Source organism: Eleutherodactylus coqui, chromosome 6 (genome assembly GCF_035609145.1).
Source record: "Eleutherodactylus coqui strain aEleCoq1 chromosome 6, aEleCoq1.hap1, whole genome shotgun sequence".
NCBI classification, from domain to species: Eukaryota; Metazoa; Chordata; class Amphibia; order Anura; family Eleutherodactylidae; genus Eleutherodactylus; species Eleutherodactylus coqui.
This window is the reverse complement of record NC_089842.1, coordinates 145885364-146123783: the sequence shown is the minus strand read 5'-3', so window position 1 is coordinate 146123783 and position 238420 is coordinate 145885364. Positions and strand designations below refer to the sequence as shown.

At 45.2% G+C, this 238420-nt stretch overlaps 5 protein-coding genes across 6 annotated transcripts; 3 read left to right on the top strand and 2 right to left on the bottom strand.

Moving 5' to 3' along the window:
- The first annotated feature begins 53099 nt into the window (after positions 1-53099).
- SAXO3 (stabilizer of axonemal microtubules 3) lies at positions 53100-61194 on the top strand. Its single transcript, XM_066605796.1, has 5 exons — positions 53100-53298; positions 54487-54687; positions 57833-57994; positions 60405-60532; positions 60668-61194. Exons 1-5 carry the CDS (start codon positions 53203-53205, stop codon positions 61074-61076), a joined length of 996 nt encoding a protein of 331 aa, XP_066461893.1. The 5' UTR covers positions 53100-53202; the 3' UTR covers positions 61077-61194.
- A 28991-nt stretch (positions 61195-90185) lies between these two features.
- RUVBL2 (RuvB like AAA ATPase 2) lies at positions 90186-109045 on the bottom strand. The gene is made up of 15 exons (XM_066607887.1): positions 108953-109045; positions 107331-107382; positions 104229-104284; positions 102905-103046; positions 98550-98679; positions 98186-98252; positions 97810-97916; positions 96907-97000; positions 96391-96514; positions 95256-95350; positions 95009-95127; positions 93269-93388; positions 92676-92805; positions 91966-92080; positions 90186-90337 (listed from the first exon to the last, which is right to left on the bottom strand). Exons 1-15 carry the CDS (start codon positions 108965-108967, stop codon positions 90312-90314), a joined length of 1392 nt encoding a protein of 463 aa, XP_066463984.1. The 5' UTR covers positions 108968-109045; the 3' UTR covers positions 90186-90311.
- A 9222-nt stretch (positions 109046-118267) lies between these two features.
- Positions 118268-154829, top strand: GYS1 (glycogen synthase 1). The gene is made up of 16 exons (XM_066607886.1): positions 118268-118528; positions 128455-128636; positions 137570-137761; positions 137847-138035; positions 140737-140881; positions 141545-141662; positions 142970-143090; positions 143173-143279; positions 146368-146427; positions 146556-146634; positions 148079-148192; positions 148523-148649; positions 149830-149925; positions 150012-150175; positions 151687-151767; positions 153300-154829. The coding sequence occupies exons 1-16, from the start codon at positions 118408-118410 to the stop codon at positions 153606-153608; spliced, it is 2205 nt and encodes a 734-aa protein (XP_066463983.1). The 5' UTR covers positions 118268-118407; the 3' UTR covers positions 153609-154829.
- A 4500-nt stretch (positions 154830-159329) lies between these two features.
- On the top strand, positions 159330-224471 carry LOC136632750 (circularly permutated Ras protein 1-like). 2 transcript variants are annotated; one of them, XM_066607885.1, is made up of 24 exons: positions 159330-159407; positions 178466-178580; positions 180682-180753; positions 181524-181661; positions 182768-182905; positions 184360-184491; positions 187802-187912; positions 190207-190338; positions 190905-190979; positions 191437-191519; positions 193513-193698; positions 202123-202176; positions 203496-203585; positions 206422-206573; positions 207299-207380; positions 208227-208354; positions 210390-210474; positions 211892-211998; positions 212909-213021; positions 215899-216010; positions 216917-217057; positions 218456-218546; positions 222872-222919; positions 223835-224471. In XM_066607885.1, exons 2-24 carry the CDS (start codon positions 178475-178477, stop codon positions 223922-223924), a joined length of 2466 nt encoding a protein of 821 aa, XP_066463982.1. In that variant the 5' UTR covers positions 159330-159407; positions 178466-178474; the 3' UTR covers positions 223925-224471. The 2 variants fall into 2 exon arrangements, with proteins under 2 accessions (XP_066463982.1, XP_066463981.1); XM_066607884.1 differs by having other exon boundaries at positions 222869-222919.
- A 3840-nt stretch (positions 224472-228311) lies between these two features.
- LOC136631494 (ferritin light chain, oocyte isoform-like) lies at positions 228312-235704 on the bottom strand. The gene is made up of 4 exons (XM_066605795.1): positions 235483-235704; positions 230901-231047; positions 230478-230600; positions 228312-228524 (listed from the first exon to the last, which is right to left on the bottom strand). Exons 1-4 carry the CDS (start codon positions 235582-235584, stop codon positions 228366-228368), a joined length of 531 nt encoding a protein of 176 aa, XP_066461892.1. The 5' UTR covers positions 235585-235704; the 3' UTR covers positions 228312-228365.
- Between the last annotated feature and the right edge of the window lie 2716 nt (positions 235705-238420).

Below are 238420 nucleotides of genomic sequence, written 5' to 3'. Positions count from 1 at the left end.
TGATTTCTGGAGGAAGCAGATCGCTCCATTCTCACTATAGTGGCCAGGCTAGGTATTACAGGCAAAGTTCTCATTCACATCATTGGGAACTTTGTGTGTAAGTGATTGTTCTCACTGCCATTAGCTTTAGTTAACTATTTCCGTTTCTCGGTTACATTCGAGGTGCAAAGAAACAAAAAAAAAAGGGAATTAAACGTTTTGTTCTTCTCCCTATTGATTTGAATGTGTTAAAAAACGAAAATATTTCAGTTCATTTTTATTTAATTCCTTTCGGTTTTATTTACGATTTTCAAACGGAACAAATAGCGCAGTCAGCCGCAGAATAAGGGCACAAGCCACATTGGAAAAGAACGCATAATATTAGTGATGATTATGTAGATCTGTATTTTTGAGTACAGATGTCAACTTGGAAAAGTCATTATCAATCATCTAATACTGTACTCTTCACATCGCTGCAGCCATGATGGAAATGATCAACACAGACATTACATACAGAATGCTTGGAGCTGCCACTGTAATATAATATATATCATCCATTCTGTTGTAGAAATCAATGGGCAACCACTTAGCTACACGCACAAACACTAGTGCTGCTTATGTAATGTCTGCGCAGATATTCTCAGAGGTCCAAGTATTAACTCGATTCTGCTTATATGCAATTTTTCAAAGTCACTCTCCTATAGTATAAAAGCAGAGAGTCAGACTATTGTGGACGTGCAGCCGCTGCAGTCATATTACAAGGCCCAGGGCACATTTATAAATGTAGCATTACTTACTGATGATAAAGTTCATCCTGATCCTCCTGATTCATGAATAGAAAGACAAAATTACCACAATGACTAATTTTTCTGTATACAGACTAATTAGTGGGATAGAGGGCTATGAGAGCCATTCAGGGTGTCTGGGAAAATGAGTAACAATGCCTACATAGCTATGGCTGCCATAAGTTTACCCACGTAGGAGGGCAACGCTGAATAAATTAATAGAAAAGCCTCAAGAGGAGAACTCAAGGATTTGTATTCACTGGCATTTTTTAAGACTAGAGGTATACCTTTTAAAGAGGACCAGCCAGTTTTTCTAATAAGTCTGTTTTAGGGCTCCTTCACACTGGTGAGGGCGATATCGGGCTGTGATTCACTGCCCGATATCGCCCTCACAATCCAAGTGAAACCCCTAGATTTTTATGTGAAAACAGACTTCCATCACTGCGGAGAATCCCTTCACCCCTGCCGTGTCTAAAGGGATTCCCCGCGGGGATGAAGGAATCCCCTGGCGCGGCTGTCACAGCCATGGCAGATGATCGCGGAGTTCTCCCATTGCTTTCAATTGGGCCGGAGCTGCTGCCGCCAGCCCCATTGCAAACAATGGGCGATATTGCAAGAAGATAGAACATACAGCGATTTTCTCTCTTTTCATGCAACATTGCGTGAGTAAAAACATTGCAGATGAGAATGAAACCATTGAAAATCATTGGTTTTATAATTCTGCATTTTCACTCACTTTTCTCACCAGTGTGAAGCACAATTAGTAAATGCTTTAATTCCTTATGAGATAACAGTTCTGTAGGAAAATTTTCTTTTAGCTCTGCAATGTGCTGCTCCTCTCCGATTCCTCCTGGAAAAACTGGATGTTACCATTCCACCTTATCAAAAAGGTTGTCCCTACGCATCATGAAACTGTCCAATCACACCTCTTAGACAAGGAAAATGGTAACAGTTGCTAGAGGGGTATTACAACCTTTTTTCAAGTGATGACCTATCCCCTGATTAGGTCATCAGCAGTAAATAGACAGGGATCCACCACTCACGATCCCCATCCATCAACTGATTGTCCGACCTGCTGTCATTGCATTTCCTGCTTCTCATTAGTATAGGACTGTTGTTACAGTTGCAGGAAGTGCAATAGAAGCACAGCACTGCCATTGATTTTAATAGGAGTGAAGTCGTCGCTCTCACTTCCTCCGCTGTCCACTGATGACGTCATCCAGCCTGCTTACTGACAGCAGGCCAGATGATTGGTTAATAGACTGGGATCTCGAGTGGCAGATGCCCATCCATCAACTACTGATGACCTATCCAGAGGTTATGTCATCACTTTAAAAAAATTTCAGAATACCCCTTCAATTTATCTATACATTTCCAAGAGGAATAGCTGAGGAACAGTGCAATGTACAGTAGCAGGAAAGTAAGCTCCAGAATTGTTATTAAATGGGGAATACTAGTATGTACTAAAACAGACATATCAGGAAAGGCAACAGATCCTCTTCAACCCTAGAGCTATAACTATCTGTTCAGAATACATGCACTGCCAGTCTTGCTGGAACTTGTGGTGGCTCAAGCTTATAAACTTCTCTTCTAGAGCAAGCTTTGGCATCTGTGCCCTCTTGTGTGTTTATCGTTCACTGATGAATGCTGGGAGTTGTATCTAGCCAACAGTAGGCTGCATGCCCCCTTTACTGAGGAAAATGACATTAATAAGTGTGTAGGTGGCGTAATCTTTTGTTACGAATAGTTGGCACAGAGCGGATCATTCCATGGGCCATTTGTTGCTGAGAAGGGTGTGAACAGGGAGCTCAGCATCACTCCATTCCTCGGTCTATAAACTATTCACAGCAGATACTGGCACACCAAGACTTTGCTGCTGTGGCATGAACATGAACACGTGGAGCCGCATTAGTAACAGACTATTCTCCAAGAAGGAACAGCAGAGAACTGTACTAGGATCTTCTGACTTTATCACTGATTGCCAAAGTGGTTTCTGCAGCTGTTGTGGTGATGAGTGTAACACAGCTGGATCATCTGTACAATGCCAATATCTGCTGCCACCTTATGTGGCATTAAAGGCGCTATCTGGTTTAGAATGCATATTTTCAAATACCTTCTTAATGAATTATGAGTTAGGGTTCTTTTACATGGGACAATTGTTGGGCGCTTAAGTGCCTGACAGTCATCCCAGCGATGATCACTCTTCTGCTTTCACAACACTGCAAGATGAATACAACACTCAAGCAAGGACCTGCTCCAAGGAACAGCTGTAGAGCTACCAAAAATTTTGCTACAGAAGACAGCAGGTGTGCTGCTTGTTTTAAAGGGGTTGTCCCGCGATAGCAAGTGGGGTTAAGCACTTCTGTATGGCCCTATTAATGCACTTTGTAATATACATCGTGCATTAAATATTGGCCATACAGAAGTTATACACTTACCCCCTCCGGTGCTGGCATCCCCGTCTCCATGGCGCCGACCAAAGCTGCCTTCTCCCTGGATTAGACGCGCTTGTGCTGAAGGGGCCGCTCCGGCGTGCTCGCGCCGCACAGGTCTTCTGCGCATGCCGGAGCCGGACAGAAGAGGGCAGACTGCGCAAGCGCGTCTAATCCAGGGAGAAGGCAGCTTTGGTCGGCGCCATGGAGACGGGGACGCCAGCACCGGTGGGGGTAAGTGTATAACTTCTGTATGGCCAATATTTAATGCACGATGTATATTACAAAGTGCATTTATATGGCCATACAGAAGTGCTTAACCCTACTTGCTATCGCGGGACAACCCCTTTAAGAACAATGTCATAAATTTTACAAGGAAAGATTCTGCCAGATGCTAATGACATACACCATCGGGTACTCCATGATCACTCTCTACTGCTGGCTTAGCCTCTGCAACATATGCAACAAGAAATTTCATGTTAGCATGTCACAAGTAAACCGGTTGGGTGGTAGCCCGAATTATCACTGCACCTCCATCAGAGGAAATGCTGCTAGGTGTGAATGCTGCAAATGTGAGCACAGTTTTTGGCCTTTTTCAGCACTGGAGGTAAGCCTGGGCCGTTGTTTAGGAATGCTGAACTACCAGATTCATCGTATGGGTCAGGCAAGATATGTATGTGAGATTGCTGAGGCGAAGGACTGCCAGCAGCTTGGCCCTATTGCCACTTGTGACCTTGCCTGGCTACAGATTGCGCAGAGTCAGCCACGTGTCCACCTAGGCCTGTAGAGCCGTCAGCTCTGTGATTGGCTGAGGGCTTCAGCTCAGCCAGTTAGAGCTAGTGCTCGTTGAACCAATCACAGCCATTCAATTAATACAATGAATGGCTGTGATTGATTCAACGAGCAATATCTCCGATTGGCTGAGCTAAGGCCCACAGCCAATCACAGGCAGTGCTTCCTGGAGGTGGGGATTTTCAAATTCCCATCCAGAAGAGATGCTTAAGACCATTGGCGGGGACCAGGGAGAAGATGCAGTGGAGCCCCGGACAGCGCTTCTAAGTGATGTATGTGTATTTTTTCTTCTTTCTGTAGCTAGGGCTTAGTTTAAGGCTTTGATAGTAGGATTTCCTACTGTCAAAGTTGCATCGCACGAAAACCGTGTTTTTGTGCGGTGCGATGCAACAGAGAGGAAGGCTCCATAGGGAAACATGGGCTACATAACGTCGCAGGTCGCATGCATATCATAAAACCTGCGAGGTTTTTGTCTCGCAATGTTGCATGCTACAAAACATCGCTAATGTGAAGGGACCCATGGGCAAGCATGGGCTTCACATACACGCGATTTGTAGCCTACACGCGATTTGTGAGAAAATCGCACAGCCTTGTTGCCCGTGTGAAGGAGGCCTTAGGACAGCATTTTGGCATTTACCATGCGCACCACTGTATGGAGGTTGGGTTTTCTCATACAGATATCTGTGCAAATCTAGAGGATGTTGAAAGGTGGTATAAGGTTGACTACCCTCTACAGTTTTTTTTTCACTGCGAAATTCGCAGTGTTTTTCTCTCTGCAGGGGTCTATGGGACTTGCAATGTTAAAATCGCGCAAAATCGCGATTTCGCAGTAAATTCAATACCAATAAGGCCAAATTCAGATGACTTGTGCCTGAGAATCTCGGTGCACCTTGCATCAGAGAGTACTTGGACAGCCATCCGTTTGCTATCCGGTCTGCTGGGACAGTGGACATCACTTGTCCTATTCTCCTACGTGATATGGACAAGAATAGGACTTGCAGTGTTTTTTTTCTGAGAACCCTAAGGAAAAGGCAGGAGTGGTTTTAACCCCTTCTGCCTTCTCCTTTCCTGAGTACACAGCGCTCAATGAGCTCAATGTATTAAGAAGAGAAAGTGGAAGTGTTTCTTCCACTACGCAAGCCGGCGGTCATGTGACCCCCGGGATTCCCTGGAACAGCAGAGCCACAGGGTCCCATCAGACCCTGATCAGCTCTGCCAGTGACTATTGTCACTACAGGGGATGTTTTCCCTGTAAGTGGGGCTCCTATGGATGCTCCAGCTACAGTGGGAAAGTGTCAAATGAAAATAAAAACATGTGAATGTCCCGCAGAAGTCGTATATGACGACATTGGGGACATAGATAGTAAAAGAAAAATAATTACATAAATAAGTAAAACAAAATTACAGAATAAAATAAAAAATATATACATAAAAAAGAAACTAACGCAAAGCCGACGCCAACCAAAAGAGTCACCGTATGCGCTCTGTAACTCAAAACCATACATATTATATACCAAAACGTCTGAAACAAAATGAGGAACCCATTCCCATAGTTAATTTTAGCATAAATATACTAATTAAAAAAAAATAACTAAATGTAAAAAAAAAGATCATTTTTTTAGCTTTTTACCCCAATAAAACTAAAAAACGGAAAAAAGAAAAAATTTTGTAGCTGAAGGGAAAAAAAAGAGGGCAGTTAAACTACCACATGGGTAAAATCCCTAAAAAGTGTCTGGAACTTAAGGTACAAAACAGCCTGTTCCTTAAGGGGTTAAACAGAGCCTTAAAAAGAGATATTCTCATCTTGGGAATCCTATTTTAATGTGTTCGAAATCCAAAACAATGCATTCACCCATAAAATGTTTATTTCCCAAATGCTCCGTTCTCCAAATATTGCAGCTATTGCTTCCTTTGTCTTCCAGTTGTTTACTGCTCGCTGCTAGGGAAACCTCTTCTATGGAAAGTAAATGGCAGAGCAAACCAGTAGCTGGTGGCCATGCCAAAAGCTAGTGTGCATGCACTTCTGAGATCCTGGCCATCAGATTTAGATGAAAGAAGTGTGCAAGCACCGGCCTCCTCTCCTCTTCTGTTATTCCTTTCCATTGAAGAAGTGGCCGTGACAACAAGCAGTAAACAGCGGAATAAATATCTGCAAAGTCTTGAGAACAGAGCATTTTGGAAATAAACATCCAATGGGTGAATGCATTGTTTTGCAATTTCAAACCCATTAAAACAGGATTAACAGGATGTGAATATCCCTTTAAATTCAGATTCCAGGGTCATTAGTTGGGTTGCCAGTGTTTTACTGCACAGTTTTTTGCGTTTTCCCAAAATAAGTAACCCAGACGGCATCTAACGCCTGCTCAGCATTACACTCTCATATGTTTCAGGGCACAAATACACTTTGACAAAAAAAAATAAAAAATCCAGCCCCTAGAAGGAGTTGTCATTTTGCTGCAAAACTCAGCATGCGGTTACATCTCAGGGCTCCTTCACACTGGGGCGAGGGCGATATCAGGCTGTGACTCAGGGCCCGATATCACCCTCGCAATTTTTTCTGGAAACCCCTGAATGTGAGGTATTTTCACATGGAAACAGCCTCGTATCCCTGTGGGGGTTCCCTTCATCCTCGTTGCGATGTAGATCGAAATATTCGCTGCTGGCCCCATTGCAGACATGTGGAAACCCTTGGATGTGACAGCCTTGCATCCCTGTGGAACTGAAGGAATCCCCTGCTGCAACTATCACAGCCACAACAAGGGATCACGATCTTCTCCCATTGCTTTCAATAGGGCCGGTGCTGCTGCCGACGACCCCTTTGGAAACAATGGGCGATATCGCAAAAAGAATGGATATGCCGTGATTTTTTTTATTCCACGCAGCATCGTGGGAGTGAAAACATCACAAATGAGTATGAAACCATTGAAATACATTAGTTTCATAAGCATGCGTTTTCACTCACTCTCACATCTCGAGAAAATCACCTGATTTGAAGGTGCCCTCAGGCAGATATGCAAATGCTTACAGTTGTGAGATAATTAGGGGAATGGTCTTGTCACCTGATAAAAGTGGTTCCATCCTTGGCCTAAAAGTCTCTCAGAGGCTCCTTGTGCGTAGTGGACCTCTTTTTTCACTTGTGTAGAGCTTGTTGACCACAAGATGCCTCTACGAGGCAATCGAAAAGATTTTGTACAGTTAACAGAATTTGAGAGGGGGTGCATTATTGGAATGTAAGAAGCTGGATGGTCATATCGACGAATTGCCCGCCAACTGAACCATTCTGACCAGACTGATAGGAGGTGTTGGAACCAGTGGATGCTTGAGGGCACACAAGATGACCGGGCTCAGGTTGCTCTCGAAAGACTATCAGTAAAGATAGGAGGATCGTCTGACTGTCTGACAAGCATGAGCAGCACCAACGGTTTCATTGTCCACCATCCAGAGACAGGTGACACCATTATTACAGGCCCCTGTCTTTTGGAACAATTTCCAGATGCTTGGCTGAACGACATTTGGTCCTACCATTGCCGCCGTTTGTAGTGGGATCGTGAACAATGAAACTGGACAGCTACAGAGTGGAACTGGGTTGTCTGCAGTGATGAATCCAGGTTTAGTTTAGGTACTGATGATAGCTGTGCTCGTCTATGGAGACCCAGGGGTAAGTGCCTCAAGCTTGCTTTTGCTGTCAATTTGCACACTGCTCCCAATTCTGGTGTGATGATCCAGGCAGCCATCACATACAACAGTCGGTCACCCCTAGTAGTGGTACAAGGGACAATGACAGATCATTAATATGTTGAGGACATCCTGCAGCCACATGTGTTCCTCTCATGGCGGCTTCCAAGAGGCATTTTCTAGCAGAATAATGCTAAGCCGCACACAGCAAGGGTGTTACAGGAATGCCCTCACAATATTGCCACACTTCCATGGGCTGCCCGGTTGGTAGTTTTAGCACCAATAGAACATAGATAGGACCATCTCAGATGCCAACTTCAACAACCTACGAGTTTGCACAACCTAAATGCTCAGTTACTGCACATGTGGGCCGATATGCTGCAGAATACCATATGGAACCTGTATGCCTCCATGCCCACCTGCATCACATCTTGTAACCAAGCTAGAGATAGCCCAACAGGATACTATAGCCTCCATGCCCACCTACATCACATCTTGTATCCAAGCTAGAGACGGTACAACAGGGTACTAGAGCCTCCATGCCTGCCTGTATCACATCTTGTATCCAAGCTAAGACGGTACAACAGAATACTAGAGCCTCTATGCCCACCTGTATCACATCTTGTATCCAAGCTAGAGGCAGTCAAACAGGATACTAGAGCCTCTATGCCCACCTGTATCATATCTTGTATCCAAGTTAGACATGGTACAATAGGGTACTAGAGCCTCCATACCTGCCTGTATCATATCTTGTATCCAAGCTAGAGGTAGTACAACAAAATAATAGAGCCTCCATGCCTGCCTGTATCACATCTTGTATCCGAGCTAGAGATGGTACAACAGGGTACTAGAGCCTCCCTTCATGTGTTTAGTTTTACACAGTAAATAATCATTTTGCTCTTTTAGTGTAATCACTTACTTATATCAATGTTACACAGAGAAAGTTACATTCAATTCCGAGAACTCCTTCTAGGGGATGGATTTTTTTTTACAACATAGCCATAAATTCTATGGTTGCTCTCCACATACTCTGAGAAGGCTTCTAGGGAAGGGAAATATTTCCCTTCAATGTATTTTTACGTAAACCTATGTCCCATTCCATGTCACACTGAAGATTGTCCTACTTCTGCCTCAAATCTTCAAATCTCAGTCTTTCTTCACGTGCGTTGGAGGTTCAGTTCAGAGATTCTGGTGCAGATCCGTCCCAAAATCCTGGATGAAGTAGCAGTTTCATCCAGGAAAATGCTGGAGGGCAGGATGGAAGCAGAATAGACATGATTATGGTAAATGGGATCCATCAGCGCCATTCAGTTCTGTTATAGAATGGATATGTTTCCTGCAGGGATTCTGTTTTCCTGCTCCCATGATGGTATAGGAAATAGAAACTTAAATGCAGATGTAAATAGAGCCCAAGTTCTGCAGCGGTCATCCTAGTAGCTCAGCTTGCATTACCAATCTATGGTAGGTGCATGTAAGGTCTCGGTTTAGTGAGCAACCTGCAGGCAGAACCAGCAGTGGACACCACCGCATAAAGAGCAGTAGCACCGCCTCGGAATGAAGATCTCATATCATAATGACCCTATTTACACTCGAGCTCTGTGTATCTCAGAAAGCACAGAACTCATGTGAAAATTGCCAGTGCAAATACAGCCAAGTACACTCAGCTGCCAGTGGCTACAATTAAAGTAGCTGGAGACAGAAAAAAACTATTAATTCTGCAAAGATCATTAAAAGTTTTAGCCACAATCCAACCCGATTCCAATAACTCATCATCATATTTTCCATCATTACAGTAAAAGCCGCTCACGTTATTGTACAAGAAAATCCTGCTGCTTCCCAAGCAGAGAATGTTCTAGCCTGATTACTGGTGTACAGTAGGAGATGACTTGGTGTACAGTACAGTATGACTGCTGGGATCCGAACTGTATGACTTGGTGTACCGTAGGGTATGATTGCTGGGATCACGTCTGTATTATTCTTGAGTATCATGATTATTAATAACACGCTCCATATTGGAATCCTTAGAAGTGTGACTTTCTCACAATAGTTAAAAATAAAATATGAAAAGTCTAAAAGTGGAAAAACTCCATGGATGGGATGAAGTATATGATGCACACCGTAAGAGGATGGATACAGCACATAGCTGCCGGCCGGGTCCGCTCCATAGCAGGAGAAGAGAGACCCCCGTACGTAAAACTGCTGCTGTTCCCCTCCTCCATCAATCAGCTGTACATATGGACGGCCCTCCTCCCCTGCTATGGAGCAGAGCGAGATGGTAGCTGTGTGATAAGGACGTGCGATCCGAGTTTCGGCACATTCACTTCATAAGACACAATTACTTTTTCCCTTCACTTTGGGTGAAAAAAAGTGTGTCTTAGGCCTCATGTCCACGGGGAAAATCAGATCCGCTACGGATTCTACATGTAGAATCCGTAGCGGGTCCCTCCTGCCCCGCGGACATGAGCGCTGAAAATAAGAATAAATGAGGATAAACTCACCTCCCATCCGCTCCGTTTCTTCTCTGCGTCGCGGCCGGATCTTCTTTCTTCGGCCGGCGGATGAATTCGTCACGCCGGCGGCACGTCGCCGACGTGCCGCGCGCATGCGCCGGGCACATCCGCCGAGCCGAAGCAAGGGAGATGCGGCCGTGAGGAAGAGAAGACCTTCCCGGCCCGCTGCGGGTGAGTAAATGCTTTTAAATTCCTATTTTAGGTCTCCCGCGGATCCGGACGGCTTCCATAGGCTTCAATAGAAGTCCGCGGGAGCCGTCCCCGCGGGAGACCCGCATGAAAATGGAGCATGGTCCAGATTTTTTCATGCTCCATTTTTTTTTAAATCACTTTTATTGACGATCCGCGGGTATTTATCTACCCGCGGGTGGTCAATGCATCCCTATGGGGTGCGGATCCGCACGCGGGAGAAGAGTTAAAATCCGCTGCGGATTTTAATTCTTATTTTCCCCGTGGACATGAGGCCTTTTATAGAGTGAAAAATATTGTAGATATAAAGCATTCTAGAACTTGGTGGTTGTGACTGAGGGAACATTCCTCCCTCTCTAGAATTTTTTTAGCTGATTAGTGACATGTTATTTGTGAAGTAGATAGCTCTGCAACACAACCCAAGTCCACATGTTGTATTAGACTATATGGACTTCATAGAGGGTAGTGCCCCATTTGGGATTCCCTTCTATTGGCCAGAGTGAAAAGATGCAAAATAAGTTTGTCTCCTGCTTTGGCAGACTGGGTTGGCTATGGATTGAGTCAGCATTCATTCATCTGAACAGCCAATATGTAATACTACATGTCCAAATGAATGGCCACCAAAATGCATGTCCTGGTGAAACTTCCCAAAGCAATATCAGTTCATCACTGGATCATTAAATAAGGGGTTATCCTTGTGTGACAATCCCATGGGTATAGCTACTAGTTGTTGAAGAGGTAGCATTTGTATCTTGGTTCCTGAGAAACCCAAATGCCCCACTGCCATACAAAAAGGTACCACCATTATAAATGGTACATGGTGGATGTGGGCTCCCTCTTACAGAATTTGCTGTGGTTTTCAGGAGCTTTAAGTTATGCCTCTGGGTAACCTCTTCAATATAGCCTATACCCCCAGTACATGCTGAACAAAACCTATCGGTAAGGCTGGATTCATATGGCCATATTGAAAGTTGAGTCCAAGAAGCTCTGGTGCAACTTGCATTGGATAGCACATGGACACATCTATGTGCTGTTCGATCTACATGGATATTGCACAGTGTACGTCCTGTTCTTGTCTGTGAAAACAGCCTAGAATTGGACATGCAGTGATTAACCAACAGAGTACATGCTGGACGTGCCTCTCGGATCTATTCAGATTTTGTATTTCATTCCTACAATAATTTGATATCAATTCTTTTAGACAGCAAGCTATTTATTTGTTGTAATTTCTTTGCTCATAGCGGATCAAGTCTTGCATCTCATTGGCTAGTCGAGATGTTGGGAATATACATCAGAAAGACAGAAGCAAAGGGTCTTATCAAGGCAAAAGGCCCAGGCTGACACTGAGTGACTCTGAATCTATTGGCATGGTCCTAGCTTTACGAAGCCTTGTTCCTACACTAACTGCATTCCAGACGACAGCTGGTTGAGCTAAGAATAAATTGTGCCCCACCCGGCACAAGGCTCGGCTGCTTCATAGACCCTCTTTGATGGGACTTTTAAATCTCCACTGCAGTTTATTTATGTACGAAGTTGGTGAGGGTCTGATTTCTTAAAGGGGTTTTCAGACTAAGCATGGTTGGTGCAGCCAAACTCTGCAGATAAACTACCTGGTTTACATTAAGCTTATTGTGGGCAATGCTGATGGCCAAAGTTTGAGACTTTTTTTTTTTAAAGAAATTAAGTAACTCATAAAAGAATATTATTTGCACATTTATAGGACTTTTTTTTTAAAGTTGCTGGTTGAACACAGATCCAGTAGCAGTTTGGCAAGAGTCCATAACAGAAATAGACTAAACATTTAAGCATTAGGCAATGCCCAAATACCCATGGCTCCTTGAGGTGGCATTAAAGCCCTTTTTTACATGGGTCGATTGTCTGCCTGTTTAACAAGTATGAACAATTAAGACTTGATTATCGATGGAGAATTAGTCCCCATACAGTTTGCATTTGTCGGCAGCACATCTCCCTGTGTACACAAGGTGGTTCTGACAAGCAGGATCTAAACAGCAGACAAAAAGAGCATTTGTTTGTCAGCTGGTTGCTGGCATAGTTAGACAAACCAATGATCGGGCAAACACACATTCTTATGAATGTTGATTCCTGATCATCCGCCTGTGTAAAAGGGCCTTACACATTAGCAAAACGCTGGCAGAACCCACCCCATTGGCCAGGATCAGCTAATTATTTCATGTTTTGACTCGCCACCAACCATTGGTGAGGATTTTGCAACAGGATTTGCTACGGAAGAATTAAAATCTGCTGCTGATGGCACCAAAATCTGCAACGGCACAGGAGTGAGCATCACTGGGACGAGCTGTCGGGCATCGATTGCCCAACAGCTCGTCCCGTGTAATAGGACCGTTAGCCAGTTATAACACAAATATCAAAACTGGTAAGTGCTTCTCAAATGCAACTTATTAATCCAAACCGAATGTGTATCCTGGCTGTATTGGTTGGTAAGGGTCCCACAACAATAATCCCTTCCCAACACTTGCAAACATGTATGTTGGATTTCAGGTATCAGTGTATAGAGCGGGCTCAGAAGCTGAGTTGGCCATCTTTGATAGATGACACCTTGCTGCAGCGGCAGGGATTCAGAGATAACTCCAATTCTAGCAGTTTAATCATCTAGATACCACTATCAGTACTGACAGTGACATGTCAATGGACAGACAAAGGGAGGGAGTTTAAGAGTTCTTTTAGACGATCCGATTCTCGTTGACTGAGTGAGTGACGTCACCGCTAGCCCGTTCGTTCGCAATTAGCCTGTTTAGACAGGCAGATGCATCTTTGACTTGATCAAAAGAGCATCGTTTAGCATCATTCAGTCTTTCACATTCGCTGTATTAGCGAATGTGAAGGAATGAACGAGCTTTGTTTCAACTGAATGATAAGGGAAAAAGCCAACAATAATTTTTATGCCTGCATAAAACGAACGATGAGCAAAAAGTGAATGATCATCATTCGTCGTTCAGTCATTGGCTCGTGTTTAGACAGCACGATTATTGTTCACATTCACTCATTTGAACAATTTTTTGAATGTCATAGTTCAGTCTAAAAGCACCCTAAGGTGGTCTTCAGGCCTGTCAGGGAATAACGTGCATCAAAAATTGCATGTTATGTGATGCGATATGATGTGATTTTCTTGCGAAGAAAATTGTGATATTTCAAGCATTAAATGCAGCCTAAGGGTGCATTCAGACGACCGTATGTTGGCTGGGTTTTCACGCCCAGCCGATATATGGCATTTCTCTCTGCAGAGGGAGGAGGCTGGAAGAGTCGGGAGCAGTGCTCTGAGCTCCCGCCCCCTCTCTGCCTCCTCTCCGCCCCTCTGCAATATTTTCAATGAGAGGAGGCGGGACGGGGCGGAGCTAATTCCCAGAACTTAGACCCGCCTCTATTCCGCCTCCTCTCATTGCAAATAGTGCAGTGGGGCGGGGAGGAGGCAGAGAGGGGGCGAGAGCTCAGAGCACTGCTCCCGACTCTTCTAGCCATCCCCCCCCTGCAGAGAAAGAAGCTGTATATCGGCTGGGCGTGAAAACCCAGCCGATATACGGTCGTCTGAATGCACCCTAAGGGCTTATTCTGCCGTCTGTATATAGTAGCCGGGTTTTCACCCGGCTGATATACGCTGCCTCTCTCTGCAGGAGGAGGAGGTGGGCTGGGCCGGGAGCAGTGCACTGAGCTCCTGCCCCCTCTCCGCCCCTCGCCACTACTTGCAATGGGAGGGGACGGGACAGAACGTAGCTCTGCCACCACCCTACCCCTCATTTGATCAGCAGCTGTCCGCCACTTGGAATGCGTGCAGATCAGCTGATTGAAATGAGAGCAGCACTCAGGTGAGCGCTGTGGTCTTGTAGCCACCAGAACTACAAACTATGTGGGAAATTTAACAATTTCTATACACCATGATTCTGGTGCAAAAAAAGTTCCAAATGTTTGCACAAGTCCCAGTTATGCAAAAAATTGCAACCTTCAGGCCTTTTTGCACCTAACTTGCCCTTTTTCAAAAAAAATGGATGAGGCTTAGGAAAAAGAGCGTGACCTCAGAGGCCAGTCAGATTTACTATAATTTATGGAAGAAATCTAAGACAGCTAATAGCTGATGTAGATTTTAGTCTGGCACATGGAGTGGCCAGACATGCACTGAATGTATTAAGAGCCTCGTAGTACATTTGGTTCACATCATTCCCAACTACATGGGATATGCAAAGGCCTATTATAGAGAACTTGCATTACATGTACACAATGTGCACCACTGCAAACAATAATGAGGTTTCATGTTGACAATTGTGTTCAATGAGAAAAGAAAAATCACTAAAAATCCTTTTCATTAGAGAAATTAGACATGAGTAAACCAACAGGCTGGTTGTATGATGTGATCAGCTGATAATTGGCAAGCTCTTTAGGGTTTGTTACAAACACAAATGATGCATTTAGGTTATATGAAGACATATAAGTTACCTGTCTTAGAGTATGTTTGTTGTTGTTGTTGCTAGGTAGGCTTTTAATCGTTCGAAGGTGAGCTTCCTCCATGTTTTTCGGTTTTGCACTGCTTCTTTCAGTTGTGTGATATCCATGCCAGTATCAGCTCTGACAGTATCAGGCCATCGTGTCCTTTAGCAGCCAAGTCTTCTTTTGCCGCTGATCTGTCCATGCATTTTGGGTTTTTCCAGTGACTCTGCTTGCATTACATGGCCAAAATCTGTGAGCCCGAGTCTACCCATCTTGTCCTCCAGTGATATATCGGGTCTGATATGATTCAGGACTGGTCTGTGTCAGGACCGGCGATTCTCTGGGTATCTGTGGCCGCACTGCTCAAACGCAATCCTCCTATCAGCTTTTTTTCGCAGTCCTGCTTTCACATTCATACACGGCTGTGGGGAAAACGGTGGTTTTCACTATCCTGCGTTTAGTTGCTATACCAATATCCCTACTTTTCCCCAATGCTATGCTGCGTTTTATCTCTGGCGTAGATTCTCCAGCCTGGCTAATTTTTGAGCCAAGAAAGATGAAGTCTCTCACGCATTCTATGGCGATTTGAATTTGGCCATTTTTTTGCATAATTTTAGTCTTCTTTATATTCATGTAGAGGCCCATTTTTTCACTCTCAGTTTTAATCTTTCATATCAGCTGCTTCAGACCTGCTTCTGTTTCTGCAAGCAGAGTTGTGTCATCTGCATGAGGGTTCCTACCTACTAGTGTTTTTTTAATGCTGTGTTAACGCTGCGTCTTTTTAACATGAATATCAATGTGCCTTTCTAATGTTAAAAACGCATCGCACAAAACTTGTGATGCATTTTTACATTAGAAAGTCCCATTGACATCCGTGTTAAAAAACGCAGCGTTAATGCAGTGTTAAAATAACGCAAGTGGGTAGGAGCCCTAACAGAGATTGTTGATGTTTCTGCCACCTATTTTCACCCTGATTTCCAATTTGTCTAGGTCCATTTTCCTCATGATCACTTCCACATATAGGTTAAACAAGAAGGGTAAGAGGATGCAGCTCTGTCAGATGCCTTTCTCAAACCAACCTGTGTCCCCATACTGTGTTCTCACAGTGGCTGTTTGTTTGGTATACAGTGATTTTATTATCTTGACTAAATGCGGCGATACGCCCAGCTCTTGTAGGGGGCGCCATAGCTGGTCATGGTCAATGCAGTCAAAGGCCTTGATGTAGTTGATGAAGCACATGTGATATTCTTTTGGTATTCTCAAGCTTTTTCCATGGTCAACGCAGGTTTGCAATATGGTCGCAGGTGCAACATCCTCACCGGAATACTGCCTGCGCATCAGGGAGCGCCGCTTCAACTACTGATCTCAGTCTTTCCTGTATAATTTGGAGAAGGATCTTGCTTGCATGCAGAATGAAGGCTATTGTTCAGAAGTTAGAGTCGCTTTTCTTTGGTAGAGGGATGAAGACAGATCTTTTCCAGTCCTGTGGCTAGTGTGTGGATGCCCATACTGCCTGGCACAGTGCTGTGATGGTTTTCACTGGTCCTGGCAGCAATAGCTCTGCGGGATGTTATCTATGCCTGGTGCTTTATTTGTGACTAGTTGTTTCATTGCCATCACCGCTTCCGATCCATAATGGAGGGCTCCAAGTCCGCAGGCTCCACCTCACACAATGGTCTAGGCATGTGGTTGCAGGCATACAGTTCCTCTGAGTATTCCCTCCATCTATCCTTGATTCTCTGTTGGTCATTCAGTTCCTTTCTATTTTTGCCTTTGATTGTGCTGTTGCGTGGCAAGAAGGGTTTTCAGGCATCTTGGCCTGTGAGAACAGGCCTCGTATATGTCCCTTCAGGCTTCTGCTTCCAGTTGTTTGCAACGCTGATTCCCGTCCATTTCTGTATCTTTCCTTGCCGCTTGCTGAAAATCGGGATTTAGTTGCCGCACTTCGTCTTTGTTGCCGGCCGCCTCTGCTGCTCTTCTTCTATCAGCTATTCTGAGGTTTTGCTCCACATGCTGTAATTTGCAGTTTTTAGTGGTAAATTCTGCCTTAACAATAGCATCACGTACCGCAGGCTTTTGCCGCAGTTTTTGGCGTACTTCCGCATGTGGAATTTGCCCTGTAAAACACGATTTTCCACAATATAATTCCACATGTGGATTTTTCACTGACCGAGTAAATTCCATATGAAGATCTGCGTAAAAAAATGCGGCAAAAAGCAGTAGATTTTGACACCATTTTTGAGGTGGTGAATTCCACGGCCAATTCTGCCATGTGAACATACCCTTAGTTTTAGCACATTGATAATTCACATGACAGCAGGAAGCTCCCCATTACCTTTCATAAATGTAATGAATGCCTATGATCTGCGCTCATGGACATCCAATAAATGTTCCTATCCGTTAGGCAGGCGGCCAGAGACCCCGATAATAGTGGAAGTTGTTTATTAGAGATGAGCGAGCACCAAAATGCTCGGGTGCTCGTTACTCGAGACAAACTTTTCGCGATGCTCGAGGGTTCGTTTCGAATAACGAACCCCATTGAAGTCAATGGGCAACCCGAGCATTTTTGTATATCGCCGATGCTCGCTAAGGTTTTCGTTTGTGAAAATCTGGGCAATTCAAGAAAGTGATGGGAACGACACAGCAACGGATAGGGCAGGCGAGGGGCTACATGTTGGGCTGCATCTCAAGTTCCCAGGTCCCACTATTAAGCCACAATAGCGGCAAGAGTGCCCCCCCCTCCCAACAACTTTTACTTCTGAAAAGCCCTCATTAGCAATGCATAACTTTGCTAAGCACCACACTACCTCCAACAAAGCACAATCACTGCCTGCATGACACTCCGCTGCCACTTCTCCTGGGTAACATGCTGACCACCCCCCCCACGACCCAGTGTCCACAGCGCACACCAAACTGTTCCTGCCCAGCCTTCAGCTGCCCTCATGCCACGCCACCCTCATATCTATTTATAAGTGCGTCTGCCAGAGGAACCGCAGGCACACACTGCAGAGGGTTGGCACGGCTAGGCAGCGACCCTCTTTAAAAGGGGCGGGGCGATAGCCCACAATGCTGTACAGAAGCAATGAGAAATATAATCCTGTGCCACCGCCATCAGGAGCTGCACACGTGGGCATAGCAATGGGGAACCTATGTGCCACACACTATTCATTCTGTCAAGGTGTCTGCATGCCCCAGTCAGACCGCGTTTTTTTATAAATAGTCACAGGCAGGTACAACTCCGCAATGGGAATTCCGTGTGCACCCACAGCATGGGTGGCTCCCTGGAACCCACCGGCGGTACATAAATGTATCCCATTGCATTGCCCATCACAGCTGAGGTAATGTCATGTTTAATGCAGGTGGGCTTCGGCCCACACTGCATGCCCCAGTCAGACCGGGGTTCTTTAGAAGTGGACAGATGCATTTACAACTCCCTGTGGACCCACAGCACGGGTGGCTCCCTGGAACCCACCGGCGGTACATAAATATATCCCATTGCAGTGCCCAACACAGCTGATGTTACGTCAGCTGTAATGCAGGTGGGCAAAAAATTAATTGGATTACACTGTAGGCGAGGGCCCAAAAAATTGGTGTACCAACAGTACTAATGTACCTGAGAAAAATTGCCCATGGCCAACCAAGAGGGCAGGTGAAACCCATTAAACGCTTTGGTTAATGTGGCTTAATTGGTAACTAGGCCTGGAGGCAGCCCAGTAAAAATAAAAATTAGTTGAGGTGAAAGTTTCAACGCTTTAATGAGCATTGAAACGTATAAAAATTGTTTAGAAAAATTATTTGACTGAGCCTTCTGGGCCTAAGAAAAATTGCCCGTTCGGCGTGATTATGTGAGGTTTCAGGAGGAGGAGCAGGCGGAGGAGGAGGAATATTATACACAGATAGATGAAGCAAAAAGGTCCCCGTTTTGGATGGTGATAGAGAGCGATGCTTCCATCCGCGGGTGCAGCCTACGTATTATTTAGGTATCGCTGCTGTCCGCTGGTGGAGAAGAGAAGTCTGGGGAAATCCAGGCTTTGTTCATCTTGATGAGTGTAAGCCTGTCGGCACTGTTGGTTGACAGGCGGGTACGCTTATCTGTGATGATTCCCCCAGCCGCACTAAACACACTCTCTGACAAGACGCTAGCCGCAGGACAAGCAAGCACCTCCAGGGCATACAGCGCGAGTTCAGGCCACGTGTCCAGCTTCGACACCCAGTAGTTGTAGGGGACAGAGGCGTCACCGAGGACGGTCATGCGATCGGCTACGTACTCCCTCACCATCCTTTTACAGTGCTCCTGCCGACTCAGCCTTGACTGGGGAGCGGTGACACAGTCTTGCTGGGGAGCCATAAAGCTGGCAAAGGCCTTGGATAATGTTCTCCTGCCTGCGCTGTACATGCTGCCTGATCTCTGCGCCTCCCCTGCTAACCGGGCCGCGGAAATGCGCCTTCGGCCACTAGCGCTGTCAGATGGGAAGTTTACCATCAGTTTGTCCACCAGCACCCTGTGGTATAGCATCATTCTCGAACCCCTTTCCTCTTCGGGAATGAGAGTGGAAAGGCTCCCCTTATACCGTGTGTCGCACAGTGTGTACACTCAGTAATCCGTAGTGGCCAGAATGCGTGTAACGCGAGGGTCACGAGAAAGGCATCCTAACATGAAGTCAGCCATGTGTGCCAGGGTACCTGTACGCAACACATGGCTGTCCTCACTCGGAAGATCACTTTCAGGATCCTCCTCCTCCTCCTCCTCTGGCCATACACGCTGAAAGGATGACAGGCAAGCTGCATCTGTACCCTCAGCAGTGGGCCAAGCTGTCTCTTCCCCCTCCTCCTCATGCTCCTCCCCCTCCTCCTCAACGCGCTGAGATATAGACATGAGGTTGCTCTGACTATCCAGGGACATACTGTCTTCCCCCGCCTCCGTTTCCGATTCCAAAGCGTCTGCCTTTATGCTTTGCAGGGAACTTCTCAAAAGGCATAGCAGAGGAATGGTGACGCTAATGATTGCAGCATCCCCGCTCAGCATCTGGGTAGACTCCTCAAAGTTTCCAAGGACCTGGCAGATGGCTGCCAACCAGGCCCACTCTTCAGTAAATAATTGAGGAGGCTGACTCCCACTACGCCGCCCATGTTGGAGTTGGTATTCCGCAATAGCTCTACGCTGCTCATAGAGCCTGGCCAACATGTGGAGCGTAGAGTTCCACTGTGTGGGCACGTCGCACAGCAGTCGGTGCACTGGCAGATTAAACCGATGTTGCAGTGTCCGCAGGGTGGCAGCGTGCGTGTGGGACTTGCGGAAATGTGCGCAGAGCTGGCGCACCTTTCCGAGCAGGTATGACAAGTGTGGGTAGCTTTTCAGAAAGCGCTGAACCACCAAATTAAACACATGGGCCAGGCATGGCACGTGCGTGAGGCTGCCGAGCTGCAGAGCCGCCACCAGGTTACGGCCGTTGTCACACACGACCATGCCCGGTTGGACGCTCAGCGGCGAAAGCCAGCAGTCGGTCTGCTCTGTCAGACCCTGCAGCAGTTCGTGGGCCTCTTATCTCCTAAGCTGAGTAGCTTCAGCACGGCCTGCTGACGCTTGCCCACCGCTGAGCTGCCATGCCGCGCGACACCGACTGCTGGCGACGTGCTGCTGCTGACACATCTTGATTGCGAGACAGAGGTTGCGTAGGAGGAGGAGGGTGGTTTAGTGGAGGAAGCATACACCCCCGCAGATACCACCACCGAGCTGGAGCACGCAATTCGGGGGGTGGGTAGGACGTGAGCGGTCCCAGGCTCTGACTCTGTCCCAGCCTCCACTAAATTCACCCAATGTTCCGTCAGGGAGATATAGTGGCCCTGCCCGCCTGTGCGTGTCCACGTATCCGTTGCTAAGTGGACCTTGGCAGTAACCGCGTTGGTGAGGGCGCGTACAATGTTGCGGGAGACGTGGTCGTGCAGGGCTGGGACGGCACATCGGTTAAAGTAGTGGCAACTGGGAACCGAGTAGCGCGGGGCCGCCGCCGCCATCATGCTTTTGAAAGCCTCCGTTTCCACAAGCCTATACGGCAGCATCTCCAGGCTGATCAATTTGGCAATGTGCACGTTTAACACTTGAGCGTGCGGGTGCGTGGCGGCGTACTTGCGCTCAAACAGTGGCGCTAGCGACGTCTGGACGCTGCGCTGAGAGACATTGCTGGATGGGGCTGAGGACAGCGGAGGTGAGGGTGTGGGTGCAGGCCAGGAGACGGTAGTGCCTGTGTCCTGAGAGGGGTGTTGGATCTCAGTGGCAGGTTGGGGCACAGGGGGGAGAGGCAGTGGTGCAAACCGGAGGCGGTGAACGGCCTTCGTCCCACCTTGTGGGGTGCTTGGCCATCATATGCCTGCGCATGCTGGTGGTGGTGGCTCCCCAGCTGTAACACTTAGCTGGCTGCGTATGAATTAGGAGGACAACTACACCCAGCACAGACCCAGTACACTGAGGACAGTCACAGGCAGCCCAAATAGATTTTTTTTCCCAAAATATTTTTGCTAAGGCCCACTGCCTATATCAATAAATATATGTCTTCTGTCCCTGCCTCACCACCACTACTGGCCCTGGACTATGTATCATTACTGCAGGGCGCAATGCTCTGCACGGCCGATATACAAAAGAAGAAAAAAAAATTGCAACACTGCAAAAAGCAGCCTCCACACTACTGCACACGGTTAGATGTGGCCCTAAGAAGGACCGTTGGGGTTCTTGAAGCCTAAAATACTCCTAACGCTCTCCCTATAGCAGCTCCGGCACCAGCAGCACTTTCCCTGAACTATGTCAGAATGCATCTGTGGCGAGCCGCAGGAGGGGCCGATTTATATACTCGGGTGACACCTGATCTCGCCAGCCACTCACTGCAGGGGGGTGGTATAGGGCTTGAACGTCGCAGGGGGAAGTTGTAATGCCTTCCCTGTCTTTCTATTGGCCAGAAAAGCGCGCTAACGTCTCAGAGATGAAAATGAAAGTGACTCGAACATCGCGTGGTGCTCGTCACGAGTAACGAGCATCTCGAACACGCTAATACTCGAACGAGTATCAAGCTCGGACGAGTACGTTCGCTCATCTCTACTTCTAGTGCTTTTCTTTAGTTTAGTGATATATTATTTACTATCCTGTTGCATCTGGAATATAAGTTGGTAATTTGTTTTTCCCCTTGAATTTGAAAAGAGTCCATGACTGAAGTTCTTGTTCGGAGGGGATAAAAATCCGGATTGGATATTTTTGATTTGTTAATGTTCCTAAAAAGCATGCACAGGAGACATGGGCTCGTCTTGTAAGGGGATGAAAGCTAGAGTGCTTAGTTGTTCAGCACACAGTAAAGGAATCGCTTGTTGTCCAGTGCTTTTTAAAAAATTAACTTGATCCGAAATACTAGGAATAACTGGAAAAGTATTTTCTATAGAATACGTATCAGAAAAAAATTCCAGCAAAATAGCGCTCCTTCCCTTCTAAGCCGGCCATGTGCCTAAACAGCGATTTATGTCCACAAAAGGGACATTTCTAAAAGCTGCCTGCAATTGCCATATGATGTACTTTAAGGTCCCATTGCATTGAATACAATGAGGGAGGCGTTCTGAACGCCTAGAGATAAAACGGGCTCTGAAGAAAAAAAATACAAAAACGCAAATCACTTGTGTAAATGAACCCATTCAAAAGAGTAGATGACACAAAACTTACATCATAATATCGTTCATGTGAATAAACCCTTACAAAGGAAAAAAAAATGTGAAAATTGCAAATTTTTCTAAATTTTCAGTAAATATAGATTTTTATTAATAAAAGGCAAAATTTATTGTTGAACATTTACCAGTAACAAGTAAAAGCATTCAAAAGTTATCAGCGTATTAAGTGACAGATGTCAGATTTGAAAAATAAGTCTTAATTATTTTTTTAACCCCTTAAGGACTAAGACTTAGACCACATGTTCGATATCACTGCATGCGTAACCACCAGTATAATACATTGAGCAATGTTTAACCTGCAGGGAGAAAAAAAATAAGAGCCAAAATGCTTATTTTATTAATTTTGACTCAAAAACAATAAAAAAAAGTGATCAAAAGAGCCGTATTCGCCCCAAAATAGTACCAATAAAAAAACTACAGCTTGGATATAGAAGGAACAATAGGCTCTCCAACTCGCAGTTTTGCACAGATAACTGCAGCTACATATTGATCATCGCATCTCAGTTACATTATTCACACTGGATAATTGCAGCTAAAATCCGCATGCCGCGCTGTTCAGTGTGGGGTGCAAATAATTACCGGGTAGTTTTGTGGATAAACTGACATTTACCTGAAAAACAGCCTTTGAAGATGAACAATATAGCAGTTTACCTGGAAAATCGTGCAGCCATTAACTACAACTGAAAATCACGCAGGAGTGCAGGTCAGCAAGTTTAGGCGACAAGTGTGAACGCAGCCAGAGGTGGAGAACAAACTGGGTGGAAAAGCAAAGAAAACATCTAAAATAAAATTAAAGTCACATGTAAAACATCTGTTTTTTTAAAAACTAACATGCGTTGTACGATTTCAGTCAATGATGATTATTACTGATCCTATTAAAAAATGATTAAAACACTGTGAGGGGCCGGACTATCGAGAGCCTTTGGATATCAACAGAATGCAGGTTTTTATTCTTTATCACTATTGTAAGGGGGTGATATGGGCCCTATTATTCAGTGCTTCTGGGACAAGACATAATAAAGATAGGCCTCTGAACAGCGCAGGGCTGAAGTGGGCGGAGCCTAGAGTGGGCGGGGCTTAGAGTGGGCAGAGCCTGACATCATAATGCTTGAAGGTCACAAGTGACAGTTGGTGAGTCAGGCGCCATCTTGAAGCTACATGAGAACTGCTGCTGACATTGACAAGAAGTGAACCTGACTGGGTTGGATTTTGGCAGTAGCAGCCAGAAAAGCTAGAAGAGGAGCAATAGTGCCAGAGAGATGAAGAAAGAAAAGGCAACAGCAAGACCTTCAGAGGATACAAGGAAATATATCCAGCAGTCAGAAGAGCCACAACGCAGACATATCCAAGGGCCAAGTGTGCTGTGATTGGGGGACTGAAGGAGCAGCACCATTATGGATATTACCACCAGCGGAAGGGACCACCGTGAAGCGTAAGTGATCAATTCATGGAAAATGTTTACGCAATCAGTCATTTTAATCAGAGTTTGAGGTTGTGGATTTTGTCTTGAAGTTTGGTATTTGTCGCAAATTTCACTCTTTTGGTTGTAAAGAGTGAAATCTGCAGCAAAGAGTCATCATGCTACGATTTTAAATATCCTGCACGCAATTTTTTCCCATACTATGTGGCAGATTTAAGAAACTGCCTACAAGATAAAGTCTTAGTTGCCCCTAGCAACCAATCACAGCGCAGCTTTCATTTTACCAGGACAGAATACAAAACAAAAGCTGCACTGTGATTGGTTGCCAGGGGCAACTAAGACAGCTTTTCTTTTAGTCATACTCATAGATGTAGTTGGGATTTATTAAATCTCATCCATATGGCTTATATTGTAAATGCTGCGAATTCTCCATGTGGAAAGTCTGCACGAAATATCTGTAGCATTTTTGCCCCATGTGAAATGTACCCTAATCAGGAGCGGACTGGGATTAAAAAACGACAGTCCTGGTGCACAACAATCAACACCCCAAATACAATATGGACCCCCTCGCTCCAAGCCACATTGCAGATATATAATATAATAGATCCTGTGCCGCTGAAATAAAGATTTTTGCTACATGAACGCGCAATAAAAGCAAAACAAGTTTTACTATTTTCACAGAAAACTGTATTTATATCGATACATCTGTAATAGAGATGAGCGAGCACCAAACTGCTCGAGTGCTCGTTACTCGAGTCGAACTTTCAGTGATGCTCGAGAGTTCGTTTCGAGTAACGAACCCCATTGAAGTCAATGGGCGACGCAAGCATTTTTGTACATGACTGGTGCGCCGCTAAGGTTTTCATTTGTGAATCTTAGCAAATCACCAAAGTCATGTAAAAAAACACAGAAATGGATAGGGCAGGCGAGGAGCAACATGCAGGGCTGCATTTCGGGCTCCGAGGTCTCACTATTAAGCCACAATAGTAGCAAGAGTGAGACACCCCCCCCTCCCGCACTGTCAGCATAACGATCGTTCTCCTCTGCCACAGCTGTAACAGCTGTGGCAGAGAAGAACGATGTTAGCCCATTGAATTCAAGGGAGCCGGCAATATAGCCGGCTCCATTGAAAGCAATGGGCTGCCGGCGAGCGCGGGATGAATTTTCGGGAAGGGCTTAAAAATATAATCCCTTCCCTGAAAAAGAAACATTTTAGTGCAAAACAAGAACACAATTAAAAAAAAAACGTACCTTTCTGCCTCTGCTGTGACCCCCGCGGGCATGAAGAACACATCTGCCGCATGCGGCAGATGTATCCTTCACCCCCGCTAGTTAAAAATTCCTTGCGGCTGCATCTGCCACATCTGTGGCAGATGCAGCAAAAGGAATTCTGCAGTTCTCAACCGCAGCGGTCACACATGACCGCTGCGGTAGAGAATCCTGCTGCCGGCATCCTGTCAATGGCTTTTCAGGGAAGAGCTTCATAAGCCCTTCCCTGAAAAGCCATTTAAATTAGTGCAAAAAAATTTTAAAAAAACAATTCTCACCTCCCTTCAGTTGCCGGGGCTCAGCCGCGACTTCTAGCGCTGTCCCAGGCTCTGTAGTTCTGAGCTATCAGCAGCCGGGGATTTAAAATCCCCAGCTGCTGATAGCTCAGCAGCGCTACAGAGCCTGGGACAGCGGCAGAAATCCCCGCTGAGCCCCGGCAGCTGTTAGTGGCTTTGCAGGAAAGAGCTTTATAAGCCCTTCCCTGAAAAGCCTTTTAAAATAGTAAAAAAAAAATTTTAAAAAATTGGTTCTCACCTCCCTTTAGCTGCCGGGGCACAGCCGTGTCTTCTCCTGCTGTCCCCTGCACTGTGTTGCTGAACTGCTGATCTATCACCAGCCGGGGATTTAAAATGCCCGCCTGCTGAAAGAGCTGAATGTAACAGGCAGCTCTCACCTGTCATTCATTCGGGGAGAGCTGCCTGTGATTGGCAGAGCTCCTCAGCCAATCACATTCAGCTCTTTCAGCAGGCGGGGATTTTAAATCCCCGGCTGGTGATAGATCAGCAGTTCAGCACCACAGTGCAAGGGACAGCAGGAGAAGACGCTGCTGTGCCCCAGCAGCTGAAGGGAGGTGAGTATCTATATTTTTGGTTTTTAAATCACTTTTAATTCATTTCCAGGGAATGGCTTATATGTAAAGCCCTTCCCTGAAAAACAATTCAGGTGTGCCAGCAGACCATTGTCTTCAATGGAGTCGCCGGCAGCAGAGAATGCCTCCATTGAAGAGAATGCCTGCATTTTTATTTTTTTTTACACTAAAATCTTTCTTTTTCAGGGAAGGGCTTATATGTAAAGTCCTTCCCTGAAAAGAAATGCAGGGAGCCAGCAGGCCATTGTTTTCAATGGAGCCGCCGGCAGCAGCCGCGGCTCCATTGAAAACAATGCGTGCATGCACCATAGGGAATGCAGTGTTGTACATACAAGCGTGTTTTCATGCGTGCGTATGCACGCACCAAAACACGCTCATCTGAACGCACCCTTAAGGATGATTTTCAGGTAAGGGCTTATATTTTTAACCCCTTCCCGAAAATTCATCCCGCGCTCGCCGGCAGCCCATTGCTTTCAATGGAGCTGGCTGTATTGCCGGCTCCATTGAATTCAATGGTCAGTGCTCGTTTAATCGAGACAAGTACCGCGTGGTGCTCGTCTCGAGTAACGAGCATCTCGAGCACCCTAATACTCGAACGAGCATCAAGCACGGACGAGTATGCTCGCTCATCTCTAATCTGTAACACCACAAATTCAAGCACCACCAAAGCTGCAGCCGTGTAAAGGAGCTAACACTAGCTATACAAAACAAATCACAATGTTAATTATCATCAATGTACTGGCGCACCACGTAGTGCTTATTTAGAGCACAAAATCAGAGCAGCGCCTGGACCGGATGGATGGCCCCCGCCAGCCGGCCCGCCCGAGCCGCGCCTGGACCGGATGGACGGCCCCCGCCAGCGGACCCGCACGAGCCGCGTCTGGACGGGATGGACGGCCCCCGCCAGCGGGCCCGCCCGAGCCGCGCCTGGACCGGATGGACGGCCCCCGCCAGCGGGCCCGCCCGAGCCGCGCCTGGACCGGATGGACGGCCCCCGCCAGCGGGCCCGCCCGAGCCGCGCCTGGACCGGATGGACGGCCCCCGCCAGCGGGCCCGCCCGAGCCTAGACCGGATGGATGGCCCCCGCCAGAGGGCCCGCCTGAGCCGCGCCTGGACCGGATGGATGGCCCCCGCCAGAGGGCCCGCCCGAGCCGCGCCTGGACCGGATGGATGGCCCCCGCCAGAGGGCCCGCCCGAGCCGCGCCTGGACCGGATGGATGGCCCCCGCCAGAGGGCCCGCCCGAGCCGCGCCTGGACCGGATGGATGGCCCCCGCCAGAGGGCCCGCCCGAGCCGCGCCTGGACCGGATGGATGGCCCCCGCCAGCGGGCCCGCCCGAGCCGCGCCTGGACCGGATGGATGGCCCCCGCCAGCGGGCCCGCCCGAGCCGCGCCTGGACCGGATGGATGGCCCCCGCCAGCGGGCCCGCCCGAGCCGCGCCTGGACCGGATGGATGGCCCCCGCCAGAGGGCCCGCCCGAGCCGCGCCTGGACCGGATGGATGGCCCCCGCCAGAGGGCCCGCCCGAGCCGCGCCTGGACCGGATGGATGGCCCCCGCCAGAGGGCCCGCCCGAGCCGCGCCTGGACCGGATGGATGGCCCCCGCCAGAGGGCCCGCCCGAGCCGCGCCTGGACCGGAAGGATGGCCCCCGCCAGAGGGCCCGCCCGAGCCGCGCCTGGACCGGAAGGATGGCCCCCGCCAGCGGGCCCGCCCGAGCCGCGCCTGGACCGGAAGGATGGCCCCCGCCAGCGGGCCCGCCCGAGCCGCGCCTGGACCGGATGGATGGCCCCCGCCAGCGGGCCCGCCCGAGCCGCGCCTGGACCGGATGGATGGCCCCCGCCAGCGGGCCCGTCCCGAGCCGCGCCTGGACCGGATGGATGGCCCCCGCCAGCGGGTCCGTCCCGAGCCGCGCCTGGACCGGATGGATGGCCCCCGCCAGAATGCCCGCCCGAGCCTGGACCGGATGGATGGCCCCCGCCAGCGGGCCCGCCAGAGCCGCGCCTGGATCGGATGGATGGCCCCCGCCAGAATGCCCGCCCGAGCCTGGACCGGATGGATGGCCCCCGCCAGCGGGCCCGCCAGAGCCGCGCCTGGACCGGATGGATGGCTCCCGCCAGCGGGCCCGCCCGAGCCGCGCCTGGACCGGATGGATGGCCCCCGCCAGCGGGCCCGCCCGAGCAGCGCCTGGACCGGATGGATGGCCCCCGCCAGCGGGCCCGCCCGAGCAGCGCCTGGACCGGATGGATGGCCCCCGCCAGCGGGCCCGCCCGAGCAGCGCCTGGACCGGATGGATGGCCCCCGCCAGCGGGCCCGCCCGAGCAGCGCCTGGACCGGATGGATGGCCCCCGCCAGCGGGCCCGCCCGAGCAGCGCCTGGACCGGATGGATGGCCCCCGCCAGCGGGCCCGCCCGAGCAGCGCCTGGACCGGATGGATGGCCCCCGCCAGCGGGCCCGCCCGAGCAGCGCCTGGACCGGATGGATGGCCCCCGCCAGCGGGCCCGGCCGAGCAGCGCCTGGACCGGATGGATGGCCCCCGCCAGCGGGCCCGGCCGAGCAGCGCCTGGACCGGATGGATGGCCCCCGCCAGCGGGCCCGCCCGAGCAGCGCCTGGACCGGATGGATGGCCCCCGCCAGCGGGCCCGCCCGAGCAGCGCCTGGACCGGATGGATGGCCCCCGCCAGCGGGCCCGCCCGAGCAGCGCCTGGACCGGATGGATGGCCCCCGCCAGCGAGCCCACCCGTGCAGCGCCTGGACCGGATGGATGGCCCCCGCCAGCGAGCCCGCCCGTGCAGCGCCTGAACCGGATGGATGGCCCCCGCCAGCGGGCCCACCCGTGCAGCGCCTGGACCGGATGGATGGCCCCCGCCAGCGGGCCCACCCGAGCAGCGCCTGGACCGGATGGATGGCCCCCGCCAGCGGGCCCACCCGAGCAGCGCCTGGACCGGATGGATGGCCCCCGCCAGCGGGCCCGCCCGAGCAGCGCCTGGACCGGATGGATGGCCCCCGCCAGCAGGCCCGCCCGAGCAGCGCCTGGACCGGATGGATGGCCCCCGCCAGCAGGCCCGCCCGAGCAGCGCCTGGACCGGATGGATGGCCCCCGCCAGCGGGCCCGCCCGAGCAGCGCCTGGACCGGATGGATGGCCCCCGCCAGCGGGCTCGCCCGAGCAGCGCCTGGACCGGATGGATGGCCCCCGCCAGCGGGCCCGCCCGAGCAGCGCCTGGACCGGATGGGTGGCCCCCGCCAGCGGGCCCGCCCGAGCAGCGCCTGGACCGGATGGATGGCCCCCGCCAGCGGGCTCGCCCGAGCAGCGCCTGGACCGGATGGATGGCCCCCGCCAGCGGGCCCGCCCGAGCAGCGCCTGGACCGGATGGATGGCCCCCGCCAGCGAGCCCGCCCGTGCAGCGCCTGGACCGGATGGATGGCCCCCGCCAGCGAGCCCGCCCGTGCAGCGCCTGGACCGGATGGATGGCCCCCGCCAGCGGGCCCACCCGTGCAGCGCCTGGACCGGATGGATGGCCCCCGCCAGCGGGCCCACCCGAGCAGCGCCTGGACCGGATGGATGGCCCCCGCCAGCGGGCCCGCCCGAGCAGCGCCTGGACCGGATGGATGGCCCCCGCCAGCAGGCCCGCCCGAGCAGCGCCTGGACCGGATGGATGGCCCCCGCCAGCGGGCTCGCCCGAGCAGCGCCTGGACCGGATGGATGGCCCCCGCCAGCGGGCCCGCCCGAGCAGCGCCTGGACCCGATGGATGGCCCCCGCCAGGATAGGACTTGCCAAAGAGCGGAAAAATATATAAATATGTATATTTAAATAAATATTTTAAAAAAAATAAAAATAAAAAAAATTGCTCATGTTTATGACCCTAATATAAAAAAATAAAGGGGTTTATTTTCATGTGAGATTTGTGCACCTTCAGCACACAAATCTTGCACAATTTTCCCAGCCGTTTTAAAAAGGCTTTACATGGAGTGCAATTTTTCCACAACAAATCTACAGCATTTTTTTTTTAAACCCTGAAAATTATAAATTATGTCTCTTTAGGATGTGAATTTCTGCAGCGGAATTTAACCCCCCAAATAACAAGGTTTAATTCCGCAGCAGATCGGTAAGCAAACGTACAGCCAAATGCATACCATTAGGCTAATTTCACACGGCGAGTGTAATATCTGACCGTAAAATTTGGCCTGATATTGCGCTCTCCAACATGCTATGTCCCTGCAGTCACCAGGTTATTTTGTATTAAAACCGTTTCACTTTGGGGAAGTAGCGATCCCTCCCCCGTGGCTAAAAGTATCGTGAAGGGTTTCCTATTGGTTTCAATGGGAAAACATTGCATCACACTTGTGTGCAGCTCGCACACCCTGCAATGCTGTGTGGGCCCCCTTTGAAAACAATGGGTGATGCCATGCAGCGCATTCCAAGGGAATGCCCAAAGATAGGACATGCTGCGATTATTTCTGCGCCAAAAAAACATTAATAAGTTATGTATATGACACCATTCAAAAGAACGGGGTTCATAATCGAACATCATTTGTTTGCCTTAAGGTGCAGATTTAATGCTTATTTTCTGCAGAAAGCCTGTAGCGGATACACTTTGCGTGAAGATAGCCTTCGGGTACGTTTACACGTAGCAGCAATGCTGCATCACCTCGCATGTTACTTGTGCGGAACAAAATTGCAGCAAGCTCTATCTTGATCTGTACTACGTGCACATACACGCCAAGGTAGTACATAGGGATTGGCAGCATGCAGATAGTACGCATGTCATCTCGTACTTGCTGCATGCCCCCATGCCAGTACACACGGTCGCGTGAGCCCAGCCTAAGTCACGGTCAAATCTCACATTTAGGTGTGATTGTTATAGAATTATAGTATAACCAATAACCGTTTAAACAGAATGTGTGAACATAACCTCATGTACCTTATACTAAGGCCCCCTGTCCACGGACGTGATTTCGCCGGTGGCAAATCGCTGGCGAATCACGCCGCGTGAACCTTTCTATAGCGTTGCTATGGAAAGAGCTGGCCCCGTGTTAATGAGCAGAGAATCATTGCGATTCTCTGCTCGCGGTCGGCAATTCACAGCATGCTCACATGCGGCGACTCCTGTGGCGGAGATCCGCCACGGGATACCGCTACGCTCGTGGACAGGAGACTTAAGGCTTTGTTCAGGCAATGCAGAAAAACAACAAATGCAGTGAAAGAAAGCAAACTAATTTTACAGCAATTGTATATTTTTTTTAAAAAAGCTCCCATATTTTTGCTGACTGACTATTCACATAGGCGAGCGCGATACGTGTCCGAGAAACTTAGACCAATATTGTGCTTTTAACCCTTTCCAATCCAATTTGTATCCTAGTCGGCTTACTCTTTTTCTGCTATTATACAACGGCGCTAGATACTGGTTAGAGCCAGTACTGCATGAGGTGTCACGTTGGATAGGCTCCGACAGCAGAGAGGCCGGCAATATACAGTAAGAAAACCCCGACAGAGGTTTTCCAACATTGGAGCTGTACAGCCATAAATCATAATGTCTTCAGAGGTCAGACAGTGGATTGGAAAGGGTTAAAGTCGGATCGCATTTGTCTGCCATGCAAGTGTGATTCTCTTTATTGTTATAGATCCCATAGGAAATAATGAGTGATTCCTTGAAAGAAATGAGCCGAAAACAGGATATGCAGCGATTTTTTAAAATCTTGCAGCTTCACTGCGGTTTTTTTTTCTTGCAACAGCGCATCAGTTAAAACATCACAAATGTGAAGGAAACCATTGAAAATCATTGGCTTTATAATTCTGCACTTCTCACAAAAAAATTTTTTAAAAAAAGAAATCGCACGATTTTATCACCCGTGTGAAACCAGCCAACAAGTGATCGAAAAAGCCATGTGTGGCCCAAAATGGTACCAACAAAAACGGCAGCTTGACGCACAAACGCAAAGTAAAAAGATCATTTTTGTACCGTTGTAAATGCAAGATTAGGGCTTATTTACACAAGCGTATATCGGTCGGGTTTTTATGCCCAGCTGATATACGCTTCCATCTACGCAGTTCTCCTCCCCCCCCCCCCCCCCCCCCCCTTAGCTCTCTGCCTCTCTCCTCTCATCCAGCATTTGCAATGGGAGGGGGCGCAACAGGGACAAAGCAAAGCTCCGCTCTGTCCCACCCACTCCCATTGCTGGCTATGAACAAGGGGCGGGGACCACCCCCCCATTGCTGGCTATGAACAAGGGGCGGGGACCACCCCCCCATTGCTGGCTATGGACAAGGGGCGGGGACCACCCCCCATTGCTGGCTATGGACAAGGGGCGGGGACCACCCCCCCATTGCTGGCTATGGACAAGGGGCGGGGACCACCCCCCCACTGCTGGCTATGGACAAGGGGCGGGGACCACCCCCCCACTGCTGGCTATGGACAAGGGGCGGGGACCACCCCCCGGGGCGGGGACCACCCCCCCATTGCTGGCTATGGACAAGGGGCGGGGACCACCCCCCCATTGCTGGCTATGAACAAGGGGCGGGGACCACCCCCCCATTGCTGGCTAGGAACAAGGGGCGGGGACCACCCCCCCATTGCTGGCTAGGAACAAGGGGCGGGGACCACCCCCCCATTGCTGGCTATGAACAAGGGGCGGGACCACCCCCATTGCTGGCTATGAACAAGGGGTGGGGACCACCCCCATTGCTGGCTATGAACAAGGGGCGGGGACCACCCCCATTGCTGGCTATGAACAAGGGGCGGGGACCACTCCCATTGCTGGCTAAGAGCAAGGGGCGGGGACCACTCCCATTGCTGGCTAAGAGCAAGGGGCGGGGACCACTCCCATTGCTGGCTAAGAGCAAGGGGCGGGGACCACTCCCATTGCTGGCTATGAGCAAGGGGCGGGGACCACTCCCCCACTGCCATTGCAGACTACTTGGAGGGGAGGCGAGAGACGGAGAGGATGCTCAGATGGAAGCATATATATCGGCCAGCCATGAAAACGCCAGCCGATATACGCTCTTGTAAATAAGCCCTTAAGGCTATAAAAAAAATCTTTTAAAAAGCCAACATTGCTCGAGAGAGCATTGCCCTTAGCGAGTACCTGCCCGCTCGAGAGGAAAGGTTTGGGTGCTGGCGCGGGGGAGCGGTGAGTAGCGGCAGTCAGCAGGGTGGAGCTGGGGGGGGGGGGGGGAGGGAGAGAGAGAGATCTCCCCTCCGTTCCTCCCCGCTCTCCCCCGCAGCTCCCTGCCCGCCGCCGGCACCCGAACCTTTCCTCTCGAGCGGGCAGGTACTCGCTAAGGGCAATGCTCTCTCGAGCAATTGCCCTTAGCGACTATACTCGCTCATCTCTAGTCAGTTCCCATTCCTGTCTATGGTTTGCCCTTGCTCTGTCCTGCATCTGCGTGCTCCTCTGTCTGCAGCCCGTTCCTATGTTTGCTACTCCATTAGGGATAGCCACACCCGAGGTTCCAGCGCAGGGCCGCCCTTATTGGGGCGATCGCCTTGCTGGTAGGTAGGGGTCTTCTCTGCAGCCAAGGGTCAGTCTCCCTTTTCCTGGCAACAGTCCCTCTATCCGAGAAGTCAGCTGACAACTACTCCCGGACTGGTCCAGGCTTGGTTGGTTGGTCCAGTGGATCCATAATCTGTAACAATCACAGCATAATCGGTCAATGCCCCTAACCATACAACCCTTTGGATCACAGTTGTGATGTAATTTAAAGTGCCTAGGGATTTTCTTGAGAATGTCATCATCATCTTACTTCTTCGCTTCAACAATGTCCCCAACAGGTTTCCTCATCCTGATCCAGAGCTCCTTAGTAATATGCACTACATATATTTTATAACATGGGCAGGTTGTTTAAATATCCCATGATATCTGTGTTGCATGTCATAAAGTGTCTGATATTAAATGTTCTCCTACCATCAACAGCGGTAAATTCATTGGCTGTTAACATGTTACAACATGCATCACATATTCCACATGGATAATATCCCTGCTTAACTTTAGTAGCACCAAAATAGTTTTTAACTGGGAACATAATGGCTTTCAATCAAAATGTCTGTAAGATTTCCACATGTCCGTACAGCCATTACTGGAATGTCAGCGTCGCTTGAAGACAAAACTGAGTCTGTCATCAAAACCAGCTAATGTTTCCTGAAGACCGTCCGCTTATCCACCCATCTGTAATTGTAGGTAGAAATAAGGGCCCTTTTACACGTAATGATTATCGTTAAAAAATTGTTCAAACGATGCCTTTTAAGCAACAATCCTGTGTAAATCTTACCACCGTTTACTTTTCTGCCGAACTATGGATTTCATGTGAGCATGAAATCCATCGTTCGTGATAGCAGGGACCGCTGAGTTCTCCACGAGTTGGCTGATAACATTGTTTTCAGCTGCAGTCCCCAGGCAGAACAAAGTGGCTGTATGCAGATAAAATATCCCCTGCTGTTATCTGCATACAGCGAAGGGAGCATCATTTACATGCAAATGAAGCTAACAAGCTACTAATGGGCATTAGTAGTTTATGCAAAATGATCGCTCAAACTGTCAATCAAACTATCTTTTGAACGAATTTTGAGCAATCATCGTTGCATGTAAATGGGGCATAAGTCTTACTCGTCGATCCTCCTCATATTTTCTATTAAATGGTCAAAGAGCATTTACGATTCAATCATAATGCTCTAGTATAACCATTGTTTATCGATCTATTACTATTTCCTCTCTCTTAAATCTTTCCTTAAGATCTCATGTCTATATCTCAAATTGTTCTTCATTAGAGCATATGCGTCTGGCCCTTGCGAACTGGCCCACTGGAATCGCCTTTATAATAGATGGAGTATGTGCAGAAGTGACATATAGAAGATAATTAACCACTGTGTCCTTCCTATCAGGGGTGTAACTATAGGGGATGCGGTTGCACCCGGGCCCAGGAGCCTTAGGGGGCCCATAAGGTCTCTATTCTCCATATAGGGAGGCCAGTACTCTGAATAAAGCATTATAGTTGGGGCCCCGTTATACATTTTGCATTGGGGTCCAGAAGCTTCAAGTTACGCCTCTGCTTCTTATACAGATCAGTTTGAACATACCTCTGATTATCCACAGTCAGCCTAATGTCCAAGAATTCCAACACCTACCTACAATGAATATATGTCAGATGAATATTACATTACTGTGTGGCAACGCTACTGAGTGGGGGGGAGGGCTGGGGTCTATGAGGGGAAGCAGTACTGAGTGCAGGCTGCGGCATTATTACACAGGAGGGCTTATACAGGGGCTGTGAGGCAGATTATTACTGAGCAGGGACCTATATGGAGAATTATTACTGAGTGGAGCCTATGAGGGGCATTATTATTGGGTGGCGGCCTATATGGGGCATTACTGATTGGAGCCTGTGAGAGGCATTATTACTGAGGGGGCCTATACTGAGCATTAATACCATACGAGGGCCTCTATGGGGCATTATTACTGAGTGGGGGCCTGTGAGAGATTATTACTGAGTGGGGACATATATGAAGCATTACTGGGTGAGGGCCTGTGAGGGACAGCGGAGCATTATTATTTGTGTGGGACATGAAAAGTGGTATTTATTATGTGTGGCCTACAGGGAACATAAAAAGGAAGATACTATAACTGTGTGGGTTACCTCAGGTGACATTACTACTACCCAGGGTACAATGCGTGGGGAGATTATGTGGAAGTTTGGAAAATGAAGCCAGGTCCCTGGAAAATTTAGGTATCAAAGAGGTCTGTGTCTAATTCTACAGAGACAAGTTGTGACCCGGAGAAGCCATCATGACAGTCTGGGCTAGATGAAGTAAAATAGAAATTAAATGACTCTAGTCAGAGGGGACGTCACCTGTGATCACTGGATATCATGGTACTGTAATAGCTTATATGGACTTCACGAGGGACGACACAAGGTGATCTTTTGTATACTCAGCATAGCAAAATATTATTCCATGTGCGTCTAAGACTGCAAAGCAATCTATTAGGTGGTGCTGAAGGATCATCCCAATAGTCATACTGCTGTGGCCTATCTTGGGGTCTTTCCTAGGCCTCCAGCTGCCTTGGTTACCCATTGGCATCCTCCAATTACATTTTCGCTATTGACTGTGGCGTCTAGGGAGTTAAATGACAGGGATCAGAGTCTTCCTGATCCTTGCCATTGTAGCGAGAGCTCGACTGTCAGTTAGCACAGGGATCATGCGGGACACAGGACATATGACATAAATGCTAAAGGCAAGCCAGTCTGTGATGTTCATTTACATGGAGGCTTAACAGGTTAGAAATAGGCGGCACGAGTGACCCAAACAGAGGCAGACAAGAGCACAGCACCTGGGGACCCACCAGAACCCACAACCGGCCCGGACAAGGCTCACCTGGTGATCTCCAGCCGCCAAAAAGAAGCCGAAGAGCCGCGGCCCTGCACAGCGGCCCGCGGCCTAACCCGACAAGTACCGCGCTCAGAAACACCCGGCGAGGACCGCTCACGGAGCCCCAAGCAGAGGACTACGGCATAAGGTAACCCCTGCCGACTTGGAGGGGAGGCTCTGTCACCCTCAGTGCCCGCGCTCTCACCGCAGCGCCTTGCAAATACACAGCCGCGGCTCCCTCCCTCTGAATATACCGCCGTGGCCACCAACCTGCAACTCGGCGGCACATACACTCATCAGGGTGATCCCCCGCTGGACTAATCCCCACGCTGATGGTTTTCCCCCTCCTGCTCCCCAGAGCCGACAATCAGCACGGGCGGGCACACCGGAAGATCTGCACCTAGTCTCTAGCTCCCTGTGAGGCAGCGGCCATCTCGCCCCCCCTCCCCCCTGAGTCGAGCAGGCTGCTTGGCATACTAGCCAGACCAGAGCAGAAAAGTAAAAGTAAAAAAGAGAGGATACTGTGATCCTCCCAGCACATCAACACCAGGCAAAGTTTAAAGCAGTACTCACTATTTCTGACGTGCAGCGGGGGAACGGAGGTCCTCTCCCCGGAGCTCTCAGACCGACAGCAGGCTCCATTAAAGTATAGTGCAGTTCAAATATCAATGCACCACAGCACCATCTAGTGGCCAAAACAGAGATAACCAGGACCTGAACCTCTTCTCATCCCTTTCTCAAAGCACTAAACAAAGCCAATCCTTGCCCATTAGAAAGAGCAACGAGGCCCCTAAGTGTGTTGAGAAGAGGGACCCACAGTTAACTACAAGGAGAATACCTCCCCACCTTACTGCCAAGTGATCTGTGGAGGAATATCTGCATAGCCAGACTGCTATATAGAAACTGTCAGCAACCCACAAAGACAGACCCTGTGCCAAAGGGTACTGACAGAAAAACACTATATAGCCTCCTCAACATTACAAAATAGCCTGGAAGCAAGTCCCAGCCCCCGCAACACCCAAGGAAGCAATACATCGCGCGCCTCGCAGACACAAATATCAAATTCCCGGTGCGACCCAGCGGACTCCTCAATCCCAAACACTTTCTTCTCAGCAAATACTGATAGTTCTAAAAAGGACTCTTATCAGGCAAAGCCACACTTAACAAATCTTCAAAACTCTACAGGAGCGCTACCTAAGGCACTCAAGATGGAATAGCAGGACTCTATGTTCTAACTCCACCCGCCACATGAGGCTCCTCAGCAACACATAACAGGACCACTCAACATCAATGAGCTTCTAAAGGAACTTTTAACAAACAACTACGCCTTCCAACGCCTCCATAAAGAATACGCCACCCGGTAGACCACTATACAACAAATAGCGACCAATCCACAGCGCATATCCAAGAATTAACTATTCAGGATGGTTAAGCGACGTATTAAAGCAACGGCCCCCAGGAGACTCTCAGAGTACTTCCCGCCTGGCACACAGAGCAACAAAAACAAACCCGCCACATCTCATTCAAACATCCCCGTAACCGAAGAAATACCCAACACCCACAGCCCTGCGGCTCTGTCTCCATACTCCTCCACAGGATCTCTCCCGCCTACCCCAGCCAATCCCAACACCTCCCCTGGAAGCAGAGGGGAAAGGAATGTTCAGGACCCCCTACCAGCCTCCCCCTCCCCAAAAGGACCGGCGGCAAAAAAGAGCTAAAATAACAATCCACAAGAAACTCCCCCGCAGACAGATCCTATCAACAATCTCCAAGCTTATCCCGACTCTGAAAGCCCCTTAACTATAAACGCTCTGAAGACTATGCTAATCTCGCTGCAAAAGGACATTTCTAAAGATATACAGAGCCTCTCTGGTCAATTACAATCTAACATCGACCACCTAGCTACCAGAACTGACCACCTTGAACGGAAAATGGGAGAATTTACCAAAGCCCACAACGACTTGGTAGATGCGCATGGCAGTATGGAAGAATAAGTCGCATATTTGAGAGAGAAGGTCATAGACTTGGAAGACCGATCCAGAAGAAACAATCTCAAATTTAGGGGAGTTCCAGAGACTGTGACCCCCCCCTGACATTCCACAATATATACTCAAATTACTCCAAACGCTCCTCCCGGACCTTCCCGAGATCGAATATGCAGTTGACAGAGCCCACAGAATTTCAAAAGCACCCTCTGTCCCTGAGTCAGCCCCCAGAGACATCTTAGCAAGAATACACTTCCATAAAATAAAAGAGGAAGTCTTGGCAGTTGGAAAGCGTAGAGGCACACTACCGACTCCATATGAAGACATACAAATATTTCCAGATCTTTCAGCCGCCACTCTGCAGTATCGGAGAAAGTTTACAGAAGTTACAGCAGCACTACGAGAGGCGCACATCAAGTATAGATGGGGATTCCCAACCAAACTACTGATCTCAAAAAAATGGAACTATCCAGGTTGCCACCTCGCCAGAAGAAGGCGTCTCGTTCCTGAAACAATGGGGGATCCCTATCCTTCAGAAGCCCCTGAGGACGGCGGTAGAATCTCCTACAAGAATCGAACAAGACTGGAAAACAGCAGATAAGCATGGCAGACACGCATAAATTGATGTTGTAAAGGGTCTTGAACCCATAGTTATATTTCTCCTTTACGGAGCCTAAAGTGGATGGTTTAAAATGCCACCCCTACCTAAGGTTCATTCATCCAGTGCAGATAGGCGCTGGATGAACAATATTTTGATTTTGTTAACTGTTAATGATGTTTTTTTTCCTTATGTCAAATATAGTTATAAAAGGTTCAGTAGGAGGCCACTTCCCTACCCCCCCACCATACTTAATATGAAAAAACACAACGACTCCCCAGCGTATAAACCACCTACCAGTTATGCCCATTAGCATCACATCCCTAAATGTAAAAGGCCTGAACAGCCCCTATAAACGTAGCATGCTTTGGAGACAGGCTCTTAAGTCCCACTCAGACATCTTCCTCGCCCAAGAGACACACTTCCTGAGAGATAAACACCCCCCCTGCAACCACCCTAAATTTCCAAACATTTTCCTGGCATCAAATGAAGGGAAAAAAAAGAAAGGCGTAATGATAGCCATTAGCCGCAACGTTACATTTTCCCAAAAAAACGTATACATGGACCCAGGCGGACGATTTCTAATATTAGTCTGCGTAATTAACGCCACCACCTACACTCTAGTAAATGTCTACTTCCCATTTAAAAGGCAGGCCAAATTCTTCAAACATGTTCTTTCCGAAGTGGCAAAAATTCGAGAGGGGAATTTGGTGATCGGAGGAGATCTAAACTCAGTGGTGGACCCTACCTTGGACTCCACCGCGAGCGGCAGGGGCATGTCACCCATTGTCCCAATCATACACTCAGAAGAATTATACGACGTGTGGAGGTGCATGCATGGATCGGAGAGGGACTACACGTTTCTCTCCGCGCCACATGCATCTTATTCTAGGATAGATATGTTCCTGCTGCCGCGGGCGGGCCTCGAGGGGGTTTTACAGGCGGATATTGGAACAATATCATGGTCTGACCACGCCCCCATATCCTTAACGCTCCAAGAGAAATTCAACTACTCCCCATCATTCCCATGGAGATTAAATGAATACACTTTAAACCATCCTGAGCACGAACTACCTCTTAAAGAGGAATTAGAAGGATTTTTTGCAAACAATATAGGATCAGTCCCGAACATCTCCACAGTGTGGAATACACACAAAGCCTACATGAGAGGCATATTTATTAAACTTGGAGCAAGAGCCAAAAAGAAAAGAGAAGAGGAATTTAACCTCCTAATGGACAAAATTAAATCCCTAGAAGCATTAAATAAAAATAAACCTACCCCACAAAGGACAACAGACCTTTTTAACCTTCGGGCGAAGCTACAAAACCTGTTGGTTTTTAAACATGACATCGCGTTTCAAAAACTCAGAATGCAATTTTATGCGCACGACAATAGGACGGGGGCCTTACTAGCGAAGCAGCTCAAAGATCTTAGAACTAAAGAAAGAATTGCATACCTCCTCGACCCACAAGGCAGAAAAATCTTCCATCCCCAAAAAATGGCGAACGCATTTGCTGCATATTATTCCTCCTTATATAACTTAAAAAATAACCAAAACATACACCATCCCCAAAAGGAAGAAATACACAGTTTCCTACAAAGTGTGAACCTCCCTCGCCTGTCTCCCGAGCAAATAGAAAATCTCTCTTCCCCAATCACCTCTCAGGAAGTGGAGGACGCGATTAAATTACTTAAGCCCCACAAAACCCCAGGCCCGGACGGATTTTCAAACGGTTATTATAAAAAATTCGCAACACTCCTGGCCCCTCATCTGGCATCTGTGTTCAACAGGGCGATGGAAAACGGCTCCTTCCCACCCGAGATGTTGGAAGCTCTGATCGTTACAATCCCCAAACCAGGGAAGGAGAATACATCCCCAGCCAATTTCCGACCTATCTCCCTGTTGAACACAGATGTAAAAATTTACGCAAAAATCCTTGGTATAAGACTGTTCACAATCCTTCCGGTATTAGTAGCAACAGACCAAGTGGGATTTGTCCCCCAAAGACAGGCACCGGATGGTACCCGTCGCTTTCTAGACCTGGTCAGGGTGGCCGAAAGGAACAGAACACCAGCTATGCTCTTAGCACTAGATGCTGAGAAAGCATTCGACCGAATCCATTGGGGGTTCCTGGAAGCCACCCTGGAGAGGTTTGGATTTTCAGGACGTATCAAGACAGCAATTATGTCCCTGTACTCTGCCCCGTCAGCAAGGATATTCGCCTCGGGATGCCTTTCCTCTCCATTTGCCATCTCTAATGGTACAAGACAGGGGTGCCCCCTTTCCCCCCTAATATTTGCCTTGGTAATGGAACCACTGGCTGAAAAGTTTAGGACTAATCCAAACATTCAAGGGATCAAAGTAGCATTACAAGAACATAAGATTGGTTTATATGCAGACGACGTCATTTTAGCCATTACTAACCCAACCTCTTCCCTGCCACATGTCCAGTCTACTTAGACCAATTTGGAGATGTCTCATACTATAAAATCAACAACACAAAATCCCAAATGTTAAATTTAGGCCTGGACCCCAAGACGACCCAAAGCATTACAGAAGCATTCCCTTTCACATGGTGCAGCAGTTCTATGCCATACCTGGGCATCAACATAGCATACCCCAGCTCCCTCACCTTCTCCAAAAACTATCTACCACTTCTTAACAGTATCCCCAATATTCTAAGTAAGTTTCGCAAACCCTTCATCTCCTGGGCAGGTAGAATAGCGGCAGTCAAAATGATGATACTACCCCGAATCCTATATGTCTTCAGAACAGTACCAATCCAAATTCCGTCCCAATTCATAACCAAACTCCAAGCCTTGATTAACCAATTCATCTGGGGAGGATCCCACGCTAGAATAAAATTCGCCACTTTAGCAAACCCATACGAACTGGGAGGTATGAGAGCACCTGACATTAAGCGATACTTCGCAGCCACTATTCTAGATCAAATCAAACACTGGTGGGTTACCTCATCCCCCAAAAAATGGGTGAGCATAGAAAAAGCAACATTGGGAGCCCCCCTGATCTCCCCTCTCGGAGTTGCCCCCCCCCCCCCCGCTGCCAACTTGTACCCTACCAAGTCTTCAGGTGTCGGTGCAGATTTGGAACCAACTAGTGGCATCCAACTCGGAAAAGGTCTCGGCCATATCCCTCCCCCTGAGATTCCTATCCTCTATACTCCCGGACTTTGAATTTGGGACCTGGGAGAGAGCTGGGGTGAAAAAAGTAGGAGATCTATGGGAAGAGGCTGCTATAATGGACTTCCCTACATTAAGCAGAAAATTCAATCTCCCTAGTAAACTGGGCTTCTCACATTTGAGATTGAGATACGCACTACAATCCCTAGATATTAGTAAACCACTATTCCCAAAAACAGCCTTTACTTTCTACTCGCTCTCAACAGAGGTCTCCGGAGGCATATCTACTTTTTACGAGAGCTCGTTCTCTCAGATCTCCCAAACCAAATCAGCCCATATGATGCTATGGGAGCTTGACTTTAAACAAACATTCAGTCTGGAAGATTGGAGTAGAGCGCTTGCATGGACGAAAAAGATATTGCATGGAATAGCACACTGGGAAACATCCCAGAAGATATTTCTTCGCTGGTACCTTACCCCAGCTAGAATATCTAAGATGAACAACCTAATCCCGGAGACCTGCTGGAGAGAGTGCGGTGCGAAAGGCACATATTTTCACATGTGGTGGCTTTGTCCAGTCATAAGATCGTTCTGGAACACAGTGTTCAACTTCATCCACTCAGTCACCCACCAATATGTAGCCCCTGACCCGACCCTGGCCCTTTGTTTCCTGAACACAAAGAAGCTATCCCCCTTCTACCCGGCTCTCACCTCACACATTCTCCTAGCGTCACGTATGGCAATTGCCAAACACTGGAAAGCAAAGGAAGCCCCCTCCATACTGGAGGTAAGGAACTTGGTAAACCACACATTTCATTTAGAGGAGGCCTACTCACGAAGATTTGCTTCCGGGGGCCCACGAATGACCTTTTGGGCAACCTGGATAGACTATATGACTAATAATCCCTAAAGACACGAAAAGGCAATGCCACCTCCCTTAACTGCTAAACCCAAATGAGGCGGACCTGCTGACCCCCCACATGTTCTAACTCCCCCTCCGTCGACCGAAGCCCCCCCCTACCCACACCCCGGAAAACATACGGTAGTATGGTAAATTCGATAGATTTTGGACTCAAATAACTCATCAGTCCCCATCATAAGTGTACCTCCTCTATCTCATGTTATTTTATTCCATGTTATTTTATTTTATTTTGTTCCTCTTTCAATATGTTATATATATATGCTCTATTCTGCTCTGTAGTTCTGGTATAATTTGGATATTGCCACAGTACTACTACACTTCAATATGTTAACAATATGAAAAGTCCCTTTTTTTTTTCTCTCTTTTTCTCTTTTGATTGTAATGGAAAATTGTTAATAAAGAGACAATTATTAAAAAAGAAATAGGCGGCACTTTAAAGTGTTCTATACTTCCACTTCTAACCTGTTCTATGCCTCATAGTAAATTTACTGCAGCAAGCTACATATACCACATAGTTTCTACTCTCTTACTATCCTCACGCCTGCGGCAGGCGATTAGTTGACCGCTACCTACTTGAATTCTTCCTGCTTTCTGCTGGTTTGGGCCCACCTACAACATGGGGCCACGTTCTGATTTTTTCCAGGGCCATTTTAATTTCCCAATCTGCCCCTGGTCAGGAGGACAGGGGACACAAGACCCCCGTTCTTGACATTGGTGGGGGTCTCAGTGGTAAGACCCCCCACTCCTCTGCAGGTTTTCCCCTATCAGGTGGATAGGGGATAAAGTCAAATGCTGTCACAACCCCTTTACTTTTCTTTACTCTTTATTTTGCTGTACTTTTGGATGACATTTTCAAGGCTTCAGAACCAATTAAGGTGTTTTCTCACCTCTGTTAGGCGCAGTTCAGGGTCTCCATCTCTCTGCTCTGTTTTTGGAGGAGAGAAACAAATAAAATGAAAAAAATAATAATTTTCTCCCACATTGATTTCAAAGGGGCTTAAAAAACAAAATGCGAAGCAAACAAAAAGGCTTCTGTTTGCTTCCATTCTGTTTTTTTCTTTTTAAATGGAAAAATTACACTGCCCAATTTTCCTAACCACTTTCTCTCCTCCAAAAACTAAGCAGATAGAAACCCTGGACGGAGCGCTAACAGTTTTCTATTGAGTTATGACTGCAACATACATCATTTTCTTAAAATAGCAGTAATATTAGTTACTATCTTGGATAACTTTTTACCCTTCTCCACATCTCCAGTCCCCTGCAAGGAGGGTCAGTGCATGCAAATCATTGAAGATTTTGGCTTTGCTGCCATCTAGTGGTACATTTAAAGAACAGCAAGAGACTTGGAAAGGGGCTCATGTCTAACAACGGTCGGTGGAGTAAATGGCGGCTCACTTATAGCTGTAATACAAGTATTGTAAAGCCAAGTTTGTTTAAATAAACACATAAATATGGCTGCTGTTTAATATGTGTCCTTTCAGGGTTTAACATATTTTCATGGGCTGCAGTCCCCCCCCCCCCCCCCCTGAATTTATCTCTACAGATACCTAACATATTATTTTGTCCTTTATTATGGATTATTAGAATTCTGTACTATCAAATGCTGAATTAAGGGACTTTTACTGGAAATGTAAAAAAAAAAAATACAAGGCAATCTTCTGTGAACTTAGAACACAGCAACAGAGCTAATGGGGCTAACTCCTGCTGGCTATTGAAATCCACAACAAATTCTTTTGTGTGAGCACAGCCAAAAGGATCTAACAAAATTGCTTAATGGTGGAATTGCCCATCTAATAAAGCAATGGCATATTGCTAAACTATGCTATAAAAAGTATTTGGACATCCCTATTAGTAGAACGTATCATGTCTTATTAGCATGTCATGTATCCTAAACTATGCTACATAAGATGCAGACCCTTGGAGGTGTCAGCCATAATTTATGATGGAAATCACACACTATTGACTATACAGGTTATGATGCCGCAGGCAAGCCGTCCATCATGACGTGCAATTCATTGGTCAGTCTCCAATGCTGCAAGAAGCGTCGTCTTTGGACAGTTGAACAATGGAAGAATGATCTATGGAGTGACAAACCACGACACCTCATCTTCAAATCAGATGGATGTACCTGACTGTGGAGGATGCCTGGGGAACACCTTTCGCCCGTGTTGTGCCAATACTTAAGTAGGGCAGAAGTCAGTTATGGTCAGGGGATGTTTTATGTGGCGTGGTCTTGGTCTGTTGGCTGTTGTGGCAAGAACCATGAACATGGGGGTGTGACTTGATAATCTAGACAATAGTAGTATGGATTGGACAGGAGAGAGTCCGATCCGGGGAAGGCCAATGAGCAGCGAGTTGCAGTAGTCGAGTCGGGAGTGGATGAGGGCGACAATGAGTGTCTTTAACGTGTCCGTGGTGAGGAACGGACGGATTTTAGCAATATTCCTGAGGTGCATGAGGCATGTCTGGGCCAGAGATTGGATGTGAGGGATAAAGGAGAGGTCAGAGTCCAGTGTGACCCCAAGGCAGCGGGCGTCAGCAATACTTCCAATAAGACATTGTGCGCCTTGTCATAAATCAAATGCTGTTTTTGTATGTTGGTTTGCGGATATGGATGTTCCACGATTGGACTAGCTGCACAGAGTCCAAACCTGAACCCTACTGAACATCTTTGGGACACACTGGAATGTCAGGTCAGGAAATATGAACTGCGTCCATCTTCTTTGAGAGAACTCACCAGATGCCTGCAGGATGAATGGAGGGAAATAACAGCTTCGTATTAGTGTATCAGTAGAAAGTATGTCACAGAGAGTATTCCATGTCATTAGGGCCAAAGGACCCCCACTAAATAGTAACATATGGAAATAAACACTACTTTTGACTCTTGCTCAGGTGTCCAATTAGTTTTGGCAGAATAGTGTTTGATCCAACTATTGGGACCCCTACTGATTCTGAGAATGCAGCTGATGCACAGTGGCCCTCAACCACCAAGCTGTGCAGGGTAAAGCAGCGCAGCCCTATTCTCAAGGGAATGGTGCTGGTGGCAGGCCCCTGCATAGCCAGTAGCAGTGAACATCAATGTGCAGAGAAAAGTTAGACGGGGCACCATTTAACTTTTCATAATAGATCAATCACTGGAGTCCAGAGCAGTAAAAATCCCCCTTACTAGCTGTACATTACTTTTTAAGCCATATGATAAGGTGTGGCTACTGTATATTGCAACAAATCTATATATGTGTTATATCTAGTTATGTAGCGTCCTCTACTGGCCGAGAATATATATATGGGATATGCTGGAGAGGCCCCCGACAACAGAGCAGCCAGTAATATACAGTAAGAATACCCTGCTGGACGTCTTCCGACATCGGAGCTGTACAGCCTTCAATCAGAATGTCTCTAGACATCAGACAGTGGATTGGAAAGGGTTAAGGGTAAAGTCCTGCATTAATTATTCCCATTGTAATTATTTGAATTTTGCTCCCACTGATCCCAAGTTACAGTCTGTTTTACTCCATAGCTGAATTTACACAGACCTTGTTCCAGTGATGTGCATTTTAAGAGTCCTCTTTACCCCAAGGACAATACAGTGATCTTATGAAGTGTGAGGGATTAGCGTTTAGGATTGGTATCAACCTGGGCATAAGCAGTCAGAGACAGTGACACATAGGATAAAGTCTTTAGTCCAGGCTTTGCCTGGGTTTATTTCCAAGCAAACAAAAGCAAAATACAGGCCTTAACATCAGGCAAACAAAACTTATACCCTGCTCGTCTGAGCACTTACTATACATGTAGCGTCCCTGTCTACACACTGGTAACCAAATAGCTCCTGCACACAGCCAGCCAGGACTCTCAGACCTGCAAAGGTCTCAGCTCTCCTCCTGGCCCTGTAGGCCCAGGCTTTATAAGGCCTGGTACCAGCCCCACCTTTTACGTGGGAGTGACCATCCCACCCTTCGCTTTGGTCACTCCAGGAAAAGCCGGCCCGGATTATGTGGCTTGGAGCCACTTACATACTACAGCGTGTTAGTGGCTTAATGCTACTAACACTATACTGCCGGCTTCCTCCACCGAGCCCAGGCTGCTCGGTGGCACGCATCTGCCCAAGCGCTCCCCAAGGTAGCATAGGAGAGCATCCTAGGTGACACATACCTGCCCTCCAGCACCTTGCCGGTCACCGTCTCACATACCCTTCCCCTCTGTTCGAGCCTGTGGGGTCGGACACCTTTCGCCATCATGCAATGCGTCCTTGATAAGGCATCGGCATTGCCCTGTAGCTTTCCGGCCCTGTGCTCTACCGAAAAGCTAAAATTTTGAAGGGTCAGGAACCATCTAGTGACTGGCATTTCTTTCTTTTGCCTGTGACATCCAGGTTAAGGGGGAGTGGTCTGTGATCAGCCTGAAGTGCCGACCTAGCAGGTAGTATTTTAGGGACTCCAGAGCCCACTTGATGGCTAGGCACTCCCGCTCAACGATACTGTAATTTTTTTCCGGTGGCGTGAGCTTCCTGCTCAGATAAATTACGGGATGTTCCTCTCCCTCTACTTCTTGGGACAGAACTGCTCCCAGTCCCACATCGGACGCGTCTGTTTGGACAATAAATTCCCTTTTAAAATTGGATGTGACTAACACTGGACATCTACAGAGGGCCCGTTTTAATTCTTGAAACGCCTTTTCTGCGTCAGGGTTCCACTTGACTATGACTGACTTACTGTTCTTGATCAAGTCTGTTAGGGGTGCTGCTATGCTAGCAAAGTTTTGTACGAACCGCCTATAGTACCCTACAATGCCTAAAAAGGCTCTCACCTGCGTTTTAGTTGTGGGTTGTGGCCAGTTCTGAACGGCTTCAACTTTATTGACCTGGGGTTTTATAATACCCCTACCTATTATATACCCCAGGTATCGTGCTTCTTCAAGACTCAGGGCGCACTTCTTTGGGTTTGCTGTGAGCCCTGCTTTTCTAAGGGAGTTCAGTACTGCCTGTACCTTGGGTAGATGGCTGTCCCAGTCTTCGCTAAAGATGATGATATCATCTAAATATGCTCACACATATTGACGATGGGGTTTGAGTATGATATCCATCAATCTTTGGAAGGTTGCTGGGGCTCCATGCAAACCGAAGGGTAGGCAGATGTACTGAAACAACCCTTCTGGTGTGGCAAACGCAGTCTTTTCTTTCGCGCTGTCCGTAAGGGGAACCTGCCAGTAGCCTTTAGTAAGGTCGAGAGTGGAAAAGTACCTGGCATGACCCAGTCTCTCAATTAACTCGTCCACTCTGAGATGGCTCGTCTGCGGGCTTCTGGAACCCTGTACGGTTTCAACTGAACCTTTACCCCTGGTTCAGTTATAATGTTGTGTTTTATGACACCAGTACGCCCTGGTATATCAGAGAACACATCTGAATTACGTTGTATAAATTCCCTCGACTCTTGTTGTTGGGATTTGGACAGGGACCCTGATACACATACCTCTGGGACCGCACCATGGGGGGTGCTCACTGCAGTCAGGACTTCTCTGTCCTTCCATGGCTTAATTAGGTTTACATGGTACAACTGTTCTGGTTTCCGCCTACCTGGCTGGTATACCTTATAATTTACCTCTCCGACTTTCTCAATTATTTCATAGGGCCCTTGCCATTTTGCTAGGAATTTACTTTCTAGGGTGGGCACCAACACTAGTACCCGATCCCCAGGGTTGAAGGTTCTCACCTTGGCGGACCGGTTATATACCCGGCTTTGGGCTTCTTGAGCCTGCTGTAAATGTTCTCTAACAATGGGCATGACCGCCACAATTCGATCTTGCATGAGGGAGATGTGTTCAATAACACTCCTGTAGGGGGTGGACTCGTGCTCCCAGGTCTCCTTAGCTACATCAAGGAACCCTCGGGGATGTCTACCATACACTAATTCAAAGGGAGAGAACGCAGTGGAGGATTGTGGGACTTCACGGATTGAGAACATTAAATATGGCAGCAGACAGTCCCAGTCCTTCCCATCCTTATTGACTACCTTTTTTAGCATGCTTTTTAGGGTCTTATTAAATCTCTCAACCAGACCATCCGTCTGTGGGTGGTACACCGACGTCCGTAAGTGCTTAATATTCAGCAGCTTACACAATTCCTTCATGACCTTTGACATAAAGGGGGTTCCTTGGTCCGTCAGGATCTCTTTTGGTATGCCCGTGCGGGAGAACATGTGAAGTAGTTCCTTTGCAATACCCTTGGATGACGTATTGCGTAAAGGAACGGCTTCGGGGTAATGGGTGGCGTAGTCTACAACCACTAATATATGTTGGTGACCCCGGGCAGACTTTACCAAGGGCCCACCTAGGTCCATAGCGATCCGCTCAAACGGCACCTCTATGATGGGCAAGGGCACTAAGGGGCTCCGGTAATGGGGCATAGGAGCTGTTATCTGACACTCCGGGCACGACTCACAGTAACGTTTTACATCACCATGTACCCCCGGCCAGAAAAAACGCTGAAGGATGCGTTCCTTAGTCTTTTCGCTCCCGAGATGACCTCCCAGCACATGCTTGTGCGCCAGGTCTAAGACCATCCTACGATAGGCCTGAGGTACCACCAGCTGTTCCACAACCTCCCCACGGACCTTGTCAACCTGATACAGCAATTCTTGGTTGACTGCAAGGTGTGGAAACACAGTATCAGCCCCTGGGAATTGAGGCTCCCCATTTATCACTTTAACATTTTCCCTAGCTTTTACTAAGGTGGGGTCTCGGAGCTGCTCAGTTCCGAAATTGGCACATGAGACCTCTAAGTCAGGCATAGCAACTACTTCATCCTGTACCTCTGTCTCACCCGCCAATACTGTTAAGGGAAAGTTATCCCCATTCTCTTGGGTCACCCCTACTGCTGGAACCGTACCCTCAGGGTCAAACGGTTCTGGACACACATCATACACATTTGCATTATCATGAGCCTTATTTGCAGATGACCCTCGGCGTTGCTACAAGTCCCAAAATAGGGGAAAGTCTCTCCCGAGGATCACGGTGTGCATTAAGGATTTTACGACGCCCACCTCATGGGTGGCAAGTCCACACGGAGTATCAAGTAGGTTCGCTCATCTCTAGTTTTTATGCATTTCCTTGGGTGCATAATAAATGTATATATCTAAATGTTTCCTTTTTATTTAGTTTTGTTTGGTTCACTTTTTAGTGTAGTTTTATGTAACTTATCAACTAACTTTGGAGTTTGCTGGATAACACTGCTAGATGCATAAAGCCTACAAATAATTCATAGTGGCCAGACTGGCGGCTTTGAACGATGTCTGAGGCAGCTGACACGCACTGTGTGTATTTGCTGTTTCCATGTTTGGTTTTCTTTTTTTTGTACATATATATTAACAGAAAAAGCACCGCCAACTAAATAAGTCGCAATCTCTGGGAGGCACAATATGTGATAACAGAATGTCACAGAGTATAGCTTGTATCTTTGTGGTTGTCCCTGTTTGGTGCAGTGTAATTGAATTCTCCAAATGCCACTGCAAGCTGCATAAGGACTGGCGACTTAGAATGAGGTCTGAGGCCACAAACAGAGAACTGCAATGTTTCCCATGCTAAAGCGTGTTTTATCTGTCTGCTTTGCTGCAATATATGTTGCCAACAGCACCCTTAAAGGGATTCTGTTATCAGGTTCATGCTGCCTGAACCACAGCTAACATGAACCCCGGACAGGGAAGCTGGTTACCTCTGTGGGTATTCTATTCTGAAATGTTGCAGTGTTTCATTATAAATGCACTCTGAAGTTTGATCGAGAGCTGCGCTTTTAGTCACGGGGATGGGACACGCTGGCTTCTCCCCACCCCCTGCATGAAGACTGGGAGCTTTTATCCCTGCATGGGTATAGGAAGAGAGCCATCAACCTGCATGCAGCAGGCAGGGAGAGGCCAGCGCAGCTCGCCCCTGTGACTCGGAGTGCAGTTCCAAATCAAATATGTTTTATCCTGAAAAACTCTGCAGTGTCTTCCCTGTCTGGGGTTTATGCTACCCGTGGTTCGAGCAGCATGATCCTGATGGCAAAGTTCCTTTTAATGGATAAGTAGTGCATCTTGGAATCTACAATGGGACAATGGCACTCTTGGAGCACTATATCTCTTTAGCCCCTTTAAGTCTCTCTAATAATCAGTAGACGACACTATTGGGCCATTGTAGTTGCATAGTACATTGAAAAAAGACCTAAGCTCCTAAAGTTCAACCTTTTTATACTTACATACCTCAGTCGATCCAGAGACAAAAGCTACCCTTGAAGTGGCAGACACCCACTTGGACAGAAAATGGAAGAAATTCCTTTCTGACCCCTGCTGATAGACATATTCCTGGATCAACATTCAACTTCAATACCAATAAGGCCAAATTCAGATGACTTGTGCCTGAGAATCTCGGTGCACCTTGCATCAGAGAGTACTTGGACAGCCATCCGTTTGCAGTCCGGTCTGCTGGGACAGTGGACATCACTTGTCCTATTCTCCTATGTGATATGGACAAGAATAGGACATGTAGCGATTTTTTTCACAAATTCGCTCATGTGAATAGTCTCAGGCTACAATGAGTGTATGTTCTGCCTGCGAAATACTTAGATAAGCACATATTTATGTGCTTATCTGCGCGTGCAATACACAGAGAATATAATCCATTGATTTCAATGGGTTCATTTCTCATTTTTGTTTTTGCGAGCACATTTCACGTGCACATTCGCACACCAAAGATCCAATACCCGCGTATTTGCTTATTACGCTGCACAATTTTGCAGTAAAAAGAATACATTTGGAAATAAGGCTACATAGCCTTTTAAATCATGGCACAGGTGTGTCCCACACCCATTTTGATGGTCCCAATCAGTGCAAAAAGTACAGTAAAATTTGCAAAAGCGCAAGTACGTCGCACTTATACCCAAGTGAAGCCGGCCTGTTTTACAAGGAAGATATTTAACCTTTTTCTATCCATATCTTTACCCATTACCAAATCCTGTGGCTTGGGAGGGGTAAAGTTTCTTCTTGTGGAGACCACCTAAAAGGTGTGAGGAGATTTGAAAGGCCATGCAATACTCCTCTGGGGAATTAGGTATGGAAATGGCAAATGTTACAATGTCTCTGCAGTGCCAACTATGCCTGACCTTCTAAGATAACTGGGAATATAAGCCAAAACCAGAGTCTTCTCCAGATGGAAAAGATAACCATGTACAGACAGCTGTTTGAGGGTTTTTGTCCCTCATCAGTGTACAGTAGGTTTCTGGCTGGTTGGCTGGGTGAGAGTCTTCTTCAAGAAGGCCAGATCTGAAACAATGACTGAAAGATGAAATGGCAAATGGCAAGATATAAAAACTTTGCAGACATGCAATATGCAATAGAGCAGTGTTCCCCAACTCCAGTCCTCAGGGACCGCCAACAGGTCATGTTTTCAGGATTACCTCAGTATTGCACAGGTGATGTAATTATTGTTGGTGCCTCAGACATTGCCACAGGTGTTCTTACTATAGGATATCCTGAAAACATGACCTGTTGGTGGTCCCTGAGGACTGGAGTTGGGGACCCCTGCAATAGAGCACCAGTGGATAAGGAGCTCAAGTAGATCAACTATAATCTCACAAAGCTGGAGAACCCACAAGTTGGAGAACATTGCTCTATCATGGCCTATACACAAATGTAACGATATGTCCAAATTTCCGTACCCATATTTTCCCCATCAATATGATGGTCACCTTGAGGGACTCCATTATAAGTTAATGGGGTCCCTCAAGGCTCTGCGGATTTCCATCATGCGACTGATCTGACACTGTATTGTGGTTTCTGTTTTTAACAATACAGTATGTCCCCTCAATAAAAAAAATAAAAAAGTATATATATATATACCATCATCATCATCATCAGCCTCTAGTTGTATTCCTACAATGCTGACTAGTCCCAGCTCACCAGTCTCTGTTACATCTTGTGTCCCTCTGCCTGCACTGTCATGTAAATGAGGCGTGTTCCGTCCCCACGGCAACAAGGAAACACAACATTCCACAGGTTACTTCTCTATACAGGACTATCCTGGGCTGCAGCACATTCATCTATTGCTACGTTTTACATTTAGATTTTTTTTTTTGTTTTGATGTAATTCTAATAATGGGGATAGAGAGGAGACAGGACTGGCATCTCACTAGTACTGGCGTTGGCCATGATTACAAGGCTCCAGTGTCCTTCCTACCTGCAAATATCAAGGTAAGGTATGCACTAGATACGATGCTGGGTTATGTAAGGGTTAAAGTCTTAAGGGCCATTTACATGGGACAATTATTGGGCCAAATAGAATGTATTTGCGCAATAATATTTATGTTTAATTGCAAAAAAATCATTTACTATTCGTTCACCTTTCATTATCACTGACTTTCAGCCAGCATAAAAATCATTGCTGGATCACTGGCTTCTCACGTTTGTAAACGCTTCCTGGTCAGCGCTAAGCTAAAAGCCAGCGATAGTCAGCGAGGATCTGCCCGTCTAAACACTCTGCATGAGCGCTAACAACTAGCGGTGATGTCATCGCTCTTGCAGTCATTTAGATGGGCAGATCCTTCCGTCTGAATCTACCATAAGCTTGCAGCAGGTTTGATACTCAGATGTATGAGGTTGTGACTTGTCTGTAAACAGACCATAGACGTTATCAGTAGGTTTATAATTAGAGATGAGCGAACGTACTCGTTTAGGGCGATTTCGCAATCGAGCATCGCTTTTTTTCGAGTAACTGACTACTTGGGCGAAAAGACTCGGGGGGGCGGCGTGGTGGAGCTGGGGGGGGGGGGTAGCAGTGGGGAACAGGGGGAAGCTCTCTCCTCTCTCCTCCTCCCCCCCACTCCCCTCCCGGCGCCCCCCGAATCTTTTCGCCCGAGTAGTCAGTTACTCGAGAAAAGCGATGCTCGATTGCGAAATCGCCCTAAACGAGTACGTTCGCTCAGCTCTATTTATAATCTCACTGTAAATAACAAAATTGGTCAGTTTTGCCCAGTAGAAACCTCAGAACAGTTTTCAGCCATGCTTCCATATTTTCCCTATGTAAAATGATTTCCATTGTTACAAATATTGTCACACAGACATGGTCCCCAAGGGCAGACATACCATATGTGCAGCTGTGCAGTGGCCCTATAAGTGAGGAGTCCACCGTTCTTCCTAGTGTCTACCAGACCATGATCTGAGTCATTTTCAGATCCAAGAATTTGATAAAGCTTAATCAAAGAGTAAATCTATATAATCCCTTGGCATGGAGCAAAGTCCCTATAATACTGTTCTTGCAGTGGACCCTCTTCTATGTCCACATGTGATGGCCACCATTACGGTTCGGCAGTAGCATTACATTGTCTTGTTCTATACAGGTTTATAATGATAGTTGACCGTCTGGTTTGCATCTCTCTCCAGTCTACCGTCTCTGAGCCTCTCCCACCAACCCTAAGGGAAATAAGTGAAGCCACAGCATATGATGAACAGATCAATACATTCGAGACAACCACTGAAAGCACTCATAACCGGAAATATTGTGGGGGCATCCTATCACAGCCCAGTCACCCTCTTCCTCCACCTCATTGGAAGGTTCATTATAATAAGGATCTGTGGGATAAGGTGAGAAGCTGCAGTCATTGAAACTGTATATTGGCCTTGGTGGTATTAAAGAGGTTGTATAAGATTAGAACAAGAGTCTGCTTATTTCCAGAAACAGCGACCCTATTGCCCAAAAATTGTGTCTGGTATTACAGTTCAGACTTATTCCAGTGAAAGAGGCTGAGCTACTATACTAGACTCGGACGATGGGTAAAAGTGGTACTATTTATAGGAAAGAAAAAATTCTTTGTTTTTCAGTAATCTCATATAACACTAATGACATGCGAATTTTAGGCCCTAGTGAACAGCCAATTTTTCTTATTTTTCCCCATTGCTGCATTCATAGAAGCATAACACTTTTGTTTCTGTCAACAATGACATAGCCATATAAGGGCTTGCTTTTTGTGAGACAAGTTGTGTTTTCAATGGGGTCATTTTGGGGTGCATATAATGTATTGTAAATTTTGATTACATTTTTTTTGTGTGTGTGTGTGTGTGTGTGTGGGGGAGGGGGGGGGATTATAAGAAAAAAAAAAAACCACCATCGTGTTTTGAATTTTATTTGTAGAGGTATTCAGCATGCAGAATATATAATGTGATAACTAGAGATGAGCGAGTAGTGCCTTAGCCGAGTATCTCCCCGCACGTCTCTAAAGATTCGGGGGCCAGCGGGGAGCGGTGGGGGAGAGCGGGAAGGAACGGAGAGGAGATCTCTTTCTCCCTCCTGCTCCCCGCCGCAACTCACCTGTCACCCGCCGGTCCCCAAATCTTTAGAGACGAGCGGGGAGATACTCGGCTAAGGCACTACTCGCTCGAGTAATGTGCCTTAGCGAGTATACTCACTCAGCTCTAGTGATAACATTATTTTCTCGGTCAGCACAATTACAGTGGTACAAAATTTATCAATTTTTTTTGTGTGTTTTGCTGTTTTTGTGCATTAAAAACAGTACAGTGGATATAAAAAGTTTACTCGCCTTTGTTAAAATGCCAGGTTTTTGTTATAATAAAAAATATCAAAGATGAATCATTTCAGATTTATTTCGACCTTTAATGTGACCCATTATCTGTACAATCCCATTTAAAAACAAAACTTAAATCTTTTAGGATGGAAAAAAACCTAAAATAATGTGGTTGCATAAATATGCACACCCTAAAACTAATACTTTGTTGATGTACCCCTTGACTTTATGACAGCATTTAGTCTTTTTGGGTAGGTTTCTATCAGTATGGCACATCTTGACTTGGCAAACCTTGCCCACTCATTCGTGCAGTGCTCCAAATCTGTCAGATTGTGAGGGCATCTGGTGCACCGCCCTCTTCAAGTCAACCCACAGATCTTCAATGAGATTCAGGTCTGGGCTCTGGCTGGGCCATTCCAAAACTTTGATCTTCTGGCAAAGCCTCCGCCATGCTTTTCTGCGGGTACGGTGTTCTTTTGGTGATCTACAGTGTTAACTTTGTGCAAAACGCACCTTCTGGAATTATGGCCAAAAAGTTTCCCTTTTGTCTCATCAGACCATAACACGTTCTCCCACGGACTTTTGGCAGACGATGTAGATTTTGACAAAACATATTTGGGCTTGGGGTTTTCCGTCTTGCCCCCCTACCCCACAGCCCAGGTATATGAAGAATATGGGAGATGGTTGTCACATGCACTACACAACCAGTACTTGTCAGAACCTCCTCCAGCTCCTTTAATGTTGCTGTAGGCCTCTTGGCCTCCCGGACCAATTTTCTTTTGGTATTTTCACCAATGTATGAGTCATGTCCAGTTCTTGGTAATGTCACTGTTGTGCCAAATTTAATCTGCTTCTTGATGACTGTCTTGATTGTGATCCATGGTATATGTAAGGTCTTGGCAAAATTTTTGGTCCCCTTCTCCTGACTAATACCTTTCAACAATCAGATCCCATTGATGTGTTCAAAACTCTTTACATACCATGTCTTTTGCTGAAAACACAACTAGGAAAATCCTACTAGAAAAGCTGAACTTTATATGAAGTAAATAATGGCAGCTGTGTACTGACTGCTATTTAACATGATTTAAATGTGATTGGCTAATTCTGAACACTGTACATGAGGGTTTGCTTTTTCAGGCTGAATTCTAGTCTTCATTGATCCCATTTTTGGGAACATGTAATATTTTGATCACTTTTATGACATTTTTGTGTAGTCAAGAGTCAAGATTAACTGCAATTCTGGCATTGGTTTACTTTTTTTTTGTTATGGCGTTCACTAGCCAGTATAAATATGTTAAATTAATTCTATGGGTCAATATGGTTATGTCGATACCAAATTCATATTGCTTTTTTATGTTTTGCTACTTCTGCAAGCCAGCTAATTGGCCATTTTTTAAATATTATTTTTATATTTAAACGTGCAGGTTAAATAATGTGATAACTTTATTACGCGGCAATACTAATTTAGTGATTTTTATGAGGAGGACTATTGCTCCTATAATAAATACCTGTATTACACTGGCCTATAAGACCTTGCCTTTGGCTGGGCCCCTTAGGCCACTATAGATGGCACACCCATCACATCACCACTCCATGATCACATCTCCCTCCCTTTGTCAGTCTCTTGCATGCTGTAGTACTAATTGATTGCACCATGTAAAAGGTTAAAAGGCTGGTATTGGGGGTTTCTCCATATTTTGCCATTAGTACTGCAGCCCTGATGTCATCAGACAGGATGGGACACCCATGACAGCCTTATTCCTATGCACCATAAAAAGGTGCATGCTTCAGAATAAGGTCCCTTAGTGACTTCTGTAAAAAGGCATTTTGGCCATCATTAAGACGGTCAATAAATGAAAGACCATGCTCATAGTCTTCACTAGTACTTAGAGTTCTACAAGAACACGTAATATAAAGGTTGCAGATTGCATAGATGACGTTCTGCAACAAGAAAAATATGTGGCCTTAATCTGCTAAAAAGCTAAATGCAGACATGAGGACACCAAGATCTGGGTCATAGGGACCATGGTTTAGAAGGCTTTTTGGACACTGGGCAAAGCACAGTAATGTATGGGGTGAAAAGGGTCTGCACTATAGAAAGACTTCGTAGTTACTTAGTTCTCCATATGTATCATATTCCACATCTTGTACTCTCCAAGGTGCATGTTGTGACATAATAGATGCTCCTTTTACAATATCCCTTACAGTTGAAACAAAGAGCATGGAGGACTCCACTGGACCCAAGACACCAAAGCAGTGAGATGAAAGCAAAATTCAAGGGGCGTCCAGCTCAGCCTGCCATCAGCAACTTCCATGCAGGACCACAACCCTTCTCTCTGGAAAATCACATAAATAAAGGGCCATCACAGGTTAGTGTTACTCTGTAGTGCATTATTCATTTACAGTATACAGTGCGAATAAGACAGAGACATATTTAGATAAATGGGAAAGCCTATAGAAAATCTCCTACATTATATGAAACTCCCTTTCCTGTCACTTTAAAGAGCAATTTTGCCTTATCACAAACTCAGCAGAAGTAAAACTGCAATGAAACATTAAAGGATGAGAACCTATACAGATCAATCGTTACTGTATGCATCAGAAAATAGTAAGGGTCCCTTTAAACTATGCCCGACACTCGTCCCTGTGTCTCCGTGCAGGAGCATGGGAGCTAGCACAGCTGGCTAATTCATGGAGCGGCCAGCAGGGCGGCGGGGCAGTGCAGGAGATTTCTCTCCTCTCGCTCCTCCGCCCCTCTCCATTGAGATTACACAGTGCCCATTCAATACTGAACGGCCGCTGTTTAAACTGAACGATGAGCTTCATCGCTGATCTTTTATGCAGCATGAAAAATGAGCGATGAAGCTCATCGCTCATCTTCTACTTTAAACAGTGGCCGTTCAGTACTGAACGGCCCCTGTATTATGTAAATGGAGGGGGGAGAGGAGAGCAATCTCCTGCACTGCCCCGCCCCCTGCTGGCCACTCTGTGAACCAGACAGCTCTGCTAGCTCCCGTGCACGAGCACGGGAGCGCGGAGACACAGGGACGAGTGTTGGGCATCGTTTGCCCAACAGTCGTCCCATGTAAAGGGACCTTAACATTTCCACTCCTCCTTGTTGATCCAGAGGAAGGCAAAAAAAAAACCAATGAGGCAGAAGGCAATTAGCCCATTTGGAGGAAAAAATTCCTTCCAGACTCCATAATGGCAGTCAGAATAATTCGAAGATCAACGTTGTGATAGTTCCTACCTAACTTCAAGACTAGGATCAACAACCCCGCTGGTTATTTAATGTCTATATCCTGTAATATCCTTCCACTCTAGAAAGGCATTTAGTCCCCTCTTAAACTCCTCTATTGATTTTGCCATCACCACGTCCTCAGGCAGAGAGTTTCACAGTCTCACTGCTCTTACAGTAAAGAACTGCCTTCTATGTTGGTGATAAAACCTTAGGCCTCATGTCCACGGGGAAAATAAGAATTAAAATCCGCAGCGGATTTTAACTCTTCTCCCGCGCGCGGATCCGCATCCCATAGGGATGCATTGACCACCCGCGGGTAGATAAATACCCACGGATCGTCAATAAAAGTGATTTAAAAAAAAATGGAGCATGAAAAAATCTGGACCATGCTCCATTTTCATGCGGGTCTCCCGCGGGGACTGCTCCCGCGGGCTTCTATTGAAGCCTATGGAAGCCGTCCGGATCCGCGGGACACAAAAATCAGAGTTTACTCACACGCTCCGGTTCTTCTCTTCAGCGCCGCGCCATCTTCTCTCAGTCGCGGCCGGATCATTTTGCTTCGGCCCGCCGCATGCGCGGGGCACGTCACCGACGTCATCATGCACATCCGCCGAGCCGAAGAATGAAGATCCGGCCGCGACAAGAGAAGATGACGCCGCCGCGAAGAGAAGAAACGGAGCGGATGGGAGGTGAGTTTATTCTGATTTATTGTTATTTTCAGCGCTCATGTCCGCGGGGCAGGAGGGACCCGCTACGGATTCTACATGTAGAATCCGTAGCGGATCTGATTTTCCCCGTGGACATGAGGCCTTAGTTCCTCTGGATATAGAGGATGCCCTCTTGTTACCGTTGCAGTCCTGGGTATAAACAGATCATGGGAGAGATCCTTGTATCATCCCCTCATGTATTTATACGTAGTTATTTGATCGCCCCTTAGCCGTCTTTTTTCCAGGGTGAATAATCCCAATTTGGATAGCCTCTCTGGGTATTCCAGTCCCTTCATTCCATGTATTAGTTTAGTTGCCCTTATTTGAACCCCCTCAAGCACTGTAACATCTTTCCTGAGCACTGGTGTCCACAACTGTATATAGTATTCCATGTGAGACCGGACCAGTGCCTCATATAGTGGAAGAATTATCAGTTTATGGCCCCCTGCACGTTGGCGAAATTTCCCGCAGAATTTCCGCCCGTGCCCACCTGCATAGGATTGCATTACAAAAAGCAATCCTATGCACACAGCCGCGATTTGTCCGTGTGAAAACAAATTGCGGCATATTCTATTTCTCTGCAAGACTCGCACAGAAATGTCACTACCGACGCACTGGCTCCACTCTGGGCATGCCCCAACTGGGTGGCAGCCGGCACATCACAGAGCAGAGCAGACGCCAAAGCAGGTGAGCCACTCTGGTAACTGCAGGGGTGCGGGAGAATTCTCGCAGCGGGATCCAACCCGGCCGTCTGCAGACAGCCTATTATTGAGAAAGAAGGCAAGCTGCAATAATATTGGATGTAATTAATATTTGGATCTTACTGCTTAGACAATAGTGGCAACAACAGAAAACAAGACTGTGTCTGGAGAACCTTTCTACATAAGAGACAAGGGGGTCTTGAGCTTGAATGACATCTATGCATCCACCACGGCTCGGGACTTCTGTGCCTTTACAGCGTGAGTAAAACCATGCTTGCTCTTATTGGTGAAAACAGTCTGCTTTTTTTCAAAAGAACATAAGATATATAAGATAAGATTTTGAAGTTATGTTGGTTTCTTATAGCCCTCTCTGTATATATTTTTCCAACCCAGGAAAGAACTTAAAGGCTATCCTAAAAAAGATATTTTGACATATTGGCAAGCTGAGGATTACCCTAAGGCCTGGGGACATGGCTTGAAAGAAAACCCTCTACCAAAGGAGAGTCACCCAACACTTCGACGACCACCTCCAATGCGAGACACCCTTCAGATTCCCATTGCCACTAAATTGCCACGGATACCACCACGTGCAAAGTCTGTCCCACATACAGGCCTTAAAACCTTGGCACAAGAAAGCTACCAGTGGCCACTAGATGCCAAGAGGTCACAAGATGTTTACTTCACCATAGAATGCCCCTGGACTAAACCAAGACAGGGTCCATTGCCGGAGATCATGTCTGTTCCTAAAATGTATGAAAAAGAATATGAGACTTATGGCAGTGAGAGACCAGTTGCGGTGTGATAACATTCGGGAGACAGTAAATGATCTTGGATCAGATAGTGTGCAGTAAAAAGTAATAGTCCTCCTCCTCACCAGGGGAGGATTCTAATCCTAAAAATAAAAAACAACTTACAAATTACTATTCCGATTTATGCAGACCCTTCACTTCACATGGGTTTTACGATGTATTTTTTTTTCAACTGCAGGCAATCATAAAAGATAATAAAAGAAGCTGTACTCACTCCAGACACCACTGACACAACTTTTATTTCCATACCAAACCATTAGAAAGGCTTGGCTTGATACATTACAATGAATATAACCTATTGATTTCAATGGGTTTGTTCACATGCACATATTTTTCCTGCGCAACAAATGTCCCCATAGTAGTCAATAGGGATGCACAAACGTGTGTGCGATACGCTAGGAGATGCATGAAATACTGCGTAATTGCACAGGAAAAAGAACACATCTTGAATACATTTGACTAATTATGGCTCGGAGTATCATTGCACATTTTCTTGCACGCACAAATGCACACAAGAAGTACAAGAAAATACGCTGAGGAGTCTGCAAAAAAGCAACGTTCATTCTGCAGAAGCGCTGTGCTCATGCACATGCAAATACACATATGCTCATGTGAATCCAGCCTTAGTGTGCATATAAAAGCAATGCTAGCCATGTAATCACTACATTGCTCACATCGCTTTTATCTGCACATTATCAGGAAAGCAAGGCCTAATACAATCTATCCTTATTGGAAAAAAAAATGACCAAATATGGGATTGACAAGGCAACTATCAGTTGGATTCACAACTGGCTGAGTGATCATACTAAAAGAGTAGTCATAAATGGCTGCACATCCAAATGGAAGATTGTTTCAAGTGGGGTACTACAAGGCTCTGTCCTGGTCACAGTGTTGTTAAACGTTTTTATAAGTGATCTAGATGAGGAAATTGAGGGAAAACTTATCAAATTTGCAGACGACACAAAGCTAGATAGGATAGCTTACTCTAAAGAGAGGGAATTCAAAAAAATCTAGACAAGCTTGAACAGTGGGCAGTGACTAACATGAGGGTATTTAACAAGGAGAAATGCAAAGTCCTACATCTGGGGAAGAAAAATGAAAAAAGCACATACAGAATGGGAGGAATTGGGCTAAGCAGCAGCACATGAGAAAGATTTGGGTATACTAATAGATCACAGACTGAACATGAGTCAACAGTGTGATGCAATACCAAAACAGGCAAACACAATTCTGGGATGTGTTAAGAGAAGCATAGAGTCTAGATCACTTGAGGTAATTATCCCCCTCTACTCTTCCCTAGTCAGACCCCATCTGGAATACTGTGTCCAGTTCTGGGAACCACAATAAAAAAAGACGTCAACAAACTGGAGCAAGTTCAGAGAAGAGTTATCAAGATGGTGAGTGGTCTGCAAATCATGTCCTATGAGGAACGGTTAAAGGATCTCTAACATTGCAGCTTGCAAAAAAGAAGACTGAGGAGAGACAATATCTGTCTATTTGAAGGTCTGTCACAGTGCAGAGGGATAAGCCCTATTTTCATTTTCACTAGAAGCAATAGGAGGGAAATGGTGCACTACACATATTATGTGGCCTGACATCCTGTATATGCCAAGAATAGTACCAAGCAGCCGCCCCCTCAATATATGGAAGGTGTGTGAGTGGTTGTTCATCAGTACCTTGCACTTGTGCTACTGCTCCTCCATGTAGCTGTTTGGCTGTGTGCATGTTGAGGGATGAGATGCTTCTACCTCTTGTATTAGTATATCAGTAAGTATATGGCCGCTTTGTGTGATTTTTTTTTGTCTCTTTATATTTCCCTTTTCTGTGATTATAATACAGGCACAACACCCACACCTCCTGTGGTTCATCAGAACCAGAGTTAGAACACCATATGCTTCTATAGTATTCCCTCCTCATTCAAACACTCCATTATATCCCCTCTGCTTAAAAAACCAACCCTGGACCCGACTAATGCTGCTAACTACCGACCCGTCTCAAACCTCCCCTTTATCTCCAAATTACTGGAACGCCTGGTCTACTCCCGGCTTACTCGCTTTCTCTCTGACAACTCACTCCTCGACCCCCTCCAGTCTGGCTTCCGCTCTCTACACTCGACCGAAACTGCCCTTACAAAAGTAACAAATGACCTGATGACTGCAAAGTCGAGAGGTGATTACTCTCTACTAATCCTCCTTGACCTGTCTGCTGCATTTGACACTGTCGACCATAATCTCCTTCTCACTATGCTCCACTCTATTGGTCTAAAGGATACTGCTCTCTCCTGGTTCTCCTCCTACCTCTCTGACCGCTCTTTCAGTGTTTCCTTTGCTGGTTCTATCTCTGCTCCACTTCCTCTCGCTGTCGGGGTACCCCAGGGCTCGGTCCTTGGTCCCCTTCTTTTCTCTATCTATACTGCCCCAATTGGACAAACAATCCACAGATTCGGCCTCCAATACCATCTCTATGCTGATGACACCCAACTATACACCTCCTCTCGTGAGATCTCTGGACCATTCCTCCAAAATATCACCGACTGTCTGTCCGCTGTCTCTAACACTATGTCCTCCCTTTTTCTCAAACTAAACCTCTCTAAAACTGACCTCCTTGTCTTTCCACCTTCTAACCGACCTCCCCTCAACATCTCCATTCCAGTGTCTGGCACCATCATAACCCCCCGACGGCATGCCCGATGCCTTGGGGTCACACTGGACTCTGACCTCTCCTTTGCCCCCCATATCCAATCTCTGGCCCAAACATGCCACATGCACCTCAGAAATATTGCTAAAATACGTCCGTTCCTAACCACGGACACGCTAAAGACGCTCATGGTTGCGCTCATCCACTCCCAGCTTGACTACTGCAACTCGCTACTCATTGGCCTCCCCCGCACTAGACTCGCTCCGCTCCAATCCATACTAAATGCAGCAGCTAGACTCATTTTTCTATCCAGTCGTTATTCAGACGCCTCTGCATTATGCCAGTCGCTGCATTGGCTGCCCATCCACTGCAGAACTAAATTTAAACTCCTCTACCTCACTCACAAAGCTCTGCATGGCGCTGCGCCACCATACATCGCCTCCCTACTGTCAGTGCACCACCCAGCCCGCTCACTCCGATCAGATAACACCCTCAGACTAAACACCCCTGTAATACGAACCTCTCATGCTCGCCCACAGGACTTCACTAGAGCAGCACCGATCCTCTGGAACGCTCTACCCCAAGGCATCCGGACAATTCCCGATGCACGAAATTTCAGACGTGCCTTAAAAACGCACCTCTTCAGGGAAGCATACCAAATCTCCTGACCTAGTCCCTCGCCCCTCCCTATGGTGCTCCACCCTGTTTGCCTTCTGATAAATGATCTGTACATAAAATTTCCTATTGCCTGTGTTCCCCACCCCCTGCACCTCCTGTACCACCCTCAACCCATTTGTGTCTAACCCAATGTACCTTATATTGTAATTGTTGTATTGTTTTGCATTTATCCATGCCTGAAAGCGCTGCGGAATAAGTTGTCGCTATACAAATAAAGATTATTATTATTATTATTCTAACTTTGGTTCTGATAAACCACAATAAGTTCAGATGTTGAGTCAATTATACAGATGCAAAAAAGCACAAATATTGCAGCTGCCTAAAAATAGCCTTAAAGGGATATATACACAATTGTCTGATCTATGGGAAGGCCTTTGTTCACATGGCAGAAATTGGTGCATATTTGACATGGAATCCACATACCACTCATTTGAATGAGAATCCTTGGTTACATGCAGATCAGCGTTGGGGTATCTGCAGGTAGATTTGACTCACTGAATGGAGCTGATGCGCAAGGCTCAACCTCGGATTTCTGATATGAATTATGTGCTTTGATTAGGATTAGGAGCTCTGGCCTTTTTAGGGCATGTTCACATAATATAATACGCAATATTGTAATCACTTAATCATATCACTGTTACAATCACACAAAGAAAGTTTCATTAAATTCCGACAACCCCTTCTAGCAGCGGAATCCGCATCATTGCCTAGTGAGGGTGCGGCATCATCTGTACAACACATGTGCAGCCGGGCCATCCGCATTACAGATGAGGAAACACTGCGGACAGGTACGCAGGGCTCACCGGCCATGCACACGGCCGGGTTGGATTCCGTATGTGAGATCCAACCTGGCTGTGTGCATTCGGCCTTACTCCAGAATTCTGGCACAGCACCAGTAATAAATGTGCCTCGTTACAATTACATATAATTTTGTCCTGTCTGTACATGGTGTTTGGTGAACTCAAATACTTAAATTCTAGCGCCCTATTACAGACAGAGCATCTTCACTGCGAGTGCCTGCCAGTTGCTTCCATAAGCAATGCTTTCCAAGGTTTACCAGTGATGCCCCTGGAAAATATAGTACCTTCTACAGAGTGTTCACAAGGTATATGATCCTAAATAGATCTGATTCCTACCAGAGTCCAATTTTGTCTATGCTATAGGGAGGCCATCATAGAGTGATGCCATACATAGTATAACCACCAGAGAGTGGCCACATAAAGCAGTGCCCTTATACCTCCTGCACCGTTTTACGGTGCAATATAAGCAGCTATGTATTGGCCACTCACATGTCCCTAACTACACAGCGCATTTGTTGTAAATATTTCTGTGCTTGTCCTATTCATTGGTATGAGGTTTACAGATGTCCATGCTACACCATAGAAACACCCCCATTTACACATATAGATTAATTTTTACAATTTACACATATATATATATATTTTTGCCCGCTGCCTTGGGGTCATAATTGACTCTGATCTATCATTTACCCCCTACATCCAATCTCTTGCCCGAACATGTCAGCTGCAGATCAAGAACATCGCAAGAATCCGCTCTTTTCTCACTGTGGACACACTAAAAACGCTCACTGTTGCCCTCATCCACTCCCGGCTCAGCAACTCGCTGCTGATCGGTCTCCCCTGCACCAGACTCTACCCTCTCTAATCCATCCTGAATGCAGCAGCCATGCTCATCTTCCTGTCCAGCCGCTACTCGGACGCCTCTTCCCTGTGCCAGTCACTGCACAGGCTGCCCGTTAAATACAGAATTCAATTTAAACTCGCTACCTTCATCCACAAAGCCCTCCACAGTGCAGCGCCCCCCTATATTGCCTCCCTCATCTCAATCCATCACCCAGCCCGGGCTCTCCGCTCTGCTAATGAAACCAGACTGAGTGCCCCTTAATTCGAACTTCTCATTCCCGCCTTCAAGACTTCTCTAGAGCAGCACCGGTCCTCTGGAATGCACTACCAAAGGCTACCCGAGCAATCCAGGACTCGCAGAACTTCAGGCGTGCTCTAAAAACGCACCTCTTCAGGGAGGCATACCGCATTCCCTAAACAAACCCCTCTGTACTCCGCCTGATAACATGCTCCCTGGCCTATTGACTGCAATCCCTGCTAGCCATCATAAACCGCTCCTGCAGTCATACCGTCTCTGCGGTCATACGGCCAAATGTCTGACCATTGTCTATGTGTATAGCAGCCCTCACTTTCCACCTCGCCATACGGTGCACATCTCCAGCCCCTTTACCTTCTGTATCACCCCATTACTTGTAGTATGTAAGCTCATTAGAGCAGGACCCTCACCCCTATTGTTTCCATCAACTGATTACTATGTAACCGTGGTTCTGTAATTTTTGTATTTTTTGTCTGTCTGTATTCCCCCTGCCTATGTAAGCGCTGTGGAATATATTGGTGCTATACAAATAAAGTTTATTATTTTTAACTGCAGAAAGTTAGGAAACATCTGCAAATGGTGAATTTATAATTAGCTGAATGCTATGGCAGAGCGCCCTCTAGTGGATTCCTGATAACATTAATAGAAATGTGTTTGCTTATGCATGAGGAAAAAAAGCATATTTGGAAAGTCGAAAACATTGTGCTGCCTAGAAATAATCTGCTGTTTCATGCAATATTTGTACTTTTGCAGTAAGTGCAATCTACCTGCGTATATAATAATATAATAATTTCAGAATATTCTGAGAATGTGTCAAGAGCAAATTGAACTGTCTTTGGAATCCAATCTCTGACAAGCTGAAGGTGACAGAACTACAGACTCCAAGGCCGTAGAGGAGATTGAGCGGGCTAGTACCTCCCACTGATGTTCTGGACTTTAATCTATACCTTGTAGCCACACTGGCCCATTGTGATTAGTGAAGAGTGATTAGTGGAATAATCAGTTTGTGTTGGTAGCGGGCCGATTTTACGAAAATCAGCATGCATTGGGATGACTGATTCCGACTCCCAGTAAAAATAATGGGAGTAAAACTCGGGTGCACTAATTTGCCTTCCAAAAGGCAAAACAGCCACACATCTATAGAACACTGTGCTTCTCCCAAAAACTGGTCAAAATAGTGTACAGTGGTCAATCGTAGCACAGGGGTGTTTACTGAAAATAAAAGAAGGCCCATATAGAGTCTCCTAAATCAAAAATTGTGCCAATGAAGGCATCAAGTGTACTGCTTGTTCTAAAAGCAACGTCATAAATTTTAGAGGAAAAAATTCTGCCAGGTGAAATAACACTCAAGCACGGGCCTGCTCCAAGGAGCAGCTGTAGAGCTATAGCTCTTTCTTGCGATTTGGAAATGTTTTGCTTTAGGAGAAGGAGGAGGAAACCTGGCAGAAGTAGACGTAGTTCCACCACCAACAGCAGCAACAGCACCTTGAGTGCAGAATGTGCTCCTCGAGGAAACCTGAGTTGTAGCTCCGTATTTCTATATTGAAATATTTTTCATTTGTAGGGAAGTAGGAAGAAGCAGGCAAAGGAGAGCACCAGCAGCCAACAGTGTCTTGAAGGCACAGTGAAGTCTTTGATATAAATCTACTCAGGAATCTATCCGTTCAGGAAGGTGCCAGCCACAGGAGTTCAGTGGGGAGCCGTGTTCAGCGGGGCAAGGAGCACAGTGTCAGCAGCGGAGTTGGCTGGCCGCAGCGTTGCGGTGCTTCAGTGGGGAACCCTGTTCAGCGGGGCCCGGGGCACAGTGTCAGCAGCGGAGCTGGCTGGCTGCAGTGGCACGGGGGTAAACAGCAACACTGGGCACAGGTGGTGAGCGGTGCCGGGAGCCCAGTGTGAGGAGTGGTGCTTGTTGGCCACAGCGGCTCGGGGGGAAAGAAGAAGACTGGGGAGCGGTGGTGAGTGGCCCAGGGTGGCCTGTGTCAGCAGCGGAGCTTGTTGGACGCTGCTGCAAGGACCTTCATGACTTTACACCAATAGGAAGCTAGGGGTGTGACAGGGGTGTTCCAGGCATCAGTAAATGAGAAATGTTTATCAAAACCTACAGCAGGTCGAAACATCGCAGCATATTTTTACTGTTGGAGAAATAAAAAGGATATGATTTTACATAATTGAAGATATGTTGAGTTCTTGAGTGCTGATCTACATTTCTCATTTACTGATACTTATCATTGTATCATTATGACTGACCATTTTGGTAGCTTCCTCAAAGTAGGCTTTTGTTTACTTTTTAGTGTAGTTTTATGCAACTTATCAGCTAACTTTGTAGTTTGCAAAAAAACCACTGGTAGCTGCGTAAAGCATGTAAATAATTCATAGAGGCAGAACTGGTGACTTTGAACAACGTCTGAGGCCACTGACACGCACTGTGTGTATTTGCTGTTTCCCTGTTTGATTTTCTTTTTGCTTTATATTAACAAAAACAATCGCCAACTAAATAAGCTGCAATCCTTGGGAGGTACAACGTGTGAGAAGAGAAGGCCACAGAGTTTAGCTTGTATTTTTCTGAGCTGAGTTTTGTTTGGCGCAGTGTAACTGAATTCCCCAAACCCCACTGCTAGTAGTGTAAGTTCTGCAAATAATTAGTAATGGCTGGACTGGTGCCTTTAAACGATGTCTGAGACCACAAATGGAGAACTGCAATATTCCCCATGCCAAAGCATAGTTTGCCCGTCTACTTTGCTGCTATGTACATTGACAGCAGCAGAAATATACCCTCTCGCAATGTACCGACCACGTTTCATATAGGCATATAAATGTAATGCAGCTTCTTTCTCTGTGTGCAGGCGGCCTTACTATATGGTTGATTTGTGCAGAAACTTCTGAAAATGAAAAATATGTTGCCATCTGGAAAAAGACCTGGGGGTACTAGTGGATTGTATCTTGTTGGGGTATCTGCAGGTAGATTTATCTCACTGAATGGAGCTGATGCACAAGGCTCAACCTCGGATTTCTGATATGAATTATGTGCTTTGATTAGGATTAGGAGCTCTGGCCTTTTTAGGGCATGTTCACATAATATAATATGCAATATTGTAATTACTTAATCATATCACTGTTACAATCACACATAGAAAGTTTCATTAGATTCCGACAACCCCTTCTAGCAGCGGAATCCGCATCATTGCCTAGTGAGGTGCGGCGTCATCTGTACAACACATGTGCAGCCAGCCCATCCGCATTACAGATGAGGAAACACTGCGGTCAGGTACGCAGGGGTCACTGGCCAGGCACAGGCTTGGATTCCGCATGTGGGATCCAACCCGGCCGTGTGCATTCGGCCTTACTCCAGAATTGTTACATTTATATATAATTTTGTCATGTCTGTACATGGTGTTTCGTGAACTTAAATAAATACTTAAATTCTAGTGCCTCATTACAGACAGAGCATCTTCACTGCGAGTGCCTGCCAGATGTTACACTGCGCCAAACAAAAACAGTTCAGAAAAATACAAGCTATACTCTGTGGCCTTCTGTTCTCACACATTGTGCCTCCCTCCCAAAGATTGCAGCTTATTTAGTTGGCAATGCTGTTTTTGTTAATATAAAACAAAGAGAAAATCAAACAGGGAAACAGCAAATACACACAGTACGTGTCAGCTGCCTCAGACGTTATTAAAAGTCAACAGTTTTGCCTCTATAAATTAGAGCTCCTTCCCACAGACGGGTTTCCGCCGCGTAACTCGCGGCGGAAATCCGCTGCATTGCCCGCAGCTATTAGGTTCTATTGAACCTAATAGCTCAGGGCTCACGGTGCGCACCGTGAAATCACCCGTCCTCACCCACGGCATGCTCTATTTGCCGTGGGTGTACGCGCGGACGGCTTCCATTGCAGTCAATGGAAGCTGTCCAACACGCTATCTTCTGTTGTAGCACAGCGGAAGATAGCGTGAAACCGCTTCCCCGCCTACCGCCGGCGCATCATATGACATGGCTGGCCGCAGCATGTGACACGGTGGGCGTGTCACATGACGCTGCGGCGCATCACGCCAAACGTCGTGCGGGAGCGAGGACGCCGGATCCGCAGGTAAGTTTGGGGGTCTCTGGGGGGCGCCGTGATGGGCTCCACTGCGGAATTCCGCGGCGGAACCCGTCACGGCCGTGTGCAGCCTGCCTTATTTACAGGCCTTGTGCAGCTAGCAGTGTTGTTTTTTGCAAACTACAAAGTTAGCTGATAAGTTGCATAAAACTACACTAAAAAGTAAACAAAAGCCTACTTTGAGGAAGCTACCAAAATGGTCAGTCATAATGATACAATGATAAGTATCAGTAAATGAGAACTGTAGATTAAACTGGAGTAACCAATGCCAGTCAGCTGCTGCAAAAGCTAATAAAGTCTTGGGGTGCATTAAAAGAGGTGTAGGGACGAAGGACGAGAACACTATCCTCCCACTATATAAGACACTTGTCAGACCTCACATGGAATACTGCGCACAGTTTTGGTCACCGGTGCTCAGGAAAGATGTTACAGTGCTTGAGGGGGTTCAAAGAAGGGCAACTAAACCAATACATGGAATGAAGGGACTGGAATACCCAGAGAGGCTATCCAAATTGGGATTATTTACTCTGGAAAAAACACGGCTACGGGGTGACCAAATAACTATGTATAAATACATGAGGGGACAATACAAGGATCTCTCCCATGATCTGTTTATACCCAGGACTGCGACGGTAACAAGAGGGCATCCGCTACGTCTAGAAGAAAGCAGGTTTCATCGCCAACACAGAAAAGGGTTCTTTACTGTTAGAGCAGTAAGACTGTGGAACTCTCTGCCTCAGGCTGTGGTGATGGCAAAATCCATAGAGGAGTTTAAAAGGGGACTCGATGTCTTTCTAGAGGGGAAGTATATTATAGGTTATAAATCTTAGGCTAATTGTTAATCCGGGTATACAGGCAGGTAGGAACTATTAGGGGTTGATCCAGGGAACAGTCTGATTGTCATTAGGGAGTCGGGAAGCAATTTTCCCCCAAAAGGGCTAATTGGCTCTTGCCGCTTGTTTGTTTTTTTTTTGCCTTCCTCTGGATCAACAACATAGGAGGATAAACAGGCTGGACTAGATGGACATTGTCTTCATTCGGCCTTACATACTATGTTACTATCTGAAAGCAGCATGTGCAAGGATTTCTGCACACCTCATTTAAATAAGGGCGCATTCACATGAACTAAACTTAATGAGTTTTGTGTGATTCACCTAAAACTCACACGAATATGAAATCTATTCTTTTGCATGGAGTCATTCACACAAGTGATTTTTTTTTTTTAGTTGTGGGGAAAAAAAATGCAGCATGTTCTATCTCAGCCATTGTTTTCAATAGGATCTTGAAAGACATTGCATGGCACTTGTTGGTATGTGCGATATCGTGCTTGCCCGAATGAATGTAGCCTTAGGCAGTCGCAGCAATTTCTGTCGCGTGTGAACATTCTCCTGGGGTATGTCCACAAGGAATGTCAATTCCACAGCAGAAAATCTGCTTGTTACATGCAGGCCTGCTATGGATTTTTACACCCTTCAGAACTCCCCAATTATACGTCCACTGCCGTTGCAAAGAGGGACTTCTAATCCATTGATACTTTTGACTAGCCCGTAAAATACCAGGAATCTCTCACTGCTGTATACAAGAGGATGCTAAAACCGAACTACTGATCATGTGTGATCACTGGGAATGGACACACTTGGAATGGGCTCTGAGACGCAGGGAAAAAAAACAGGGTCCAATCAGTCCTGACCTCAGACTGTGCAGGTCACACCCTTTTGGAAAGAGGAATGGTAACACCCAATTGCCAATTTAATTACAAATATTCAGGAGGAATAACAGAGGAGAGGCACAACATAAGCTATGAAATAAGATTATCCAGCATTGTTATTTCATGGACAATACAAGGATTTACTAAAACAGACATGACAGGAGAGTAGACCTGTTCTCTTTAAGAATAGGCCATCATTATATTATACCTGGAAATGCTGTTATAAAGAAAACCAACAAGTAGATTTCCACACACCTGTTCAGTTTTAGCCAAAGGTGGAAATCTAAGGTCTTAAGCTGACATATTTATAAGCTTAAGGAGTTTCTCTGGTTACAACCTCCCACACGCAGTCATTGTGCCTCCTGGAACACATAGTATCTGAGAATATAGATAGGGCCAAGGCTATACAGGGAATAGAATATCTGATTATGCAATACACAGTCATATCCCCATGCATCAAATATATTTGTATAACTAAGATATAGTTGTACTTGCCAAGCAGAGGATAAACCCAGGGCTCAGTGTGATGATAGACCCCATTCACAGCAATGCTTATCCACTACAGCAGTGTTTATGGTACTTATTCTGCATAGCTGAATAGTAGACCCCTGGTTATATGTGATTTGGTGGTCTCAGGGCAGTTTAGTCCGACCATACGTCTCCGTTTGCTATAGAAAGATACTCTAGAGTCAGCTGTATCAGTTTATTGTGCCAGTTGTATCACTTCAATTCATCAGGCTAGATTTATCATACATGGATGGCAATACTATGAAACAGATCCTGCTGTGCAAGGGACACTAATGATATATATTACATTACTAATCTGATATTTCAAAGATTTTTGATTGGCGTATTTTTCATTTTACCAGTTTACAAAGCCTATAACAGTCCCCTATAAATACTCAGTATCCCTATGTATGGTGTTATATGCTCTTGTATAAGTAAGACAAAAGTAGAATAGATGTGATACCTAAATTGGCTAATCAGAAAAATGATATGTGCTAACTTTCAAGACTGCAAGATCTCTTCATCAGGCTAGTGTAACAATATATATGTGAAAAATTATATACCTATACATAATAGAGTACAGACACATAGTGTGATTAATTAGCATTTAAAAAGGCAGAATGACAATTGAGACATGGAGAGGAAAACGGTTACAGAATGGTGGCCAATGTGAAAAGGACTCTAGGCTCCCTTAATCTGGCCCCGAGTATGGACTACATCATTTATTGGGCTCCCAACTAAAATGGGTCTTCCACTGTATATTTTTATTGCTTAATTCAGGGGTGTCAAACTCATTTTCACTGAGGGCTACATCGGGCTTATGGTGACCTTCAAAGGGCCGATTGTAAGACAGTATAGTAAGGGCCCGTTCACACAAGCGTATTTGCGTACATAATATGCAGCGAATAGAAGCCACTGATTTCAATGAGTTCATTCACATGATGTATATTGTCACACAGCATGACCCATTTTGTTGCGGACTACGCACCCCAATAGGCCAATGAAGTGAATGGGCCACGCAAATACGTGGTGAATGCGCAGGAAACCTGTGTATTTACTGCATATTTGCGCACCATCTCAGTGGGCTCATCTGCGTTCTTTTTTGCGTGCCCAAATATGCAGGCATAAGCGATTTTCGATTGTGCAAATATGCCGCGTATTTGTGTGACCGAAATACGATTACACCCGTGTGAACAAGTCCTAATAATGACCCCTATAGTGATTGCAGTAGTATTAGTGACTCTCATAGTGGCCCCAGTAAAAATATTTACCCCCACAGTGGCCCCAGTAGTAATAGCTATCCCCACAGTGGCCCCAGTAGTAATAGTGATCCCCACAGTGGCCCCAGTAGTAACAGAGTATCCCACGGTGGCTCTAGTAGTAATAGCGACCCCCACAGTGGCCCCAGTAGTAATAGTGACCTCACAGTAATATTTACCCCCTCACTAGTAATAACCCCTCAGCAACATCATCCCCAGCAGCAATATTAACCCCCCCAGCAGCAGTAATATTAACTCCCCCTGCAGCACCAATATTAACCTCCTTCAGCACCAATATTAATCCCCCCCCCCTCCCCCCAGCAGCAATATTAACCCCCCAACCCTTATACTTACCTCCTCCTTGCAGTCAGCGCCGCTCCCCCTCTGCTCACGCTGAGCCCGGATGCACACTGACGTCAGTGTGTGAGCTGGGCATGCTTCCTCCCCGAGTCCTCTCCTGCGGAACTGAAGAGCAGTGGACTCAGGGGAGGAGGATCCCGGCTGCACACTGACGTCAGTGTGCGCCGGGATTAGCAGTAACAGCCCAATTACCAGGGGGAGCTGCAGCACCCCAGCTGGTAATCGCTTCAGTGGTGAGTGGCGTCGGCACGCCGCGGGCCACAGAAAATGAGGCAGCGGGCCTTGTGTTTGACACATGTGGCTTAATTGATAGCTGCAATCTATTTCTTTAATGCTTAGTCTTTCAAAGAACTGTACCCAGAACTGGAGGAAAATCGGCAAAAGACAGAGTATGTCTGTGGGGCCCAACAAACAGCAGTGGAAGGAGAAGATAGGAAGAAGCTTCTTGGGCAGAGCGCCAACATGAGTGAAGTGGGGGACAGTCATAAAATATGACCATTTACAAGGCTTTGTCCAGTACCAGCCCCAAGGGGACAGTATTTTTGTGCCCTCAGTGATGAGGGAGGATCTTCTACTGAACTTATACCGTCTTTAGACACTTTTATTTGGGAATGCTGGGTGGTGGTCTGTGCAAAAGGGAAGGCGCTGAATAGTTTCTAAATAGGGGACTCTGCAAAAAAGAGGAGTGTTGCTGTCTGATAGACAGAATGGAGTTATGCAGTTATAGAGCTTTCCATGACCTGCCATTCCTCACTATGAAGCAACAAACTCATGAAGCGAATCACAAGTTGGACAGTGTAATGGACCTTCGCCTCCACTGCTGTCCAGGTGCCACCCTACCTGGGGACCAAGACCGTTTGGCTGTTTACTACTCTGAGAGAATAAAGAGAACAGTTGTGTTGAAAAGATGTGGTCTCTGCCATCTGCAATTCTGGTGTACTGACGGAAGCCAAGACACGAGCGTGGCAGAACCTTTTTCCAGAGGCTTCCAACACTTGTAAGGAGTCCACAGGCCCTAGCGACTGAACAATCACTGCCCCACCAGCAAAGCCTTCACCAAGCCTGCCTGTTGCACCAGCTGCCGGGGACTCTACAGTTTATTAAATCCCATCAAAATGTTGACCAGAGCCCAAGACTGCATTGAAGAGGACCTGCCTCATCCTCGGACAAGCAGGCCGGGGCTACAGAGATTTACAGTCACATCACTGAGGATTTCACTGCTATCTGTATTTTTCCTGTAACCCCTCCCATTTGTCCACAATAGCCCTCGCCACTATAGGTGCTTTTACATTGAACGATTCACACTGGATCGCGGAAAAGGTAATCATTTAGTTGTTGCATGCATTTACACTGAACGGAGTGACGTATCCTGCGGAGTAAACAGGCCATAGTTTACTTATGAACAACTGCCTGCTTACTGTGAATGGAGAAGTGCAGATCGAAACGATTCCGGGCCCGCTCTGCCTCCATTCAGTCAGCAATGCTCATTCCTGTGTGAAAGCAGAGGAATGCTGGTGGCCCTGCGCAGAAGTTGATAGGTTATGGACACAAGTCCATAAACTATTGGGCCCTATACCCAAATCTCTCACGGTCTTCCTTTTAGGAGATAGTCCACCAAGTATTACATTTAGAGCAATTAAGCTCATTCAGTATATTTGTATGGCCACAAGGATCCACATTGCTTCCAGATGGAAATCCACAACGCTTTCCTTCTCTGAGGTTACCAACAGAATAACCACGATTGCTATACAAAAGAATCCTTGCAATCACAACAGATTCATTGGCCAATTTCCTAACCACTTTGCAACCCTGGATGACTACCTAGAAGTCCCAGGACTATGTTACTGTGTATAATCTACCTAACCACCCCACCAGTAACCAGCCGCAGGTAGCTACTATGGATCTTATAGGGGGCAGATATGGATCCTTGACGATGACCTGTTTTTTGTTACTCCCACTAAATCCTATATATTTAAGTTTAGTTTTATTAAAATTTACAGTATTTGAAAAAAAAAGTAATAATTAGCCCCCTGCACAGGGACTTCAGGATGTTACTTGCCATTACTATTTTTGTGAAAATTCTCAATATAAACCAGTTGAAACTAAAAGCACAGGAATGATTGCTGGGACAACCTGTTGGCCAACAATTGCCCGACTGCTAGTCCTGTGTAAAAGCAGCTTTACTGAGCCATATATTATTCTACTGTCATGTGTGGGGGTCTCCATCACTCAGTGTCAATCAAGCGTCATGTCAGCCATATACTGTACAGGTGATGGTCTCTTACTATGGACCTTTCCAGTCTATTCTCACACAGAAGAATACTGTACAAAAGTAACAATAATAGTGGTGGGGAATTTTTAATATATATATATATATTTATTTTTTTTTTAAAGAAGGCCTGTATAAGCTTAACTACAAGAATACATATTCTTTTACTTCCCTCCTTCATTCTCCACAGTTCCCCTAATGTCCATAAAAGCAAATAAATGTGTGATATCACATCATTAGGGACAAGATGATGCCACATTCTAAATACACAGGTAGTAAGGGAAACACTTTCAACAACCTTCGCCAAGTGATAGTGCAACCAACAACCTGTACCAGTGTTTCTGGTGGCGCATTGCGCCACTTACTAATATAATATAGTGAAAGGGATTGGAGTTGGTCACAAGTCCTAAACCAGCAGAGCCAGACAGCAGAGGTCAACATCATGTGATCAGTCACCAGGGCGCTGAACTCCGTCCCTGATCACATGATGGTGACATCACAGATCTTGTAAGCACACGGCTACTGTCAGGACCGGAAATGACATCACCATCGTGTTTTCAGAGTGGAGCTCAGAGCCTCGGCGACTGATCACATGACAGTGACATCATCACACGCAACTCAGACAGGAGGCCGTTCGTATTTTGATTGTTTCCTCCAAGCATGAAAATAATTGTTAGCTAATCATTCAGTTTAAATACCGATTGTTCAGTCGTTCTCATTCCCCTATACAGTAAATGTGAATGACTGACTGATTTAGCAAGCAAATGATTCATATGTCAGTATAAACAGGCTGCACAAGTGAACTGACATTGTTCGCTTCTTCGAATGATAAATCTTTGCATCTAAAAGCACCCCAACACTGGGTCCGTTTTCTAATATTCTTGTAGTGGACTTTCCACCACATTACCCAATATATAGTACTGCAGGAAATATGGGCAAGTACCATGGCAAAACCTAGGTCTGGCATAGAGCTGTATTAAGATTTGCATGGGTGCATGTGATGTTATTCTGAGGAGGGTTGTGGAAGCCCCAATGGTATTTGCTTCTTAACCCCCCTTATAATCGGACTTTGGGTTGCGGCAACTGTTGTGTGTGATCTTTAACTACAACTGTGTCCTTTATGTTCTTGCTTAGCACCATTCCTTACACAGTACTCATAGGGTTTTTTGGGGGGGGATGAGGACCCCATATAGTGCTTTGCCTGGACTGAAGCAAACAAACAATGATATAGTTTCTGTGAAATCTAAAAATAAAAAAAAGCAAAATGTATCTAAATATAAAAATGCCAATTAATATAAAATACTCTGATTTATTTGTGCAACCCTCAAATATGTTCCGCTGATAGTAGATAAGAACAAACTGGTCCTTTGAGGATTAGTGCGATCATTCATTTCAGGATATAGAAGATCTGTTAAACATCTCCTGCTAATTCACTAATCTGCTTCGGGGAAAGTATCAAAGAAGATCCATTCAGCCTTCACACCCCCACAAGCGGTGGCCATGCCAGATGGGGCTGTGTCATACGTGGACATTTAAATAACGAATTCTAGGCACACAGCTGATCAGATCAGCCCAGATCCCCTGAAGAACCATTTAGACTTCAGTTCCCTGCTGCAAGGTGAGTGGGCTCAATAGAAACTCAGCTTTACAGTTATAAGTAGTTGATATTTTGTCATGTCTACAAATATAATGGAGGTGTACTATGTATTAACACGATAAAGACCTAACGCCATAAATTTATGGCACTTTAACCCTTTCCAATCCAATTTGTATTCTGGTTTTCTTAGGGGGCTTACTCTTTTTCTGCCATTATACAACGGCGCTATATATGCTGGCTAAAGCCAGTACTGCATGAGGTGACACGTTGGATAGGCTCCGACAGCAGAGAGGCTGGCAATATACAGTAAGAGAACCCCGATGGACGTCTTCAAACATCAGAGCTGTACAGCCCTAAATCATGTCTTTAGACGTCAGACAGTGGATTGGAAAGGGTTAAAGGGGTTCTGACACGAATCAGATTTTTATGCTTTAGCAGCCATTGTTCCCTGGCCTGCTTAATGGACACAGGGAACCCCCAATTAATGGCTGCTAAAGCATAAAAATCTTACACTTACCTTTGTTCCTGATGTTGTTCTGCAGCGGAGTCATCCTCCCAGCAGACTCCTCTTCTTCCTCAGATGAACCGAAGGCCCCCCTTCCCCCCGGAATCCACGCATGCGCAGTGAAGAGGTACCCTCTGACAGGAGTCAGGACTGGCCGCGTCTACACTGCGCACACGCAGAATCTCGGTGTTCAGCCAGGACGGACGAGCCGCCCGCATGAAGCACTGCTTTTGACGTGCTGGCGGTGGGCGGGTTCACCTCGGAAATGGCTGATGGACAGAGCAGAACAGGAAGCAGTCATTTTGCCCACTCCTGCTCTGCTTCTAGAAGCCACCAAAGAAGATGCCCAATGGAGCACTATGTAGTGAATAGAGAAAGCGAAGTTCCGCTTCTGCTATTCAACCCGGTGATCACATGATCGCCGAGTGCGCTCCTGCTGTGGCACAGCTGCAATGTCCAGGCAGACCCAGATTAGCTCTGCTAGTGGATAAGTGTCAAAATAAAAAAAAAAAACAATGTGATTGTTCCCCAGAGGTCTTATATGATGTCATGGGTGACGTAGAAAAAAAAAAAAGTTCCAAAAATAAGTTTTAAAAAAAAATTAGAGAATAAAAAAAAAATATATACACATTTAAAAAAAAAGTCAAAGCCTACTGCCGATGCCAACCAAAACCATCGCCATATGCGCCCTGTAATTTGAGACTTTCCACGTTACATATTAAAACGTCTGCAGCAGAATGAGGAATCCATTACAGACTTTACTTTTGCATAAATATACAAATTTTAAAAATAAACTATAGTTTTTTTTTTAAATTTTTTCCGTTTTTTTTACCCCTAATAAAAACTAAAGAAAAAGAATTCAGATAAAAAAAAAAAAAAGATATAAAAAATAGTCCAATATGTCACGAAAACTGCCCCAGTAAAATAATTTAAGTACCTTTTATTAATAAAAAGTGGACACAATTCATGTGGCATGTTATACGCACCACAGCAATTTTCTTCCATTAAATGAAGCTAATAATCCCACGCCAAAGGGTCCATAACTTCTTGCATGCCTTGAACGTCTGTAACCATCAGAGCATGCTGGTAGATGTAGTTTTCAAAAAGACTGAATGGACGACCAGAAGCATCTCTCAGGCCCTCTTTTGATTCTTTTGGGAAACTAAAATACTGTTCAAGAATAGCATCCAGGCCCCTCTTGTACTCTTTTAGTGAGTTCACCAACATCACTGCTCTTACAGTAAAGAACCCCCTTCTAAGTTGGTGTAGAAACCTTCTTTCCTCTAGTCGTAGAGGATTCCCTCTTGTTACAGTCACAGTCCTGGGTATAAATAGAATTTGATCATTTTTCTGGGTACTGGAGTCTATTACGGTACTTTAGTTGCCCGCTTTTGAACCCACTTAAATGCTACTATGTATTTCTTGTTCTTTGGGATAAAAACTCCACCGGGGAAATTTAGAATGATGGACATTTACAACATCGGTCTTAGTGAAATTTCCCCAGTGCATGGTGTGCTTAATACATGAAAAGTCACACTTTTTTCACAAATCTTCATTTGGGTAAAAATGTTTCTTTCATGCCAGTGACTGGCATAAAACACTTCATGAATGTCCCGTGTGTGGTCTGACTAGGCATTAAAAAAAAATAAAAAATAAAAAAAAAATCACACAAAATCTGGCACTTGAAAATCTAGTAAAACCATACATTCACATTTACTGACAGTGTATAGAGGAGGGGTGCACCACAAAATCTACAATTTTACTGTATTTGTGGCTTTCTTAGAGAAAACATTCAAAGGAGAATACATTTATAGCTTCCCTCATTAAGGTTAATGGATAGTCCCATAACAGCTAGAGCTTTATTGGAGATTCAAAACAGCAGCTGAAGTCTATAACTGCATTGAAAAGGGTTTTTGACCAGGGCCTTAATGATCAGCTACACTTTTCAGTTTTCTTTCTCTGCACTTAAACAACTATAACGTTTGTTTTTTCCCACTGAGATAGTTGCATGAGGCCTCTTTTATGCAATGGAAATTGTATTTTTCGGTGTAGGTTGGGGTACAAGTAATTTACTTGCAATTTATACTTGTAAAAAAAAACACACAAAAAAAACCCACCAAGAAGTTGTCAGAATCGAATAAAAAACGTTGCTATAAGTTGCCACTATATGATAGGATAAGGATAATTTAGTGTGGAAAACTGAAGGAACCCTAGTACCCTGTTGTACCGCCTCTAGCTTGGATACAAGATGTGATTCGGGCAGTCATGGAGGCTCTAGTACCCTGTTGTACCGCCTCTAGCTTGGCTACAAGATGTGATTTGGGCAGTCATGGAGGCTCTAGTACCCGGTTGTACCGCCTCTAGCTTGGATGCCAGGTGTGATACAGGGGGCATGGAGGCTCCATATGATATCCTGCACATCACATTTGCTGTAACTAAGTCTCTAGATCGTGCAAATTTGTAGTGTAGTGGAAACCCAATATATCTATATTTTGGATTGGGGACCTTTGTAGTGGACAGTGAACCTGTTTTTATATGTTTAGCATTCTGTATACTAAATGACAGTACTTTTCCATTGCTGGCTGTTCTGATACAAATATAGATATATATTCTTTCATGTATCCAATGTATCTACTTCCTTTAATGAAACTTCTATTCTCTAAACTCTGCTGACAAGCTAGTATTTAGCAAAAACACGCTATATTTTCTCCGAGTGTTTTGTAACTTTAGAAGAAGTAAAATCAGACAAATAACCGCAGTCTGAAGCAGCTACCGCAATAATAACCCAAGCAGTTTTACTGGAAACTTATGCAAATAACACGGGAAATTTATGCAATTAATAGTTCAAGCTGTAATATCCAATCATATCGGAGGAACCACACGTGGGTCCAAGACAACCCACTCATCTCGTCCACCACCTGATGGCCAATCACAGATGACCGGAGGATGGAAGAATTGCAAGATGCTTATCCAATAATTAAACAATACGTTGTATCTATGTAATCTTTGATCTGCCCAGATGGGCAGATATGTTAAACTCTTTAAAAGAGGCTGCACGCCCAACAATAAAGCAGAATTGAGGAAGCTTATACATGCTGAACCTGTGTCAGTGTGAAATCTTCTTATGCACATAATCAATTCATAATCTGGAAGGGTGTAAAAATTCCTAATTGAGTAAGTCGTTGGACGCAAAAGGAAATCCACGACAGTAGGCTGTTGGAAGTTGTCATCCCAGATGGTTTCATACATGTTCTATTGGTGATAAATCTGGTGACCGGGAAGCCACAGAAGTGTGACAATATTGTTGGGACATTCCTCTGACCCCCTTGTGTCTGCGGCCGAGCATTGTCTTGCTGGAAAATGCCTCTTGGAAGCTGCCATGAGAGGAACACATGTGGCTGCAGGATGTCCTGAACATATCGCTGAGCTGTTATTGTCCCTCTTACCGCTACTAGAGGTGACAGAATGTTGTATGTGATGGACCCCAGAACATCACACCAGCAGGGGGCAGTGTGCCACTCCACAGCAAAGGCAGGATTGAGGCGCTCATCCTGAGGTCTCCAGATATGAACAGGATTCTAATTACCAAAGAAAAAAATCTCCATAGGTAATATCCCCTAAAATATAATCTAAATACTTTATTATTCAAAAAGACAAAATCGAATAACATTTAGCTATAGCCCTGGTTGTTGTTCCCCTGAGGATATCATAAGGCGAAATATGTTGGGGTGGGAGTTGATCAGATTTTAATAGGGTTTTGGTGCTGCTGATTTACTAATCTCCACATAGGCTTTTGGAAGTTGGCCATCCAGGGCTATGTTTTGGTGTGTATATGCACAGTTACACACGATACTAATTGTCACATTTCCTTGCTGCCACCATTTGCCCCGCTATTTTAAATATCATTGGATGTTGTCTTTGTCATTTTGAATAATGAACCTGAATTTGTTGCTTGTCTACGAGAAGCTTAATGTGAGGTTTATGGTGAGGTGGAATGCATTAAATCTCGCATGGAATTTTATTAATTCTTGTTTGGAAGTTGGTCCAGATGTTCATAAGATCATCAATGTAGCAGAAGCAGGGCAATGCGTTGATGGAGGAAGAGCCCAGGAAGACTTTGTCTAAGGAATACCTATAATACCCTTTATGCACAACGTGTATGCTACAGGACTTCTGAGACACTGCAGAACCTTATCTACCTTCTACAGCATCAAGAAAAAGGTTCTTATGGAGATACAAACTTTAAGGAACACTTACAGAGGACATAAAATGGAAAATACAGCACTATGGTTGTGAAAGAACAAGGAAAAGAAACTCCAAAAGACTTAGATTTTCAGTACAGCCCTGCTTTGAGTCTATTGATCGGCTCAGGTACCTCAGATGGGACACTTTCCACCCCAAACATCAAAAAGTTCATCATTTGCAGCCAGGCCATCAGATACAACCGCCCCCAAAAGACAGATTAACATTTTTACCATCTTGAAAGAACATTTTTAAATCAGGGCTACCATCCCACCTCAATTGATCATCAAATGACCAGAGCCACCAGGATACTCAGAAGCCAACTACTCCAATACACAGAGAAGGAAGAAAACGGTCGTGTACCCCTAGTAGTGAACTACAATTCATAGCTGGAGGTACTAAGGAAAACCGCAAAGAAACTCCATCATACCCAACACAAGAATGACCGTCTGATCACCATATTCCCGGAACCTCTGGTTCTGTGTTAGACAACCTCCAAATTTCAGGGACTTTATAAATCAGAAGTGCATTGCCCTCTGACACACAAAAAGGAACTTATACCTGTAATGTAAGGAGATGCAAGACCTGCTCACATATACAGGTTGTCCCCGACTTGCAAACAGGTTTCGTTCCAGGAACCTGTTCGCAAGTCTATTTTGTTCGCAAGTCGAACAAATGGTTGTATGGAGGGGATCGCGGGTGGATCCCGCTCCATACAACGTTGTGTGCAGGCTGTTCTTACAGCGGGCACCCGGCGGCAGCAGTTCCGACGAGCCGCGCCGCTTGTCAGAACTGTTAACACTTTAAATACCGCTCGGTATTTAAAGTGTTAACAGTTCTGACGAGCGGCGCGGCTCGTTGGAACTGCTGCCGCCGGGTGCCCGCTGTAAGAAACAGCCTGCACCCGACGTTCAGGGGGCCCGTACAGCGTCCCACGATGAGATCGCGGGACGCTGTGTGGTTGCTAGGCAGCCGGGGACCTCCTGAAAGGCCCCAGGGCTGCCTACGCAGAGTGCCCATCAAGCGCACGGCTTGATAGGCGCTCTGCATAGACAGCCCTAGGGCCTTTCAGAAGGCCCCCGGCTGCCTAGCAACCGCGATCTGACCGGACAGGGTTCTATCAAGCTTGATAGAAGCTTGTCCAGTCCCTGCACAGTATGATGTCATGCCATAGCATGACATCATACTGTGCCATAGCATTACATCATACTGTGCAGGACAGATAGTTCGTATCTTGCGAAATTCGTAAGTCGAATGTTCGCAAGTAGGGGACTATCTGTACTGACTGCGGACAGGATACAAATCCCCAACACACAGCAGGACTATAAGATCCCGGGACATTCACATATTCCACATTCAATGTTGTGTACCTGATCCTGTGCAGTAAATGTCCTGTTGGGGGGCTTTATGTTAGGGAAACAGGGCAAAAACTGAAAGCCAGGGTGAGATCTCACCACCACACAATTAAAGAAAGAAAGAGACAGAATTACCTGTGGCGGAGCAGTTTTCTAGTCACGGACACAACATACAAACAAATGAAAGTTACTTTGAATCCCAACCTCATAGAAGAATTTGGGAGTACAAGTTTATAACCATCTTTGACACTCTCAAGCCAGATATCAACATCTCAAGAGGCTACATGCATAGGTGGAGAATATGAGAAATCTATAGCAGCGATAACACGCTGGCCTGCTAACCCTCTAAAGGCCCTTTTAGACAACTGCACGAGTGCCATCACCACTAAGGTCATGAGCACTCGTGCAGAGCACTCAAACTGACAGACTTGCCCACCTACTCGCTGGCTTCTCGCTCAGCGCTTTACCTCCTATGGCAAGTGCTGAGCTTGAAGCATTCACATGGAACGACAAGCCACCGTGCAAACAAGGTTTTGTAAGCCGACTGAAAAGTCAGTTTAAACAACTGTTAATGACATGTGAGCGAATTTTCGCATTCACACTGAACAATTTTCGCTCAAAGTGATAATTACATGTAAGTCGGCATTAACACCAATCTAGAGGCCATAACATTTTGACATCCTTATTAGTGGACTAATTGAGTATTTACTCCTCTACTGATCCTGTTCTGGTATTGTCTTAAGTGCATTAAATTACATCCTGCCTTTTTCACATGTATGTGTAGGATTATGTATGCGTTTGATTTTTGTTCAGTGTGATAGGGACATTATCCCCCAAGTGAATCAGCAAACTGTCATTGTTTGCTCATTCACTTGGGTGATCAATTTCTCTCACCATGTAAAAGCACACTTAGAGCAGGAGTGCTCATTGAAGTGCTCATTAACCTCTTATGCAGCCATGCTAAGAGACTAAGCACCTGCACCATCTGCTATCATAACACAGTGGGTGGTTATTAAGGTAAATATAGTGAGATCAAAACACAATTATCATGGTATAAACTTTAAATGCTTCTACAACCAGACATTTATCTTACAACTGAACACAACCCTTAAAAGATTATTTATATACCTTTCTATTTTAACACAGGATGTTTACGTCTCAACTGGTATCCTTGTTTCTGGTTGCTTACTTGTCTGCTGTGCAAGGACATAGTGCATGTCAGCTCACGAACGCCACCATATCTGCTGAGAAGGATCACTGTCCGATATGTGTCACCTTCACCACCACCATCTGCAGTGGTCACTGTCAGACACTGGTGAGATTCGGCTTTGTTTTGGAGGTATAGACTATAAGACCCCCTGCTCCGTTGCTGTGATTTGGTGAGAGAGTATTGAGGACAAACTGAACGTGAGGGTGATCAATGAGTGGAACAGGTTACCACGGGAGGTGGCGAGTTCTCCTTCAATGGAAGGGTTCAAACAAAGGCTGGACAAATATCTGTCTGGGATGATTTAGTGATCCTGCACTGAGCAGGGGGTTGGTTCCGATGACCCTGGAGATCCCTTCCAACTCTACCATTCTTCGATTCAAACACTAAGGGTATGTTCACACGGCAGAAATTTTATGCGGATTTGACACAATCAGCATGTCCAAAATGTCCCATTGCTTCAATGGAAATCTGTGGCGTAATCTTTACAGTACAGATTTTTTTCCACATGTGAATTTCAAAGCCACGCGTGAAAAAAAAAAAAAAAAAAAAAAAAAAGGGACTTGCCACTTCTTCATGCGAAATCTGGAGAGGGAAACCTACATGTTAGTTTGCCCACTGAAAAGGTGTAAAGCTGTGTGTAGATAGGCAGCCATACAAGTGCACATTGACAGCAATCCACAGCTCGGCTTCGTATTTCTGCCACAGCTTAGGCAGAACCTGCATGTAACAATCTGGCACCCGTGTAAACATACCCTTAGGCCGGCTTCACACAGGTATAAGCGCATTTGTATGACGGGTGTTGCGTTTCACTGTACATGTCGTGCTCATTTGCACTTGCAAAAAGACATACATGCATGCTCCCATTTAAATGAGCAACTAAGTTAAATTACTTTAATGTGCTATGTTTGTACACAATAAACACAAATGGAACATGCTGCATATTTTCACGCGAGCAAAACACGCTCATGTGAACCCATTGAAAAGTCAATGGATTCTATGCACTGCCTATTGAGTGTTCAAATTTTGCATGCGCAATATGCTGTGCAAGTGCATTCATGTGAAAGTCTTTAAATGACATAGGACTAAAGATGAGTGAACACGCTCGGTAAGGTCAGTTACTCGAGCGATCCTCGCTCATCACGAGTAACTGCCTTCTCCTCTAAGCGTGCTCGGGGGGCGGCGGGGGAGAGTGAGACCCACAACACATCTTGTGTAACTGAACACTGGCTGTCACACAACTAATGCCATGTGTACTACGTTCATAGGATGAGTGAATTTAAGAGGGTTGGAGGCCAAAAGTGCTGCCATATGGGACAATATATTTCACCATGCAGAAGAATCTGCACCAAAATCCACATGTCTAACATGTGGCCTTAAGACACTACATGCTGATCTGACTGGTCAGTGCTACTCATGTGGGCAGCATTGGTCAATCAAAGCAGATGTAGCAACGAATGATGCACACTAAGGTACAGTGTGAATCAGGTAGTCAGAAGAGCGGTACGGCCATTTTTGTTTGTCCAGGACTGGAGAGTCACTTTAATAACAAAGTTGTGCTCCCCCAAAAATATGAAGTGAAAATGCCAAGCCCTTCACAAATCTGTCTAGGATTGAAGAAGGGACTTTCTGCACCAAAACGCATCTCTATGCACTCTTTAATTTTGTGGATCACAATAAATTGGATACATTATATCCTGGCATTTTGAAGGTCTTGACATTTCCACTTGACATCATTGAGCGCATGTCGGGCAAACATGCAGGCCACACTATTTGTAGGAGCTCTCCAGAATGCTCCTCTAAACAATTTTGGACAACTTCAGCCCAATGGCACAGTTCATTATCCTGCTGGAATATCCCATAATTGTGTGGGGTACATGAAGTCCATGAAGGGCTGCAAATGGTCACCAAGCAGTGAAATATAGCGGGCACCGGTCTATGACGTATTTGGGTGGACTTGTGGACCCAACCCACGTCAACACATTACTTTGCCTGATAAAAAAAAAAAAAATAAATGTTTATTCCTTCTAAATTAAGCAAAATGTTTCTTTCTTTCTTTCATCAGGATCTGGTGTTCCAAAGTGCGCGTTCTGAATTTAAACAAAGAATCTGCACTTACAAAGAAATTCGCTACGACACCATCGAACTACCAAATTGCTCACCAGGCACAGATCCTACCTTCACCTACCCTGTGGCACTGAGTTGTGACTGCGACCACTGCAAGATGGACTACAGCGACTGCACCGTACATAGTAGCAAGCCCGATGTGTGCATGAAGAGCCGTCTAGACTTAGAATACTCTCCACTCAAAGCACTGTGATAGAAATGTAACCCAACATTCCCAAAATCCTATTAATATATATAAATAAAAATTGACATAGTTGACCCATTATAAGATACGCAACATGTTCACCATCACCAATAAATGTAAGTGCTTTACACGTCACTACCTCATTCTTTGTAGACTTGTCTCAGTGATTTGGTGCAGTACTCTTATGTTTTCAATGTCAAGTCATGTGACAAAGGGTTACGTTACAATGGCTGCTTCTTAGAAGAATGATGTACATGAAGAGAGCAGCCAGACTACCCCGGTTATCTCAAGGGTAGTAAATCTACAGGGAAACACGAAGATTGAAAGGACATGTCTGCAAAAATAGGAAAGGCTTCTTAAAACTGGTGCATAAGAGTGTAACAGTCACTAACAACCACCAATCAGATTCAATCTTTCATTTTCAAGAAGCCCTTTTGAAACTGAAAGCAGAAATCTGGTTTAAAATGGAAGGAGTTTTGCTAAATCTCTCCCAGAGTCTAATCTGGAAGTACGGTTCCATATACAGTTAGGCAATAAACATGACATTGGTCTGCTCAAGACCTCATTAAAAGACAGCGGTACGCAAGCTGACCATAGAATGCCAGGCACAACTCTCACTGGACAGCACATTGGTACTGGTCCACTGTTCCCACAGGTCGGACAGCGCATGGTATGTCCCATTCTCAACCGTGATTGACAGACAGGTGCAACCATAGTCTTCACACTGACTCGTCTGCTTTGCAATTGCGGTCTTCATGCAAGTGCAATGCAATTTTCTTGCTTGCCTGGTCCAGGCCCTCTCCCTCTACGCAACACACACCTGTGCTAATGATTGATGCTTCCAAACGCTATGCATCCCCACTCTGCTTGCACCACATTTATGGAATCAGGACATGCCCTGTTGGAGCAATCGGTCTTGCATTACTTTCTCTACAAAGCTTCCAGGGAAGTAAAGCAGAGTCACAACTTCCAGACAGGAGTGGGAAACATCGCATCACCTAGTGACGTCAATCATTTACAAAGAGGTGTGGAATGCGGAGATGGAACTGGGAGAAAGTCTGGACCAGGCATGGAAGAAGACCACCCAGACTATTTGAAATGAATTAGCACACTGCGAGAGCTACAAAACAGTGATTACGGAACAGCGGAGTCATTACTAAGAGCAGAAACTGTATGTCCATCCCTCATGTGTTAAAGCTGGTTTAGAATGTGAATTTTAGATGACAGACTTTAAAGGGGTTGTCCCGCGCCGAAACGGGTTTTTTTTTTTTTCAATAGCCCCCCCCCTGTTCGGCGCGAGACAAACCCGATGCAGGGGTTAAAAAAGAAAACCGCACAGTGCTTACCTGAATCCCCGTGCTCCGGTGACTTCTTACTTACCTGGTGAAGATGGCCGCCGGGATCTTCACCCTCGGTGGACCGCAGGGCTTCTGTGCGGTCCATTGCCGATTCCAGCCTCCTGATTGGCTGGAATCGGCACGTGACGTGGCGGAGCTACGAGGAGCCGCTCTCCGGCACGAGCGGCCCCATTCAGAAAAGAAGACGACCGGACTGCGCAAGCGCGTCTAATCTGGCGATTAGACGCTGAAAATTAGACGGCACCATGGAGACGAGGACGCTAGCAACGGAACAGGTAAGTGAATAACTTCTGTATGGCTCATAATTAATGCACAATGTACATTACAAAGTGCATTAATATGGCCATACAGAAGTGTATACCCCCACTTTGTTTCGCGGGACAACCCCCTTTAAAGGCGTTGTACCATAATTACAAGTTATTCCCTATCCACAGGATAGGAAACCTGCTAATTAGTGGGGGGCAGGGGTCTCACCGTGCCCTGCCGTCACTGCAAATGCACCCACGTAAATTCATTAGCACACATGTTGTACTGTTCACCAATGTAAGACTGTCTCTAGCTAATATACGTAGAGATAGGCGTCCTGATTGAGAAGACTCCCAACACTATTACCTTTATATGCACTAAAAACACTGCACATTGCTGGATATTAGCCAAAGGCAGGGATAAATACAAATCGTATCAAGAAAAGAATTAGGCTCTGTTCACTCAAGGCGGTCATTGTTGGGACAGCAAGTGTGACAGAATCTGCAGAACTGAATATAAATTTACTCTAAAACGGACCATATAATAATCAAACTGCATTGAATCCACTAATCTGTTAAGCATTGCCCAATGACGGAATGTGTACGGTGTCCCATGACAGCAGATGGCTGAAGAAAGATGAAACATTTTTGGTTAGTGCCCAAAGAGATAAGCCACGGCCAGAGATGCCTGGTACCAACTTACTTTCCTCTTCGGTGCCAAGCATGTGCATGTTTAGGGGGGAGTCAGGAGAGATAGTGGATGTAATGAACAGGTGTGGTGCGGACAGCTCTCTTATATGCATGCCCATCTCCAAAGCACACAATATGCAATACAGCCAAAAACTTATAATACAGAAGGCAGATTTTTTTCCTCTTTTTTTTTTTCTTTTTATTAAAAAGGAACAGGGAATGCAAATTAAGGCATGTAACAAGAACAGGGACTAAACAAAAGTGGAGAGAGGGGTGATAAGAAGCCGCACGTTCATCCTTATAAATCAAGAGGTGTCCATGGTGTCTCCTTCTGCAGAAGTAAAAGAAAACAGCATTTCAGATTTCACTTGTCAATTAGCTGAACCCAGAGATAATAAAAATGAAGGCCGGGCTCACACGGGCGTATGTGTATAACGCAGCGGTTTACCGCTGTGAGTTGGCGTTTTGTTGTCATGCGCAGCCTTCCTGGTCTCTTTCAATTTTTTCAGATAGCTATAAAATTGGGTAAAAGGGAAAAAAAGCTGCGATCAAGTCCCAATCTTGATTTGCGTTTTCTTGTCCATTCACACGGACAGTTTCAGCAGATCGGCAAAAATTAATGCTGCAGTACGGAAATCCCTTGGTCGGCAGAAATCCTCAGAATAACTACAAATGCTTAAATAGAGCCAGCTGTAATCATTTCTCAGCATTAAACGCTGTTAAACTCCCTCCCACTCCTTTTTTCAGCTCCCTTAGGCCCGCTGAAGAAATCAGCGGCGCGATTTCCCACCAGTGCCCACCTGCATAGGATTGCAAAACACACGCGGAAAACAAATCGCGGCATGCTTTATGTCTCTCCCGGCGCCCCGGCTCCATTCTGCGCCGGCTGATAAAAGAGCCGAAGCTGCGGGAGAGGTGAGCGCCACATTGGCCCCTGCAGGGCCTCAGGTCGGGTCCCGCTGCGAAAATTCTCGCAGCGGGATCCGACCCGGCCGTCTGCAGGTGGCCATAGAAGCCTATTGGAGTCTCCAGCGTATCTTGTTAAAGGATAGGGCAAGACCCATTTTTTCATGCACTGTATTAAGAAAATTAATAAATAAAAAAATCGGTCACAGATGTCCATTTTTTACTGCACGATTTACGGAAAAAAATAAAAAAAAATAATACGCTCATGTGAATGAATCCATTGGAATCCAGTTCTTCACATGGTTGCGATTTTTTGACGTGGCTACAAAAGCTGCGTATACACGGTTGTGTAAAGAAGACCTTAGGAGTAGAACCAACCGAGCAAAAAACGGAATGCAGGAAAAGTAGTCGTCCGGCAATGGAGGATTTATTGTACACAGCCCTAGAAAACTACATTGGGCCAGGTTGTAAAGCAGTTTCCTCTCCAAGATCTATTTATGTAGGAATGAAAGTTTTACCAAAATTAGTCTGGTCAAGACTTCTATCTTGTATGTGCTTCTATTGACTATAAGGGCTTATTCAGACGACCGTAAATTGGCCGGCGTGAATACCCGGATGATATACAGTCGTCTGAATAAGCCCTAACTCTGTATTCCCACATGGAGATTTAGTTGCATTTTTAATGCTGTTTTGGAAAGGTTTTGAAACATTTGTTGTGGTTCTGCCACTGTCCTGGTGTTTTGTTTTTTTTAAATAAAACCACAATACTATATATAGCAAAAACAAAACACATCAGATAAAGCCGTTGATCGAACAGATTTCAGGATGTGTCAAAAATCTAATGTGAATTAGGACAGCCCAACAATTATCATTAGACTTCACTAATCAGAGGAAACAAGGAATAGTTGGCTACCATGGTCATTAGAGAATGCCACTTTAAATGAAAGAATAAAAATGCTCCTAAAAAAAGGTTTAAAAAGAAAAAAAATAAATAAATCAGTTTGGGAATATTATTGCCCACTAAATCCATATCTTATTTGAAAACACACTCACTCATTTCATTAAACATGAAGGCGTCCTGGTATTCTTTCATGTATTGTGTTGATCGAGATTCATCAAGGAACAGAGAGTAAACTCGCTTTATGTCATCCACTTGGACATCATTACCCTGAAAAGGAACCAGCATCCAGTTACTGCGAGAACCTCACTATATTCCATACATCATACTCAGGAATCAGAAGAGTGCAGTGAAAGGGTTTTGTCATGTATCTTACTAGCATTTTTTGAATTTGCTTTGTTGCTATCAACTTGTTTATTGTACCTAGGAAGAATCTTCCACTAACTACTTTAAAGTACCAACTACATCATAAGGCGGCTCTCATACCAGACACTATTTACTGTGCTTAACGCAGCGTCCCAAGCGCAGTGCTAATAACAGTACAACGCTCCTAATGATTTCAATAGGGCCTCGCAGAGCTGCGCTCAAACGCACCGTTTCTAACGCCGTGATTTTCAAGTGCTTTCTGTTCTATTTTTCTGCGTTTTTGCGTTTCACACACCTCATCACTCATGCGTTAAAAAGTGCTATCAAACGCTGTACCATTTGTGCGGTTTTGAGTGGCATTTATCTGAACACATGTATGATAGCGGCCTAAGAAGTGATGACATCGTACAAATCCTCATCCATCACATCATCTTTGCACAATGGCATAACTGGACATTAATATTTTCACCAGCACAGTGTGATGTAACTTATGTCTCACCTTCCTCTTCCTGCAGACCAGGCTTGCAGCGGTAATCAGTTGTATCGAGTATCTCAAAGAGGTCTCCAAACCGATTCTTGTCAATACAGTATAAGCATCTTCACTCATGTCCACATCTTCCTCTTCACACCTGAATAAAAGCATGCATCACTAGAACAGTGTACATCTCACTAAGGCCGGGCTCACACGACATACGTACTTGCTGCGTGCCGCCAATCCCCATACATCTTCAAGTATATGAGATTTTGTTCACACGAGTAAAACACATGCAAAAAACAAACGCTGGTGTGACTGGCCCAATTTAAAAAATAAAAAAATTTAAAAAAAATCAATCAATGGGCTCTTGGAGTAGTGCAATGGCAATACGTCCACGTGAGAGCAGCCTAATAAAAATGTAGTATTGCTATATTCCATCAAATGCTAAAATGGGAATATCTGAACTCAGCCCTATTTATTAAAATGGGGTTAAGCTGCAACACCGGACAACCAAACCATAACAATGGTGTCGTTTATGGGTAGAGGAGAAAAAAAAGCAAACAAAAAAGTTCCCTCTTCTCTCGTGCAGCCCCAATAACAGAAATAGTATCGCTTACCTTATCTTCAGAATCTGTTTGGTTTCCTTCTCATTGTATGGTGAAGTGGAGATGATCAGTAACCGGTCCAATAAATCAATAGGGATACCATGGGGACTCTGGTAATTGGTGCCACGGATCCTGAAGGAGAAGCCAACTTTTAGTGAATCTACAGTATAGCAAGCACGGTGAAGAAGCTTTAAAGATTTTTCTCCCTGACAACACTAATTGCCCAAATACTGGTCCATGAGAAGAGACTGTATTCAAAAGAGACAATAAGTCTAGAAGTGAGAGAAAATAAAAGCAGCAAGGGCCATTCATACCTTGGTTTAGGCTGTTGTGTTAAGGCCCAGTTACATAGTCTAATGGTCATCCGATTACACAGCCTGTGTAAAAGGTGATCGACAGGTCGTATAAAAAGGAACGATTAGTCAACTAACCAGTAAAGAAAGTCATCGGCTGACTGCGGATTTTTATGAAAGCACAGAAATGCTGGCTGATCAGTTTGAACAGGAAGATGTACAGCCGGCCTATGGGGATGAATAATTGTTACGTTCGTTGTTCATCCCCTTAAGCGATTTTCTGCCCGTGAAAATGAAAAGTAAACAAGCATCGCCAAACATACTTGTCAATTGGTGCTCGTTACATTGGGCCCGAGAATTCAGTGCGTCTAAGGACCTTTAGGAGAAGCAGAGATTCACTTAAGTGACAAAGCTTAAATTCTGCTTATAGCGATGCTCCGAGCAGTAAGGAACAATGCCCGAGGACCCGCTCCAAGGACAGCAACAAGTGGGGAGTTTGACTGGGTTGGTACACCCATGAAATCATAGTACAGGTGTCCTAAGGCAAGCTCAGGGGAGGTCAGAAAACTCCCGTGCAGCAAAAAAAATCATGACACTTCTTTTTCTCTCAACATACTTATAAAAAGGGTTTATTTATTGAGGGACAAATTATTTTTCCAATTATGCCATTTAATGTACTAAATCAATTCTGACATTGAGGGATAAATGTAGTAATATTGATAGAATGAACTTTTACAGGCATAGTGATTTTTTTGATGCAATGCCCGTGAAAAGGATTGCTTTAAAAAATAAAATCACACATCACTAAAAAATGTTAAGGCTTTTTTTTTGTCCAACTATAGAATTTGAACTTTTCAGTGTCTGATTGCTTGTACAATATACTGCAATAAGTTAGTATTGCAGTATTGTACTCAGAAAGGCTTAATAGCCTAACATAGCAGACAAAATGGCACCTTGCAATATTGTTACGAGAACGTAATTGGGAGTGCCCTCTTTCTTGGTCCAGCAATTCAAATGTCTCCATCAGCACTGACAGTGGCATATAAATGATTAAATGGCTGGAATCCAAGTTCTCATTGATCCCAGCTGCCATAGACAAGAGTCAGCTGTATTTTACAGCCGTCACGCATTGTGTATGGAGAGGACTCAACTCCTGAGACTGCAGCATACAATAGCTACGCAGGGATGTAAGGCTGTTTCCATGTGAAAACACCTCACAACCTGAGGTTTTCAGAAGGATTGCGAGAGCAATATTGGGCCGTGAATCGCGGCCCGATATTGCCCTTAAACAGAAAAATAAGCAACTAATACATCCTTTTTAGAAGAAGTTCTCCATATTCATAACTCACAAAGCTTAGTGCCTGGGTTCACATAGCCTTCCCTCCCTCAAAAGAGCGCACTGCTCTGCAAAGATAATGATATAAAAGCCAAGAAGAATTGTCAGTCGTTGGCAACTTACCGAGTGATTCCCCTGTTTGTGGCCATAATGAGAACTGGAGCCATGTCGCTTTCCAAAGCCCGATTCAAGAAAGAAAAGCATTCAATATCTAGCATGTGAACTTCGTCAATGAAAAGCACCTAAAACAAGACAGCAAGGCAAAAAAAAAAATAAAAATCTATGAGGACATTGAAGGTCACACAACACAAATCTGTATATGTCACTACTAAGTAGCATGTATCAGAAGAATCAATGCTTTTCTACTCACCCCTGGAATGATCTCCGCTTTCCCTTCTTCTCGCCATTCTGCCACCTTTGCATTAATCTGCTCTCGCACCTCAGATTTAATTTCTCCTGTATCGCCTGCATTTAAGAAAAAAATGGTATTTTGGGTTAGTTCTTCCTCTAACTATTGTGCTCAAGTTACAAAAATATCAGGTCTGTGGAGGAGGAGGAAGAGGAGGAGGAGTCACTTTTAGGTGGCGTCTGTGCCAACTCTAGCTTCCAAGTAAAATATATATATTACCATTTAACTACAGTAAATTACCAGTTATTATACACTGAATCATTTACAAAAGAGTCAAAGTATAGGAGTCAATCAGAGCTTGGCTTATTGATTCCACAGCCCTGAACCGCAAGGTCCATACAGAAGTAGCTAAAATATAGGATCCTACACAGCAGCAGCTGTAGGTAAAAGTGATCTCCACTTGGGAGACTTGATGTGATCATAGATTACATTTCAAAGGCCAATGTATAATACTACATTTAAACTTATAAGGAGTAACTGTCTATAGTTTCCCCTGACAACAGCAGCCCATCATCAGGGGATTCAGCAGATGGACCCATAAAAATAAGCAGATAACAGAGGCAGCTTTTATGGTTGTCTAGGTAGGGTAATCTCTTCACTGCTCCTCTAACAAAGAAAAACACAAACCCAATTATAGATCTGGAAAAAGGATGAGCATATAATGAACATCGATAAGCCACAAGGAGCGTGGGCCAATAAACAGAAAGTTCAGACAACTCCATTCAACCAAGAGCGTGCAGGTTTGAGAAAAGCTTGTATATTGCAGCTCCGAGAATGATGTAATACAATTCAGTTCGGTCCACAGCACCCTGAACGTGTAAGTAGTTGGCTCATGATATAAGCTGACCAATACAGAAAATGATAAAAGGTGGACATCTCTACAATCTCACATTCCAGGTAATATTTTGACGTACAGCAAAAAAAAAAAAAAAAAAAAAAAAAAAAAAAACCTGAATTACTGCGTTAACCAGGGAAAAAAAATTATTATAGGGAGCGATACTTTTATTGATTAGCCAGTAGATGGCATCACCCTATAATCTGTCTTTTTTATACAAGTGCATTTAACATCACATAGGTAACATTTTCAAAGACATACCAGAGAAGAGAGCAAGGAATCCCTGCGTTCTGCTATTTATGACATCGATTTCATGCAATGACACTGTATGCACCACTTCCTTGCGTTTTTGGAGCTCACCATCAGGACACTGCACAAACTTTGTCTGGAGGGCAGAGAAAGAGCAATTAAAAAGGGTTATCTGGTTTAGAAAACCTGTTTGTTTTTTGTTTTTTTTAAACACCCCATCATAGGATCTAGTTCAAGATGTATTAACAAGAGAAGACAGTGGCCACACAACATTCTTTTGTCTGGGGGAACCAAAAGTGTGCATTCACCAACAGCACCCTGTAAATTAATGGCATTTTAAAATAAAATATTTTCCCCCTATGTGCTGCTGTAAGAGAATATTTGCTGCTGTGCCCTCACATCAAAGTGCATCACCCCGAGATCAGCTTAGCATCGAGAAAGCTTCATAAAATAAGAAGGCTCTTGGCAGACAACCTTTTTAAATGTATGCCTTGCAGAAAATACTTGCACTAAAGCTGATTATTGTACCTGGGATCCCATGGCATCATAGTCTCTCGCCCTTGTGAAGGCACGGCCCAATTTTGTGATCTTGCCTGTTGCTTTATCAATGGTTATTACATCCCTAAATAGTAAAAAGGTAAAATATGTATAATCCCATACATGCATTTATGACCAGATTGTATAAAAGTTAAAGTATAACAATTGGTTTTTAAGCAAGTAAACTTGGAAAACAAAAAACAAACCAAAAACACAGTTCTCCATCTAAGCAACCATGTTAAGCATGTTGTGGTGGTCCCAAAAAGGACTCGTCCTTCGATCCCATTGAGCAGAGAGCTGCTGCAAAGAGTGGCAGCGGTCCTCAGTCTGGAATCCTGCTGCAGCATGACAGTCACCAAATCATTTCAATGTACCACTTGCTGGGCAGATAAAAATAGGCAACCAAAGAGCGACCCTCCACAATGCGTCACCAAGGAACTTGCTCAATAAGAATCATTGCTAAAAGTGGCCAAGCACTTTAAAGGGAACCTGGTGCGGGTATGCAGAGCGCCCATGCAAGTTTTACTCTGAAACGCGGAGTTCCAGAACACTTTGAAGTTTGACTCGGAACAGAGCTCTGAATCGCGGATGTGGGCCGTGCCAATATCTCCCCAACATGTAGATGGACATCCCTCTCCTCTTTTCTGTATATGTCTGTCTACATCATGCCGGCCCCTACCTGCAAGCATCGTCTGCCTCTGACTCAAAGCTCCATTTTGAGTCAAACATCAAGGTATGTTTTTTCTAAAATGTATTTCAGTATAAAACATGCAGAGGTGTACTCTACATACCCGTTCTGGGTTCAAGCTGCTTGTGGTTCTTTTTAATCTCCAAATTCGCCTGCATTTCAATCACATCTAAAGCCATACGTCTTTAAATAACTTTTCATCTTACCCAGCCTGGACTTTTTCTTTAGTCAATGATTCGATCATCTTTGTGCCCAGGTCATAAATGGTTTCCATCTCTGTCGTTTTCAAGGTCAGTTTACCTACTTTGGCACCCTTAAAGTGGAAGTAATCATATTGCACATATATAAGTTTTGACTAATACAAACTTGTATGCAGTTCTTACTAGCTGCCTGTGATTCTATAGAGTTAGAGGAACATACTGTAGATAGTTGTTGCGTTACCATACAGTGTGTCCTATCTCCTTAAAGGCTGGTTAAAAATATATGCAGACTAGACACAATGAGGTGATTTTGTTTTTATATAAAAACAAACATGGGAAATTAAAAAAAAAAAAAAAAATTAGATATATCTCTATCTCTTACCGTTCCTGTAGCCGGCCTGTCAATTTGCACCTCTACAACTTCTCCTTCGATTATTTCAGTTTCCTCCCTACGAAAAAGCATCAAACACTGAACAGATCTGATATTGATTGAGAGCTGCATAGGATGAGATCTAAAATGTGTTAGGAAGTTCTCCAAGAATACCAAGAAAACCGCTGAATCATTACATTAGTGAGATGAAAGCCGCCACAAAAACAATAAATACAACTCTACACTGGCGCTACTGCATAAACAGCAGTCGTCTAGGATGTTATTAGCTACTCTGGCATTAGATGACCTGGAAGGGCCCGTTAACATATGGCTATCTGCCTATATCTCAGCTCACCTGACATACAGTAACACTTACTTGATTCTCACTCCAATAGAGCGTCGGAAAGCCTGTGTTAAAGCCTCTGTTTTGCTCATTTCCAAAGAGAAGATCTCACTCCCAGCAATGGCAGTGAATGGTGTATCTGAGCCCAAAGCTTGAGCCATGCCTGTGTAAAGATCAGAATGACATTTATTCAAAGCCGCATTAGGAAGTCTACTTGCATGCAACCAGACCTAGTAAAGGATTTACTTAGTAAATTAGCCTATATCCGCAAGTAAAAAAAAACGTTTTATACATGGGGGTGCATTGTAAGTTGAAAAGGAGAAGATTTCTCCACATGGGAACTTAAAGGGGTTTTCTAAGGAAATACTCTAGATGTCCTATCCTCAGCATAGGTCATCAATAGTTGATCAGATGATGCACTTGGCCTAAAACCACACAGCCATTTACAGTAAACAGTCAGTAACGTAACCACTTGATTTGTGAGCTGCACTGAGGTGAAACTTTTGGCTGCATCTGAAAAGTACAGTTGCTGTGCATACCTTAACCCCTTTATGATGCGGCACTCCCCCCCCCCCCCCCCCCATCCCCCGTTTTCGTTTTTTCCTCCCCCTTTAAAAAAAATCATAACTCCTTTATTTATCCATCGATGTCGCTGTAGGAGGGCTTGTTTTTTGCGGGACGAGTTGTAGTTTTTAATGGTGCCATTTAAAGTACCATATAATGTGCTGAAAAACTTTAAAATATAAGTGAAGTAAAATGGAAAAAAAAAACATTCCGCCATCTTTCAGTGCATCATGTTTTTACAGCGCACAAACTAAAACAAAAGCGATATGATAACTTTATTTTACGGGTCAGTATGATTGCTACGATACCAAACTTGTATAGTATTTTTTTACTATACTACACTTTTTTTTTCAAAGACATTTATTTTATTTCAATTATTTTCTGCCGTCATTATCTGCGCACAATAACTTTTTTATTTTTCCATCGACGCAGTTGAGCAAGGGCTCATTTTTTGCGGGATGCCCTGTAGTTTCCGATAGTACCAATTTGGAATATATACGGCTTTTTATTGTGTTTTTTTTCTGGGAGACAGCGTGACTGAAAAAGTGCATTTCTCGTCAGTATCATTGGGGGACCCAGCCAGACCATGGCATATAGCCACTGCCACTAGGAGGTGACACTAAGCAAAAGTGTTAGCTCCTCCCACCAGGCTATATCACCCCTGCAGGCACTCAGCTAATTAGTTTTTAGCTTAGTGTCTGCAAGGAGGCAGACAGGTCAGGTCCAGGAGGACTTTATGGTGGGCATACGGGGAGTCGGGGCTTTTCCCTGGCTTTCCTGTACCCCCGGGGAGGGCGCAGGCAGATGGTGTCTCCACCACTCTGCGGCGCCCTACCCAGCGAAGAAAAGGTGGCACGACCCTGCCTATGTGCATTGGCGTCGTTGGCCCGCCAGCAATAGGGTTCCCCCCTCTGGAGCAGCGCCCCTCTCGGATGGCGAGCGCAGGGGGGGGGGGGGGGGGGAACACTGCTGGAACGCAGATGGAGAGAAGGGAGCGGAACTTCAAGCCTCTCTCCAAGTCTGCGGTCGGCTGCCAGGAACCCCTTCAGAGGACACCCTACTGGTCTCGTGGGCAGGGTTCAGACTACCATACGTGTTTTCTCCTCTTCCACTCATTCCGAGGATATTGAAGAAGATCAAGAGGGAAGGAGGACCAGCAATCCTGGTCGCTCGGGATTAGCCGAGGCGAGCATGGTATCCAGACATAATCGAAATGTTGGCCGACGCTCCGTGGCCACTCCCAGAACGGGAGGACCTACTATCACAAGGACCAATCTTCCACCCGAATCCAAAGTCATTTTGTTTGACGGCCTGGCCGTTGAGACCACGACATTAAAAAAAAACAAAAAACGGGTATTCTCGGAAGCAGTTATCCGAACTATGGTCCAAGCCAGGAAGCCGACATCGAGAATTTATTATCGCGTATGGAGACGCTTTTTTCAGCTAATGTGAAGACCGCCATATACATCTCATGCGTTTTTTCACTAGCAAACATTCCGGATAGCGGCCCACTCTACAAGGGCGGTGGGGGCTTCCTGGGCGGTTCAGCATGGAGCCTCAGCATTACAGGTATGTAGGGCAGCCACTTTGGCGTCCCTGCATACATTTGCAAAATTCTATACAGTCCATACATATGCGTCAGCGGATGCTGCCCTGGGTAGAAGGGTTCTACAGGCGGCAGCCCCCTGACTACTGGGACCTTTTTTTCTGGGATTTCCCACCGTTTTATTTCCGGGACTGCTTTTGTACGTCCCATGGTCTGGCTGGGTCCCCCAATGATACTGACGAGAAATGAATATTTTTGGTATAACTTACCGTAAAATCTCTTTCTCGTCACGTTCATTGGGGGACACAGCACCCTCCCAAGGATTAATTTCTTTGTAGCAGGGCGGAGCCCTTTGGTCTCGGGTCACAGATGACGAGATATATATCCAGAAGACTGGTAGGTCTTTCCTTGGTTTACGTTAAAGTGTAAATAATTTTGTGTACTCCCACTGGCTGTTCCTACTGCTTGCATACAAACTAATTAGCTGAGTGCCTGCAGGGGTGATATAGCCTGGTGGGAGGAGCTAACACTTTTGCTTAGTGTCGCCTCCTAGTGGCAGTGGCTATATCCCATGGTCTGGCTGTGTCCCCCAATGAATGTGACGAGAAAGAGATTTTATGGTAAGTTATACCAAAAATATTCGTTTCTGGCGTTCTTTATCTTTTTTTCGAACGACGTTCACAGTGCGGGAAAAATAATGAGCTACTTTGATACATCGGATTTTTACGGACGCGGCGACAAACGTGCATTTTTATTTTATGATTTAGATTTAAACTTTTTTTACAATTTAAAAAAAAAAAACTTTATTGATTTTTTTTACACTTTACTTAAAAGTCCTCCTGGGGAACTAAAACCAGCGATGCTTTGATTGCTTCTGCAGTATAACGTAATGCTATAGCATTACGTCATACTGACATTTGACAGGCAGTCTATCAAGCCACCCCACGGGGATGTCTTGATAGGCAGTCTGCTAAGGCAGCCCTGGGGCCTTTCTAAAGGCCCCCGGCTGCCATGACACCCGCATGGCTCCCCCGATCTCACCGCGCGGAGGACACCGTGCAGGAACCCCGAACACTGTTCGGGGGATTTAAATGCCGCTGTCAGGATTGACAGCGGCATTTAAAGGGTCATTAGCCCGATTGCGGCTATTGCTGTGGGTGTCAGCTGTAATAAACATCTGACGCCCGCGCTGTATGCAGAGAGGTCGCCCCGCGATCTCTCTGCATACACACCCCGACGCTCCAGCACATAATGTACGTCCTGGAGCGGGATGGGGTTAAGGCAGTGTTTCTCAACTCCAGTCCTCATGGACCCCAGCAGGTCATGTTCTCAGGATATCCTATAGTAAGAACACCTGGGGCAATGTCTGAGGCACCGACAATAATTACATCACCTGTGAAACACTGCCTTAGGATATGTTCCCATGGGCGGATTTTCTGTACAGAAGAAAATCTGTGACATTTACAGCAGCAGTAGAGTGGATGAGATTTTTAAAGTCTCGTTCATGCTGCGGACAAAACTTACTGTTAAAATTAAGATACAGTGTGGAATTTAAATCCAGAGCATGTCAGTCACAGAACAGGATTATGAGTGCAGATTCCACCTCTTCGAATGAGGGGGTGAATTCCACATTAAAATGCACGCCGAATGGTGCAGTTTTGGCACTGTGGATCTGCTGCGGAACATCCACTGTGAACATTCCACCGTATGTCGACAAATCCTTAGGATTTGTGTACAAGCTGCACATGATCCGCTATAACCACATATACGGATCCCCACTTATTGCCGGGCTACACCTTGAGTTACTATTTAATAAAAAAAAAAAAAAAAAAAATCACAGAGGTGAGAGAAAAAAAAAAACCGCACAAAGACATAACTCACAGAAAAAGAAGCCAAATATGCATCACCCGATACTGCGCAGGTGGCTGCACATTAGTCTGCACTGAACACATGGCTCCCTCATATTGCAATCTAGCTTTCTGCATGCTATTGAGGGATGTGGTGATTGGGCCTACCCTGCAGTATCAGGGGATACATATTTGGCTTCTTTCTCTGTGAGCTATGGACTTACTATTAAGTCCAGGCACAGCCCACCATTAGTGGTGATCGGCATGTGGTTTGCACGGACAACAGCAGTGTGTGCTAGCAACCTTCACAATCTATTGGCATATAGCATATGAGTAATCATATTATATATTATAGTAGTTGTGTAAACTAATACTTTATATAATTTTGTAAACCTGATTCATTCTACAGTTATATTCGATAGATGTATTACCCATGGCAATAGCAGTTTTTCCTGTTCCAGGCTGCCCAGCTATTAATACAGCCCGTCCTGCAATCTTGCCTTCCTTGATCATTTCTAAGATGACACCAGCTGCTCGGCGAGCTGCCAGCTGTCCAACCATGCCTTGCGATACCTGCAAAAAGATACACGTCAGTACATATTCCACAATCAAACATTGCTTTCTACTTTCTATTAAGCCATAAATGGATTGGCTACTTCCAATAATTGGCATAGGTTTTAAAAATAAGTGAGGCTGCTTACACTTAATTGGAGTTCAGAAGTTTTGCTTCTTCTACCTAATCTATAACATGTGCCGCATAATTAAATCACCGTATTACACATTTTTAATATGGATCCAAAAGGAAAAATGAAGCTGGTTGTAGTAAAAAAAGAGATTAGTCTTGCTTTTATTTAGAAAATGCCATCATATATCAAGCTAAAACAAAGTAGGACGTGTTTCGAAATTTTGTTTTAGCTTGACATGTGATGGCACGTTCTAAATAGAAGCAAGACGAATCTTTTTTCACTACAACCAGCTTCATTTTTCCTTTTGGATCCATATTACTTGTCTACTACCACTTAGGACTGGGCGGGGGAGCTGCACGTGTGAGGAGATTCTTGCTGGAGCTTGAAGGACATGCTATGGGGAGCGAGGTGGAGAGCAGCAAGTCTTTTTTCCTTTATACACATTTTTAGGCTTATTCATGTGGGTGTGATTTACGTTCTGTGCGATCCATGTGTCCAACAGACTTCATGCAGACCCTTAATAGCAAATTATGCTATCAGCAAATGCATTTTTCACCTGGGGTGAGGGGCCATGTATGTGAGGGAAACATCTCAAATATTTCCTAGCCCCTTTCATCTGTAAGCTTTCTATTAAGCTCCCCCATAAAAATGTGACACTAAAATTAGCTATAGATGACAGATGGTAGGAAAATGTCCCAACAAGCCATTTCAGCAGGAAGTACATTTTAGAAACACACATGCACGAGTCAAAACTGATGTTTATTAGATTTGAAACACTCCACTCCTCCATCGGTGATAGCAGCCGATACCATGCCTCCATCATGTGTAGGTGTAAAGCATTCCCTCTAGGGAAGAGCACCTCTGCATGTATGTCATTTGGAAATTAACATTAAAAAAAACACTGTTTTAAATCAGAGGCATATGTAGATCAAAGTTATGGCCGCATGCTCTTCTACGGGTGGCCTATTATGGCTCCGTACAAACAGAGCAGTAATGTGGCCATATGCATAAGGCCCTACAGACTACTGGCCATTCCAACATGTTTACGACATCAGAATGCAGGCAATACCTGTCGTGGCTCCAGAGCATCATCCAGCCCCAGCCCTCGGATGTGAGAATGAGCACCTAGAATCAAAGAAGAATTTTAATTTATAATCTTAAAGGTGTATTTCAGAGGCGGGGCGAAACCTTCAGAATTTCCCTAACATTTCTACTTATTGCCATTATTCCAAATGTTCACGTAAAATCAGTAAACTGAACCCCAGCAGCATTTTTTTGCTGCCCTGCGCCACCGCTGCTTTCCAGCCAGCTTCAGATTTCCACATTGTTATTTAAAATGGCTATAGTGGGGTGTAAAAAAATGACATCTCCCACAATGCCCTATTGCCAGTTACTCACAAACACATGTGCATGCGAATGAAAGAGCTCTCATAAGTTGTGCGTTGTTCCAGCCAGCTTCTGAGAAGACTGGATGCATATATACGGCAGCACAAATGGTTAGCAATGAAAAGGCTTTATGGAAAAAGTTCAATATAATTCTCATGAGTTCCAACACTTAAGTGAACCACAATATTTTATATCTAATGTCGTCCTGTTGTTGCGCCTTTTCAAAAGGGGTATTCCGGTGATCACAAGTTCACAGGACAGGAGATAAATGACAGAGTGGTGGGGGTCCCAGTTGTCAGGCCCACACCCATAAGCAAGTTATCCCCTATCCCCTAGAGCGGATAATTCGCCATCTCTGAAATGTTGAGAGAGAATATGCGCACATTGTTAGATCAAAATCATACTGTCCACTTAAACGCGATGCGTCTCCCACTGAGATCAATGGGAAGCGTTTTCAACGCTGTCAAAAACATAGTAGAACACTGTGTTTAGCGTTTTACCACAGTGTTCTACACCACCGGGAGGGAATGTGAAAGTTGCGACGTCAGCGCCATTAAAAAAACGCTGCGTTTTTACTAACGCCTGTGTGAGAGTGGCCTAACTGATGACCTATAGCAGCATAAGTGTTTGTTATCAGGGGCTACCACCCATTGCTAAAGCAAAGCTGTGTGCCCTATCAGCTTCCTCTCTAGACACTAAGGCCGGCTGCACACGGCCGTGACGGGCTCCGCCGCGAAATATTCCGAGGCGAAGCCCGTCACGGCGCCCCCCAGAGACCCCATACTTACCAGCGGATCCGGTGTTCTCGCTCCCGCATGACGCTTCCCCGCCCACCGCGTCATATGACGCGGTGGCGGGGAAGCGTTTTCACACTATCTTCCGCTGTGCTACAGCGGATGATAGCGTGAGCGGACGGCTTCCATTGACTGCAATGGGAGCCGGCCGCGCGTAAACCCGCGGCAAATAGAGCATGCCACGGGTGAGGACGGGAGATTTCACGGTGCGGAATTTCGCACCGTGAGCATTATGCTATTAGGTTCAATAGAACCTAATAGCAGTGGGCAACGCAGCGGATTTTCGCCGCGAATTACGCGGCGGAAATCCGTTCGTGGGAAGGAGGCCTAAGGCTACCAAACCTGCTTAGGACAGCGAAGAAGTTTTGATTTTTCCTCTTTGCATTTCTGCTGTCATGTTTTTAGGTTGAAGTAACTGGATCACGTCTTGTTTTCTTGCAGGACAACTTGTATGTTGTTCAAGTGCCTTTTTTTGCACATAAACAGTACATTAATATTTCATTTATTAAAACATTTTGAGAAAAATGCAGATAAAAACATTCCAACTGTTTTTATTTATTCTTATTTTACTCTAATTATAAACACTAGATTGACCCGATGTTTGCTACACGACCATAAAATGTTTAGAAAAAGGTTTGTAAATGTTTTAAGAACAGCTTTTAATTGGCAAGGACTTCAGGATAAACTACATTTTCAGTGTACCAACTTCCATCTGAGCGTACCCCTTGAACTGTTCATCGTCCTCGGCTTGGTCTTACACGTTTTAGGGACATGGCAACAGTCAAACTGGTATGCACTTAATATGAATACCGTTTAGCAATGCTTGACTCTCCCTAGCGGCGCTGTTGGCTGAACATAGGAACTTTGACCTTGTCCGACAGTCACTCAATGTATCAAACTCAAATTTTATGATTTTAGGCTTGGTTCACACAGGACGGAAATCTCGTGGAATGTCCGCACGAAAATTCTGTGAGATTTTCACAGAGGAAAGGCTGCTTAAAAACCCACAACATTTGACGTGGGGTTTGAAGCGGCTTTTCAGCCTGTGCTTCACTGCAGAAATCTCTCCCCATAGAGAGAAGGGAGTTTGCAGCAGAAACAGCACCAAAATTGATATGTCGCAGATTTAAATTCTGCTCCACACATCAGTTTCTGCCCGGTTTGTCGGCATTGTGTGAACAAGATTTATCAACTTTGTTGCTTAGTCTCAGTTTTAAAAATGCAACAGAATTTCTATGCAGAAAGTCTGCACAGAAATTCCACTGTAATTCTGCACAGAGTGAACCTAGCCTGATGGCGATGGTGAGGATTTCACAAATCTATTGTCACCAAGATCATCCACCAAAGGTCAGACAAAGGGGTCAAAGTGGGGCAAGAAAACCGCCCATAGGCTTTATTATATTAGATTACAAATTAATTATACAGGTTGTTAGGGTTGTACAGATATCAAATATAACTATATATAGTCCTATGTTTTGGGAAACTTCATTTATTGCAAAAAACATGTTTTACGTTAATTTCTTTTTAATCATCAAAGGGGAAGAATGGATTTTACATTAGAGTCTTTATTTGACTAGAATGTACCTGCATACATTAAAGTTGGAGGATTGGATGAAAACTTTGCATTAACTGAAAAGGCAGATAATAGTATCAGTTGCTCCACAACTTGTGCTTTTTTACCTCTAAAACACTCAGTAACACTTTTGCTTTATGTGCAACCATACAACAAAACAATAAGCGGATGATCTTCATGACGCTCAGCCTGCATGTGAATACCAAGTACTAGCAGTCTGAACTCAGAGTTTGGGTGTTATAAGAGACAATGCTTGCTACTATGGAAACGGTCTGCTGGTTGTGATTCCGTTTCCAAGGAAACAAGTCATCACATTACAATACTGCACCAAGGCCAACTACTCTACACACAAGAGTCGGTCCAACCCCTGGGCTCCTGTACAAGTCTATAAAGCTAATAAAAACTGCTAACCACTCACCAATTCTCTCAATCCTTGTTACATCGCGCACTTCTGGCACCTTGGTGGTGGTCTGTGAAAAAAGGATGTAGCATTACAAAGGTTATCCCACATCCATAGGATAGATGATAACTTGCTGACCGGTGGAGATCCGACCTCTGAGACCCCAACCGATCTGCAGAACTTGTCCTCGGCAAGTTCCTTAGTATTGGCATTAGTCGTCATGCATGTGGGCCTCCGCCGCATCTCGCTGGAGATTGCAGAGCTGACAATACTTCAGGACTCACCAGGGACAAATTCTGGAGATCAGTGGGGGTCCCAGTGGTTGGCCACCAACTGATCAGCAAGTTATCCTCTATCCTGTGGATGGTTAACTTATTGAGATGAAGTTACCCCTTTAAAAGTGGCGTTCTTATTAGGGCTTTTCACGACCGAGATGGGAAACACTGACTATTTCCTACTATCTGTTGATAACAGCTGAGCACTCCAGCCCAGAGCGGTTTCCGTAGCTCCCATTCACTTCAACGAGAGGTATGGAACAGTGCCGAACTGAAGCTCCCAGCTGGTTTGGTAGATAGATCTCTTTATGAATGCTTCAAATGCCCCAAAATAACCAATATCTCACCTGCAGATGCTATCAATGATTTTAATCAAATATTGATGACCCATCCTGAAGATAGCTCAGCAATATTATTGCCCTAGAAAACCCCTTTAACACATCCCACTGACTATAGATGGGGCCGCTGGGCTTCCATTATGCTGCACCACGTTATCCAGGATTTTAGGCTGGATCAGAACAGTCTCCGATGCAAAATGTGAGCAGAGCCACAGATCACAACACGATGGGGCTGCAAACTGGTAAACACACCACAGAACTTATTTTGTACTATTTCCAAGTCACAGGCTGTATTATACTTCAGAGCTGCATTCACAATTCTGCAGACTTCAGAGCTTTCCAGCATTCCTTGTTAGTGCAATGACTCCACTGGGCTTACTATGGTGATGTGCATTGACTTGTAATGAGAAACCTTGTCCCTGTCTTGACAAGTTTTGTTTTTTTTCCAGCGTGTAATTAAAATATGCGTTGTGTAAAAAACCCGACATGCCGATTCTTTTACATTTTCCACATGATTTTTTGCCATAGAAACCAACAGGACTTCAAAATGCATCAATTGCAAAAACTACAACTAAAAAAGTGTGTTTGTGCGGTTTATTTAGGCGCTTTTGATGCTTTTTTTTTTCAGTCTCGCCAAATATGCCCTGTGAACATACCTGAACCCTTGTAGAAGCTTGCCTGTCTCCACTGACAAATCAGCAGAATTATGAATGCAGCTCTGGAGTATAAAGCAAACTCACATCCTCTCCCTCCACAGAAATCAACGGAAATGGATGCCGTGCTTGCATTCCTGTTTCCCCTGGCTTGTGTGGAGTATGACAGGCATGGAGGAACCACAATTACGTTATTCTATCAGCCTGACTCATGATTTGCCGGGTCCATCCCGGTGCCAGCCACATAACCGGCATAACGCGCCATGTACACAGCCCGCTCACTGCCGACTATAGCCAATATACAACACAGCTCAGAAGCTGAGTAACGAAAAATCCCGTCCGTCCGCCACACACGGCCTCTTGCCCCATCTTACCGCCATGGTTGCCATGCTCACGCTTCTCCTCACTACACAACCGCCAGGAACACGAAGTGTGCAGCTGTGATAGCACTCCGGCTGAGAAACAAAGTCAGGTCTAAACGTTCCGCATGAACACGCCCCTTCGGGGAGGAGCGGAGTAACCGTCGTGAGAGAGCGCTGTGAGGGGGACGGTGTGCAGCGCCTGGCGTGTGGGCATAATAAAGTGTCATTATAATACATGTATTTAGATAAAGGGACGTGATGGCAAGAAAAACCTGTCACCAACATAAGTCCCCCAGAAGTACACAGTCCTAAAGTGTGGGAAATACAATTTACCTCAGGCGCCCCCGTCATCTACATTGTGTCACATTCTCTTCTTCTATTCCATTTGGATCATTAGAATGGAAAAAAACGGCATACCACACCCATCAAAACTGGCGCCGCCGCATGAAACCCACTCACTATATTTTAACGAAGAGAATAGCTATTTTTTCCAGCATTTACGATGGAAACCACGGATGGAAGTGGGAGCGGAGCCTAAGTCGCCGCTCTTCTCACTTCATTTACCCCCTGTCTAGGCACAGAACAAATATTAGAGGATTTTGGTGCAGAACCGCAGCATATTTTACACATTTGGCCAAGGGGGTTTCCCTTTCTGTGGAATCCCTGACGCAGATATGAAACCACCCTAAGGGCTCATTAACATGGCCATGATTTTGGCGCATATTATGCACATGATGCATGGCTGCGTAACATGCCGTGAATGGAGTAAATGAAAGCATATGGACTTTCATTGATCCATTTACATTAACGTGTAAACGCTGCATGTGGATACGTGTGTGTAAAAGATCGCAGCATGCTCTATTTCACCACGTATCACGCAGCGTGAGCCCTATTCTTTTGTATGGGTAGTGTATGCTGTCCATGCGCAATACATTGCATATGGGCGACAATACATACACATACCGGCTATGAGAAAGAGCTGAAAATGTAAAAGAAAGACACAAGTCACACTGCCCATGACCCCGTGCGTGAGATACGCGGTCATGCGGAGTGCACGCACTGTCATACGTGGCGATGGCCAACTCTCTGCTGGCTCACCCTGACCAGTGACCGACGCATATGGTTCTGTGAATGAGCTGTATAGACTCCTGCAGCGTTTGACTGGTCTGTGTGAGGCGGCAGAGACCGCATATGGCAGAGAGTGTACTGCGCACGACCTCGTATCTCACGGTCATGAACTGTGTGGCTTTATCTTTTTTTCTTATTTCCTGCTCTGTTTCATAGCGGGGATGTGTATGAATCGCCATCCATATGCAGTGTATTTCATACGCTGCCCATAGAAAAGAACACGCTGCGTGGCGGAGAAATAAAGCATGCTGCAATCATTTTCTCTCGCGTATCTGCACGCAGTATTTACACACTAATGTGAACGGATCAATGAACGTCCATTTACTTTCATTGACTCCATCCACTGCATGTCATGCAGCCGTAATACGTGCCAAAATCACGGTCGTGTGAATGAGTCCTAAAGGGTTTATTGAAGAAGTAAATATGTTTTAGTCCCACAGCAGCGAAATAATACATTTGGAATATACTTTATAACTTCGCCATGATTCGCACATTTATTTTCTCATCTCTGATAAAAGGGTCATATGGTCAAGTGAATGTATAGAGGCAGGTGGTGATGGTTCTTAGTAAGAGATACCAAGTAATCTTGTAGATATGATACCTTTTAATGGCTAACAAAAATACATGTTATAGCGAGCTTTCAAACCTACTCAGGGTTCTGCTTCAGACATAATGGAATAGATCAGAAGGAGCATACATATATACACATACATATGACCAGGCATAGGCGTGGTGTGATTAATTTGCACTTAAAACAATACCAGAACAGGATAAGTAGAGGAGCAAAAATTGGTCCACTGATAAGGATGTGAAAGATTTATGGTCTCTAGATTGGTGTTAGAGGGTCACCAAGCCAGCGTGTTATCTCTGCTATAGATTTCTCATATTCTCCACTGTAGCATGAAGTCACTTGCAAAGTTGATTCCTGTCTTAAGAGCATCAAAGATTGTTATAAACTTGTACTCCCAAATTCTTCTATGACATTGAGATTTGAAGTTGTCTCTTAATATCGTTACTTTCATATGTTGTACGAGTATGTCATGTCCGTAACTAGAAAAATGCTCGGACACAGGTAATTCTGTCTTTCTTTATATAATTGTATAGTGGTGAGACCTCATCCTGGCTCTCAGTTTTTGTCCTGTTTCCCCAATATAAAGACCCCCAACAGGACATTTACTGCATAGGATCAGGTACACGACATTGGACATGGAACATGTGAATGTCCCGGGATCTTATAGTCGTGCTGTGTGTTGGGGATTTGTATCCTGTCCGCAGTCAGTATATGTGAGCAGTTCTTGCAGCTCCTTATATTACAGGGATAAGTTCCTTTTTGTGCTGGGAGACAATGCACTCCTGATTATAAAGTTCCTCAAAATAGGAGGTTTCCCGTAACACAGAAGCGGAGGGTCCGGGAATATGGTTTTCAGACGGTCATAGTAACATAGTAACATAGTATGTAAGGCTGAATGAAGACAATGTCCATCTAGTCCAGCCTGTCTATCCTCCTGTGTTGATCCAGAGGAAGGCAAAAAACCCCAAGAGCAGAAGCCAATTAGCCCTTTTGGGGAAAAAATTCCCTCCCGATTCCCTAATGGCAATCAGACTAATCCCTGGATCAACCCCTAATAGTTCCTACCTGCCTGTATACCCGGATTGACAATTAACCTAAGATTTATATCCTATAATGTCCTTCCTCTCCAGAAAGACATCAAGTCCCCTTTTAAACTCCTCTATGGATTTTGCCATCACCACTTCCTCCGGCAGAGAGTTCCACAGTCTAACTGCTCTTACAGTAAAGAATCCCCTTCTATGTTGGTGATGAAACCTGCTTTCCTCTAATCGTAGCGGATGTCCTCCTGTTACCGTCGCGGTCCTGGGTGTAAACAGATCTTGGGAGAGATCCTTGTATTGTCCCCTCATGTATTTATACATAGTTATTTGATCACCCCTTAGCCGTCTTTTTTCTAGAGTAAATAGTCCCAATTTGGATAGCCTCTCTGGGTATTCCAGTCCTGTCATTCCATGTATTAGTTTAGTTGCCCTTCTTTGAATCCCCTCAAGCACTGTGACATCTTTCCTGAGCACCGGTGACCAGAATTGTACGCAGTATTCCATGTGAGGCCTGACTAGTGCCTTATATAATGGAAGGATAATGTTCTCATCCTTCGCCCCTATACCTCTTTTAATGCACCCCAAGACTTTATTTGCCTTTGCAGCAGCTAACTGGCATTGGTTACTCCAGTTTAGTCTACTATCCACTAGTACCCCCAGGTCTTTTTCCATATCACTTTTCCCTAGCAGTACCCCATTAAGTGAATATTGGTGACATCCGTTTCTCCTGCCCATGTGCATAGTCTTACATTTTTCGACATTGAACTTCATTTGCCATTTTTCTGCCCAAGCCCCCAGCTTATCCAGGTCCGTTTGTAGCCGCACATTGTCCTCCGTTGCATTAATTATATTGTATAATTTTGTGTCATCTGCAAATATTGATATTTTGCTGTGCAGCCCCTCTATCGGGTCGTTGATAAATATATTGAACAGAATGGGGCCTAATACTGAACCCTGTGGCACCCCGCTAGCGACTGTGGTCCAATCAGAGTACGAACCATTTATTACAACCCTCTGCTTTCTATCATTGAGCCAATTCTTTACCCAATTACACACGTTTTCGCCCAGTCCGAGCTGCCTCATTTTGTATATTAGCATATTATGTGGCACGGTGTCAAAGGCTTTAGAGAAGTCCAGATATACGAGATCAATAGATTCTCCCTAGTCCAGCTTAGAGTTTACTTCATCGTAGAAACTGATCAGATTTGTCTGACATGAGCGACCCTTCATGAATCCATGCTGGTGAGGAGTTATTCCCTTGTTTTCCTTGAGGTACTCATCGATGGCGTCTCTCAGAATCCCCTCGAAAATTTTTCCCATTACTGAAGTGAGACTTACTGGCCTGTAGTTACCAGGCTCACTTTTGCTCCCTTTTTTGTAAATTGGAACCACGTTGGCAATGCGCCAATCCAATGGTACTACACCCGTCTTGATAGTGTCTAGAAATATTAGATATAGCGGCCTAGCTATCTCGTCACTTAGTTCCCTTAGTATCCTTGGGTGTAATCCATCTGGGCCCGGCGATTTATCAATTTTAGTCTTCTTTAGTCGCTTCCGCACTTCCTCCTATTTTGTGAGGGGTTCATTTTATTCCCCTGCATTTCGTGTGGCATTTCCTTTTCGTTTGTGAATACACTTGAGAAGAAACTGTTTAGTAGATTTGCTTTCCCTCCGTCATCATCAATGATCTCTCCTGCATTATTTTTTAAAGGGCCAGTGCTCCTTGTGTAGGGTATGGTGGAGTTTCTTTGCGGTTTTCTTTAGTGCCTCTAGCTTCTTTCTCTGTGTATTGGAGTAGTTGATTTCTGGGTATCCGTTTTGCTCTGGTGATTTGGTCATCAATTGAGGTGGGATGGTAGCCCTGATTTAAAAATGTCCTTTTAAGATGGTATAAATGTTCATCTCGGTCTGTTGGGATGGAGCAGATCCGGTTGTATCTGATGGCCTGGTAGTTCCGGTGAGTTGTAGGTATATCTCTCAGCAAGAGCAATAGCCAAGAGCATACTGAAAAGAACTTCAACAGTCATCTGGGGGCAGTAGATGACCGATCTGCGCAGATCTATTGTACATATAAGGTACACATACAAGATACATACTTTATCGCAGTAGGCCGACATGGATTTTGAGCCTTCCAGCTGAATAGACATTACAACTATCAATCAGAGCTGTGGAGCAGCGTAATGGATGGAGCAGAGAGCACTTTGTGGAGAAGGCCTGCCTCCAGAGTACCTGCAGCAGTGACATGCAAGCAAATCAAAATTATTTTCCTGAGTACTGGTGATCCTAAAAATATGGCTAAAGGTAACTTTACACCTCTCACCCAGCCCCTACGTAGCTCTATCAGCAGTTTTGCATCAGCTGAGATTCCCTTTAGGAATTAGTTAATAGCTAAAGAATAATATCTAGTATGTTTGTCTGTTTTTATTATGCGCCATTTGCCTGTTATTACTTCTCTTGTTCCAAATCTCTTTACCCATGTTGTCTCTAGGGGTTATCTACCGTGTTTCCCTGAAAATAAGAGCCTGTCTTATATATTAAATATTAGGGGTTGATCCAGGGATTAGTCTGATTGCCATTAGGGAGTCGGGAAGGAATTTTCCCCCCAAAAGGGCTAATTGGCTTCTGCTCTTGGGGGTTTTTTTGCCTTCCTCTGGATCAACAACACAGGAGGATAAACAGGCTGAACTAGATGGACATTGTCTTCATTCGGCCTTACAATCTATGTTACTACTATGTTATGTTACTGTCTTATATTAATTTTTGCCCCATAAGAAGTACCAGGTCTTATTTTCAGGGGATGTCTTATTTACCTAGCAGGCTCTGTCCAGGTCCCTTCCGCTGCTCTCTGGCGCTTCGACTCCCGTTTTGCAGTTCTCGGCCACCCACAGAAGATCACTTCCTGGTTAGGGGATTCATAAATCCCGCCTAAAGGAAGCGATGGCTCTAATTGGTTAATGCAGCGCTGCATTGAACCAATCAGAGCCATCACTTCCTGGAGGTGGGATTTATGAATCCCGTAACTTTGAAGTGATCTTCTGTAGGCGGCCGAGGACTACAAGAAGCGCAACGGAGTTCCGGAGAGCAGCGGGAGGGACTTGGCTCGAGCCTACTAGGTAATGTATTCTTTTTTCTAATGTAATGCAGCTAGGGCTCATATTTGGGGTAGGGCTTATATTTTACGCCTCCCTAAAAATCCCAAAACATTAGGGTAGGACTTATTCTCATGGCAGGTATTATTTTCAGGGAAACACGGTAGTAGTCACGATTGTACGGTTTCCCTTTCCTCTTGACTAAATCCCCAGTACATGATCGTGATGCAGACTCGCCTGTGCAGTAATGCTAATAGTACAGACTGCATTCAGTGTGTCTGCCTGGCTGCGTCACTACGTCATGTGGGCATGCCCTGAGAAGTTGTGAGCTAGGAGGCATGTGGAGGCACAACACAAAGTCTACTATTGCAGACCGGAAATGACTGGCACCAATGAGAAAATCACCTTACTGAAAATGTAAGAACTGCATAAAATAATGGCCAATGCGTAACATACACTGACATGCCAAAAGTCACGGGATAGCAGTATATACATTTATTATGAAATAGCGTTACTTCTGGTGACAGCATGGGAATGCCCACACCTGTATAAAGCCGGCTTCACATGGGTGAGCATATTAACGCGCATATTTGCACTGCGTATTTGCACGATGGTCGTTGATTTTCTTGCATGTGTACATATTTAACTGTATTTTTTAGGCATCACATGCCCTGCATATTTGCATTAAAAAAAATGCAAACATGCTTCCATTGATTTCAATGGGCAATTAAGTTTAATATGTGCTATTTCGAATAGAACATGTTGCACATTTTTTTGTGCAAACAAAATGCTCATGCAAATTGTGCTCATGTGATTGAACCCATTGAAATCAACTGGAATGATTGGAGTTCAGATTAGGTATGATGGCAGGTGCCAGACGGATGGGACATTCCATTTCCAAAGTTGTATTTAACATTCCTCCATTCACAGGGTCATAGAAGGTATTACCACCCACAGTGGACAGTGCCGTGGTTCATGATATTGCTAACTGGACCCTAGAAGACTGGCAATATGTGGCTTGGTCCGATGAGTCTCATACCAACTGTAGGGTAAGGTTCATGTGCGGTGCAGACCCCGGCTATCAATAAAGTAGTGCAGAAAAAGAAGAAAAAACATGTATATCCAAGCGTTCAAAGGTGTAGGAGGAATAAACATGTAACTGAAGAGAATGAGCTAATCATGGGGTGGTGAAAGATGGTACAAGCTTGGCACCAAAACACGTTGCATCATTTCTCCACTGGTTGCAGAATACATTTGGGTTTTGCTGACTGGCGCCTATAGCTTCTGTTTTGAATGAATGAACATTCATGAGCCATCCGGGATGTAGGGGGTTTCATTGAGTTTCACCACCCCCATGTAAGTTTGGATTTTATTATCTCGTTCTCATCAATTGCATACTTATTTCTGCTGTGCCTTTGAGCGCCAGGATATACACATTTTCTCTTGTTTTTCTGCACTACCAATTATGACCAAGGCCACTTAGGATCTTGGGGAAGTACACTGAACGCTCTCCCATTGTAGATATCCATCAGCTGGGCAGGGCGTCCATTCTGGGACATGACTGTTATTTCGAGGCCATGCGGGACTATAGGACTGATAGTTTGTCCTTAGTGGTATTTTAGTCACATTAGGTGAGTTGTCCCTTTCTTCTTTTTGGTCTGTTATCTCTAGATATTGCTTTTTCAGAGAAAGAGAAGGTATACAGCAGCACTCACAAGATATACTTCCTCAGGGTGAGGTGGAAAGCAGATGCACGCCACTATAGTAGGTCAGAGCCAAACGACCCCATGCAGTCCAGAAGAAGTTAGAAGCAGTGGCAGCAAAAACCGGAGTATATATTGCAAAAGCAACATTTTTATTTCTCCATAGTCTTTATAAAATGGTAGCCTACGTTTCGGCCCATAATGAGCCTTTATCAAGCTTGAATTATGGGCCGAAACATAGCCTACCATTTTATAAAGACTATGGAGAAATAAAAATGTTGCTTTTGTAATATTTATTCCTGTCTATGCTGCCACTGCTTGTAATGCCTTCTGGATATTGCATTTTGTCATCACAGCGCTATCCTTCTCTTAACTCCAGGCACAGGTTGGGATCATTGGTCCACCTAAACTCGTCATTGACCGGTGTCCACTACGTTTCACAGCTTGATGACCATTTGCAGACCTTCATAGACATGGCATATTCATACGACAATGATGGCATATTCCAACAGGCTAATGCACCATGGCATGGGCACAAGTTGCCCAGAATTGGTTTAAGGAGCATTCTGGAGAGTTCCTACTAATGGTGTGTCCTGCATGTTCACCTGACATGAGCCCAATCCAAGCATTAATGGGATATCCTACACCTACAAATACTGCACAGCTGTGGTTGGCTATCCAGACGGTATGGCCTAACATCCCTCCTGACTCCTTCCATCCACTTGTGGAATTGATGCCATGTCGAGATGCCGCACTTAGCCAGGCTAGAGGGGGTCCTACACAATATTAGTTCTAATCCCATAATTCTCTGCATGTCAGCGACATACGTGGGGTTGGGATGTTTGAGGCCACGTTAGAGTCAGAGGCGTAACATGAAGCTTCTGGGTCCCAATGCAAATCCTGTAACAGGGCCCCAACTATAATGCTTTATTCATAGTACTGGGCTCCCTATATGGAGAAGAGAGGCCTTATGGCCCCCTAAGGCTCCCGGGCCCGGGTGCAACTGCATCCCCTATAGTTACACCAGTGCTTATAGTGGTAATACCCCTTAAGGGCCTTTTACCAGGGGCAATTTTGTGTAAAAAAAATCATTATGTTTAAATGGGTTATACCAAGATAGTAAGTTATCTCCTTTGCATAGGAGGGGGTAACTTGCTGATCGGTGGGGGTCTCACTGCTGATCTCCAGAACGTGAAACGCGCGGCAGACTGTACATCTGCTTATTCTGTGAGACTCACGGAAATAGAACACGCTGCGATTATTCCATCTCACAGCATCACCATGAGAGAACACCCCCCTGCAAATAACGTGTTTTATGGATGTTTTGTGCACGAAAATCGCTTGATTTTCTCGCTTCCCAATAAATGAAGTGCCTCAGTGGCTTCAATGTGCCGGGCAGGTTGGCACTAGATTGGCATAAATGATAACATATTTCCTATTGCTCAGCCGCTACTGCTAGATTGGCATCAGGAGGGAACAAGTTACACAGTGCGGGTGATACGTTCTGCTCGTCAGGTACAAGCTGAGCCGTGTGACAGGCCGTCATGACCGGCACATACGACACAACTACCGACTCGCCTCCAGAATTGCGCAGTCACTTCTCCCGCACGTAGACAGCGGTCATGGTCTGTCAATCACAATGACTGACAGGAGAATGAACCAATCACCGCCCTCCACCGCTACCGCACGTACGGCATGACATTTGTAGAGCCCGGCTCCTCTCCACCAATCAGAGGCTGTTCCGAGGCTCGTCGCTCATAGGCCGAGGTACGGTTATACAGGGGGCTGGAGCGCTGGCCCCGCCTCTCCTCGGTGGTACATGCTGTTAGTGGGAGGCAGCTAGCTAGGAGCCGCTTGTCATTGCCCGGAGCGCTGCATAGGAGCTGGCATCTCAAGGACTGCCCATCCTGCCTGTAGGTTACCTTGTGCACCGTGCATGATGCCCCTGGCACGTAGCTTATCAGTCACCTCGCTCAACGGGCTGGATGATTGGGATGATGACCTGGACCTGGACAACTCTGTGCTGTTCGAGGTGGCATGGGAAGTGGCCAATAAAGGTGAGTGGCATGTGCCATGCCTGCACTTCTGCTTCCTCTTTGGCATTGTGTAATGCCCTTGTACTTCACTGCAGGAAAACAGGTTTACTTGTGGGGTTTTCCTCCATATCTGCAGTTCGTAGCCATAGGTGCTCGCGCACAGACCTATACGCTGTATCAATCTGCCATGTTGCCACTCACGCAAATTGCGTGAAATACGCTAGAAGACTCGCAGCATGTTCTATCTTGACACATATTAACTGCACAGACATGCAGTGCGTGGCAATCGGGGGGGGGAGCGCAGCGAGAGTTCGTGGCAATCGGGGGGGGGGGGAGCGCAGCGAGAGTTCGTGGCAATCGGGGGGGGGAGCGCAGCGAGAGTTCGTGGCAATCGGGGGGGGGAGCGCAGCGAGAGTTCGTGGCAATCGGGGGGGGGAGCGCAGCGAGAGTTCGTGGCAATCGGGGGGGGGAGCGCAGCGAGAGTTCGTGGCAATCGGGGGGGGGGGAGCGCAGCGAGAGTTCGTGGCAATCGGGGGGGGGGGAGCGCAGCGAGAGTTCGTGGCAATCGGGGGGGGGGGAGCGCAGCGAGAGTTCGTGGCAATCGGGGGGGGGGGAGCGCAGCGAGAGTTCGTGGCAATTGGGGGGGGGGAGCGCAGCGAGAGTTCGTGGCAATCGGGGGGGGGGGAGCGCAGCGAGAGTTCGTGGCAATCGGGGGGGGGGAGCGCAGCGAGAGTTCGTGGCAATCGGGGGGGGGGGAGCGCAGCGAGAGTTCGTGGCAATCGGGGGGGGGGGAGCGCAGCGAGAGTTCGTGGCAATCGGGGGGGGGGGAGCGCAGCGAGAGTTCGTGGCAATCGGGGGGGGGGGAGCGCAGCGAGAGTTCGCGGCAATCGGGGGGGGGGGGGGAGCGCAGCGAGAGTTCGTGGCAATCGGGGGGGGGGAGCGCAGCGAGAGTTCGTGGCAATCGGGGGGGGGGGGAGCGCAGCGAGAGTTCGTGGCAATCGGGGGGGGAGCGCAGCGAGAGTTCGTGGCAATCGGGGGGGGGAGCGCAGCGAGAGTTCGTGGCAATCGGGGGGGGGGGGGGAGCGCAGCGAGAGTTCGTGGCAATCGGGGGGGGGGGGGAGCGCAGCGAGAGTTCGTGGCAATCGGGGGGGGGGGAGCGCAGCGAGAGTTCGTGGCAATCGGGGGGGGGGGAGCGCAGCGAGAGTTCGTGGCAATCGGGGGGGGGGGAGCGCAGCGAGAGTTCGTGGCACTCGGGGGGGGGGAGCGCAGCGAGAGTTCGCGGCAATCGGGGGGGGGGGGGAGCGCAGCGAGAGTTCGCGGCAATCGGGGGGGGGGAGCGCAGCGAGAGTTGGCGGCAATCGGGGGGGGGGGGGGGAGCGCAGCGAGAGTTGGCGGCAATCGGGGGGGGGGGGGAGCGCAGCGAGAGTTCGCGGCAATCGGGGGGGGGGGGGGAGCGCAGCGAGAGTTCGCGGCAATCGGGGGGGGGGGGGGAGCGCAGCGAGAGTTCGTGGCAATCGGGGGGGAGGAGCTGTCACCTAGTTATAGTTCACTTCATTAACTGATAGCAGCGGAGTCGATGATGGAGCCAGTCATGATCTAGTGGGATCTGTATACTGTCCTGATGGTGCCTCACAGACTGTTATAGCGTGTTCTAAAATCTCTTGTAGGGATGTGTACATTGCCTCTGTAATACGGATACAGGTTCATCACCCCATCTGCCTGCAGTTCTACTGCCACAAACCTATGGGCATGTAAGTGCCCTCCAGTAGAACCACACTGGGTCTGTAATGCTTACCCAAATATGTGGGTGTATTAGTCTTCTGAAATTGGCCTCATAGGAATCTGCAAGAAGCATGAAATGCTCACCATAGCTAAAGGACGTCATTGTAACCATATCAGGTCAGGGCGACACGGGGACTTTTTCTAGGGCTACTAATTGATTTTTAACCACGGAGCTGCTGCAGGCTGCACAATACATGCAGTTGAATGTCAATGTGAGGACTGCAGCTAATGCTTAATAGTTAAAAACGCACAACAGCGCTACAAATGGTCAGTTTATTGCAACCCTTATAGGTTTGTTACTTGGGCTGCTATTACATGAGCACTAGCATCCTCCCGGTGATTGCTGGGCTGCACCTCGTGTAAGAGCACCCTTAGAATTCTCATAGGTTGTAAGACAGATAAGAATCCACAGGTTGTCCTGTCCGCTGAAGTCAGCAATTCCACTCATATCTTGGGAAACTCACTTTTGTGACCCATACTGTAAAGGAGTTGCCTAACCAGAGACATTGGCATCTGGGGCATAACTAAAGGCTCATAGGCCCTGGTGCAGAAGTTTAGTTTGAGCCTCGCTCATGCAATTTCCCTTCACTTCTGCAGCTTGCCCATAACGTCCTGCTGGGTCTCTTAAGTGACCTATTTATGCAGCACTAGCAGCCAGGGACGTTGCTTGAGTCTACAAAGAACAGTGGCACGGGCCCCAAGACCTGCTGTATGTCTTCCTCCGCTAAATTGTATAATTGGAGACATCATATCTCTAAGAAAACTTTTACAACACAACAGGCTTAGATAGAGCTGCTATGTTTGGTGATATACCAGCAAATGATGCGATCACCAACTAATGGTCAGATACCAGCTCAGCATTGAAAAGAGTGAAAACAGTGCAGTTACATCACAGGTGACGCCTTCTATGGTTGTGGTCATTCACTTTCCCTTTTGTTCACCTGGGTCCAGACCACTATGACTACTTCTAACCATAAATTGTCTGTGCATACAAACTCTCCATGCTGCTGCCCCAGTGCCCCTCTTAGTGCTTTCTACACAATACTAGTGTCCCCCTTTATGTATGACCCTAATGGTGCCCTCCTTTGTCAGATCAGTAGGACCACCACGATCGCTAGATTACAGGGCATGTTGAGCTAAAATGGTTAATTTGGCTTTTTGCTGTAACACAGTGGGTCAGCAGTGTAGGAAGGGCAGTACAGCTTCATTTGATTGTCGACCATTGTCATATGTACTTGGTATGCTCTTAAAGGAGTTTGGCAAGTGAACCTGATAGCAGTTCTAAAGCAAAAAAATAACCTTACTGCCATGTTGTGTCTCCCACAGCTCCAGCGCTGACGCTCCCGTGATCCCTGCTTGTCTTCATTTACTTTCCTGCAGTGATGTGCTGTACCTCCAGGTGATTATGCCTCAGCGGTGATGCTAGCATGTATGGCATGAAGCCATGGAGGCCACTGATTGAGCATGGTGGTTGTACGGCACAGCTTGAAAATACACACAGGCAGTCGGGGATCACCAGAGCAGCCACACTGGAGGGGCAGCAGGTTTACAGGTCAGTGATGCTTTAACCCTTTCCAATCCACTGTCTGACCTCTGAAGACATTATGATTTAAGGCTATACAGCTCTGATGTTGGAAGACGTCCGTCAGGGTTCTCTTACTGTATATTGCCAGCCTCTCTGCTGTCGGAGCCTATCCAGCGTGTCACCTCATGCAGTACTGGCTTTAGCCAGCATATAGCGCCATTGTGTAATGGCAGAAAAAGAGTAAGGTCCCTAGGAAAACCAGGATACAAATTGGATTGGAAAGGGTTAACAGGTGAGGTGAAACATTTCCTGCTAGATCAGGTCAGTTTGCCAAACTTCCAGACAATTACTTCAATGTTCGCGATTTCAACCCCATCAGGTAACACATGCGACTTTATACATCCTAACTGCTCATACCCCATGTGGTTAGTATGCATTTAGTCATACACAGCTTATGCTGTATATAGAGCAAAATCCGGAGTCGAACCTGCTTTATACACAGTGGGCATCAACTGACCTCTGCCCGCATCGGTCGCTATTAAAGAAAACTGTTCGTAGGTAACCCTTTAAGTGCCACTGTCAGTCCTGACAGCGGTATTTAAATGTCCAGGCTGGGATTTAAATGTGCCCAACGGCACAGCCGTGATAAGATCGCGGGGAGTGTCACAGTAGCCTGGGGACTTCTGAAAGTTCCCAGGGCTGTCATGATCTTTTTGCCTATTAACCCTTTCCAATCCACTGTCTGACGTCTAAAGACATTCTGATTGAAGGCTGTACAGCTTCCGATGTCGGAAGACGTCCAGCAGGGTATTCTTACTGTATATTACTGGCCGCTCTGTTGTCAGGGGGCCTCTCCATCATGTCCAATACCGCAGTACTGCCTTTAGCCAGCAGGTGGTGCCATTGTATGATGGCAGGAAGAGAAAACTCCCTAGGACACCCTGAATCTAAAATTGGATTGCAAAGGGTTAAATATTGCATTATAGTGTATTAGTGATCAAACTGTTGCAAGCTCAAGTCCCTTACGGGCACTAATAAAAAAAAAAAAATGAAGTAAAAATAAGTAATATAAAGATAAAAGAAAGCTTTTTATAATTGTAAAATTTTAAAAAATATTAAAAGGAAAATAAACTTTTTTCAAGTTGTTGCATCCAAAAAATGTTTAAAAAAAACACAAAATTTGGTATTGCTACATGCATTTATTAAAAGATCACATTATTAATCCCACATGATTAACTTCGTTAGAAGAAAGACATAACCATGTCAGAATTCGCTTGTTTGGTCACTCAATCTCCAAGAAAAAAATAAAATAAAAATCTATCAAGTCTTCTATTTTACATAATGGTACCATTACAAAATACAGTTGCCCCCACCCCTTAAAAAAAACACCATTTTCTTTTTTTAAAGATTAAATGTATATATAAAAACTTTATATAAATTTGGTATTGCTGTACTTGTACTGACCCACAGAATAAAGACAAATTGTCAATTTACTGCACAATAAATGCCATAAAAATAACCACCCCCTTCCTCTAAATGGTGTAATTGTGGAGAATTGCAGAATGTGACCTGGATGCAGGCACATCAGTTACCATTGGTCACGAAAGGGTTAAACGGCAGATGTGTAATTTTGGTTACAATGTAATAAACATTTTGAAAAGTGTTTTTTATACAAATGTGCTAGAAGAAAATGTGTGGAATTCGCCCAGTCCTATTTCTCCTCAGTGATGGCACATATTGGGGGGTGTGACCCCTATGGGTATAGCGGCAGATGAATGCCACTTGCTTCCGGTGTCCAGGAGACTGGGAAGTGCACTGTTAGAATGTGTGCTGCTTGAGGCAGAGCCAGCTCTTTCAGCAAACACTGTGCATGAAGGCTGGGTTTGCCACATGCCATTGTATGGCTTCCTGGCAGGGAAACGGCATTAATTGCAGGTCTTGATTATAGAAGAATAGTAGGTGTTCTCTACTTCAGGTAGGTACACGTCCTGAGCATACACTCCACAACCCACATTGATAGTCAGGATTTGCCATCTCACCACTTAGTTTCATCACTTCTGCTTATTAATCTGCTAAGGCACAATGACAAGTCCGAGTTTTGTTCTTTAAGATGCAAATCATTTGTTATGAAACAACCCCTGTAATGAAGGTTGAGTTAAATGGTTGTCGCCAGCGGTTAGATAAGCTAGACCCTGAAGAAGTCATGTCTGCCTATATACTTCCATGCAATATAGAATTGGCCGTCCAGGAAATACATGATCACTCAAGGTCTGCCAGAGCGGCTCACCATTCTGGCTCATATCGGAAGGATGGGAAGTCCTCAACTGGGGACCCCCTCTATGACCTTTGTATGCCTTAAAGCGACCCTCCAGTTTTAAGACCAAATTCTGTTACAGGTTAGGTAGATGGGACAAGGGGTATATTTGCAATTGTTCCTTTTCTGCTGCCCCTCATATTAAACTGATCAAGAAAGAAAATCACCAGAGATCCAAAAGACTTCTATATGAGGACCCTGGCCATAAGTATCTATATCTCAGCTGAATGTGATTAAGGGAAAAGGGGGAAGCTTATGGGGTTCATAGTAGTTCTATATGAATGTTCTGGTACTGAATGGAGTAAGGAATATATGGGGGAACTGATGAGAAGGATGTGTTTTAGACACTCTTCACTTATTTCAACCAAAGCTTGATGGATCCCTGGTTTTCCTTGAAACTTGGTCAGGCGCCAGAAGATACATTAAAAGGTGTCCGTTTTGCAACAAGGATGATAAGCTGGTTGTTTAGCCTTTTTAAAGATATTCCATGAGGGCTGATAAACCAGTAAACAAATCTGGTCCAAAACCTGGGCTTAGCTGAGAAGTCTTCTGTTTCTACCACCTTATTGAGCGTCATTGAGAAAGGACTTCCTCAAAAGGGGAACACTTTTTTTTTTTTTTTACCAATTACAGTAAACTGGTTGGAAATGATTGACTTAAGGGCTATAAGAGACCCAATGTTCTCCAGACTGATTTTGTCACAAATGTCCATCTTCGCCATGACATTGCCTTGTCAACTCCTCTCCAAGGCAGCATCAACTGCTTAGATTATTGCAGCCAGTCGATACGGTTTCACCACTACTGCCTCGTGTCTCCTTCCACCCTCCTAGTACACTAAAACTATCTGGGGATAGATTTTAGAAAGCTTCTCCATCCTGAAGATATGTGTCTACAGTGTGAATTGTAGCCATCCAATGTCTGAGTATTCTTCTCATTGGAGTAACGGGGTAGCACTGCATACCTTAGATTACGACTACAGGTAATGTTGCAGAGAGCAAGATTTACCAAACCTGTAATTGTAGCCTCTTATGTTAGACAAGCAGTAGAGCTGTAGTTGGAGAGTCCTTGAAAATGTCTGTATTTGTTAATATAGCGAATATTGTCTTACAATCCAAGTATTGAATGTATGATGAGTATTGACGTCCCCACAATGGCTGCTATGAAGAATGAACTTTGGTTCTAACTAATTGCATTGATTCTGGGACACTTCAGAAAGTTTCTGCTTTACATATTACTCTTATGAGGTTTCTCTAATCTCTTTTTATATTGTTTGCCAAATGCCAGTGACTGTGCAATATTCCAGTTATGATTGATACCGTGGTATCATGGCTGGCAATCACATAGTCTGGTGATAACAGAACTGTACAAGCTGCATATATTAATCACATTGGATGATTCTCATCTGAAATAGGGCCTCATTCAGAGGCGTAACTTGAAGCTTCTGGGCCCCATTGCAAAACCTGTAACAGGGGCCCTAACTATAATAATTAATAGTACTGGGATCGCTATTTGGAGAAGAGAGGTCTTATGGGCTCCTGGGGCCGGGTGCAGTCACATCCTCTGCATCCCTTATAGTTACGCCATTGGCCTCACTTCTCAAAACTGGGTAGCAGTAAGACTATCTTTGCACACAGCAACCAATCACATTGCAGTTTTCTTTTTACCACAGCCATTTAAAAAATTAAAGCCGAGCTCTGATTTGTTCCTGTGGGCAGCAAGGACAGTCTTACTGTTGGCCAGTTTTGTAAAGGGTGGTTTCACACCTGCACTTGGATGAGCTTTTCGGGAAGCAGGAAAGAGGAATCCCTGTGGCCAAACGGCTCAATTTTTAGGACTGAACCAAACAGACCCCATTAGCTACAATTGGGTCCATTCGGTTTCTGTCCAGCTGTGAGGCTTTTGGATGGAAGAAAAAGTGCTGCAATGCTTTCTTCTGGTATTTTTAGCTGGATGTGTGATGGAACCTCCAACCAGAGGTGTGAAGTGTTGAAAATTAGATTTGCCATGTTGGGTTTTCTTTTCCTGTCCATTACTTTTTGGAACCTGAAATGTATGGTCCACATGGCCTATACTGCCTCCAGGGGTATGTGTAAAGTCAGAGATGGTATGCTATAATACATGTTTTATATAGAGGAGAAGGAATGCATAGGCTCTCCCTCTTATAAATCGCTAGGAGACATGGAGATGACAAAAAGGGAGTACCTAAAGGAAACCCATGCAGACTCCATGTAGATGTAGTCCTTCGTCAGATTTGGACCTGGAGTGCTGTCCTTTAATTCCTGATGTGCTTCATCAGTTGCTTATGTCTGCTTCTTTGACCACTTGTGCCGCAGAGCTGCTTGCACAATTATAGCTGATCTTGGGCTGTGAGTTCAAGGCTGCATACTTCTGCTGTCACAAATACCTTGCTGTTTTTTATAGGCCATGTCGCATACTTCACATGGCGGCGGAGGAAGTAGAAGCATGCACTTGTGCACTTTGTAGCAGTCATGTGGGTAAACGGTAGTCCTACATAAGTGGCAATTCCTTAAATATTAGAAAATATGCTATATTAAGCCAAAAAAGCATAGTAGGGTGTTTTAGACTGGCCACGCTTATTGTGCGGGAACCATTAGATTATAGACTGCTATAAGGGATGCTGCGGTGTCCATATGCTTTGATATAGCTGAGGTTGTCCTAATGGGGAAAATGCCCTTTAGGATGCATTCAAAAATTACTGATTTGCTGCGGATTTTGATATCGATCTGCAGGAGATTTCACCTTTTCAATTTGACTTGAAATGTGCTGATCTGTATCAAAGCAGCGACTGGTGAACGCGCCCATAAAGAGGCGGTCTGGTCTCCGAAGAATGGGCACAGATGCCAGGGACAGGTAGCCAGTGTGATTAAAAAATATTACTATTGGCCACTACGTCTTTTAGTGTCCATGGAAGTTCTTAGTTGGGTTATCAAAGCTTAGCTGGTTCATAATCCTACTACCGTAGTACTGTATGAAGACAAGTGGATGGATGTTATATAGTCAACTGCATTTTAAACATTGGGCTCAGGCTACATGGTGACTAAAAGGTCGTCGGCCGTATGAAAAATGTGGCTAGGCTTCAACTTGCAGACTTATAACACCAGTGTACAGGCCAGTTATACATCGTGATCTGAGTGATGATGCTCCTTAGTCTGCAATAAAAATATATAGTGTGTATGTAATTCAGGAAATTAATTAGTACAGGTTTTTGCCCTTAGGACTCATCGGGCACTTATTTGTTGGCTTCTATGGTAAGGCAATCACTCCGCACACCGGGCCTAGGATTACAAAACACAAGATCGCTAACCTAACGCATGACAGAGGTGGCGTCAATCTCCCTGATCCTGTGAGATGTTCTTGGCTCCGCAGTATGCTGCACATGATACCGGCACACCAGAGTGAGGATTTTCATACCTCAAGCGCTAGTTAAAACTGCTGAACCATGTGTGGGTGACTTGGATCCCTTCCATGTTCGTAGGTACCAAACATAGCTCCATCACTATAGAACATTCTGTACTGATCACTACGCGCATCACTTGGCCGGACTCTGTGATGTCTACATACAGGCTCATACACACTGGAAAATAACTTCACACATTTGAAGTTCTGCAGTTCTGTGACCAGTGCACCATGCCTCCTTTATATAGGGAATTAGTGGGGAGTACCTGCTCAAGGGACCCCACTATAGTTTAGTCATCTGATGCATCTAAATTATTTTCAGCAGTCTTCGGGCTCCTGTCCACGACCGATAGTTCATTGCGTTACCCACGGCGATAATATGGCTGCGGGTAACGCAGTGAACGTTTTCCATAGCGTTGCTATGGAAAGCGCGGCCCCCTGCCCACTAGTGGAGAATCATAGCGTTTCTTCGCTCCCGGGTTTCAAATCGTGGCAATTCTCACAGCAGAGAACTGACATTGCTCCCCCACGGCGGAATATCACTAGCAGTATTCCATCACGGCCGTGGACAGGGGGCCTTATACTACTATAGCAAGTTTTGGAACTCCAGGCCCCCTGGAGTTATTGTAGAGTTGCTAGCTTTATGTATGAAGGCCGACTTTGCACAGGTCCACCATGGGCCATGTTGCTATCAGACATGTTCCATTTTTTGGTTTTTGTTTTTTTTTTGTTTTATGTCAGCAGGCAGATGGGTGCTAGGGTATGTTTTCTCTGTTGCCTTCCTGTCTTGGATTGTTGATTTCATGTCTTTGCATTTATGGCATACCTATGAATATATGCCTCGTTTCACAGTGTCCTCCCTGTTGGTTTTTGATTAAGAGAATTTTATTTATTTATTTTTTTCTTTAGTGGGTGGAATCTATACAGTTATACAGACCAAAGCCAAGATCACCACAGATGAATGGGGAGAGAATTACTTTCTCATCGGACCCTACTTCGAGCACAATGTCCGGACTCAGGTTGAGTTGATTGAGCCTCCAAATCCTGCCATCAAGCGTACTCTAGATTCCATGAACTCAAAGGGATGTAAGGTGAGAAGAGGTTACTTGGTTTCGTAACATTTGTGTTGGCTCTGCCTCCAGGTATTTAAGGTGATATAGACTGCTCTAACACTTGGTTTCTCCCATGGCAATGTTTCGGATCAGTTTTTGATTATGGGATGACTTAATGACTTGCAATGTCTTGATTGAACGCCAACGATTGCACTTTGTTTGAAGAAAGCACAAAAATGTTGTACTCTGAATGCCATTCATCGCAAACCCTCTATCAAAGGAGAAAGGTCCCTAACCTGTACCAGAACCATCAAGCCGGAAGGCTTGGCAAGTTTCAAGGACCAGTAGCCTTGCATTGCATAATCTTGTAGACAACCTGTTTTAGCCTGTCATTTTAAGAGCTTGCCACCTACACGTTCGACTGAGCTCAGATGGTGTTGTAAGGTTTTATACTATCTTCACATGGAATTTGCATGTATAAGGTGCCAAAATCCACACTGTAGTCCATATGGTGCAGATTTTGAAGTGATGGTTGTTGAAAATATTGTCTTGTCACTTGATGAGGTGCCTACATCAAATTGGTGGTCTGTGTATAATTCGCATTTTAAAAAATCCACAATTTCCCTTGAAATCCCTTTCAAATTTTTCTGAAACAGATTTTGGTTGTGTAAGCATAAGCTTAACCCTTTCCAATCCACTTTCTGACATCTTAAGACATTATGAATTAAGGCTGTACAGCTCCGATGATGGAAGACGTCCGTCGGGGTTTTCTTACTGTATATTGCCAGCCTCTCTGCTGTCGGAGCCTATCCCACGTGTCACATTATGCAGTACTGGTTTTAGCCAGCAGATAGCGCCATTGTATAACAGCAGAAAAAGAGTAAGCCCCCTAGGAAAACCAGTATGCAAATTGGATTGGAAAGGGTTAATAGTGAAAGAAGACTTTCGTGTGCGATTGCTCCCAATTCAGCAAGTGGGTTTCCATGTCTTAAGTGATTTTTCTGGTGCCCACTAGGTCACTATTCACACCTAGAGCTTTCACAGTACCTGGCCTAGTGGCACTGCTGGGTTTTATCCCCCTTGTTTACCTGCTCCAACTCTGACACCTTTCAAAACCACTGATAACAGATACCCTTGATCTTGGTCAAGACTTTCATGATTTTCTGCTTGTATAGCCGTATATCCATTTCTGCCAGGAGCTTGTAGAGCCTAACTGATCTTATACATCGGCTTTATATGGGGACCACCTTGATTTTGCGTTGGGAGGATTTGTTCGTATTCCCTAAAGCCAAGGATTGCCATCTCCAGTTGTGTTCATACTGGCTATAAGAAGAGGTAGTAGTTGGACTTTAAGAAGTAGTTGGACTTTAGGGAAAGCTCCTTGTAAACCTGACTCTGCAGTCGGTCTCTCTTATGCAAAGGCTGCATTCCAGTAATGTAGTATAAACTCTTACACAAGATCTATTGCATATCTGTCACTTACATAACAGACCTCTTCATTAGGCAGAGGCGACATGGGAAGGGCCTTGCAGGGGCAGACACACAGCGCAGAGGGCTTCAGTGCAAAAACTGTATATGGGCCCCTTATTCTCCAGTAGCTCCTCATACAGCACTCCTATTATCTCTTCTGATCCAACAGTGATTGTGTGCTATGAAATTCATTAGCTCAGTCCTGTCTTCTTTACACTGCGCACATAGAAGAGGAGCTTGTGCACCCCTATCTTTCTTAGGCCTCATGTTATTTTAGCCGTGGACATTTAAAATCCACAGCGTGATCCACGCCCCAAAGGGATGTATTGGACACCTGCAGGTAATTAAATACCTGCGGATGTCATTTTCCCCTGAGGCGTAGATTGTGTGTGCGGGAAAACACCCACAGCATGCGCAATCTTAGTGCGGGTCTCCCGCAAGCTTCTATTGAATCCTATGGAAGCCGTCTGGATTCGCAGCACACCCGCAGCTGAATTTCTGCTCTTTGCGTGCGGGAGAGCAGGAGTTTAAAAAAAAAAAAAAAAAAAAGTGCACAGTGCATGCATGCGGCACGCTGCCGGCGTGCTGAGCACATCCGCCGGGCCGAAGAAAGAAGATCCGTCCGCAATGGAGGGAAGATCCGCAGCGTCCGGACAGGTAAGTAATTCTTCTTTTTAGGCCTCATATCCGTGGGAAAGGAGGGACCCGCTGCAGGATTCTGCATGAAGAATTTGCGGCGGGCCTGATTTTCCCCGTGGACATGAGGCCTTATACAGAGGAGCGGCATGGTGGACATTATACTCACTAATTCTTGTAAATCCAGCACTGGGGTGATATATAATACTTATTAGAACCAGCATCTGTGTGTTTGTCTTGCACTCTGCAGCTGCTACTTCCTCTTTGTCCCTCCCCTCTTCATAGACTTTTATGGGTAAAGCCTTGTCACATTTTTGTTTTTCATTCCCATTGTCTTGCTCCATAACAAGTAGTGTGGGATCCTGCGGGTGCCTGAGACCAACGGCACATGATGAAACCTCATTGACTGTAATGGAATGCATTTGGTTTCTAACATAGTGTCTGTCAAATTTAGCATTAGTTGATAACGTTGATTTGTGCAGTTCCTTGAAATAACTGTGCCCATGGTCAGTCATTTCAACAAACTTTTCATAATTGCTATAGTTATATAAACAAAACTTTGTAATATATCTTATCACATGAAAATGCTGCTTTTTCCACTTATCAGGCTTCTTTCCTCCCTATTAAGCTGTTTGCTCACTGCTAATATTGGTAGAAAAAAATACTGATGGCTCACTGACAAGTCAGATTACCTGCAGCCCATAGAGGTCTATGGAGCAGGAGGGAAGGTGCTTCTGGAGGGACAGGAGAGCACAGGAACACTGATGCAGCAGCTAATAGTCTTGTTCCACTTTCACATCTGCACTTGAACCTCCGTTCAGAGGTTCCGACATAGATCTGGCAGAAAACTCTGAATGCAACGCCTTTGTCCAGTTAAATGCCGGACAGCTGAGCGGAAACCAAACTGATTCCGTTATAGTCAATGGGGTTCATTACATGCTGTTTGGTTCTGTTTTAAGACTAGGGGAAAATGGAACCCCTGATGCAGATGTGAAAGTAGCTTTACTGTTTCACATCTACTGGAATTACATTTACACAACTTATATCTTCCAAGTGGATAGAAACATGCACATGGAAGTACTGGAAGACGCGGTCAAGGATAGGAAAGCATGGAGAATGATGATCCATAATGTGACCAAAAGTCTGCCTCGACTGAATGGATATTCATATCCTCCAAGTGGCTTCTGGGTGTATGTGGGAAAGATATGGGAGTGGGATCTGCTCTTCTGTCTGATGTATGTAAGAGATAGACATGGTAGCTAGTCTGTACCCACCAGATCAGGGAAAACTGAGCATTCAAGATTAAGCCTGCAGAGGGGAAAACTGATGAAAAATTCCATGTATGTCACATCCTGGCCAGAAATGGTATTGCTGCTCATATACACATGACTACTTATTCTAAAAACAACAAATACACTTTGAGATTATTAAAAAGAAACCAAAAAGCAGTAGTTTTTTGTATTTTTTTTTTTTTGTTAAAGATTGAGCCCATTTGTACTTCATTACTAGTGATATATGAGGTGGCATGAAATAGTACCAAATAAGTTTAAGAGAAACTTCTAGAACTTGTTGTATCATGAACTTCAACACACAGTAAATGCATTAATGCAGGATCCCACTTGATTAGTGCTCCATGCAGCAGAGTGGAGTCAGTCAATCAATCTTCTAAAGCGCTGTAGCCACGCAGTTGCCCTTTAAATTTTCTTGGCCGCCTTACTGTGACTGTCATGTTATTGTCTTGCACGTTGAAGGGGAAAACCTCCCATCTTGTGACATTGCTAAAAAATTCTCGCCTCCCCCCTTCCGTCTGTGAGCTGAGAATCACATGTTCCAGCACTAAGTTTAGCGTTCCTGCGCAGTGACCTCGGGTTATGCCGGATTCTGTTACTACTCGCTGGAAAGGTCAGCTCTAAAAATTGTAAGTCAGGCTTGGCCTCAGGTTCCCGGACAGGATCACAGGTTGAGGACCCATAATGTCCTGACAGCTGAGATGTCGGTGAGACGGTGACAGCGTGGAGGTCAGGAAGTCCTCGTGAAAGAGGTCTTGTCTTTCACAGAAAGGTCAAAGATAATCAACCTAAAACTCATGTGCAAAGTGTATGAGAATAGCGCATATAGTGTTGGCCAGAATTCCATGCTGTAAAATAGTTATAAATACCTGACCTATGTGTGCGTGATAATTCATGAATAGAATTCCAGATAATCCAGTTAAGACTGACATACACAGAGGGTTAAAAGGGCTTCTCATGAGGACATTCACGTTTCAAGTTTTAACTGGTCCAGGCATCGTCAGATCTATGTAGGTTCAACTTCACAACTTACAAGGTGGTGTTCCAGGGAAAATGAAACATTAGACACACATTCAAAAATGAATGAATGACCATATAAAGGGTGGCTGGGCCGTACCTGCTAGTGATTCTATCTTGTAAGGGGTTGTCCCGAACTGGGGACTTTGTGTGACATTCTTATTTCCAAATGGGCTATGGTCATATGCAGGGGCGTAGCTAGAGGCTCATGGGCCCGGGTGCAAAAGTTTAGCTTGGGGCCCCCTTCCAGACCCGTCCACCCACCACTCCTTTTCACAGCTACTCCTTGTATATCACTTTTAGCCACATTACTGTTTTTTTTTAATGACCCATCAATGGATCATTAGTAATCAGGGGTTTTAGATTTTTAAAACATCCAGAACACAAGCCTCAAGGCACGCTTTGCTTCCCCAAGAAAGAAAAAAATAATGATATATACACATACATAATACAGGCACACATACATTGGAGACAGCATGAGCTAACTTTTATAACATGTTAGGGCTCATGTGCACGGCCAGGTTTTCACCACGTATTATGCACACGTGGTAATCCCAGCATGCTCTCTTTCTCTGCGTACCACGTAACGTGAGCCCTGTACACTTGTATGATACGCTGCCCATACACATTACATTGTTTCCATACGTATTGTCACTCTAAACAGAGTGGGGAATTAAAAAAAGAATCCCCCTGTGCATGTGCAGTGCCACACAAAGCCATATGTGGTCCCTGCCGGCAGCGTGCATGGCTGGGAAATGTGTGAGATGCTGGTGGTCTCCCACAGTGTTGTAGGCTTACGGCTGTGGCATTGAGCCCTCAGTCACCAAAACAGCGGCTCAGTTCCAGCATACCTCTAATAGTGAAGTCAGGTGCCGGCTCGCAGAACCCCCCTCACTCACCCCCACTCCCCGTCACACAGAACAACCCTCACTCACCCCCACTCCCCATCACACAGAACCCCCCTCGCCCCCCCCCCCCACTCCCCATCACACAGAACCCCCCTCGCCCCCCCCCCCACTCCCCATCACACAGAACCCCCCCCTCACTCACCCCCACTCCCCATCACACAGAACCCCCCCCTCACTCACCCCCACTCCCCATCACACACAGAACCCCCCTCACTCACCCCCACTCCCCATCACACACAGAACCCCCCTCACTCACCCCCACTCCCCATCACACACAGAACCCCCCTCACTCACCCCCACTCCCCATCACACACAGAACCCCCCTCACTCACCCCCACTCCCCATCACACACAGAACCCCCCTCACTCACCCCCACTCCCCATCACACACAGAACCCCCCTCACTCACCCCCACTCCCCATCACACACAGAACCCCCCTCACTCACCCCCACTCCCCATCACACACAGAACCCCCCTCACTCACCCCCACTCCCCATCACACACAGAACCCCCCTCACTCACCCCCACTCCCCATCACACACAGAACCCCCCTCACTCACCCCCACTCCCCATCACACACAGAACCCCCCTCACTCACCCCCACTCCCCATCACACACAGAACCCCCCTCACTCACCCCCACTCCCCATCACACACAGAACCCCCCTCACTCACCCCCACTCCCCATCACACACAGGTCCCCCCTCACTCACCCCCACTCCCCATCACACATAGGTCCCCCCCCACTCCCCATCACGCACAGGTCCCCCCTCGTCCCCCCCCACTCCCCATCACGCACAGAACACCCCTCGTCCCCCCCCACTCCCCATCACGCACAGAACACCCCTCGTCCCCCCCCACTCCCCATCACGCACAGAACACCCCTCGTCCCCCCCCACTCCCCATCACGCACAGAACACCCCTCGTCCCCCCCCACTCCCCATCACGCACAGAACACCCCTCGTCCCCCCCCACTCCCCATCACGCACAGAACACCCCTCGTCCCCCCCCACTCCCCATCACGCACAGAACACCCCTCGTCCCCCCCCACTCCCCATCACGCACAGAACACCCCTCGTCCCCCCCCACTCCCCATCACGCACAGAACACCCCTCGTCCCCCCCCACTCCCCATCACGCACAGAACACCCCTCGTCCCCCCCCACTCCCCATCACGCACAGAACACCCCTCGTCCCCCCCCACTCCCCATCACGCACAGAACACCCCTCGTCCCCCCCCACTCCCCATCACGCACAGAACACCCCTCACTCACCCCCACTCCCCATCACACACAGAACACCCCTCCCCCCTCTTAATCATACCGAGGACGTTCCCTCTCACTGACTGCACTTACTTTCACTATGGTCTCTGCGCAGGCAGGCAGCCTCTCCTGCACATTGGCGCTTCTTCCCAGGACCTCCGCTCAGACCCCTCCCCTCTGATGATCTCTGTGCTGGAGAACCAGATGGGGGAGGGGTCTGAGCGGAGGTCCTGGGAGGAAGCGCCGATGTGCAGGAGAGGCTGCCTGCCTGCTCAGAGACCATAGTGAAAGTAAGTGCAGTCAGTCAGTGTCGTGGAAAGTAAGCCCCGTGGGCCCCCAGGGGCTCAGGGGCCGGGTCGCAACCACACCCCCAGCACCCCGTATATGTACGCCAGTGGTGATATGGGTTTTCTAAATGACACCTTTTTGTAAACCAATGACACATGCCCAACAGGTCGCCCCAGCGATAATCATTCCTGTGCTTTTACACATGAATGAGCATTGCTGACTGAACCGTAGTGAATGGAGAAGGAGTCGGCGATCATTTTAGCCAGCCCGCCTCCAATCACAGTAATCGGGCAGTCATTCATAAGTGAGCGATTGTTTACACAAAACTATACATTCAGTCTTCTGAATGCAGAAACTAAACAACAAACGAGAAGTGATAAGCTTCTTATTTGTCATTTCAGTTATGGCATGCATTTACACTGATCGCTAATCATTCACATTCTCGCTCAATCACAGGAATCTGAATGCTAATCATTGAGTGTAAAATATTATACTGCCACCTAATTGTCAATACCAAACACATTTTATTTCTTTTTAAAGGTGTTTTCCAGAACTTTATTATTTGATAACCTATCCTAGGGATAGGTCATCAATAGCTGATCAACGGGGATTTGTGTCTCAGGATCCCTGCCATACTGGTTGAAGAGTCTGCAGGGCTTGGTTGAGAGCTACGACCTCTTTTCAGGCCTGTGATGTCATGCTTAGAGATGAGCGAGTATACTCGCTAAAGGCAATTGCTCGAGCGAGCATTGCCTTTAGCGAGTACCTGCCCGCTCGAGACAGAAGGTTCGGGTGCCTGCGCGGGGGAGCGGTGAGTAGCGGCTGTCAGCAGGAGGGAGCGGGGGGGAGAGGGGGAGAGAGATCTCCCCTCCGTTCCTTCCCCCTCTCCCCCGCAGCTCCGTGCCCGCCGCCGGCACCCGAACCTTCTGTCTCGAGCGGGCAGGTACTCGCTAAAGCCAATGCTCGCTCGAGCAATTGCCTTTAGCGAGTATACTCGCTCATCTCTAGTCATGTTCATCGGCCACATGGCCTGAGAACAGCTCATTCTTATGCAAGTGAATGGGATTGAGCTGCCATACCGGGCACAGCTAATATACAATGTATGGCACTGTGCATGGTATGGACTGACGTTGCTGCACTCACTCAAGCTCATTGGCTTGGATTCTGAGCTGCGGACCCCCTCCAGTCAACTATATAGAGTCATCAGTAGTGTGGTGTTTATTTTCATCCTTTAACCCTCTAAGGACATTGCCTTTATAAAAAAAAAAAAAAGATATTTTCTTTTCCTCCCATTTTTGGTTTCTTCTCTCTGTTTTCAGAAAATTATAGCTTATTTTTCCAATGATGTAGCTGGCTGAGGGTTGTTCTTTGCAGGACAAGTTGGATTTTTCAATGATACTATTTAATGTACTATTAAAGGTACTGAAAAACTTGGTCTTGCATTTACCGTATATACACTGCAACAAAAATGACATAACTTTATTCTGTGGGTCAGTAAGATTACGGCGATACCCAATTTTAATTGGGTGTGTTTTGTATTTTTGCCATGCTATTTAAAAAAAAATCTTTTAGAAAAATTTCTTGCAGTCTTCTAACCGTTATAAATTTCTTTCCGTTGATGGGGTTGTACAAGGGCTCGTTTTGTCTGTGGTTTCTATTGGTACCATTTTGGAGTACGTTTGACTTTTTGATCTTGTTATATTAATTTATTCTTGAGGATGGCGTGACCAAAAAGAGCAATTCCCTTTGTTATTTATCCCACATGGTGAATATTGTCTTTTAATTATTGTATAAAAAAAAAAAAAGAAAAATTATAGAGAACTTTCAATTGTTTCCTCTACCATAGACTGCGATACTTCAGCATTTCTGTTGATGGTATTTTTGCAGGCAATCTTTTAAGGCATACCAGAGGCATGTCTTAATATGTTAAAATACATGACAGTTCACCTTCAGAAAGCCTTGGGCTGCCATGACAACAGAATGGCACCTCACAACCTCATTGCAGACAGCTAAACTGCCCCCAAAAGGGAAATTATTTCATCTTGTAGTTCTGAAAATGTGTCCTGTAGTTGTTTTGGAAACTGAACAGCTTTTTTTTGCACAGGTGTACTTTGGCCGCTGGCTGATAGAAGGCAGTCCCTATGTAGTCCTCATCGACATAGCAGCCACCGCCTGGAGCCTTGACCGCTGGAAGACTGAGCTTTGGGATAGCTGCGCCATTGGGATCCCATGGTATGATAGAGAAGCCAACGATGCTGTCTTGTTCGGTTTCCTAACAGCATGGTTCCTGGGTGAGGTACGTGTGCCGATCTTGAGATTGATCAATACAGACACACTGTTTATTATAGTCATATCATTAATACCCTGTCCGATGTGTTTAGTTTGCAGCACAGTGTGGCGATGAAAGGCCCTTTATCCTGGCTCATTTCCATGAATGGCTAGCTGGCGTTGGCTTATGTATGTGTCGGATTCGTAAACTCCCGGTGGCTACCATGTTCACCACCCATGCCACGCTTCTGGGCCGTTACCTGTGTGCCGGAAGCGTTGACTTCTACAACCAACTTGAAGCGGTGAGACAATGACACAGTATAACTATCAGTATATAGCTAGATGTTATGTGCCAGGCATTTGGGATTGATATATTTATCAAGGCTGTATTACTTTAATAATGTGTCACACACCCAATACGAAACCTATATGAACAAACTGAGAAGATGGTGTGTAACACATGCAGTGTCCACACAGACATAATACTCAACATATAATGACCAAAAATCTAAATTGTTTGTGCAAAGTAGTGTGTTGCTTGTATCACACACCATGGGCTTTTTTTGGTGCAGTACACAGCATCTTGATGTCATAGCAAATCACCATGTGGAACTTCTGATGGGGTCCCATAGAACCCCGGGTCTCCCTTTATTGGAAACTGCTTTAAAGGAGTCGTTGGGGTGGCGTAGAAGGGGAGTCGTTGGGGTGGCGTAGAAGGGGAGTCGTTGGGGTGGCGTAGAAGGGGAGTCGTTGGGGTGGCGTGGGAAGGGGAGTCGTTGGGGTGGCGTGGGAAGGGGAGTCGTTGGGGTGGCGTGGGAAGGGGAGTCGTTGGGGTGGCGTGGGAAGGGGAGTCGTTGGGGTGGCGTGGAAGGGGAGTCGTTGGGGTGGCGTGGAAGGGGAGTCGTTGGGGTGGCGTGGAAGGGGAGTCGTTGGGGTGGCGTGGAAGGGGAGTCGTTGGGGTGGCGTGGAAGGGGAGTCGTTGGGGTGGCGTGGAAGGGGAGTCGTTGGGGTGGCGTGGAAGGGGAGTCGTTGGGGTGGCGTGGAAGGGGAGTCGTCGGGGTGGCGTGGGAAGGGGAGTCGTCGGGGTGGCGTGGGAAGGGGAGTCGTCGGGGTGGCGTGGGAAGGGGAGTCGTCGGGGTGGCGTGGGAAGGGGAGTCGTCGGGGTGGCGTGGGAAGGGGAGTCGTCGGGGTGGCGTGGGAAGGGGAGTCGTCGGGGTGGCGTGGGAAGGGGAGGCGTCGGGGTGGCGTGGGAAGGGGAGGCGTCGGGGTGGCGTGGGAAGGGGAGGCGTCGGGGTGGCGTGGGAAGGGGAGGCGTCGGGGTGGCGTGGGAAGGGGAGGCGTCGGGGTGGCGTGGGAAGGGGAGGCGTCGGGGTGGCGTGGGAAGGGGAGGCGTCGGGGTGGCGTGGGAAGGGGAGGCGTCGGGGTGGCGTGGGAAGGGGAGGCGTCGGGGTGGCGTGGGAAGGGGAGGCGTCGGGGTGGCGTGGGAAGGGGAGGCGTCGGGGTGGCGTGGGAAGGGGAGGCGTGGGAGGGGGATAGACTGGACAGTTGGTAGACCTCAAAGGAGTGTTGCAGTAGTCTCGCCAGGATTTTAGAAGTGTGTTTTCTAGCATTTCTCCTATATGAGGAACAGATGCAGGCTGAAATGTAGTATATAAATGGTTGTCTGCCTTATTACTGCTCTACTGCATTAATACGATGATGCGTTTGCAAAGAAAAACCTACATAATTTGTACGATGACAGTAAAATGTAAACCTCCATAATGGGTTCTGTAATAGTTATGAAGGCAAGAACTGCTGATTGGATTTTTAAGTTTCCATATAACCTAAACTATCGCCAATCCACAGAGAAGTATCTGGTGAGGATCTGACCGCTGGGACCCCCACCAGTCACAAGGAGGGTCCCGAGTAAATGACACGCAGGGCACATGTGCACATGCCTGCTCCCCGTTCATAAGATGTCTGCAGATGGAGGGACCTCCCTCAACCTCCTCCACTCTGCCTGCCTTGTTTCCCATGTGGGTATGAGGAGCCAGTGATGTGCATGGTCATATGCAACTTGGTTTGCAGCTATGTTATGGATGGGAGTGCTATCAGGACAGGGAGGTTTGTCTAGCATTGCTTCACTAATACAGGAAAACAAACTTCTGCAACAACCGCTAGATTAGGAAGTTAAAAATAAACTTCTTCAGTAGTGGTTCAACCTTTCTCATTTCCTTTTGTTGGCTTCATTTCCTAAAGGCAATGGGTCATCTATGAGCACCAGAAACTAAGTTGTTGTACTGATTGGGCAGGTTCCATTGGATTTAAGCTTTTTGCTTATCTGTCTCTCCGTTCCCACACCTTCACCTCGGGAAGTCGGCCTCCAGACAGAGCAGCGGACTAATCTCTGCAGACTGCATGCATGCACTACCATAGAGATTAATGTACAATCTGCAGTGATGAGTCTGCTGGATAGTCTGCATGTCAACTTCCCGAGGTGACGGCGTGGGAACGGGGAGCCCAGTAAGTATAAAAATAAACACCCGGACTTTACAGAAGCTGTCTTATGTACACCATAACTTGGTTTATAGTGCTCATAGGTGGTGACCTATTACCTTTAAACTTCTGAACAATCCCTTTAAGTATAGAGCCATGTAATAGAGTGCAGCTTTCTTGCGTAAAACTATGTCCAAATGTAGTGTTAATTTAGCTGGAAAATACTCTGTTGTGAAATTCTCTTGCATGCAGAATTGACACGCTTTTATCATGTGCGTTACAATAGGTGAAAATCTGCTGAAAGAATAGATATCTGGCGGTTTTAGCATCTACACCACGTGTCAATATGTGCGTGGATGTTGCTCCCCAACGTGTGGATGAGATCTGTTAAAATCTCGTCTGCTTTCTTACTATAGTAATACAACTGCAGGATTTCCTCCAGCAATTCCGGGGCAGAAAACGTGCAGCATATCCGCTGTATGAAAGAGTCCTGCCTAATCCATGACATTAATCCTCCTCTGTTGGCAGTTTAATGTAGATAAGGAAGCTGGAGATCGTCAGATCTATCACAGATACTGCATGGAACGTGCCGCGGTTCAGTGCAGCCATGTCTTCACCACCGTCTCTCAGATCACCGCAATAGAAGCTGAACATCTGCTGAAACGCAAACCTGGTAAGGAGGAAACTAGTGGAACATAAGTGACTAATCTGCATGCCAGGGGCTTGATAAGGGGGTGCTGACCTCCTTCAGGGGCATGGGAAGGATACGAAGATGGCCGTAGACATCAGATTCCCTTGCTTAAACACTCTTCACTTTTGCTAACTTTTTCACACACCAGCAGTGTGAATGGAGCCTGATTTATTGCACCACCAAACTCCATAACTTAAACTACCTACCTGCCCTCTCCCTTCTGGGGAAACCACAGCAGCCTGACTGACCTTTTTAGCCCCCCGGGCCAACCTCTCACCTGGGTGAGCCAAAGCCTCACCTCCAGGATACCTGGTGCCACAAGTCACAAAGCCAATGTCATCTTACACTAGGCCTCACATCTTCCCCAATGGCTTCTCACCTGGACACCCGTTAAATTAATCTGGCACATATCACGAACAGATAAGTGGCGCTGCACAGGTATTATGCCACCTTCCTTGTTTGCATAAATTACCTAGAGGCGTGTTCATCTCACTCACTCACCTTTCAGATGTCTTCTCACACCCCTTAAAGTCAATGCACCTTTTGGCCAGGCATATTTGTGGGCCTCCAGGTATAACTTTGTACACTCCCATTGGTTTGTGTGCTCTGGAAACTTTAACTCTCTCATGTCTTCTACTTCTTCAGATGTTGTGACCCCAAACGGTTTAAATGTAAAGAAATTCTCTGCCATGCATGAGTTTCAGAACCTCCACGCTCAGAGTAAGAACCGCATCCAGGAGTTTATCCGGGGGCACTTTTACGGGTAGGACCACCTCACTGCAAACCAATGTATCTTGATTAAAGATCTTGTTTTAATCATCATATGTTGAAACTTCCTGAAAACTTGCCACACATTTTCTATTACAATTGACGATCTATACTTGCTCCAAGTGAACTGAAAAATTCCTCCTAATGTGCGGCTGAAAACCTGTCCTGATCATTCAACTGACTTGGCTATAATACTGTAATACGAGCAAGACCTGATCAGGATAGGAGCTTGATGTAAACAAGGTTTCCATTCACTGACAGCAAGTTGATATAAACAGTTATATTAGAAAGTTGCGGAACGTTTCATCATGCACTAAGCTTTACATGAAATTGGAAAATGACTCCTAGACTTCTTAATCCTTTCCAATCCAAATTTTCCTAGGGGGGCTTACTCATTTTCTGCTGTTACACAACAGTGCTATCTGCTGGCTAAAGCCAGTACTGCATAAGGGGACAAGTTGGATAGGCTCCGACAGCAGAGAGGCTGGCAATATACAGTAAGAGAACCCCGACGGATGTCATCCAACAACATAATGTCTTCAGACGTCAGACAGTGGATTGGAAAGGGTTAATACTAGTAAACTAGTGGGTGCACTTACTTAGCAATACTTTAAAATGACAATGTAAAGTTTGCAGTATGTGATGAGTATATGTTGTACCTTCCCTCCCCTCCGTGAACAGTTAGCAGTATTGATAAGGATCCAATAATGTGGTCCAGGACTCCTCAGCACTGCTAACTGACAGAGGAATCGGCGTGGGAGTAGTAGTCACTGCATGTTGTCATCGTCATTAGTGGGTGATGCCGGCCGTGGTTTAGCTGGATTAGGCTCTCTTGCAGTTGGCCTGCACAGATAGATTTCCTGAGTGTCTTTAATAGTCAAGATTCTGAGAAAAATTGCTTCATTCTGTCTCTCCTTCCACTTTTAGTTAACATGTATGCAATCCATCTTCTATGTAAATGCTGACAAATGAGCAGAAATGGGATGTATTGATGCAATAATTAACCATTTCAGCATAACAGATTGAGATGGGCAAATTTGGTGAAAATTCGCCTCAAACACATTTAATGACTAAGTGAATCATTTTTTTTAATGTAGCTGTATTTCTTGCATAGAATGAAGTGGAGGCTGATTTTTCAACCTCTATGGGTTTATATAGAGGAAATATAGCTTTGTAATCGGGAATATCTTGTCTAAAAGATGCCAGTGAGGAGCATTTTCACTCATTTGCTCTTCTACATCAACCACCTTTTTATGATTTCTGCTCTGAATTCACAGATTTTTATTTTTTTCCTTCTTTCAGACACCTGGACTTCAATTTGGACAAGACCTTGTTTTTCTTCATCGCCGGTCGCTATGAGTTCTCTAACAAAGGAGCTGACATTTTTCTGGAGGCCTTAGCTAGACTCAATTATCTTCTTAGGGTAAGAATGAAGAACGGCGGTCATATGCATCTTGTATAATTATTCACTGGATGATGGTTACAGAGATTTTTCTTCCCATCAGATGAATCACAGTGACATCACAATTGTAGCCTTCTTCATTATGCCTGCGCGGACCAATAATTTTAATGTGGAAACGCTAAAGGGTCAAGCAGTTCGGAAACAATTATGGTAAGTGTTTAACGCAACAGTAAAGCTAGAAATTGAAGTATAACTAAACTTGTGATAGTGGCATGTCAGAAGTTTTAATAGGCTGGGTCTGCTTGCTGAGACCATGCTAAGATTGTTAACTGAACAGGCAGAAGTGCTCATCTGAGTGCTGTGCCTGTTCGGCTGTCACTGTATAACGTGTACAAACTCCTTAGGGCTCATGTCCACGGGGAAAATATGATTTAGGATCCGCAGCGGATCTCCCGCGCGCGGATCCGCACCCCATAGGGATGCATTGACCACCCGCGGGTAGATAAATACCCGCGGATGGTCAATAAAAGAGATTTAAAAAAAAATGGAGCATGAAAAAATCTGGACCATGCTCCATTTTCATGCGGGTCTCCCGCGGGGACGGCTCCCGCGGGCTTCTATTGAAGCCTATGGAAGCCGTCCGGATCCGCGGGAGACCAAAAATAGGAATTTAAAAGAATTACTCACCCGGAGCGGGCGCTGAAGGTCTTCTCTTTCTCACGGCCGCATCTCCCTTGCTTCGGCTCGGCGGATGTGCCCGGCGCATGCGCGCGGCACGTCGACGACGTGCCGGCGACGTGCCGCCGGCGTGAGGAATTCATCCGCCGGCCGAAAATGAAGATCCGGCCGTGAGGAAGAGCAGAGCGTCCCCGCCCGCTACGGATAGGTAAATGCTTTTAAATTGCTATTTTCAGCGCCCATGTCCGCGGGGCAGGAGGGACCCGCTGCAGATTCTCCATGGAGAATCTGCAGCGGATCTGATTTTCCCCGTGGACATGAGGCCTTAGACTTTCTATGAGCCCGTACACCGCTCCAAGCAGTGGCAGAAACTGCTGAAAAGCTGCAGATCAAAACATCTGATGTCACTATCATGGGTCAGGCGTTTTTAAAGTTTAGTTACACTTCAAGGATAATCGTAAATAGTAGAAAAAAATCTTCAAATGTTTCTTAGCCTGCGGGATTGTCTTAATATTCATGTTGAAATCTTGCAAAATAACAAGGGTATAAATCTTTTCCTTCTGATGCCTTCTATTTTAAGCTGAGAGATGACTGAAGGGGTGGTGGGCTACTGCTGCATCCAGTCACCTTACAGCCAGTAGTAGGTATGTGAGGATGAGGAGAATGGATGATTTATGGGGATTTTTCTGGGACACCCACACAAGGATTTTTTGTCATGGTTTTGATGGGGATAGAAGACTGAGTAAGATCAAAGGAGAGGAGGATATAAAGAACTGTAGGCATATTTTGGGTACTTCCTACCACGGTCAGGAAAAGGGAACACTAATTAGAACAGCACTCTGTTTTTGTCGGGGAAGTTGAGGTGAGTTAGTAGGCTATAGAATCAGTGACTTTGCCCAGGCTGTGGCTCCACTGCGTGGACCCATTTAGACACAACGCTTATCGCTCAAAAGCCATCTTTTGAGCGATAATCGTTATGTCTTAATGCGCTGTCATCGTGCACTGTTCGTTCATCGCTCATTTCAAGCCAGCTACAAATTAGCAATGAGCCTTAGCACCGCACGCTGATTTTTATTTTTTTTTAAGCGGGCGGCACTGATACCTGCTGAAAGCTCAGAGAAGAAAGGAGCTGTATACAGAAGACAGCTAGAGCACTGTCTTCTGCATACCCCGCTCAGACTGCTCAGCTGCACAGCAGCAGTATACAGAAGACAGCGCTCCAGCTGTCTTCTGTATACTGCAGAAGCATTCATTTACACACTAATAGGCTGTTAAGTAGCTAATTAGCTACTTAAAAGCTTATGCAAAGTGAACACTCAAAACTGTCACTCAAATTGCCTTTAAGCAAATTTTGAGCGATAATCAATGTCCAAATGGGCCTTATTTGTAACTTGGCAAACCTTATGTTAGTGGATTAGAGGCCTGCAACTGAAACTGATCAGCTACTACTGGGCCTTGAAGGGAAAGCTTCACAACGGCACTGTATACGAGGATCTATTTCTCGTTCAAAAAGATTTTAAGACATAGGTGACAAACCTAGTTAACAATCATATGTGACTGTAGAACTTTGACAGGTTAAGCGCTGTAAAACGGAATTTAGCAGCATATCTCTTCTGCCTGTGGACCTTGAAAAGCATCCAAAGAGTACACCCATGTCACAGATTTTCAGATAAATCAATCAATATGATAAAACACAAAACAGTTGAACATGGGGTAGGAAAGGGAAATCTAGGGGAGGGAAAGGTGGGAAGGGACATCTGGGCCTCAAAGGAGGTTGGAAAAGATGAATCAACCCTGCTGAATAGAAATGTTGGAACATAGTTTATTGTTAGGAAGTGTATTCATGCTAAAATTGGGTACAAGAATGGGTTCCCCCTTTTGTTTCTGACATTTTGATATAGAATTTGTATAGTCTCAGATTAAGGGCGGCTATGACAACGATTTAGGTTTTTGGGGAGTTGGTTTTTTTTAATGTATTTTTATTTTGTAAAAATTTTTTTTTACTACTTTTTTAAACTATTTTTTGAATGTTTGTGTCTCCCATGATGTCTTAGAAGACCTCTGGCGGACATTCACAATGTAAATTTCTTTCTATTTCACGCATCCAAAGGAGCCCCAGTTACAGCGGATAAACATCACCCTATAGTGACATTAGGCACATAGAGCTGATCTGGGTCTGCCATTCCAGGGCCTGCCTGTGATCACTGGGTTGAGTAGCTGAAGCAGCACTTTCGCTTTCTCCATTGACTACATAGCGCTCTTTGACACCAGGCAGTGGACGGCAAGTTAGGAGTAAGGGAGACCCCTAGTGGCCATCACTTTTTTTTCAGTGCCAAAACATAATTTTAGGGAATTGGCAAAAGTGCATCTCACCTTTTTTTTCATACTAGTTATCATAGTAGCACAAGTTGTTTTTAAGCTAAGTTTTTATGTTAAATGATCACCACCTTTTCAAACAATATATCCTGTGTCGTTGTCCCTTTCAGATCTGCAGAATAGGAAGTTGGTTAAGTTTATTAAAAATATCTTAATCCTCTTAGAAAATGGGGACATCATGAAATCCGTGTTGCCATCCCAGCTTGTCAGTCACGTTTGCTTTTTCTATATTCTCACTCCATAGGGATACAGCTAATGCAGTGAAAGAGAAGTTTGGAAAGAAGCTGTACGAGTCCTTACTAGTGTAAGTGATGTATTTTTCAATATACTTCTGTAATGTTATAATGTAACACTGTTTAGTAGAAAGCTTGTATAACAGTAATACTAACGGAAATGGTCAGTAAATGTCATTTTGGCATTTTTCTTTTGCAGAGGGAATCTGCCTGACATGAATAAGATGCTTGATAAAGAAGATTTTACTATGATGAAGAGAGCTATTTTTGCTACACAGGTTGTACTGCTTAACAAGAATTATAAAAATGCTGCCGAGACAACCCCTTTCTTTCTTTGTCTTAGGCTGGTTTCACATGGACAACAAAGTTACGCGATTTTCTCGCGATGCAACAATACTACAAATCGCATGTATGTGAAGCCCATGCTTTCCAATGGGTTCCTTCACATTAGTGATGTTTTGTAGCCCATGTTTCCCTATGGAGCCTTCCTTTCTGGTGCATCACACGAAAACGTGGTTTTCTTGCGGTGTCAAAATGCTAGCAACATTGGGGGTGTAACTAAAATACCATGTTGCAGTTTCTTGGTTAAAATTCCAAATTTATTCCATCTTGCATATAAAACCCGACGTTTCGGCTGAGAGTTCTCAGCCTTTCTCAAGCCAATTTTCTTGCGGTGTGATGCAACTTTTACAGTAGAAAGTCCTCCTGTAAAAGCCCTAAAATAAGCACTATCTGCATAAAAAAACAAAACACATCACCTAACAGCTGCTGTCAGGTTCGCCGCACTTCTCCTTGCAGGTCTCCAGCACTTTTTTGAAGTCTTCATTCAGCGCTTCCTCGACTGGAGGTTTTGGAGTCCCCGCCTCCAGGAAGTGCTGGCCCGGATTGGCTGAGCTGCAGCGCTTGAGAACTAATCACAGCCATTGCATTAATTTGCATTAAATGGCTGCGATTGGTTCGTCGAGTGCTGGTTCTGATTAGCTGAGCCGCGGTGCTTGAGAACCATTCACAGCCAGCGCTGCTTGGAGGTGGAGATTTTGAACCTCCAATCCCGGAAGCGCTGACAAGACTTCAAAGAAGTGCTGGGGACCTGGCAGCGGCGGTTAGAGGATGTATTGTGTTTTTTTTTAACTTTAAAAAATTTTTTTTTTAATGCAGATGGGGCTTATTTTCGGAGTATGGCTTAGATTTCAAGACCCACCCCCACCCCAAAAATCCCAGCAAAAGAGCGCTACAAAGTCACGCAACTTTGTAGCGACACAAATTGCGATATCCCCACTAGAAAATGCAGCGTTAGCACACAGATGCAATATCGCTGTCACCCGTGTGATAGAGGCCCTATAAGGTCAATGGATGACATAGAACATGGACTCAGTGTCTCCGACTAATAGAGGGTACTAACAGAGTGGTTCTTAATGTGGAAGACCCAGCCCTGCTATGAATTACATGTTTGAATGGCTGGTATGTAATACTATATTTCTCATGCATTGGCTATGGTATGGGAAATGTATGGCTTGCCTACTATTACAGCTGATCGATGGGTGTTTCTGAAGCTGGACTTTGGTGATCAGCTGATCGGAGGGCTGGCTTCAGTTTGAAAACCTTATAGAGGGATTATGAAAGAATGCTCATTTAAAGGGGTAGTTCTAAAAAAGAGGATAGGGCTGCACTTGATGTAAAGTTGCATTGACTGAATTAACCATGAATGCACTTGCCCTACAGAGACAGTCATTCCCTCCAATCTGCACACACAACATGCTGGATGACTCCACTGATGCCATCTTAAATACTATCAGAAGGATTGGACTGTTCAACAGTAGTGCTGACCGTGTGAAGGTGAGGAAGACTACTTTCTCTGTGTAATGTAGGAATTTTAGGATCGCTTCAAAACGTGTCCTTCATGTGGCCATGTAGAACATTGGGGTGTGGTATAAAATATCCATACTTAAGTAGGCCCTAATGTTCGGCTTTTTTATTAGCCCATACATTATACAATGCCCCAAAATGTAGTGATTTCTGATGCATCCATAGGGGTCCACTTGTGGGGTTTTGCAACTGCTTCACTTTATATATTTAGCTTTATTCTGTCTGATTATGAACACATTTCCTACTGATTTTCTCTTCATCTCTGTTCTTCTGTTTCTTTCCCATTTTCTTCTTTGACAGGTTATCTTCCATCCTGAGTTTCTTTCCTCTACAAGCCCACTTTTACCAGTGGATTATGAGGAATTTGTACGAGGATGCCATTTGGGAGTCTTCCCTTCTTACTATGAGCCTTGGGGGTACACACCCGGTAAGCTATGATTGTTAGTTTCCAGATTTTCATTTGCATTAGTTGGCCTTAGACTAATGGTGAACGGGCACCTTTAGTCTAATGCCAACTTTGCTCCCTAAATTCAATCACTTATGTCATCTGCATCTCAAAAACATCTAAAAAAAATCTGCCCTTCTTATTGTGGAAACAGCAGAAACTCCTATACTCTGATTCATTCTCGTCTTCAGTACTGCACACAAGTTCTCTGGAATGCAGCAGCTTGTCTTCAGCTTCCGGAACACTGATGCCTCCACCCGGTGCCAGTCACTGTGCCAGTCGATCATTCACTTTAGAATACAATTTTAATTTATCACTCCCCCACGGAGCTCTCCACAGTGATGCACATCCCTATATCTGAACTGTCTACCACACTACCCTGCTTTTCATTCTGCCAATGATCTTAGGCTAGCCACCTCTGTTTCTATGACTTTTCTCGTGCTGCAGCAGTCCTCTACAATGTGCTACCCCATTAAGGAGATGACTCCCCTATAGCCCAAATTTTAAGTGTGCCCTATAAACAACCCTTTTAGGCAGTCACATTCTCTAATGTAATTCTTCTCTGTCTCCAGGATAGGCTATCAGTAATAGATCCGCAGAGTTCTGCCCGCCCCCACCCCAGGATCCCTGCTGATTTGCTGATCTCTGGGCTAGAGTGCTTGTGCTCAGAGCTTATTTCTGCAGGAAGCGGACTGCTCCGTTCTCACTGCAGTGGCGAAGCTTGGTATTACAAGAAAAGTTCCTATTTACTTTAGTTGGGACTTAGCCTGCAAAACTAAGCCTGGTCACTGCAGTCAGAATGGAGCTGTCTGCTGAACAGCTAATCATTGGTCGTCCCCGGTGGCAGACCCCCACTGATCTACTTTCTTAAGGAAAGGTCCTTAATAGTTTATAACCGTACAACCAACTCCTTTAAAGAATACAATGTGTCCAGCAAAAAACAATTTCTCATACTATGTCGACGATCAAATTAAAAAGTTATGGCTCTAGGAATGTGACAATGAAACAAAGTTGGTCATTAAGGCTTAAACTGGCTTTGGTAGTGAGGGCTTAAATGTGTCCTATTCTAGTAAAAATAGTAGAAAGTGGACAACCCCTTCTAACATTCAGAGTGACAAGTAGTAACATATGACTATAAGGACTCTTATTAATCTTGTTTCAGCTGAATGCACGGTTATGGGAATCCCCAGCATTTCCACCAACTTGTCAGGATTTGGATGCTTCATGGAGGAGCATATTGCTGACCCCTCTGCCTATGGTAAGGAGCTGTATGTCGCTGCCTCCTGTAGTAGGTGTTTAATGCCATATTCTGTCATTATATAATGAGGCCTTGTGCTCTTGCAGGTATTTACATCTTAGACCGACGCTTCCGCTCAGTAGATGACTCCTGCACTCAGCTCACCTCCTTCCTATACAGCTTCTGTCAGCAAACCCGACGCCAGCGCATCATTCAGAGGAATCGCACAGAGCGTCTCTCTGACCTGTTGGATTGGAGATATCTGGGCAGGGTAAGTTCATAATGACACCTATGAGTTAGACAGACATGATAATGTTCAGTGCACATTAGATCTCTTCGGATTGTAGAACTGAACAATAGTACTTAGATAACCGGTTGTCACATTTTGAGCTCAAATGTGAGGGAATCGGGAGTCCTGGAAGTGGTGGTTAATACTCACCAGGCACCCCCATTCCAACACTGCATACCGCAAAGTCAGACAACTTGACTCTTCAGCTGGCTGAGTGTGTGCTCTGGGACACAGTGCAGAAACAGGGCTCTCGTTGAGTATCGAGCACTATTCCCGCTCCCTCACATTTGACCACTATAACATAATTTATAAAGTTCAGACATGACACATTCAATTTTAAAAGATTGGGGTTTTTATTTTATTTCTTTTTTAGCATCTTGCACCAGTGAAGTCTAAGTTTGAATAATCCAAAATACCCAAACTGAAGGCTCTATGGCCAACCTTACAAATCCCAAACTTTTTAGGCTTTGCTTTCAACACAATATTCCCCCAAAAAATATTAATTTTGGATACATTTTGCCAAAACTCAACCGACCATTTAAAGCTTAACTGTACTTTCAAAAAACTTTAGACAAGTCATAGGGACATGTCAACACTTTATATTGGTGGGGTCTGGCTATTGAGACCCCCACTGAATGCTAGAACAAAGCAGGAACTCTCATTATAGTTCGATCTGTTCGCTAGCTGAACACAGGCTCATAGGCTTCCTATTGACGCCATCTTCAGCTAGAGAGCAGAGACGGCACTTCTGTTACTTTTGTTCTAGTAATCTGCGGGGTCTTATCAGCTAGACCCCCACCAATTTAGAGTTTTGACATGTTATGACACATCAAAAGTTCTTTTGAAAGTGGCATTACACTTTAAATAAGTTATAAATCACTTAGATTCTGGAGCAGTAGGAAGACCGCTTTCCAGTTTTCCCTTTTAAGCCCCATTTACAGGGGACGACTGTCGGGCAAACTATGTCCGACATTCGTCCCCACACATACTCGCTCCTGTGCTGTTACACAGCAAGTATCGCTGGCTCTCTGACAGAGCAGCCAGCACGAGGCCGGGGCAGCTTGTGGAGCTTTCACTCCTCGCTCTCCCTGCCCCTCTCCATTTACTTTAACAGTGGCCGTTCAGTACTGAACGACTGCTGTTTACACTGAACGATCATCATTTTAAGCTGCATAAAATCCTGAACGATGATCGCTCGGTGTAAATAGCAGCTGTTCAGTACTGAACAGCTGCTGTGTTAAGTGAATGGAGAGGGGTGGGGGAGCAAGAGGAGAGAAATCTCCAGCTACCTGCTGTGAGCTAGCGATATTCACTCCTGTGCAACAGTACGGGAGCGAGTAAATTCGGGGACGAGTGTCGGGCATAGTTTGCCTGTCAGTCATCCCATGTAAATGGGGCTTTAGTGTTATGTTGCTCATTCCATACGAATATGTATGTAAATGTGGGTTCTGTTTTAATATTGAGCTTTTCTTTGTTTTACTTGCATACATCAGTATTACACGTACGCTCGGCACATGGCCCTGGCAAAGGCGTTCCCAGACAACTTTACATATGAACCTCATGAACCAACAGCAGTAAGTACTTTCAGTATTTATGATATATAAAATGTGTTCTCATTTGAGTTGACAAGTGTTTCCTGAAATTTTCTTTTTAAGGGCTTATTCAGACGACCGTATATCGGCCGCGTATTCACGCCAGCCAATATACGGTGTCACTCTCTGCAGGGGGAGGAGGCTGGAAGAGCTGGGGGCAGTGCACGAAGATCCCGTCCCCTCTCCGCCTTCTCTCCGCCCTCGGCACAATTTGCAATGGGAGAGGGCGGAGCTAACTTCTGGAACTTAGCTGCACCTCCTCCCCACCTCCTCTCATTGCAAATAGTTCCGAGGGGCGGAGAGGCGGCGGGAGCTCAGTGCACTGCTCCCAGCTCTTCCAGCCGCCTCCTCCTACAGAGAGGGACGTCTTATATCGGCCGGCGTTAATACCCGGCTGATATACGTTCGTCTGAATAAGCCCTAAGGCTAAATTCCTGGTGCATTTGCAATGTCCATTTGACCTATACACCAAGAAAGTTCCCAGTGTATATGTTAAAGGGGTTATGCAGGCAGTGCCCACTGGGGTTGAGCGAAAGCGTTGCTCCGACCCCCTGTGTAGCTGCCGGTGCTTATAATTGCAAGCGCATCTGTGATTGAAATCAATGGAAGCTGTGCTTGTAATTGCAGTCTAGAGCCCCATTGATTTTAGTGAGAGCTGCGCCTGCAATTACAAGTACTGGCCACTAGACAAGGGTCGGAGCAGCACTTTTGTCTGTCCTCGGTGTATCCAGACGGGCATTGCTTGGATAACCCCTTTCAAAACGTATCTCCCAGTCATCCAAGAGAGCCAAAGAGTATTTTTGGTCTCCAGTGGGCTGGTGTACATCGGTATATCTTTTTATAATATTTTTCCCTTATTAAATAGTGTTGTCTGCTGCGCTATTCAGGGGCATCCTGGAAAAAAAATTATACCACATGGTATATATTCTTTAACATCAGCCTGTTGAGTTTACTGTAACTTCAGTTTCAGATTCTTGACATGACTGTGGTTGATGGTGTAAATGAAAATGAAAGGGGTATTCTGTTACTAAAGCATTTTTAGCATTTTCACCCATCCACTGGATGAGCGAAAACTGACGGATTGGTGGGGGTCCCATTTGCCCCACTTCTGTTTACTGCAGCTCCTACCCAATCTCACCTGAACAGGGTTGCGTTCAATGGAGTGCTGACAGAGCATGTGCGCTGGCGCTCTATTCATTCAATGGGGCATATAGAAATGGGCAGCAGTCAGACTCCTGGGGATCCATCAGTTTGCACCCATCCAGTGGATGGATGAAAAATCATTTAGTAACCAGAATATCACTTTAAAACTACTTATATGCTTTTCTCAATATACAGCATGGATGATATTTGGGTTTACTTAGCAAATGGGACTAATGGTATTGAAAGTCACTTACAAAATCTGTAATTGGCAATATGGAGAGTGTTATACCACTAGCCTTGTTACCTGTGCCAGTAATACTTGACGCACTAGCTACCAAACTTGATTGGCTTGTTTTTTTTTTTTTTTTTAGGCTTCAGGTTTCCGCTATCCACGTCCAGCCTCTGTGCCGCCTTCTCCTTCGCTGTCCCGTCACTCAAGTCCACATCACAGTGAAACAGAAGATGATGAGAGATATGATGAGGAAGAAGAAGCGGAGAAAGATCGTCAGAACATCAAGCAGCCATCTGTGTCAAACTTTACCCAGGTTCCTGAGTGGCGCAAACGCTCCAAAAAAGGCTCTGACGCCGGCAATGCCAGTGACACCAGCACCCCCACCAACCCAAGTAGCCCAAGTGACCTAAGCAGCCCCACCAACTCAATCATTGAAGAGAGGAACTAAATGTTTCTCAATGTCTGCCTTCATATTAAACAGATGATGTGGCTCATTTCCAAGAGAAGATGAGAGCAGAAGCATTACAAGAGGCACGTCATCCTTTTCCTAGATCTGTAGGCTTGTCTGAGCTCCACCAGGATGATGTGACTGCAGCTTTTCCCAAGTCATTTGCTGCTAGGTGCAGTTACAACACTCTTAGATTAACATGCCAAGGGATTCATTGGGTTCTAAGCATCTGTTCATTTCTTGTTCTGAAGAGTAGGACACTTTTGTCATAGGGTCCTTGTTGCAGCAGCCACCAAGGTTCTACATCTTTCAATTGACCCCACCAAAATTATCGGTGATCACTTTTTATTGCCAAATCTGTTAAGTAAAGGCATCCAGTCTATTTGAGCATAGGTATTTATATTAAATGAGCCACATATTTTCCAAATAGCTGTATACCAAGGACTGTACCCTACAATGAATGGCCTTTCCCCCTTTCTAGAGTACCCTCTATCACTGTAATATCTGAATGACCATGTTGGGCAATATAATAGTGTTGGCTATGTCCAATGTCTGTGCCATGTACCGAATCATTGTATCCGACAGGACGTCTTCCAACAATCCAAACCATTACGATCAAGCTGCTAGTGTTGACAATGGTCTCAGGGTATTGGTTGTATGTGTTCAGTGTTAGAATGTAATGACTAGAATGTGAATTTATTGTATTGTGGAACTTGTTATAAATGACATGATACAATATATGCAGATTTGCTGAAACGCATAAGTGATCACCAGATTGTAGCTGTGATCACTTATGGATAATCTGTGCAGGTAATGGCACAACTGAGCACATTTAACTGAGCCGGGTATGTAGGGCATTTCCATATCCAAGATGCTGAGGGTCCTTATCCCAAAAAAAGCATTACGTACGCTGTGGATCTCTCAGGTGGGCACTGAAGCCTTCAACGGTTCATGTGCATGACTATCCTGGTCGAGAGGAGGTCGTCATGGCTGCCTTCCGTTGACACTCTGTGGTTTCTCTTCTTTTAATCTGGTATTCAGAGGAGGTTTTGGGGTTTCCAATTGTACTTTTTTTACACTCTGCTCGTCTTGGCACAACCTTTCATGATCATGACAGATAGTGCTGTGACTTTTATATCTGACTGATCATGTGGTGGGGCTGTAGAAATTACATTCTCACATGCAAATAGTATTTAAAATAAAGTTTTAAATCTGATTAAACCTCGTGGTCTATTTTTGGTTTAATGCTTTATGGTAATAATTTAATAATTTAAATGTTCTTTTAAGAAAAAGTCCACCTGCACAACCAGGTTTTATAATGATGCACTTGTTACTCCTTGTTATAATAAAAGTGACTCCACATGACGGGGAATACATATTTATTTTGATGGTAATCTTGATCAGTTTTCACTGCAAACAGTTTTAATACGATAACTTTTCCTCTCAGAACGAATAACCTTCAGCATAGGTACATGCAACAGGGTGAACAATATATAGTTGTGTGTGTGTGTGTGTGTGTGTGTGTGTGTATGAGATATATAGTCAGTATAGGTACATACTACAGAGTAAACAGTCTCACTATACTATATAGGTCAGTATAGGTACATACAATTGGGCGGGGGGGAGAAGTCTTAGAGTACTGGTGCATTATGTCTCCACTGGATGCTATGAGTGGAGACATAACTGAGCTGTGTTGAGAGGCAGGTGACGCCCATAGCTTTTGATTGACTGCCCCCGCAGCCCTGCCATCTCCAGGTCTCTGCTCCTATTCCCCGTCCAGACCACGCTGCTGTCACTGTCTCGACACCGGAGACTGTCAGTTCCCATTTACAGTCCGGACCCGCGCTGCTGTCAGTGTTCCCAGAGAGACTCAGCACAGGAGAGCGTCAGGGGTGGTGAGTGACAGCGCAGTGGAGGACCAGAGCACATGGGCTGGGAGGCTTGTCCGCGCCGGAGACTGGCAGGGATGGTGAGGGACAGCGCAGCGGAGGACCGGAGAACATCGCCAGGAAGACATCGGGACCACGTGCATAGGTGCAGCAGATCCAGGGAGAGTACGAGCGGGGACCTAGCGGGGACACTGACAACTGGCATGGGGGTCTTAGTTAGTGAAGATAGGATAGATACCAGCAGAGATCCAACACTCTTACAGCAGCTGGGGTGGGAGTTCACCAGGGACTGTGACAGCCTGCATTAGCCATTCACAACCTGTGAGCATTACCTGCCCCTCTCCTCTGTCAACCACATACACGCAACTACACATACCATATGTACTGCATAAACATGACCACGCAATCAAAGGGGGGCAGTGAAGGGGTGGTGAATCAGCCAACCCAAACAACCAATCTGGTTGCTGGAATTGCTGAATAGGGCAGAAGTCTGGAGGTAAAAGTTAAAATGCACCTGGCTAACCCATGTCTCCACCCCTACTTTTGTCTTGTGGAGACAAGATACACCAGTACCCAGTCTCAGTATATCGGGGTATATATAGTTCAGTAAAGGTACATATAAAATGTGATGAACAGTCTCCGTATTGTATTAGGTGTATATAGTTCAGCATAGGAACAATGGGGTGAATAGTCTCAGCACTGTGTGTAATATATATATAGTTTGTGTGTGTGTGTGTGTGTGTGTGTGTGTGTGTGTGTATAAATTTTCTCAGTGTAGGTACATACAGCGGGATGAACAGTCTCACACGCTGTACAATGACAGTAAATCTTGTAGCTCTCCTTTCTCTTCCTCCTCACAGAGCTGCCTTAGTTGACGTCCCTTCATTACCACTCCACTCCTGACTGTGGGTAGAGGCTCCGGCAGCTCCTCTCCTCTGACTGTCAGCCTGTATGACGAGTCAGCAGTCAGAGAAGGCCATGAATCCCACAGCTTGGCTTTTCAACCAGTGACCCTGGTGTCCAGCAATACCAACAGGACACTTCCGTACATCAGCACTGCAGTAGTGCATATTGTCCCCCTCACCACAGATGGCTCATAGCTCAGCGGGTCAGAAAACAAAGTTCCATTCTTACCTATACAGTTATAAAAACCATTGTGCTGGTTGCATACTGGGCTGACCAAGGCCAAAAGGACTCATATTTTTTGTCCCCCATCTGGTGAATGGGGAGGCCTGTAGAAATGTTAATGTATAAGTCAGCAGCTTTGTATACATTAGGGCCCATTTACACGGCGCAATGATTGCTAAAAGACTATCGTTTTAGTGATGATTATTGCGTCTAAATGTGCACCGCTAGCTGATAAGTTCAGGCCAACCTAAAAACCGTCGTTCAGCCTGAGGCTTCTTTTAACATGAACTCATATCGAACGGCGTTTTCACAGCTGCCTGATGTGCGCTGTGATCTGATGCATTGGATTCAAATGAACAAGCAGGGAGAAAGAGAGGTGAGCCTGTGATGGGGAGGGAGGGGAAGTGGGTGATGGCATTTGCGCCGGGCTCACCAGGCCATATAAATGAGCACACAAATGTTTGACTTGTGTGCCCGTTCACCGAATTTTTCACTAACAATGTAGCGTATATCGTCCGGCAGTCGATATGCGCTCATGTGAAAGAAACCTTATCAGTAGTTCTCCATGGGTAGTGCTGATAGCATTGTTTCCCGCTGGAGAACAAAGGAGCTGAATGCAGATAAGAGCTCTTGGGTTATTAACTGCTTTCAGGTAAGGCTTCATTTGCACACTTAATTGCTCTTAGGGTGCATTCCCACAAACGTATATCGGCTCTGTTTTCACGCCGAGCCGATATACGTTGTCCTCGTGCGGGGGGGGGGGGGGGGGGGAGATGGAAAAGCCAGGAGCAGGAACTGAGCTTCCGCCCCTCTGCACTATTTGCAATGGGGAGAGGCGGGGCGGGGCTAATTCTCGGAACTTAGCCCCGCCCGCCTCTCCCCATTGCAAATAGTGCAGAGGGGCGGAAGCTCAGTTCCTGCTCCTGGCTCTACCATCCTCTTCCTCTCCCCCCCCCCCCCCCCCCTTCCCTCTGCACATGAGGACAACGTATATCGGCTCGGCGTGAAAACCGAGCCGATATACGTTCGTCTGAATGCAGCCTTAAGTAAAGGCCCATTTACTTAAGTACCAATTAAGTGTGTAAATGAAGTCTTAGCTGAAGGCTGCATTCAGACGAACGTATATCGGCTCGGTTTTCATGCCGAGCTGATATACATTGTCCTCGTGTGCGGGGGGGGGGGGGGAGGATGGAAGAGTTCTGAGAATTAGCCCTGCCCCTGCCCCGCCTCTCCCGATTGCAAATAGTGCAAAGGGGCGGAAAGGGGGTGGGGGCTCAGTTCCTGCTCCTGGATCTTCTATCCTCCCCTACCCCCCCCCCCCTTGCACACGAGGATAACGTATATCGGCTCAGTGTGAAAACCGAGCCGATATACGTTCATGGGAATGCACGCTAATGCAGTTAATAGCCCGAGAGGGCTATTATCTGCTCTCGGATCCTTTGTTCTCCACGGGGAAACAATGCTATCAGCACTCCCCATGGAGAACTTCTTATAAAAGTGAAGGACAATTTTGAGGTTAGCTTGAATTTAACAATCAGCTAGCAGTGCACGAAAAGTGGACGATAGGCGTGCGTTTAGACGCACAGATTATCGCTAAAACAATCGATTTAGCGGGTTTTTTTTAGTGATTGGTTGGTGTAAATAGGCTTTAACAGAGTAGCTACTTAATAGTTTATGTAACTGTCACTCATAATGTCATTTAAGCAATAATCGGCCTGTGTAAATGGGCTTTAGGCTGGATTTAGACAAACGTATTTCGGCTGGGTTTTCATGCCCAGCCGATATATGTCGTCTCTCTCTGCAGGGGGGGAGCCTGGAAGAGCCAGGAGCAGTGCTCTGAGCTCCCGCCCCTGCTCTGCCTCATCTCTGCCCCTCTGCACTATTTGCAATGAGAGAGGCGGGGTGGGGGTGGGGCTAATTATCAGAACTTAGCCCCGCCCCCGTCCTGCCTCCTTTGATTGCAAATAGTGCAGAGGGGCAGAGAGAGAGGGGGCGGAAGCTCAGTTCCTGCTCCTGGCTCTTCCATCCTCCCCCCAAACCCCCCCTCACCCCGTATATCGGCTCAGCATGAAAACCGAGCCGATATACGGTCGTCTGAATCCACCCTTAGGCTAAATGCACAGAAGCATTTACATTTGTGTTTTGTTTTTTTACAGAGTGAGAAATCATTGGAAAAATACTAACAGTAAAATATTGTCAATTTACACATGCAGATAATGTTTCCATTTTTTGTCATTCACTCATTCACTCCATTGTTGGTCTTTCAGGGGACTGTGCCAATGAATGAGAACGACTGAACGATCTCTTTGAGAATGACTGATTATATGCCTGGATAAATTGAACGATAAGCAAATGAAATATCGTCCTTTGTTCAATCGTTGGTCGTGTTTACTCTGAACGATTAATCTGTGTAAATGGACCCTTAGGTTATACCTCCACCCTTCCTCAAATTGTTCTCAAAGCCTAAAGTGAAAGCGAGAGAGAAAGGAGAGGAAAATATTTTAAAAACCTAGAAAACCTTTATATTTTCCCCCTTAGACTTCAATTGGAGGCAGAGTAGTATGCAGCAGGTAATCATGGCATGTGTAATACTACCAGCTCTTGTGTAGATCACCGCTAGGTGTCTCTCCTGGCCCTGGTTAAGCATTAGTGTAACTGCATGCTCATGTTCCTTTGAGGTATGTGCACGTTTCTCAGGTGTGTCCACACCTAGTCTGAGTTTCATTTACTGTCGGCACACACCGTAATCCAGCAAGGACGCAGAACATAACCGTATCAGCAGGTAAGACTGTGTAGATGATTTTACATGTGTGGTATAATACTTGGTACAATGCAGTACATTCTCTGATGGCGGTATAAATCTGAATGTAATAACATCGGGTTCTGTATGCGTCACGATTTATTAGCTGTGGCATGCCTTGATGGCGATTAGTCATAGGTCTCCTGCCTGGGTCTTCATTGCTTACATAAGCTGGTGGTTGTAGCAGAGCATTTTAGACAGTAACTGTATATTTGTATACTGTCAGGAGGGCAGATCTTTAAAGTCTTCGGGTAAAAGCGTCAATTGGGGGTTTTTATTCAACATACAGCTGCTTGGTCCTCCGTGACACACATCGACGGTGAATTGTATAAGGCCGAGGTGCAGTGCTAGACAGACCCTACACAAGAGTGGGGAAAAACCCAAGAAAGCAACTCACCGGCTCTAGCAGGACTTCCGATTAACACGTATCCACATCAAATACATTGTTCTCTAGCAATACACCAATTTAGGTAGAGGGGGGAATTTTCACCACTAGGTTTCAACAGTATCGAATGCATGATCTGCATGTTTAACCCCTTATTGACAAAGCCTGTTTATGCCTTAGTGACGGAGCCAAATTTAGTAAAGCAGAAGGAAAAAAAAATTAAATTTTGCAAATCGTGTCATTTTGAAAACCGTTTTTTTTTTGTACAGCACCTGTTTGTCCCGTGTTCAGAAACATACCTGTTTTGGTCCTAATATTTCTGTATGCACAGCGGGGCCCAAACCGAAAGGAGCAGCCAGTGGCTTTCAGAACAGATATTTTGCTTGACTGTGATTTTGGCCCCATTGCCCACTTATAGAGCCCTTGAGTGGCCAAATCGATAGAGAACCCCTACAAATGACCCCAATTTGTATTTTGACCCCACAATTTTTAAATGAATCTAAGCAAAGCAGAAGGAAAAAATTACAATTTTCATTTTTTTGGCAATTGTGTCATTTAAAAACAGTTTTTTTTGTACAGCACACATATGAATGAAGACTTTCACCCCAAAATGAAACCCACTGTTTGTTCACATGGGACACACGGCTAGGCCTATAATGGAGGGAACACCCATTGGATTTCAGGGCACAAATGAATAAATTCCAGGCCCCATTGTTCACTCGTGTGTTAAAAAAAAAAATGACTCCCTAAAAATAATTCCCTCCCACCCTTCTTTTTTTGGCATTCCCTAAATCTTAGATAAAATTAATAATGTAAACTGTGTGGTATGTCTGAAGACAGGGGTAACTACGGAGGCACTGTTGGGATGGGCACATGGAGCAATAAAACTGGGTATCCCTCCTCCACCCATGCTTTTATGTGGGGTATTTCTTGACCTCAGTGGCGGGTATGGGGTGTGAAAAGTGGCGCTCTGTGAGGCTTTGTAATCTTGCTGAGGTGCGGCGGTCTCACACAGAAGGTGCTCAACAAGCTGCTCCTGGAACTGCAGGAAGGCGAGCGTTCCCGGGGCTGCTTGTAAATTACGTATTACAGATAGCGGTCTGAATAATGCCGGGCTCACACGGCCGTATGTGGAAATACGCTTGGATAGGCCCGCAGCGGATACCAGCTGGGAGCCCGGCCATGGTGCTGCGTATGGCCGCGTAATGTACTGCGCATAACTGCCTACTCACACGGGCGGTCATGCGCAGTACACCTTTTTTTGTTTGTATTTCCCACACTGTCGCTTACCAATGACGCTGGTACCCGCAGTCTGTACACAATGTAGTTGTGTATGGGCAGCGGGTATATCCACGACCACGAAGCACAATGTGCTCTATGTTGCGGATATCTGCGGTAAAATAAAACATGCTATGTTCTGTTTTCTGCAAGTGGATTACGTAATTCCAACCCGATAATGTGAGTGGAATTGTGTAATTCAGTGCATTTGATTGATCCATGTATTACCGCGGATCAGATAAATGCGGAATCCGTAATTCCCATCCGGTCTTATGAGACCGGCCTAAGGTAGATCGCTACCATTTTATCACGTGACTGGAGCCCGCTCAATGAGGCCACCAGTCACTGCTCCAGGCTCTCGGTGACCGTTAGTAGCCAGGAGCAAGGAGATTTAAAATTTCCCAGGCCCTTTCCAGCTCCTGTGAATGTGTCTGGCATTTTGCTGGTGGGTGCATGCGCAGAATCCGGATAAGGTCTGTGGAGGAGGATCATGTCGGGATTCAAATACGGAGGCCTTCAGTAAAAAGTTTCATCTCCTCTCACCGATCGCATCAGTGAGGGGAAATGAAACTGCAACTTTTTTTTAACTTTTACGTGATCGCCATTATCCATTGGATAATGGCGATAATGTGACCAGAGACTGCTCACAGCGGCCCCCCCGTGATATCTCCAAGCTCTCAGCTACCTTTGGTAGCCAGGAGCAGGGAGATTTTAAATTTCCTGAGCAATCTTCGACTTTTGCGCATGCGTCCACCATTTTGCTGACGAACGTAAGGTCCGCAGATAAAGATGCCATTGAGGGACAAATCTGGGGACCTTAGTTATGTAGTTTCATCTCCCCTTATTGGTATGATCCGTAAAGGGAGATGAAACTTTGACTTTTTAAACTTTTTATTCTAACTATTTTTAACTTTACATGATCACTGTTATCCCATGGATAACAGTGATCGTTTATCGCATACAGTGGTCCCTGGTCACATCTCCCTGCACCCGACTATGATAGCCGGATGCAGGCAGATTTTTAATTTGCTGGGCTCTCCAGGCTTCTCCGCATGCGTGCCACATCAGCGCATGTGCAGGAGTCCGTGGCAGGTCCCGATCAATGGGGGACTTACGGAGGACCGGGGTGAGTATTTTCAGCTGCCCCCATGGTTCCAAACGTTTTCAAAACTTTTCCGTGATCGCAGTTATCCTGCCCCCCGGCTTCCTTTAGGAGCTGGGAGATTTCAAATTTCCCAGGGCCTTCTGCGCATGCATCTGACATAATGACGCCTGGCACGCATGCGCAGAAGACCAGTGTCAGATCCTAGAGGACCAGATCACCGCAGGACATCGCTGAGGACCGGGGTGAGTAGTGTCAGCTGCCCCCATGAATCCGATCCATCAGAGCAGCTGAATCTTTAACGTTATTTAACTTTTTATTGACTGTAGCGCTGATCGCATGATTTGTCCTACACAAGAGTGGAGCTGTTTCTGGGGCGAAGGTTGCTTCACCCCTTACCCTCTTAGGCTCCATTGAGACGTCAGTATTTATCAGTATTTGTAATCCAAAACTAAGAATGGAACCTACAGAGAAAAAGTATAATGGAAAGATTTACTCATCTTCTGTATTTTGAATCCACTCCTGGTTTTGGCTTCCAAATATCACAATACTGATGTGTGAATGGGGTCTACATCTCAGAAAACAGAGTACTCAGCTGAAATTGTGGTCTAATTTTATAAGGTGTCATAAGCTAAAGAGCTAAATTTAAAGACGTTTTCCCATCTAAAGCATTTATGGCACATCTACAGGCTATCCTATGAATGCCTGGTAGATCAGGGTCTCAAAGATCTCACCTATCAGAAGAATGAGGATACTCTGACTTCTCTTTGCGGATGCAAAACCAATGACAACTAGAACAGCTTCAATGGAGATGTGGCCACATGCATTGTGGTCTATGTCTATGGGAGCTATAGAGAGAATCAAGGACTGCTTGCTCTATTTCCATAACCCCTATAGACTTGATGGAGTCATCTTCATTGACATCAAGGCAACAAATGTCTACCTTGAATCAGTAGGGAGGGATCAGGAAGTCTCACCCCTTGGACTCGGATATTAACGGCATGCTTTAGGAGATAAGAGAACTCTTTTCAAATATAACAGAAGTTGAACAAAAGAAGTTCAGTTTGAAAAAGAAAACTGTGCTAATGTACTGCCCAGTTCTGTAACGCTGACTGCAGTGCCAAGTGCCTGTGGCAAGATCCTGACGTAGGAACCAGCTACCAGTGCTACTTGATCTGCCTTTGTCCAAAGGTTAAGGAACGCATTGACATCAAAAAGTATTGTTTGTTAAGGGGTTGTGCCAAGTTTAACACTAAAGCCCTTTCCTGTTGATAAGGAATAGATGTCTGATCAGTGGGGGCTGACCACTGGGGACTCAGCTAATCAAAAGAATGGGGGTCCTATGTAGCCTCGAATAATGAATGGAACAGCAGATGAGAATAGAACACTAGAATATTGCCCCTGAAATCCATGTGAAGGGGGTCCTTAAGAGCTCCATATGACTTCTAGAAGGTTGGTTAGGGAACGTGAATCTTGGGACAATGATTATAAGGGGTTGTTTGTCTGTTATTTAGGTATCCCTGCCTGTGAATAAATATTCCCCCCTCCTAACATGGAGCTCCCATATGATTCATAAAGAGTTATGTACATAGTCAATCATTTATTTTAAGGACCCCAGATGAACTGAAGAGAGCACTGCAGTGTTGCATCCTATAAATTCCTTAGCCCCAGGCACGGGTCTTAAATGTGATGGGAATTTTTTCATATCAAAAGAAGCCAAATGTAAAGACATGCTGCGTAAACCAGATACATCAGGGCTTCCTTATTTTAAAGTTTTCTGAAAGTGAAAAGTAAAATACTACAGGGGCCAAATAATGGTGCAAAATAGCTCTACTTGCATATCAGTTGGCCTCACCGTTTAGCCTTGCTGGCTTGATCCTGGCAGAGCCAATCACTAGCCATTGGTACATAAATGGCACGTGACCACGGCAGTCTCTTTCGGAATCTGATTGGAGCAGGGGGACTGGACAGAGGAGGGCCATAGGACAAATGAGTTTGGCTTTTACACCTAATTTCCACCATTGTCTGCCCCTAGCAATTTAGTTTTTTTCTTGTACTCTTTGATAACCCCTGTAACACTTTAACACATCATCATCCTCACAATGTCATCAATGCTTAAGTTAGCTTCTCACATTGTTTTCGAGGGAGGGCAGGTGGGTATTTTTTCCTCTTAAAAGGAGTAGAGAAACAAGACTGCGCTCTTCCAAAACCAGTTCCACACAGTGGTTTTTTTTTGGTGGGGTTTTGTAAAAAAAAAAGAAAATTTACTCCCTAAAAATGCAACTTTTTGGTTTGTGGGAGGGAAGGCGTTTTTGTTTTCTATTGATACATTTTTAAAAGCAAAGTTAAACCACTGGCACTGACTGACCAGCTATTGATGGACTATCCTGTGGAGAGGTCATCAAAAAAAATTGCTTAGAAAACCCCTTTAAAGTAAATATTAGGGAAATACCTACAGACGGATCAGCTGTAGCATTACGGAACTCTGCACATTGCTAAAACATTTTGGAAGTAAAGTCGAATTTTTCTTGCAGAGGTGGAAAATCTCTGCTAGTCGTGCTGCTGCAATTGTGTAACTAAATGTAAGGCCAGCTGATTGCCAGAGACTAAACCCTTCAAGATGGAAAAATTCCATCAGTCTGAGATTATGCCATATAGGTGTGAAAAAAGTGGAGCCAGTAATTAACAACTGTGTGACCTTCCTACGCTTTGGCTATAAAATACATAGTAGGATGATTATGATAAAAAACGAATTAAGAAAGACCATTTTTAATAAAGACAGAGTTTTTTCTGGTGTGTTCTAGTTAGCCTGTCGTTGCACCCCTTACTGGGAACGGTGCTCCATTCTTGGAGTTGTTGGAGCCAAGTGGATAAATACTATATACAAGGCTAAAGCTCCATTTAAATGCAACGATTATCGCTCAAAATTCGTTTAAGCGATCAAAAGTGAGCGATGGTTTTGCCTTTAAAGACGACCGTTTAAACTTAACGATTATCGTTGGAAAATGGACGAGGCGGCCGGGAATTTCAGTTGTTCTTTTATCAGCGTTTTAGCCTTTACATTTAATGATAATTTAATGATAATTGAAGGATAGTTTGTTTGAAAGGCATGGGCATCAGTGAAGGTGAAAAAAGGAGGTAAAAAAAATTCCTAAACGACTGAACGAATTTCATTTAAACCAAATGAAAAGTGAACTGCTAAGTGATGGATTTTAAGCAGACTAAAAGACAGCGATGAACGAATTACTAACTCAAAAGTGCACGTTGGTTACGTGTTTACACATAAGGATTATCGCTCACTTTCCACACTTTTAACAAATTTTCAGCCATGTGTGAGCAGCCCCATGGAAATGAATAGGAGCCTTATACAGTGTTTAGCACAGCGCTGAAATCGCAGCGCTAAATGCTGTACAAAAATGCCTGTGTGAGAGAGGCCTTAGACACAACGATTATCGCTCAAAAGATGTCGCTCAAGTGACTTTTGAGTGTTGATCGTTGTACTATTTACAGCGCAAAATGATCGCTCAAGATGAGCGATCACCTTGCGCTCGGAGCGGAGCATGCAGAAGACAAGTGGGGTGTCCTTGCTTGCCTTCTGCATCCAGCTGTTCTCCGCTCCGAGCGCCCGGCTGTTATACAGCCGAGCGCTCTGAGCGGTGAATGCAGAAGACAAGCGGGGTGTCCCCGCTTGTCTTCTGCATCTAGATCTTTTCTACACGGAGCGCCCGGCTGTTATAAAGCTGAGCGCTCCGTGCGGGGTATGGAGAACAGAGCTAGACTGCCCTGTTCTTCATACCCGCTCCATTCTCCATACCCACTAAGCGGGATACAGCTGAAACAATAGTATCAGCTGTATCCCGCTGTGAATCCCTGATAAGGCTCATCGTCTGAAAGACGACGATGAGCGGCTGGATAACAAAAACTGCATGATGTATGTGCAGTTACACACAACGAAAGATAGCTTTTGAGCAAATTTTAAGCGATAATCGTGTCTAAATGAGCCTTTACATTTGTTTTTCGCACTTCCAACATAATTACTCACCATTTTTTCAATGTTTCATTAACTTAATAATTAACAATGTTTCTTCGCTCTGATTAGATATTAGCTCCTTGCTTCTTCTGTAACATACAGTTATATACACAGCTGCTCCTCTGCGCTGAGCCCTTCAATTTTCAATGAGGCTTCCATCCATTAAGGCCTCATGTCCACGGGGAAAATCAGGCCCGCTACGGATTCTCCTTGGAGAATCCGCAGCGGGTCCCTCCTGCCCCACGGACATGAGGTCTGAAAATAGAATATACTCACCTGCTGCGGGCCGTGCGTGTCTTCCTTTCTTCCTGGACGGATCTTCTTTCTTCGGCCCGGCAGATGTGCTCGGCACGCCGGCTGCGTTCCGCGCGCATGCGCCGGGCTGAAGCAAGAAGATCCGGCCGGGAAGAAGGGAAGACACGCACGCCCCACAGCAGGTGAGTATATTCTGATTTTAGGTCTAATGCGGATCCGGACGGCTTCTATAGGCTTCAATAGAAGCCTGCGGGAGACCCGCACCAAATGGAGCATGGTCCGGATTTTTTCCTGCACGTGGATCCGCGTCTGCAGGGAAAAATGACTTCCGCAGGTATTTAACTACCTGCGGGTGTCTAATGCATCCCTATGGGGCGCGGATCCGCGTGCAGGAAAAACGCTGCAGATTTTAAATAATAATTTACAAGTGGACATGAGGCCTAACTTCTTGAACTGTGAAGATGTCAGAGGAAATAAGTAAAAGATCAGTTTTTCATTTCTGTTTTAAGACAACTTTCCACGGGACGACTATCGGCCAAATAATCAATAGGAGAGCGAATTCAAACTATAGTCATTCAGTGTAAACATGGTCCCTGCTAGGGTGACCGAAAGAAGAGACGCTAGTCCAGCAAAAGTCTTCTGGTATAAAGTCACAGTTGTTTGTATTTGGACAACTTGAATATGAATTTGCATGGAGACCCCCACTATGATCGATATCTCGGAAGGCAACTAACAAACAATTATCTCTCTGTGTAACAGCAAATGAGTGGCTTTCATTCATACGCTTCAACGACATTTCTGATTGACTTTGGCCGGTATCAAACGACCGAATTTAGATTGTGAAATTTGCAATCATCACCTGCACAAACGATCCGCGTCATTCCGCATCCAACAAAGATAGAACATTCGCATCTCCGCTCACACGTGCAGACAACAATTGCAATTTCCACTCACGAAAAAAAAAAAATCGCAGCATGTTCTAGTTTTGCGCAGATTCCACGCCGGCGGCTTCCATTGAAGTCAATAGAACCCATCTGAGTCATCCAGACCATCTGCATACAGATTAAAAACAGGTACAGGCGTACGCCGTCCGGGCATGGTCGGATTCCACTTTGGGCTCCCGCAAGTGGAATCTGACCCGTTCATGTGAGACCGGCCTTTGAGCGATAGTTGCTCCTTGTAAAGGTACCTTTGGGCTGCCTGCACAGGGCAGAGCCGGATCTGCATGCCCCCGTGTACCTGTCTTGTTTCTTCATTATTTGTACTGCGGATGGTCCAGATGGCGAGCCATGGGACATGTGCAGTACAAATGTTTTCAAATGTCTGTTTTTTCTGTGCTGTCGATAGGCGATGACACGGATACCTGCGACCTATCGGCAATGTCAATTGTGGAAGGGCCACGGGTTGGACGGCTTCTGTTGACTTCAATGAAAGCCGTCCGTGCGGAATCCACATTAAAATGGCACATGCTGCAATTTTTCCTCCATGAGCGGAAATTATAATTGATTTCCGCTCGTGTGCAGGAAGAAGAACTTTTCCATAGCCTGTTACAACCGGGATTCCGCAATGCAAATCCATTTGTGTGCAGACGCCCTTAGATGTTTTTTGTTGCGTCCGGTTTGATTGCATTCAGCATTCAGGACAACTTCTAAGTTCTGAGTCATGTTTGTTTAGTCATGCTTGAGAAACAGTATGTGGTCAGACAGGTAACAGTACAAACCTTCATAAATATCACCTTCCAGACAGTTATTTGACTTCATCCTCAGGTGAGGAAATTGGCATTCAGGAAATGTTTTGTGACTATCCACTACAGTTCTTTTTCCCTGCGAAATTCGCAGTGTTTTTTTTTTCTCCAGGGGTCTATGGGACTTGTTAATGTTAAAATCGCATCACAGTAGAGACCCAATTTATGTGGTGGAAAGCAAACAATCTGACATCCCTATACGATTTCTTGATCCACGGTAAATTGATGTCGATGGCTACCTTCAACAATCGTCATAACCCACCACCCCAAGAATGGTGGAGAAAACTACAAGTCTTCCACTTCTGGTCCTCAAAACTGCCCCATCAATAAAAATAGAACTGAATCGCATGGAAGCCATGTGCAAATTCTGCCCAACACATCCAGGCACTCTCTCCCACTTCTATGCCATGTTAAATGGAGCATTGACTGACTCTAAACTACCGTACATGCTACGATGGGAGACTGACTTTCACACCACTCTATCGCTAAGTCGCTGGCACCACTTCTCCGAAACCCTTAGCAAAAATAGTTGGCAAGTCTCATTAAGTGAGACTTCACTTAAGGTACTACATAGAGCGTACCTAGTACCAGAAAGACTGAACGTCATCTTCCCAGAAGTCTCCAGTATGTGCTTTAGAGGATGTGGAGATACGGGCTCCCACTGACATATATGGTGGACATGTCCAGTAGCTCAGACCTTCTGGAAAAGGATTTCTCACCTTATAGCCGTGGTAACGGGGACAAGAATTAGATTAGACCCATTTATCTTCCTAGGAAATAAACCCACTGGGATTCGCAATCCAACCTTTAAACTTCTTCAGCATATCACCATGGCGGCTCGCATCCTAATAGCACAACACTGGTGAAAGCCTTCACTGCCATTTGAAGCTTGTATAACTCGCATAAATAGAATTTTCGTGAGCGAAAAGCTTACCGCCATTCGCCAAGACAAAAAAACTCAATTCGAAAAGGTATGAAATCCCTGGATAGAGCACATTAATATCCCTAACTTATATTACTATTTGAGAACATAAGTGGAAGACTGAATGACTAAACCCACCAAAAACATAATTTAAGAGAGCGAGGGGAGCGGGAAGAAAAAAGGGGAAAGGGAAAGGAAAAGAAAAAGAAAAGTAGAGGAAAGGGAATAAATAAATAAAATTTTATTTGACTGAAATTCTGTGAGATATATTACCTAATACTACATTATTACAATCAGTATATATATTTACATACCCTGTCTTTGTTTTGTTTTCTTATGTTATTATGTTACTAATGACTATAAAGAGATAGAAATTTAGGTGACTGTGTACAATTTCGTAAAGATTAAACTATATCCCCCTGCGAGGGGCTAATGCGGCAGAGTGTTGCCACCCTTAACTTTTAATTCAATAAAAACCGTTGAAACATAAAATCGCATCACGCAAAATCGTGATTTTGCCACGATGCGTTTTTAACATTAGAAAGCCCCATAGACACCTGGAAAAAAAAACGCAGCAAATTCGCAAGGTAGTCACCCTGAAAAGGGGAAAGTTGGTTTCTACGTCATTGGAGTTTTTTTTTTGTCTACCTCTGGATCAACATTGGGGGGGGGGGGGGGTTAATAGGCTAAACTGGATGGTCATGTGTCTTTTTTGGCCTTACATACTATATCATAAACTCAAGGATGTGGCTATAGCAGCTGCAGAGGTAACAGTCCCACCTTGACTTTGGTCCCCTCTGTTGTGTAAGAAAACATATATTTGGAGTTTTTAGATATGGAAAGTTGTATTTAGGAGCCAGTTAGATCACATGACAGCCAGTCATTTCTAGAGGTCTGCGGTGTTTTAATCTTTATGACCTTTATTATATGACTTATTTATTCTTCAATCCCTTATGTCTATATACAATGCATGGACATAGAGTGACAGATCACCTGAGTGCAGTAGTCTTAGTAAATGATTTATCAGCGTGCTTTACTTGTCTATTTATCTGCCTCAGCTGTAATCACATGTGGATTACCACTAATTGCCGGGCGGCACCTAAACTTGCTATTAATTGATGCGGTTACCCTGGATCAACCACAGTGTATATCGGTACCCTTAGGGTACATTCAGATGACGGAATTTTACATGTGAATTCCACCTCTAAAAACTGCGTCAAATTCTGCGGCTTCATGTCGTGGTTTTTGGCTCAGATTTAGCTCTGAAAATGGGAAAAATCAGCGTGCGGAATTCCAACTCGTTTCTATGTCAAGAAGTGACATATCACTTCTTGAGAAGGAAAAAAGATTTTCCACGTCAGAATTCTGCACATGAATTTTTCCCACTGGCAAGACTAATTTTGTGTGCAGATCCACGTGAAAAATACAGCAGGCAGATGCAGATTGTGATGCGGTTTTTAGAAGTGTAATTCACATGGAAAATTCCGCTGTGTGAACATATCCTTAAGGGTCATTCACACGGGCGTATCTTCGGTCCATATTAAGCGCCTCTGTTTTGCGTGCATAATACTGACAGCGTAAATCCCATTGATTTGTGTTGCACACCACGTAGGCTTCTCACCTCCTACAGTCAACATAGCTACAGCTGGTGGTTTACTGTCCCCTGCCTATTTATGTTCACCCCACTTGCTGCTGGTCTGGTCCACCTACAATATGGGACCACTATATTTTTTTCCAGCCCCACTTTGAGTTCCCAATCCACCCCTGATTTGACAACATATTTATTTATACAGGTCAAAAAGCTGATGTGAAGTTACTAACCAAGACCCTATGTTTGATTTGAAAGGTAAAGGGCACAGGGGTGAAAAAATGTGTTTTCATTGCAATGGCCCTTTAATTATACAGTAGCAATGTTTAAGTGCCACATGGCTTCCATCTAGGGTGGAGTCAGAGACTATAATTGGAGATGCACTGCTCGCCCCTGGTGTGTTTGATGTACTTTGCAGTAGAGAGTACAGCACTTGCCAGGGGTAGCTGTATCCACTGCATGAGACTGACTAGAATTCATAAGCATCAACCAGCCTGGTCTGTGAGAAGTGGATTTGAAGCTGGCCAGTGAGCCCAGCTAGAGCTGTTGATCCTGCTGAATGGTAATCTGCCACCCAGTAACCTTTCTTCTTTGTCAACTGTTGACTTGCTTGAGATTGTCAAGCTTGAGAGGAACCCTTTACCAGAAGTATCCCTGTAGAACTATGGTGGTTTCAGACTGATAACTGTAAAGGTAGTCTTACTGTGAGCTCCCCAAGGCTCTGGAAAATACCGGCGTTATAGCCAAAGACTGATAGAATACAATCCAAGGTGCCCGAGCCAAGTTCTGTTCCAGTGAGTTGCAATTTAAGATTAACAAAGTGCCCTTTAAGAGTGAGACTGTAACCAATACTCCATGTGCCCTCTTTTAAAATTGCAACCAATATGCTTTGGGCCCTCTTGAGAGACTGTGACCAACATGTTGAGTGCTCTCTTGAGAGACTGTTCATTGTTAATAATAACCATCAAGCTATGTACCCTTAAAATTCTCTAACTGCAAAGCTTTGTATCTGTAACTATTAAGTCTTGCGCCTCCTGTGGATTAAGTTAAGTCAAGTTTATTGCAGCATGCCTGCTACTTCACTATGACATCTTCAAATGGGACCCGTTATAAGGGTCATAGGCCAAGCACAAAAATGGCTCTCTTACAAACAGCCCACTCTTCAATGGACATCATGTAAAAATCAATGTTTTCCTGAAGATTACACTTGGGTGGGAGGTATATAACAAAAAAGGAATCGTACAAAGCTGAAAACCTCTTTAAATAATATGCCCTGCCAATAGTAAATGTTTATGACTTACCTCACCTTCTCTCTGATTTGAGCTACATTTTGACACTTGTCAAAGCTGTGATATGATTTTTTTTAAACCGCATCCTAATCTATTAAAATAATAAAAGTAGTGGTACTTACCCCTCTGCTCCCATGGCAATCCAGCGCTGCAGCCCTACTGTCGTCCTGGTTTTTGTGTATGGAATGGCTACCACCTGACTGCTACAGCCAATCAGAGGCCGCGGCAGTCACATGCTGCTTTCCTGGCATCACTACTCAGCTGCTGGGAGCCATGATGCCAGTAGACCAGCCCCTACCTACCGTGGCCTCTGATTGGCTGTAGCAGTCAGGTGGTAGCCATTTCTAAATAAAAACCGGGTGGACTTTGAGCCTGCAGCGCGGGATTGTGGGGGGAGAGGAGGGATGAATCTTGCTATTTACATTGTTTAATCAGATTGGAATGCAGTTTTACAAAATATCACAACAACTCCTTTAAACATTAGTCATTTCCCTCATTGTGTGATAAGATTTCTTGCCAGAGACCTTGACAATTGAGCAACAAGTAATAAAATGCTCTTAGTTGAGTAATACATATACTATTAATTACGTCTACCTCTCAAGAGGAGGGTGCACCCTAAATGGCAAATGCAGTCAAAATTTCTTTCTGGTGTCATACATGGAAGAAGATCCCAACAGTGAGGTCCGTGAGCTGGAACAGCTACCATTTTCCAGAATGAATGGTCTCAATGAAGTACTTTGTAAGGGTGAAGTCACACGAACGTATATCGGCTCGGTTTTTACGCCGAGCCGATATACGTTGTCCTCGTGCGCAGGGGGGGGAGGATGGAAGAGTCAGGAGCAGGAACTGAGCTACCGCCCCCTCTCCGCCCCTCTGCACTATTTGTAATGGGAAGAGGCGGGGCGGGGGTGGGGCTAAGTTCTGAGAATTAGTCCCGCCCCGTCCCACCTCTCCCCATTGCAAATAGTGCAGAGGGGCAGAGAGGAGGCAAAGAGGGGGGCGGGAGCTCAGTTCCTGCACTTGGCTCTTCCATCCTCCCCCCCTGCACACGAGGACAACATATATCGGCTCGGCGTGAAAACCGAGCCGATATACGTTCGTGTGACTTCACCCTTAAGTCCATATACATTAACTAATTGTTGGACAAATGTGTGCAGGTTTATTTCAATTTGGAGAGGGGAACAAAGGATTGGGCATCTTGAAATACACCATACCGATTTTTCTGTTCCTCCCATCATCTACCATCAATTGGCTGGATTATTTTCCAATCCTGGTTCAGATGAGTTCTGTCTAATGTGCATGGGCAACTAAAGGGTGTGTTCACAAGTCAGAGAAATCCAGCGTTGGGCTTGCAGTGGAATCTTTGGCCTAAATTGGAGGCCCTCAGTTCTCTGCAGCTTGCTATGCAATGGATTCATTCAATGGGGTTCATCTCCATTCTTAAACAGTTGTGCATCCTGTTTTTACAGGCAGTTGAATGGTTTGCTCGTAAATCGTTCACATTCACTGGTAAAGTGAATATAAATGACTGAATGACTAAATTATTGTTGCTTACATGTAACGACGTATAAATGAGTGAATGATGATTTTTACACCAGCATAAAACTAACAACATATGAGAAGCGAGCAAATTCTCATTCATTGTACAGTCATTGGCCGTGTTAATACTGAACAATTATCGTTCAAATTTACATGAGCCAACAATTTCTTGAACAATGGTCGTTCCGTGTAAAAGGGCCCTAACCAATTTCTTGCTTCCATCTATTACTATAGAATTTAATGGGCAATAATGAATCCCTATGAAACATAACAGATCTACTTTTATCCCCTCTTATTGGTATATACCAGATTACTTTGATCAGTTAAAAGCTAGTTAGAACATGACATCAACCTGTTGGAGATGTTCTAAAGCAGGGGTCTCCAACTCCAGTCCTAAGGCCTCATGTCCACGGGGAAAATCAGGCCCGCTACAGATTCTCCATGGAGAATCCGAGAGGGGTTCCTCCTGCCCCGCGGACATGAGCGCTGAAAATAGAATATACTCACCTGCTGCGGGCCATGTGTGTCTTCCCTTCTTCCCGGACGGATCTTCTTTCTTCGGCCCGGCAGATGTGCTTGGCACTCCGGCTGCGTGCCGCACGCATGCGCCGGGCACATCCGCCAGGCCGAAGCAAGAAGATCCGGCCGGGAAGAAGGGAAGACACGCACGGCCCGCAGCAGGTGAGTATATTCTGATTTAAGGTCTCCCGCGAATCGGACGGCTTCCATAGGCTGCAACAGAAGCCTGCGGGAGCCGTCCGCGCGGGAGACCCGCACCAAATGGAGCATGGTCCGGATTTTTTCCTGCACGCGGATCCACGTCTGCAGGGAAAAATGACATCCGCAGGTATTTAACTACCTGCGGGTGTCTAATGCATCCCTATGGGGCGTGGATCCGCGTGCAGAAAAAACACTGCAGATTTTAAATAAAAATTTACAAGTGGACATGAGGCCTAAGGCCTCATGTGCACGGGGAAAATCAGGCCCGCTACGGATTCTCCATGGAGAATCCGTGGCGGGTCCCTCCTGCCCCGCGGACATGAGTGCTGAAAATAAGAATAAACTTACCTCTCGCACGCTCCGGATCTTCCCTTCGCCGCGGCTTCATCTTCTCTCCGTCGCGGCCGGAACTTCTTTCTTCGGCCTGGCGGATGTGCACGGCACGTTGGTTGCGTGCCACGCGCATGCGCCGGCCCGAAGAAAAAAGATCCGGCCGTGACGGAGAGAAGATGAAGCCGCGGCGAAGGGAAGATCCGGAGCAGGTGAGTATATTCTTATTTTAGGTCTCCCACGGATCCGGACGGCTTCCATAGGCTTCAATAGAAGCCTGCGGGAGACCCGCACGAAAATGGAGCATGGTCCAGATTTTTTCATGCTCCATTTGTTTTAAAATCACTTTTATTGACCATCCGCGGGTATTTATCTACCCGCGGGTGGTCAATGCATCCCTATGGGATGCGGATCCGTGGGCAGGAGAAGAGTTAAAATCCGCTGCGTATTTTAATTCGTCTTTTGCCCGTGGACATGAGGCCTTAGGCCTCATGTCCACGGGGAAAATAAGAATAAAAATCCGCAGCGTTTCTCCCGCATGCGGATCTGCGCCCCATAGGAATGCATTGACCACCCGCGGGTAGATAAATACCTGCGGATGGTAATTAAAAAATTTCTGGAGCATGAAAAAAAATGGAGACCAAAATCGGAATTTACTCACCTGCTCCGGATCTTCCCTTCGCCGCGGCTTCATCTTCTCTCCGTCACGGCCGGATCTTTTTTCTTCGGGCCGGCGCATGCGAGGGGCACGCAACCGACGTGCCCTGTGCATCTGCCGGGCCGAAGAAAGAAGATCCAGCCGCGACGGAGAGAAGATGAAGCTGCGGTGAAGGGAAGATCCGGAGCGGGCGAGAGGTGAGTTAATTCTTATTTTTATGCCTCATGTCCGCGGGGCAGGAGGGACCCGCTACGGATTCTCCATGGAGAATCCGTAGCGGGCCTGATTTTCCCCGTGGACATGAGGCCTAAGGGACCACCAACAGGTTATGTTTTCAGGATATCTTATGGTGGGAACACTTGTGGCAATGTCTGAGGCACTGACAATAATTACATCACCTGTGCAATACTGAGGAGATCCTGAAAACATGACTTGTTGGGGTCCATGAGGACTGGAGTTGGGGAACACTGTTCTAAAACAGAGGGCTCTTTCTCACATATTTGGTTCTCATGCTAATCCCTGCTCCTGTTCTGGCATGAAATACAGAAGACTCTAAAATTAATTCTTGGTTTTGAAGTAATACTTACACCCAAGCTGCTTCCGCTAAACATAATCCCTCAGAGGCTATACAAAAAGAAAAACCCATTACTCCCATTCCTCCTAGATGCAGCAAAAATACTAATCCCTAGGCATTGGAAAGACATGGACCCCCCTAACATCCATGAATGGTTTAATGAGATTTGCATAATTAAGAGCTTTGAAAAAACGAGATATCTCTAAAAAGGAGAGCCAGAAAAATATTTCAAAATTTGGAACAAGTGAATTTCTTACAGGAACAAATACTCCTCTCTTCATGCGTGCATTAGCCAATCAATATACTCATCCATTACACCAGTTTTCTTGTATAACTCCCAATTTGGATCTCAAAGCAAAGATACCCGAAAATTTAGCCTGCTTTCTCTTCTTCATTCCCTTTCCCTCCCATTACACTCCTTTCACAATCCTCTCTTCTCCTATTCATTATTTGCATTACAATTGCCATTTCCAACTGCATGTTATGACAGGTTTTCGGTGCTTTGTAACGTTTGCATTCCCCCCTTCCCTTTCCTTTCTGTACCCAAGTTATATTATTAAATTAAGAATTTAAGTAAGAACATGACTTCGGCCGGCTGCACACAAACAGATATTTGCTGCAGAATCTCCGGTCAGCGTCCACATGGCGGATCTGCAGCAAATACCGTTCAAAACATGCTACGGAAAATCGCTTTTTTTCTTCACACTCATGGCAGCGAATTGCTATTTCCGCAAACGGAGGAGAAATCGCAACATGTTCTGTTCTGCTGTGGGCTCCGCATGGACGGCTTCCATTGAAGTAAATGGAAGCCGTCTGACCTGCAGCCCATCCTAAATTAACATTGTAGATAAGCCACGGGTACCTGCGTCATCGTATAGCAATGGCACCGGAAAAATAAATATTTAAAAAGAAATCTGTACTGGGTATGACCGACGGTGAGCGTCCGCGGTCATCCGTATTGCAGAAAGCACAAGGTACGCAGGGTTGCTGGCCGGGGTCAGAGCCAGATTTCACTGAAGGCTCCCGCATGCGGAATCCAGATTGCTGATGTGCAACCAGCCTTAGAGCTTTTACCTACTAGCGTTTTTTTTTCCTGCGATTTCGCTGCATTTTTTTCCCCAAATGTCAACGGGACTTTCTAATGTTAAAATCGCATCGCACAAAAATCGCAAGTTTGCGTTGCTGCAATTTTTGTGCAATGCGATTTTAACATTAGAAAGTCCCATTGACTTCGCAGCGAGAAAAAAAAACGCTAGTGGATAAAAGCCCATTAAGGGAATTTCATGTATTTAATGCATTATTTAGATATACGTTTTTAGAAGAGAAATACAGATATAGCAAAGTTTAGCTAGTGTGATAAATTGTACAACAAAAGCAATTTTTAGATATTAAAAGGGGCAAATAAACTGTGGCACAGAACTTTTTCACAATGTGTTAATGTTACGGGATATATTTTTTATTTACGGATTTAGTGGATCCACTGGACCAACCCACAAAGGCTGAGGACAGTCCTGGAGTGGTTGGTAGCTGACTCGTCTGATAGACAGACTGTAGACAGGAATACAGAATCAAATCAGATACAGGAATACAGGCAGAACTGAGAAGTCATAGACAGAACTCAGGAAAAGGGAGACTGACCCTTGGCTGCAGGGGGAATGGCAAGCCCTTACCTAAAAGCAAGGCAATCGCCTCGATAAAGGTGGCCCCACGCTGGAACCTCAGACATGACTATCCCTGAAGGGGTAATACACAGAACCAGATAGAACTGGCACAAAGACAGAACCAGACGGGGCTGGCACACAGACAGATGCAGGACAGAGTGAAGACAAACTGACAAGAAACTGACAGAAAATAAACGTAAGATTAGATGCAGATTCGCAGGAAGCCTCATAAAGGACAGAAGGTCAGGAAACAGACCCAAGACAGAGAGGCAGACAGGACACAGAACAGAATGACCAGTGAAGGCTATCAGGGACTGACAAACCCCACAAATTCAAAGGCCTCTAGGAAGTGCATTAGCTCACCTTAAATAGGGGAGTAATGCCTAATTAACCCCACAGGTGAACTGAAAGGCAGAGACCTGGTTAACCCTGTTAACCAGTTAAAAGGGTTGGCAAAGATGACAATCTTTTCCCTATCCACAGGGTCTCACATTTATCTCTTTCTTTTACAAATGGAGTGCTGGTCGAGCTTGTGCGGTTTGTGCTCCATTCATTTGGAGGGGGCTGACGGAAATACCCAAGCGCTTGCCACTCTGGTATCTCAGCAGGGCCATTGAAAGTGAATGGAGCGTGAGTAGGCTTGTGCGACCAGCACTCCATTCGGTCTTCTCCTCACTGGAGAAGGCAATAAAGTAGAGTCATTAAATTCCCTGATCGCTAATTCTGATGATTCTGTCTACACATCAAAGCTGAGCTGAAAGTGAATATTTTCTTATGTGGACAGAAGCAAAGACTGAGTAATTAAAAATGAATACAGTACCAAATATTTTTAAAACCTAAAGCTATAATAAAAACTCGACCTAAATTATATACACTTTTCTGATTATAAATTCACTTAAAATGGTGTTTTTGTTTGATAATTGACTTTTCTTTTCTAAAATTCTATGAAATATTTTTTATTTCAGGTTTGTGACATGGAGTTTGGCTGTAGATACATTTATGTAGATGAGTCCAGAGGTCAAAATGAAGTATACCTAGAAAGCCACTTGTCACCAGTAACAGTCCCAGAGTCCCAGAATGGTATGTACATATACACAACCTACAATATTCAGGTTAAGGCTCCAGGGTGACCTTCCGTAGTGCATTGCTGGCAGTAAAAGTTTACATTACTCTGGCCAACTTCAGCGTTTACATCAATCGTAAAATGTGGTCACAATTCTTGCAAAGTCACCTGCAGATTTTATCTCTAATAGGTCAGACAGGTACTTGTGTCACATTGTACGATTTTCATGTAATTCAAGAGCAGTTTTTACTTGTCCGCCTCTAATACATTGCTCCACTGCTCATCCTTATGGTGTGCAGCCATCTAGATCTAGCCTAACTAGGTGCAGTTACACCTGATAATTTCTTGAATTGCAGATCTTCCGCGCAGGTGACTTGTTCAGATTCCACAAATCAAATCCACCCATGGACGTTGGGACTTACTGTGCATAGGGAAAAAACTGTCAATCAGTGACTAAGAGATGGGGAGTTGTAATGGGTTTTCATTAAAACAATCATTTGTGATAGTTTGATTTTCGTACTTGTATTGTTTTACAAGAAACTGTACACTACAGGACTGAAGTCTAAGTAACTTCTGTCAGTCAGAGTAAACTGACTGACTCCATCCCTAACTCTGTACCTCTGTTGTGAACTTACATTCACTGCCTTTCCACTGAGCTATTCCAGAGGGCTGTATGACAGTGCTGGGGGATGGCAGAGGAGAGAGAGCCGAGAAAGCTACTATTACAGAGTGCTGTAATTCACAAGCAGCTACTCAAGGAGGGGATGAGATAGATGGAGAGATAGCTGTGTAGTATTGAGAGGATGTGGTTTTGCTTCACAGCCTCTGGAACAATAGAAGGGAGGGAGAGCTGAGCTTTAGTTTGCATTAGGGCTCCTTCACACTGGCGATTGTGATATCTCCACAAGAAAATCACCGCAAAATCACAAATTTTTTTCCTGAACTTTTTGAGTGTCAATGCAGTTTTTTCTCGCACAAACATTACTGCCACTTGCAATTTTCTCGCTTGTTTTTGACACAATTTTTTAGCGCAAAAGTTAATAGGACTTTCTAATGTTAAAAATGCATCGCACACAAGTCGCAGGTTTGTACTTTACGATGTGATAAAAAGGAGGCTCCATAGGGAAACATGGGAGCTTAAAAAAAGCAAAACACAGAAAGATAGGACCTGCTGCAATTTTTTTTTTATTGCAACATCGCATGAGTGAAAACATTGCAAATGTGAAGGAAACCATTGAAAATCATTGGTTTCATAATTCTGCATTTTCATTCACTCTTGCATTGCGCGAAAATCGCCAGTGTGAAGGCACCCTTAATGAGAGAGACCAGCTGATCAGTGCTTGGAACACCCCCAGCCAGAAACTTGAATGTAGAAGATATTGGAATTTAAGTATGAGGTTTTCTAAATATTTGAGAAGAAAAACTCAATGCAAAAAACACAGAGTGCTTCATGTCTTTCTGCAGGGATCTAGTAGGATATGTGAGTATTGATTTTTCATGCACAAAGGTGTCCACAGCCTTTTACACATGAGCAAGAAAACACTCTAATCAGCATGTATGTCACTATTTTATACTTTGACAGATAAGGTACAATATTTATCCAATGAGATTATATCTTCAGGGTTACAGGGGACAACAAAGGAAGGAGTATAGATAAATAGATGGATATACAGACAAATCTGCACTTTGTCCTGGTGATAGTTAAAGAGAATCTGTTCGCTCCCCTGAAATCTCTATTTTAGTAAAAACTTATTATGCCCTGAAATTACTAATCTGGAACATCTTTTCTTAGAACTCTGCTTTATGCTGTTCCTCTTTTACCATTCCCCTTATTAGAAGAATCTATCAGCTAGCACTGATTGGACAATATCAGAGGATGTATGGACTCACCACAACTGGTCACACCCAGTAGTCAATTTCTTCATAAACTTCCAGGAGGAATAGCAGAGGAAAAGCACAACGTAGCAAAAAGATGCTCTAGAATTGTTTTTTCATCAGAAATACAATTAATTACTAACACAAACATGTCAGGCCCAGATCTGCTTTAAAACAAACGATGAATTGCTGGTTGATTTCCTATACTTATCAATGTACTTCTTCCTTTTCCTGTCACTACAGTTGTGGCACTCAACCCAGCATTTTATGACAACGTACCTCATGCAGAGGAGCCCAGAAGTGATGAAGTGAAAGGTAAGAGTGCAACTTAAATGTATACTTACTTTAAGACTAGAGATGAGCGAATATACTCGCTAAGGCACATTACTCGAGCGAGTAGTGCCTTAGCCGAGTATCTCCCCGCTCGTCTCTAAAGATTCGGGGGCCGGCGCCGGTGACAGGTGAGTTGCGGCGGGGAGCAGGGGGGAGCGGGGGGGGTGGGGTGGAGAGAGAGATCTCCCCTCCGTTCCCCCCCCCCGCTCTCCCCCGCTGCTCCCCGCCCCCTGACGGCCCCCGAATCTTTAGAGACGAGCGGGGAGATACTCGGCTAAGGCACTACTCGCTCTAGTAATGTGCCTTAGCGAGTATACTCGCTCATCTCTATTTAAGACCAAAGGCACACTGCTGTATTTTCAGACCTTGTGTTATCTGTATATACCATGGACATCACACAGCCCTTTATTCCCATGCACAGGTTTCGCATGGACAAATGGTCTATGTGAAAAAATCATGGCGTGTGCTATGGAACATGCAATGTGCAGGGTCTGTGTAGATTGGACAGCACATGGAGGGATGTCTGTATACTGTCCAATGTCAGAGTTTCTTAGATGCAACTTGCATTATAGCCGTGTGCTCTTGTTATATACTGTTGGAATTGCTCAGAAAGTCAATGTACACAGTTTGATTACACAACTGTTCTTTTAGTGAAGGGAGCAACCCCAATAAAAGTATTTATCACTAAAGCAAACTATTCTATGCATAATGTTATTGGCATATGTAGTTCACCTGCTGTGATTTCTTTACAGGATTACAACATTACAGACTCTCACCAGAATGTAATGTACAGCAGGACTTGCAGACAACATCTGTGCAGTTAGAAGGTCAGAAGATACCTCCACCTGTTCCACCACGAAGGAGAAAGCCCTCAGCGCCTGCCCCCCCTGGTACAGCTCTTAGTATTTGCATCCAGTGATGTCTCTATATATTGCTTTACTGTGCTGTTCACTACTGATCATTAATACTACAGTGCAATACTTGTGCTGCCAATCCTGCAGCTTGGCCAAACGCTATTCTTTTCATGGCCCTCTTTTGCTTACACACTTGGCTCGCCTGACTTCCATGTATTTTCAAAGGGAAAAGTCAGGCAATTCATACTGGTAATTCGTTCAGTCCTTGACACAAGGACTAAATCTAAGGCCGGTTTCACATGGGCGTCAAAATCGCCCGAGATTTGTGCGTTGCCAGATGCACAGATCTCGCACAAATATGAACCCTATTAATTTGAATGGGATCATACTAGAGATGAGCGAACGTACTCGGATAAGCACTACTCGTCCGAGTAATGTGCCTTATCCGAGTATCGCTGTACTCGTCTTGAAAGATTCGGGGAGCGCCGCTGCTGACAGGTGAGTTGCGGCGGGGAGCAGGGGAGAGCGGGCGGGAGAGAAGGAGAGAAAGATCTCCCCTCCGTTCCTCCCGTCTCTCCCCTGCAGCTCCCCGCTCCGCGGCGCTCCCCGAATCTTTCAAGACGAGTACAGCGATACTCGGATAAGGCACATTACTCGGACGAGTAGTGCTTATCCGAGTACGCTCGCTCATCTCTAGATCATACACATGAGCAATGTTTTCCCACATGGTACCACAATCCGGGAAACATATTGCATCATGTTCTATCTTCCTGTGATATCGTCCATTGGCAGTGGGAAAACTCTGCGATCCTCTGTTGCGGCTGTGACAGCTGCGGCAGGCGGAATCCCTTCGGCCCTGCAGGGATGAAGGGATTCCCCGCAGTGATGCGAGGCTGTTTTCACATGAAAACACCTCTCATCCACAGGGCTTTCACATGGTGGAAAGTGCGATATCGGGCCATGATTCACAGCCCGATATCGTCCCCGCCCGTGTGAAACCAGCCTAAGTTCTTATTCAGACGAGTGTATGCGTACATAAATGGAATGTATTTTCGCATGAATGAAGTTAGGAGATGGCAAGAAGCAGGCTGATACGTCCATGCTAGCAGATCGATAGTTTTTTTCTTGTGTTTTCCTTTCAGGACCCAAGAAGCCACACTGCAGACTTTCTCCAGAATATAATGTATACGAGGACTTGCCGCCAACATATCTAGTGCAATTAGATGACAATAAGACGCCTCCTCCTCTTCCATTTCGCAAAAATATGTCTATAGACTCAGGTGCAGTGATTTTATTTCCTGGGTTAGATGACCAGTTAATCCTCCAGTGGGGCAACAGTTAGGATTACCGTTAGAGATGAGCGAACGTACTCGGATAAGCACTACTCGTCCGAGTAATGTGCTTTATCCGAGTACCGCTGTACTCGTCCTGAAAGATTCGGGACGCGCTGCGGAGCGGGGAGCTGCAGTGGAGAGCCGGGAGGAACGGAGGGGAGATCTTTCTCTCCTTCTCTCCCGCCCGCTCTGCCCCGCTCCCCGCTGCGACTCACCTGTCAGCAGCGGAGCGCCCCGAATCTTTCAGGACGAGCACAGCGGTACTCGGATAAGGCACATTACTCGGACGAGTAGTGCTTATCCGAGTACGTTCGCTCATCTCTAATTACCGTGTTTCCCTGAAAATAAGACCTGTCTTATAGTAATTTTTGCACTAGGTCTTATTTTCGGGGGATAACTTATTATATTTATCTGGCAGACTCGGTCCGGGTCCTTCCGCTGATCTTCGGAGCTCCAGCATGCTTGCTGCAGTCCTCATCCGACCACAGAAGATTTTTTCCTAGTTATGCGATTCATAAATCCTGCCTCTAGGATGGCGATGGCTGTCATGGTTCTCGAGCACTGCTCATCCTAGCAATGCAGTGCTCCGTAAACCAATCACAGCCATTGCTTCCTAGAGGCGGGATTAATGAATTGGCTGAGCCACAGCATTGATTGGCCAATTCATAAAACCCGCCTCCACAACGCAATGGCTGTAATTGGTTCATCGAATGCTGCATTGATTGGCTGAGCAGCGCTCGAGAACCAATCACAGCCATCACTTCCTGGAGGCGGGATTTATGAATCTTGTGACCAGGAAGCAACCTACTCTGGGCGGCCGAGGACTACAGCAAATGAGCTGGAGCTTCGGAGAGCAGCGGGAGGACCAGGACCGAACCGAACCTGCTAGTTAATGTATGGCTTTTTTATGTAATGCAGCTAGGGCTTATATTTCAAGCCTCCTCGAAAAATCAGGATAAGGCTTATTTTCAAGGTGGGGCTTATTTTCAGGGAAACAGGGTATACGGGACCTTTTGCACGGGATGGAATTACGCTACAGGAAGCAGCCAAATCCGAAGCTGTGGAATTTCACACTCAAATCCACAGGTCTAACTGCGGATCTTAATACGGTATTGCAGGCAGCTTTTAAGCCATTTTCAATTTGTGATGTGTCGTGTGGCCTATTTCGCCCCAAGTGAAAGATTCCTAATATAGCTGAACCATAACAGCTACATAAAATCGACATGTGGTCAACACCAGCTGAGACTGCACATGCACCATATTTATAAAGCAGCTAGCCACCATTCATTGCACATTTTCCTCAGGACCAACGTCTTCCAGTTTGGTCTCATTTGTAGTAAATACTGTATATGAAAGATTATAATGTGGATCAGCTCACCTGTAGTTCCCTCCTGTTTCAGGAAAGCCTGCTCATCATGCCACCAATGAAGGACCAACTGAGCAGCCAACAATCATCATCGGTTCTACAGTGCAGAAGTGTCGACCACCCGTTCCAGACCGCAAGATGAAACCTTCATTACATAAACCAGCTGGTAAAATGACTGCTGGGGAATTCCTTTTTGTGTTCAACATTATATCATAGTGAATATTTCTGTAGTATTATAGGTCCACAGTATTCTAGATTTATAATATTCTGGTGGTATTCCTCAAATATAATGCCCATAACCAATGCTTTTCCCTGTACAGGTCTACTCACACTACCTAATACTCAAAACAGGGATGTAGCATTAAGACATGCAGAGTGAGTAGTTGTTCCTGAGTCCTGATGCCCCATAGGCTCCTCTGCTACACCAGTATTATAAATGACACGTGATAGTTTGGGTCCCAGGAACTTCAAGTTGCACCTCTGACTTAATACTAGATAATCTAGAAATGTTGTTCTACTGTTCTATACCAAATAATCCAAACTTTAAAGGTTGGGCATAAGTGATTATGAAGGACATACGGTACATTAGGGACAGGGGGAGTGTATCTAACATATTCTGCAGTGCTTTCAGATAATTTATTTATTACCCCCCAGCTAGCTGGGTACTCATTTTACTGACCTTGAAAGGATGGAGGGCTGTGTCAGCTTTGAGCCGGCTACCTGAGCCATGCGGGCATTGAACTTGCAGCCTTCAGGTTGAGAGCTTAGGACTGCATACTGCTGCCTTAACACTCTTCACCACATGAGGCCCCTTAATAAACAGCAGTGATCAATGTAAGTGTAAATACAAAAAATGGTAATAATTATGGGCTGATTTTAACTATAAGCAATATTTTTCGTGATACAGCCCCTTTAACAAAAAAGTTTAATCAAAGGTATGATATAAAAGTATAATCTCTTTAACTCAACACTTTTGCAATCATTATTTTATTTCAGTTTTTTACAAAACTTACGTTTTTATGCTACTGCCTCTCCTGCTCTAAAATGGAAGGTAACTTGTAACATGCTATTACTGTGCCAATAAGAGAATGTCTGTTTTAGATCACTTCTTCCAGAACAGTCCTTGATTGTGGGACTTTCCTGCTGAACATGAAACGCTTAGGAGGCATGCGGTGCCTCATTAAGAACAGGGTGCCTCACTGTTTGAGAAGTATTGCTCTATAGTCCCTAACCATATCATGTAAATTATAGTCTTCAATCCTACAAGTGCCTATTTGTGATATATATGTTGCCCTTTTTATATAAATGTTGCTGGTACTAGTCTTCGAGCATTGATGCTGTTTTACTTAGGTCCTTTTTAGATGGACCGATCATTGTTAAGTTCTCAGTAGATCGTAGGAATCTAAACAATGATCATGTAGTGTAAATGCATGTACCAACTGAGCGATAAATGATAATTTGTTTGGTTATCATCCATCGTTCAGTTTATGCAGGCATAAAAACTGAAGGACGATCGTCCATTTAAACAGGCAGTTGTTCATCTATGAATGACTGCCTGTTCACTGTGATTGGAGGTGGGCAGACCAAAACGATCCCTAACTTGCTCCACTTCCATTCACTGAGCGAAGATCACTCCTGCACAATAGCACATGAACTATTATCGCTGGGACGGCTGTTGGGTGCAGGTTCTGTGTAAAAGGGCACTTACACTTTATATAATTTATACAGCTAGTATTATTGTTTCAGCTGTATCCCGCTCCCTGATGAAAGGCTGGGTATGAAGAACAGAGTTGCCCAGCTCTATTCTCCATACCCCGCTCGGAGCGCTTGGCTGTATAACAGCCGGGCGCTCCAAGTAGGGAACAGCTGGATGGAGAAGACAAGCAGGCAACCCCGCTTGTCTTCTGCTTCCTCTGCTTGGCTGTATAAGAACCGGGCGCTCCAAGCGGGGAACAGCTGGATGCAGAAGACATGCGACCCCGCTTGTCTTCTGTATCCTCCGCTCGAAGTGCAAGGATGATCGGTCAACGTTTGAGTGATCATCTTGCGCTGTAAATGACACAACGATTATACTTCAAAAGACATCTTTTTGAGCGATAATCGTTGTGTCTAAATGGGCCTTTAGCCTCAAACACTAGTATATAATTATGCAACCTGTGAAGACTCAATAACTAATGGTGAGGACAAAATCATTCCAAAAAGATATAAATGGTAGTTTTAAATGGAACCACAATCCAGTAATTAAGAATTTGCATATAACAAGGTATGCTAAAGAACTGGGTTTTACATCAAGATACATAAATCATCACCCATAAAAGTTTAAGGTTACAATAAAGTAAGTTTATAGTGGCCATTATATGTACATAACAGAGTGCCTATAAATAGTTTAATTATACTAAGTTTGCTACATAATAACTTCTGCTTTTAGTTCACCATGCGCCCTTACACCAAATGGCTGATGCTCTCTTAAAAAAGTTAGAATTTTGCTCCAATTAATATAAGAAGTGAGCCAAACCTCCTCAAGTCATATGACTGCATAAAACTCATGAAAAAGGGAATAAATCAAAAGCGTACATCAATGGAGAAAAGCCAAGTTGTTGTGCTTTACCTTTACTACTTTACTGCCTGGATCAGATAACCTATTTTCTAATACCCCACTTGGGCATTCTGAGTTCTCAACTTTTAGCCATAACGGAGAAGAGTTACAAGTAGTATTCTGGAGGGCACATCACGTGGCATGGGCAACCTATTCATTTCAGTGAGAATTGTGTAATGCATCAATTGTCCTGTGGTGGTGCTAAAGGTAAATTAAACGCTTCCTACAAGGTTCCCCCACACATTACAGCAGTTCACTGACTGTCCCACCAGAAGAACACTCTGTGATCAATTAATTGCAGGTGAGTCCTTATAACATAAAGAGTTGCCCAAAGCTATCTTTTTAAGTGCATCTTAAATATGAGAAAACCGGCCTTTTCAAATATGTGAGCTTTTAGGGGACCAAGGAAAGGTACACGTGACATTTGGATGATGTTGTTGAAACTTTTTTGCATGGTGTTTTGCAGTTGCCCCAGTACCTCCATAATAATGATAGCAGCTACAGTTTGTTACTTTATACACTTGCTCCACAGTCATGCTTCATGATTGTGCTGCTCTTCCACTTTTTTTTGCTCCATGCTAGAGTGTATATTAGCCATCAGGGATTTGTAAGACTCAACATCAGCTCATGGCCCTGGCAGAAATGAGCCTACTTGTGGCCTATCTATGAGGTCTACTGGTAGATGAAAATCTACTATTTAGCCACCACTAATCTTAAAAATGCCCACAGTGATGGAGACCAGCTAAAACCTGTACTCTATGTAGCCAAGTGAAGCTCCATAGAGTTCCACTGTGTCTTCAAATTTGGTGTTTAAATCCCCATTATGTTTGCTGACACCATTTTTCTTATTGACATTTCAGTTCTTGTCTTCAATTTTCAGGATTGCTTCAAGATGAGCAATATTATGTGGCTTTACCACCTGTAGATCATACAGACCTTGATCCAACTATCCAACATGGCATGAAAAACCCTCCAATACATCAGATGTCAGGTATGGTGGCCCTGACTAATTCTATACCTTAGAGTATTCTCTTCTGCTTACCAATGGTGTTCATCTGGTATAAAAATACAAGACCTTAACACCCAGGGTAAAATTTGTCACAAAAAAGCATTTTATGCATTCCCTATCTCTATGACCCCCATATTTCAAGTCTCCTTTCTGGTAGTCACTCTAGAGAAGAAGAGGTGAGGTGGAGATGTGAGTATGTGTGTGTCTTTCTCCATTGAAGTGTATGGGAGTTGCAAAATGCTCCCCACAGGTTGTGCTACCATCACTACTACATTGTTTCTCTAAAAATAAGACATTCCCTGAAAATAAGACATAGCATGATTTTCCAGAATTTTTGAGGATGCTAAATGATTTTTCTGGCTTTTTGAGGATGCTTGAAATATAAGCTCTACTCCAAAATTAAGCCCTGCTAACAGTTAATTTAAAAAGTCAATTTAAATAGTGTCCAGGCAGCTATACATGTAAAAAAGTTAAACCTTTTTGAACAAAAATTAATATAAGACACTGTCTTATTTTTGGGTAAACATGGTACTACATGGACACCTCTCTGTGCACAGTGGTATTCGTTCATTGATCTACAGTACCTTTGACATTCACCGGTTCTCTAGCAAACTCTAGTGATTTTATGGAGCGTCATAATCATTCTTGTTCTAGAATCCCATTAACCTATTTTTACAAGGTCAAGAGATGCAGATTTTATAACCAGCATTTACATTGTTTGCATATGACATTCTTCTCTTTATGATGGACAGATTGGCACGTCCACATGGAGTGGATTTGCTGTGTATATCCATAGCTAAATATCTGCAGGGAATCCACAGCCTAAACTCTGCATCAAAATCTGCACCACTTGGCGCCCCTCTCATTTGAACAGGTGGAATCAGCACTACAAATCCACTACTTAAATTCTGCACTGTATGTCCATGCCCGCACTGGTTTCTCATCTATTTCGTCTGTTAACAAGATGTGAGACGGGTGCCGATGGAAAATAGTCCGACTGCAAGATCAGATTACACCAAGTTTTTTTTTAGTTGTATTCAGAGAGACACATAGGTCTACACTGGAGCTGTATACACTAAACAGTAGGATACTTTACAAACAACTAATTGTTGTTAAATAACTTGTTTTCCTTGTGAAAATCATCAGTTCTTTATTTATAATGGTCACTTCCAGGTCTTTTTATCTTAATTTCACAGAGTTCTCGTTTAAAAAAATTCCAGTTGCTTACGTCTTTAATAGCCTTTTCTCCCTATTGATATTCAGTGTAGATCAGCATCACCTCCACTATATGAAAATGAGTCAATACCTACAAAAGCTTAGAGACTGTCATTTTAGCTAACATTGATTATAAAGGCCCATTTACACGAGCCAATGATCGCTCAAACGACAGTTTGAATAACAGCTTTGAGCGATCATTTTGTATAAACTTTTAAGTAGCTCCTCAGCTACTTAAGAGTATTTAAGTGTGCAAATGAAGCTTTAGCTAAAAGCAGTTATTAGCCCGAGGGCTCTTATCTGCATTCAGTTCCTTTGTTCTCCAATGGGAAACAATGCTATCAGCACTTCCCGTGGAGAACTGCTGATACGGCTGAATGATGATTTTTAGGTTGGACTGAATTTAACGATCAGCTAGCAGTGCACAAAAAGTGCACGATGGGTGCACATTTAGATGCAACGATTATCGCTAAAACGGTCGCCTTTTAGTGATCATCGGCTTGTGTAACGGATACAAGGCAGATTCTTTGCTCATTATTTGTATGAATTCAGCGTGTAAGCAACTGTAGGATACATTGGGGAAAAATAATGGCTGTAAGTCTCCAACATAGCTGTCCTTATGAAGGAAAGTTATATAGGGCCTGCTGGTGCAATGGACGGACTAGTACAAAGTAGAATTTACCTGCTGCCCAGACTAAATTATAAAGAGAGCAATCATGGCAATTGCCCACCACTCAGTTTCCTTCAGCTATTTTTAGGGAGTGGGGCCCTATCAATTTTTTTTGGCCAAGGATCTCCACTAATTCAGCCTTGTCTGAGACTTTCCCATCTTGCTTAATAGATCCTTAGTCATTTTCTTAGACATTGCTGATTTCTGGTTGGTTGTTATTGAAACATAACATTTCATCCGTCTGAAGGGTCTTACGAGGTGCAGGTAGAGCTCTATTAAGTTACAATTTCATATCTGTTTGTAATATGTTTTGATGAGATTATTACAGTTTTCTGGATTATAGTGAGGGATGCTCATAGTTTAATCACTGCTACCACATTCTTGTTTATAGGCCTGCTCCCAGGTGTAGCCATAGGACCAAATCCCCATAATTACTTGGAAGTGCTGCCGACTCTTCCTACAGAAATGAAAATGCAGGCAGCACCAGTGAAACCTCCAGATCGTCAAATGACATCCTTACCTGGTACCATTATACTACCTATGTACTACTAATTCACTAATGAAATATCAAATATTGCTGAAAAGAGAAAAATATACTATCTATCTATCTATCTATCTATCTATCTCATATCTATCTATCTATCTCATATCTATCTATCTATCTTATATCTATCTATCTATCTATCTATCTATCTATCTATCTATCTATCTATCTATCTATCTATCTATCTATCTATCTATCAATCTCATATCTATCTCATATCTATCTATCTAGCTATCTCATATCTATCTATCTATCTCATATCTATCTATCTATCTATCTCATATCTATCTATATCCTATCTATCTATCTCATATCTATCTATCTATCTATCTATCTATCTATCTATCTATCTATCTATCTATCTCATATCTATCTATCTATCTATCTCATATCTATCTATCTCATATCTATCTCTATCTATCTATCTATCTATCTATCTATCTATCGTTTTATCATATCTACTCTGTATAAAGTTCAGACTACTTTTGGTTCCTTTTTTTGTTGAATTGGTGAGTTGGTTTATAATAAATCTTTCTTATTTGTAGACCCCCCTATCGAACGGTTGCCAGCCAACTGCAACATTTTACTTCTGAACATAGGAAAGATGGTTGAGAATTCTGGTAAGAGGACAGTAACTCTTAGGGCGCCCACCCACTGGCGATTTGCGTTTCTCTGCGTTTTGCGTTTTTTCTGTAGTGCAATTAGAATTGAATGTACTCCCACCCACTGGCGTTTTGCGTTGCGTGGCGTTTTTTAACATAGGAACTGTCAGTTGCATATGTGTCCTTATTTTTCTCCTAATGCACCCATGAAAGTCAATGGAAATTAATGGAAACGCCGCGAAAACGCCGCGAAAACGCGGCAAAAAACGCCGCGAAAAACGCGGGAAAAACGCGGCATTTTTCACGCACGGAAATCGCAAACACCAGTGGGTGGGCGCCCTTATGATGTCCTAGGATGGAACATGATATCAATAATACAGTCGCAGACTACCACACATGGCCACCATATACAGCACATATCTACTTACTGACTCCATGTAGTAATGTCTACACTATACCATGCTTCTTTCCTAAGATACTCATGTCCAAGAACCCCCTCTACTGTGCATCAGCTGCTCTGCTGCCTGCTCAAAGCTCAACCATATACAAGATACCAAGGTAAGTAAAGTAACAGAAGAAAAACGCAAACAACATTAGAATACATATTAATTACATAATAATAATGTATTGAAGCAAGAAAAAAAGTGGCTATGTCATTAAATGTGATTGCAAAGTTGTTAAAGATATGCCCCATACTGGGCAGATGATTCTGGCATATGTGTACAATAGTTACACGGTGAGAAATACCTATCAAGTTTTGCCAAATTTAAAGGACCACCCCGGCAAAAACACATTTTTCCATGCCTGCTTCCCTCACCTGATTACCCATCACAATCTAGAGGTCTCCTCTGTGTATTCCAGCCACTTCCCTGCGGTGCAGCCCCCTGTCTGATGCTTAACAGCCACCATCTTGAGGCTGAATGTTTTTATTTTCAGTTTCACTTCTACCCCATGATGCATCAGCACAGCATTAGCTGAGACTATACCATTGTTGCTTACTGGGAGGTAGTTTAATTATCATTAACTTCTATATTTACCTAAATAAGCTACAGACCATACGTATACAGTCAGGAGGATGAGCTGTTATCTCCTCTACTATACTTGTGTGACAGGAGCTGCATGACCATCATCAGTTACTATGACAGGAGTATCTGTGTCCCCCTCCAGGCAGTTTCTGTGGTAGGTACATGCAACAGCATCACATAGACTGAGAAACCGACTTAATTTGAGAACACATACCCCAAGTAAATCTGAGGTGATCAGAATTGAGATCACATGACCATCTGAGGAAAAGAGGCCAGGAGTTTGCGGCAAAAATAACTAACTAACTAACCAAACTAACACTACCTCCCTTATACATATTAGGGGAATAGCTACGTAATGGATGAATTTTAAAAAAAGTCACCCGAGTGATTTAAATTAATTAAGCTTTATGTAATTTGTCTTGTGAATTGATGTGTCCTACCGTAGAATGAATATTTCCTATATGTACAAAGTATAAAAGTTTCCCCCTCTTCTGTTTTCCCCCAAATTGCACTTAGGAGGGGTTCTTTACCCCACCTGCCCCTTATCAAAGAATGAGTAGATCACATGAGAAATGCTAAGACATAAACATACCCCGTTTCCCCGAAAATAAGATGCGTCTTATATTCACTTTTGCTCCCAAATATGCGCTACGTCTTATTTTCAGGGGGTGTCTTATTTCGTCACGGCAAATCCGTCTGTGGCCGCTAATCCCTCAATTGGCCAGCTTTGTGGACGAAATTTCTCAGAAATCTCGTCCACATGGGACAGCAAATCTGTCACGGCAAAGCTGGGAGAATCCGGTGTTGTGGTGCGGATTCACCGGCCACAGAAACGGAAAAGAGTGCAGCCAGGTCACTTCAAAACAAGCGGCTAAGTGCCGTGGGTTTTGAAGCAGCGCTTTCCCGGCGGAAATCTCGCTGTTTATCGCTGTGGCCAAACTGCGAGATTTCTGCTAGAAATACGCTCTGTGAGAACCCAGCCTTAAGAATCACACACAGGGTGCCTGACTCACACACAGAGCCATAAAAAAATAAAGGCTGTAAAGTAACGTACCTGGCTGCAGACAGAAGCTCCTGGACCACTTGTAAGCAGGGATGGTATTGCAGCTTCCGGTCACGAGGGGGAGCCCATCACAGCAGACATATACAGCAGGAACAGAACGTACAGTATGGACTTTTCCAGCCAGCAAGGGGAGCTCACAACAGCACACTCGTACAGCACAGCAGGGACAGGATAACAGCAGACTGTCTGCAGATATACCTATACATCTAGAGGTAGGAGACAACGGGGATGGCAGTAGGGGACAGGCCTCTTGACTTGCCTGCACACTTTACTATGCCTTACTATCGGGGGGTGCCTTATATTTGAGACTCTGCAAATTTCAGGGGGTGCCTTATTTTCGGGGGAACACGGTAGTAGCAAAATACCAGGGGAAATTATACATTGCCTGACTTCTGCACCCTCTGACGACTTTCGCCTTCTAGCACTGTTTTACATGTTTAATGTATTTATTGTTTCCCTTCAGACATGGACTTGTGTTTTCTGTGCTGCTGAAAATCCCTTGTCTGATGATAACAGGTTTGAGAGCAGAGAAGAGGGAGATGAACTCTATGCTGGAGACCGCCAGTTTGAGAACGAATACTTATTTGCTGACCAAGCCATGATCATATTCTGTATTGATATATCAGGGAGCATGAGTGTGACCACAGAGGTAAGGCATCAGAATCCTATTTTCTAAGCCTATCCCCATTGACAATATCGTCCCTAAGAGCTTTTCTTTTTTTAAACAATAATTTTTATTGAAACTTTTCCATTTTACAAAGAAATATAACATTGAGATAGTATATGTAGGCGTACATGGTTGAGGAAAATACTGAGATACACGGTCTGGCTGGGCTAGTAGTAGTAGGATAATTCTAATCCGTTGAAGCCAGGTTTTTCTCTACCTTTCGTTGTTGTTTCAGTCATAGAAATGATTCAAGAACCGCAGTGGCCTGGCCAGGGCTAACTTGCAGGTTAGAGGGGAGAAGGAGGGAAGTAAGGATGTACTGGGGGTTCTTCTCTCATGGGGCATCAACCCAAGGGTGGGATAGAAGTCCTCAGGGTCTTCTTTCGGGCATTATAGTTATAGTGGGGTTGAGGTGCCAGCTTCCAGTGTAGGAAAGGCGTAATCTATACATGAGGGTCCAAATATTTAGAAATCTGTTACAACTATCCTCTAGTATAGATATTAATTTTTCTTGAACAGTTTTTTTACTACTGTAGTTTTTCCTTCTTCAGGCTAGGTGCACATGGGCATATTTTCAGGCTATGTGCTGTCTATGTCCTTCCACGGACAGTATACAGTCCCATTATAGCCAATGAGGCTATGCACATGGATATTTTTCTTTTACACGGACCCATGGTATGGCCTATTCCTGTCTGTTTCATGCCTGAGAAATAGAACATGCGATGTCCTAGAATGGGCATTGTCTGTCTATACAAGACAGCACGCAGACAACATTCCATTAGAGATGAGCGAACGTACTCGTCCGAGCTTGATACTCGTTCGAGTATTAGCGTGTTCGAGATGCTCGTTACTCGAGACGAGTACCACGCGATGTTCGAGTTACTTTCACTTTCATCTCTGAGACGTTAGCGCGCTTTTCTGGCCAATAGAAAGACAAGGAAGGCATTACAACTTCCCCCTGCGACGTTCAAGCCCTATACCACCCCCCTGCAGTGAGTGGCTGGCGAGATCAGGTGTCACCCGAGTATAAAAATCGGCCCCTCCCGCGGCTCGCCACAGATGCATTCTGACATAGTTCAGGGAAAGTGCTGTCTTGCTGAAGTTGCTATAGGGAGAGTGTTAGGAGTTATTTTAGGCTTCAAGAACCCCAACGGTCCTTCTTAGGGCCACATCTAACCGTGTGCAGTAGTGTGGAGGCTGCTTTTTGCAGTGTTGCACTTTTTTTTTTTTTGTATATCGGCCGTGCAGAGCATTGCGTCCTGCAGTAATTTTACATTGTCCAGGGCCAGTAGTGCTGAGGCAGGGACAGAAGACATATTTAGTGTATATGGGCAGTGGGCCTTTCCAAAAACATTTGGGAAAAAATAATCTATTTGGGCTGCCTGTGATCGTCCTCAGTGTACTGGGTCTCTGCTGGGGGTAGTTGTCCTAATTCATACGCAGCCAGCTAAGTGTTACAGCAGGCTTGCGCAAAATTCTTTTCTGCCTCTGTGTTGCCTCTTACATCACCGCTGTATTCCTGTCCATAAGTGTACTGGGTCTCTGCTGGGGGTAGTTGTCCTAATTCATACGCAGCCAGCTAAGTGTTACAGTAGGCTTGCGCAAAATTCTTTTCTGCCTCTGTGTTGCCTCTTACATCACCGCTGTATTCCTGTCCACAAGTGTACTGGGTCTCTGCTGGGGGTAGTTGTCCTAATTCGTACGCAGCCAGCTAAGTGTTACAGCAGGCTTGCGCAAAATTCTTTTCTGCCTCTGTGTTGCCTCTTACATCACCGCTGTATTCCTGTCCACAAGTGTACTGGGTCTCTGCTGGGGGTAGTTGTCCTAATTCATACGCAGCCAGTAAGTGTTACAGCAGGCTTGCGCAAAATTCTTTTCTGCCTCTGTGTTGCCTCTTACATCACCGCTGTATTCCTGTCCACAAGTGTACTGGGTCTCTGCTGGGGGTAATTGTCCTAATTCATACGCAGCCAGCTAAGTGTTACAGCAGGCTTGCGCAAAATTCTTTCCTGCCGATGCTGTGCGTTCCGTAAGCGAAGTCAGCCTCCAACCAAGGGCCAATAAGCGGCACATTTAATTACAGCGTTCTGTTTCTGCACTACTGGTAATACAGCATGCTGAGGGGTAGGGGTAGGCCTAGAGGACGTGGATGCGGGCGAGGATGCGGAGGCCCAAGTCAGGGTGTGGGCACAGGCTGAGCCAGTGCGGTGGCCAGGGGTAGAGGCAGGGCCAGACCGAATAATCCACCAACTGTTTCCCAAAGCGCCCCCTCGCGCCATGCCACCCTGCAGAGGGCAAGGTGCTCTAAGGTGTGGCAGTTTTTCACAGAGACACCTGACGACCGACAGACAGTGGTGTGCAACCTTTGTCGCGCCAAGATCAGCTGGGGAGCCACCACCACCAGCATGCGCAGGCATATGATGGCCAAGCACCCCACAAGGTGGGACGAAGGCCGTTCACCGCCTCCGGTTTGCACCACTGCCTCTCCCCCTGTGCCCCAACCTGCCACTGAGATCCAACCCCCCTCTGAGGACACAGGCACGAGTGCCTACCGGCCTGCACCCACACCCTCACCTCCGCTGTCCTCGGCCCCATCCAGCAATGTCTCTCAGCGCAGCGTCCAGACGTCGCTAGCGCAACTGTTTGAGCGCAAGCGCAAGTACGCCGCCACGCACCCGCACGCTCAAGCGTTAAACGTGCACATAGCCAAATTGATCAGCCTGGAGATGCTGCCGTATAGGCTTGTGGAAACGGAGGCTTTCAAAAGCATGATGGCGGCGGCGGCCCCGCGCTACTCGGTTCCCAGTCGCCACTACTTTTCCTGATGTGCCGTCCCAGCCCTGCACGACCACGTCTCCCGCAACATTGTACGCGCCCTCACCAACGCGGTTACTGCCAAGGTCCACTTAACAACGGACACGTGGACAAGCACAGGCGGGCAGGGCCACTATATCTCCCTGACGGCACATTGGGTGAATTTAGTGGAGGCTGGGACAGAGTCAGAGCCTGGGACCGCTTACGTCCTACCCACCCCCAGAATTGCGGGCCCCAGCTCGGTGCTGGTATCTGCGGCAGTGTATGCTTCCTCCACTAAACCACCCTCCTCCTCCTCCTCCTCCTCCAACGCAACCTCTGTCTCGCAATCAAGATGTGTCAGCAGCAGCAGCACGTCGCCTGCAGTCGGTGTTGCGCGGCGTGGCAGCACAGCGGTGGGCAAGCGTCAGCAGGCCGTGCTGAAACTACTCAGCTTAGGAGAGAAGAGGCACACGGCCCACGAACTGCTGCAGGGTCTGACAGAGCAGACTGACCGCTGGCTTTCGCCGCTGAGCCTCCAACCGGGCATGGTCATGTGTGACAACGGCCGTAACCTGGTGGCGGCTCTGCAGCTCGGCAGCCTCACGCACGTGCCATGCCTGGACCATGTCTTTAATTTGGTGGTTCAGCGCTTTCTGAAAAGCTACCCACACTTGTCATACCTGCTCGGAAAGGTGCGCCGGGTCAGCGCACATTTCCGCAAGTCCAAGACGGACGCTGCCACCCTGCGGACCCTGCAACATCGGTTTAATCTGCCAGTGCACCGACTGCTGTGCGACGTGCCCACACGGTGGAACTCTACGCTCCACATGTTGGCCAGACTCTATGAGCAGCGTAGAGCTATAGTGGAATACCAACTCCAACATGGGCGGCGTAGTGGGAGTCAGCCTCCTCAATTCTTTACAGAAGAGTGGGCCTGGTTGGCAGCCATCTGCCGGGTCCTTGGAAACTTTGAGGAGTCTACCCAGATGGTGAGTGGGAATGCTGCAATCATTAGCATCACCATTCCTCTGCTATGCCTCTTGAAAAGTTCCCTGCAAAGCATAAAGGCAGACGCTTTGCACTCGGAAACGGAGACGGGGGAAGACAGTATGTCGCTGGATAGTCAGAGCACCCTCATGTCTATATCTCAGCGCGTTGAGGAGGAGGGGGAGGAGCATGAGGAGGAGGGGGAAGAGACAGCTTGGCCCACTGCTGAGGGTACCCATGCTGCTTGCCTGTCATCCTCTCAGCGTGTATGGCCGGAGGAGGAGGAGGATCCTGAAAGTGATCTTCCTAGTGAGGACAGCAATGTGTTGCGTACAGGTACCCTGGCACACATGGCTGACTTCATGTTAGGATGCCTTTCTCGAGACCCTCGCGTTACACGCATTCTGGCCACTACGGATTACTGGGTGTACACACTGCTCGACCCACGGTATAAGGAGAACCTTTCCACTCTCATACCCGAAGAGGAAAGGGGTTCGAGAGTGATGCTATACCTATATACCTGGCGGACAAACTGATGGTAACATTCCCATACGACAGCGCTAGTGGCAGAAGGTGCAGTTCCGAGGGCCAGGTAGCAGGGGAGGCGCAGAGATCAGGCAGCATGTACAGCACAGGCAGGGGAACATTCTCCAAGGCCTTTGCCAGCTTTATGGCTCCCCAGCAAGACTGTGTCACCGCTCCCCAGTCAAGGCTGAGTTGGCGGGAGCACTGTAAAAGGATGGTGAGGGAGTACGTAGCCGATCGCACGACCGTCCTCGGTGACGCCTCTGCCCCCTACAACTACTGGGTGTCGAAGCTGGACACGTGGCCTGAACTCGCGCTGTATGACCTGGAGGTGCTTGCTTGTCCTGCGGCTAGCGTCTTGTCAGAGAGGGTGTTTAGTGCGGCTGGGGGAATCATCACGGATAAGCGTACCCGCCTGTCAACCGACAGTGCCGACAGGCTTACACTCATCAAGATGAACAAAGCCTGGATTTCCCCAGACTTCTCTTCTCCACCAGCGGACAGCAGCGATAACTAAGCAATACATAGGCTGCACCCGCGGGTGGAAGCATCGTTCTCTATCACCATCAAAAACGTGGACCTTTTAGCTTCATCAATCTGTGTATAATATTCATCCTCCTCCTCCTGCTCCTCCTCCTGAAACGTCACGTAATCACGCCGAACGGGCAATTTTTCTTAGGCCCACAAGGCTCAGTCATATAATTTTTATAAACAATTTTTATACGTTTCAATGCTCATTAACCCCTTAATGACGCGGGTATTTTTCTTTTTCCATTTTCGTTTTTTCCTCCCCCCTTTAAAAAAATCATAACACCTTTATTTATCCATCCACGTCGCTGTGTGAGGGCTTGTTTTTTGCGGGACGAGTTGTATTTTTCAATGGTGCTATTTAAAGTACCATATAATGTACTGAAAAACTTTTAAAAAATTCTAAGTGGAGTAAAATGAAAAAAAAACGACATTTTGCCATCTTTTAGTGCGTCTTGCTTCTACGGCGCACAAATGGCAACAAAAACGACATGATAACTTTATTCTATGGGTCGGTACGATTACTACGATGCCAAACTTGTATAGGTTTTTTTTTACTATACTCCTCTTTTTTTTTTTTAAAGACATAACATTTTTTTCAATTATTTTCTGCGGTCATTTTGTGCGCGCAATAACTTTTTTATTTTTCCATCGACGTAGTTGAGCAAGATTTCATTTTTTGCGGGATGTCCTGTAGTTTCTGATAGTACCATTTTGGAATACATACGACTTTTTGATCGCTTTTTATTGCGTTTTTTCTGGGAGACAGGGTAACTAAAAAAATGCATTTCTGGCGTTCTTCATTTCTTTTTTCGAACGACGTTCACCGTGCGGGAAAAATTATGTGGTACTTTGATAGTTCGGACTTTTACGGACGCGGTGATACCAAATACATATTTTTAATTTATTATTTAGATTTTTTAATAATAGATATGGCAAAAGGGGGGTGATTTAAACTTTTACAACTTTTTTTTTTTTTTCAATTAAAAAAAAACTTTATTGATTTTTTTTTTTACTTTACTTTGAAGTCCCCCTGGGGGACTTTAAGATGCGATGCTTTGATCGCTCCTGCAGTATGACGTAATGCTATAGCATTACGTCATATTGCTTTTTGACAGGCAGCCTATGAAGCCACCCCACGGGGACGGCTTGATAGGCAGTCTGCTAAGGCAGCCCTGGGGCCTTTCATTAGGCCCCCGGCTGCCATGACACATGCATGGCTCTCCCGATCTCACCGCGGGGGGGGCCGTGCGAGACCCCCGAACATCGTTCGGGGGATTTAAATGCCGCTGTCAGAATTGACAGCGGCATTTAAATGGTTAATAGCCGCGATCGGCCGCGCGGCCGCTCGCGGCTATTGCCCGCGGATGTCAGCTGTTATAAACAGCTGATGCCCGCACTGTATGAAGAGAGGTTGCATCGCAACCTCTCTTCATACATACCCCGACGCTCCATGACGTACCAGGTACGTCATTGGTCGTTAAGGGGTTAAAGCGTTGAAACTTTTACCTGAACCAATTTTTATTTTAACTGGGCTGCCTCCAGGCCGAGTTACCAATTAAGCCACATTTACCAAAGCGATTAATGGGTTTCACCTGCCCTCTTGGTTGGGCATGGGCAATTTTTCTGAGGTACATTAGTACTGTTGGTACACCAATTTTTTGGGGCCCTCGCCTACAGTGTAATCCAATTAATTTTTTACCCACCTGCATTAAAGCTGACGTTACATCAGCTGTGATGGGCAATGCAATGGGATATATTTATGTACCGCCGGTGGCTTCCTGGCACCCACCCATGCTGTGGGTCCACAGGGAGTTGTAACTGCATGTGTCCACTTCTAAAGAACCCCAGTCTGACTGGGGCATGCAGTGTGGGCCGAAGCCCACCTGCATTAAACATGACATTACCTCAGCTGTGATGGGCAATGCAATGGGATATATTTATGTACCGCCGGTGGCTTCCTGGCACCCACCCATGCTGTCGGTCCACACGGAGTTGTAACTCCATGTGTACACTTCTAAAGAACCCCAGTCAGACTGGGGCATGCAGTGTGGGCCGAAGCCCACCTGCATTTAATCGGACGTTACCTGAGCTGTGATGGGCACTGCAATGGGATACATTTATGTACAGCCGGTGGGTTCCAGGGAGCCACCCATGCTGTGGGTGCACACGGAATTCCCATTGCGGAGTTGTACCTGCCTGTGACTATTTATGAAAAACCCCGGTCTGACTGGGGCATGCAGACACCTTGACTAGTGTGTGGCACATAAGTTCCCCATTGCTATGCCCACGTGTGCAGCTCCTGATGGCGGTGCCACAGGATTATATTTCTCATTGCTTCTGTACAGCATTGTGGGCTATCGCCCCGCCCCTTTTAAAGAGGGTCACTGCCTAGCCGTGCCAACCCTCTGCAGTGTGTGCCTGCGGTTCCTCCTCATGGCAGACGCACTTATAAATAGACATGAGGGTGGTGTGGCATGAGTGCAGCTGAAGGCTGCGCAGGGACACTTTGGTGTGCGCTGTGGACACTGCGTCGTGCGGGGGGGGGCGGGTTGGGCAGCATGTAACCCAGGAGAAGTGGCAGCGGAGTGTCATGCAGGCAGTGATTGTGCTTTGTTGGAGGTAGTGTGGTGCTTAGCTAAGGTATGCATTGCTAATGAGGGCTTTTCAGAAGTAAAAGTTGTTTGGGGGGGGGGGCACTCTTGCCGCTATTGTGGCTTAATAGTGGGACCTGGGAACTTGAAATGCAGCCCAACATGTAGCCCCTCGCCTGCCCTATCCGTTGCTGTGTCGTTCCCATCACTTTCTTGAATTGCCCAGATTTTCACAAATGAAAACCTTAGCGAGCATCGGCGATATACAAAAATGCTCGGGTCGCCCATTGACTTCAATGGGGTTCGTTACTCGAAACGAACCCTCGAGCATTGCGATAATTTCGTCCCGAGTAACGAGCACCCGAGCATTTTGGTGCTCGCTCATCTCTACATTCCATCGGACACAACTTGCAGTTATAGCCATGAGCACCTGACTTAAAGGGGTTGTCCAGTTATAAACCAATCTATTTTTGGCCTATTCTCAGGATAGGTCATTAATAGTTTATTCGAAGGGGTCGATCTTCTCAGACACTGTCTGATCAGCTTGTATGCTAAGCTGATTTCTGCAGGAAGCAGACTGCTCCCTTGGTATTACAGGCAAAATTTGCATTCATTTCAATGGAAACGTGGGCTGCAATACCAAGCCTGATCAGTGCAGTGGGAACGGAGCTGTCTGCTTCTTGCAGAAATCATCTCAGTGCACAAGCACACTGGCCCAAAGAACAGCTGATCAGTGTGGATCCTAGGCAGCAGAATGAGGAAACGCCATAAACAGTTTATAACTGGACAACCCATTTAACTTATCAAGAAACTGCATGTTTCTTGTGAAGTCTTCTCATGCCTCCTGTTACCTGAATGGGAGGGGCCTAAAACAAGTCTTTGTAGCAAGAACAGGCAGTATATTGAACAGCAAAGAAATTGAATGTCTTTTTATGTGATTTTAATGTTCTAAAAAAACATTTTATTTCAAATGCAGGTGACACAAGACCAAAGCAATGATTATAATATAGCCTACAAAACAAGAATGGAGGTAAACTACAATATGCACAATCTGTACAGTATTTATATATTTTAAAGTGGAAGACTACCTCTGGTACTCATTTAAAGGGGTATTCCAGACCATGTATAATTCTTTTCTACTAATCCTGCCCCGCCTAATAGAGCCCAATTCCGATATATACTTACCATATATTATTAGGGGATTTGCATCTTCTCAGTCCGGTTGTGTGCCCCCTGTGGCATTGACTTTTCATTTTTTCACTTACATCATGTCTGTCTTGCCTTCTTCTGGTCCTGATTTTCAATGTGGGCATGCATAGTTCAACCTTCTGTACATGTAACCATTTAACCCGTGAAATCCCAGACCGCCAGATGCGCTCTTCCTATGCCAGTTCTAATGCATATCATGATGGGACCCGAGTTGGGCAGTAAGTTGTGGCTGTAAATAATGTAGCCATGTGGCATTGATTCTTAGGAGACAATCAAATAAAGATAAAAGGTATATGGGGGTCTTGGTGGGGGCTAAAGAAAGTGTAGGGAGCAAAAAAATTAAATCCTGGACAGAGAACACCTTTAAAGAATCAGTATGGAGAATCCATGTTGTGAGGAAAGACTGAAATAATTCAATCTATCTAGTCTTGAGAAGAGATGTCTAGGGGGGGGGGGGAATAATAAAATTTGTATAAATTTATAAATGCAGAACTGCACCAAAAAAATATTTTAAATTCTGCAGCATTGGTGCGGATTTTGATGTGGCTTTGGACACGGATTATCAGTACATTTCACCCTTGCAATTGGAGGTGTGAATTCTGCTTTGGATCCACTCAAAATCATTTTCAAAATCCTTGCCAATGGTGGCTATTTTGATGCAGTTTTTGACTTGGAAGTTGAAATGGTTTTTGGTGCATATTTTCCGTTGCTGAAAATTTTCACCAATTTCGCTACATGTAAACATACCCTTATGGCAGATTGACCCAAGCCTTATAAAGTGTTTAGCTTTCACCCTCCTTCCCTGGTTCAGTGTGATGGAGGTGACTTTTTTCAGTTGAAATAACTATCTAACAACTCAGTCGCCACATGTACTCACACGGTAGTCCACCGAGACAGATAAACTTGTGCTTACTAGGCAACTCAAGCTAAAATACACTGCAGTATACTCCAATTAACCAATGTCTATCTAGTTATTGCAGTGGAGTTGACCTGGTGATACCTGCCATTGGTGACAAATAGGTTTGGACCCTATTCCAAGTTTTCCTTTAGTACCATATGAATTACATGAATGCAGATGAGTTTTTAATAAGCTCTGATACAATGATGAAGTAAGTTGCTTTTCATTCTGTTTACTTCCAGGCTGTAAAATCTGCATTGGATGAGACTTTGGAATTTCTTCACAAGCAGCATTCTGAAAAGAGAGTAGCACTTGTAACCTTCAGTGACCAGGTAGCAATACTGTTTTATGCTAGATGCCTAGCATGTAGTCACAATACAGAGTTCTGAAAGTTTTGTAAGGGCCTCACTCCAAGGTGTTAATATTGCCAGAGGGACGGACTGGAGAAGTGCATAAAAATTGTGCCAAAATATCTATGTGCGCCAAATTTTGGCAAAACAGAATTGAGCATGCTCAAGGAGAACTAACTGATTGGATGTAGCTCTGATATAAAAGACAACATTTTGCTTTATAGTAGGATAGGAGGGCATGCAGGGTCTAGGAGAAGAGGCCAGAGAGCTGAGCTGAGTGAGTGCTGGACTGGAAAAAAGGCCTGGAGAGCTGTTGCTTTAGCTGCCGGAGGAGGACTATCACTGATTAGGAGACAGAGAAAGGAATTGAGACTAGTGCTCCCAAGCCTGGACAATGCTGCAGTATAGCTTGGGTCGGTAGAAGCTGCGACTCACTCCGCCAAACCACAAGTAAGGCCTCAAGAGAGACCTTAGGTGTACATACCAATAGAAAGTAAGTCCTACAGGCTTCATTCACATCACTATTTAGGATTCTGTTTTTTTCTGGTCCATTATGGGAGCAGAAATATAAAACCCACTAGTCAAACAGATCCATCTTATGACAGAACTGAAAAGTATCAAACAGACCTCATTGACTACAATGGGGTCTGCTCATTCCACCTGGCTAGCCAGCATTTTACCTGCAGAACTATTTCGTCCCGTATTTTAATGGAAATCAGCAATGGAGGGTTCTAACTGAAACGTCGCTGAATAAATGATGGGCCAGAGCTGCCTGTGATTGGCTGAGCACCTCAGCCAATCACAGTCAGCTCTTTCAACAGGCAGGGATTTAAAATCCCTGCCTGCTGATAGAGCAGCACTACAGAGCAGGGGACGCCTGTAAAGCACGGACATGTGCACACACCATAGGGAATGCATTGGGGCTAATAGACGCGTATTTTTGTGCGCGTGTATGCACGCACAAAATACACACTCGTCTAAAGCCACTTTTACTCTGCACAGGCTGAAGTAACAACAACTGCAAGTTTAGTACATGCAACTCCTACTTTAATCTGCTCTATCTCTAGCTAGAACAGGGATGTTGTTGCAGTTTTGGTCGTTTTTGAAAGCCAAGACTCTTGACTTTCAAGCAAGACTAAAACCTCATCTTTATTCCTATTACAGATGGAGATAAAGCCAACAAAATTGCACTGCCAACATGCCTAAACAGTGCTTAGGCAAAACTGTAAGGTCCTTTTCTCCAAGCACTATTTGGAAAAAACTGTTAAGTGGTTAACGCAGGGGAGTAACTAAAGGCTCAGGGGCCCGGGTGCAAAAGTTTAGCTCCCCCCCTCTCTCCCTCCCAGAGGGATGTACGCAGTCAAGGTCAGGGCAGCGCTGGGCCTCTTCTGGACACCCCTAGGCAAGGGATGACCAATAGATTGTAGAACAGGGAAAGAGTTTGTTACGGGTGATGCCACCGTTCCGGTACACAACACAATGAACTTCTGGTAGAGAATAACCACACTGTCTTCGTCGCCATCTGTTTTATGTACAGAGTTTGGAAATGCGTCCCAGCCTGACCGCGGGCCTCCAGAGCTGAACTTAGAGCATCATAAGCATGACTGGTGCAGAAGACAGTGTTGTTAGTCCTATAGACATACACACATATAAAGGCACATATATACTGTATACACAGAATACTGTACAGATACAGTATATACACAAACATATACAGGCACATATACAGTATATACACAAACATATACAGTGTGTACACGCACTGTACACATACAGTATATATACACACATACAGGCACATATACAGTGTATACACAGAACACTGTACACATACAGTATATACACACATATACAGGCATATATACAGTGTGTACAGGCACTGTATACATACAGTATATACACACATACAGGCACATATACAGTGTATACACAGAACACTACACAAACAGTATATACACACACATATACAGGCACATATACAGTGTGTACAGGCACTGTACACATACAGTATGTATACACACATATGAAGGCGCATATATACTGTATACACAGAACACTGTACACATACAGTATATATACACATCTACAGGCACATATACAGTGTATACACAGAACACTGTACACATACAATATATACATGCACATATATAGTGTATACAAAGAACACAGTTTACCACATAGAGTATATACACATAGGCAGGCTTATACATGCACACACAGGAATACTGTCCCATACATGTACCTCCCTGGTGCTTCATCCATCCACTGCCTTTACCAAGGAGGAGGGGGAGGGATGATCGGTGCCGGTGGTAAGTCTTCATTTGTTCAAACTGAAACACGCTGCTAGCCCAGCCCAGAGGCATAACTAGAAGCTCCTGGGCCCCAATGCAAACCTGTAACAGGGCCCCCAACTATAATGCTTTATTCATAGTACTGGGCTCCTTATATGGAGAAGAGAGGCCTTATGGGCCCCCTAAGGCTCCTGGGCCCGGGGGCAACCGCATTCTCTAACCCCGCCCCCTCTCCTCCTCCTGGTAACTGTTTACCGCTTTCACTAATAAAGTGCTGCTCCCTGTGAAGCAGCACAGGTTTTTCTTGCTGCCGCTGCTGCCTCATTGGAGCCGCTCCTCTGAGCCACCAATGTGCGCCAACACTGTAGTGAGGGGGACCTGTGGGCCCCCACAACTCAGGGGCCAGGTCGCAACCGCGACCCCTGCTTCCCCTATATGCCAATGGGTTAATGGATTTAGCGAGATTTCAAACACGTCAGTTTCCATGGATAACACCTTATTTTTATGTCCTGTTGATTTGTATCCAGGTGAAGCTATATGGTGATGGTACTACACAGCCACTGGTGCTACAGGGTGCCGAGCTGTTAGATCCTGATCATTTGAAATTACAGGGTATAGACCAACCCATGCCGCACCCTGTAACAGAGACTCTACATGCCCTGAAAGGAAGAATTCAATGGTAATGTTTTCCTTGTTTTCTTTGTTATGACCTGTAGAACAGTCTGGTAAGGGCTCAGTGGTTTTCATTTTTCAATGCTACTCTGTATTACTATTAACCCTTTCCAATCCACTGTCTGATGTCTAAAGACATTCTGATTGAAGGCTATACAGCTTTGATGTCGGAAGACGTCCGCAGGGTATTCTTACTGTAGATTACTGGCCGCTCTGTTGTCGGGGGGCCTCTCCAGCATGTCCTATACCGCAGTACTCGCTCTAACCAGCAGATGGCGCCGATGTATAATGCCAGAAAGAGAAAGCCCCCTAGGAAACCCTGAATCCAAAATTGGATTGCAAAGGGTTAATTCAAGAATGTCATAGTGACATCTAAATAATTTTGATCAGTGGAGATCCAGGTGCTTTATCGAAATGAAGTGACAGAAGTGCTCACTGAGTGCTGTCCCACTTTGACTGTCATCGTTCCTTGTCAGTTCGTTTCAGCAGTTGAAGATAGATACATAGAACTCTGTAGAAGTATATGAGTCGGTCTTCAGCTGCAGAGAAGAGCCAACAAGAAACAATGACAGCCAAAGAGGCGCAGCGCTCGGGTGAGCACTTCTGCAGATTAATTTCAGTGATTGCGGGGGTCTCAGCACCTGGACCACCACTGATCAAAACTTTTGACATGTCGCTATGGCATGTCAAAAAAGTTTTAAAAGTGCATTGATGTTTATTTTTCTACTACAGCCTGGAAGAAAAGGGGGCTACAGCACTGGGACCTGCAGCTCTGGTTTCAATAGCAATGGCTTCCAAGAATCCAGGATCCAAGGCAAGTGAGCTATGAATGAACCCAGGGATGTAGCTATCGGGGGTGCAGAGGCAGATGTAGCAGTCACACACGACCCTAGTGCCTGAAAGGTTCCAAGGGTACACGAGAAGACCTTAGTATTTTACATGGCACATGGAAGGTCGAAGATTCTGTTACAGATTTTAGATTAGCGCTTAGTAGCTTTAAGCGTCCCCCCAGATGAGCCCATGGTTGTTATAATATCTGGATGGACTGCAGATATTGATTTAGAAACTGTATATTGTGGTTGCTGTAAGTTGTATTGGGGCAACTGGGTGGTGCAGTACAACGTGAACTCTCCTGGCAAGGCTGATTTAGAGAGATGCTGACAGTTGGCGCTCCTGCCTTCTAGCCTTCCAATTCACTTGTATTGCAGAAGCCGCCTAACATACCCCAGAACTCTACTTTGGGAGTCTTTAAGAGTCTATTGTTTTAGGAACACCATGTAACTTCTTCCATTTATCATAACAGCGGCACTGAAAACATTGTCAGATTCTAATCATAATCCCCAACCGCAATTAATGTGACACTACTAATTTATTCCACTAGTAGGCACTGTCTAACCGTACTGCTACACATGAAGCTATTAAACATGGGAATGGTGCCTTAACAGCAGAAACAACATAATGAGGATATTGATGATGGGGATGATCATTAATACGAACAAAAACAATACAGTAGCATTTTCCTATAAGATTTTTCATGGGGATGTCTTACTAATCCTCAAAACTGCAAGACATTTGCCTATTGAGGGGGGTCACCATTCACCTGGATGGCTGGATTGGTATAGAAGGCTAGCTGTTAACATGTGATCTATCTTCTCTGTAGGTGATTATCTGCACAGATGGCAAAGCTAATACTGAGCTTGGTAACCTGGAGGACATTTCAGAGGAGTATTCCTATCAGTCTTCAAAGCTTTATTACAGTAATTTGGGAGATTTGGCTCTTCAGCACAGGTGTGCTTCATGGAATATCTCAGTACTATAAAAAATGTCTCCCGGCTTTACCCCTGCCCCTTACAAGTATGGTCCCTCTATGTGTTCCCCTGTAGTTATTAGTTTAATCCCCACTTGCTGTCTACATCATCTGCAGCACATAGCTGTTAAAAGTTCTACAACTTTCCTGTGTTTCCCACCATTTTCAGCATATTTACTTGCTGTCAGTAAGTAGATGAGAACACTCTTGTTTACATTCACAGACTAAGGGCGCCCACCCACTGGCGATTTTTTTTTCTTTGCGTTTTGCGTTTTTTCTCAAGAGCAATTAGAATTGAATGTACTCCTGTCCACTGGCATTTTTTTTTGCGTTGCATTTTTTAACATAGGAACTGTCAGTTGCATATGTGTCCTTATTTTTCTCCTAATGCACCCATGAAAGTCAATGGAAATTAATGGAAAAGCCGCGAAAACGCGGCAAAAAACGCAGCGGAAAACGCTGCGTTTTTCACGCACGAAAATCGCAAACGCCAGTGGGTGGGCGCCCTTAGAAGGAACCTGTCATGTCCATTATACTGTTCTCACTAAGGCCACATATGTACAGGTTAAGGCCTCTTTCACGCAGGCGACAGCGATTTAGCCGCAAGAAAATCGCAGATATATTGCAGGTGTGTTCTGTGTGATATCGCTGTATTTTCTCACATTGACATCAGGATTTTCTGTTGCCACAAAGTTGCGCTCTTTTGCTGGGATTTTCTAAGGGGCTTAAAAATATATGTCCATCCCTGAAAATAAGCCCTGGCTACATAAAAACAAACAATGCATTTCCTAACAGGTGCAGTCCGCTCCGCTGCACTTCTCCTCCGCAGTTCCAGCACTTGTTTGTAGCCTTCAGCCATTGCTTCCTGGTGAGGGGTTTCAAAAACCCTGCCTCCAGGAGGCACTGGCTCTGATTGGTTCTCGAGCGCTGTGTTTCAGCCAATCATTGCAGTGCTCAATGAACAAATCACAGCTATTCAATGCGATGGCTGTGATAGTAAAAGTTGCATTGTGATTAACAGGTTTTTTTTTAGCTATTACATGGCATACTGAGAAAACAGCCAACCACTGAGGATTAGTGAAGCTAGCAGCACCTCATGAATAAACTGTTTCACAGTGTAGACAAGTACTAACATTTCAATCTTTATTAATTTAGATAATTAAAAACACAGGACACTGAGTAGAGATCGTGTAACCCTCACTAGATTGGAGAGGGGGACAACCACCCAAACAGACACACACATGTAAGATTCAAACATGGACAAAAATTGTGCCTCCTAAGGGTACAAGCCCCCACTGGTGGAGATCAAATGCTATCGTCGTTCGTCTATCTTACTGCAGTCCAAAGTGTCACTACAGTGGTAGATAGATTAACTAAATGTGTTGGTAGCGACTTGATAGTCTGTAATTCTGATGTAACACTCATTAAATTGTTCACTTAGGCTCTGGTTCAATATATCACTTAGTTTCGTTGTTAATTATTTAGGGTTTTGGTTCCTTACGATTTCTAGTAGTTCACCAGGAACCTCACTAGCCCTTATAAAGGTGATAATCATTCATCATATGTTACATGCAGTCTCTATGTATTTTTTATTCTTTGATACTGTTCAGAACTGTCCAAAACGGGAATGATCAGGGGTTTGGTGTATAGGCAGTTTCTAGTGACACACCTCCTGTCAGTAGTACCGCTCTACCCTGTGCCCTCCCCTTGCTGGATAGCATAAACATCGGAGGTCACATGACATGCAGCTCACATGACCAGGCGTTGTCCGGTGACGGGTTATACGCACACGGTCCATGTAGTGACGCTGCGGATAGGGAGGGAGCTGTCATGCCATGACGCTCTATGTGAAGAGATGGCCTAAGGAATCATTGCTCGTTGGCGTTTCCATGGTAAGGAGGAAGCATCGGGTGCCATCCCCATCTGAGTGTATCATGATTACTGATAATCATATGAGTTGAGGAAACAAGTATAGAAGTTTTCAGACTGTACATAAGTTGAGTTTCTGTCTTTCAGTGTGGCTGTCTCTGTGGTGACCATAGAAGGAACTTACTGCCGGTTGCCTGAATTGGGACAACTAGCCGATAAAACAGGAGGCAAGGTACAATTTTCATCCTTTTTTTTAGAATTATGGTATATTATGGGTATAATATGATGAAATGAGTTAAAACAAAGTAGAATCAGACGCCTTCCAATAACATCTACCTGTATACTAGAGTGTTGCATTTTACACATATACAAACCCTTAGTTCACTCCTTAGAATCTGTTTGCATCTACATTCAAGGTTTTCATTTTCCTGTTCTGTCATTGGAGTGAGAAAACAGATTCCCTGCCAGAAACAGATCCATCCTATGATGGAACCAAATAGCACCAGATGATCCTCACTGATTGTAGTGTGGTCCGTCTGGATTCCATCATGCCCTCTGGCATTGTCCCAGACAAAACAATGCAGCATACTGCACTATTTCATCTGAGATTTTGGGACAGATCTGTGCTGGTGGCTCTAAATGAAGCCTTTGAAGCAACTGTTAACAGAACGTAATTTTTTAGAGCAGTACAGTGATCCCTCAGGTTACAAAAGCCTCAGGATACTATATTTTCAACATATAATGTTTTTTACAAGGCCAGTGTAACATAAAACAGAATTCAACATACGTCTTAAGGTGCATTTATACCACAAAGATGATCGCTCAAAAGATAGCTATTGAGTGATCATTTTGCATAAACTACTAATTGGTACTAATGCCTATTAGTACCAATTACAAGTGTGTGAGCCGCCAGGAGCTATATTCAGGGAACAGACCACCCGGGGGCTGACAGCTGAGACAATGCAATCAGCTGTTATCAGTGCTCCCTGGGCAGAACACAGCGTGGAGTCCTGCTTATCAGCTGTTGTGCCGAATGATGGATTTCATGCAGAACTGAAATTAATCGTTCGGCAGAAAAGTGAAAGATGGGCACAATTACACACAACAATTATCGCTCAAAAGATGGCTTTTGAGTGTTCATTTTGCATATACTACTAATTGGTACTAATGCCTATTAGTACCAATTAGTAGTGTGTTAGCCACCAGGAGCTATATTCAGGGAACAGACCACCCGGGGGGCTGACAGCTGAGACAATGCAATCAGCTGTTATCAGTGCTCCCCGGGCAGAACACAGCGTGCGGTCCTGCTTATTTGCTGTTCTGCCGAAGGATGGATTTCATGCAGAACTGAAAAATTATCATTCGGCAGAAAAGTGAAAGATGGGCACAATTACACACAACGATTATCACTCAAAAGATGGCTTTTGAGCGAATTTTGGCGATAATCGTTGTGTTTAAATGGGCCTTTAGGCAGTCTGCATTTGCGGCACATGTACTTTGTGGAAAAATCCAGCAAATTAGCATGAGCAATATTGTATGGTGAAGGACCACTTGCAATACTCTATTTGTTCAGCACTATACATTTCATAATGTAATAATGTACAAAATAGTTGGATTTGGAAGCTATTCTTATGCTACGTCTCTTCTAGGTAAATATTGTACATCCATTCAAGTTGGCTAATGAGTTCCAGTCAATCATAGGGGAAGAAATAATTGCTACTAATGTGAAATTGAAAGTTTTTCTGCCTCAAACAATGTAAGTCAACAATTTTCACAATTCGGCAAAAAAGTTTGGTCTCCACGGTGCTGCCACTTTGTAAACAAAATGTAAATGAACTGGTTAATATAGAACACATTTCTTGTAGCATGATATGGATCAGTTGTGTCCTCTGTACTACATCTGCTTATTTAGTTTTTTTCTTTTAAAGAGGTTTTCTAGATCTCCATGGAAGTACCAAATTTCTGTACAAATTGTACTCTTAGGGCTCATGCCCACGAACGTATCAGTAAAATGGTGCGGGTCTCCATGTGTTTTTTATGCATCAAGGCAGCAGACAGTGTTTCAAAAAGTAACATCAATTGGTCCTTCTTGCTTTTTTTCACGCAAGTGAAAAGTGCAATGAATACATGTGCAAAAAAAAAACATACACACAAATACACACAGTAAAAATGGTGCAATTTTCACTAACCGAAAGTGCATATGCCCGTGTGAATGAGCCCTAAGTCAGTTTTGAGCCTGCAGTAGCTATAAAGGCCAGAACTCTAGCCATAGAGCCAACATGATGCCTATAATGATTTTATTTCTTGTTTACAGAAGCCACAATAATTACAAATTTTCTAAATCCAAAATTTTAAGACGTGTTGATTTCTTTTGCTTTTCTCTCTTTGCTTCCTGCTGCTTCGACTGGGTGGGACAGATTTAAGAGGAGGCTAATCACCTGTTTTAGCTTTGCTTTCTATATTTGGTTGTTTTTCTTGTTTTGATATGGACTTTTTTAGTGCTAAAAAAACCCCAAATCAAATACTTTTGTATATAAAATGTAATATAAACGCTACAGCGTCTTCCATGTCTTTGGGATGTGCCTTTCAGCCTTGGTTATCATTTACTGGTTTCTACACCTGTTCCTTGATTAGCATTACTTATAGTTTCTTATATTTCCAATCAGGTACTTCCTATATGAAGGAAATAATGAGTCAGTGTTGGAAAGGACATTTGGCAGCACAACAGCGGACACCGTTCTGTCTACAGAATTTAGTATCCATTCATCCAAGATTAATGGTTTGTTTAAATTATACAATAATTAAAAATATAAAATCACATTTCTAATTATTAGAATGCCTTTACGCTTGCAAGAAAATTGCGCGTTTTTTGAAAAATGCGAGAGTGAGTGAAAACACAGAATTATGAAACCAATGATCTTCAATGGTTTAATTCCCATTTGCGAAGTTTTCACTCATGCGATGTAGAGTGAAAAAAAAATTGCAGCATGTCCTATCTTTCTGTGTTTTGCGGTTTTTTAAAATCTCTCATGTTTCCCTATAAAGCCTCCTTTTTATCACATTGTAAAGCACGAACTGATGCATTTTTAACATTAGAAACTCCTACCGACTTTCATGTGAGAAAATCGCTGACGGCAGCAATGCGAGATTATTCTCAGGAAAAAGCATTATTGACACTCAGAAATCGCGGGAACAAAGACATGATTTTGCTGCGATTTTCTCGTGGCAAAATCACGATCGCCAGTGTGAAGGAGCCCTAAGTATAAGTCTTGATGACTGCAACTTTGGGCACATGTGAATGAAATAGTCATTAACTACTTTTGTCTACATGAAGTTGTTTTCAGTAAGTTCTGAGATGTGAGAATAAATAGGTTCACATACAAAAGCTAAACATTAATAAAAACTAGTAGTGACAAGTAAAAAAAAAACTCCTGCGCTCAGGGTGCCCAGGAGCGCAGGAATTTTTTTTACTTGTCACCACTAGTCTTTATCTTTACCTAGGGTACTCTAACCTCTCAGAACTTCTCCTTGCTTCAGCTCTCTTTGGATGTCCTTCGAGACAGGGTGTCACCCACATGTAGCAACTCCTCCATATGCACATTTTCGGCAGGAATTTCCCACTCAAAGAATTGACAGCAATCAACCTGGCTTCCTCTTCAGAGGCGCTGTCCTAACAAACTTGTGTTCTGATAAACATTAATAAAAAAATTATACAAAGTGAAAAAAAGTGGATACAAAAAGAATATGTAAATGGTATATCAATCAACAACATACGAAAAGGCAATACAATATCATAATTAGCATCCCTGCTAGCAATCGGGATAGTCCAGAGGTCAAAAATAGACTTCTCCCTAGTATAGCTAATCAGCCATTATACAGCCATTCTATCATTTCTTTATCAGGTTTATACATGCCCAAGTATCTGATGTTTAAAAAATGTTTAATGGCCTTTTTACATGGCACAATTATCATGCAAACTATTCCTTAGATTGAGCAATTTACACAATAATTCTTAAGTTAGGTGTGGCGGCCGAGCGCAGACCTGCATGGGAAGGAGGAGACAGCGGGGATAATAAGATGGTTGTCACAGATGGCTCTGCCGTCCCTCCCTGGAGCACCCAGACACGGCCTGGACCGGCTGCACACAGTGGCAAAAGGGATAATGGCAGCGATGAGCGCTGCAATACAAATGTTCATGTGACGCCAGTGCCTTTTCTTGATGCATCATTCTGGTCACGATGAAAAAAAAAAGAGTCCAAACCAGACTTGATAAAGTAAACCGAAGGTACACAGTTTACTGAACATCTTTACAGTAACGTAACAGTTCCACCTTTTCAAATGCATCTTTTAACACCAACCTCTCAAGTATAGCTTAAAATAACAGTCCTTTCTTAAGTGCTTCTTTGCTGAGGCACGAGTTCCTTGATAATGGCCGTTTTTCTCCTAGTTTGGAGGGGTCTGCCCTGTCTGCACTTTCTCGAGAAGTAGGGATGAAAAAGAATTCCTTCATTTTGGCCTCCAGTGCTTGACTTTTTCATTCTACTGAACTCGTCTTAAATCAAAGAGCCGACTACTACCGGCTTGAGCCTGGCTTGCTTAGGCTCCACACCCTGGCTCTTCTCTCCTCCCAAGCTTTCAGTCCTTTCTCCTGAAAGTCTCTTCTTTCTCTCTCAACCTCCAAACTCCTAACTTAAACCTAGCTTTGCTCCTAGCCAATCCTAAACTAGTAGGTGGTCTGTCTACCCAATCCAAGGGCTGCTTAAGGTGATTAACACAACACACGGACTTCGGGTGAGTTCTGCATAGTCACTCGGGGTTAGGCTACACAGACACCAGACATTTGACCTATTATTGACTCAGACAAAGCCAATATACATAACAATACACAGTCTACACATTCAACAGTACAAACACAGACACACCAAAGTAGACAAAGATTAAAGTGCTGAAGGGTCCCTACTCTGGGACACTACATAGGTGTAAACATGTGCAGTAAAAGAACGATCACCGAAAAATCGTCCAATCGGATCTTTCATAAAGACCCGAAAATCATTGTTGATTTGCAGCTGTATCGTTCTGTCTAAACAGGCAGTCATTCATCTATGATGACTGCCGGTTTACTGTGAATGGAGCTGGGTGGGCTGGAATGATCCCGGCTTGTTCTGCCTCCATTCCCTGAGTGATCATCACTGGGTTGGTTGTTACGTGCTTTTGCGCCCAACAGTCATCCAGTGTAAAAGCGCCTTAACTAAGTGAATGTTAAAACCGATTAATAGAGATGAGTGAGTATACTCGGTAAAGGCAATTGCTCGAGCGAGCATTGCCTTTAGCGAGTACCTGCCCGCTCGAGATAAAAGGTTCGGGTGCCGGCGGCGGGCAGGGAGCTGCGGGGGAGAGCGGGGGAACGGAGGGGAGATCTCTCTCTCTCTCCCTCCCGCTGACAGCCGCTACTCACCGCTCCCCCGCGCCGGCACCCGAATCTTTCATCTCGAGCGGGCAGGTACTCGATAAAGGCAATGCTCGCTCGAGCAATTGCCTTTACCGAGTATACTCGCTCATCTCTACTGATTAACCCTTCAGCTAAATGAATGTTAAAGCCAATTAACCCTACTATACAGATTCTGCTAACCATTTCTTATTGTTTTCTTGGTAACAGAAGTGCTTCGATACTCCCAACTACCAATACAAGTACATTTAAGTTACACACTCCCAGATGGAAGAAGTAGATTGCGGATCCTCAGCCAGACAAGGCCAGTCACTAATGATTGGTAAGATGTGAGAACTGACTTTATAGAGGTTGCTTGAGAAGTTAAAAAAAGGGAGTGATGCACCAAAGTAGTAAAGTAGCGAGAACTTACCTCTTAATCACCCTCTCCTTCAGGGTTACCACTCCGTTCACCCTCTTCAGTCTTTATGGTGATGTAGCTGTGATCACAGCAGCCAATAGAGGACGAGACACATGTTCTGTATACAGTGCATTGACCATTAGCTCCTGGTCCATCTGTAATCTGGAATAAGTTGGCGCTATACAAATAAAGATTATTATTATAATCTGTATATGGGACATCACAGGTCTAATAACACTCTGCTGGCAAGGAGATTGGATGCATTGTGGGACAGGTAAGTATATTAGAAAAATACTATGGATAGTAAGAGAGGAACAGTGGAAAGCTAAAAAAATAATTTGGAATATCCCATTAGGATGGTACTAAAAGATCATCAAAATGAGTTTGAGCCTCATGCACATGTGCATGGAGCCATAGGTACTCTATGTGCTGCTGTTTGGCACCTCATTATGGCACTCCATTACAGAAATCTACTCCCCTAGAAGTAATATTCTATAGTATGGCATCCAATGCAGCATGCCACAGTTCAACAGAAAAACCATCTGCATGTTTCCATATCAAAGGGGCACTAAGACATTTTTGGGTGCCATATCACTTCAACATAGAGGTTTGACTGAGTAATCATATGCACGGACCACAGTATTATAAAACAAACTGTTTAAGTAGTTGTGTTCCTAAAGTGCACAGTTCATGCAAAGAAATTTCAGTAGGGTCATATTTTTTTCAGATATTTGTTGCCTTGCGAATTCTTTTTTTTGTAAACCTAATTTTTCATGTTTGTTTCCCTGATGTTGCTGAAATTGAATGTATATTTGTCCTCCATTTTAGTACTGCGGCTTTGGAGTGCATTGACCTCAGTGTTCTACAGATACACAGCGTTCAGTTCAGTGCTCGTCTTGCGATGGAAGGTCGTGTGAATGAAGCCAGGAATGTGGCCCTTGAGTTGAAAGAATTAATAGACCTAGTAATGTAAGTATCATTATCATTACAAGATCAGGACCTAATTCATCCAAGTCTAACTAACCAAAGCAGTGCAAACTTAAAGCCCCCTTTACACGCAAAAATGATAGGTCAAAATTTGTTCAAAAGATAGGGAGAATGATAGTTTGAGCGATCATTTTGCACAAGCTGATATTGGGCACTAATGCCTATTAGTAGCTTATTAACGTCATTTGCATGTAAATGAGGCTCCCTTCGCTGTATGCAGACAATAGCAGGTGGTCTGTTATCTCGATACAGCCCCTTTTTCTGCCATGGGACTTTAGCTTAAAAACAATGTTAACAGCGCTCCCGTGGAGAATCACAGCGTGTGGTCTCTGCTTTCAGCTGCCCAGCCTAACAATGGATTTTAAACTCAACGTAAAATGATCGTTTGGCCGAAAAGCTAATGATGGTAGCATTTACACACAATGATTATCGCTCAAAAGACATCGTTTGAGTGAATTTTGAGCGATAATCGTTTTATGTAAATGGGACTTTACTCAAGGACAGGAATCAAAAGAATAGTTTATTGTTCACGTACACACACAATACAACCTTAACAAGTCAGCAGCGTAGGCCTTACTCATCAATCTACAATCACAGAAAATGGCCGTTAGTTACTGACTGAGGAATGCATATAGATGCATCCTCCTCTCACCATGCAGGTAGCTGACTACCAAATGGAGGAGCCAATAACACCTGTGAGGGCACCGATAAGACAGCCACTCACACTGCCTCCTGATAATGAGGGGGGTGGATGCTTGGTGTACACTCCCACACATAGTGGATACAGGGTGCCAGACCATTCTGATATATGTAGTTCACCATGCAGACCAGCAACCTATTAATGACGCCATGATAATTCGGCGGGTTGCCCTGCATATCCATCAGTGAACCACATTGGTACTGCCACCCTGGGCTCCCCCTGGAGTCTTAATGCCACACTGCATGTGAATGATAGATAATAAATGCAAGGCAATGGTTGGATGTTGGCTAAGATACATGAGCCCACTAACCACTTCACGGTTCCTTGCGTTGTAGTGGGTCCCTACACTAATATAAATGCATCACAGAAGGGGAAATCAAGAATTAAAAACAATCACAGAAAATGGCCGTTACTTACTGACTGAGGAGTGCATATAGATGCATCCTCTCACCATGCAGCTACCTGCATGGTGAGAGGAGGATGCATCTATATACACTCCTCAGTCAATAAGTAACGGCCATTTTCTGTGATTGTTTTTACTTTTTTATTTCCCCTTCTGTGATGCATTTACTCGTCAATCTACTAACATATAGAACATGTAGTTGCATACTATATAACCAATCCAGGTGTGTCTTGTACGTTATATGTAGTTATCCATAATATCTTTGTGGTTTTCTTAGGACACATGAAAATAAGGCTTATGGTGTTGTGTATGAAGACTGGGAGGACTCCATGTCTCCTATCTATGAGGATCTACAGGTGTATATGAAGGTTCGTACAATACTAGTTACAAGTTCAGTGGGTAATCTAGTTTAGGTAACGGTTATATTGCTTCAAGCCTGAAATGGCCTTGATGTATCTTTACACCTAAAGTGAATTTCAACTCTATGGCATCACTTTGCCCTGTGCTGATTAATTTCTTAATATATGTTTATACACTTAGAGCTCCATTTTTCTTATACGGAGCTCCAAATTCCCTGCACAAAGGCCATTTTAATCACTGGAGCCAACTGGGCATGTGCCAGGAACAGGGAGCCTATGGGAAGATGTGTAAAAATGTAAAAAAAAACAACTGAAGACAGGCTAATACGGTTTTACAAAACGTTAACAAAATGCAATAAATATTGGGAAATTGAGATTGTTTGAAAAAGTCTGGTCACATGAGCAGCTACTTTTCTAGATTTCATAGCTTCCTGCAAACAAGTATCAGACATGTGGGGACTGCTGTGTCCGAGTATCTCGGTGGGCGAGTCTATGAGAACACAAAACAAGGAAAAGAAAGTTGTATTTGACAGTCAGAATAAATAAGTTCTGTACTTTTATATGGTACGACTATTATTCCTGTGCTTTTACACAGTAGCGGTAGTTGTTCAAGTGAATGAAGGCAAGGCGGGCTTGGAATCGTTCTGGCCTCTTCCCTCCATTCAATGTAAACCGGTAGTTGTTTATATATTTAGCAACTCTTGTTTACACTGAGCGAGAAGCTGAAACGGAACAACTGAGTGACTTCTTGCTCAGTGTCCTGTCACTGAATGTATATACACTAGGCGGGGGTCACCCGAAATTGCTCTTTTGAGCGATTATTCAGGCATCAGTCCATGTAAAAGGTACCTTAAGCAAAGAGTTAATGTGTACCTGCCATTTAAGATAAACTGTCAAGTGTGTACATGAGGGATAACACTTTCTGGCGACTATATGACTTATGTCTTGCATGGATCATCAGTTTTCCTCCTCCGTAGACTATCTGTAACAGAGGTCTCTCTCAGCAAGTTGTGAGATTGCTGTTGTACTATCTGCTATACACTGCACATGAAAAAGAAAAAATTTCTGTAACATACAGAGACATAATATCAGCAGTACTGAGCAGTGTAGATGCAATTTCAATATCTATCAGACAGTAAGTGTATTGTCCATCAAGAGGAAAGTAATGGAAAAGGTTTCTTTTGATGAAATAACCAAGTATATACCTTTGTCACATGCTCTCTCATATATATATATATATATATATATATAGTCCTCTAGTTTCATTGTCTTCTAGTTTAGCCAGTTTCACAGATTTTTCAAGCCAGAATTTTGCCTCTAGTTTCATTGTCGATCTCCTGCTCAGAGTCTCCTCCTCCTGATGCTAAAACGCTACCCACCCTTCTCCAGCATCGCTGTGGGCGCTAGTAAAACAGTACTGTAGTGTAATGTAAGTGGCCATGTTTACCCAGATAACACAATGATAATGCTGAGGACTGATAATGATGCCACTTGTAGTCCTATATAACAGCACAGAGAACACAGTGATAACGCTAAAGACAAATGTAGTAAATGTAACCTGCAGTCCTATGTAACAGCATGGATAAAACACAGTAAAAGGTTAAATGTTCATTTATTCTTTACAGCAGTCTTATATTCAGTTATTGTTTTTGGTATTAAAAACCATATTTATTCTCTTTTAACCCCTTAATGACGCGGCCCATTTTCTTTTTCCTCCCCCCTTTAAAAAAATCGTAACTCCTTTATTTATCCATCGACGTCGCTGTATGAGGGCTTGTTTTTTGCAGGATGAGTTGTATTTTTTAAAGGTGCTATTTAAAGTACCATATAATGTACTGAAAAACTTTTACAAAATTCTAAGTGGAGTAAAATGAAAAAAAAACACGACATTTCGCCATCTTTTAGTGCGTCTTATTTCTACGGCGCACAAACTGCAACAAAAGCGACATGATAACTTTATTCTATGGGTCAGTACGATTACTACGATACCAAACTTGTATACTTTTTTTTTTACTATACTCTTTTTTTCAAAGACATTACATTTTTTTCAATTATTTGTTGTCGTTATTTTGTGCGCGCAATAACTTTATTTTTTCGTCGACGTAGTTGAGCAAGGGCTCATTTTTTGCATAATGTCCTGTAGTTTCTTATAGCACCAATTTGGAGTACATACGACTTTTTGATCGCTTTTTATTGCGTTTTTTTCTGGAAGACTGGGTAACTAAAAAAGTGCATTTCTGGCGTTCTTCATTTTTTTTACCCGGACAACGTTCACCATGCGGGAAAAATAATGCACTACTTTGATAGTCCGGACTTTGACGGACACGGCGATACCAAGTTCATATTTTTAATTTATTATTTAGATTTTTTAATAATGGATATGGCAAAAGGGGGGTGATTTAAACTTTTACAACTTTTTTTTTTTCAATTAAAAAAAACTTCATTGATTATTTTTTTTTTACATTACTTTGAAGTCCCCCTGGGGGACTTTAAGATGCGATGCTTTGATCGCTCCTGCAGTATGACGTAATGCTATAGCATTACGTCATACTGCTTTTTGAGAGGCGGGATGGCTTGATAGGCAGTCTGTTAAGGCAGCCCCGGGGCCTTTCATTAGGCCCCCGGCTGCCATGACACCTGCACGGCTCCCCCGATCTCACCGCGCGCGGGGGGGGGGGGGGGGGGCGTGCGGGACCCCCGAACATCGTTCAGGGGATTTAAATGCCGCTATTGCCACGCAATCTCTCTTCATACATACGCCGCGGCTCTATGACGTACCGGTACGTCATTGGTCGTGAAGGGGTTAAATGGGGTTTGGTGTGTTTTTTGGAATGTCTAGAACAAATAATTGGATGTACATTGATTCCTATGGAAATAATTACCTCAATTGCTTTCGGATGGATTACCAATGAAACCAGGGGGTAGAGGGGTGTCTGTGTTCTCACTGACTCACCACTAATTCTCTAACTTCCCACTGCCGTACAAACTTGAAAATTTGTCACCACCATTGTTTAGAACCTAAAAAGGAAATGTAAAACAGCTGCAATGGGATTACTCAATTCTAAGCCTATGTAATAACACACATCTGTACTACACAAACATGAGATTTGCCATGACCATTCTTTACATCTAAATAGGAAAAGTTATAAGGGGGGGGGGGGATTTACTCCATTCTAAGCATGGAAAACTGAAAAAGAAAACATTCTGCAATACATGATAGGTTTTATGGCTTCTGAGAAAATAACTAGGAAAAACAAAGCGTATGCTGACAATGTACCTGATCTGTGTGCATATGCTGAGGAGAATCTGGCCTCCGTGTGTAAATACTGATAGGCTATAAAGTACAGTACATAAGGAAGTTATAGTGCATCCACAGCAGAAATCCGTGCAGGCTTTATTTTCCCCGTGGACATGATGCCTTAAGGGTAAAAAGTGGAGGCGAGTGGGAGGGACATCAGTACATGCAGTCTGAGCAGACTCATGCTCTTCCATGTGTATTCATATTTGATTTCTCTGTTCTTCTGAAGTAACCATGACTTTATACAATTTTCTGTGGAAACCGGTAAAATACCTGTACCAAATTAACTCGGGTGACGCCAGGTATATCAGCTAGTATAATATAAACCTGTGATCAATTATAGCAGTCACTGGAAACAAAGTTTGCCTGCAGTCCTTAAAAATCTCTGATCTGGGTAGGTTGCTGCTGTTTTGCACAGCAATAGTTTTGTTTACAACCTTTTCAGCATATTCACAACCTCATTTTTCTTATACCCTTTCAGTGGTGCAGAATACGTACATGCTATAGAAAAAGGTGATTTACCAGCAGTATCACATTTTAGGGGACAGTTGTTGGACAACTTGAGGCTTTTTGCTGCGTTTCTTCTGTTGACTCATACTTGCTCCCAGCAACTAAGTTTAGTGGTAAGACAACCCCATGTGTAGCAGACCACAGGTGGTAGTACCGTTTTGTGAAGTCTGGTGGATCCATCTTCGCCATGGTCACAGACGATTAGCAGATTTGCCAGTTTGTAGAATACAATGGGAGAATGGGTCTCTATTCTACAAAAATTGTCTGAAGCAAAACTTAACCTGGTGAAATGATTCACTGAAAACACTTCAATAGCTAGCAGATAGTGGGGGATATAGCCATGCCCATTATGGTGGCAGATAATTAACATATCTATATCCCCCACTATGGTGGCAGATAGTGGGGGATATAGTCATGCCCATTATGGTGAGCAAAATGTAGGCCAGTCCAGCTTTTAGTGGAAGTTAAGTAACTTTTTATAGCAGTCTGATAGAATAAACCATGGAGTGTTCTTTATTTTCAGAAGAAACCAGAGCAAACTGTAGATAGCCACATAGAAGAACCTGTTGTAAAGGTAAGTCGGACCACAAGTACTGCTTCTGATAATATTGGTTACAGGAGGAGCCAAGAAGGTACACAATGCAACTACAGTGATGCAAGAACCTGTGCCACCCTAACCTCTCCAGAGGAACTGCCGTTAGCAAAGTGTGCCTAGAAGACGTGTGGAACAAAAGAAACCCTCTTTCCTGGACAGCAAAACCCATCATAACGGGACACCCCTGGTCTTTATGGACAGGCATTAACTTTTCCATCCTCTGATAGAATCCCACAGAGGCGCTGTGCACTAGTGTCCACCTTTACAGTCACTTCATGAGCCGAGTGTGCAGGCACTCTCGGTCATAACTCACAGGGTCCCCTGACAGACGCTGTCTAGCTGCTGAGCTGAATGTGCCCATTATTCACAGGGTCACCTGACTAATGACACTGTTAAGGTGCTTAAGCGCATGCAGCCCAGCAAGTAGATGGCACCTGTTATCAGGTGACCCTGCAAGTAATGGCTAAGACAGTGCGCAAGCATTCAACATAACACGAGCGCAAGTAAATGGACGCTAGTACGCAAGCATCTTTTGCTATAGCATCTGCGTGGGATTTCAGAGGATAGAAGATATGCCAGTCTATCCAAACCAGAGTAATTGTGCCTGTGCAGGAAAAAAAAAAAAAAAAAAATCTGACTTTTTGCCTAATTGTAGTACAATGCAGGGCATGCATGACAATATATAGCGATTTGACAAACAGTTACATGTCTAATTTAGGTTTTTGCTAAGCAATCTGATGGGTTCCCTTTAATTATGTAGTAGTGTGCATGTGAGGGAGGACTGGCCTGTAAATTTATTATAATCTAATGAAAAAAAATTTGAACTGAAATATATAAGAAATAAACGGTGTAGTGGCAGAGAACTGACTTTGGCATGAAATTTTTTTATTCTAGAGTTTTTCAGATGAAATGGCAAAAATGATCTTTCACATGAAAAGAGCAAAGAACAAAGTTTTGAATAAACTAAGAAGCCAGACAGAATGAAGACGGGACCAAGATCTCAACATATTAGAGAACCTCTGCAGCAATATGGGAGAGTTTGAACAAGACACCTGGGATATACATCCAGTCTACTGAGAATTAACGTGAAATGTTAACGGAAAGGTGGCCGGCATGACAGTCCATGTGCAGGTTGTGGCATCAGTACAATGCCATAGAGTGTAGCTTCTAGTTTAGTCAGCCAATGGAACCATGCAATAGGTCTTGGAATAAGGCCCAATTCACAGGGCAGTCTAGTCAAATCCTGCAACAGATCCAAAACACAGAGGACATGCAGAGCCCTCCATTATATAATTTGCTCTATTAGTTTTCAGCTAGTGCTTCCCATCAAACCTGAAGTATTTAAAAGGCTTTTATTTACACTCCACAGGACAATGCTTCAGGTGGTTTCTTTGCCTCAAATGAGATCTGCAGATTTCACTGTGTAAATTAAGATATTTGGCTTTACAATTATGGAGATGTCACTTCCCCTTCCAGCATGTTGTATGATTTATATTTATTGTGTGTTTTTTTATATGGTGGCATTAACACAAATGACAGTTTGTCTATACAATTAAAAAGTTGTACTTTCTTGCAGCCAAGTTCTTACCATTGCACAAGTTCCTTGGTATAGTATTGCCTGAGTACATGTACAGAAACTGGTCATGGCAATTCAATCCATTACAGGGAGACCAAATACCACCATTCAGCAATTAGTGATCCTAGACACTTCATTAACATGTTTACTGGGGCAGCTCAGAAATATGATAAACTGGCTTAGGGTGGATTCAGATGACCGTATATCGGCTCGGTTTTCATGCTGAGCCGATATACGGTGTCTAGAGATGAGAGAGCATACTCGTCCGAGCTTGATACTGGTTCGAGTATTAAGGTGTTCGAGATGCTCGTTACTGGTAACGAGCACCACGCGGTGTTCGGGTTACTTTCATTTTCTTCTTTGAGAAATTTGCACGCTTTTCTGGCCAATAGAAAGACAGGGAAGGCATTACAACTTCCCCCTGCAACGTTCAAGCCCTATACCACCCCCCTGCAGTGAGTGGCTGGCGAGATCAGGTGTCACCCGAGTATATAAATCGGCCCCTCCCGCGGCTCGCCACAGATGCATATTGACATTAGTTCAGGGAAAGTGGTATCTTGGTGGAGCTGCTATAGGGAGAGTGTTAGGAGTATTTTAGGTTTCAAGAACCCCAACGGTCCTTCTTAGGCACATAGGTGCGATCTGCGATTTCTGTTCTCTTCTCTATATGCGCTCAATGGGGCCGGGGGCAGCAGCGCCGAACCCATTGAGAACATATAGAAGACAAATCATTCTTCTCTGCCACAGCTGTCACAGCTGTGGCAGAGAAGAATGATGTTTGCCCATTGAATTCAATGTAGCCGGCAATACAGCAGGTTCCACTGAAAGCAATGGGCTGCCGGCGTGCGCGGGGATGAATTGTCGGGAAGGGCTTAAATATATAAGCCCTTCCCTGCAATTCATCCAGAAATGTGTTACAATAAAAATATATACCGGCGTATAAGGCGACGGGGCGTATAAGACGACCCCCCAACTGTCACCTTATACGCCGGCAATACAGTGGAGCAAAGAATAAAAATCATTACTCACTTCTGGTGTTCTGCGCCGCTGCTGCAGGCTGTCGCTCCCTCCTGGTTACCGGCAGAGCATTGCTTTCTCTACGAAGGGCTTTAAATCCCCGCTGCCAGAAACACACGTGCCTTCAGCCAATCACAGCCAATGACAATGATGTCATTGAATGTCTGTGATTGGCTGTGTTTCTGGAGGCGGGGATTTCAAGTCCTGCGTCCAGAAAGCAATGCTCTGCCGTGGACCAGGAGGGAGCGACAGCCTGCAGGAGCGGCGCAGAACGTCAGAAGTAGCGAGTAATGATTTTTATTCTTTTCTCAACTGTATTGCCGGCGTATAAGGTGACAGTTGGGGAGGGGGGGGGGGGGGGGGTCGTCTTATACGCCCCGTTGCCTTATACGCCGGTATATATTTTTATTGTAACACATTTCTGGATGAATTGCAGGGAAGGGCTTATATATTTAAGCCCTTCCTGACAATTCATCCTGCGATCACCGGCAGCCCATTGCTTTCAGTGGAACCTGCTGTATTGCTAGCTCCATTGAATTCAATGGGCAAACATCGTTCTTCTCTGCCACAGCTGTTACAGCTATGGCAGAGGAGAACGATCTTTATGCTGACAGTGCGGGGGGGGGGGGGGGGGGGTTGGGCCCACTCTTGCCGCTATTGTGGCTTAATAGTGGGACCTGGGAACTTGAGATGCAGCGCAACATGTAGCCCCTCGCCTGCCCTATCCGTCACTGTGTCGTTCCCATCACTTTCTTGAATTGCCCAGATTTTCACAAACGAAAACCTTAGCGAGCATCGGCGATATACAAAAATGCTCGGGTTGCCCATTGACTTCAATGGGGTTTGTTACTCGAAACGAACCCTCGAGCATTGCGAAAATTTCATCCCAAATAACGAGCACCCGAGCATTTTGGTGCTCGCTCATCTCTAACGGTGTCATCGGTGGGGGGAGATAATGGAAAAGCCAGGAGCAGGAACTAAGCTCCCGCCCCCTTTCTGCCTCCTCTCCACCCCATCTGCACTATTTGCAATGAAAGGAGGTGGGGTGGGGCCAATTTCCAAGAATTAGCCCTGCCTCTTTCCTGCCTCTCCCCATTGCAAATAGTGCAGAGGGGTGGAGAGGAGGCAGGAGCTCAGAGCACCACTCCTGGCTCTTCCAGGCTCCCCCCTGCAGAGAGAGACGACGTATATCGGCTCGGTGTGAAAACCCAGCCGATATACGTTTGTCTGAATCCAGCCTTAGGGTAAATGGACAGGTACACCTCCCTAGATGATAGAGCTCTATTCACTTAGACTCCTAGTCACTTCAGGGCCAGTACAAGTCATGTCAGGAATTTAAAGTAATAGTCATTGTGACTTACATTAGTGTAGTGTTGCTTTGGCTTGCTAGGAATAAATGTGTTAGCCTTGATTACATTGCTGCATTATGCCCATGTGGAGCAACAGCTTAGAGCCAACACATGGAATGGCTCACTGTTCCAGGATAGGCTCTATAATATTACCCCTGTTGCAGTCAAATTGCTGACCAGCTCAGAGATTTAAAAGAGATAAAATATATTAGTGGCCACTCCACTAGAGAACTTATGCCCCATCCCATATACATCAGTAATAGGGATGAGCGAGCATGTTAGTCTGAGCTTGATGCTAGTTTGCTCATTAGCATACTTGAAAGTACTAGTTACTCGAGCGAGCACCACGCAGTGCAAGACAAATTTCATGCATTGTTTTCAACGGAGCAGCGGCTGCTGCCGACGGCTCCTTCGAAGGCAATGTTCTGCCGGCACCCCTGAATTTTTTCATGGAAGGGCTTTACATATAAGCCCTTCCCTGAAAAGCAGGAATGTGTAAAAAAAAAAAAAAAAAAAAAAAAAAAAAAAAAAAAAAACAGTAAAAGTAGTGCAGGGTAAAACAAAAAAACAAAAAAAAAAAAAACTCCCTTCAGCTGCTGGGGCTCAGCTGCATCTTCTGTGCTGTCCCTGACTCTGTAGTGCTGATCTATCAGCAGGTGGGGGTTTAAAATCCCCATCTGCTGAAAGATCTGATTGAGCGCCTCATCACAATCACAGACAGCTCTAACCCATCATTCATTTGGTGAGAGCTGTCTGATTGGCTGAGGCGCTCAGCCAAATCACAATGAGTTCTTTAACCAGTTGGGGATTTTAAATCCCCGCCTGCTGATAGAACCGGACCACAGAGAAAATGCGACTGAGCCCCAGCAGCTAAAGTGAGGCAAGTGGTGCATTTTTTTTTTTTGACAGGGAGCCGGCAGCAGGATACTCTTCTGCAGCTGTTGTGTGTGACAGCTGCAGTAAGGAATTGAATTCCTCTGCTGCATCTGTCACAGATGTGGCAGATGTAGCAGCAGGGAATTCTTTGCTAGTGGGTAGGAAGGAAACACCTGCCTTTTTTTTTTAACACTAAAATTCCTGCTTTTCAGGGAAGGGCTTATATGTAAAGCCCTTCCATGAAACACATTTCATGGGTGCTGGCAGATCATGGTTTTCAATGGAGCCGCCGGCAGCAGCCACAGCTCTATTGAACACAATGCATGCAGCTACACCCTCTCGGAGCATCGGTCACCTTGAAGAATGCTTGTGTCTCCCATTGACTTCAGTGGGGTTTGTTACTCGAAACGAGCTCGAGCATTACAAAAAGCTTGGCTCGAGTAACGAGCACCTGAGCATTTTGGTGCTCGCTCATCTCATTAAGTTTAGAGTTTTAGTAAACTGACACCAGAACGAGACAGTTTCCAGCAGTTTATTTTTACAAAAACGCGGATCACTTGTAACACTACAGCTCTTGCATATAATACAGCTATACAGAAGTAGGACATTAGTCAATGTCATCTCCCAAAGTCAGCTTGTCAAACAGGTATTCTCCCATGCCAACCTCTGTTGCCTTTACACGCTTCAGGTTTGTGATATGGTCTCCTAGTTTCTTGATCACTTTCACCTCCTTCTCAAGATATTCAGTTTCCAGGAAGTCACACATCTGTATGTAAAAGTGATATTAGACATTTCAGCACATTGTATTCCTCTATGATGAGCAAGCATTTCAGACCAAGTTAGTGTCAAATCAGTTGCCAGTGTTGTTGTAAAGAGGATGTCCTTAATACAGACCACTTGCTCAGGAGTTGTAGTAGCGCATAAGAATGTCAGACAAGGCACCTGGCATGTCAGAAGCTTAATGGATTAAGTATCAATGGCAGCCCTGTTTTTTTCTGGGGAAGGGGGAAATAGAGGCTAAACCTACAACAATCTGCTGAACAGTGTCAAAAAAAAAAAAAAAAAAAAAAAAAAACAAAAAGGGAGATTCTCTAGCTACACTTATTCCCCATGTTAATCCTGCAGCATCAAAATACCAACGACCACCTGCCTGAGCGAGTTACATGCTTTGCCCCTGATCACATGGTGACGTCGGTCCTTCATCCCTGAGCAGATACTAATAGACCACCTGTCCATGAGTGAGTGACGTGCTCCACCCCTTATTACATGAGTGACTCCTTTATCCCAGCCACAAATCCACATCCAGCTGAATCACTAGAGCTCCGCCCCTGATCACATGATGGTAACGTCACCACAGCTGCTTCAATATTTTGACCAACTCAAACTACCACAGCTTCTTCAGTGAGTTACATGTGATGTCCTTCACTATATCATATTATATTTGGTGCATTGTGCCACCAGAAATACTGGTACTATGAATACTAACAACTAGTCTTCTTAAAGCTGACATTATCCTTGTTACACCTTAGGGAAGGGGCATCAAACTCATTTTCACCAAGGGCCACATCAGCCTTATGGGTGTCTTCAAAGGTGTGATTGTAGTTGTAAGACAGTATAGTAATAGTGACCCCCATACTGGCTGTAGTATTAATAGTGGCCCCCATAATGATTTCTATAGGGGCCCCAGTAGTAATAGTGCCCCACCCCTATAATAGCCCCAGTAGTAATAGCCCTCAGAGTGGCTCCAATAATAAGAGTGTTCCCCATAGTGGCCCCAGTAGTAACAATGCTCCACCCATCAGCCTCAGTAGTAATTGGCCCCTAGCTGGTCAGCATTCATACAGACACTCCACTCACGCAGCCTTAGAGAAATGCATAGACAACCAAGCATCACCATTCTCATTACAGAGCCCTTCCAGGCCTGGATAAAGATGGTTTCAGTCCTTCAGTAGTCCAAGATACTAGATGCTGCTCTGACTGGTCAGTACTGCTATGGACAGCACTGGTTAGTCAAAACAGGTGAAGTATCTAAATCATGATATCTACTAATACCCAGTGTGCAACAGGTAGTCAGAAGCTTGTGTGGCCCTTTGCCCAGGCTCAGAGGGTCACTTTTTGGAGTGTCTGACAGCAGTGATTGAGCAATATACTATAGAGTCACACCACATTGAAAAGAGGAAAGCAACACTTAACTATGGATATTATCTATGAAAATTTAACAGCAGTGTACAGTTGCAGGTTTAAAATTGCAATAGAATCTCCTCCAACTGCAGCTTCTGGGTAGACGGCCCAGCGGTAGTAGTGTCCACTGCAGCCAGAGGCCACTACGACCCCATATATACTCCTGGTAAGCATGTACTGCGGCACTGGCCTCTGATTTGCCACAGCGGACACTTGACTTCACCAGACGGTCCACTTGGAAGTCAGTGGCAGCTCTCAGCTGCTTCTTTGGGCCCCAGGACAGGCAAAATCCCTACTTTAATTTAGACTGGGCCCATTGGTTGGATGGGGTATTTGTAATGAAAACCCTTTTAAGATACAAGGGGTTCTTCACCATACATTGAAGTTATTTATGTTAGAGTGCCCTTGACCACTTTTGAAGAAATGCTAGTGTGGCTTGGTTTGGCTTTTTCATTTGTATAATTTAAAGTTACACAACCTCCTTCCTAAAGCTGTGAATATTTTGCATATTGCTAACATCCAAGAAATTCACACTTACATGAGGGTCAGCATGGTCAAATGCAATCTTGTGAAGGTCCAGAAGAGCTTGGTTCACACTTTTTTCAAGTTTCAAGGCATGCTCCATAGCACTGGTGCCATTCCCCCAATCAGCCTCAGGCTTCTAGAATAGAGGGGACAAATTCTAATAGTGCAAGACAAGTAGTTTTCTACAATACATAGCCTCAAGTGGCATATTCCCTCCATTTTACTAGGTGCAGAAATAACTTGCAAATTTGTACAATATAGGTCAAGTTATTTCATCATCTGGATAGAAGAATGTATGGATGGATGCTTCCTGAAGCTAGCCACTGGCAGCCAACACTCCATACCTCCAAGACACGTAGCTACCCACTTGGTATAGTTTCCTGCACATCAGGGCAGTGTCCTTGTGTACATGTCCAAGCCCCATAGACATTCTTACCTGGATGCCTTGAAAAACTATCCGTCCTCCACGTTTATTCTGGAACTTCAGAAGTTTCTCAGCCTGCTCTTGCTTTTCTTCATATTGTTCATGAAAAAACTTTGAGAACTTTGCCAGCGCCACATCATCCCGGTCAAAGTAGAATTCCTAAGATAAAAAATATTTTGGGCCATATTGCAACAGTGTAGCTTTGAAAAACCAATATTGGAGATGAAGGTTCCCCTCATGAGGAACTTTAACAAAAAAAACAAAAAAAACCCCCAATCCTAGGGGGTTGTCAAGTTGTAAACTATTTAGAGTCTATCCTCAGACTAAGGCATCAATAGTAGATTAAGGGTCTGTTGCCAAGGATCCCTACGAGTCAGCCATTTTCTACACTGCAGCATTAGTGCACCAAGCTGATTTCTGCACAAAGCAGACACTGTTCCTGTTGTGGCCAGGCTTGGCATTGCTGACTGTTTCAATTGAAATAAATGGAAACTTGGCCTGCAATACCAAGCCTGGCCACTACAGAGAGAATGGAGCTGTCTGCCTCCTGCAGAAATCATCTCTGTGCATAAGCACAGTGGCTCAGCAAACTGCTAATTGGTGGGGGTCCCAGGCAAACCCCTGCTGATACACTACTGAAGGCCTACCCTTAGGTTGGGCTATACGTGCACAACAAGACACTAAGTGGCACAATTTCTACAGCAAAGTAGTATCAAGAGTGGGTATTATTGTATCTGGACACCACCGAAGCTAGGGGTTTGACAGGGCTTCAATGGAGAACGCCCCTCACACCCCTAGCTCCCGATTGGCTCAATAGGTTAAGGTCCTAGAAAGTGCCACACTCCATTTCTGCCTGAATCGCTGTGCCATGCGAGTTAGCCGGTGCTCTGTTCCAGCACAGTTACTGCAGCTAACCAGCTGTCCCCCCGGCACTGTGCCCTCCCTGCTGTCTGTGGCCACTGCCTATAAGGCCTACCTCACACAGGGAGTTTGCAGAAATGCAGTGTTTTTCAACGCTGCGTTTACTGCAAATTCCACCTGGTTTCAGCAGCGCTGGCATACAAAGGATGCTGAAGAGAAAAAAAAAAAAAGCAATACTCACCTAGTAGCTGCAGGCCGGGACGCTAGTCTCTGCCATTGATCTGGGCTGATTCCGGACTGCAGTGGCTAGGTGAGTTACTTTCTTTTTTTCTCTATTCTGCCTAGCTGGGACTGATTTTCAGGGTAGGGCTTCTATTGCAAGCCCTCCCCCCCAAAAAAATCAGTGAGCGGTTAACATTGCCAAAAATGCGGCACCAAGTGTCTTCAGCAGAAGTTTGTTGCAAATTCTCCAGCATTTCTGTATCTAAAAACCAGTCAAAATTTGCACCCTCCCTATTTTGAAACAGCCCTGCCCATTTCTGCCATATGTAAACATCCCCCAGCATAAGTCACATCCCCCAGTTGTAATTGTGCCCCCCCCCCCCCCCCAGTGACAGTGCCCCCTCTGAGGCCTATACTTACCCCCTCCTCCGCATGGAAGCTCTGCTGTTCTTCTGCCTGGTGCACCGCCAGCAGCGCTGATCGCAGGTGCACACTGTAACCGTGTGCTGCTGGACGCCTCCTCCCCTGCTCTCGCGGAACCTAAGAGGAGATGTCGGGGGAAGGCAGATCCCAGCCACACACTGACATCACAGTGTGCATCGGATCAGCGCCGCTAGCAGGACAGTGAGTAAACACCGGCAGGAGAGCTTCTGCTCCTGCTGGTATTTACTAACATGGTGAGCGGCCGGCGGCGTGTGCCATAGGTTTGCTGCCATAGACTAATGGGCAATTTTGGTCTACTGAGAAAAAACAAAACACAAACACTTTCTTCATGTGTTTGCAGACACTACCAAAGTTAAAGGAGATGTCCCGAGGCAGCAAGTGGGGTTATACACTTCTGTATGGCCATAATAATGCACTTTGTAATATACATTGTGCATTAATTATGAGCCATACAGAAGTTATAAAAAGTTTTTTACTTACCTGCTCCGTTGCTAGCGTCCTGGTCTCCATGGTGCCGACTAATTTTTGGCCTCCGATGGCCAAATTAGCCGCGCTTGCGCAGTCCGGGTCTTCTGCTGTTCTCTATGGGGCTCCGTGTAGCTCCGTGTAGCTCCGCCCCGTCACGTGCCGATTCCAGCCAATCAGGAGGCTGGAATCGGCAGTGGACCGCACAGAAGAGCTGCGGTCCACGAAGATAGAGGATCCCGGCGGCCATCTTCAGCGGTAAGTATTGAAGTCACCGGACCGCCGGGATTCAGGTAAGCGCTGTGCGGGTGGTTTTTTTAACCCCTGCATCGGGGTTGTCTCGCGCCGAACGGGGGGGGGGTTTAAAAAAAAAAAAACCCGTTTCGGCGCGGGACATCTCCTTTAAGAGGTGTGGTTTGGGGCATGGCTCATCAAAACCTGTTTTTGCCTTAGTTATTCTAGTGGCCACAACTAGTAGTTGCACCCCCTCAGTGGCCCCAGCAGTGAGAGACAGACTTCTGGCTGCTGCACAGCTAGAGGTAAAGGGAAAAAGATAGCCAGCAGTTATTTTTTTTGCTGGCCATGAATACCAGCCTTTCAGCTTAATTCCCCGGCCATTACCTTAGGGAGAGATTCTTCATAGATCCTTTAAGGACTTGTTTAAGTAGTGTGCTACTACTGTGCACTCAGCTGAACTATATGAATGGATCATGGGGCTTGAGAAGAGTGAAACATTAAGATATTAAAAAAAGAATTGAAGAGTGAAACATTAAAGGGGTTGTCCCGCAGAAGCAAGTGGGGTTAAGCACTTCTGTATGGCCATATAAATGCACTTTGTAATATACATCATGCATTAAATATTGGCCATATAGAAGTTATACACTTACCCCCTCCGGTGTTGGAGTCCCCGTCTCCATGGCGCCGACCGAAGCCTTCTTCTGCCTGGATTAGACGCGCTTGTGCAGTCTGCCCTCTTCTGTCCCGCTCCGGCGTGCTCGCGCCGCAGAGGTCTTCTGCGCATGCGCAGAAGACCTGTGCGGCACGCTGGAGCGGCCCCTTCAGTGGAACAGAAGAAGCAGACTGCACAAGCGAGTCTACTCCAGGCAGAAGAAGGCTTCGGTCGGCACCATGGAGACGGGGACGCCAACACCGGAGGGGGTAAGTATATAACTTCTGTATGGCCAATATTTAATGCACGATGTATATTACAAAGTGCATTAATATGGCCATACAGAAGTGCTGAACCCCACTTGCTTTTGCGGGACAACCCCTTTAAAATATATATTTTTTTAAATTGAAAGCAGCTTCACTTCCATAGTTTTATTAATACAGACGTTACCATTTATTAATGTGTAGTGGCCTACAGTTTAGGGTTCCCTCCCACACATCAGAATGCATGTTTTAAGTTTGTCTTGTATTACTGTCATAAATGTGGACTGCAGATGTGTGTATTGGAGTTTGCAGGCATGAAACGGTTAATATCTGGTGTTGTCTGGAAAATGTATCCAACTATCTAGCTGTTGGTCTGTGTTCACCTGATGTGATGAGTTGATGGAGATGTCTAAGGCCGCCTGCAGATGGGCGGGTCAAATCCAGCGGCGAGAATTCTCGCCGTGGGACCGGACCTCAGCGCCTGCAGGGAGGAGTGCGTACTCACCCACGCCTGGCAGCCCCGACTCTTTCATTTGCCGGGCAGCCGGCGCATGCACAGACCGGAGCCGGGTGACATTTCTGTGCGAGGCTCTGCGAGCCTTGCACAGAAATAGGGCATGCCATGGTTTGTTTGCTGCGTGACATTTCGCACGGCCAAACCGCAGCTGTCTGCATAGGAATGCGTGTTGTAATGCACTCCTATGCAGTCTTTCAGAGGCGGAAATCCCACGGATAACCCCGCTGCGGGATTTCCACCCGTGTGCAGGCGGCCTAAAGTTAGTTAGGAGTGAAGGACAAAGAAAAGAAAATGCAAGTGTGAGAGTGTTCAGCAGTAGAGAGTTTAACTGGGAGGAAAGCTCCTACAGAGAATTAGGACTGGATTCATAATGCCCCGGGAACCCTCACCGCTCCGACATTATGCAAATAGTACGCAAGAACTGTTTATGGTTACTGCCCAAGGAGTCTAAGTAAACGGAAAATACTCAACTACTTTATTCTATCGGAGTGATCCGCCGCAGAAGATGGAACGTTGGCATCAGTGACAGGATTTAAAGGTAACCTTGGTTACTAATTGTTGGTCTCCCCCCATGGTAAGGTCCCTAGCCACCCATAGTGAGATGGTAGAGCCCCATGACAAGGCCATTTCTCTACCCTGCTGTCTCCTCGGCTGAGGGCCTGCTCCTCGGATGCTGCAAATGCTCATTAGTTTTGGGAATGGTCTTTGCATTGCTGACCAGGAAGCTACATAACCTTGTATTCATACCCATTTTGATTCAAGCAAAATATATGGCCCTTCATAGTGATAGAACGAAGCAGTTCACAGACCTTGTAGCAGTCTGAACATTGTACAGTGAAGAACTACAACCCCCAATGCAGAGGGAACACACCAGTTAGCAATGCCAGAACAGTTTAGTAACTACAGGTTTCTGAAGCTTGTGCACAGACTCACCAAGGACAGGTAGGCATAGGACACCTTCAGCATGAGGTTGACAGTGCGGTTGACTCCATCCTCACTATCCAGGTGGTAGTTCTGGCGGACCAGGCAACTCATGGTGATTGTAGTAGTGGCTGTCTCAGGGAATAAGATGAGGTTCTGGAGAGAAGGATGGCTATGGTTGGTCTAGTACCGAGAAATCCTGTTCCGTTCAAACACTGTTGAAGCAAGAACTCCTGTGACTGTCTGCTCTAATGTACCTACTACTGCTCTCTGACTTTTATATGCCCACTGGGTGGAGTCCTCCAGCACACAATCCACCCACCTATTTACCTCTAATTGCTTGGATTGGCTTGTAGTTTAGTAAAGGGTGTAAAACAGAAGACCTGGTAATCATTATGCACTCTGGAAAGTAAAGAGTTAACACTCTAAGGCCCGGTTTCACATGGGTGTACTTGTGCATGCATGGTGGTGCCATGCAGAAAAACAACGCTAATGTGTATGATATTTGGAGCCTGAGAAAATCATATTTCAGCCAACAATGCATATAATCTTATATCTTGCATACATGTCATTTGTATAATCCTTCCCATACCTATATGTTAGTAATACCTTTCCTCTCAATAAAATTACAGTGTCGGGTGCCTGGACTTCCAGAACCTCACTGCCATTAACTACATTCGGATGTCGTGTCTGAGTTTTGGTTACGGGTTAAGTCACTGGTGACTCTTGTATTTGATTTTACCTGATTTAGGTGTACTTCTTTAAAAAATCTTTGACACCCCCCATTGAAAAGAGTTGGGTTCATATTTGTGCATCTTGCAGCTTATGGGCAGCTTCACAAAAGAGTTTGCGCAAATACGCTCGCCGCAGCACAGTGTTTTTGCACATGAATGAGGTTTGGAGAGGGATATGATCAGGGTTTTGCACGTGTCTATGCATATTACTGTAATTTTTGTGCTGCAGGGCCGGTTCAATAAGGGTGGATTCAGACGAACGTATATCGGTTGGGTTTTCACGCCGAGCCGATATACGGTGTCCTCATCTGAAGGGGGGAGGATGGAAGAGCCAGGAGCAGGAACTGAGCTCCCGCCCCCTCTCTGCCTCCTCTCCGTCCCTCTGCACTATTTGCAATGAAAGAAGGCGGGACAGGGGTGGGGCTAAGTTCCAAGAATTAGCCCCACCCCCATCCCACCTTTCCCCATTGCAAATAGTGCAGAGGGGGGAGAGGAGGCAGAGAGGGGGCGGGAGCTCAGTTCCTGCTCCTGGCTCTTCCATCCTCCCCCCCCCCCCCCCCCTGCAGATGAGGACGACGTATATCGGCTTGATGGAACATTCCAAGAAGAACTGATACACTGTGATATTCCTTGCGTAGGGTCTGAGGGGGCGGTGCCTGACACAAGCAGTCTTTCTTTGGCCCTCTTTGAATCTGTGTCAGGCCCCGCCCACTCAAGCACGGTACTATACATAACACAGTGTATGTGGTTTTCTTGGATTGTGTCTGTAAGAACATTTGCTATTTGTGTTTTTTGGGGCTTGTTCACACTACAGACTCCTGTCCATCCAGAGTAAACAGAACAAGGGTTGAATCATTATTCTGTCTGTATGAGTGAAGAGATTAGAGATTAACTTTCAAATGGAAAAGTAATGTCCGCTCCCAAATGTATTATTATTAATCCATTTCAGACAACCTTGAAGCATTGATCGGTGGTTAATCTTTACTCTTGGCTCATTTTAGTTGTTTTCATTTTAAAGTACATGAAGTTTATGTGGTTGGTGGATAACTGCTGTACAGTACAAAGGGTCTGCCATGCACTAGTGATCATGGGGGGCTTCAGCTTGTCAGGTTGTTGTGTTACTGGATGGCACGGTGTGATTAATTTACACTTAGGTCAGGTCTGTGTCCTTTTATGTATGTATGTGTGTATATGTGTATATATATATATATATATATATATTATAGTTCTTCAGATATATCCTATTATTAACCTGATGAAGAATCCTATCTAGATTTGAAGGCTTGCTGTAACGGTATTAGTGTATCTTGACGCCACCTGAAGCTAGGAGTTTGACAGGGAGAACGCCCCTTTCACACCCCTAGCTCCCGATTGGCGGAAGATCCTTAGGTCCTGGAAGGTGCACAGATGTGTCATGAGCGTTCCCTGTGTGTTCCCCAGCGCAGTGGTGGCTCCATTGGTGTTTAAAATGTAGTTGTTTCATGTACCTAGGCATGCTGCGCTGCTGTGAGATTCCCCAGTGCAGCAGAAGTGTGCTCGCTGCTGTCCACAGCGCTGTAAACGAGGGTTGTGGGTACAGAGCGCTGTAGGATCCCCTGTCCTGCATGACAATGCGCCGCTGGCAGTCTTTATTCTGCCGATGCTGTGTGCTCCCTGCTCCCGGGCGGGGTATGAACGGGGGTTATGGTTACGCCACCCGCCATTTTTAACTCACATCCTGCCAGCAGGGGTGGGTGCCAGCCTTCTAGGGACGCGCCGATGAAGCTTCATCTTCACGCTGCTGCCGGCTCCCTGCTTCTGGGCACGCTGTGCCCTTCTCCACTGAGGGAGGGTGCCGCTGCCAGCACCCAACACGCACTCCGTTGCGGCACCTTGCCTGGGCAGCGGCGGACGCTGTAGCCGACATCCAGCCACCTGTGCAGCCAATGACGCACAGGGGGCGTCAACCCAGTCAATCTTGACTCCACCAGCACTTGCTGGTGGCGTCAATATACACTAATACCTGCTGTAACATCATCTCGTTTTATCATATCTGCAAGATTACTTTGTTTCTCTTACTGAGAGCAATCACATGGCATTGTCTCAAGAACACCTGGTGCAACTAATCAAGGGCTTCATTAGTTGCGTCAGATGTGCTTGAGTTAAAACATCGCATACCTGGACTGTTTAAGCCTTTGTTGCCTGTGACATTTGACTGTATATTAGAAATATGGTTA

Coding starts and splice junctions, on each gene's coding strand:
- SAXO3 (XM_066605796.1), top strand. CDS start 53,203: ATGGGGATAGAGAGGAGACAGGACTGGCATCTCACTAGTACTGGCGTT. Junction 57,995..60,404: donor TAAATAAAGGGCCATCACAG/GTTAGTGTTACT, acceptor CTTACTGCTTAG/ACAATAGTGGCAACAACAGA. Junction 60,533..60,667: donor GACTTCTGTGCCTTTACAGC/GTGAGTAAAACC, acceptor TTTCCAACCCAG/GAAAGAACTTAAAGGCTATC.
- GYS1 (XM_066607886.1), top strand. CDS start 118,408: ATGATGCCCCTGGCACGTAGCTTATCAGTCACCTCGCTCAACGGGCTG. Junction 146,635..148,078: donor GAGCTATTTTTGCTACACAG/GTTGTACTGCTT, acceptor CTTGCCCTACAG/AGACAGTCATTCCCTCCAAT. Junction 148,650..149,829: donor GCCTTGGGGGTACACACCCG/GTAAGCTATGAT, acceptor ATCTTGTTTCAG/CTGAATGCACGGTTATGGGA.
- LOC136631494 (XM_066605795.1), bottom strand. CDS start 235,584: ATGAGTTGCCTGGTCCGCCAGAACTACCACCTGGATAGTGAGGATGGA. Junction 231,048..235,482: donor CCTATGCCTACCTGTCCTTG/GTGAGTCTGTGC, acceptor TTTTTATCTTAG/GAATTCTACTTTGACCGGGA. Junction 230,601..230,900: donor TAGTTTTTCAAGGCATCCAG/GTAAGAATGTCT, acceptor CCTCTATTCTAG/AAGCCTGAGGCTGATTGGGG.
- LOC136632750 (XM_066607884.1), top strand. CDS start 178,475: ATGGAGTTTGGCTGTAGATACATTTATGTAGATGAGTCCAGAGGTCAA. Junction 193,699..202,122: donor GCATGAGTGTGACCACAGAG/GTAAGGCATCAG, acceptor TTTCAAATGCAG/GTGACACAAGACCAAAGCAA. Junction 206,574..207,298: donor CTGAAAGGAAGAATTCAATG/GTAATGTTTTCC, acceptor TTTCTACTACAG/CCTGGAAGAAAAGGGGGCTA.
- RUVBL2 (XM_066607887.1), bottom strand. Junction 95,128..95,255: donor AAGCGGAGATCATTCCAGGG/GTGAGTAGAAAA, acceptor GTCTTGTTTTAG/GTGCTTTTCATTGACGAAGT. Junction 92,081..92,675: donor TGGTCTGCAGGAAGAGGAAG/GTGAGACATAAG, acceptor GTTCCTTTTCAG/GGTAATGATGTCCAAGTGGA.